This window comes from Panthera leo, chromosome A3, assembly GCF_018350215.1.
Source record: "Panthera leo isolate Ple1 chromosome A3, P.leo_Ple1_pat1.1, whole genome shotgun sequence".
Lineage (NCBI taxonomy): Eukaryota > Metazoa > Chordata > Mammalia > Carnivora > Felidae > Panthera > Panthera leo.
The window spans coordinates 16,692,476-16,978,666 of NC_056681.1; the positions used below are offsets into that span (position 1 = coordinate 16,692,476).

The window sequence follows — 286,191 nt, forward strand, 5'->3', positions numbered from 1 at the left end:
CTGCCGGGCTTCCGAGAGGGCGCTCGCTGTTGGTGCACCCCACAGCCCCTGACGTCTGGTGCCCAGCTCTGCCCGGGGACACAGCACCTGCCTCTGGTCCCTGACTCTTCAAAGACTTCTCCGGGGCTTTTTTCTCTTCATAAATGAAGCACAGTGTTTTCCAAACTTCAGGTTTTTTGGGTAACACCTTCAGCATTTTGCCCATCTCATATGCTACCTGAATTACTTTTACTTAATTTTTTCTTTAAAAGTATGTATGTGAAATAACTCATTTAAAAAGAGAACTCCGGGGGCGCCTGGGTGGCTCAGTCGGTTAAGTGGCCGACTTCAGCTCAGGTCATGATCTCAAGGTCCATGAGTTTGAGCCCTGCATCGGGCTCTGTGCTGACAGCTCAGAGTCTGAAGCCTGCTTCAGATTCTGTGTCTCCCCCTCTCTCTGTCCCTCCCCATTCACACTCTGTCTCTCAAAACTGAATAAACATTTTAAAAATCAAATAGATAGATAGATAGACGGATAGATAGATAAATAAAGGAGCAAGTCCACAATAGATAGAAAAAAAATAGTTCCACTTATAATAAATAGGGGCTGGGGAGAGGGTGGGGAAGATGTGAAAGAGTGAAAAAAAAAGCCAAGAATTACCAAATGTTTTCAAATAAAAATATTAGCATTTTATAACCAAAAATAAATGGCTTGCCCAGGTGGTAAAACCATAAAGAACAGCACACAAATTATCATAAAAGCCAGGATAGGGGTTATTTCCGGGTGAAGGGGGAAGGCTGTAATGGTGGGGGGGGGGGGGGGGGAAGTTTCTGGGAAACCCAATTTTCCTTAATCTGGGAAGTAGTTATAATCATATGTTAACCTGTACATATGGGCTGTTATGTTTTTTCTGTATTATTTATTTATTTAGAGAGAGAGCACATGCATGTGAGCAGGGGAGAGGGACAGAGGGAGGGAGGGAAGGAGAGAGAAAGACAGAGACAGAAAGAATCTTAAGCAGGTTCCACACACAGCATGGAGCCCAACACAGGGCTCAATCCCATAACCCTGGGATCACGACCTGAGCTGAAATCAAAAGTCAGTCACTCAATCGACTAAGCCACACAGGCGGCCTTGTTTTTTTCTGTATTTTTATCCCACAATAAAAAGTACTATAGAAATAAAAAACAAGCAGTGAAATACAAGCAATTTACAAATGCGCAGGTGAAAATAAGGGAGGTGAAGCTGAGTTCTGGGATGTTAGCAGTGGCCCTGGGCCTGGAAGAGACAGCAGGGCAGGGCCAGGAGCCCCATAAACCGGCTGATCAATGAGAGGCCTCCCCGTGGTCCAGCTCCAGGCAGCAGCCCCTCCACCACACCCTGAAACCTCCTACCAACCGAAGCCCACTCCCAGTCTTATTAAATGTGTGTGTCCATGCATCGCTAAGCAATTTGGAAGGATATGCGCTACATGCTATTTTCTTCTTCATATACTTTTGCATTTTCTGATTTGTTTTTATAATAAGGTTTGAAAATGAGAAAATACAGTCATGTGTCAAGGAAGTAAAGCAGTACAGTTTTTTGTGTTTTGTTTTGTTTTTAAATTTTTTTATGCTTTTTTATTTGTTTTTGAGAGAAAGAGAGAGACAGAGCGTGAGCAGGGGAGGGGCAAAGAGACACACAGAATCTGCAGCAGGCTCCAGGCTCTGAGCTGTCAGCACAGAGCCTGACACGGGGCTTGAACTTGCGTCCTGAGCCAAAGTCGGCCACCTAACCAACTGAGCCATCCAGGTGCCCGAAAGCAGTATAGTTTTGAGATCAAATATGGGAATGAAGAGGTCTGGGGGTAAAGCCCTCATTTTGTCCTTCAATTGCTAAGAGACTTTCGGCAAGTCCTTCCCCTGTCTAGGCCTCCATCTCCTCATCTGTTCAGTTAGAAGGGTGTGCCAGCTCTTCATCCCCAGTCTCTACCCACCCATTTTCCTACCCTGCTCTGTGTCCTGAAGGTTGGCTCTGTGGACACTCTTGTTGGCTGGCTTCTGGTAGTGGAGGCTGGAAGGCAAGAGAGAAGTAGGGGTGTTTCCTCCCTGCCACCTTCTTTCTTTGGGTCTCATTTTGAGCAGTAGTCAATTATTATGAATAACCATGATCATAGTCATGCGGTTCTTTATCCCAAATTGTTTCAAAGACATGAGATATGTGAGAGGCAGGAAAAGCATATGATGGGCAATCCAAGATTTTTGTAACCTTGGGTACAATTAATACAAGAGGCAGGACTTCTAACCCACAAATAAAACTGACTCAAGAAAACATGGCTCATTAAAAACAACAGCACTAACAAAATGACAGAAGTAAGACCGAACATAATAGGTGCCACAATAAATGTGCACAGATTAAATTCAAGACTCAGGATGGACCCAAAACCAAAATCCAAATTTTTAACCAAAAAGTGAGATTTTCCCGGTGTTCCACGGTAGCGTGCTAGAGGACCCAGGAACACTAAATCCCACCCTGCCATCCACTCTTCCTTACAAAGTGCCCAAGGCACAGACTCTCCAGAAACAAAGGAAAATGGTAAACAAGTTTCCACATTATTATGATTGGGCGTGAGCCCTAACCACAGGTTCCATGAAAACCCAAATCCAAATCTGACAGCCAGCTATTCTAGTGGTCCCCTAGAACAAAGTCACCAGTACCTAGATTGCCACATATAGCAAGTAAAAATACTGGATTCCCATTTAAATGCAAATTTCAGACACACACCAAGTAATTTCTTAGCATAAACATATCCCATGCAATATTTAGAACATACTTGCACTAAAAAAGTGTCACTGTTTATCGGGAATTCAAGTTTAACTGGGTGTTCTGTATTGTATATAGCTACCCAGCACACCATAGCAGGTGAATCAGAAAATGAGAGCCGAGGAAGGGGAAGCTGGCACACAACCCCCACCCTGCCACACGGCAGGGGGGATGCGGAAGATGAGGAAGAGTGGATTTATCAATCTGCAATCTGGCCAGCGCGGTCAGCAGCTCCTCCCGGGGAGATGTCAGAGCAAGCAAAGGGCAGTGGCTTCCCCTCCCCGTACTCACATAAGTGCTGTTTACGAAAAGCCCACATGCAGTGAAATGCCACGGAAAGGTTAAAAGTGAAAGGATTTCCAGATGACTGACAGTGGTGTACTCTTAACTGCTTTTTGCCAGATGCCTGCCGAAATGGTCAAAGGAAAAACACAGAAAAATCTGTATTAGTATATAAACGAGGGAGGAGCCCAGACCACATGCTAGAATCCTTCAAGTGAGACATAATGCTAGGAAAGCCCACCCAGTGAAGCGCTGGCTAGTCGTGTGCTGGGAAAGCTGGATCTTGCCAGCTCCTTGTGAAACCACTGGTAGCTACAGTGGGAGAGTTCACACCATGGAAATCAGCAGATGCGATAGGTTGGGGACTTTTTTTTTTTTTTAAGAACTGGTCATTAAACATTTGTTGGACTGGCTGTGCCGTAAATCACCAAATAAGAAGAAATAGATGTGTGAGTAAGCTGAAAGGACCCTGGAGCAGAGGCAGTCAGTGCCCCTCCCATATGCATGGTCCCATGCATGGGTTCCCCTCCCATATGGAAGATCCGGTATGTTCTGCCTAACCTCCAGTCTCCACATCTATTTGTAGTACCAAGACTGCCCATGCTTGGAAGGTCAGAAGGGCCAAGGAACTTATAAACCCCCTGACATAGCTGTCAACAGATGAGTCTTGTGGAAGTCGGGGTATACGTGTTCCAGCTCCCTGACCCCTTGGGTGGGGCAATTCCAGAATGTGTAGGCATTCCCCATTATTTCCCCAAAGGCCTTCAGATGCCCACCGAGGTAGCTGGATTAACCACTCACACTTTAATCTTTGCCAGCCTTTGCTAGTTTCCATATATATTTTTCTGAATACAATTTTTGCTTGGTTTTCTTATTATGGAAAAATATGTGCATTGAAAGCTTTAGAAAGTACAGAAGACATACCATGACAGTGTTTGTCTCATTCTTTTAAAATATTTATATACGTATACAGATATATCTCACTTCCCCGCTCTCTAGAGACTTACCTGAAGACACTACTTGAGTCTGAATCCTTATCTCAGGCTCTGCTTCTGGGGAAACCCAAGTGAAAACAGAGCTACATCTCCAGCAGGACTCCATGCAATGGACAAGCTCAAAGCAATAAGGAGTAGGAAAGCTAATGCTTCAGAGCAGCTGTAGGGGACCAACGCTTGGTGTTGATGTTAACCCTTGGCTGGGTGCTTCAGACAATTCAGCCTCCAAGGTAACAAAACAAAAGGACAGCAAATCCTATCTGCGCTGAGACTGGTACAGCTTCCTACAGAGATACACAGACATCCCCCACTGCAGTGCCCCCTTCTCTAAAATGAACAGAGAAGCAACAGGAACTCAAGAATGGGCTCAGAGGTTCAAAGGGAGGGGCCTGAGTACTAGGACCTTTCATAAATAGTTGTCCCTCAAGGAATAAGAGTAGACCTTAAGACAAAATTCTCTGAAATACTTTCCATGGAAAACTGGCTGTTCAAGACACTATGAGGCGTTAAGAGAAACTGAGGCTCAGAAACACTGAGCTAAATGAAGGTACACAGTCTGTTTTACCTAGAACTTCCTGGATCATGTGGACAGACATGGCGATTCCCCAGGAAAGGGATATAATATTCCAGCTCCCTGTAGAACTCATGTTCCAGCTTCACATAATAAATACATACAAACAGAAAAGACATTTAATTCAAACATCTGTAAGGAAATGACTACAACTGATGACATTCAAGGCCACAAGGAAACCTCAGAGATACTAATGAGCAATCCTCTTTGGTCACATTATCTGACCACAATGCAATAAAAACAGAGATTAAAAACCAAAGGATAAATGAAAAAAATTAAATCACTTGGAAATTTAATCCTAAATAACTCAAGTCAAGGAAGGGAACAAAACTGCAATTATAGGCCATTCAGAACATAATGACAATTGGATCTCTGCATAGCAAAACTCATGGAATGTAACTAAACACTGCCTGTAGCTCTAAATGTTTTTGTTATAAAATAAGGAAGACTGAAAGTAAATGAAGCATCCAACTCAAGAAGCTGGAAAATAAGCAACAAGATAAACTCAGGGAAAGAATTAAAAGTTAAGGTAAAAGTTAATGAACTAGAAAACATAAAAATCAGAACTGGTAAATCAAAGACTCTGCTCCTTGTAAAGAGCTGTAAGATACCTAGACTTGTAAAATCCCAATAAAGAGAGAGGGCAGGGAGCATGAAAGAGAGAGAGTACAAAAAAATAAATAAAAATTAGAAAAGTAAAGGAAATTTAACCAAAGATGCGGAGAAGAGTTTTCAAATTATAAGAGATAAACAATACACACAGTATCCTAGTTTATCTAGAATGTTCAGTGGGGAATGCCTGTATATCAGTCTGCTCAGGCTGCATAACAAAATACCACTGATTGGGTAGCTTAAACTACAAAAGTTCATTTTCTCACAATTCTGGAGGCTGGAAGTTCAAGATCACAGTGCTGGCAGGGTTGGTGTCTGGTGGGATCTCTCTTCCCGGCTTGCAGATGGCCACCTCACCATGTCCTCATATGGCCTCTCCTCCGTGCTCCTGTGGAGAGATATCTCTGCAGTCTCATTCTTTTCTTATAAGGACACCAGCTCTACTGGATGAGGGCCCCACCCTTATATCTCATTTAACTTGAATTACTTCCCTAAAGGCCCCTACAAATACCATCGCATTGAAGATAGGGCCTCCACACATGAATTGGGGGGGCAGGGGGACACAATTCAGTCCCTAACAGCATATTTTTCTAGAAAAGTGAGAATTGCCAAGAGAAGCAGAAAACCATGGAACCAAGGTGAACATGGACATAGAACTATTTCCCAAAAGTGTTAGGAGTCAGAGTGTTTAGTAGACAAGTTCTTTAAAACTTTCCAACAATGTTCCTAGGCTGTTTAACTACCCAGAAAGCAGAAAAAGATAAAATGTGCTCCAACTCATCTACAAATCTAGCACAGCCATGATACATAAACCTGACAGAGATAACCAAAAACTTCACCCAGCCTGGCATCTTAACAAGATCCCAGGCGATTCGTATGCATGTTACAGTTTGAGCAGCACTGTACCGCGCAACAGGGAGGGTTTTCAAAATAAAGTCCTCAAGTCAAAGGGGCTAGCAGGAGCCCAGTGGGCTGAGACCAGGGCAGCCTTGAGCAAAGAGCAGCCGGCAGAAGACAGCATAGAGGAAATCCCGGGCCAGAATTCGAGTTCTCAGGGGGGCTATCTAGGCTGTCCACACCTGTCTGCTGGACATGCAGGGAGACACTGGGAGCCAGAAATGGAGTGGACAACACACCCCAGCACCACATACACATGACATGAGTTTGGTATGTTTGGGATATCCTTACATACTGAAGGATGTTCCCAGAGCAGAGGGCACAGAGTTCACACTGACATGCTAAGGGGTATGAGGAGGCTGCTTGGCTCAGCTCAGTGTAAGAAACCCACAGCAAAATTCTCTAGGGAGTAGGGAGCTCCCTGTCACCATATGACCATCCTCCAGGGATGTTCCAGAAGGAATGCCAGCCCTGGGAGAGAAGCCAGTCTTGATGTAATATGTCCTCCCAAGCTTGTGACTCTAATCCTCTAATGGCTCCATCCCACCCCATAATGACAAGTGATGACTTGGCTGGCCAAGACACACAACTGTGCATTTTCAGAAAACATTATTCCTGCATGCTCCATGACCTTCTCTCTCCACGCCTGCATTACCATCTGTCGGTAGCACCTCTCAAGAGGGTAAGTGCGGGAGGGTAATGAGCAGAATCTGACCTCACTTGCATTATTGGTCATGTAGGTGCAGACAGGCCCAGAAAGTGCTGCTTAGATAGGTGTGTCTGCAGCCCTCGCTCCCTTCAAGTTTCCATGGTGAGCAACCTGTCAGGTCCCAGGCTCAGAACAGATGCTGGGAGAAGGCTGCAGGCTTGCAGACCATTCAAGATGTCCATTAGAAGCATTATCAAGTCCAGTCTTCCCTCTCTCCATAATGGACTAAATGCTGGCCTGCCACACTAATGGGTACTTGGCCACAAAGAAGCCTGCAATAGCTAATGCCCCATTCCTTATTATGTGGATTTCAATGACGGGTGAAGTGCTTTCATTATCATCTCCATTTGCAGACTTACACATGCCTGAATTACTCAGTGTCTGGGTCAGCCCTGGTCATAAGCATGAAAAAGGCTACGGGACTAGGAACTGAAAAAGCATTGTAAGCATCGCCCACAAACTGTGCCAGGCTTTGGGGGAATGGAAGAGCAGATACCAAACCACATGTTAACTCCCAGCAGGGCCAGTGTCATACCTCCTCCAATACTGGGTTGCAGGCTTACAGAAAATGGGCACTCTATCCCATAAATGGAATGGAAGTTACAATTTACCAAGGACACCTTCTCAACAAAGTATACCAGGAGCTATCCCTAGGGGGGTGGGGAGTAAAGGGGGTACAGTGAGCACGACTCCGTGAGCCCTTCATTCCTCACAGCAACAGGTTGGTTGGAAGCACTAGAATGCCCAGCATTCTAGAGTAAGTTCCTGCCAGAACGCAAGCAGCCCCCAGTGAGCACTGACCAAGGTGTTTATCCCCCACTCTAAGTTAGGACTTTGGGTTTTCTCCCTTGGAGATGGAGGGAGTATGTTATGTGTGTGTGGAGAAAAGGGAAACAAATATTGGTGACAAGGAGACACAGGACGTTCTTAGGACTTTTTTTTAAAAGATTTTATTTTTAAGTAATCTCTACACCCAACATGGGGCTCGAGCCCACAACCCTGAGATCAAGAGTCACACACTCCACAGACTGAGCAGCCCGGTACCTTTTAGGACTCTTGACAAGGTTCCTATTCTCCTCCTTCTGGGTACACAATAGGACTGTCCCTCTTTGACCAAGAGTGTAGTGTGGCCAGAAGGCTCACTCAGGACAATGAAATGTCGGCGGAAGTGACATGTATCACTTCAGTGGAAGTACGAGAATAAGGTAGAAGCAATATTTGAAGAGACAATGGCTGAACATTTCCCAAAACTAATGAAAGACACTAATCCACAGATTCCAGAGGTCTAAAAGTAAAAACAAAGAATAAATAAAAAAGAGACCCACATGTCAACATGATAGTGAAACTACAGAAAAACTAAAGAGAAAGAAAAGTTCTTTAAAAGAGACATGAAAAGAAACAGATTACCTTCACAAGAAGTTAGGTAGTGGTGGAATTCTGAATTCTCAACCCTAGTGGAAGCTGGAAGAAACTGAACTCCGCTTCAGTGAAGAAAGGAAAATAGCACAACTATACTCCACAAAGTTATTCTTCAAGAAGGAGGATAAGATAAAGATGATTTCAGACAAACAAAACCAAAAGAGTTCATCAGGAGAACACTCTAAAAGGTAAACCTCTAACGGAAACCAAGTGATCCCACGTGGCAGGTCTGAAATACAAGCAGCAGAGAGAAGTCAACATGAGGACAAGTGGCAACAAACCTGGACCGTGTGGAATGACAGTAGCAATGCTGTCTGGGCAACTTTTTAAAATTAGGCTTAAAATAATAACACAATAAGTCAAGAGGAAAGTGTATGTAGAGAAAGTCCTGTACTACTTGGAAAGAGGATGAGACTTTTATGAACTTTAAACCTTGGTAAGTTATTTACGAATGTTTCAATCTGTAAAGTAACTACTAATGATTAGAGAATGTGTAACTTACAAAACCGTGGGGGAAATGGAAAGAAGTTTTTTAAACTGTCTATCTAAAATTAGCGAGGAAGAGAGAAAAAAATCAACCAAAGAATAGGTCAGGAAGCACAATATAATAGATTTAAACTCAAATATATCAGGAATTACATTAAACATATAAGTTTAGAAACAGTTAAATGACAAAAGACACGTCACCAGCAATTTTGAATGGCAGCTTTCCCCAAAGCTACCCCACCTCTTGAAAGCGATGGACAAGTGGCCTTTCACTGATGACTCCAGCTGCCCATTGTGACCATTCACGACTGCTCTCTGACATCACACAGCGTACCTCTAGGAATCAAGCGGAGCTGGCATGTACCCCCTTCACCTTCCTGTGGGGCTGCTGTGGTGTTCTGGCTCTCGCATGTGCTTTATACGGTTCTTCTGTGTAACGCTGCTCTCTGTGCAGCTGCCCCCGACAGTTCCTTGTCCCTTTCCTAACCCACCACTTGTGGTTGCAGAGCACCGGAAACATGAGTTGTTAAGACCTTGGCCAACAGAGTTCTAAGGGCCAACTCTGGGCAGAGGACAGCTCCATCCTCCTTACCAAGGGCTCTTCCAACAGGGGCGTTTCATTTTGAATCTGGGAAGTGAGCTACTCTGCCTCAAGAACAATTTCTCATGGAGCCAGAAGCCTTAGAAATTTGCCCTTACAACCCGCACCACCAAGTCCCACTCAGCAGATTTCAGTACCACCTGGCATCCTGCAGGAGAAAGAACCCCAAGAAAGCCAAAAAGATGGCCAGCTGCAAATACAACGCCTGCCACGTGGTCCCCATCAAAAAGCTGGAGGAGCACGAGGCTGCCTGTGTCAGCAGAAGCACAATGGAGGAAGAGGACAGCCTGTGCCCCCTGAAAGTTAGCCTTCCAAGTTCAGAGCAGAGTGGAAATATCCTCCAGAGCACCCCTGGCTCCCCAGTTCTGACGTCTGGAATGTCGACAGCACTAACTGCCATCCCACATTTGTCCTTAAAACTTTTGTTCCCCAAAAGCTTGTTTGCGAAAGTGACATAAGAGAGCCAGAGAGAGAGAGGCCCATTCCCCAAGACTGACCACCCCCCAGAAGACTCTCAGACCAGGAGGATAAACCACCAGCGGCAGAAAGCAGCGCTTGCCTCTTAAATGCCGGAAAGGAGATGCAACTCCCCAGAATAAAAGTGCGAAGTGAGCCACCTGGGACACCTCGTTTTTCATGAAGCAGTTGGTAAAGATCTAAAGGCTGGCAGGACATTCTGCTGGCAAAGATGGGGCAAACAGGCACTTTCGTAACATTGGTGAGAAGGTAAGCTGATAAATCTCTGTGGAGGGCAATTTGACAGAAGCTGTCAAAATGACCAGTGTGCTCTGCTTCGATGGCGCGATTCTACTTCTAGGAATGCATTCTGTAAATATATTCACACTTGCAGAAGAAGAAGTGAGTGCAAGGTTACCCACTGCCATGTTATTTGTAGCAGTAAAGGTCAGTCAGAAATGATCCAAATACGTCTTGCGAGAGGGTTTGATTAAATGAATTACGGTGCAGCCATATACAGAAATAGTATGCTGCCATGAGAAAGGGTGAGGCAGCGCTTTCAATACTGGCTTAGAAAGGCTAAAACATAGTGTTTAACTCAGACACCAGCAAGCATTTTCTCTAAAAGGCCAAAGAGCAAACAAAAAAGGCCAGAGGCTTTATAAACCACATGTTCTCTGTCACAGCTATTCAGCTCTGCCTTAGTGGCATGGAAGCAGCCACAAACAATATGTAAACAAATAAATATAGGTTCCAATAAAGCTATTTATAGAAACTCGTAACAGGCTAGATTTGGCCTGTGGGACATAGTTTGCCAACTCCTGGTTTAACTGATAAAAGCCAAGTCCAGAACATTCTGTATATTATGCTACCATTTTTGCCCAGTTGTGGGAAAGAACATATGCATGTATGGGCTTATATTTGCATAACATTTCTCTCAAGGATACACTAGGACAGCAGTCCACCTACAAAGCATACAATGTCTAACTGATCCCTCACAGAAAAAGCTTGTTAGTCTCTTCCCTAGAAACTTACCAGCTCTCGGGGCAGCTGGGGGCTCATTTGGTTAAGTGTCTGACTCCTGATCTCTGCTCAGGTCATGATCTCACTGTCTGTGAGATCAAGCCCCATGCGAGGCCCTGTGCTCATAGCACAGAGCCTGCTTGGTGTTCTCTTTCTCCTCTCTCCTCCCTGACTCGCACTCTCTGTCTCTCAAAATAAATAAATACACTTAAAAAAATCTTTAAAAAAAAAGAAAGAAAATGATCAGCTCTCTCCAGGGAAGGCAACTAGGTGACGGAAAGTCAGGGGAGAGAGACTTTAGTCTACAGACACTTTAGTACCTTTTATTTTTTTTTCTACATAGAAAAAAGAAGGAAGTAAAAGTTTAATTCTGTGGTTTACATTACACCTCATTGTGTCTCATGAACATTTAAAACCCTGTCCCCTTTTGCTTTGGAACCCTCCCCTCAGAAAACCATACACTAACCCAATGCTACCTCCAATTCTAAGAGGATTCACAGATCAAATTCATCTACTGTTATTTCATATGTAAGAAATTCATGCTAAGAATGGAATGTCCCAGGGGCGCCTGGGTGGCCTGGTTGAAGTGTCAGACTTCAGCTCAGGTCATCATCTCATAGTTCATGAGCTCAAGCCCTACATCAGGCTCTCTACTGTCAGCACAGAGCCTGCTTAGGATCCTCTGTCCCTCTGTACTCACCCCCTCTGCCCCTGCCCCACTTGCACTCTCTGTCTCTCTCAAAATAAATAAGTAACTTAAAAAAAAAAAAAGGAATGTCCCCAAACAGTAGAGGTATTAACTGTTAGGGAAGATTGAAATGAAGTGGGATGCCTCAGAAGACCATGTAGTTTGTGAAGGTGGGTACTCCCGACCCTCTTTTTCCTCCCTCATGAGTCTGTACAAGGGCATATCTCAAGTGCACTTTAGCGACAGCTGCAACACTGTTTAAGTATATGCAACAGCTGATCTCATGGGGAGAAAACACCTGAATAGGTTAAACCTTCTTGCTATAGCAAGTTCATGTTGTGTTAGACAATTTCAATCATCTGCCATGGAGCACTGCCTGCAACCAACCCTTCAGTACCTTTTACATGTGAATACATGTGAATATACTATCTGGTAAAAATTAAAATACACATTTTTAAAACAGTGAAAGACTTAAGTCTTTTGAAAGTTTTTCAGTGGCACAAAAACAGACACATAGACCAATGGAATAGAATAGAAACCCCAGAACTAGACCCACAAACGTATGGCCAACTCATCTTTGACAAAGCAGGAAAGAACATCCAATGGAAAAAAGACAGTCTCTTTAACAAATGGTGCTGGGAGAACTGGACAGCAACATGCAGAAGGTTGAAACTAGACCACTTTCTCACACCATTCACAAAAATAAACTCAAAATGGATAAAGGACCTGAATGTGAGACAGGAAACCATCAAAACCTTAGAGGCGAAAGCAGGAAAAGACCTCTCTGACCTCAACCGTAGCAATCTCTTACTCGACACATCCCCAAAGGCAAGGGAATTAAAAGCAAAAGTGAATTACTGGGACCTTATGAAGATAAAAAGCTTCTGCACAGCAAAGGAAACATCCAACAAAACTAAACAGCAACCAACGGAATGGGAAAAGATATTTGCAAATGACATATCGGACAAAGGGCTAGTATCCAAAATCTATAAAGAGCTCACCAAACTCCACACCCGAAAAACAAATAACCCAGTGAAGAAATGGGCAGAAAACATGAATAGACACTTCTCTAAAGAAGACATCCAGATGGCCAACAGGCACTTGAAAAGATGCTCAACATCGCTCCTCATCAGGGAAATACAAATCAAAACCACACTCAGATATCACCTCACGCCAGTCAGAGTGGCCAAAATGAACAAATCAGGAGACTATAGATGCTGGAGAGGATGTGGAGAAACGGGAACCCTCTTGCACTGTTGGTGGGAATGCAAACTGGTGCAGCCGCTCTGGAAAGCAGTGTGGAGGTTCCTCAGAAAATTAAAAATAGACCTACCCTATGACCCAGCAATAGCACTGCTAGGAATTTACCCAAGGGATACAGGAGTACTGATGCATAGGGGCACTTGTACCCCAATGTTTATAGCAGCACTCTCAACAATAGCCAAATTGTGGAAAGAGCCTAAATGTCCATCAACTGATGAATGGATAAAGAAATTGTGGTTTAGGGGCGCCTGGGTGGCGCAGTCGGTTAAGCGTCCGACTTCAGCCAGGTCACAATCTCGCGGTCCGTGAGTTCGAGCCCCGCGTCAGGCTCTGGGCTGATGGCTCAGAGCCTGGAGCCTGTTTCCGATTCTGTGTCTCCCTCTCTCTCTGCCCCTCCCCCGTTCATGCTCTGTCTGTCTCTGTCCCAAAAATAAATAAAAAACGTTGAAAAAAAAAATTAAAAAAAAAAAAAAAAAGGCAAGTGGCACCTGGGTGGTTCAGTCAGTTGAATGGCAGCTCTTCATTTCAGCAGAGGTTGAGGTCATGCCCCACATCGAGCTCCATGCTGAGATTGGAGCCTGCTTTAGATTCTCTCTCTCCCTCTGTCCCTCTCCCCCGCTCATACCTCTCTCTCTCAAATAAAAAATAATAATAATAATAAAAGTAAAGTAAAAATAAAAGCTTCAAGAGACAAAACAGGGTCAACTGGCTGGCTCAGTCTGTACAGCATTTGACTCTTGATCTTGGGGTTGTACGTTTGAGCCCCATATTGGGAGTAGAGATTACTTAAAAATAAAATATTTAAAAATAAATAAATAAAAATAAAATATTAAAAAGGCAAAACAGAGAGCACTTAGCTGGCTCAGCAGGTTAAGCACCCAACTTCAGCTCAGGTCATGATCTCACCATCTGTGAGTTTGAGCCCCGCCCCGTGTCAGGCTCTGTGCCAACAGTTCAGAGCCTGAAGCCTGCTTCACATTCTGTGTCTCCCCCTCTCTCTGCCCCTTCCCCACTCACACTCCGTCTCTCTCGCTCAAAAATAAAAACAGGGGCATCTGGGTGGCTCGGTCAGTTAAGCGTCTGACTTCGGCTCAGGTCATGATCTCACGGTTTGTGAGTTCGAGCCCCATGTCGGGCTCTGTGCTGACAGCTCAGAGCCTGGAGCCTGCTTCAGATTCTGTGTCTCCCCGTCTCTCAGCCCCTCCCCTGCTCATGCTCTGTCTCCCTCTGTCTCTCAATAATAAATAAGTGTTAAAAAATAAAATAAAATAAAATAAAATAAAATAAAATAAAATAAAATAAAATAAAATAAAAACATTAAAAAAATTTTTAAGGCAAAACAAGGGCACCTGGCTGGCTCAGTCAGTTTAGCAGTCCATTAGCACAGAGCTGATTTCGGATCCTCTGTCCCCCTCTCTCTGTGCTTCTCCCCCACTCAGGCACACTTGCTCTCTCAAAAATATAAAAATAAAACATTTTTTAAAAAGGCAAAATAATCTATGGTGCTTAAGGTCAGGGTGATGGTTACCCTTGGCAGGATGGAAAGGGGAGTTTCTGGGGTGCTGGTCATGTTCTCTCTCTCGATGTGGGTGCTGGTTACATGACTGTGTTTACTTTGTGAAGATTCATCCAGCTGTAGACTTGGGATTTGTGTAGTTGTCTGTCTGTTGAACTTTTATGGAAAGTCTTTAAAAACTGAACCCATACCTAATGCTCTCCTGCACCACACTGCTTCTCTGGCTGATAACTATGAAGCAAGTGATGACACAGAACAGGGCACACTTAAGTGCGAGCCTGCAAGTGAAGAGTGGCTCAAGTCATGCCCCAGGCCCTAGCTGGTAACTTCCCCTTGGAGCACTCCACTGAAGCATGGATACGAACTCCTCCTCTGCACGGTTTCTTAAGCTTGAGAAAGGAATGAGAAAGCATTTTGTAGTAGCATCGCTAAGAGCCCATATTTTCTAAGCCCCAGATGTGTGCCAGTGTTCTCTCCAGCCCCTTCAACAATGTGAAAGGTTAAGGATTCTCCCCATTTTATCACGAGGATGCCAAGGCTCAGAGCAGGAAAGAAACATAACAGCCAGGCTGGGATTCACATCTAGGTCTGTCTGATCCAAAGTCAGAAGAGCCCTGGAAAGCTTGCCCCATGTCCTAGGGAATAATCAAGACATAGGCACAGTCACATGGCTCTGGCTTCTAGAACCCTTCATCCCACTCATTTCCAGTCCAGTTCTGGGAACTCCAGGTCTCCTAAGTTCCTCCTCCACCCAGCTGCGCCCCGGGTGCACTATTTTCTAGGGCTTTCTAGTGAACACAAGTCTACCTTGTGTATCAGCTAGTTGTCATATAATGATTCTGAGTAACAAACCACCCCAACATTCAGCTGCTTGAAACAACATTCTTACCATGCATCATTTGGAGGTTGACTAATCTAGGTTTACAAAAAGCAGACAAAAAACCAGGATATTGGACATGTAAACAATAGGATTAGCATGTGTCAAAAATGGGACACTGCCCTCAATGCCTGAAGACTATACATTCTTTTCAGACTCATGAGGAACACTTACAAAATTGACTGTATGCTTGATCATAAAGTAAGTTTCAACAAATTTCAAAGACTTGAAACCACAGAGACTATGTTCTCTGACCACAGGACAATTAAGATAGAAATCAACACTAAAAAAATGACAAAGCTTCCCCTATCCCTCTGGTCCCAGCTTCCCAAGGCCTTTCTCACTGCCACATCACTTCATGGCAGAATGAGACATTTACTGAGCACCTACTGGATACCAGGCCAGGCTGCTCACTGGGCAGGGGGCAGGGACTCTTTCCCAGAGAGGGGACAAACATATGCTCAATTGTGCCTTTCTGAAGATGCACTTGCAACTCAGGCTTTACACCAGTCCTTGTCAGACTGTTCCATTTGGTGCATACTTTAACCTAGATACCTATAGGGCAGCCTTAATTAACATACACGTAAAACACCTTCATCCTGACCAGCTGAGACCACTGGTCTACATCAGTGAAAAGTTTCATTCTTAGCTCAGACTGAAACTCAGCTTTAATTACTTTATTAGCTTATTATTAAGTAGGCTCCACACCCAGCATGGAGCCCATTGCAAGGCTTGAACTCACAACCATGAAATGAAGATCTGAGCTGGGATGAAGAGTCAGATGCTTAACCATCTAAGCCACCCAGGTGCCCCAATCAGCTTTAATCATTTTAAAACACATATGGCCTAAGGTGGAAACATAAACTCCATCTTTAGGGGAGGCTGAATCACTGTCATTTCTAAATCAGAGACTTGGTGACCTATGGAAACAGGACAGATTGATTCATGCTAGGGTCTGCTGAGAAAATGGCTAATTCTGGCAGTCAGGCTCTCAAGCTCATCCTGGCCTATCAAATACCTTTCCTGGGTCTCCAATTTCCCCACAAACCAGCTCCCAATGCACCTTAGTTATTCCTATTTGATATTACTAAGGGGGAGGATTTTTTCTCTAAAGAATCCTTTTCTTCACAATTGGTGTCCAACAATGGAGCTGGCTGATAAGTAATAAAGCCACCTCTCCCAATCAGTGGAGGTGTTCAAGCAAAGGTCAGACAACTGCTTGATGAGGATGCTGGAGAGAAGGCCTGAAAAACAGAAAAATGCTTCAAGGACTTTTCCAAGACCTAAAAAAACTTCTTTGGCCCACTTTACCTGCTGCTGCAAAAACACTAATGGCCACCAGGTGGTGACAGAGTCACACCATCATTGCAAAAGCTCTAAGAGCCCAGCACACAGCTTTTCCTGGAAGTACCAAAAACCTAAGTGAAACAAAATATAAACAACTAAAATTAAAAATAGGATTACCAAGGCACCTGGGCAGCTCAGTTGATTAAGCGTCCAACTTCGGCTCAGGTCATGATCTCATGCTTAGCAAGTTCAAGCCCCACAACAGGCTCTGTGCTGACAGTTCAGAGCCTAGAGCCTGCTTCAGATTCTGTCTCCCTCTGTCTGCCTCTCCCCTGCTTGCACTTTGTCTCTCAAAAATAAATAAACATTAAAAAAAAAATTAGGGGAGACTGGGTGGCTCAGTCAGTTAAGTGTCCAACTTCAGCTCAGGTCATGATCTTGCGGTTCATGAGTTTGAACACCACATCGGGTTCTGTGCTCACAACTCAGAGCCTGGAGCCTGTTTTGGATCCTGTGTCTCCCTCTCTCTCTGCCCCTCCCCTGCTCGTGCTCCCTCTCTCTCTCTCTCTCTCTCTCTCTCAAAAATAAATAAACACTAAAAAATTTGTAATTAAAAAAAAAAGAATTACCATATGATCCATCAATCCCACTTCTGGGTATACAGCCAAAAGGACTGAAAACAGGATCTCGAGATATCTGCACACCCATATTGACAGCCTTATTCACAACTGACAAGAGGTGGAAGCAACCTTGTGTCCATTCACAGAAAGATGAATGGGTAAGTAAAATGTGGTCTATACATGCAGTAGAATATTATTCAGCCTTAAAAAGGAAAATTCTGGGGTGCCTGTGTGGCTCAGTTGGCTAGGCATCCAACTTCGGCTCAGGTCATGATTTTGAGTCCGGTTCGTGAGTCCAAGCACTGGTGGTGCAGAGCCTGCCTAGGATTCTCTCTCTCCTTCTCTCTCCCTGCCCCTTCCCCAAGTGTGCTCTCTCTCTCAAAAAAATAATAAACTTAAAAAGAATTTTTTAAAAAGGAAGGAAATTCTGATACAAACTACAACAGGGATGAACCTTGATATTATGTGAAGTTAAATCAGCTATCACAAAACAATATGATTCTACTTTATACAAGATACTTAAGAGTAGTCAAATTCATAGAATTGGAAGGTAGAATGGTGGTTTCCAGAGACTGGGGGAGGGGGAAATGAGGAGTTAATGGGTCCAGTTTCAATTTCAGAAGCTGAAAAAATTCTAGCTATCTGTTGCATGACAATGTGCATATAGTTAACATGGTTGAACTGTATACTTAGGAAAGGTTAAGATGGTAAACTTTGCTATGTTTTAAACCACAATAAAAAGGGAACAAAACTGAGTCTGGCACGTAGAAGGGATCTGTGATTATCAGTCATGAGCAGAGACTGTGTATCAGGCCTTCAGAGTCAGTTTAATCTCTGGGCACTGCAGCACAGGTGACGATGGAGGACATGGTCCAGCCTGGGACAGGGAAGCCTGCATCTGGGAAAAGGTGGGGTATGACTCTGGGAAGGACCTCTGGTGGCTGGAATGGAAGAAGTGGGGGACTCTCAAGATACACATACAACTCTCAGACACAGACACTTTTTGGTCAGGCCCTATGGTCACATAGCAGAAAGTCAGATCTTTCGTTGGTCTTGGCAAGAGGACAACCCCACCTCAAGTAGTCCAACATGAGATCCTTAGCTCATGAATGCCCAACAATGGCCACAGCATCACTGATCCCTCCTGGTTTTCATATTCATTCAACAAATATTTGTTGAGCACCTACTATGTGCCAGTCACTAATCAGTGCTGGGGATAAAGCCGTGAACATGGCTGGTATCATCCCTGCTCCCTTGGATATTACATGCAAACGGGAGAGTCAATAATATACAATAAGCCAGTACAACACAGGTGTAACTGCAACTAGACAGGCCCTTCCCAAGAGGATGTCCCACTGCCTGAGAATCAGGGGCAGGTGGAAGGGGTCCAGGGAGCTATCACCCTGGAAACCACATGGCCAGGGCTGGCCTGAATCTGCCCAGACTGAGTTCTTAGAGTGAGTGAAACTCTAGGAGATGTTGTAGAGACCCAGAAGAAGACAAGATAGCAATGGCCCCAGATATCTCACTGATTTTGATCAACTGAATGATTAGTACCATTAATCCCTACTACCCAAAGTGCAGTCCCCAACTCAGCATCACCTGGAAACTCATTAGAAACCCAAGCCCCAGGGGCGCCTGGGTGGCGCAGTCGGTTAAGAGTCCGACTTCAGCCAGGTCACGATCTCGCGGTCCGTGAGTTCGAGCCCCGCGTCAGGCTCTGGGCTGATGGCTCGGAGCCTGGAGCCTGTTTCCGATTCTGTGTCTCCCTCTCTCTCTGCCCCTCCCCCGTTCATGCTCTGTCTCTCTCTGTCCCAAAAATAAAATAAAAAAAAAAAAAAAAAAACGTTGAAAAAAAAAAAAAGAAACCCAAGCCCTGCCTGAAAAGCCTCCTGGACCAAAGTCTGCCTTTTAACAGGATCCTACTGTGATTCAGGTGCATGGCAGAATCTGGGAAGCATTTCATTATACCGTTAGTGGTGGTCACCTCTGAGGAAAATGAGGGTGTATCGATGAGAGGGAACTTCTGCATTCTAGTTTATACACTTCTATGTCACTTGAATTTCATGTGAGGCTTTTAAAAATAAAAAATAGGCAAAAATGTATTAAAACATCTTAGAAGACAATTCCCTTTATTAAAGGGGAGATATAAAATGCAAATAAATGTTGCACGACATATCTCAAACATCATACAGACGCCCTGTAGCTAAACGTAAGTCCCCAACGCGTCGCGCAATGTCCACCTGCCCCGCTCCTCCCAGGGGGCGCCTAGCCTGCTCCCGAACCCCAGCAGCAACCTCGAGCTGAGAACACCATTTTCGCATTCGGAGTTCTTCGTGACTGCCATACGGGCTGCTCACTGCCACGCCTTGCTCTTCCACCCTGGTGCTGGTCCAGCCCGGGCTTTAACTCTCGGCTGTGGCCTCCCGCTCCGTGAGGGCCAGGACACCTGACCAACGTCGGCTGACTGTGCAACAGCGCCCGTATCAACAAACCACCCCCAAATTTAGTGGCACTTAAAACAATACCGATTTCCTATTTCTCAAGAGTCCGTGGTCGGCCGAGCAGTTCCGGACTGGGCCAGATCAGGTGAGGCTGGATGGCTTAGGATGTGCTCGCTCACGCGCCTGGAGTCACCTGGTCATTCCCGCCTCTCTCAGCAGGCTTTCCCACAATCCCTCACGCGGCAATCAGGGGCTTCCCATTGGGCTTCGTAAGTCACGTGACCCGTGCAGGGGCGTGGCCGCCAGGAGCAGTAATTTTTAGAGGGCAGTTGCCAGAATCCGATCCCACAGCCTCTGTTCCTGACCCCGTCTCCTTCACCTTCAGGCCATGTGAGCCAGCAGATACTGAGCCACCATCTGGATCTTGTCAGGACACTCAGCCTCTGCCATCCTAATTGAATCCCGCCTTTCCCTCCCACCTGTCTTCTGCCCTACTCCCTCCCTGAAGTCAGGTACCCGGCACCTCAGCACCTCATTATCACTCCCTCTTGCTTGTCGCACTGGCCTAGGAAACACTGGGCCCCGGATCAACCCGGTTGACCAAGTTCCCCAGGCCAGCCAGGGGCTGCAGACCCCACTGGAGCAATGTGTGCTCCCACACTTCCAATCAAACCGCAAGGCGCCCTCAGCACCGACCCTGGTAAACAAGTCCCCGCGGCCCACATGGTGACCCCACGGTGGCCAGGGGCTGCATCTGGCCTCCTCACCCAAGCCTCCCTTTCCTCCTAGCAGGCAGCCTGGCCCCCATGCCATTCACGTTTCCCCTGCTTTCTTTCTTCAAAGCCCCTCTGGCTTGTGTACAGATGTTGGCTTATGCCCTCTCTAGAATCTAAGCCCTGTGAGAATAAGGTTGTTTGGAAGCGTCTTGGCGTTTATTCTTGTATCCTCAGCACCAGGCACACGGGGGACCCTCGATGCCTGTTCACTTACTGCATGAAGCAGAGAACAGCTCCAGTGCAGAGTTCGCCAGAGGTGGCAAGTTAACATGTTTGCAATTAGCAGGGAGCCTCAGGACAGGCCCTGGGCATAGGTGGACAAGGCAGCCGGGAGCAGGCACTGTCAGAAAGCCCCTGGTGGGTTGTAGGCCAGCTCACTGAGGTGCAGCCACTGACCACCTGCCTAACAACAGCTCTCTGGGAGCCTATCATAAATCTAGGGTGGGAGGACTGGAGGGCAGGTGGTCTCAGAGGCGTGTTGCATCCGATTTTGATGTAGGTGTCCTACCGAGTCACAGTGAACCCTAGGTATGAAGGTCCCTTAGTCCCTCACTGGGGTCACCTGTCAATGCTGATAGCCCCGTGGGGACCATTCAGTGATGAAGCCTAGGATCTACAGGTCCCTGGGGGAAGGAGTTGGTGGGGGCGGGGGAAGGGGTCCAGGCCAGGAAATCAACAAAGGCACAGGGGCATGTGGCAGATGTGGCCCTGCCATAGAACTGGCTGCAGCATCTGGCTTGGCCACAGGAGGTGCAGGAAGGACTTAGCCAGGCTCAAACCGGGGGTCACCTGAGGAGGGCTCTGCCATGCTGAGCGACAAGACCCCATGTACAAATTCAACAGGACAGGGGTGTGTCAGAGTCAGACTAACTCCCAGTCCTCCTCTTTACAGGACAGGGCCCCAGGCAAGAGGATTGGTCTTCAAGTCTCCCTTGGGAACCAGAGGCACTGAAGCAGAGCGTAGAGATGGGTCTGTCCCAGGCAGATGCCCGTCCTGTGGTGAACTGAGACCTCAGCCCCCAAGGATGGCCACATGCCAAATCCCATGAACCCTACTGCTGAATAATACCTCACTCCCCAGTCTAGACCTTCTCAGACCTGGCACCCACCCCTCTTCAATCCCCAGATTCCAGCCAAGTGCCAGTCATCCCACTGCACCATGATCAGGGTGGACCACAGCCCAAGCTCCAACTGCTGCCATGGCCTTGCCAAGTTAAGACTACTGTGCCAGAAGGTTCTGTCCACCTGCCATACACTTCTTTACTGGTCTCACCTGGGGGCAGGGCTCATGGCAGGCCAGGTCAGCCGACCATGCCAAAGGCCAAGCAGGATGCTAATGCACCCTCCCCTCCCCACCAACAGCCAAGAATCCTCAGAGCTTTGAGACGCCCACAGATGAAACTGCCCCCAAGACACTGGGCCCCTCGGGGGAAGAATGTCCAGATGTGCAGACAAGGCAATGCTCTGAGGATGAGGACCTTGGTCTCCACATCCCTCAAGACCCCAACAACAGTCACCAGGGAACCACAGTGACTGGGAAAGCACAAGCAGCGTCCAGGAGGAAGACGGAGTAGACAACAGCACAAAGAAAAAGGCAATTTTATTCTTTCAAGAAAATGTACTAACAGGTTGAGGGAATGAGCATGCTGGCCACGTCCCCCGTCCTAATCAGGGGTCTGAGATGAGGCCAGGCCTGACGAGGGCTTGGGAGAAGCTAAAGGGACTCCCTGTGACACTGGGGAGAGGACCAGGCAGGCCCAGGGGTGGGACTTTGTTCTGTTAGCACCAGGAACCGCCCACAGCCACAGCTGGACTTGGAGACAGGACAGTGGTGGCCCTGCTCTGCCTCCACCTGAGCAGTCTGGAGAGGGGCTGGCGGCAGAAGGCTCCCTGCAGGCGGTCATCTGAGTGTGATTCTCAAATTCACAGACCAACCTTGGTCCCCCCAACCCCCTGTAAACATAAGAATGAGCACCAAGCCCCTCAGGACAAGATGAGGGTCCGAGACGTGTGGCTGGGCTTCAAGCGGCCCAGGAGCTGCCGGGCTTTTTCTTGCATGAAGAGCTGGTCCCTGGTCCCCCCGCAGGCCACCGTCTTCCAGGCGCTGGTCATCTGGGAGGAGGCAAGTGAGTTACCATCCAGGGACAGCACGCTCTCAGTGAATGCTGTGAGCCTGTCCAGAGGGGTGGGGGACATTTCTATGACCCTCCTCCCTTTTGAAGCCACAAGTATTCTCGTGTTCCCTCCACCTTCCTGGTGGCCCTGGAGAAGTCGGTCCTGTCTCTGGGCTTCCTCAGATGTAAAGCAAGGAGGCTGCACCAGGCAACATGGCTGTGCCCCTGGCTGTGGGCACCAGCCTCCTCACGAGGCAAAGCTACAGCCAAGCAGGTTGGTGGGAAGGAACAGCAAGAGATTCATACATACAGACACTGAGGTGCGAGCAGCCATGGCAGACATCAAGATAGACATCTGCCTTTGAGGACAGACATGTGCTAAGCAACTAAATACAGAGACGATGACCTAGTTACGAGACCACACCATAAAAGGGCTGGGGGGGCAGGGAGGGGGTGCAGGTCTCCAGCACATGGGCTCCCTGAGGGTGTGATGTCCAGACTGAGATCTGAAGTGTAAGTTAATCAAGCAAACAGAGCCTCAGAAGGGCATTCAGGCAGAGGCAACAGTCTATGCAAAATCCCCAAGGGGAATACCACATTCGTGGCCAGCACTCACAGGGGCAGGTGTTGGAAAGTGGCTTCGGGACTTCTGCACCGCCATGGGCTTCTCGGGCTTAGCCTGCAGGAAGCCCTCATTAAGTAGGCTGTTGTCCTCTTTGATGCCTGGCACAGAGAGGCTGGAGGAGCTTGATAGGACATTTGTCGGCTGAAATCAAAACCAAGCCAAAGACTCACCCTTCTGCCACAAGCATGGTGGGAAGGAAGAAAACTAGTCATATCCCAGCAGCACTACCTCTGGGCTGTTGGATCTTGGGCAGGACATTAACTTCTCTAAGCCTCAGTATCCTCTTCCAGATGGGGACTTCTCTGTAAAGTGCCTGTTTCAGAGCCTTCACCTAATAAATGCCCAACAGTGCTGGTCCCTTTTACATGGAGCTGGTTCCTCCCCCACAGCCTCAGGCAGGGGCGGGGGGCGGGGGGTACGCTCTAGTTTCTCCTGGGATCAGAAACATCCACAGGCGGGCAGTCAGAGATGGCAGCATCAACCAGCACATACACACAGCTGCACAAAACACCTCCAGGCCCTCCAGTCTCCCAGCTCTTCTCCTTTACCCTCCTAACAGTCTGCTGGGCTAGGTACTCTTATGACAGGCAAGAGTCAGGCTCGGGGAACCTAAGAGATCCCAGAGAGCAAGAGCCAGTGTCACAGTGCCAGGACTCCATCAGATCCACCCCACCCCAAATCCCATGCTCTTAGCTACTTGCTATACTTCGTTACCGTTTGAGAATTATTTTACATGCCCACGGTGATGCCTGTTATAGGTCTGGATGCACGGCACTAAGTCCCCAGCCTGGTGGGGCTCCCCACCCAGTGATGCTTCTCCACAAGGGCTATGGCTACAGCAGTCCTAAGTCCCCATATCTGCAGGATCTGCTCAGGCAATCCTTTGTCTCATGACTCCTGCCACACTTCTCACTGCCTCACACTGGGAAACTCATCCCACTGTCAGCTGACAGGGATCAACAGTGTGGCAAGCTTTCTGGGGGCAGGCTCTGCATAGGCAACAGCCCCATTCCTGAGCTCAGCAATGGGACCTGAAGAGCACCCATCCCAGGGCCGATGTGCCCCAACCACCTGGCTGTGCCTTAAGCCTACCATTGACCCTCTGCACATCACCACCATGAGTAGAATATAACGGAAGGTGCTAAGGACCCAGATCCATGGTTTTCAAACATGTTCTAGCAATGTAACTCTTGCCAAATAAACCTTTCTGTGAAAGACACATGCAGAGCTATCTTGACTGAAGCTGGGGGTGGGTGCCCAGCCCCACCTTCTCCATCAGCCCCTCACTGCAGAGCCTGATATCCAGAAGCCTGGTCTGAGAACCACTGGGCCACTTTACTGCCAGGGTTCCCCCACAGCCAAAGGGTTCCAAAGGCAGAGGGTCTCCAGTGAGACTCCATCCTCCGTGGGACAGAGGAGCCCTCTATAGTTCTGGGCAGGGGAGCAGGTGAGGCAGCCGGGGGCGGGGGTGGGGGGGCGTTTTTCTCTCAGACCCCTTACCAAGGACAGCACCTTGGGCAGTGTGGACATCACCAGCTTCACATCCTCATCCACAATGTCAAGAGCCAGGGACTTGCGGACCTTCTTGATGGGGCTCCGCCGCAGCTGGGGGTGGGGAGGAGGGAGACAATTAGGGCAGACATTTGGGATTCCTCCTGAGTCACCACCAGAACCTTGGGTACGCCTGCCCCATCTGCCCTGATCACAGACTCCCGCCCTGATGCAGTGGGGCCTTCAAGCCAGGCCCCTGGTTGGCAAGAATGGGGCAGGGTGTGGGGTGTGCAGGTGGATTGGGAGACCCTGGCCCCAACAGATTCAGCACCTAGAGCAGACCATCCTGCCAGATGCAACCACAGGAAGCAAGGACACAAATGCCTCCATCCAGACACCTGCTCCTCATCCCTCGATGGACCACGCATAGCTCCCAAGCCTCTACCACACTAAACACACCCCTAAACAGGCCTGGGAGAGAATCATCCAAATTACACCTCAAATACTCACCTGCAAACAAGGAATACAAACACGTAAAACCCGAGGGACACAGGCTTGTTACAGGAATGCCCCAGCCCCATGCCTGCACCTCCAATAAGCTGGTCAAAGGTCAGCTCCAATATCAGGGAGGAGCTCTGGGAATGACTCACCCCCTAACCCAGCAGTGTACCCTAAACAGGTGCCGGCATGTCTCAGAACCACCATCTGACATAGAGAGGTCAAGTTCTCTGAACCTAGGGGCCCCCACCCAGTGGGCCACTCCCAGACTGACTATCCACCTTCCCTACACACCTCTCTGGCACATTCCCATCTTCCCCCCTCTCCCAGAAGAAAGCATCTACAAAAAGGGGGAACACCGAATCCATCTGCTTTCAGGAAACCCACACACATGGTGCAGCAGAGGTGTGGCTTCTGGGCTGGCCCAGGGCAGCCCCTGCCCTGTACTCTGTACCCAGGTGTCCTTGCCAGCTCTCCACCTCACCCGAACCAACTGTCTCCCACCTGGCTCCCACGGCCCAGATGCGTGGCTGACTCCATCTGAGGAATCCTTGGAATCCCTTGGAATCCTTTTTGTGTCCCTTTCTACTCCCTTAATACCATGTATTGAGATGGTCGTGATGCGTTTGTCTAGTGTCTGCCTCCGCCCCCTGAGCTCTAGGAGGAAGTGACCACATCTGGGTCTACATCACCATTCTAATCTACTGCTCCGAGCCCAGAGCCCACCTTAGAAGGGTCCGAACACAATGCTACGTGAGTAAGGGGCTAGTTCAGTGGGGAAAAGGCAAGGGTCCTGAGCACTAGAGCCTCACCTTGGTCAGTTTCATTGATAACCACTCTGGGGAACAAAGGGCATGGGGCTGCAGCTCTACCTTCCCCAGTACCCTCCTTTTACCAGCTGTCCCCAGACTCCCCACCACCACCCCCACCACCCCACTCTCTCCCCTCACCTCCCCATGGCTTCCTTGGCCCGAGCTGCCCAGGCAGGCAGTAAGGGCATTTCCCACCCCACAGGCCACTCACCCCAGTCTTCCTCTTCTGCTTCTCAGGCCTCACTTCATCCTCAATGATGAGCTCGATGCCGGCCTCAGAGCGCAGCACCTCCTTCAAGTCCTCCTCCAGGTGCGGGGTTTGGGGCTGGGGGCGGGACAGGGCAGCCCATGTGAGGTTCCACACCCAGGCTCTAGGATACAGCACCCAGACGCGCCTTGGCTATCCTAGGCAATGCAAGGAGGCCTGAGGCCAGGATGCTGGCCTCACACTCATTTGTGACCATTAACTGTCCTGCCTTGGACAAGTAGACATTAACCTCAACTCACCGAGGACCGTCATGAGCCAGAAGTGCACCTACACATCACCAATGTGACCCTCACAAAACTCAGTGCAACAGCTGTCATCTTCCACAAGGTAGAAATGGGAGGTTCAGAGATCAAGTGCCTGGCCCAAGATCACATAGCTATGAAGTTAGAACCTGGACATGCTCGAGCCCAAACTCCTTTACCCCTTTGTTCCACACTAACGGGGATTCTTGGTTCCATTTCCCTTTCTTGGGCCTATGGGGTTCCAGACGACCACTCTGGCCTTAGGCGAAAGCGAACAGAAAAAGAGAGCAGCAAGTGTAGGGGATGGCAACCCTGAGAAGTCATTCTAAAAGCCCCTACGTGCTTTAATTTTGGTTGCCAAGGTCAGATGTGCTTTATCAAGCCTGTCTAGAGAGCAGGCCGATGTCTCAGGGTCTGGAAACTGTATCCCCACCTGAACTAGAGAGGGCAGTGCTAACTAGTGCTTCACTGGGCCCATTAACTTCATCAACTCCATCCCAGAGCCGAAGAGATCACAGCACGAGAATCCCACACAATGGGGGTCGGGGGCACACCACAGACCCTGTTCACAGGCCAAATGCTTTTCTACAACCTTTCTCTCACCTTCAATTCATTTCTAGAACACCTGCCTCTGTTTCAGAAAGCCCACAGTGCCAGTTTCCTGTTTTCACCAGGGAAAGCATGAGCATCCCACTGGGAGGAGTGGGTAGAAGGGCAGTTTGTCCACGGCCAGGAAGGTGCCTCACCGGCCCCTTGTGCCTGCCCACAAGTGGCTTGCACATGTTTTATAAAGAACCGGCAGTTAGTCAAAGGCTTCAGTGTGAGGAGCAATTAGCCCCAGCACTCAAGCCCGTCCTCCATTCCAGCCCCTGCCCATCTTCTCCCCAGCACCAATAATGCACTGGGAGTACTGAGTTATTCGTCAGTGTGTTTGATGTTGCCCCCACCCCCGATACCGAGATTTACCAGGGTGCGACTGCGTCTCCAGCACCAGCCAGTGCCCACTCAGCACACTGCAGGTGCTTGGATAATATCTGATGAATTGGTAAGTAGCTCAGCCTCAGATCCCCCATTTAATAACATCAGGGTATTTGCAACCTCTGAGAGGTTGGCAGAGTCTAATGAGATCTCAGAGGGGAAGAGCTCTGTGAGCCGTACATGGCTGCATGGACCCAAGCAACCCCACCGTGCATACCCGCCTGGCTGCACCACATACCAGGGGCTTTAGTGGTCCATACTTCTCCAGGGCATTCTTGAATGGGGTCGGCGTGTGAGGAGTGTTGTCCATGGAGTACTTCTGATCTGGGGTTACAAACCTGCCAGGGCCAGAGAAGGAGGCTTAGCGACCGGGTGGGGTACAGACACCAGCCACACCGCCACAGGCTGCCCATGACAACCACCATCCCTCCACCTGACCTTTGGCCTTGGCAGCAGGGAGCAAGCCCCCAGGCACATGGTCTCTTCCCATGGCACCTTTCCACCACCCACCAACTTTCCACCCAAGGGTCTTCATCAGGCGCTTAGAGGAAGCGCCAGCCTCAGAAACAGGAAAGAACAGGACATAGTCTAAGAGGGCCCTGGAGCCCCAGCCAGGCAGAAGAATGGTTGAGACTGTTGCTCCAACATTAGCCGATAAATGAGGACTTTTTTTTTTTTTAATTTTTTTAATGTTTGTTTATTTTTGAGACAGAGACAGAGCATGAATGAGGGAGGGTCAGAGAGAGAGGGAGACACACAATCCAAAGCACGCTCCAGGCTCTGAGCTGTCAGCACAGAGCCCGACGCGGGGCTTGAACTCACGGACCGTGAGATCATGACCTGAGCTGAAGTTGGACACTTAACCTACTGAGCCACCCAGGCGCCACCCCCCCCTTTTTTTTTTTTAATTTTTTTAATGTTTGTTTATTTTTGAGAGAGAGAGAGAGACAGAGCATGAATGAGGGAGGGTCAGAGAGAGAGGGAGTGAGGACCTTTCATAAACAAGGCAAGCCTGTAGCCACACTGCATGCAGGCCCAGTGAGAGAAGGTCAGGGGAGCGAGGCAATAATCCAGGAAGACCAAGTCCCTTCCCCAAGCCCTCTCCAGAGAGTGTGTGCCCCATGGAGAGCATGTGGCAGCAGCATTATTAAAGGAAGACATGTGATGCGAGATGGTGAAGCCAACGCACATGCTTAGCGTACCCTCTTCCCAAGTCCCCTCAAAATGATCACAGTGGGGACACAAATGGGGAGGGAAAGTTTTAGCAGACAGAAACCTGGGAAGGGTCTGGTCCACAAGCAGAGATACTAAAAAACTTCTATCAGCCCTGGCAGCATGCAATATCTGCCAATGAAGGAGAAGCCTACTGGGGAGGGCCCAGAAGAGATCCCTCACAGGCCCACACCAAGCTGCAGGCACGGGCCCACCAGCTGGCAAACTTTAGCTCTCCACCTGCATGAGGCTGTGTGACCCCAGTCAGCTAGAGGTACCGCCACAGTGGACTCCCAGGCCTTACTGGGGCCGTCAGAGGATGGGAGAAATATCAAGGTAGTCAGGAACTCAGGAGCAGAGGCCAACATGGACACCATTACTGGGGCTGCTGCTCTGGCCACCTCCCCCAGCCTGCCAGCCATTCCACAGGGAGATAAAAGGCTGGAACAAGGGTAAACCAATCTTTACTTCCTGCCTCAGGGTGGGGGTTAGATAGGGATCCACTCAATCTCTTCCCAAGTCCTTGTTATCTCCCACACAGGACACACAGACACCCTGCCCGCCCCGTAAAGATGAGGAAAGACAGTAAGTGACAGTCAAATGTAAACACCTCACAGTTCAAACTGCAGTTCAAAGGGATGACTCCAAGTCTCTGTGGGACATGGAGCTTTTGCCCATGAGAGGTCAGGGGACCAAGGCAATAATCCAGGAAGACCAAGTCCCTTCCCCAAGCCCTCTCCAGAGAGTGCGCCCTCCATGTTGCATATTTTTGCAACAAATATGAGAAAACTCTAGAACCTCTCCAATTCACAGTATCAGCAAGTAGTAATACATGCATGTTAGAACACCAAGGAAGACTGACTTGAAAAGGAAAGACAGAGGATTACTTGAGATGAAAATAATTCCACTCTGTGAGCCAGAGGCCTCAGCAGGTGGGAGACTGCAGGAGCAAACTGGTGAATCAGAAGACAGTCCCACCATGCTCCCTCGAAATTCTGGATGGCTTAGGACAGTGAACAGGAACGTGAGGGTAGACAGAGACACGGCAAACAACCAAAAAGACTGTGTAGGAAGGAGGCCCTGAAGTGGAAGGAAAGGGGCAGACCACCAGAGAAACAATTAAAAAAGAAAAGAAAAAAAAAAAAAAAAAAGCACATTTTCTTAGCTCAAAGTTTGAGTCCTGAGTTTGAAAATCAGGGTGGGGGGAAGAGGGGGCGATTTATAAAGAGACAGCACACCTACACGCCTGGCACATTTCAGGAATAAACTACACACACACACACACACACACACACACACACACACACACACACCCCACACACACACAAAACTAAAAGCAAACCAAAGCCCTACAAGGATCCAGGGAGAAAGAAAAGATTTGCTACAAAGGAATAACAGCAGGTTGGGTGTCAGATTTCTCCGCAACATAAAAACAAAGCAGAGCCTGCGGTTTGGGGTCACAGCTCTTCTCCCTCAAGACTTCTAGATCCAGCTCCTGTGGTGGAAAAACAGTACACAGACAGCCCAGACATCAGATGGCACAGACCTCATACCCTCCCTGCTCACAGCCTCCTCTCTGGGAAGAACTCAAAAAAAGCACTAACCCAGAAAATAACCAAATTTTAAGAGTGGGGAAGGTTTGTGCTTTATGAACCAGTAAGATCTGCTCAACACAGCCCAGCCCCACTAACACACAGACCTGGTGAACCCCGACTTCTCACCTATCATTCTCTACACCAGATTCGCTCCAAACCTACTGGCCTCATTTTTGTTCTTTAAAACACAAAAAGCCTGTTTCTGTCTGGGAGCCTTTGCATTTGCAGTTCAACCTGCCTGGAATTCCTCTCTCAAAATTCTGCATGGCTCCCCCTCCCTACAGGGCCATCCCTGATGTCCTCCTAAGTTAGAAACCCCTCTCCGTTACTCTGTGCTCCCCAGGCCTGTATAACCCCCCTTACGGTTTCTATCACCATTGGAAATACCATATACTGAGCATGTTTTATTTATTTGTTAAAGAGCTGTCCTTTCATAACTTCTATGGGGGGAAAAATGGGAAAGGTGGGATATAAAAATCAGTGGGCAGGGAAACTAGTCAAATTTGGAATGAAGTCCAAACAACCATTGCCTATTATACCACCTTGCAGATGTCAAAAATAACTTCTGAAAGAGACAAGAGGAAAACCAAAACAGTCTTTTCTGATAAGAATCTGGATTTAAAGATGAAGTAGCAGGTCTCCACTTGTGGCCCAAATAGGACATTGGGGCCAGATTTACTCTCCTGCCTGAAACAACAGAGCAACAACACACTGTGGATGACACAATAGGCTTCAAGACCCCAGGCACCAGATGACCGAGGACAGGGACACGAGAGACGGGAGACAGATGAGGACAGCTCCTGGGCAAAGCTCAGGGAGGGGAGCACAGGGGAACCCGGCAGGACCCTGAGTCGAAGAGATGTGCACAACACAGTATCACTGGAGAGGAGAGGGCTGCACGGACATCTGCAGATGGGCCTCCCTGAATATTCCTCAGGGCACTAATTAGTGTATACATCTGAGGAGACCACCTGAGAGCAGGCAGAATGATGCAAAAATATCAGAGGGAGGGGCGCCTGGGTGGTTCAGTTGGTTAAGTGTCCGACTCTTGATTTTGGCTCAAGTCATGTTCCCAGGGTTGTGGGATTGAGCCCCACGTTGGGCTCAGCACTGGGCATGGAGCCTGCTTGTGATTTCTCTCTGCCCTTCTCCAGCTCACACTCTTGCAAGCTCTCTCAAAAACACAAACAAACAAACAAACAAACAAACAAACAAACAAAACAGTACAGGCCAGATGACAGGAGAACATCTTTAAAACTCAAAGGAAACAATAATAAATAAAAATAAAACTCACAAGAAAAACCTGTCAGCCTAGGGTTCTGTACCCAGCAAAACTACCTTTCAAACATTAAGGCAACTTTTCAGACACACGAACTTTGCAGATTCACCAAACCGCAACATTAAGAGATGACTTTCAGAGAGAAGAACATTATTCCCAGATGGAAATACGGATTTATAGAGGAATGAATAGTAGTGGAAATGCTTCTTCATGTGGAGGAAAACAGAAAAGCGAGAGCAGCAGCAGCAGACTAGGAACCAGATGAAAAGAAAAAGGAGAAAGAGAATTATCAGTGCCTTTTGTGGCACCAGCATATCCGCTTAAAGGCTTAGATTTTTAAAATTTTGGCTTGAACAGAGAAGCACTCTGCATCCAACATGTCAGTTAAACTCGGTCAACTGCTAAGACCAATTTCTGACCAGGGGATTCATAAATCTTTCCTGACATTGTGTATCATTACAAGGGCTAAAATTTCTGAGCTGATTCCTGAATTATACAGCTTCCTAAGGAGATAATTAGGCAATGCTTCTCTTGCAGCAAAGGTAATAAGCAGAAGCACATAGCAACTGTCTCTACCTGGAATTCAGAGTCAGGATGACACAGGAAGTACACTTATATGAAAACACTTCCATAAAAGCACATGGTTAAGCAACCTGTATAGGTGAAACACTGAGCTTTCTAGGCTCACAGCCTGACCTCCTCCTGACTGGGCACCATGGAGAGATGGAGAACCGGGCACTTCTGTCCTTCACATAAGGCTACTCAAGCACAGTGGATTTGCAAGGAAAAGTCACACTAGATTAGAAGACTTTTTTCATGGCTATCTGGACGCTAGTCTGGAGATTAGAAAACCATCAAATTAAAAAACAAAAATGAGGAAGAACAAAGATGAAGCACCAGGCTATCCTGACAAAAACGAAGAGGCATGGTAGCCAGAAGGAGGCTGCCTTCTTGAAACAGTCTCAGGAGTTTCTCTAAAGGTGGTCCTGATCCTGGCTTGGGAGGGAGGGGCCAGCAGGAGTGGGCAGGTACAGCACTCACGCAGCGTGCTTCTGGTGCAGGGGCGTCTTATCCCGGTGCAGGGGAGTGGTGACCACCACCTTCTGGCTGCACACCGGGGTGGACGTCAGCGAGGGGCTCTCCAGCTCCAGTGTGTCCTGTTTGTTCCAGAAGTTCAGAAACTGCCAGGGAAGAGGATGGAAACAAGACAAAGTGACAACCTGCAGGGAGGGAGTGAGACCCTGACCCCCACCCCCTGTTCTCTGACGGAGTGTTCCTCCTGACCTGGGAGCACTCCCCCATCAGGCAACAGAGAATAAACACCAAGATAGCTCGACAGGACCCACCAGCTAGGATTGCACAGACCCCTGGGATTGTCACTGCCCCCAGCCTTTGCTTTTGTGATGCTAGGGGAGGTCCCTCCCCATGCCTGTGCTCACAGCACTGATGACCGTGCAGTCAGGACCAAGAAAGCTGACAGAGCAGCTCCTTTTCAGAAGTAAGACTAGCTCTTACACGACCTGTGGACAGGGGATGGTGACAATGGTTGTGGTGATGGGAGCACCTCCTCACACCAGGGCTAAGCATTCATACCAAGAATTTCTTATAGTCTTAGCCATCTTCTGTGACATAGGTGATATCATGACACCCCATTTTACAAATAAGAAGGCTGAGCCTTACAGAGATAAAGGTTCTTGCAAGGAGTGCTAGAGACAGGACTCAAACCAGATCTGAGCCAAGTCTGCGGCACTATCCTCCCCCCCTCTGCCCTGAAGGTGCCCCTGGAAACCCAAGGCCATGTGCAGGGTCCCCATCACCCTGGGCTGTTTGTTGGGCAGCTCAGGGCTCACCGTCTTCCTTCTCTCATCAGCTGCCCTTACTTGAGGCCTGCTATGGGCTGAACAGTGTATTGTTGCCCCAAATTCCTATGTTGAAGCTCTGACACAGGACCTCAGAATGTGACTACATGTGGAGACAGAGCATTCAAAGACATGATTAAGGGAAAACAAGGTCATAGGGAAGGCCCATATGTCATCCAACATAACTGGTGTCCTTGTAAGATTCTATGAGAAGGAGGTAAGAGACTATAAGAGAAAACAGATCAGGACACAGACACAGACACAAAGGGAGACCATGTGAAGACACAGGGAAGAGACAGCCATCTACACCCAGAAAGGCCTCCAAAAAAACTGAAATGGCCCACACTTAATCTCGGCCTCCAGAACTACAAGAAGATGAATTTCTGTTGTTTAAGCCCCCTGATCTGTGGTACTTTGTTAGGAAACCCATAGTGATGAACACAGGGCCTCTTGCAGAAAGATACCACTACTCACCCCCAACACTGGCCTGGCCTCGAGCCTTGAACAAATGATTAAGTAGCCTCCTAAAATGTGCCACATCTAGGCCTAGCTCTCTCCCATGTCCTCAGGGACCAGATACAGTGAGATCCAAAGCCTCCACCCACCCTCTTCCAGTCTAGAGACATGGGACCTGCACAGTCTACCTCTTGCCAGCTCTTCCAGTCCACCCTCCCAGATCCCCACCACCCTCTCAGCCCCCAGGACAGTGCATCCCCCTCATTGACACCTAAGGCTCTCCAAAGCCCCCATCCATCCCCCAGCCTCCCCATCCCTCCTAGCTCTGGACTTCACACCACAGACTCTGCTCCCTCATCTCCATGTCTTTGTTCAAGCTGATAAAACCCTGCCCCAACATCTCTCTCAGAAGCTCTAAATGCCTTCCAGACCTATAGGGGAGACAGGATCCCTCCTCAGCTCTCCCCAATAGTACTTTCATTACTGAGTCCTGGGAAGCAGCACCCAGGACACAATAAGCTCTCAATGACCACAGCACTTCCGACACCCCATTCTATTCAAGTAATTACAAAGCTGCTCTCAATATTCACCATCCTCGTCAAGGGCAGGGCTATGCCACACTCACATTTGCACCCCAGGGCTGGCAAATCTGCTATGAGCAAGTACACAATAAAGAGATTCTTTGAGCAAATACTGAGTCCATTCCCTTCTTTGCTCAGTTACCACCTGCTGGCCAAGCAATCCCTCCTCCTCATAGCAAACCCTCCAGGATGACCCCTTCCCCCCAGACTAAATGCCCTCACAAACCTATAAGCCTTCTCCTTCACACCAAATGTCACATTTATTTGCATCTTTCCTGCTAAATGGTCTTCCCACCAGAGCACAAGCTTCATGAGGGCAGAGCCAGGCCTGTTTTTGCTCACTCTACACCCCCAGCACCTAGCACAGGACCTTGCACACAGCAGGTGCTCAGTGAAGACATGCTGAATGACGTCTGCCTGCGTGCCAGGCCCTGTACTGGAACCGGGAGTCTGCACACCGAACCCAGTGAGCAGTCAGGGTGGGGGCCCACACACCTGGGAGGGCGAGAAGGGCAGGGTCTTGACGGGTGTGCTCTTGGGGGTGAGGCTGTTACAGGAGTCCATGAAGGACAGGCTGGCGCTGTTCTCCGTGACAGGGGACAGGGCGACGCGCCGCTTCTTCTGCCGCTTGAGCACCGAAGGCGGCGTGCCGATGCCCAAGCCCCCCACTTCAGTGCTGGGGGAAATGGGGATCAGCTCGCCCCGGCTGCTCCGGCTCAGGTCTGAGATGGTGTGGCCGTCCAGACGATATTCGGTCACACTGGGCACCGGGACGGCCGGCTGGCGGGGCGGCAGTGCCTGTTGCTGCTGATGCTGCGTTGGCTGTGGCTGCACTGGACTGTTGCTGATGCTGCCCTCTGCAGACGGCTCCTCCGGCAGGTCAAATTTACTCAGGTCACACCAAGCATCAGGGTCCTGCCCAGAGAGGGGGGTTAGGAATAACTGCAATACTCTGCTTTCCCAATGGATTCCTCTACATCTGTATATCTCTATTTGCAAACATACCTGAAGTCATATTGTGCACATGGCTGCTTGCTGTTATTTTTTTTTCTTTCTTCTTCTTTTTTTTTTAACGTTATTTATTTTTGAGAGAGAGTCAGAGCACAAGCACAGCAAAGAAAGACATAAAGTGAAGACATAAACACATAAAGTGAAGCAGGTTCCAGGCTCTGAGCTGTCAGCAGAGCCTGATGTGGGGTTCAAACCCACGAACCATGAGATCATGACCTGAGCCGAAATCGGATGCTTAACTGACTGAGCCACCCAGGCGCCCCTGTTATTTTTAAAAAGCAATGCACGGGCACCTCGGTTGCTCAGTTGGTTAAGCTCTTGATTTCAGCTCGGGTTATGATCTCACAGTTCATGAGATCAAGCCCCACTCACAGGCTCTGCACTGACAGCGCAGATCCTGCTTGGGATTCTCTCTCTCCCTCTCCCTGCCCTTGCCCTGCTCACACACTCTCTCTCCCTCAAAATAAACATTTAAAAAAAAATGCTTAATAAAATATGCCTAGTAAAAGAACCAAAGTTTAAAAAAAATGAACAATTTAAAAAAATCAATACATAAGGTATACAAAAAGCACAAAAAAAGAAAACTCAGATACCCATCAAGAAGTCTAGGAAATAAAACCAAATCACTGAAGCCCCAGGCCCACCTCCCTTGTTCACATCCTCTGCCTGAACTATTTACCATCCTCACGCATTTCTTTATCATTTCACCACTTACACAGCTCCCTAAATGACAGCTAGGTTTCTGCATATTTTTAGCCTTAGAATAAATCACTTCTATATCCTGCATTTTTTCCATTTAAAATTACAGCAATAATAATACTTAACTCTATTATACGAGTTAGATGTTTACTATTAATAAATATCAGTTATGTAAAATATTTTCAACTTTTACAAGTTTTTATGACTGTAAAATATTCCATCATATGAATATATCAGTTACTTAATTCCCCCCTCTTCTGTTGGACATTTTCCCCCTATTTTTTTTTTTAAATGTCTACTTATTTTGAGAGAAAGATAGAGAGCAAGTGGGGGAGAGGTAGAGAGACAGAGGGAGACAGAGAATCCCAAGCAGGTTCCGCATTGTCAGTCTGGAGCCCGATGCAGGGCTTGAACTCACGAAGTGTGAGATCATGACCTGAGCCAAAACCAAAAGTCAGACGCTTAACTGACTGAGCCACCCAGGTGCCCCAATTTTTTAAAAATTAAAACTAACACCTTCAGGAACATCTTGGATACAGATCTTCTCCTGCATTTTTGGTGACTTCCTTGATAGAGACTCCTACAAGTGAAGTCTTGGTCCCGAGGCTGTGTGACTGGGTTTAAGGGTCTTGACCTGCACAGCTACATTCCTGGAGAATGTGCTCCACTGTGCTCCATGCACCTGTCCATCACGGCTGCCTCCTTGGCCACTTCACCTAAATTGTCTCTAATCCCACAACAATCTTGCCAGGCAAGCATTACCTTCCTCCCTTCCAGGCCAGAGAGTTGTGCAACCTGCTGAAGTCACTAAGTTTCTGGAAGCATTCTGAGTCATACCCAGGTCTTTCTTCCTTTGCCCAGTAAAGTACAACCCAGCCACAGGGCTGTTGGGAGACCGAAGCTTCCACTTTGGTCCCTGGAGGTCTGGCCCTGAGTAGACCCAGGCCTCTGTGGTGACTGCTGGTCCTTGGGACTCTCAGGACCCTGGGCAGTTATTCCTAAGGGTGGAAGCCAGCTCAGGGCCAACAGTGACTTCAGGCCCACACTCCCAGCAGCAAACCCCAACCTTGAGAAGGCCCCAGACTGATGGTGTCTAATGGACCAGAAGCATATTCCACAAGGACTGCCTGCAGGAACAGTCAGTAAGCAGTGTTTCCACAAATGCTATAACAGAGCATGTATGTTAGGTAGCAAGTAACGAGCCTGGCACTTAGCGGACACTCAAATGTTAGCTACCAGTTACTAATGAAGCATTTGGCCTGGCATACTGTGGGTGCTCAGTAAAACTGAGCTCCCCTCTCAAGTGGAAGAGGATGCAGAACAGTCTGAGGATGAAGGCAGGTAACACTGTGAAATGCCAACAATGCCAGGCATGGAGTGGGTCCAACTCTCATCTTCTAATTCTCCCCTTAGGGCCTGAATCAGGGACTACATATGGCAGCCTCAGAGCTATTTATTGAACATATTGATGAACACATCAGACCTGCTTCTCATACCACTCTGAAATTTCTTGGAGTAGAGGGGACACCACAGCTGGACCCTGCAGCTAGGTCCAGTCCCAGCCACTGGAGACAAGAGGTGGTCAAGACAGTTAAGACCACCATGCTTACTCGCTGTGTGACTGTACAGATACTACTTGACCTCTCTGAGCCTCAGCCTCATCTACAAAACACAGAGAAAGGACATACCTTACAGGATGCTGTGTGGATTATACATTAAAGTCAGAGCCTGGCATTTAGTACATATTCCATAAAGAGCATCATTATTCTTAGCAAGGATGGGAAAGCCCAAGTGGGAAGCTGAATGTGGGGTGCCTCGCACTGAACGCTGCTCCTGGTTGCCAGGCCTCTCACCCATCACCTCCTGAAACCTGCTCTACACAGCAGGCCTGGCTGACACAGCTAGGAGCTAGGATGTCACATTAAGAGGTTCAACCCCCACCGAGGAACTCCCTCCCAAGAGGTACGATCTAAAGCCAGTGTGGCCTGAGTTACCAGAAACCCCTTGGCACTCCAGCCCCAGCCCCATACATGGTGCCTCAAGCACTGTGCTCTCCTGTGCTGGGTTACGGACCTCAAACGCCCACCCCTTTTCACCCTGGAGGTCTCAGTGCAGTGCCACCTCCACCGGGGAGCCCTCCCACCCCACCTGCACCATATAGCATGAGTCAGGAGCTCCCTGAAGGCAGGGACTGCACAGCAACTATCTGTGTCCCCAAGCTCTGGCTCCCAGCCGGGCACTCAGCATCAACTCAGGAAATGTTGGCAGGACGATGGAGTGAACAGAAAGAAGGATGCCTGCCCACGAGAGAAGCACTCCCAGCTGGCGGGTGCTCTAGGCCCACTGTGAAGTGCTGTGACCAACATTACCGACTCGATCAAGTCCAGGGCTTCCGAGAAGCTGGACCCCACGGCAGGGATGAGGAGGTTTGCAGCCTCCACCACCCACTTGTAGGGCAGGCTGGTTTCTGGCAAGGAGCCCTCCTGGTCTTCACGCTTGGGGAAGTCCTCCAAGGGCTCTGGTGTTCGCACTCCATCCAGGTCCGCAGGCACAGCTCCCTGCTCCTTAGAAGTGGTGGCTGCCGTGGCTTCCTCCTCACTGCTTTCCTCTTCCTTCATGGCAGGAAGCGCTGGGGGCCAGTTGGTCACAAGACTTCCCTGTTGGACACAAGGACACACTGTTCGTGGACTTCTGGTTATAAGATATACACCATGTAGCATTCCACCTAAAATCGCACAACTCGGGGCACCTGGCTGGCTCAGTCGGTAGAGTGTGGGACTCTTGATCTTGGGGTCGAGTTTGAGCCCCTCATTGGGTGTAGAGGTTACTTATGAAAAAAAAGTTTTTAACAACATTTTTAAAAAAACATACAATCTGAATCTAACAAGCAAACTCAGAGGAATCTAAATTGAGACATAGCCTACAAAATAACATCATACACTTCAAAGGTATCAACATCACGAAAGGTTAAGAAAGGCTGATGAACTATTCCAGATAAAAGTAGACAAAACAGGGGCGCCTGGGTGGCTCAGTCGGTTAAGTGTCCGACTTCAGCTCAGGTCACGATCTCGCAGTCCGTGAGTTCGAGCCCCGCGTCAGGCTCTGGGCTGATGGCTCAGAGCCTGGAGCCTGCTTCTGATTCTGTGTCTCCCTCTCTCTCTGCCCCTCCCCCGTTCATGCTCTGTCTCTCTCTGTCTCAAAAATAAATAAATGTTAAAAAAAAAAATTAAAAAAAAAAAAAAAGTAGACAAAACATTTACGACAACTAATTAAAGTCTCATCTTGGACTGGATTATGGACAGGAAAATAGAATATAGACTGTAGATCAGTTAATATCCTGACTCAGTGTTAAAATCCCCCAACTAAATAGAAGCCTACTGTGAGTATGTAAGCAAATGCCCTTATTCTAAGATTCAGTATATTAAGGGATAAAGGGGCAAATGCATGTAAGATTCAGTATATTAGGGGATAGAGAGGCAAATGCATGTAATGGATTCTCAAATGGCTCAGATAACAAAGCAGTATGTGTATACAGAAAGATAAAGCAAATCTGGCAAATGCTAAAAACTAATTGAATCTAGGGGCGCCTGGCTGGATCAATCAGTGGAGCATGTGACTCTTGACCTCGCAGTTGTTAAGTTTGAGCCCCACGTTGGGTCTAGAGATTACTTTAAAAAAAAAAATTCTTAAAAAAATAAAACTACAACTAATGAATCTAGTAAAGAGTATTATGGGAGTTCTTTGTACTATTCTTGTAACTTTTCTGTATGCTTAATATTACTTTGAAATAAATGTTTGGAAAATGGGTGTATACTAATTTTGTGACCAAAAAAAGAAAAGAAATAGAGGAAAATCATTTGTGGCAATAGCTTTCCTGGAAGAACCCTGAAACTAAAGCTGACACGTTAACCTAACAGATCACAGTGTAGCCTTGAAAACAGCACATGTGATTAACAAGGCCGCCTAGAGGGCAAGGAGTGGGATCCTGTGTCAATGGGAGGGGCACAATGGCGTCAGGGAGAGGACATGGGCTCTGGATTCAACCAGAGCTTGGACATTTTTGCTAGCTGACCGTGGGCAAGCTGTGTGACCTGTCTGCGATTCAGTTTTCTTGCCTGTAAAATGAAGACACTGAGGTTTACCATGCAGGGATATTACAAAGATCGGCAATGATGTGAAAAGCACCCAACCTAAACAGTGGCTATTATCACTATTGGTGTCAAGTGAACAGGATGGAAATGGTTTGGGATACAAGCAAAGGAAGAAAAGGAGATAATTTGATTGGGGCGCCTGGGTGGCTCAGTTGGTTAAGCATCTGACTCTTGATTCTGCTCAGGTCATGATCTCACATTTTGGAACATTGAGCCCCACGTTGGGCTCCACGCTGACAGCACAGAACCTGCTTGAAATTCTCTCCCCCTCCTTCTCTGCCCCTCCGCACTCACAAGCGCGGTGTGCTCTTTCTCAAAATAAACAACAACAAAAAAAAGCAGATTTGATTAAAAACTTATACCTGCTACAATTGGAGAAAGAGGAGGAAGGCCATAAACACCATTTAAAGGTTCGAATGTGGGCATCCCACTTCAGAAAATAGCCACATTGAAAATGGCTTGGCAATTACACATAGAATTCAGAAAACACTTAACATATGACCCAGCAATCCCAATCCTAGATATTTACCCAAGAGAAATAAAAATTTATGTTCACACAAAATCCTGTATACAGATGTTTATAACAGCTTTATTTATAAACACTAGCCAGAAACAATGTCCCTCAGCTGGTAAATAAAGAGTAGATGGTACCTGCATATAACAGATTATCACTCAGCAATAAAAAGGAACAAATCACTGACAAATGCAGTCACAGAAGAGCACAGACTGTACGATTCCATTTATATGACATCCTTACTAAGATAAAACTACATCGAGACAGAAAACAGGTAAGTAGTTGCCAAGGGCTGGGGACTTGGGAATTTTAGGGGGTGATGAAATGCCCTCCACCTTCACTGTAGTGTTGGTTACATTTGTCAAAACTCACAGAACTGTCACTAAAAGGGTGAATTTTACTGTCTATAAACTACCCTTTTATAAAGTGAAGGGATGAGGAAGCTCCAAGTTTCCCAAACCGGAACAACGGAGCTACTACATGATGAAAGGGTAATATTCTTTTTTTTTTTTTTTTAACGTTTATTTATTATTGAGAGACAGAGAAAGACAGAGCATGAGCATGAGAGGGGCAGAGAGAGGGGGAGACACAGAACCCGAAGCAGGCTCCAGGCTCTGAGCTGTAAGCCCCCCCGATGCGGGGCTCGAACACACAAACTATGAGATTATGACCTGAGCCAAAGTCGGATGCTTAACCGACTGAGCCACCCATGTGCCCCATAATATTCTTGATATAGAAATAAAAGTTTGTGAATGATTAAAAAGACAAAAAAAGAAGGGAAAAGCAAATCATTAAAGAAAAACGGTCAACTTCACCAGTAGTAAAATCAAAACCAAATACTCCACTGTTGCTCACAAAACTGGCAAAGATAGTCTTATAGAATCACAGCCAGTGGTGACACAGTGTGGGAAAACAGGCAATGCCATGTGCTGCCGACAGGAAAAATGGTGCCGCCACTTGAATGGCAATTTGGTGATGCCTATGAAAATCTCCAATGTCCGTACCACTTGACCCAGTCATGCCACATCTGTAAAATTAACCCATATAAATAGGTAAATGTACAAAGAACTTGAACAGTGATGTTCGTTGCAGCATATTAACAAATGGTGACACATGTTCATCAATAGGTTATAAGAGGTGACAGAGTCAAGAATGGTATAGAGACCTGTATATACACAATGATGTGGAAAGATTGAAGAAGAAACCTGTAAGGCAGTAAGATAGAACATAATCTCATTGTAACCTTATTGCCCTTAGTAAAAAATGTTGGCAAACACATTAAACAATATATTGGTTCCTTGTAGCAGCTGAGATTAGCAGGCTCACCTTCCATAATACTGAATTCTATAAAGTTTGTAACTCTTTACAATGATCATGCATTGCTTTCAAAGGACAAGAACGAGAATTATAACTGCAAGCACTGACTAGTGAGTGGGGAGAACAGGACATAGTCCCATACACACATTAATAGGCAAACCTTTTCTGGCAGATAATCTAGCAAAATATATTAGAAGTTTTTCAAGAATGTGTCTCAACCCATCTCTAGGAATTTCTAAAATAATTGAGCACATGAGCAGTGACTTTAGCTACAAGGATGGTCATTAAAGTTTTGTTTCTAATTTTAAAAATTAGATATAACCATAATTAAATAAATAGCACAACAGAACCATGAAAATGATGGAGATGACCTCCGGTACTCAGGGTCATGATCTGGGCTCATTCTGGCCCAGCATGACCAGTGCTCCAGACACAAGACACAAAGTGCCAGGAGCAAAAACCTAGCCAATAATCAGACTTTCAACCAAGTAGGATTTTCAGAGACTGAGGAAGGTCTGTCCACTTCCCCTACCCTGAAAAGTGGCCAGTGTGTGCTGAGGCCTGTCTTCTCTTTGTGGGAACATATGCCTCTCCAATAAGAAGTAAAAGGCTTGAAAACATATTACTTAGTTTGTGAATATTACTTAGATACACCAGAAAGTGTGAGTAACCTCCTCCGGTTAGGGGTGTGTGAGGAGTCGAGACTGGAAGAAGTTGATTTACTTTTCATTCTGTATCTTTCCCTACTGTTACTCCATATGAGCATTTGTACCAGGAAATTAAGCGATATTCTCTCTCTCAAGTTGAAAAATCAAGAGACAGAAGCAAAAACATTATGTAATGCTCCAGTAGGGCATTGTAGAACTGGAGCGGTACACAGTTCTACCTAACGGGAAGGAAAAGGGAAGGGGGAGAGGTTAAAACAAAAAAAAAAGAAAGAAAGAAAGAAAGAAAGATTATTCACGGGGCACCTGGGTGGCTCAGTGGGTTAAGTGTACGACTCTTGATTTTGATTCAGGTCACGATCTCACAGTTGTGAGATCAAGCCCATGTTAGGACCTGAGTCAGGCCTTACACCGAGCATGGCACCTGCTTAAAATTCTCTCTCCCTCTCCCTCTGGCCCTCCACCACTCATGCTCTCCTCTCTAAAAAAAAGGATTATTCACTCGTTCACCATCATAGAAGAAACTAGAACAGAGTACAGAGCGTTACCTACCACGTACTCAGCATTGTCGAATCTCCATTCTTTGACACATTTGTTTCAAAATTTTTTAAGTTTATTTTTTTTGTATATATAATCTCTCAATGTGTATAATCTCTATATACAACGTGGGGCTTGAACTCACAGCCTTGAGATCAAGAGTCACATGCTCTTCAGACTGAGTCAGTCAGGTGCCCCAAATCTTTATTTTTCAAGAATAAATCATTAGAGGGGCACTTGGGTAGCTCAGCTGGTTAACTGTCCAACTTCGGCTCAGGTTATGATCTCATGGTTTTTGAGTTCAAGCCCCGCCATCAGGCTCTGTGCTGACAGCTCAGAGCCTGGAGCCTGCTTCAGATTTTTTGTCTCCCTCCTTCTCTGACCCTCCCCCAACCTCACGGACACGCACTTTCTCTCTCAAAAATATAAACACTTTTTAAAAATAATAAAATAAATAAATCATTAGAGGGACACCTGGGTGGCTCAGTCAGTTAAGCATCTGACTCTTGATTTTGGTTCAGGTCATGATCTCATGGTTTGTGAGTTCGAGCCCCAAATGGGGCTCTGCATGGACAGTGCAGGGCCTGCTTGGGATTCTCTGTCTCTCTCTCTCAAAAATAAATAAATACACATTTTTAAAAGGGGAGAAAACAAATAAATAAAAGGGAAAAAAAAAAATAAATCATTAGAGACATAGCTTAAAAACATCAATAAAGTTTGCTCCAGAATGCAGTTTAGGATGTAAACATCTGCACACTGGTTACATTTCTACAATTGCATATGTAATATATTTGTGCACTGACAGCATAGAGCCTGCTTGGGATTTTTTGTCTCCCTTGCTCTCTGTCCCTCCTCCAATCACTCTCCCTCAAAAATAAATAAATAAACTTTAAAAAATTAGGAAAGATGGGAATGTAAGCTGGTGCAGCCACTCTGGAAAACAGTATGGAGGTTCCTCAAAAAACTAAAAATAGAACTACCTTACGACCCAGCAATTGCACTAGTAGGCATTTATCCACAGGATACAGGTGTGCTGTTTCGAAGGGACACATGCACCCCCATGTTTATAGCAGCACTATCAACAATAGCCAAAGTATGGAAAGAGTCCAAATGTCCATCGATGGATGAGTGGATAAAGAAGATGTAGTGTGTATATATATACACACACACACACACACACATAAATATATATACACACACACACACAATGGAGTACTACTTGGCAATCAAAATGAATGAAATATTGCCATTTCCAACTACGTGGATAGAACTGGAGGGTATTATGCTAAGTGAAATTAGTCAGAGAAAGACATAAATCATATGACTTCACTCATATGAGGACTTTAAGAGACAAAACAGAGGAACATAAGGGAAGGGAAACAAAAACAATATAAAAACAGGGAGGGGGACAAAACAGAAGAGACTCATAAATATGGAAAACAAACTGAGGGTTGCTGGAGGGGTTGTGGCGGGGGGTGGGGGCTAAATGGGTCAGGGGCACTAAGGAATCTACTCCTGAAATCATTGTTGCACTATATGGTAACTCATTTGGATGTAAATTTTAAAAAATAAAAAAGAAAATTAAAAAAAAAAAGAAAAAAATATTAGGAAAGAGAAAGTAAAACTTAAAAAAAAGAACTGCACAGGGTTGCCTGGTTGGCTCAGTCGGTTAAGCGTCTGACTTGGGCTCAAGTCATGATCTCATGGTTTGTGGGTTCGAGCCCCACATCAGTCTCCACACGGGTGGTGTGAGGTCTGCTTGGGAGTCTCTCTCTCTGCTCCTTCCTCACTTTCATGCTCTAATAAATAAATAAACTTAAAAATAAAAAATAAAATAAAAAAAGAACTGTACACTAAACACAGATTTTACTGTATGTGAATTATACCTCAACAAATCTGATTTTTAAATTGCAAACATGCTTTTAGTATGAAAAATCTGGAAAAGGCACAGGTAGGAAGGAAGCTGCTGGGGAGGACAGAAGGAGGTTTAGGATCTCTTCAACCCAATCCTCCATTTCATATGTCAGCTTGTTCTGTCGTAATTCACCTGCGTACAAATAGGTGTCAAGTATGCACAGAATTATGGGACAAGGGAAGGCCTTGATGAGAGGCGTAGCCCACATGAGATCCCGTGGTAGGAGCTAATGGACAGCTGTGGCTAAGTAAGATGGAAAGGAAAGAAGAGGCGTTAAATGAGATGGTCTTGGAGGAATATGCCACCTGACAAACCCAGAGCCAAGCCCTGCGGCCGAGTGGCCTCAGGCCGCTGTCTCACCTGGTCTTCCACGGGGCGGGCACTCTGGCAGCCGTCCTTGTCCTCAAGCTCCAGCAGCAAGTACACAGGGGGCTTGCAGTCTTTGGACTCACTCAGGAAGCCACCCGTGTCCACCTTCCTTTTGATGGTGGAGTTCCAGTGATTCTTCACAGCATTGTCTGTCCTGCAGGGGCCAACAGGGGGCCTTTGAACTCTGCAGGCCATGTGCCACCAGGCATGTCACTAACCTGAGTTCCCACTTCGGTAAACAAGCGTTCAGCCTGATGACTCTGAGGTCTCTTAGCTCTAAGATAAAATTACACGTGTTTCTAGCCCTCAACAATTTACAGATTTCCACTAACCTCAACAAAATAAGCAAAGGTTTTATTGGGCCTATGGGAAAATCACACCACTGAAATGTTTCTGAAGCTCTCATTCCCTTCTCTGTGCACCTTGCACCTGTAGAAACTAGAAACAAACCCCTGGTTGCTGACCTCCGCTTTGAGGCTCACAGTGACCTTGAATACAAGCCCTGGTTCACCTCCCAGACTACAAAATGGCCACAGAGGGCAGAGCTAAAATGACACAGAGGGTCTCACGCGGGTCATCTGAATTTCAGCTACTTTCTCTGGAGAATCAGGAGACTACTTCACACTCCACCACTTACTGAAGACTACACGAGGACGCACATACATAATAGTAGAAAGCACAGAGCAGCACAATGCTACAGAAGCACAGAGTAATACAGGAGTATACGGAGCCACCCAGGTGGCTCAGTCGGTTAAGTGTCCAACTTTGGCTCAGGTCATGATCTCACAGTTTGTAGGTTCTAGCCCTACATCGGGCTCTGTGCTGACAGCTCAGAGCCTAGAGCCTACTTCAGAGTCTGTGTCTCCCTCTCTCTCTGCCCCTCCCTCACTCACACTCTGTCCCTCTCTCAGAAATATACAAACATGAAAAAAAAAAAGGGCAGTATGGAAGTAAGGGAATTACAGTGACAAAAGGGCAGATTGGTATAGAAAGAATAGCAGAGCAGTAGAAAAGTGCATGTGGCACGGAAATCTAGAACAGTACAGCAGACAAAGTGTAATAAAGCACGCAGTAGTTTAGAAGTATGGAGTAGCACAGGACTATGGTAGCATCCAGCAGAAAAGCAGGAAGCAGCACATGGCAGGAGAGTAGTAGAGCACAGGGCAGTACAGCAGTAGATAAGTCTAAAATAGTATCGCAGGAGAGAAGCCCACAGCAGTACAGCTGCAGCAGTGCATGGCAGTAGATCAGTACAGAAGCACAGAATACAACAGCACTACAGAAGCGCACACGGCGGTGGCGCCGTGCAGAGGTACTGGGTGATACAGCACCACGGAAGCCCCCCGCAGTGTAGCCGCAGTACAGAAGCACGGACTAGAGCAGCACCACGGAAGCCCCCAGCAGTGCATTGCTAAGCAGCACGAGGCAGCTCGGCACATCATAACCAGAATTACAGAAATGCAGGCACATAGTAGGCACTTCCTTCCTCAGAGGTCCAAGCAGAGTGCTCTTCTAACTGTGAACAGTTAGCTCTTCCCCTGAATTGTGCACAGACACGAACAGCCGGACTGAACAACCAGTCAAAGGTGGGGCCTGGGGGTGCCTGGGTGGCTCAGTCAGTTGAGCGTCCGACTTTGGCTCAGGTCATGATCTCACGGTCCATGAGTTCGAGCCCCGCGTTGGACTCTGTGCTGACATCTCGGAGCCTGGAACCTGCTTCAGATTCCGTGTCTCCCTCTTTCTCTGCCCCTCCCACACTCATGTTCTGTCTCTCTCTGTCAAAAATAAATAAACATCAAAAAAACCAACACTTTTTTTTAAAAAAAAAAGAGGAGGGTCTGTATCTCCAAACACTCCCACTGAGGCTGTCAGGACAGAGCACTGACCACACGGGTGTGGGCGCTAAGGGGAGGTCGCTGGGGAAACGAACACAGTCTGGAAAGAGAGAAACGTTCTCTGAGAAAATAACATCCCCCACCAGGGACTGAAGGAGAAGACTGTGTTGGCTATACAAGGGGCACACGCTGAGTGTGTTCCAGGACGACACAGGACCACAAGGAGCTCCCCAGAAGGAGCTTGCCATGGCTGCAGGGCTGAGAGGAGGGCAGAGCGGCTACAGCCCAACAGGTAAGGCAGGGTGATAGTGCATCAAGGCCAGGCTGGTGGCATGAGCCAGGACAAGCAGGCCACACTGGGAAAGAGACCGGGTCTTCAACCCAAGTGTTAGAAGCATCAGAAGAGTAACAAACTGGGTTTGAATTTTGAAACTAGACCATTCCAGACTTCAGGGGAAATACACCATCTGGCATTTTATCTTCTCTCCTTCCCAGGACCACAATGCCATAACAGACAAAGGATTAAGAACTGAATATGGGGGAAATGCACAAGGACACAGAGACCAGGATAGAACACAGCTGCAAGTAAGAGATTTTTCTGTTTCCAGAAGATGGAAAGCAGTTAGGGGATCAATAAGCAACTTAGGAGACTGGGAGTTGACCCTGGAGGAAGATTCTGGCAAGAATGGAGCCAAGTCTTCCCAATGCTTCCCCAGAAACCCAAGAGCCTCTTGAAGGGATCAGGTCCAGCGAGGAATAGAAAACTGAGCAGTGATTCTGATGTCTAGGTCCTGGTCCTGACCACACAGGCAGGAAGAGAGAGGTTTATTCTCTAGAAAAAAGACCTCAAAACCCTGCCAGAGGGCAGGGATGGTGCACAGAGCTCCAACAGGGACCAAATGAGAAATGTGTACACAGAATGGGAGGTCCCCAGGCTCCTTCTCCCTGCCCTATTCCAGAACTGTCTACAGCCAGGCCCGGGCACCCCCCGGCAAGAATCTGAAGAATTCATTCATTTCTGGGAAAAGTGAACAACCACAGAGTAATCAGACTGGCTCTTGGTACATCCCCCCCAAAAGGCCAGAGGACACCTTCCCTTCCCGGGAACATCTCTGCCTGCTCTGGCCCCCGGCCCCCAGCGGCTCACCTCCCCGGCAGCATCTTAGCGATCTCAGCCCAGCGGTTGCCCAGCACCTTGTGGGCCTCACAGATGATGCGGTCCTCCTCCTCAGTCCAGCAGGACTTCTTCACCTCAGGGTTGAGGTGGTTGTGCCAGCGCTCACGGCACTGCTTCCCCAGCCGGCCCTTTAGGTGCTTGGCGATCAGCGTCCACTGCTTTGTGCCATACTTCTTGACCAGCTCGATGACCTTGGAAAAGTCCCCTGTGAAGTCAGGGAGACATGGCCCTCCCTCACGCCCACCACAGCACCTTCCCTCCATGTGAGCCTCACCTTACCACGGCCCTGAGAGGGGCCAGTCAGACACCCCAGCCGACCCCCAGAACAGACTCATCATCCCTTGATCCTCTGGTGAAGGCCCACTGTGTGCAAGGCACTGTCCCGATAGTTACCTTTTGGTCCTCCTCTTTGGTCCATGGCCCCTTGACCAGGTCTGGATTCAAGACCCTCAGCCACCGGTACTGGCATTGCTGGTCAGTGCGGTTCTGGGAAGAGAACAGGAACCTGTGAGGGTTCCTAGGACAGCAGCCTTGGACCCTGGCTGAGCACTGGGTTTAAGGGGCCATGCCTACCTCAGACAAGTTCTGTCTTGTTCCCTTCACCCACCATTCACTGCACTCCCCCATGCCACACACAGGGTTTCCCTGTACAAAGTTACCTCCCATCCCCCAACACAAGGAGGCTGCCATCATGAGCCATAAATTCCTATAGAAGCTGGTGGTATATGCCAGGGGTTTTGCTTCTGAGAAAGCATTAGTCCCCTAAAGGTTTTAGACCTCATGGAAGCAGGGAAGGCGAGGACTGGGGTAGAAAGGGTCTGCTGACTTAGTCCGTGAGCTGCCAAGTAACTCAGGAAATAAGCCACACAGTAGCTCCTGCCACATCCCCTGCCTATGACACCTACAGTCTTAGGGGTGGGGATATGGGGGACCCGCATCCCCAGGAGGTTCTAGCTGTTTGGCGGGGGGAGATGCTCGCCAGGAAGCCTGACGAAAGTATCACTTCCCTTTAGTTTCAGTCTCACTGTTGAGACTTTGCACTTCTTGCATGAAGAAATGCAAATGTGCCAATGGTCACATACTGCAGACCACAGAGAGCCTAAAGACCACCAGGCCTGCAAAGGCTGCTGTGTGGAGATGCTTATGACAGGGGCTCTCAAATTCTGGCTTGGGAAGAAAGGGTCTAGAAAGCTTGTTTTATTTTGTAGGGGGAGCAGGGGTAGCTTGGTAAGAAATACCCTCTTCTCCTTGACAGAAAGTCTGTCCCAGGCACACTGTCTGGTCACCCAGAACCCTTATCTCTGACGGAGGGGGCCACCGAGGGGCTGCACTCACAGGAAAGTGGCTGGCCAGGAACTTCCAGTCTTGTTGTCCGAACTGCCTTACCAGGGTCCTCAGCTGCTCATCCTGCCAACGCCAGAAAGAGAAGGCTCAGCTTGTACACGTGCAGAAAGCAGCCGTTCAGGATGGAGGCAGCCCAAAGGCCAGTCACGTAGGGAGTGCCAACGCTGTGCCAGGTATACAGACACAGCAACAGGCAGCAACAGAGCTGCCTGACCTTGTGGGAATTATAGTCCAGAGGGAGCTAATCAAAGGCTCTCACAAACAAAAGTAAAGCCACCCTGTGGCTGGCTCGGGGCCAATGGACAGGTACGGGGTGACTGCCTTTTGAGGGAGACCAAGGGACAGGCTCAAAGGAAGTCTAATGCAGATAGGATGCAGGAAGCAAGTGAGAGGGGCATGCAAATGATTCTGGGGGGGCACAACAGGGGCCGGACCCACACGAGATCAATTTGAGCCTCTGCGTCACACAAAGCCACTGATGTATTTGAGCAGTCTGATGTGCTTATTATGAAGTTTACCTCGGCAGCTTCAGGGAAAGGGGTTGTAAGAGGGCAGAATGGAGGAAGGGAGACCATTAGAGGCCCCCAGGCCAGAGATGACAGCAATGCAGCACTAGAGATGGGGAATCTTGGGCAGAACCACAGGTAGTTAGAAGGCAGACAGTAGATGTTAAAATAGTCTCCTGAAAATACACTACTGACTCTCCCAACAACATGAAATCTCAGGATCATGATGATGCATGAGAAAAGCCAGATATAAGAGAGTACACACCGCATGATTCTATGCATATGACATTTTGGAAAATGTCAACTAATCTAAAGGTAGTCAGTGGTTGTCTGAGATCAGAGGGGAGCAAGGAATGTTTAGAAGTTAATGGAAATGTCCTATAACGTGATGGTGCAGGCAGTTTCACAGTAATACATCTGTTGAAATTCACTGAATTGTACCTTAAATGGTTGCAGTTCAGTATGGAAAGTATTCCTCAAATTATTTTTTGTATTTTATACACATATGTATAAAGAAAATATGGTGTAGGGGTGCCTGGATGGCTCAGTCGGCTGAGTGTACAACTTCAGCTCAGGTCATGATCTCACAGTCCGTGAGTTCGAGCCCTGTGTCCAGCCCTGTGCTGACGCTCAGAGCCTGGAGCCTGCTTTGGATTCTATGTCTCCCTCTCTCTCTGCCCCTCCCCCACTCATGCTCTGTCTCTCTCATTCTCAAAAATGAATGTTAAAAAAAAAATTTAAAACAAAAAAAGGAAAACATGGTGTATATCCATACAGTGGAATGTTATTCAACCTTAAAACATAAGGAAATTCTGTTAGAAGCTACAACAGAGATGAACGAGGAGGACACAGGTGAAAGAAGCCAGTCAGAAAAGGACAAATACTATATGATTCCACTCATGTGAAGTATCTAAAGTAATCAATTCTTGGGGCACCTGGGTGGCTCAGTCGCTTAAGCGTCCAACTTCGGCTCAGGGAAAGATCTCACAGCTTGCAGGTTTGAGCCCCGTGTCAGGCTCTGTGCTGACAGCTCAGAGCCTGAAGCCTGCTTCAGATTCAGTGTCTCCCTCTCTCTCTCCCTCTCTCTCTCTGCCCCTCCCCTGATCCTTCCCCCCCCCCCTCAAAAATAAATAAACACTAAAAATATATATATTTAAAGTAATCAAAATTGGGGTGCCTAGCTGGATCAGTTGGAGGACCATGCAATTCTTGATATCAGGGTCATAAGTTCAAGCCCCACACTGGGTATAGAGATCACTTAAATAAATAAATATTTAAGTAAATAAAATAAGTCAAAATCATAGAAACAAAAAGTAGAAAAATGGTTGTCAAGAGTTGGGGAAAGGGTGAAAGGAATTTGTGTTCAGTGGGTATAGAAATTCAATTTTGCGGGGCGCCTGGGTGGCTCAGTCGGTTGAGCGTCTGGCTTTGGCTCAGGTCATGATCTCACAGTTTGTGGGTTCGAGCCCCGCATCGGGCTCTGTGCTGACAGCTTAGAGCCTGGAGCCTGCTTCTGATTCTGCGTTTCCCTCTCTCTCTGCTCCTCCCCCACTCATGCTCTCTCTCTCTCCTTCAAAAATAAATAAAAACATTAAAAAAATTTAAAAAAAGAAGAAATTCAATTTTGCAAGATAAAGAAGTTCTAAAGATCTGTTGCACAATGGGAATATATTTAACACTACTGACCTGTATACTTAAAAATGGCTATGATGATAAAGTTAACGTTCCATGTTTAACACACACATACTCCTGGACAGAAAAAAAAAAAGCCACTACAGAAATCCAGACCCTCAAGTGCAATCCAGCACCACCTGGGCAAAGTCCCCAAAAATCCTATAGCTGAGCCAGCCCCAAACACCCTGCCCTCCTCTGCCACCCGGCCTGGTCAGGCCAACACTCCCCTTCTTCCCATGTCCTCATATCCATCTCTAGCACTGCTGTCCCGACAACTGGCAAGGACACTTTGCTGTTTCACCTCCATCTCCTCCCGGATCCAGGGACCTCCTCCCGCTATCACTTCCATCCTACTGTCCCAGTGTCTCCACAGCTGGGCACCAGTCTCCAGGCCCAGATTGCCCCCCAAATCTCTTATCCATCCTACACACAGATTAGTTCCCCTTAAGCCCAGCTACGTTCAGGTCACTCCTCTGCTTTAAAAACCTTCAATGGCTCCACCCTGCTAGCTCAACAATCCTACACACTGAGCCTGACATTCAAGGCCTTTCAGGATTTGGCCTCAGTCAATCTTTTCGTCCTTATCTTTCATCCATTCAATCCATTCCATTCAAGGACTCTTCCCTTTAGCCAAACCAGGGCCCCTCTTCTTGCCTTTCTCCACCTATAGCCCATTTCCTATTCTTACATACCCATCGCTTTGTACTCTTCCCTGACTTGATTTCCAAATCCTTATCCATGAAACTTTCCCTGAGCTCTTCGGGCAACATTAACCTCTCCTAAAGGTATTTCAACAATTACCCCTCCTACGTGCTAGGAGCCTTAGCACGGGAAGGAGAGATACAGCGGTGAGCACACACTGATCCTGCCAGCACCAGGGATCACCAAAGCACATCCACAGGCCCATGCAGTCTTCTCTCTCCACCTCAAGCAGAGAGCGGTTCTGGGCTGGGGGCCCCAATTTATTTGTTCTTCTAGGCCTACAAGAGCTGAATATAGCTCCTGACCCACAGTGGGATGAACAGAAAAGGCTGGCTTAGCGCTCCTCTGAAGAAACATGATTTTAAATGGTTTTACAACTTATACACAAAGCTGGGGGGGAGTGGGGAGCCCTAAATTAAACATACCTAGGAAAAAGGAGGCAGAATAAAAAGATAAGGCCAACAGGAGTCTAGGATGGAACAGGAGACTAGACCTTAGAAAAGGTCTGGCAGTTTCTATGAAACTAAACCTGTATCTACCCCAGGACCATACTTAAGTTATCTCCCCTAAAGAAATGAAAATACAATCCTCAAAAAAGATTTAGGCAAGAATCCTCCCAGGAGCTCTATCCACAATAGCCAAAAACTGGAACCAGCCCAAATGCCCATCAACAAGTGAAACATATTGTGGTAGACCCATACAGTGGAATGCTATTCAGTAACAAAAACGAAAAAATTGCTGAATCAAGCAACTATTTTGTTAAGCAAAAGAAACCAGATAGAAAAGAATACAGCTTTATGATTTCACTTATAGGACATTCAAGAACAGGCAAAACAACTCAAACTAAGAGACATCACATTAGCCATTGCCTGGAGCCAGGGAAGATGGACCTCAAAGGGGACTTTCTGGGATAATGGAGGTGGTGCTTACTTATGTAAGTAAGTACTTACTTACTTACTTATACATACTTGTCAGAACTGCTGAACTATTCACCATTAAAAGGTGCATTCGATTATATATAAATTATACTTCTGGGAAGCTGATTAACTAAAAAGAGAATCACTTCAGAGCTGGATGTCTGAAGACAATTTTCAAAAATAATAAAGAGGAGGTTGCAGATTTAGCAGTTAAAGGACAAGAAGCACCATTAACGCCCACGATGCAGAACAGGCCAGCTTCCAAGAGAAAGAACAGCAACTGCTGGCCCTGAGGTCTGAGACACATTCTCCCGAGAGTCCTCCATGTGGAGTGCTGAGAAGAGGCATTGTGGAGAACCAGAGGACCCCTCCACCTCTTCCGCCGGCTCTTCATCATACCCAACGGGGCATCAGGCAGACATACCCCAGGCTCAGTTCTCTGACCAGCCCCTCAGCTGCCATCAGCCTCCCTCCCTAAAATGTCCCTCAGTGTCACTCACCTCCTCGTGGGTCCATTTGACCTTGCACTTGCTGTCCCTCTGCTCTGGCACGTCTGAATCTGTATCCTGGTAGTGCAGCTCATCCAGCTCCTCGCTGCAGGGAGAGCAAGCTAAAGGTCAAGACCATGTGTCACACTGCTGTGTGATGGATGGACAGTGATCTCTAGGTAAAGGCTTGGGGGAGGCAGCCTTTTAGGCTCTACTTTTAATATGTCCGCCTCCTCTTTTTTTAACTCTTTAATGAATTAGGGTTATGGGCAATTTTTATTTTCTTCTTTATTTTTCTATTTTCACAAACACCCTAATGATTTAAAAAGCTTCAAGAAAAAAAGATTTCACCAAGAATATTATAATATTTGAAACCAGACACCCATTTAATATTTTCTTTTGCACAGGGGCACCTGGGTGGCTCAGTCGGTTAAGTGTCCGACTTCAGCTCAAGTCATGATCTCACAGTTTGTGAGTTCGAGCCCCACGTAGGGCGCTGTGCTTACAGCTCAGAGCCTGGAACCTGCTTCGGATTCTGTGTCTCCCTCTCTCTCTGTCCCTCCCCTGCTCACACTCCGTGTCTCCCTCTCTCAAAAATAAACATTTGGGGTGCCTGGGTGGCTCAGTCGGTTGAGTGTCCGGCTTTGGCTTGGGTCATGATCTCATGGTTCGTGAGTTCGAGCCCCGCATGGGGCTCTGTGCTGATAGCTCAGAGCCTGGAGCCTGCTTCGGATTCTGTGCCTCCCTCTCTCTCTGCCCCTCCCCCACTCATGCTCTGTCTCCTCTCTCTCAAAACTAAATAAACATTCAAAAAAATTGTAAACATTAAAAAAAATTTTTTTTAATATTTTCTTTTGGACAGAACTTTTTAAAATTTTATGGATTATTTTAAGGATTAAATCTGATGATATATGCAATCACCAAGTACCAGGATTTCAAGAAATATTGGTTATCTGAGAATAACATTTTTTTTTCAACGTTTTTTATTTATTTTTGGGACAGAGAGAGACAGAGCATGAACGGGAGAGGGGCAGAGAGAGAGGGAGACACAGAATCGGAAACAGGCTCCAGGCTCCGAGCCATCAGCCCAGAGCCTGATGCGGGGCTCGAACTCACGGACCGCGAGATCGTGACCTGGCTGAAGTCGGACGCTTAACCGACTGCGCCACCCAGGAGCCCCATGAATAACATTTTAAATACATATCCTCAGTGACTATGTCCATTTTCCAATCCTTGCCTACACACAGGCATGGTTTATGGAAAAGAAAATCAAAGTACAAGCAACCCGGACTTCTGGATGTTCTTATGTTCTAAGAGGCAGTTTTTCAAGTTCCTCCAAAGTCTTCATATTTATCTGGTTTAATGATTACAAAAGTGGAAATCACACTATCCACCTCCAGGAATGTTGGTGCTGGGGGTGAAGGCAGGGTAAGGTTAGTAAGCTCCCAACTCCGGTCAGTGGGACTGCCTCAGGTCATCTGTTAGACACATTCCTAAGTCAGGTGTCTGTAGGTGGGAAAAGCCATTTCCAAACAAGCAAGACAGCACAAGCCTTGTTCCAAAAGGACAAGGACTTCCTTGCATGTCCATCTTCCTTCCCCTTCTAGGAAGAGCTCAGCATCTTCCTAGAGTCACTCTTGTGCTCCCACACCCTGGAAATCCTCCTGTCTCAGAATGAGACTCCCTTTGGGGGTTGCCACCAAAGACCTTAAGAAATGTTTGCTAAGGGAATGACCAGGTCCTCGAATTAATAACTAAACATGAAGTCTACTCGTTGACAAGAAATGTTAAAGTAAATCTTTTCAAAGTAGAAAAAGAAGGAATGGACAATGTCTAAACCCAGGAATACATCGGTCACAGAAGGAGCTAGAATTGAGCCTTGTCCGGTCTTCCCTGACCCCATTTATGGTGTCTTCCTCCAACACAAAGTAGGAGGCAAAAACTCCACAAGATACTAACAGAATAAAGCTGCCTTTAAAATCAATTGCATCCAGACTTCTAACAGAAACCATCTTTGGTTCTCCAGCACCCAGCTTCTAATAGCAGCTCAGTAAATGTTCCCTCAAGGATGAAACGTGTGGACGCTCCCCGGTGCTCCAATACTTTAATGGGGACAAGCAACTCAGCTGGGGGAATTCTGTGAGATAGTATATAAAATTTGCTTCTATCATCAACATGAAGCTAACCGACTACTTCACTAGCATTCCCAGTATCTCCATTTAACAGATGTGGAAATCAAGGCTGATAGGGATTATGCCACTTGCCAAGTCCACGGAGCCAGACTGCAGACCTGCATCTTCAAGCCCTCACCCTGCAATGCCAGCTGAAAAAGCAGACACCAAGCCGGTGGTGGCAACCACCTGTAGGTCCAACACACCCTTTCTATGCCCTTCGATGTTCTGGGCTCTGCTCCAGGCCAGGTGAGTCAGAAGCTGAGCATGAAGTGGGGGCACTGGTGGCAGAGGAGAGTTACATCAATCGGCCAAGAATCGAGCTGAGGGGCTGTGGGGTGCCAGGACGCAGAAATCACCCCTCACATGGGACAGGAGTCCTCCACTGAGCCCTAAGGGAGCAGTGGCAGAGGACCTGGGGGTTTTCTGGGGCTTCGGTCATTCCCTGGAGTAACATTTCCAGCACCACCTATCAGGACAGGGTCCCACAGGTGCCTGACCAGAAAACTCCTGGGAACTGGAGCTGCCCTGGGAAATGGTGGTCTGAGGGAGACAGAACCCGTGCCGGCACCCTCACCACGGCCCAGGGATCAGAGGCTTCCTCGCTGAGAGGAACTCTGGGGAAGGCCAGCAGTGAGTGTTTCTCAAGTCTACACCCTCCTCGGGAGGGAGCAAACACCATGGGAAGAGGGGGTTAAGGTCAAGGGGGCTGCGCCATTCCAGGGAGGGAACAGGGCAGGCAGGCCCCCTTTGTCCTCGGACTTCCCAGACTGATGAAAAGCCCAGAAGTCAGGCCCCAGGCACACAGGTGTAGACAGAGACCTGGAACCCACACACGAGGTTCCAGGCCCCACGCTGCCACTTATTCTCTGGGGGAATAAGTAAAATGGAGACCGCAGTTCCTGCTTGGCCCCAGAGCGGTCTTGATACGCATCGGTCTCTCTTCCCCTCACCTTCTACCCCAGCTGCTCCAAACTCCTCATGTGGAAAAGGAACACAGATCTCTGAAACTAAACCGAGCTCCAGCTCGACACCCAGGTTGGGACGGGCGGGAGTGGGGGACACACAAGAGTCCCCTCCCCCCGGCCCCCTTCTCAGGCCGGAGAGAGTTGGGGGTGCTCTGTACTTCCCCTAATGTTAAGAAACGCCCTCCGCCAGAAACGAATCCAAACAGGCTTGAACCAAAAGTCCTCCAGGCTTGGGCTTCCCCCTCGCTGCGACTTGGAGGGAGAAACACATTCCCACCCCAGGGGTCGCCACCCTCCCCGATAAAGGCCCTAGCAGCTGACACCGCCGTCCCACCCCCACCCCGCAATTAGGCGGGAGACAAAATGACATCATGCAGGGCTTGGCCCGGGTCCCAGGAGCCCCGCCCGCCCCGGCTCCGAGGCCCAGCACGCCCGGGGAGCAGAGCGAGGGGCCCCCAAGAGCCCCCCGGCTTCCCGCGGGCCCCCCTGCCTCGGGCTACCCGGTACGCGGCAATTCCCGGGGAAGCCCCGCCCCGCCCGGAGGGGCCACGGCGAGGGTGGGGGGTGGGGGCAAGAGTCGGGGTGGAAGGGAAGGTGGGGGGAGCCCTCTGCCGCCCGGCTCCACTCACCCGCGCGTCCGCCGAGACATCCCCCCGGCCCGGGCCGCGCCGCGCTCGCCCGCCCGCCGGCTGAGCCCGGAGCGGGAGCCGGGCCGGGGTCAGGCGCGGCTGTTCGGGCCGCTCCGGGCCCCCGGGCCGTGCTGGGAGCCGTCAGCCTGTACGCAGATCCCGCCGCCGCTCGCAGGCACTTCGGCCGCCGCCGGCGCGCACAGAAGCACTTTTCTATCTCCCGCCAAGCGCGTCGGCGCCGCCCGGGCCTGGCGCGCGGGCGGGCGGCGTGCGCGGGGCGGAGTCTGAGGGCTGCGCGGGGGTGGAACCGGAGGGGCGGGCACAGGGGCGGGGCCTGCGGACAGGGGAGCGCCCCACCCTCCCAGAGCTCTGAAGCCCCAAGGCCCCGAGCGCGGGTCGGGGAGTGTCCCGCGAGCGTCGGGGTGGGGCCGGGAAGGCCGGGTTTGAGTGCCGCGGGTGTTGGGATTTGCGGTCCTGAGCCGGCCGCCATTTGACTGAGGCCGGACCCAGGCCAAATGTGGTGGGTCCCGGGCGGCCCAGGAGTTGCCCATCCAGGAGACTGAGGAAAGGTAGTGAGGCATAAGGATGGGAGAGTCAGGCCAGGGAAACAGCCTGTGCAAAACCCTAAGCGCTACTCCCAAGGCTCTCCTCCGTCCCCTCACCCCTACCTAGGCAGGGTCTGTGCCTTCGAACTGTCTCCCTGCTTCCTCTCCAGCCTCGAATTCGATGGCTCTCGCTCGGTCCAACTCCCGGCAGTCTGAGTGAGCTTCCTAAAATGCAAAATCGATCTTTCCTCTCCGGAACAGAAAACCTCTCTCCCCTCCCTCAGGGTAAAATATTCCCTAATCAGGTTTATAGGATTCTGCCAAATCACCACCCTGCCCCTAGCCAAAGGAAACTAGCTAGCCTCCTGGCCTTTTGCCTTTGCGTGGGGCCATTATCTGGCCGGGAACACTTCCCGCGGCTCGCACCGAATTCCAATCTATGCTTTGGGTTCCCTGCCCACCATCTGCTCGTCGACTAGTGCATTTTTCCCTCCGAACTATGGGCACGCTGAGGTCCAAGCGGCCTCTCACTTCACCGCAGTATCCCCAGGGCCCAGAATTGTTCAAGTGCTTAAACTACTAGAGGCTTAGCAAGGATTTTCCATTTTAAGTTGCCATTTATGCCAAGTACCTCCCAAGAGGCACGTCACACCGGGCTCCCTGGGAGGAATGCTGAGAGCAAGGTAAATGAACTATGCGACGGGAGACTGGGGAAATCTGGCTGAACCCCAGCTCTTAGCTCCTGCTATGTCTCAGATTCCTCTTCCTGAAATCTGAGGAAAAGGCCACCTTACTGGGCACCTGAGGCCAAACTAGCCAGCTGCTGCAAACTTCATTTACCACAGCAGAAGGAACACTGACATCTTAAGTACCAGAAGCTTCCACATCAATTAATTCAGGTCTTCCCCCACCCACTTCCTTCATAAAGTAATTCATGCGGACATCCCCTCTTCATTGCTAGCGAATGATATTTAAAAGTGCAGGCTCTGAAGCCAGACTTCCTGGGGTTTGATTCCCAGCCCCATCATTTACTAGTTGTGTGATCTTAGGCAAATTACTTAACTCCTTTATGCCTGTTTTCTCATATGTAATAATTAGATTTATCAAAAACTTAGCTTTTACAATGTGCCAGCCACTGTTCTGTATGCTTTATAAATTTTAATTCATTTAATCCTCATAACAATTCTATGAGATAGTATTAGAATGATCCTCTTTTGGCAGATGTGGAAACTGAAACACGGCTGTCCCCCTCACCCCCATACTATTGGTAAATGGCAAAGCAGGGATTCAAACTTGGGTTATCTAGTCTAGAGTCTATGCTCTTTTTTTTTTTCAATGTCTATTTATTTTGAGAGAGAGAGAGAGAGAGAGCAGGAGAGGGGGAGAGAGAGAGGGAGACAGAGAATCCCAAGCAGATGCCTCACTGCCAGTGCAGAGCCCAACCCGGAGCTCAGTCCCACAGAATTGCAAGATTGTGACCTGAGCCAAAACAAAGAGTCAAACACTTAACCCACTGAGCCACCCAGGCGTCCCTAGAGTCTATGCTTTTAATCACCACACTGGTACCTACTTTGTAGGAAGGTTGTAGGACTAAACAAATTAATATGTATAAACCACTGAGAATAATCCTTGGCCCTTAGTAAATATTACTTTACTTTCAGTTTTTGTTATTGTTATTGTGATGGTAATGATGATGATGGTGATGATGATGATGACTCTTCAGCTGCCCTCATGCTTGTTCTTTGAAGTCCAGGAAGCTGCTTTTCACACGTTCCCACACGGATTACTAGTTGTATTTCAGGAGAAAGACAGAACCTGGCAGCTCAGGCAAGGTATTTGTCCAAGGCAAGAGACAGGGAGCAGCTGGAGAGCCCACGCGGAACCTGGAACTGGGGCTGACCTGACCAATACACTAGAGCCTAAGAAGCCTAGGGTCAGTGCAGTGAGTCAGGGAGCAGGGAGATCACCCTGGTGCGGGATGGAATCTGGTAATCTCCATGACTGTGTTTTCTCCAGTTACCGTCATATCAACAGATACCCTCTGGAGACAGGACTCCAAGTATACTGAGTACAGCCACACCTGGGAGTGGTCCCTGGGGCCAGGATTGATTACACACTGCTGTCTGGGAAAACTTTCCTGGACATGCCCATCTTGGACAGGGAAGCTGCAGTCATTTGGTTATTCCACAATATTCCCCACCCCAGGCTCCAAACTCAGGGCCTGCCTCGGTCTTGGGAACACAGAATGAAATCTACTTATTAAATGCTTGGGGCCCAGCACCAGGCTGGACACAAAACAAACAGATTGAAGACAGGTAAATGATAAGTAGGATCACGTGGCCCTTCTGCCTGGCTTCCTCTCCACCTACAGAACACCTTCCTTAACATCATTCTCCCATCATACTTCCTGCGCCCACAATTTCATTGTTCTCTCAAGAGCCTGGACAGTTCCACATTCACATTTTTAGCTTCAGATCTCTACCATAATGTTTGGCTCCTAGTAGGTACTCACAGAAGGGATTTTACACTTTTTTTAATTGAATGAATGAAATAGAACACTAATATTTGGGCTAGAGGGTTAGTAAGGCATAGACCAAAACTGAGAGGATGTGCCACGCTAGAGTCTGAATTGTATTTAGTAAGATATGGGACATCAAGAGATTTTGAAACAAAGGCAAGTTTTTCAGATACTTTTGCCCCACGCTCAAGGGTCTCAGTGTAGAGGACAGTCATGGTAGCAGGTAAGTGGTGAAGGGTGAAGACAGACCTGAGAGGCCAGCACCAGGACTGGAAATGGCACAGTTACTACAACAGGGTGGATTCCCCAATGCAGGGAAAGCAATTCAATTACCTGCTGCAAGGAATCTGACCTCTACAGAAAAATTTTCCCACTCACTTCTCAAAAGATTGAGACTTTATGAGTAACTATTTGTAAAGCACCTATCTGTGAGTTACAGGAAAAAAAAAAAGGCAAAATATCCAAGTTAGAAAAGTTGCCATAATCATACTGCTAGAGGGCTCGTAGCTTGACATAAAGCACCCATAATTTGAAATGTAAATATAATGGATACTGTTTGTGAAAATACACTGAAATGATTGAGACTGGGCTGCAGGCAGGGGCTAGTCATTGTGAGGTCATCTAACCATCCATACTCTCCAGAAACTCATCAGCTAATAGGATAGACAATGAGCAAACAGAAAAGTAGAACTGTAAGGGTGAAGATAAACTTCAGGGGCTGTGGGTGCCACCCAAAAGGGTCACCGAAGGCTCTTCAGACCTTGGTGGTTTAGGAATTTGCAAGGTAGCTAATGTGGGGAATAGCACTTCAGGCAGAGGGAGCAGCCAGTGCATGCCAGGGAGAAGAAATATTAAAAAGTACTCAGGGATTGGCCAGAGTTGAAGTCATTTTTGACTCTTCTCTCACATTACTTATCTGATTCATTTGCAAATCCTATTGGCTCTACCCTCAAACTCTACCTTCAAAATATATGGGAAATGCGAATTAAAACCACCCAGCCACAGGGAGACAAGAAAAATGAGTGCGTATGTCCACACAGAGATTTTTACATAGCTTTGTCTGCAACAGCCCCAAACTGGAAACAACCCAAATGTCCATCAACAGATGACTGGGTAAACAAATAATAGATATAAAATAAATATATACAGGGGTGCCTGGGTGGCTCAGTCGGGTAAGTGTCTGTCCAACTTCAGCTCAGGTCATGATCTCATGGTTCGTGGGTTCGAGCCCCGCATCAGGCTCTGTGCTGACAGCTCAGAGCCTGGAGCCTGCTTCGGATTCTGTGTCTCCCTCTCTCTCTGCCCTGACCCCACTTATGTTCTATCAAAAAAAATAAATAAACGTTAAAATAAATATATCCATACAGTAAAGTGCTATCCAATAATAAAAAGGAATTACTGATACAATATGAATCTCAAAAATAATTATGCTGAAAAAGCCAGAAAGTGGATATTGTATATCATTTACATACAACTGTAGAAATTGCATAACAGAACCAATCAAAGTGACCATGGTTGCAGAGAAGAGATTACAAAGGGACAGAAGGAATTTGGGGCAGTGACTGATATGTTCCATTTGCATAACTCTAGGGGTGCCTATTCAATCACTGGGAGAAGTGTGGGGTCACTGACCACAGAACAAGGGAAACAACTCTGCTGGGTTTGTCCAGATCATGCCGGCCCCTGCTGTGTCCTCATTTTCACAACTGCACAGAATGAGAATTTGGTCTTTTAGAAACCATTTAACCCAAACTTCTGGCGTTCTTGTAAGGAAGAGGAGACTCAGATACAGCTGCCAGGGCCCTGGGCTGCTTTATACACAATGTTCAGCCTACAGCCCCGACCTCTACCCTGGGCTTTCTGGGCATCAGCTTTCACAAACTGAGTTCTTTCTTTTGCAATGTGTCCACTTGTCCAGCAACCAAGCAGGGAAGGATTCACAGGTTAGGGAGTTCCGGCACAAAGTCAGGGATGGAACCGTCGAGGGACACCAAAGCCTCCTCTGGCGGCGGTGGAAACCACTTCCACAGCCTGACCATGCCCCGCGGCCACCCATGGCCCAGGGCCGCGTCATCACCCACACCTGGGAAGATGAAAGGAAAATCGCGTTTTGAAGTCCACGTGGCAGTCTGTCGCCGCCCGCTGTGCTCCGGAGCGAGTGACGTGACCTGTTTTGAATCGCCCCTCTGGTAAACGGGGCCACACGAAGGCCCGAGCGGTCGGACTGCCGGGCGCGCGTTCTGTGTCAGGCGCGGCGCGAAGCATCGCGGGAGTCGCGCCTCCTGACGTCACAAGGGGGCGCCTGCGCTCGGGGTCCCCTGGGAGCCAGGCTGCGAGGTGTGGAGCCCTGACAGCTTTGCCTCTTCCAGCTGCTGCCTGGCGCGTGATCCCTCGAAGCTGTAGTAGCTGGGAGGCTTCTCCCGACGCCTGCCATTTCGGGTCGTGCGGAGGACGGGTGAAAAAAAGGACCAGGGGTTATGGAAGTGGTCGGCTCCGACCTCGTGGCGGTCACGGGAATTGGCGTCCAGTGGTCGCTCGGGCCCAGAGCCCTGTTGACCGCTCTGCCTCCACCCGGCCCTGACTCCCCGTGTATTTCAGCAGCCCGGCACAGGCTCCTGACACTGCAGTTTCCTTCATGCTACCATTGCGCGTAACCATTTGCGACTCTACGAAGTTAATTTCTCTCCCCAGTTAGATTGTGAGCTGCAGAAGCAGAACGCTAGTGTAAACGGTGGTAGGCTTCATGGTAAAATTTGGTATACGCAAGATTTCTTATTCTTTTTAAAGTAAATATTTCTTGGGGCACCTGGGTGGCTCAGTCGGTTGAGTGTCAGACTTTAGCACAGGTCATGGTCTCGCACTTCGTGAGTTCAAGCCCCATATCGGGCTCTGTGCTAATGAATAGCTCAGAGCCTGGAGACTGGTTCAGATTCTGTGCCTCCCCCTCTCCCCCCCTCCCCTCCCCTGCTCATGCTCTGTCTCTTTTTGTCTCTCAAAAATAAATAAATGTTAAAAAAAAATTTTTTTAAATAAATATTTCTGTTTCTTGAAGGCAGGGGAAGAAATTGATGACATTAGTTGCAGAATAGGGAACTGAATGGCTGAGGAGGTTGAAATTCTTTCTCTTCAAAATCCTCCAGTTCCATGCATAGGTATTACCTAATCTTTTAAATTAAGTTTCATTAGGGCACACGTAACACTCTAGAACCTTTTAGGGAACAGTTTGAATAAAACCTCTCATATTTGGTTTAATAAATAAATAAGTTAGCAAAAGCCAGACTGTAGGTAGATCTGTGAATAAGATACTCCAAATTTTCCTTCCTGCTCTTGGGGAGAGGAGAGACCTTTGTCCCCAACATGTTATCTCCCCTTTCTCATTATATCTCCTCTTCTTTTGACACTCAAGTTTCTCTGAGCAGAGATGTATTTGAGTTCAACAAATAAGATCTCCAACAGTTATTTTTATGCTGTTACCCACTAAGACTGATACTATCACTTTTTGTTGTTTTTGTGTTTGTATTTTTTTAAGGAGTTTTTAAACGTTTATTTTTGTGCATGCATGAGAGAGAGAGAAAGAGAGGGAGGGAGACGGACAGAGGATCTGAAGCAGGCTCTCTGTCAGCACAGACATGGGGCTCAAACTGACAAACCTCGAGATCATGACCTGAGCAAATGAGCCACCCAAGTGCCCCAGTTTGCGGGTATGTTTTAAGAGTGAAGTTGAAATACTTGTTCAGTTCCATTAACTTTTTCATTTCGAGAGGCTTGCATACCAGAAGTTCGAGAATATAGGTGAACAGCAACTGGGATAAAAGCATTCTTGTAGCTCATGTTTGAATTTAAAAGCACCCCTGCTCACTACCTTAACCAGTGGATTGAATTTAATTTCTCTAATAGAGGACTGTGATATACACAGCATCAGCTATGAGCTATTCTTGCCAAAAATGTTTAATTCAAAGATAGTCAAGCCTTTAAACTTAACTTCCACTTTGCAGTAAAGGAGATAAGGGGACAATAGACACCATCAGAAAAATCCAGAATGTGGGACATATAATTTAGTCTCCTCAAAAAAATCAATGTCATTAAAAAAAAAAGAAAGAAGAAGGAGGAGGAGGAGGGGGTGAGGGGGGGAGGAGGAGGAGGAGGAGGAGGGGGTGGGGGGAGGAGGAGGAGGAGGAAGGGAAGGAGGAGGAGGGAAAGAAACACAGGGAACTGTGTTTTGGACTTAAAACAGATCAGAGACAATCAAATCCAATGTGTGAAACTTGACTGGATTCTGGCTTGAAAAAACATCTATAAAACATTTTGGGGACAACTGGGGAACATCTGACTAAGCATGAAATATCAGAAATGATAATGGTATACTGTATATAATGAAGTATATAATGTCTGAAGTTTAATATTAAGCATTCAGAAAAATATACACACATATATAAAGTATACATGGTAATATGTTAATTTTTAAAAGGTGGTAGGTATTGGTGTTTATTATACTATTTCCACTTTTCTAGATGTTTCAAATTTTTCAAAAAGTTGGGAAAAAACATACATCCTTGCCACAAGGGAAAAAGCCACATGACCCATGACAGGACAGGCCTTGCCCCCTCCAAGGCACCTTTTCAAGTCCATGTAATGGGAACAGCTCTAGGTTAGTAGGCAGGCTGTCAATGCTGCTCTGCCCCTAGGTCTCTCTAGGCCTCTGTGTCCCTTTTGGGAAGTAAAGTTGGATTAAATTCAGATAGATCCAAAAAGTTCTTGCTAAAATCGTAGGTATATGTTCTAATCATCTATTTCTACATAACAAACTATTCAAAATAAGTAGCTTAAACTGTGATTTTATAATGTTTGTGGATTCTGTGGATCAGGAATTGAGAAAGGTACAGGGACAGCTTGTCTGCTCCATGATGTCTGCCGCCTCAGCTCAGACAACTCAAAGGCTAGGGATGACTTGATGCTGGAGACAGGAATCAGTTTGGAGGCATCTTCACTCACATGTTTAGCAGGTGATACTGGTATAGGTTGGGACCTCTAGCTGTTGGCCAGGACACCTATATGTGGCCCATCCACATAGTCTATCCAAGTGGCCTCAGACTTCTTCCATTGTTGGCTTGTAGCTCTAAAGGTGAGTGTCCCAAGAGAACTAGGCAGAAGCTGTATAGCCTTTTATGACCTAGCTTCACAAGTCAGTGTCACTTCCACTATAGTGCCTAATTCAGAGGGAGGGAACATGGACCTCATCTCTCAATTGCAGGAGCATTAAACCCACAGTGTAAGAGAAGAGGATATGGGCTGGGAGACAATAGTTGAGTACATTTATGAAATGTATTCCAAATACATTGCCACAACACTCCAGTTGTTCTATGGCTAGTTTTCTCTCAGCTGGCCTCCAGATTCTACCCTCTGAGCAAAGTGGTCTCCTCCTTCCCCAAGACTCTGCTCTGACTTGGCTACTCTGAATAAGCCCCGCACTAGGGCTCCAGTGTGTGAGACAATGGAAGCCTGTGAACAGAGCTTTAACATGAATAAATAGTTTGAAATTCAGGATGTGAGCCTTTATTTCCAAGGCTCTGAATTTCTAAAAATGTTAATTCCTTGGTAGACTGTTCTCATGACTTCAATTATCAACTCCATATGAACAATAGCGATATCTTTTCTAAACCTCGGATTTCTAGCTATTTACTGGTTATTTCCACTGCTATGAATTGCCATCATCTCAACTGGATTCATATGCTCCAAAGCAGCTCACTTCTCAGAATCTCCATCTTCCAATAGCTCCACCACTTCCCAGGATATCAGGCTCAAAATCTTGCCAATCTGACCTTCCAACCATCAGACCAAATCTATTTCAAAATGCCACCTTTCTTACAACAGCACTTGAGTTCATCCTCATTACTTCCTCTTGGGGTTATATCACATTCTCCATAAATGGCCTTCCTTCCACAGTTCCCATCTTTATAGAACCCACCAGCTAAACTGTTCCCATTGCAACACATTCCTTACACACTGGTAGTGGCTCTGCAATCTTCTATCTGGCTTTGAGGGTCCACCAATGCAGGTCCCCAGTGTATCCAGTACCCAGCTGTCCCATTCAAGCACGTACAGTCTTTCCCATTGTCCTCGGGACAGATGATCACATCATCGTAACCGAAAATGACAATTCAGTGCTTCAGGAGCTCAGAGGAGGGTGGTCAAGTGTGAATGGAGACAACAGCCTCCAAATGGTTGTGTCCTGGGGGTAGCTGAGAAAGGAAGGGGTGAGTGATCTATGTAAGGAAGGTATCTATCTACTATTTCATCTTTTTCATTAAGCACATTTGGCGAACAGGTCATGTGGGTTAAGTTTGCTTTATATCCTTGAGGTAGTCCAAAAGCTGAATAATATTCATAATATTGACATTTATGCCTTTGATAAAGGAGACTCAAATTCAGAACTACAGTTGGAAGAAAAGACTTCAATGAAAGACTTTCATAAATTATAAAAGTACAGATTCAGTAGGTTTAATCTTAAAAATGGAATGTATCTTACATAAGGATCTTGTTAGAAACGCTATACCTATCTGGGCACTACAGAAGACGCACAGACCTTCCACAACTCATGGAAGAAAGAGTGTATAGACAATGTTGATAAGGAATTGAGAAACAATTCAAAAATAGTTTACAAAGGAATCAGGAGGCAGAAGATGCTTCAAGAGGCATGGTCCTCAGAAATTGTTCTGGAAGGCTGGTTCACTTGTATCAATGTCGTGTTCCTGAATGAAGAAATAAGACACAGAATTTTAGTATTTCAGTACAAAGCATGAAATGGGAAGTCTGGTGTTTTATACTTTGATTAAGATTCTGAACCATCATTAATTGGGACATATAGTAATCCCTGGCTTTAAGGCTGAATCCAGCTGGAGGATCAAGTTTTCACTCTCAGGACAGGGCTTTTGACTACTGCCCGCCACCCACCGCAATGAGCGGGGAGCAAATACAGTTGAAGGCACCAAGGCAAATACCACACCAGACTTCTTATCTTGGCCTTAGTGGCCTGTCTCTGCCTTGTCAGCAGGGTGAGTACTGCTGAGAACCTACCTGAGCAAAATTCCACATTTCAGTGCTCCGCAGTTATATCAACTCACTTCTGTGCTCCTCACGGCATTATATCAGAGCGCTGTTAATTGCCCCTATATATTCCAGTCTCCCCCACTGCATGTGGCTCAGGAAGAGATAGCAAAGGCCACTTTCATCTTGTTTACTACCACAGCCCCAACACCTAGCATCATGAGTACCCAGCAGAGTCAGTCCCTGCCAGTAGATTCCAACCATTCCACTCAGCACATACAATCCTAAGTATGTATATATTTATAGCCCTTCCCCCCAACCCCATTTACCATATCCTGAATGTCTTCCCAAGTCCTTAAACATTCTTCTAAACATTTTTAATCTTAGGGATGCGCCCTTGGTACTTAACTAGCTCCATACTGATGAAGATTTTTCTTCTGTTAAAACAGTGCTACACGGAGCATCCTGGTTGGCAAATCTACACACATTCAGGATTATATTACTAAGACAAATTCTGAGGATTAGAATTGCTGTGTCAAAGGTACATACATTTTGAGGACTTTTAAGCAATATAAAAAAGCTCTCCAGAAAAGTGGGACAAATTTATTCTCCCATTGGTAGAATAGGTAGTATATAAATGCCCATTTCCAACAGTGGTTGAACATTTAATTTTAGAAATCTCATCAAGGGATAGACAAAATGAAGGCCAGGCATAATTTTAAAGCCCTTGATCCTCAGTCCAGAGAAAGATGATTTCCGTCATGAGGTGCTGACCTCATGGCCTGCTTCTGTATCCTGTGCTCAGGTCTCTCTAGCAACATTGACATCACTGCTATGCCTCAAAAAAGCCAGGCCAAGCCCAGCCTTCAGGACTTTGTACAGGTCTCCCTCTGCCAGGGACACTCATCTCCCAGCTATCTGCATGGCAAAATCCTCAACACTTTCAGGCCTTTGCTCCAATATCACCTTTGTAGTGAGACCTACCCTAACCACCCTATTTAATACTGCCACATTCAGCACGCTTGATCCCTGCTCTACTTTTTCTATGCCATCACCTTCTAGCATACCATGTGATTGACTTATCTATTATGTTTATTGTCTTCTGTCAAGCTTCAGCTAGAACATAAGTGCAGGGATCATGGTCTGTTTTGTTTACCTAGTAGATACTTAATAAATACTTGCAGAATGAATGAATGGCATAAAATACGAGAAGTCCAGTTTATGGAAGATACCACCACTCAAAGAGCTTCCACTTCAGTGGGCTTTCTAGGCTCTACCTGATTCAACTTCTTGAACTCCACTACTTGGAAGAAGATGTGCTCAAGGATATGTTTGGCATCTTGTTGGTCCTTTGGTAGTTTACTGGTTACTCCAAGAATATCACCACACTTCCTGATGTAGAATTCCAGGTCTTCTTCAGTACCTAAGCACAGTTGGAGCAGTCAGATTAACCCTTATTTCCTGTCCTTTCCAAAGTACAGACTTACTGTGGTATAGGTGTCCCCTTGTCAGGTTCCTATACCTCTCAAGATCACTCACTTTTCCTAGGGTAATGTGACCACAGGACCTACACAGTAACAAACTAAAGAGATCTCTGATGTGCTGCTTTTATAAATCAGGACAAAAGTGTGACACTCCTAATTAGAATAAAGCTGGGGGCGCCTGGGTGGCTCAGTCAGTTAAGCGTCATCCGACTCTTGATTTCAGCTCAGGTCATGGTCTTGCAGTTAGTGAGTTCGAGCATCGGGCTCCCTGCTGACAATGTGGAGCCTGCTTGGTAGTCTCTCTCCCTCTCCCTCTCTCTTTCTCTCAAAATTAAATAAATTACACTTTAGAATAAAGCTGGAATGGCTCTGGCTCTCCTATTCCCAGATCCAGCATTCCTACATTACAAAGAATAGGAGGAACTAGAAGGAAATCAAATTACCATTCTCTGAATGTAGCAAGGAAAATTATGAGAAGGGCATATGGGTATTTTAAATAGCATTTATTATAGCAATATTATAGAAAAGGAAATGAAAGAAGAAAAAAAAATCACTCATAATTCCACCAATAACATATCTCTGTGCAGCCATCCCCAGCAGCCCTATGTCAAGGATGGACAGCCATTACAGCCCTTCTTACACTATACTGTAATTCCTTTCTGTTTTCCCCTTCTGATGTGCATTTTTTAAAGCTATGATAGAAATGTAAGTTTTTTATTAAAATATTCAAACCATAGGGGCACCTCGGTGGCTCAGTTAAGCATCTGACTCTTGATTTCAGCCCAGGTCATGATCTCATGGTCAGTCATGAGATCAAGCCCCACGTCAGGCTCCACACTGGGCATGGAGTCTGCTTGAGATTCTCTCTCTCCCTTTCCCTCTGCCCCTCCCCTACTCGTGCATGCACACACACTCTCTCTCTCTCAAAAAAAAAAAAAAAAAAAAAAAAAAAAAAAAAAAAATCAAACCATACAGCTGCAAAAATCTCTTGCCCCAACTCTATCTCCACTGATACCACCTAAGGTAATTATTGCCATGTATGCCTACATATTTACATATGTGTAAAAAATAGGATCAAACTATAATAGTTCTGTAAGTTGCTTTCATTATTTAACGATGTCTCATGGACATCTTATGTCAAAGCTTATGCTCTGTATCTTTCCTTTAACAGATGTATAATATTTCGTTATTTTTTAAACCGAACCCTCTACTGATGGGCCATTAGACTGTTGTCAATTTTTTAATGCTACAATTAATATCTCTATAGCTATAATTTTTTGTTTCACATTTCTACAAGGATTTCTTTGGATAAACTGGATAAATTAGAAACAGAAATGCTGGGTCAAACCATCTGACACTTCACAGGTGTGTTATTCCTACTGCACCAATCACTACGTCTTGCTAATTTTTGCTGTTCAGCACTTACCACAAGGCTTGACAAAGAAGAGAGATGCAGTTAAGGTGTTCTACACTGAACTGTTTTTATTTTTGCAGTCTCCTTCCTGGTCCTTGGGTACATATAGATGTTGTTCATAGTTAGGATCCTAGTGAACATGGAATTTTATATCCTGCCCTTCCTCATTTAGGATTCTCACTTAAGTTCTATCAGTGTCACTCCCTGGCCCCTGGAAACCTCTTTTATAATGACATGTCATCCCATCAAATAAATGTGACACAATTTACTACCATTCCCCTGCTAGTGTACCCTAAGCCTATTCCCAATGGGTAAATAATTTTTATTCCTAATTTAAAAAATAAATAACATAGTAATCATCTATATGCCTTCACATATCTCCTTAGATTAGATTCTCAGGAGTGGGGTCACTGCCTCAAAATGGATGGTTAATTTTATGCCTCTGAGCACCTGTGTGCAGGCCCATTTGCTATGCATGTCAGGGGAGCACTGGGCCAAGAGTCAGGAGAACCACTCACCTCGTAGGCATGAGGCTTGGGGCCTCACCTCCTCATCCACATGTCAAGGTGGGTACACATAACTCTCCCAGGATCCCTTCCGATCTGAAGTCTCTATAATTCTTCTGGCCTTGACTGAATTTTCTTATTTAACGGCTCGTATGACCAATGACCTAGACTTGCTAAGTGGCAGCCAGGGTCAGAATGCATCCTATGGTTACTCAATAAGTCAGAACTAAAGACCTATAAGGGTTAAAGCTGAGACCTTGGCTTCTGCTTTGCATCATGTTCTAACTCACTGAGCAAACTGGCCTGAGAGAAACAACCAATATCATTTACATGAAATAAACAGAAACTCTCATTTTACACTGCCATTCATATTTTGTTCTCCCTGAACAAACTCCAGCTTTCTCTCATGGCAAATCTCAGAAGTTCACAACTACATAAAACTTACAAAAGAAAACAAAAAAAAAAACCTGGCCAAACTTACACTTATTGGTAATCTGAGCGAGGCGGGCCTTCTCCGAAGAGAATGTCTCATCCAAGTCAAACAGCTCCAGTGGGGGAGGTGGTAACTCCCTGAAGCTGGGAGGGAAAACCTGAAAGGAAATCAGGTCTTTCATGAAAGAAGGCATGCAAAGCCACAACTGACAGTGATAAGATGGAAGGAAATGAGAAGCCAATTCAGCCCTTCCCTGGGATGAACCACCCAAATGCCTGTCACCTCCTCCTGCCCTAACCCGTTAGACCATATCAAGCAAGAGGACTAGTGCACTGTAAGCAATCAAACAGAATCAGCTCTAAAACAGCACTAAACTGATCAAACTGACACACCAGTGCCCACTAACTTGTGCAAGGACAAAAGCTTGGGGATAATTATGCTTATTTGTGTTGAACATCTGATTGGACAACTTGTTTCTCATTTAACTATGAGTTCATTAGGGGCAGAAATTGGGGAAGCAGATGTAGATCCATGTAGAAAGTGTATTCCAGAATGTGGTGGGATAAGAGAGTTTTGAAGGTAAGTTGACTTAATGCTGGACTGGAATGTTGAAAGTGACCTGTGCACACGTGACTACCCCCTGGGCTACAGACTGTGCTATGAATCTGAGGGCCTGTTGCCTAGAAAGCTGCAGTACAAAGCATTTCCTCCTTTCCACCCAGGATTTCTCCTATATACCCTCCAAGTACACCAGATGGGAAATGCTTAACGACCAGAAAAGTCCACGCCCTTGATTTCTCAGTTGGGAGCTACACCCAGTGGAAGTCCCTAAGGAGTACTAATAGGTTTGGTCTCTGCATGTTTAGAGCCAGAGAAACACAACTTCCTGAGAAGTACCACATGCATTGGGTGTACAACTACACATGGTTGGGAGAAGGACCATGTGATGGCCCCGCTGGAAAGTAAGGACAAACAGTGGGGTTCTGTAGCAGGATCCCCCATGCACACCTACTCACCGCTGGCTGAAGGGCTGGCAGTGGGGTCTCAAACTGAGGTTGGATGAGCTGGAGAGGTTCATGTTTCACATTTAGCTGTTCATGGGCCCTGTGTTAGCAAGAAGACAAAAAAAGCAGGAATCAGGACGAGACACCGTGGCAAAGCACATCTAACTGACCACACTGCGCTGTTCTCCATCAAATCACGTGGTTCAACACTTTCACAGAAAAGCACACAAAATGTGTTGGTGTATGTAATGTAACGATCCTTTCACGAATATTCCCTACTGTGTCACATGGCACAACTATACTGTGAACTGAAGGGGAAAGTTTTTTCAAGTTTCATATCAGGCTTCTCCTAGACAGGCTTTTTCTTTTTACCCAGTGGACACTATAAATGTGGTAACTCACTCTGTTTCCTTATTTTTTTTCACCACCAAGAGACAGGAGTCAAATCTGAAGTCTGCTTCTTGCAACTGAACAGATCTATACAATATATACTTCTGTGTGCTCACTCAGCAAGTATTTACTGAATATGTACTGTGCACCAGGCGGTTTTATACACCAGGAGAACAGCAACGGTGAAAACAAGAGACCAAGGCAGCCCTCGTAAACTTACATTCTACTAGAGGAGAGACACGCAATAAACAAGACCCTAGATGACAGGTGTCAATACGTAGTAAGAAGAAAAGCAAACCAGGACAGAGGGATAAAGACAGGGAAGAGGCAGGGGGTACAGCCCTGAGTGAAGAAGTGAGAGAAGTGAGAGAAGCCCTGAGTGAAGTGAGGGAGGAAGTCATGCACTTACTTTCAAAAGTATCCCAGGCAGAGGCAAGAGCAAGGAGAACAGGAATAAGGGTGCTAGATATTTTCACAGAACCTCAGGGCAGCCAGAGTGGCTACAGCAGAGGGAGAACGCCAGTGATGAGTTTACAGAGTCAAGTGCTGACCTTACCCCTGTGTTTCTTTTTGATTATGGCTTCCCCTCTGCCTCCATTCTCTCAAACATTCCTTTTATCCTTTTGCACCGTAATAATTTTGTAAGCTGGCTGAACTCCTCTGGAAATGAGGCAAATTAAAATATACTCACCTAATTTAAACTATGAACACATTTGTGACCTTTTAAAATTAAGCTAAACAAGCAAATGTCAATGGGTGTGAACAAAGTTCATGCCTGCTTCTATGGACAAGTGATTGTAGAAAGGAAAGAGGTCTGTGACTTCAGAAAGGCACTTAGCTGAGCTGACTGCTATCACTGCCTCCACTATTCCTAGGTGCCTGGGGCAAAGAAGCTTTCCTGGCAATGCAGAAGATCCCTAGGGAGGGAACAGGAATAACTTTCACTGAGTACCGACTGCAAAACAACCCTGGTCAGTGGGTATAATCTCTTATAGAAAAAAAAAAGCAGAAGTATAGAGATAAAGAAGCTTCCCAAGGTCACATGGGTAAGAAGTGACAAAGGCAAGATTAGAACTCAGAGCTGGCCAATCCCTGCCAACCCAAAGCCCCATGACTCAGTCTATACTGAAGGCAGAATGTCATTAGGGGCAATGTTTAAGCTAAAGGTCCCACCACTGGCACACGAAGAACCCTGCTGCCATGATTTTCTGGCCTTGGCCATCCCAGCCATGATTTTTTGCTTTCTGTCTGCAGATGGAGCTGGCTACACTGAAGCCCTGTGTGAATAAGAAAACAAACGCCAGTGCATCTTCTCTTTCTTGCTCAGCTCGCAACTCGCCCAAATCTTCCTCCACCTACGAGTCACCGTGCACTTGATGGGAGTGGGGGATGCGTGGAGAAACTAATCTTAAAACCAAGAAAACCTAATTCAGAAAGCTGACTGCGCGGTGGGGGTGCTGGGCGGGGGGGGGGGGGATAAGGGGAGGAACAAATGCCAATGCTAAATAGAAACCTATGAAATGGGGCTGAGTTATCTATTTCCAGAACACCCTGGCCTGACCTCTGGCACTGTGTTTTCACCACTCTATGTCTCAGTCCCCAACCCATCAGTCCATGAACTCAGAAGGCAGGGACTCCACGCTCTTTGTCTCTACCTCACCCCCACAGGCATCAGTAAATACCAGATGGACAAATGAAGTTACTTCAGAGCAACATCATTCAGATGTTTAAATATTTAAAGGCTAATCGAATTTTTACTTAGAAAAGAGGAATTGTATTCAAAAGATGTTACTACCAAATATAAATTCCTAAGAGCACCATATAGAAACTGGCCCATAACTACTGTCCTTTGCTTTGGTATAAAAGACAAATTCAATTAAAAGAGCTATCTAAGCTCCAAAATATCTACTACTTGACTCTGATGGCACTAAAATAATGGTTCCAATCAATCCCACATTCAGCACAGTCACAACACCCTGATGTAAACCACATCAGAAGATGACAGAAAGCAAAGGCAGAAACTGGGTGGACTGTAACTCACAAGTGGGGCAGCCTGCTGTGCCTTTTGTTATTCTGAGAAAAGTTCCAACCACAGAGGAGGAGGAGCCCCGGGCCCATCTCCAGGCCATCTGGTTTCCCAGTTTCCCAGTTCTTTCCTACTCCCTGCCCCACACCCTTCCAGGGATTCTCCTGCTGCCCGCACTCCCCTGCCCCTCCAGCTCCTTCTCCCCAGCTTGCCAAAGGCCCTCCTCTTCTCCTCCTCAAAAGCAAGGGTAGCTGTGAGGCCCTGTCTCCAGCCCAATTCCCACTCCAGTGCTGTCCTTGAGAGTACCTAGCCCTTCCCCCACTTTTCTAATCACCTTCTCTAGGCCTCTTCAACATCTACACTGGTGGTTCCACCTGCATTCTTCACAGGGCAACCTCTCAGCCACATCAGATGGAGGCGCCTGGAGCAGAACTCCTCTCTCTCTCCTCTCCCCGCATCCTGAGAGCCAGTCCACAGCACTGCCAGGTGCCCAGATCCCTGAGGGAGAAACCACTATCTCTGACCTTGCCATCACAGCCTTCCATGGCCTGTGGCTTAGGATTCTTTCTTCCCAAACATCTCTTGAAACCACAGCTACTGCTCCCACCAGTGTCGCCCCTCAACCCTCCAATCTACTGTCAACAGTCGCCTAGCTGGTTTCTTCTACTCCCCCCCCCCCCCATCAATTGTATAAACTGCCGCAAGGCATTGTTTTATCTGGTTTTAGAAAACAGATTCAATCCTGTCCCTCCTCTAGAGGTCTTTACTAGCATCCCATTCACAAATTAGGCCCTTGCCCTGAGCCTCAGGCTGTCTGCCTTGGCTTCTTATTTCTGTGATGCTCAGGCAGGTCTCCTCAAGTGCCCGTGCTGGAGAACACAGAACAGATTGTTGCAGGGCACTTCAGAGGACCAAGCTTTCAACTATTACTAAGTTGGCCTCATTTGAAGTCAAGGCTAAATGCAGTTCAAAGAGCAGTTAGAAATAAACTTCCTTGCCTGGACACACCTACACATGTGAACATGTGGGCTTTGCACAGAAGCTACATCATCGCCCACCTCTCTCTCTGAACATCCCTGTCATCTCCTGAAGCCTCTTCACCCCTTATGGGGGAGCACCCAGTACAGTGCCAAGCAGACACAAGGCCCCCTAAACTGTTTGTTGAAAGAATCAATGCCTGGCTAAGAGGGCCCCTCTTTCATAAAGGCTTCCCTGCTCACCCCCTTAAGAGTCAAATTCTCACTCTTCATTACGCCCATGTTTAGCATTAATACAATGACCTTGCACCACAGCCTGTGTCTGTCTCCTGCATTAAACCATGAACTGTGGACACAGTGCCTGGCACAGGAGGTGGTCAGTAAGTATCTGGGGAACCTGAACATAAATACAGCAGTAGGAAGTTAGACACTCATCAGTAGTTTACACCCTCAGCCTTTGGTTTATCCAGATGTAAACCCCATGCCTGGCCAAAGAGGCTGAGAAATGTTGCCCTCAGTCCCTGTCCCTGTCATTAGGAATGGACAATAACAACAAGCAGGCAACAGAGCAGGCAATGAAACAAGAGAAAGCCCCAGTCTGAAAGCCATTCAGGCTCCCACCTTGGGAGAAGACCTTACCCTCCCTAAACCTGTTTCCTCAGCTGGAAATGCAGCAGGTAATTCAGAGGCAATTCAAAGTATGAAGTGAAGTAATAACATGCAGTGCCTGCAGGGCACCTTGCCTAACCAGCTCACTTTACTCGGAGCTCCTGGGGGCATGAGACCCTCTTTGCGGAAACCAGGTAAGTCCCAAGCAAACCAGGACAAGCTGGTTGCCCCAAATGCCTGATACAGAGCCTGGGACACAACAGGAGACTAATAACTGCAACCCCCACCCCAATTTTCTCAGCTATCTTTGTCGATCTCATCAGAGATCTGAGAACATGTTTTGCATACCACATATGCCATGACCCTATCTCCCGTCCCCAGGCTCATGTTTTCAAACCAAACACTCAAGAATGAAGTGCAGTGCAGCTGAGAGCTACAGGTACTGACTTGATGACCTTGGGGAGGGAGGTGGTATCCAGCTGGTAAATGGACAGATCGAAGAGGGTGGTAAAGTCTCTTGGGTTCTCATCGCCCTCCTGGAGACACACGCGAAGCCGCTCTGACAGGGTGGCTGTGTCGGGCAGCATCATGTAGTCGGAAATCTGAAAGCCACAAGAGGGTTCATCACACAGCACAGCAGGAGTAAGAATTTCATCTGTCTAACTCTGCAATAGTTCTGCTCTTGCCAAGAGATTTCACTGTCTCTGGTCACTAACAACTAAACCTTAAATAAGCCATTTCATGTGGAAAGAGGAATAAAAGTCACTTGGCTAAACCCCAACGCTGGTTAAATCCAACTTTGTAATTCCTCATGCAGTACTGAACACAGCTGGATAAACAACCATGCCGACTGGCCTCCTTTTGATTTCGTGACCACTGATCTCAAGTGCTCAGCAATCAGCTGTATTTGCCTAGTTCATTCACTTCCCGTTGTCCTAGGCAATACCTTCCTTTTGTCACTTCATCCATCTCAAACAATTTTACCTTTCTTAATTTTAGCTGAAGACCTTATTTTCTATTTCAGTTGAGAAAACAGAAGCAATCACAAAAGACAGTCCACAAGCTCCCACTACAGCTATCCACCCACCAGCATCTAGGCCTTATTCTCGGCTTCCTCTGCTGTTATATGTATGAACCGCCTGTGACCCCGGCACAGATGACCCTCCCACTTGGACACTAGATCCCAGCCCTTCTCACCTAACCAAGGACATGCCTCCAGCACTGCTGAGAGCCCTAAATGATGACACATGCTGTGTGCTGGTAACTGTAAAAGACCAGGAAAACCTAAATGTCCATCAATAGGAGACTGGTTAAACATACTACAGTACAAACATTAGAAAATAGTCTTAAAGAAACAAAATGAACAAAAATAGAAAGAAAGCTCTTTATATGTAAATAAGGAAACATCTCTAAGACATATTGCCAATTTTAAAAACTAAGGTGGTGAATACACACAGTGTATATAGTACCATCTGTGTAAAACAAAAAGGAAGGAGATACACACACATACTTGTTTGCTTATAGATATATAAAGCATCTCTGGAAGAATATACAAGAAATAGTTGAGATTGTTGTCACTGGGGAGGGGGACAAAGTGGTTCAGCAAAAACAGGAGGGAAACTGTTCATTGCGTATGCTTTTGAATTCCCAACTGTGAATGCATTACCTACCTAAAAAGTACATTTAACTTTAAATAAAGGCGTGCTGACAACAAGAAGTTGACTCCTAATTGCCCTCTGAAGTCCCCTGCAACAATGTGTTCCACATTTTCCAGTGCCAGAACTTGAGGAAACACACTTAAGCATTACAGAAATAAGCCTATACAAACAGGCTCGTTTTTCTCTATATCCCAAGAGATGTATGTCCCAAGAGATATGTCTGTGTTAGAGGTTTCAACCCGGTAACAGAATGGGGGTTGAAGGTGAGAGCAATAACAAAGGCCCTGACTGTGTCAGAACACGCACAGCAGGAACATCAGTAAGGGCCAAGCATCCCAAAGGTCCTGAGGATGGTTCGCATCTTTGCACAGAGACTTGCTACCAAATCCTAGTTCAGAAAACCATCAAGACCTTAGATGTCCAGACAGAAACATAAGAGTGTTCCCAAGACCACTGGTTTTCATGACTTCCTAGCAGATTTAGAGATTAAAACTTGTCATGTAAATCCTCTTAGCTCTTTACTCAGCTACCATTTCATTAAGTAACATTTGAAACTGAGCTGTTGTCTGGGTTTGAAACCTATTCCAACATAAGATTTTATCTGAAATCATATGAAGTTTGGATTTTCAGAATTTCTTACTTTGCAGCATTACTGGGCCCAGCATTTTACTTGCCAAAGCCTTACAATGCAAAGGACATTTGCACCAGGTCTCCTATGCAGAACATACAGGAGACTGCATGATTTTAGAGAAAGGCCTCAACGACCCCATCTTCCTCTGGCTCCCTATTGACACTTCCCTTCTGAACCAGTCCAGTGTCGCGTGCGGTAGACAGTCAACAACAGAGCAGCAGAAAAGCACACGCTCCAGAATCAGCCTAACATGCGCATTAGTTATGGCTGGCCAGGTATCAACCTCAGCAGGGACCTTGAAGAATGTACTTACTTCCATTTCCTCAGCTAGAAAACAGGAATGGCAGAAACTTAGTAAGAGCAGGTGGCCACAAAGACCAGGAGCAGACACAGCATCTCGTAGTGCTGCTTCCCTCGGCCCCCAACGCCCTAACTAGGACTGGCAGCTGCCAAAGATGCTATCCGCTCAAGAGTTGGGTCCTGTGAGATCTGAAAAGTGAATTCCTGACTGTACCCCAATTGTTTTATTTGGGAGGCTTATATCACTTTTCGGGAGGAATTTAAGCAAAACATCCATATACTTCATGTTTCCGTATGAGGGAATGTTTTAGACACGGGGCTCTTCTGTTTCCTAACCCAAGTCCGTTTTGGGGAGGCCACACCCTCAGCTGAGGGAGGAAGCAGGCAGCAGTCCACCATTTCTGACCATATTCTTACCCACTCCCTGCTATCCGCAGCCAGGAAATCACTTTCCTGACACTTCAGAGTTTAAGAAACAGAGACACAATTGTAGAGCAAGTAGACTTTGGGTTTTTGTTTTTTGTTTTAATTTTTTTATTTTTTAAAATAAACATTTTTGGGGTTTTTATTTATTTTGAGAGAGAAAGAAAACACACACTCAAGCACGCGTGGGAGTGAGGGGCAGAGAGAGGGAGAAAGAGAATCCCAAGCAGGCTCCACACTGTCAGCACAGAGCCCAACACAGGGCTCGATCTCACAAACTTATGAGATCATGACCTAAACCAAAATCTAGAGTCGGATGCTTAACTGACTAAGTCATCCAGGCGCTCCAGAACAAGCAGACTTTGAATCGAGACCTGGGTTTCAGTTCTGGCTCTGCAAGTGTTTGCTCTTGGGGCATACTGCAATCTTGCAGAATTTCCATTTCCTCATCTCTAAGATGAGAATAAGACCATCTCCTTCCCAGGGCTGTTGTAAGGATTATATAAGATGACTTATGTGGAAGTATATGATACACAGTGCTTGTATATAATAAATACAAGGGTTTAAGAAAGTCTGACAGCTGTATAGCGCTTCCTACACCTTTTAATTTAATAAGTAAGTATAATTCTATTAATTGAGGTCTCACAATTATCCTGTGAGACAGAGTACAGATATTGGTGTGTCTGTGAGAGATGAGAAAACCAGGACAAGAAAGGGTTAGAAATAGCCTGCTTAATGGGGCGCCTGGGTGGCTCAGTCAGTTGAGCGTCCAACTTCGGCTCAGGTCATGGTCTCGCAGTTTGTGAGTTTGAGCCCTGCGTCGGGCTCTGTGCTGACAGCTTGGAGCCTGGAGCCTGGAGCCTGGAGCCTGCTTCGGATTCTGTGTCTCTCCATCTCTCAGCCCCTCCCCTGCTCATGCTCTGTGTCTGTCTCTTAATAATAAATAAATGTTAAAAAAATAAATAAAATAAATAAAAAAAGAAAGAAATAGCCTGCTTAAGGTCTGATGGCCAGAATGGAGCAGGACAGAAAAGCAGGTTTCTGGCCCCTATTTCCACGCTGGTCTCACTCTCCATCATCTGATAAATAGTATCCTAAAGGATTTAGGACTGTTGTTCCTAAAGGCACCAAAATTATAGTTTAAAATTTAAATTCAGATGATGTTTATTCAAAAAAAGTTATTTCTATATCCTTCGTATTTCTGAAAGAAGTATTTCTCTACAAATAATGATCTTGAAAGCTTGGCATATACATATAAAGAGGTTCCCATCTCAATTAATTCTATAATTCACTGATCATTTTTTTATAATGTGGTTTTCATCACCCCAGAAAGCATCACTTCTTTCCATCTGTCTTACAGATAAAGTAAGAGATACATAATCCTTTGGAGCTGGTGCTGGCAGGCTGGACCCATTTGTTCACTTAGAAGGGTTTTTTGTTTGTTTGTTTGTTTTTTAAGTAAGTTCCACGCCAAATGTGAGGCTCGGACTCATGACCTGGAGATCAATAGTCGGATGCTCTTCTGACCGAGCCAGCCAGGTGCCACTCACTTTGAAGTTTTTTAATGATTCACAGACCCCTACCTCTGGGTCCTCAGCATCAATCTGGTTTAAGTGGATGTCTCCTGTCGTGAGCCACTGGAAAACAACATCCTGGATTTAAAAAACAAACACAGGGTTACACTTGGTTATTTGAGAAAACCAAAGCGGGACTACATAACTACATCAATTAAGAAAAAATGATAAAGGGAAAAAGACTATACAGCAGTGATTCAAAAAAAAAGAGTAACCACCATTCCCTTGGTGAAATCATACGAATTCAAAGTTTTCTTCAGCCTAATGTCACTTTTACTACTGGAAAGTTATTATTTGTCTTAGGGCACTTTCACCTCTAACCACAGGCCAAAATTTATTAAAACTTGCTCATGATCAATCCCAAAACAACTCCTGTTTAAATGTGCCCATGACAGGGGTACCTGGCCGGCTCAGTCAGAAGAGCATGCAACTCTAGATCTTGGGGTCATGAGTTCGAGTCCCACGTTGGGTATAAAGATTACTTAAAAAAATAAATTAAAAAACTGGGATGCCTCGGTGGCCCAATCAATTGAGCATCCAACTTCAGCTCAGGTCATGATCTCACAGTTGGTGGGTTCGAGCCCCATGTTGGGCTCTCTGCTATCAGTGCAGAACCTGTTTTGGATCCTCTGTTCCTCTCTCTCTCTGCCCTTCCCACAATCATACACTCTCTCTCAAAAATAAATAAACATTTTAAAACAAATAAATAAGGGGCACCTGGGTGGTTCAGTCGGTTGAGCGTCTGACTTTGGCTCAGGTCATGATCTCACGGTTTGTGAGTTTGAGCCCCGTATCGGGCTCACTGCTATCAGCCTGTGAGCACAGAGCCCTCTTTGGATCCTCTGTCCCCTTCTCTCTGCCCCTCCCCCGCTTGTGCTCTCCCCCCAACCAAATTATTTAAATAAATAAATAAATCACTTTAGAAAATAATTTTAAAATTATTTCAAAAAAAAATGTGCTATAAAGTAGACTGTATCGGGGCGCCTGGGTGGCTCAGTGCGCTGGGCATCTGACTCTTGATTTCAGCTCGAGTCATGGTCTCACAGGGGATCTCATGGGGTCTCAGCTGGGATTGAGCTCCACGTTGGGCTCCATGCTGATGGTGCAGAGCCTGCTTGGCATTCTCTCTCTCTGCCCCTTTCCCACTCATTTTCTCTCTCTCTCACTCTCTCAAAATAAACAAACTTAAAAAAAAAAGAAAGTGGACTATATCTAGATACCCCTGAAATGTGTCTAGAGACACTAGAATTTCATGTAGATTCCACAGAAACAAGATCTTAATCAATCTCTCAATTCAGTAACAGTCCTTGAGGCTGAAGGAATTTGTTCCATTAATGAAAAAGTTCAGGGGACCTCCTTCCTCTAGCAAGTGAGTCACCAGAATCACACCAATGTCCAGCTCTGGCACCCACCGTCTGTCATTCTTCACAGGACATGTTTCCACCACACAAAGCTGACAAACAACTGCAATGCCTTTACCTCATTCCCCACATCAACCAGTGACCAGTCCTGTCATAACCCCTCCTGACACCGCTCCTGCCAGCCGGCCCTTCCCCTCATTCTCGCCTTCCCTACCTTCACTCATGTCAGCGTCCTTTGCTGCCTGGCTGACTCTACCAACCTCATAACTGACTCCACCTCCTCTCTCTCACCTGCCACATGCCTGACAGAAGAGTTTTTCTGAAACACAGATCTGACCGTGCTCAAGGCTGCTGGACACTCTACATGGGCTCTCCACAGCTTTCTGCAGAAAGTTCAAGTTCCTGGGCTTTACGTGTGAGGCCCTGGTTGAGCTTACTCCTCACCTCCAGGGTTGGCTCCCACCCCAATTTGGCATGCTTGAAAACATTCACCATATCCTTCCCTTCTCTTCTTTTTCTAAAGAGGGAGACAGAGAACACCTGTGAGGGAGGGAAAAGGGCAAGAGAGAAAGAATCCTAAGCCCCATGCTCAGAGGGGAGCCCAATGTGGGGCTTGATCCCATGACCCTGGGATCATGACCCAAGCCGAAATCACTCAACTGACTGAGCTACCCAGATGCTCTTTACCTCATCCTTCTAAACATATGTCTCTGTCTCTCATGCTCTCTCTCAATGTACTATAAACTTTTTCAAAGCAATGACTATGCCTGACTCAACTTTGTATCCTTAGTGTGAGGAACTGAGCTGAAGAGCTGTTCTCTATTTTGTTACTATCTTTTTTTTTTTTTAAGTTTATTTATTTCTTTTTAGTAATCTCTGCACCCAGTGTGGGGCTCGAACTCACGACCCCAAGATCAGGAGTTCCATGTTCTTCTGACGGAACCAGCCAGGCACCCCTGAAAAGCTGGTTTTAAATGAATAGATGAACTTAGCAGTATTTTTTTTAATGACATGAAAATCATACACATTATACATTAATGTGATGAGAGAGAAGAGCTTACCATGATTTTGCTGTTTTCTTCTTTATCCAAATATTGGTCACTGAACATGTGACAGGAGCCAAGAACTGCCAGCTTCCCCCCCTGGTTCTGTTGATGACAAAGTAGTGTCACATAGATCGTGAAATGCACCCCAAGCATCCTGGTCTCCAACAACTCATCATCAGAATCATGTGAGCAACTGTCTTATATACTAAGTGCCAATTCATATCAGGATTTTAATGGTCTAAAAATATCAACTATGACCACAACTACATTCCCACATGCTTCTCATTTTAGACACTTCCATATCCTTCTATTTGACTTTAACAAAAAAGCAATGTGAACTGGTTCTACAGTATTTTCCCAGTTAACTTGTAAACGAAGATTAGAATTTTAAAGGAAAAAAATATCCAAAAGCAACCTGTAAAGATCTAAAGATATTTTAGAGTACCAAAAGACAGTGTTTAAGATCCAAACGGAACACTAATCCACGAGCAAGAAATATTCATAAAAGAAAGAATCGGTTAATAAGAAAACACTTTAATTAGTGACTTAAAAAAAATCAAAACACAATATTTTTGCTGATCAGATTAATAAATATGAAAAAGATGGCTATCAACAGCGTTGGTCAAGTCTCAGTGAAATAAGTTCTTTCACACATTACTGCTGAAACTGTCAACATATGCAACACAGCAGGTAAGACTCTCCGGACAATTTTACAGTCATAATCACAAAAAGTGAGAAATCCAAATGTTCACCACAGAAGAAGTGGTTAAGAATAACAGAACTCCTCCAGTGGTGAAGTTATAGTGACACAGGGTTTTCAGTGACATGGAAGAATGCTTTTGTCATAACATTAGGTTAAAAAAAAAACAGTATACCAGACGCTGTACAGTCACCCTAGCGTAAAGCCCATGAAGCAAACCAGCAAACATAAGCCAAAGCAAAATGATCAAGACATCAGTTTTGTAGTGAGAGGCATTTCTTTTTTTTTCTATCATGACTGTATTTTCAATTTGTCTACAATGAGCATAAATTACTTTTGTAATGGGAAAAACAGCGCAATGTTCAAACTGCAAAACAAATGCGGTTTTTCTAGCAGCATCAGGGAATTGGCACAGCTGTAAGGTACTATGAAAGAAGGACTCTCAAGAGATACAAATAGACAAATTCTATAAATAAAACAAAATTTGCAAAACGAACTGTGACTTGTACCACATTAAAAGCAAGTGTCTCATAGGAAAAATAACACTATTGCTATAACACAACCATTGAAAACACATCAGTTACTGAGAACAGGAAGTGAATCTGGTGGAAACGCACAGAAAGAATGGGGGAGCGCCGAGTGAACTCTGCTGCGATTTGAACTGACATATGTAACTAAATACAGGAAGAGGAAAGGACTTTCCTTCTTACTACTACCCACAGTTAGGCCTAGAATTTTTCTTTAATATTATTTTTTTTCCCTACCTCCTTTATTTCAAATAGATTACAGATCTTCCTTTAATCCTTTTATTCTGTCCGATTGAGATCCTATGGAGATCCTACCGTTGTCTTCAGCTTCCTTTTCCAGCTTTTGTCTATAATTTGTTCCAATTAAATAAGAGTATATCTACTCAAGGACTGATTTGCTCTTTCGATATTATTGAGTCTATCCTAGTAAAACACCTAGAAAAGATCATGACAAGCTCAAGAAGGCAATGGCCCTGGGCAAGGAGACAGCACTGCTCCCCCACTTCCACTGGTTTATCTCACAAACTTAAAAGTGACAGGCAACATCCTCTCTGAAAGATTGTATTTATAAGGTAGGACTAAACACCTGTTAGGAAAACAGGCTTTAAATAGTTAGGCAATGGGCAGATGATAATCTCATGAGTTCAAGAAGAATCACCACAGTTAGCATAGAACTCTGTATCTAATAGAGGCTTCATAAAAATCCACTAATTAAGCCAGGTAGAATCTCTGTGTTAAAAAATAAAAAAATAATTATAGTTCTGGTATTACACTACCAGAGGCCCCTTAAGACAGTGTCTCATTACTTTTGTGCCTACTAAGTGACAGTTTATGTAGACCAATTATTTCCACATCTTAAATCATTTAATACTTTAATTTTAAAGAAATATTTCCAGTTTTTTGGGAGAGAATAACAACCATAATAACTATTTTGAATTTTGTCTAAATATCACTTTCAAACACAGCATAGATATTTATTTACTTTCTAATAAAATGAGGTCAGAGCTTTTAAATATGGAAGGGAAAAATACCTAAATCCCACAAAGAAAAATAGGATATGAGGAACTAAAGAAAAACTGGGAGGTCAGCTGGTGATTGGTAGACAAATAAAAGTGATTTCAGCAAAACACGAATTAAAAGGCAGTGGTGGGGCACCTGGGTGGCTCGGTTGAATGTCTGATTTCGGCTCAGGTCATGATCTCATGGCTTGTGGGTTCAAGCCCCCCATCGGGCTCTGTGCTGACAGCTCGGAGCCTGGAGCCTGCTTCAGATTCTGTGTCTCCGTCTCTCTCTGCCCCTCCCCCACTCATGTTCTGTCTCTCTGTTTCTCAAAAATAAATATTAAAAAAAATTTTTTTTAAGGCAGTGGATAAGTGGGGTCGCAATGAGAGGGGCTATGTCCTCTGGGACTACATGCTCCCACATTTTGTGGGGTCTCCAGGATGACAACTAGTCTTCTGACATGTTGCTCTGGGACAAACTAAAATAAAGGCAGCACAATTCTGTGTGTTTTGGTATAGTTTGTTAACTCAACCTTTCCCTGAATGGGTCCTCTTACACTCAGAATGACAGCCTGTAGTTACAGACGGTTATAATATAGACAGCCTCATGCTACAGTAGAATAGCTGTGGATTTAGAATGATAAGAGCTGGGTTTAAGCCTTGACTCCATCGATTATTGGACGATCTGCTATTTCCCCATAAGTAAAGTATAGTTAATTGAAGTACTACCTCACAGGGCTGTTGTAAAGACCAATGAGAAAATACATGAAACCCCTCTGGAAATAGTAGTTTTTATTATTTCAATAATAAAAATAACATATCCACCCATATCTAAGAAAGGCTGTACCTTCGAGTGATAGAAAGCCAGAATGGGTCTGTTCAGCGGGAAACAGACAGAGCCTGTGGACAGAACAGCCACTGCTGGTTTCATGACACTCAACGTGGCACCAAAAGGATAGACAAAGGTGAGAGCCCTGTAAGAAATGAAAGAAATCATCAAAATTTTTTAAAAAATGAATAAAAATTTTTTGAACATAATCTCAGTGCTTCTTGAACAATTCAAAATCAAACACAAAATTTAAAAAAAAAACACGTAAAAAAAATTTTCTCTAAGCTTTAGTTTGTTAACTCAAAAACTGGTATAACTCTAGCTACTGGTTTAATAAAGCATTTAAAAATATATCAATGTAAATTAACAACTTCTCATTGTATGTGTAAATGACTGTAACTAGAAGAACTAAAGAAATCCCTATGGAGGAGGAGGAGGAGGAGGAAGAGGAGTCTCATCTAAGAGCTGAACTAGAGCTATAAATGAGCTTGCTCTGTGTGACAATGTCTTCCAGATAAACATTTTCCTCTTCCTTAGAGATCTGACTGGTGTTATCTCCAGGAATGAGTGGCTGTCATTAGAAGGCTGTGTTACCAGTGAGTACTTATGTGAATAAAGACCTGCTACACAGACCTGCCTTGGAGTCGTTCCCCTACTGTGTCCTAACAAGACCTAAGAGTATCTAGAGTGAATCAGTCTGACTTGAGGCAATGTACTCCTGGAAAGGGTATAGGATGGTGGAGGAGGGGGGGAGGGGCGGGTAAGGGTGGGATGCAGACCCTGCAGTATGGACAACCCCTGCAGGAGGGGTTAAGGTTTTACTGAAAGTAAGATGGAGCTCCGCAAAGGTAGTTATTTGAAGGAAGTGCTCTCAGAATGGAGAGCAACAGGAATCTTATAACAAAGCATAAAGTTAGAAATCGGCAGGGGGTGGGGGGAAGCACCCATGAAGAGCTCCCTATAAAGATAATGTTAATTTTCCTTTCTCTTAGACCAAGCTAAAAGAATTTTCTTTTTAGCTTAAGTTCACAATGATTTCCTGCTAGTGTTAAGTCTTCCCCTCCCTTCAGTCAAGTCTCACCTATCCCTTTGACTTCTGTGTCATATTGTGGGTGAGAGTGGCACCTGCCCCACATTCTTCATTCTCCCCTTTTCATCCCTACCCAAGCAGTAGCCCAGGGAAGGGGACCATAGGCCATGAATCCTAGGCCAGAAGCAGAAATAAATGAACAGTTGCCGGGGCGCCTGGGTGGCTCAGTCGGTTAAGCGTCCGACTTCAGCTCAGGTCACGATCTCGCGGTCCGTGAGTTCGAGCCCCGCGTCAGGCTCTGGGCTGACGGCTCAGAGCCTGGAGCCTGCTTCCGATTCTGTGTCTCCCTCTCTCTCTGTCCCTCCTCCACTCATGCTCTGTCTCTCTATGTCTCAAAAATAAATAAACGTTAAAAAAAATTAAAAAAAAAAAAAAATGAATAGCTGCCATGCAGGAAGAAAAGGGATGTGGGGAAAATGGTTACATGGATGTCGGTGCATATCCTTGCCCCACACTTTCCCCAAACGCACTCTAAGGAGATGATTCGCAAGGAGGAAGGGAGAACGGACACTTGAGTCATATGATGAAAACTGTCAGCTATTATTTATACTCCTCTATTTCTTTTATTATTACTAAGAAATCAATCAGACTGACATTTTGATAAGACTTTGAACATAAGGCTATACACCCATGCAAAAAACAGAAACAGGACTTTTCCAAACCACACACGAATGAGTAAGATTAGCAGACTGAATAACTGGGAAAGTGTATTTCCAACTTTAAATGTAAGGCCTTAGGGCCTTATATGTAGAGGTCCTAAGGTGGGAATGAACGTAGTGTATTTAAGGAATTGAAACAAAGCCGGTGAGGCTACGGCTGAGAGAAGGGAAAAGGGACATGATAGAATATGGGCAAAATGAGAACCTGAGACTCCAATAGGTCAAGATATCTCCAAACATAAAGCACAACTAGTTCTCCACATTTCAAAGCCTGCCCAGAAAGTGCTGCTTCCAGGATGACCCAGAAAATAACCAACCAGCCCTCTGCCCTTCACAACTGAGGACATAATAATGCAACAGCAGGTAAGATACTATGTCATGTGCCTTACCAAGCACTTCTACAAGTATGGCCTCACTAGATTTTCCCAACAACTTTGTAAGATTCATATTGTCTCCATTACACAGACATGGGAAGAGAAGCTAAGAGTAACTTGCCTGGGTCACCTTGCAAGTAAGACACAACAATAAAAATTTTTACCTCCAAGTCCAAGTGCTTTTACCTACACCAACTGGATAAGCTGACACAAAGCTTAAGAATTAGATTATGATCCGGACACCTGGGTGGCTCAGTCAGTTGAGGATCTGACTTTGGCTTAGGTCGTGATCTCACAGTTTGTGAGTTTGAGCCCCGCATCAGGGCTAGCTGTTGTCAGTCTGTCAATGCAGAGCCCACTTCAGATCTTCTGTCTCCCCCCTCTCTCTGCCCCTCCCCTGCACAGTGAAGGAAACAATCAACAAAACTAAAAGCCAATGGAATGGGAGAAGATATTTGCAAACGACATATCAGATAAAAGGTTACTATCCAAAATCTATAAACTCAACACCCAAAAAACAAATAATCCAGTAGAGAAATGGGCAAAAGACATGAATAGACACTTTTCCAATGAAGACATCCAGATGGCTAACAGACACATGAAAAGATGCTCAACATCACTCATCATCAGGGAAATACAAATCAAAACCACAATGAGAGACCACCTCACACCTGTCAGGATGGCTAACATTAACAAGTCAGGCAACAACAGATGTTGGCGAGGATGTGGAGAAAGAGGATCTCTTTTGCACTGCTGGTGGGAATGCAAACTGGTGCAGCCACTCTGGAAAACAGTATGCAGGTTCCTCAAAAAATTAAAAATAGAACTACCCTACAACCCAGCAATTGCACTACTAGGTATTTATCCAAAGTATACAGGCGTGCTGTTTCGAAGGGACACAGGCACCACAATGTTTATAGTAGCACTACTGACAATAGCCAAAGTACAGAAAGAGCCCAAATGTCTGTTGGCTGATGAATGCATAAAGATATGGTAAGTATATACAATGGAATATTACTCGACAATATAAAAGAATGAGATCTTGCCATTTGCAACAACATGGATGGAACCAGAGTATATTACGCTAAATGAAATTGGTCAGTCAGAGAAAGACAAATATCATATGACTTAACTCGTATGTGGAATTTAAGACACAAAACAGATGAACATAGGGGCGCCTGGGTGGCTCAGTCAGTTAAGTGTCTGACTTCAGCTCAGGTCATGATCTCACGGTTCGTGAGTTTGAGCCCCGTGTTGGGCTCTGTGCTGACAGCTCAGAGCCTGGAGCCTGCTTCAGATTCTGTATCTTCCTCTCTGTCTGCCCCTCTCCCACTCATGCTCTGTCTCTCTCACTCTCAAAAATAAATAAACATTTAAAAAAAATTTAAAAAAAAAAAACAACACATGAGCATAAAGGAAGGGAAGCAAAAATAATATAAAAACAGGGAGGGGGACAAAACATAAGAGACTCTTAAATACAGAGAACAAACTGAGGGTTGCTAGAGGGATTTTGGGTGGGGGGACAGGCTAAATGGGCAAGGGGCATTAAGGAGGATACTTGTTAGGATGAGCACTGGGTGTTATATGTAGGTGATGAATTACTGGATTCTACTCCTGAATTTATTGTACTATATGTTAACTAACTTGGACATAAATTTTAAAAAATTAGATTATGGTTCTTGAATATCAATAATTATAACTCTATGATATATATTGCCATACGTTTTTCCCCTTTACTTTACCTTGGTTTTATCCTAAGAAAGATCTTCCCTACTCTAAGATTATAAAATATTCGCCCATACTTTTTTTGTAGTACTTTTATGGTTTTATATTTTTAACATTTAAACTTTTTTTTTTTTTAATTTTTTTTTTTTCAACGTTTATTTATTTTTGGGACAGAGAGAGACAGAGCATGAACGGGAGAGGGACAGAGAGAGAGGGAGACACAGAATCGGAAACAGGCTCCAGGCTCTGAGCCATCAGCTCAGAGCCTGACGCGGGGCTCGAACTCACGGACCGTGAGATCGTGACCTGGCTGAAGTCGGACGCTTAACCGACTGCGCCACCCAGGCGCCCCAATATTTAAACTTTTAATCCATCTGAAATATATGAGTGTGTTGTGAAAATGGAAATATTTTGTCAAATGGTTACCCACAATTGTGCTATCCATTCTCCAATAGTTTGTAACGTCACTTTTACTATAAACTAATAATTCCCACCTCTCATATATATTGAGTCTGATTCTAATTTATTTATTTTTCACTATTTCTGTGTTAGTACCACATTATTTTAATCACTAGAGTTTTATAATATGCTTTAAGTCCATAAAATGTTCAAGTCCTTTGGGGTGAAATAACTCAAAATAGAAAGGTAAACTGGAAAAAATATCTGCAACACAGGGAAGTCTTATAAATGCATAAGAAAAGACAAACCATCACAATAAAAATGGGCATAAAGTAGTGAAGAGGAAATTCACAGAAGAAATGCAATCAGCCAAAAGATTTTAAAGGTCATCCTACTCAGTAATAATCAAAGAAATGCAAATTAAAAGAAAGAGATATCACCTTCACTAGAATACTGCAAGCTGGCAAGAGAGGAAAAAGGAGTACGTTCATAGGGACAATAAGTGCTATAGACTACCTGGAGGGCAATTTACCGAAGTATCACATTTGGCAATGCATCAACTGGAAAACCCTTGACCCAGAGGTTCTAATGCTATGAATCTAGCCTTACTAAAATATCTGTATAAGTGCACAAAAATTGTACATACAAAGACATTCACCAAGTGCTTCATTTATAGTAACAAATATAAAATTCTGTTTGTAATATCAACATGGAGCAGAAGTTCAGAGTACAGGCCATGGAGCAGAAGTTTAAAACTAAGTTCTGACACTTATTAGTCAAGTGAGCTTGGGCAATTAACCTCTCTGGTATCTCGTCTATAATCTTAGTGTGTTGTTGTGATGATTAGAAAGAGGTAAAAATTCCTGTCACAGAGTAAGTGTTCAATAAACGTTAGGTTTAACTATTAAAACAAAATATCACCAGGGCTCCTGACTGGCTCAGTCAAAAGAGCATGCAACTCTTGATCTTAGGGTCATGAGTTCAAGCCCCACGTTGGGGGTAGAGATTAAGTAAAAACTTTAAAATAAATAAATGAATACATAAATACATAAAGCAAAATGTCATAAATGACCTAAATGTTCAATAGTAGGAGATTGGTTAGATAACTTAGAATAACTCAAATTTAATCTAGTCATTAAAAGGATATGGTACCTATCTGTATTTTTATATATGAAAAAAATCTAGAAATCTAAATACCATAGTATTAAGAATAATTGTCTTGGGGCGCCTGGGTGGCTCAGTCGGTTGAGCGTCCGACTTCAGCTCAGGTCACGATCTCGCAGTTTGTGAGTTCGAGCCCCGCATCGGGCTCTGTGCTGACAGCTCGGAGCCTAGTGCCTGCTTCGGATTCTGTGTCTCCCTCTCTCTCTGCCCCTCCCCCACCCACACTCTGTCTCTCTCTCCTTCAAAAATAAATAAACATTAAAAAAAAAGTAAAAAAAAAAGAATAATTATCTTTGGGGAAAGGAGCATACATTTACAGTGGAGGGCTTCTATTTTCTTCCTTTGAACTATTCACAATGTTTTTTTTGGTAAGAATGACTTTTGTAATCAGAAATGAAAACTCTTCACTTTGAAAAAGAAAACTCTTTAAAATGATAAATACATCCTCTTTAGGTAGCCTCAGAAAACACACTCACTGGGCATTGTTTCCACTGCTCTCCTCATCAATGATTCCAGGCACAGCCTTCCCTGCAGCTCGGCTGATTTCCCTTGAAGAAAAAAAATCTAGTAAACAAAATATTTTTAGAATTTCACACCCCATTCATTAATAATAAGTATGAATGAACTGCAAGCATTTTTCAGACTTGTTCAAAATGTAATTCTTGAAACTTAAATAAAGGTACATCTATACACCTACACCACTTTGTGTAGCTTGCAAAAGTTAACATTAAAATATGAGGATCAGTTCTTTCTTGACTCCTGAGGGAAGGATCAATATACTAGACCACATTCTAGACTAGACCCACATTCTAGTCCTATATTCTAGACTCCATATCATCAGACTCAGCAGAGTGCCTGGCATGTAGCGAATTCAAGCGTGGAATGAAAATTTTTGAATATAGGGAAAAGCTCACAGAGGCCACCTGATGGTGTTCCTCTCATGCATTCATTTCCCACTTCGCCAAAGCCCCTAATTTATCCTCTAAGATCCAGTAAATCAGAAAAAAAATTAACTTCATCCCAGGCTCCAGGGGTAGAGAATATGACCTCGCCATACCATCAGGGTATTCTATGTCTCCTGCCACAGTGACCAGTTCAGGATGGGCATGTGGCCTAGGCCAGCTCCACCAGAGCAAACTGCAGGACTACTCTTGCTGGGAACGCTGTGACCAAGACAGGCTCTCATGATGTGGCGTGCAGATATAAATTTGGGAACTGCTAAAACTATTGAGCCCACACACAAAGGAGAGCAACGCCAAGAGAACTGGAGAGCAATGGAACTGGAGCCCGACAACATCATGAATTTTCAATCCACACCCTAACCCTGCCCTATTTCTGGGCTTTTCAATGACATGAATCAGTAAAGTCTCTTTATTGTTTAATCCCATTTGAATAGGGTTTTCTGTGCTTATAGCTGAGTGCATTAACTGACAAAAAGGTGAATGTGGAATAAGGTTTCAAAAGATGGGAGGAATGTAACTTGAGGAATGAGAAGTAATACAATAAAATAAATTACAATATAGTGAAATAAAACAAAAAGGCAAGAAAGGGCCAGCGAAAAGAATGTGTGAGAAGAGAGGAGAGAAGATAGGAATTATTTGTAAAAACATTTCTGCTTTCAACATGCTTACCTATTCAAGACTCCATTGGAAACCAGAGCTTCTTTAGGATGGAAATACTTATAATATACATTTCTAACCACAGCATCTTTAAAGGGCAAAGAGAGGAAGTTGCACCTTAATTAGAAATAGGTTTGATATCAGATGAATACAAACTTGACCTGTAAGAAACCCTGGAACTCTGTTGCAATTCCTCCCACTTTATAAATGGAAAAAGCCCCAGAAGGCTCAGACCGCCACTGAGATCAGAATGCCGGACCATGCACCCTCAGCCCAGGGCTCTTCCCATTGTACTATTAGGTCCAGAGGACTACAGTATGTATAATAAATAGGAAACGGCTACCTCTACTAAAATGATAATAATTACCATTATTAATCATGATTCCATATTCTTCCAGGAGAAAGTTAATATTGGTGTCGTATCTGGATTCCCCACCCTCTCCTAGCATCACAAGGATATCACCACCACCATCAAGGTATTTCTTCAGGACTTCAAACTACATAAAAGAAAAAAAAAAATCTATGAATATACCCCAAAGACTTCTGTCCAAAGTACTATGAAGAAAAATAAATAAATCTATGAGGCACTTAAATATAAACATCTGTAAGATATATAAAATTTACTCTCTATGTAGGATTTCAAGCTTGTTTTTAAGTACAAAGTTCCAAAATACTCAAACTGAATTGACATTTTCCACACTGACTATCTGGAAAGCAAACTCAAAGTGGAAAGTATTAGCTAAAAGAAGCTCACAGGTCATTGAGCAGCATCCCCGGTCTCAATCTACCAGATGCCAATTGCACCTACCCTCTCCTGCCAACAACCAACGAGGTCTTCAGACATGGCCAAATGTCCCCTGGGGCCAGGGGAGAGTGTGTAGAAAAAAATCACCCATGGTTGAACACTATCGCTCCAGACCATACCTTGCCCTGCCAGCCACGGACTCAGGATGAGAGTATTGTACACCACCCCCAGGGAGCAATTCTGGTCAAGTCACTGACTGATCAAGCCCTAGTGAGAAATGCATGGCATCTGCTTATCTTCTAGGAAGCTCTCTCTTGTTTTCACAAAGCTAGAGAAGGGAGAAAAATCTAGGGCTGACCTTGCTGACCCAGCCTGAGAAAACCTGGGGTGAGTGGTCTAGACCAATAGTCCCTCAACTTTCCTCAAGCACCCCAACAGCAAATAATGTGAAAAGTAAAGTATGTATATTTATATAATTATAGAACATCCTCCCAAAAAGGAAAAATGTGAAGGATAATAAAGATATGACAAATATCATTTCCCCCTGGCACCTCAGTGATTGATCACACACATCCCACTTTGGAAACCACTGGCCCAGCCCAGCTTTGCTACAGACAAACCTTTGTGCTCTTGCACACTCCCTGGATTTCCTTCTCTCTCCCAGCCCCCCAAATATAGAAGACATAGTGTAACAGTTAACATCACCAAGGGGGCTTGCTCCCAAATGAGACATAATTTCACAGATCCTGAACTCTGCACAAGACTGTGCCCTTCATGGGGATCCTACATACCTATTTAGCCTTTGTTTCAAAATGTGGAATATCAAGAGGTGCTCTAATGTATGTATGCTCAAGCAGTAACAAACTGATATTCTTCTAGTGTTTATACACCAAAACATTGACAATTTGAAGTACACATGTTCTTTTAGAACTCATTTTTTTTAACTACATTCAGTTGAGACACTTTTTTCAATGGTGGTGGGTTATATTACCTGGGCTTTTCAATTCAGAATAATAAAGGTGTATGTAAGTGATGAATCACTGAATTCTACTCCTGAAACCAATGTTGCACTGCATGTTAACTAAAATTTAAATTAAAAATAAAATAAAATAAAAAAGTTAAAAGTGCTTCTGCCTTTCCTTCCTACCTCGTTCCACCTCTAAAGTGAAGGCAAGGTGCCAGGAACTGGTCTGGTGTGAGAACATTTTATTAGGCTAAATATGCCTCTCAAGGGATTCTATCATTTGGAAGACACTGCCTTCCATCTCTAAGAGCTCGAAGTAAGGTTTGACCTAGTGCCTGTTCCCTCTTGGGGAAAGGACCAGGCACCTATCTCTGACCCTCTTTCCAGATGCCCTGGCTTTCCTGACACTGCCTGCTCCTCAGCAAAACCTCCTCACGTCTCTTTGTCTTCACTAGTTGGAGAAGGGAAGTTGGGGGGGGGGGGGAGGGGAGTGGGGGAGGAGGAGAAGGGAGGTAGCGTGTAGCGTGAGGCCACTCCAAATCAACGGGGAATATGGAATATAGTATTCCTTTGCAGGCCACTGCACACTGTGTGTACATTTCCCTCAGGCTCTCACTGGGTGGGGGCAGCTGGCCACCTCCATGTTCCTAATAGGAATTCCTGTTCCTTCTCTCAATGAACCTGATCAGTTATGTCTCTTCTCAGGTGACAAGGTGGCCTTGCAGTTGGGTCAACAAACAAAAGAACAGAAATGCTTCCCTGTGGACCTCCTCCCTATGTCCCCATCCAAAGTCAGAGCAGAAGACTGGACCACACCGGTGTCACCCTGCCACCACCTCCCTACTCCCCACAACCCTCCCTGAGCACCAAAGCACTTTCACATCTCTGTGAGAAAGGCTCTTGCTGTGTTCTGGGGTTTCTGTTTAGTTGTGGTAAAATACACATAACATAAAATTTACCATCTTAACTATTAAGTAGTGTTAAGTAGTGTTAAGCACATTCACATTATTTGCAACCATCACCACAATCCATCCCTAAAACTCTTTTCATCTTGCAAAACCGAAGCTCAAGACCCATTAAACAACTCCCCATTTCCCCCTCCTCGAACACTGGCTACCTCGATTTTTTTTTCTTTTAGTTTATTTATTTAAATTCAAGTTAGTTAACATACACTGTAGTACTGGTTTCAGAAGTAGAACCCAGTGATTCATCATTTACATATAACACCCAGTGCTCATCCCAGCAAGTGGCCTCCTTAAAGCCCATCACCCATTTAGCTCATCTCCCCACCCACCTCCCTCCAACAACTCTCACAGTTTGTTCTCTATCCTTAAGAGTCTCTTATGGTTTGTTTCTGTTTTTATCTTATTATTCCTTCCCTTCCCCTATGTTCATCTGTTTTGTTTCTTAAATTCCACATATGAATGAAATCGTAGGATATTTGTCTTTCTCTGACTTATTTCCCTTAGCACAATACACTCTAGTTCTATAGAGACTGAAGATGACAGAAAGAAATGGAAAAAACATTCCATGTACATGGATTGGAAGAACAAAGACTGTTAAGATGTCTATACTACCCAAAGCAATGTACACATTCAATGCAATCTCTATCAAAATACCACGATTCTAACTTTATATGAATTTGACTACTCTAGGTATGTCGTATAGATGGCATCATACAGTACTGGTCTTTTTGTAACTGGCTTATTTCATTTAGCCTAACATCCTCAATATTCACCCATGGTGTAGCATGTATCAGAATTGCCTCTCTTTTTAAGGCTGAATAGTAATTTATCACATGTATGCCACATTTTGTTTATCCATTCATCTGTTGGTAGACTTAGGTTGCTTCTGCCTGTTGGCTATTGTGAACAATGCTGCTTTAGACATGAATGTACAAATAGCTCTTTGAGATTCTGCTTTCAATTTTTTTGGATATATATCTAGAAGTAGGATTGCTGGATCATATGATAATTCTATTTTTAATTGTTGAGGCACTGCCATGCTGTTTTCCATAATGGCTGTGCCATTTTACCTTTTCATCAACAGTGCACATGGGTTCCAATTTCTCTACATTTTTACCAATACTTGTGTTCTGGGTTTTACGTTTATCTTTGTCTACTCTATGAAATAGAATTAAAAACAGCTTAAATTTAAAAGGAATTTTCCTATTTTCAAATGTGGCAAACAAGTATGGCTAGTATTTAATTAGCCTCAACTATGCGTCTGGCACTTTATATGCATTATCTCAGTTAATGATCACAACAACTCCACGATGAAAAAAGAGATGAAAGTGATTACCTTAAGGTGATACAGTGTATGGTGAAGTGGGATTCATATCCGGAATTTCAGAGCTCATCTGCCAACCATCTCATTGTATTTCTTCTTTTTGGATATTACTTACCTCAGCTGCAGTAAATTTCTCCCTTGGCCCAGCTGTAATCCACAGTTTCACCCCAATTAGCTTCTCAGATGTGATTTCATCTTTTAAACTAGAAATAGGATTTTTAAAGTGTTAGATCCATAATTTAAAGCAATTTATGAACTACTCTAGCCTCTAGACTGTATGGAACCAGAGGCCACAGAGGCCCAGAGATGAAGGGATTTAGAGGTATCAGGTACAGCCTCTCTCCCAAAGTGAGAATCCCCTCTACAGGCTTGTCTGAGATCAGCCTCTGCTCAAATACTTCCCCTAGGCCAAGATGCCCAAATTAAACATACAAGAGTATAAAGAGTCCTCCAACTACTAATTCAATCAACTCTACATTAGTTTGTATAATTACATAGCCTTACCCATTAAGAAAAACCATTTACACACACAACAAAGGCAGAGAGGAATTCTCATCTTTCCTTTCCCTAAACTGAAGTATTGCCCGAAGTTAAAATATGGAGAAAGCCTCTAACCTCTTAAAAAGTTGTGTATGTATAATTAGAATAATTATTTGATTTGTGATTTGGGGGACAACTTAATATACTAATTGCCAACTTTAAAAAAATACGTTTTTATAATAATTTATTTACTTTTTTTTTTTTTTGAGAGGCAGCGAGCAAGCAGAGGAGAGGGGCAGAGGGAGAGAGAGAACCTCAAGTAGATTCCACGCTCAGTGAGGGGCCCAACGTAGGGCTCAATCCCATGACCCTGGGGTCATGACTGGAGTCGAAATCAGGAGTCGGATGCTCAACCAACTGAGCCACCCAGGCGCCTCTATAATCAATTTATTTACTTCTGAATGTTCTTCATATTGAATTTCTCCTGCCTAAACAACCTCTTACATAAGAAAGTAAAGACTTTCCAATATTACCAGCAGGCTATTGTCATCACTTAGAAAGGAAAACAATATATATGGTCACCTCTGAATCTTCCAATTACTCCGAAGTCTTTTCTGCATGGATTTATAGCCATTGTTGGTGGTAAATACTTCTTTTTTGTACGCATTGAAAAGAATGGTGCTCCGAAGCTCTTTCTCCATGGTTACCTTATGGAAAAAACAAGAGATCAGAAAAAATGAAACAATAAACAATATTCCAAAAGACCATAAATGGAAAAAATAGTCTTCTTCTAATTTATCAAGAGAGGAAATACAGCTGCAACCTAGTTACCAAATCCCTACAATTCTCAAAGATTGAGAGTGAAATGCATACTCACAGCCGCAGAAACCTGAGGCTATCTCTGGCTTTTGCTTCCTGTCTCTGGCCCTGGCCTTCCCACCAGCCTATTCTCAGGACCCTGCCCTGCCATCACCCTACCTTTATGCCCTGAGACAATGATGCCCACCTGATTTCTGACTGCTAACTACTGTTAAGTGTGGGGTATAGCCCTTCAGATTCTTTATTTTTTAATGTTTATTTATTTATTTTGAGAGAAAAAGAGAGCATGAGGGAGGGAGGGGCAGAGAGAAAGGGAGAGAGAATCCCAAACAGGCTCCAAACTGCAGGGCCCCATGTGGGGCTTGAATTCACTAACCATGAGATCATGATCTGTGCCGAAATCAAGAGCTGGACGCTTAACTGACTGAGCCACCCACGCGCCCCTGGTTTAATATTTTTCTAACTGACATTAATTACTTTCATAGATTTAACTGTCTTTAGACTTAGCTTCTAGTAGCTTTTTTGGTTTGGCTTGGTGGAATTTTGGAAGCCAAACAGAGGTTTTAAATTTTTTAGAGTCAATAGTATGTATCTTTTCCTTTCTTGCTTTTGGATTACATGACATATTTAGAAATTTTTTTTTTTGCTGTGCTAACTTTACAAATACAATGCTTTCTTCCAGTACTTTGTTATGTGGTTAAGTTAAATTTGGTCTGTTTGGAATTTATTTGGGTGATCAAAATAAGCTTCATTACTGTTTTTTTTTTTTAAATTACAATAAAGCTGCCTGACATCAAACCATCTTCTTAATGCTGATTTGAAATACCCCTTGACTACATAATAAATCTCTAGAAGTATTTGTATTTGGATCTATTCTGAATTCCATTATTTTCTATCTGCATGTAAGTTCCTGCTCATTTCTATACTATTTTAATTATTATAACTTTATAATATGTTATAATATCTGGTGGTGCTGGAGAACTAATCCTCACTAACTTTTTAGAATTTTCCTGGCTAGTCTCATATTTTTTCTTCCAACTGAACTTTAAAATCATTTTGTAAGCTCAACAAAAACAAACCTCATGATTACAGCACCACTATCTTTTCATGTTCCAACCATCCTTGTACACTATTGTTTTCCCAATGTGTACATACAATACCCTATCCAGCCTTTCTCAGTTAACTAAAAGAAAAGTCTCCATGGTTAGGATAGTGGCTGCATGATCTAGTGCATGATTATGCCCTAATGAACTCCACCACTGCTTTCATGAACATCTTTTCAATTATTTCGCCTTCACAAACCCTATTGGAATTTATACATGTCTGTCTTTGCCGTTATTTCTGCTGTAGGACAAATTCCCAACAATTTCCTAGGATTCCTAGGAAAACGGGATGAGACAATGCTCTCTGATACTCAGCAAGAGAACTAAACAGCCCAGCCACAGGCAACGGAGATTCGAATGCAGTCCGAAGTTCGGGATCCGGGCCTGTATCTGTGGCCTCAGTTTACTTTATCTCATAAGACCTCGATTTTCCACAAGACTGGTCCAGAGGCCCCAGGAACAGGCCGGCGAGGCCCCCGCCAGCTCCCAGGACACTACAACGGCCATGCCGGCCCATCACAGTCGGAGCCCTTCTTACCTGAGGCCCAGTGACCACCATCTTCACCTGACACCGCCCAGCATCCTACGGCCAGGTATCCAAGGCCGCTTAGCAACGGCGTAGGCGAGGCAGCGCGCTGGGGAGGCGTGCACTGCGGCGTGGACCTACCTCCGAACCAACGTGATGACGACAGAACGGAAGACGCCATTTCGCCTTGAGCGTCACGGGGCTGGAGGTCAGGGGGCGGAGCTAATGTGTGACTGTACCATTACATTGGTTGAGGGGTAAACCCAAACAGAACGTGAATTAACTTTAGGCCAAAAATAAACCCATCTCGTTTCGTACTTTAATATCAAGTATTATTGGAGACTGATACAAGTAGTAGGACCCTGGGGCCCAAACTTCGCTCCACCCTGAGGGAGGAAAGTGAAGGCTTCCGGCGGTGGCGGGTGGGAAATGCCCCATCCTCAACTCCCAAGAGCGCAGGCGCACAGCTCCGGGGCGAATCCGGGCGGAGAGTGGAGGACGGAGTCTAGCTGTCGGAAACGCCAGATGAGAGGTTCTTATACGTGCTGTGGAAGGGTTTCGGCCACTTGGCACCTCGGGAAGCCTTCCCCGCGAAAGATGGACACGTTTAGTGGTGCGAATGGTCACTCGAGATAGTTCTTCCTCTTTAGTTAGCCCCGCATCTCTGAGCGCCGACGTGCTAGGCCCAGGATATGACGGTGAACTCGCCCTCTAGGCCTTCCCAGACGGGGAGTTGGACCTTGGCCAGATCCTACCAAACAGTGAAAATATAAACTGCACTAAGGGAGCTGTGAGGGACCAGAGCTAATCTGAAAGGCGCTCCGGATGAGCGGAGTAATATTGATAAGGCATGGGCTGGAGAAGGAACTGCTACACCAAAGAGCCATCGCCATCAAAATGAAAAACCAGGCTCTAGTAACCACCAACAGGCCACAGTTTGTTCCAGGGGAGCCTTTGCCTGCCCTGAGAGTGTGTGGACTGTGTGCAGTGCCGCCGCCTCACCGGCGCAAACGAGCAGAGACACACCACGGTTTTGGTTCACATTTACGTTTGTTACAATCTTCAGTTAAGTACAGAGCAGTAGGAGTCTTAGGAGCTTGAAACACACAACTCTTGTTGCCTTTACACAACTACTGCCACTGCAAAGTTAAAAAGTGAAGAGGATGGTTGAGAATTCTCTTCGTGGAGATGCTGTATTTTGGTGCGAAATTAATACAAATGGAAGTGAGGGGAGCCTGGGTGGCTCAGTTGGTTAAGCATCTGACTCTTGATTTTGGCTCAGATCATTATCTCCTGCATGGTTCCTAAGTTCAAGCCCCACGTGGAGCTCTGTGCTGGCAGCCTGGAGCCTGCTTGGGATTCTCTCTCGCCCTGTCTCTCTGCCCCTCCCCTGCTTGTGCGTGCATGCTCTCTCTCAAATAAGTACACATTAAAAAAAAAGAAGAAGAAGTGATACATTCTACTAGAAAGGGTACATAGGGCGTGCCACTCGACAGTTTGGACAGGTCTGGAGTTCTCTGCCTGATGTGCAGTCAGTGTTTCCTATAAAACTAAAGGAGTACCTGCTCAGAGCATTTCTCCCACTGATGGAGGCTGTAGAAGAGCATGGGTTTTAAAAGCAGCAGCCACCAAGTTCAGTTCCTGGCTGTGCCTTGTACCAGCTGGGTGACCTTGGGCAAGTTGCTTAATCTCTCAGTGAATATTTATCTGAAAAGTGAGGTTAATAATTTCTAAATGCTGGTTTCTTGTGAGGATTGTAGATAATGCATGTAAAGATAAGAATGTGCTCAAAAAACATAGGAAAAGCATGATCAATATCATAGTTTTTCTACATTTTTATTTTCTGTCTTGGTGAAAATTTTGTGATTTTACAGTCTTAGAACACATGGAACCATTATGTGTTTCACAACCCATAGTGGGTTGTATACTTGTGACAGTACTATCATGTTTCCAACAATTACACTTTGTTGCTTTTTGCTTTGGGAAGTTGGGGAAATTTTGGCCACTCCCACATCTTGTTCCACACACTTGTCAAATAACAGATACTGCTATGATGGAAATCAAATCAGAGTGTTTCAGAGTTCTCAGCACATGCCAAAGGGCAATGGTAACTCTTCCTGACCCAGCTTAGATCTCCAGTAGGTCTGTGTTAGTGTCGTAGGTGTGTTTTCAATGATCTTCCAGCTTCATCCCCCATTATTCCTGGGGCAGGGAGCTGGACAAACACAAATGGAAGAGCAAGAGTGAGATTAACAGGAAAAGACAATAAAACTGCCAGCACACACTGATGTTAAAGTTGTCTCCTTGTCCATAAGCCAAAAACCTACCCTGAAACAGCCGATGAAACACAGGTTTGGGAGCGGGGGCAGGGAAGACTACTTTGCCACTGAAATAAGGCAGCATGATCCATCCTACTCAGTTTTGTGAGTACTGTTGCCGTAGCTACCACATAAAAGCTTCTAGTCCCTCCCTTGAGTCAAACTCTGGCACAGGTGCATCCCTGGGCCACATGCCTGGCCCCAGCAGCAGAGGAGGCTGGGACAGTCAGTATCTAGCATTTTCAGCTACTGTAAGTAGAGGTAATTATTGCCCCCTCATAAAGGCTTATTAGCTAGGACATTCCCTGAATATAGGAAAGGGTTCAGATGCCAGGCAGACAAACCTAATAATGTCCAATACCATCCACAACAAAGAAAGATACCATCAAAAGAGAAAAATAAGAGCATGTTGGGTGATCGCCTATAGGCTTATTACATTTCTGTCATTTTACACGTTGAGTTAAAGATCCAAACACCAAGAGGTCCTTTGGTAGAGAGATCCTGGTTGCCTACTGAACATTTCTCCCTTCTCCCTTAGTATCAGAGCCCTATGTTTTTAGGGGTAGTAATGTACCCAGCTAATAAACCACATATCCCAGCCTCCATTACAAGTAGGAGTGGGTGGCTAATGAGCTAAAGCCATTGGTTGGGGCTTCTGGGGAAGCTCCCTAAAGGTGCTGTTTTGCTCTTCTCTCCTTGCCTCCTTTTTCCCTGCCCAGGACACAGAAGCAGTGGCTAGAGCTCCAGTAACCACTTTGTATCAATGCAGCAATCCTGATACCGGGAAGCCAATTGCCAAGGATGGCAGAGAAGAGATACAGAAAGCCTCTTAGTATCTGATGACCTGTCGAACCAGCAGCCTTGGACTACCTAACAACATTCCTCATTCATATGCTGGAAACATATATGTAACCTTATTTAAGCCATTGTTACTTTGAGTCTCTGTTACTAGCAGCTGAAGGTAAGGAAGGCAAGTCCTTAGGGATACCAGCTGTCTTCAGTGGTTACACGAGTGCTTCTCTTCTAGTAGTCCAAGATGGCATCATCCTCTGGTGCATAGGAAAATCCCAGGAATGCACTTGAGGCCCCAGAGCTGCTGGCCACAGTGTCGGGAGTGCAGTCAATGGACTTTGACACAACTTCCTGGGTGAACTCTGGGTCAAAGTGTTTCAAGTCAGCAGGTCCTGCCTGTGAATATAAACCAATGGTGAGATGGGAACACTAGGGTCAGAGCGGCCAAAGGAACCCACGAGCCCTGAGAGCGATGTTAGGCCTCCCCTCCGAATGCCTTGTGGACACCCATCTTTAGCTATCACTTACCCATGTGTTTACATTAATCATTTTATTCCACATGGTCCACTAACCACATATCAATTCCTCTAACCTCCTGGCACCCTGCCTGCTTCACATCAACGCTCAGACAAGTCTAGTCAACATACACTTACTGACTGTCTATCAGCCACTATTCATGGCACTGGGGACACAGAGGAACAAAATAGAGTGGGCCCCGACTCTCATGGAGCCTATATTATGCAGAGGGTAGGAGGATTGATAATAAGCATGTACACAAATAGACAAATAGACAATCTGGGTTGTTGACAGGCCTTATGAAGAAGATAGAATAGGGTAATATGGTAGAGAGTGACTGGCTGCTTTCACCGTTTTGGAGGAAGACCTGTGTATGAGATTGTAGAAATGGTCACAAATCCTGCATTTGCCATCCAGAGGTAGAGTCCATCTCTCCATACTTATAATATGGGTTAGCCATGTGACTTGTTTGGGGCAATCTGTTACCAGATGTGGTTCAAGCAATGGTTTGAAAGATGCACATTGGGAGTTGTTCTCTCTTGCAGCACTTGGAACCCCGGGCCACCTCCTGAACAAACCCAGGCCAGGCTGCTGGACTACGAGAGGCCTTAGAAGGAGAACCCAGTCTCCCCAGCTTCTGGCCAACTCCCAGGCATTTGAGTGAGGCACCTCTAAACCACTGACATGAGAGAGAGCAGCAGAGACTAGCTGGCCTGGCCCAGGCCAAAAAAACTCACCCAACCAACCCAGAGAATTGGGGCAAAATACAAAATTGTTGTTTTAAGTCACGTAGTTTGGGGGTGACTTGTTATGCAGCATGAGCTAACCAAATTAGTCTCTTTGTGAAGAAGGCACAGTCTGTGGAGAATGCTAGGCCACCTGGGTTTTCCGAAGTAAGCAGGTGAACAGGTGGAAGGGTGTACGTATGTGCTTGAGTGTGCAAGCCTTAGGTTGCAGAACCAAATAGACCATGATTTCCAGCTTCTTTAAAAGGCGACCAGGCACAGCGGTCTCAGTTCAGGGCTGAGAGTTCCAAGACCAGAGTGTAGATCCTGGCCCTGGCTCTTGTTAGCTGTGTGGTCCTAGACAAGACAGACATTATCTGTTTTCTACAAATGATATCGATGCTAAAGATACTTATCCAAGTCCTCACAGAGGTGGGTAGGTGGCAGAACCAGGAATCCACACCCAGCGTGTCTTACTTTAAAGTCTATTCACTGCATTCTGTTGCCTCCCTGTCTAGTATTTTTTATATTGGTCTCTCTCCAGGGTGTATGTTCAATATTATCCTCTGGGTCTTTTTTACATTCCCAGATAAAGAAATTTTTCAGGTACCTGGACTGAGCGTAACCTATCTGACAACCACTGTCAAGAATCTGGAGCTCAAAGATACGTTTGTGAGCGGGTAATTGACGAAAGGCCAGGTGTAAATAGCGAGTTCACACTGCAGTGTTGACATATGCAAACTACATGGATGGAAAGGGCTTGACCCTATTGGACACCGCAGGTGACTGAGAGACCCTCCAATGTCCGCTTCGAATGAGGCTCCTTTCATGCATACTACCACTGCTAATTAACATTCAAACACTAACTGCATTCACTATAAATCAAAGAAATATAAGTTAAAACAATATGAGATACCATTTTTTACTTAACAAATTTGCGAAGTTAAAAACAATGAACTGCACATGTTGCAGAGACAGACAAGAATTCTCCAGCAGATGCTGCTGGCAGGAAGCTGATTCTCCTCCCCACCACACAGTTAAAGCAGTAGGAATCAAGAGCCTAAACAGTTATGAATCAAGAACCAAAGGGCTCCTGGCTGGCTCAGTCTGTGGAGTGTTGACTCTTGATCTTGGGGTTGTAAGTTCAAGCCCCATGTTGGGTGTAGAGATTACTTTAAAAAAAAAAAAAAAAAAGCCTAAAAGTGTTCACATACTTTGACCCGGCAATTCCCCATCTGAAATCCATCTTAAGGGAATAATCAGCACTCTGAGCAAAGATACATGCTTAAAGAGGCACCTGCATGGCTCAGTGAGTTAAGCATCTGACTTCGGCTCAGGTCATGATCTCATGGTTCGTGGGTTTGAGCCCTGCATTGGGCTCTGTGCTGACAGCTCAGAGCCTGGAGCCTGTTTTGGATTCTGCCCCAATGCAATGTTTTGGATTCTCCCTCTCTCTCTGCCCCTCCCCCACTCATGCGCGCGCGCGCGCGCTCTCTCTCTCTCTCTCAAAAATAAATATTAAAAAAATTTTTTTAAAGATACACACTTAAAGGTGTTCATCAGTACATTATGATAAAGAAAGAATGGTAGTAACATAAAGCTCACCGTTAGGAGCATGGTTGAATAGATTATGTTACTTACCAACATAGGGTTTAAATATTATGTAGCCATTTAAAATGATACTTATAAAAGTTTTACATGATTTGGGGAAATAATGACATAGTTTTTAGCAGAAAAGAAAAAGGAAGGGGAGAAGATACCTCTATGTATAAAGTATGACCTGTGTAAGAAACACAGAAAAAGACCGTAGGGAACACGTCAGCAGCAGTTTCTCTCGGGCAGTGAGATAATAAGCTTTTCCTCCCTGTTGCCTTAAACTCTGTTTTATATATTTGCTACAATAAATACATGTCATTTTTATTATCAGGAGAAAAAAGGTTAAAGACAGAAAAAGACATTTTTATAGGGCTTGGTTCTGTCTGGGTGTGCTATGTGACAGACCACTTTCTTTCTTTCTTTCTTTTTGAGGTTTAAAAAATGTTTTATTGGGGCGCCTGGGTGGCTCAGTTGGTTAAGTGGCTGACTTCCGCCCGGGTCATGATCTCGCGGTTTGTGGGTTCGAGCCCCGCATCGGGCTCTGTGCTGACGGCTCAGAGCCTGGAGCCTGCTTCCGATTCTGTGTCTCCTTCTCTCTCTGCCCCTCGCCCACTTGTGCTCTGTCTCTATCAAAAATAAATAAAATGTAAAAAAATAAAAGGTGATCACCAAGCCCAAGGTCATCTAGATTTAAAAAAAAAAAAAAAAGTTTTATTTATTTATTTTCAGAGTGGGGGAGGGGCGGGGGGGGAGGGAGAAATCCAAGCAGGCTCCACGCTGTCAGCGCGGAGCCCAACACAGGGCTCAATCTCACGACGGTGAGATCATGACCTGAGCTATCAAGAGTCAGATGCTTAATGGACTGAGCCACCCAGGCACCCTGAGATTTTATTTTTAAGTAATCTCTACACCCAGCATGGGGCTTGAACCTACAACCCTGAGATCAAGAGTCACACTCTCTTCTACTGAGCCAGTCAGGTGCCCCCAGAGAGTGCTTTAAACAGCAATGAGGGTTATTGGTGTTGAAAATGAAGGAAGGCTGTGTGGCTCATCACACAGAGCTGGGCTGGAAGTCGGGACTTCTGAGTTTTGGAACCAGTTCTGCCTCTAATTCACCATGTGGTCTCAGACATATCATTGAGCCTCTTGGGCCCTTGGTTTTACCACCTGTAGAAAGAGGGTTGGTCCAGATACCCTCCAAGCTCCCATTAGCCCTGGGAATCCAGAATCTGGGACATGGTGACCTCTTACCACATTTGGGTTGAAGGGTGGAGTCAGCCTCTTGTGGTACAGGTCATCCCAGTTTATGGGGCTGAAGAATACATGGTTCTTTATCTCAAGCTGCAGGAAGAAGGTGCTGATCAGAGTTCCCCATAGCACCCCACCCCTCTCCACCACCCACCCCCATGTCCCAGATCTCCAACTCTACTGGCAGCTGGCTGTCAAGCCATAAAACCTTTACTGGGAAAGTAACCTACACTTCCAGCTGGTTTCCTGGGACAAAGGGGTGTTTTGTAGCCAGGCCTCTTCTCTCATCTAGAACCCAAACCCTTCTCCCCCAGAGCATTTGTTTATTCACAATTATTTACTGAGCACCTACTCTGTGCCAGCACCATGGTATGCTTTGGAGGTATGTCCATGAATAAGATAGCAGGACCTGCCCTTGGGGTTCCCAGGGGCTCTCGCAACCCCACCCACCTGCCTCAGTGCATCTTGATTCTTCTAGAATACAAACCAAAGGAAAAGATTACATCAAGTCAGTAAGGAAGGTTAAGGAAGTAAAGCCCCAAGAAAAGCTACAGTTTCCCGGAGACCCAGAATTTAAGACTCAGCCTTGGGCATGAATCACTACTTCTTTCCTAATCTAAGCCAATGTCAGCATCAAGTGCCTCCTATCCCAGCAGGACCCTCTCTGGATCTGTGTTTTGCAAGGAATGATTCTCCAGCTCCCTACATCACACCCTCCCCACCCTGTGGACTTGTTAAAAAGCCAGATCCATGATATACTGAGTACCCAAGAAACAGATAACACTGGTTGCCTTTAAACTAAGGAACTGAGTCACTAGAGGAACTTTTTCTGAATATCCTTTGAATTATGATCTATGTGAATATACACCTTATTTGAAAAATCATACATATTTTTTAAGATGCAAATTTCCACCTGGAAGAAGGGGAACAGTGTTCATGAAAGTCTCCCTCTTTAAGCTGGCTAGGGATGGGTAGACAAATGCCCTAAAAATTGTTACGCTTCACAGCATCTGGCATGTGGGGGTACAAATGCTTAAAAAGCACTATGTGCCAGGCACTGGCCTAAGTGCTTTGTATATATTAATTCATGTAATCTTTGTAGCAGGTATGAGCTAGGTGCCATTATTGCCAGTGGGGAAACTGAGGCTTAAAAAGAGAAGTTTGCCCAAGGCTCTACAACCAGTAAGGACTAGTAAGGTGGAGGAGGGATCTGAACCCAGGTAGTCTGTTTCATAGTCTCTGCATCGCAACCACTCTGCCAGAAAGAGAAAGCAAACTTCCAGGGAGAAATGCACTGTGGTCTTCCTCTTATAAATTCAAACGGTCTTTGGTTGACTTGAGAATGTAAGATTATTTTTTAAGTGCTACTTTAATGAAAAAAAATCATGAACTCATTGCAGGAATGGACAAATTATTCATCTCTATATCCTGAGTGCCCAGCCTGGCACTGGCACAAAACAAGTCCAGTCCTCTCTCTGCACAGAAGCCAGAGGAATTTCTTAAAACTGAAATTGGGTCTTACCACACCCCTATTCAAAATCCCCTAAAGTGTACTATGCTTCTTGTTTCTGCCACAGGACCTTTGCACATGCTGTGCCCTGTGTCTGGGATGCCTCCTCTCAGCTCTCTGCATGAGTGGTTTCTCTCATCCTTCAAGTCTCAACTTAATTGTTACCTCCTCAGAGTGGACCTCCCTCACCATGCCAGTGTGAATTCACTCCCTCTCATTATCGTCTATCTTGCTTCATTTACTTCCTGGTACTTGTCACACTCCACAATAATTATACACCATGATGTTTGTTGTCTGCCCCCCCCCCCACCCCAACTTAATAAAGCCAAGGACCCAGCCCATTGAATCCCTAGCACCTAGCTTGATGTCTGGTGCATAGTAGGTGCTCAGTAAACATTGGCTGAATAAAAGAACCAAACTAAAGGAAGTAATTAAGCAGCAGCAGCTGTGAATTTCCAGAGGAAGCAGTTAGCAGTGCCTGGTTTTAGAGGGCAGCTGGATGCACATCACTGTGCTTCTCAGCTGCTTCTGCAGGATGCTGAGTGCCCTGTCAGGGGCCAGTGGTCCACTGGCAGTTCACCTACAAAGTCTGATTTGGAGCCCAGCCGCTGCCTCTGGTCCTTGTGGAGAAGGCCTTGCAGGAGGTCGCAGGCAGCCACCGTCTGGCCCCCCGGGATCTGTAGCGGCTGGTACAGAATATTCTCATACATCTGGGATACGTCTTGGCTGTAGAAGGGTGGCTGGTGAGAGAGAGAGAGAAGCTGGAGGCTCATCCATGCCAAAGCGGGGGGAGGTCTCAGGGAGAGTTGGAGCAAAGCCAGATAATGGAAAGATTTAGCCAGACCGCGTGTTGCGCAATGGCTCACATGGCAGATCGGAGAGAGACAGAGACCTCTGGGCTTCTGGCTGCTGGGAAGGCTGAGAAGGGACCTCCCAAGAGCCTGCCCCATCCCACCTCTCTTACCCCCTCTTGTGCACCAACTCTGCACTTTGCAAAGTTAACACTTCCCCCCTTGTCATTCCGGCCCACCCCTCACAGCCATCTCTGAAGGCAAGCAGCAATTTGTTGATGAGAACACAAGGCTCAGAGAGATCAAGCCACATGGCCAGGAAAAGAGCCAGCCCCAAAATGTGCCCAGAGCCCACTCTTTCCTGGTGCTCTCCACCCCCACCTCCTCCACTGGCCCTTCTTTGTCCTGACGCCACAGAGCCTGCTCTTTCACATCCCCCGTGCTCTGTTGACAAAGCCGCCCGAGCAATGCCTGCGCTGGGGTGAGTCTACCCAAGCCTCCAACTAAGCAGGCAGCTTAGGATGGGGCCCAGGGCTGGCTCCACAAACTACCATCCTTGGGATCTTTCTGGGCCTGTTTCCCTCTCTGTACATAAGAACAGCTCCATTTCCTATAGTGGCAGCCTCCAAAGGCTGTTTCAAGGTGCCAAAGAGTGTGTGTTGTCAAGCGCTGAACTAACATTACTGAAAAATATACATAATCCTCACATCATCTTTTTTAGCTTGGAGTAGAGAGCGAGCGCTCTTTCGGTTCCTTGAGGAGCCTGAATGGCTACACAAGGCAGAGATCCACCCCCAAGGGACCGAGCCACAGGTCCCTTGCAGATGTTTACACCCTACTCACCAGGCCTTGCAGCATCTCGTAGAGAACTGCCCCCAAGCACCACCAGTCCACCGCCCGGTCATAAGGCTCTTTACGGAGCACTTCTGGAGCCAAGTACTATTGAGAAGAAACATACGTTATCTAAAGACACTCGGCCTCAGTCTCCCCATTTGTTTTATTTTTATTTAAAAAAAATATTTTTTATATGTTTATTTCTTTTTGAGAGAGAGAGAGAGAGAGAGAGAGAGAGAGAGAGAGAGAGAGAAATGCAGCACAAGCAGGGGAAGGGCAGAGAGAGGGGGAGACAGAATCCAAAGCAGGCTCCAGGCTCTCAGTGGTCAGCACAGAGCCTGATGTGGGCCTCGAACTCACGAGCCATGAGATCACTACCTGAGCTGAAGTAGGATGCTTAACCCACTGAGCCACTCAGGGGCCCCTCAGACTCCCCATTTGTAAACAAGGCACTGGGAAGAAAAGATCACCAAGGGTTGCTCCTGCTGTGATATTCACCTGGTTGTGTGCATATGTTCATTCAGCATCCATTTATCAAAGGCTTACTCTGTGTATGACCCTTTGCCAACGTGCTGGGGACATAGGGAAGATCAGGCAGGACTGCATTGTACAGTTGTATATGTTGTGCAACATACAAAAGTACTAGCCAAAAGGAGACAGGGGGATGCAAGCCTGGCTGTGATCAACTCACCAAGCCATAACCCTAGTATAGGGCTATATCTGGCAACTTTATTAATATTTAATGGGGTAACTTTTTCTAGTGAATCTGCCCAAGGGGGTGCCTTTATCTAATTTGTGCAGAGCATCCAATCGGTGTCCTGGGAATAGGAAAGCCCTGTGAGTACTCACAGTGCATTGTGGAGACTAATGGTAAAGCGTTAGTAAACATGGCATGTGCTTGTACTGGAAACCGTAGTAACAGAGAGATGGACAGGAATCGGGAAAGAAAAGGTGACACTTGAGTTCATATTGACAGACGAATGTATGTCACAGAGCTGTGCCTTCCAACAAGAAGAGGACCTGAGGCATGACAGTGTTTTCTGCCAAACCCAAGGGCTTGGCGACCTCTTAGCCTGACGTCTCTGCCATGAGGAAGGGACAGCAACAGACAAAGCCATTTTGAGAGACTGTGTGGGTCTGGGAAGGGCAGGAAGTTACACAGACCTGAGCCCTATATAGGGCTCATTTAATCTACTAGAACCTTGATTTCCTCCTCCATAAAATGGGGTTCCAGGATCTCTCTTTTAAGGTTATGTGCTAATCTGTGTGGAATATGGTACACGTGTAGGCCTTAAACAGTGGTCGCAACTATCGTTACTCTTGTCTATGCTTTCTGGCATCACAGCAGGGGCTGAGTTATGGAAGAGATGACATGTTGGGGCCACATGTCTCCTGCACAAGCCAGGGTGTCATATGCCCTGCTCCTTGCCGCTGACAATGTCCAAGGAAGGGATGGCTGGGCTGTCAGGCTTTGGGACACCAGCTCTGTCCAGAAGACATCCTACCATATACAAACACAGACAATGGCTCCTGCTCGGAGTAGTCACCTGTCCATCAGCTGTCCCAAAACCAAATGGAGGAAGCCCAGCTGACATCTGAGATCCAGATGTTCAAGCATATGGAGAACAATAGAGCCGCTAAAGTCTTGTCCCATGTCCCATCAGGAGGAGCTTCTGCCCTGTGGCCTCTGCCTTCTAGCCCCCACCCAGATATCTGTCAGCTGGGAAGTCCTCTGCATCCCAGGTCCAAGGGTGGGAGTTCAAGGAAAGATTTTAACCCCAAGGCTACAGGGAGGCCTTGGCAGGACAGATACACATGTAGGAGCTACTGCTGAGACCCACAAATCTGAGCCCTCCAGGTTCTTGGTGGCTGGCAGAGGGAGACAGACCAGTGTCTTACACTCCCAAGTCCTGATCTTAACTGTCAGGCCGAGCCCTCCTGCTCCACACGGCCCTCACCCTGTGGGGCAGTGCTGTCCCATACGGCAGCCACTTATTACATGTGGCTCCCGAACACTTGAAATGAGGCTGATTTTAGCTGAGGTGGACTGAAAGTGTAAAATACGCTCTGGATTTCAAAGACTTAGTTAGAAAAAAGGAATAAATGATCTCAACAATTTTATATTGATTGTATGTTAAAATGACAATATTTTGTATATATTGGGTTAATGAAAACGTACTACTAAAATGCATTCCATCTGTTTCGTTTTACTTTTTATTTTTTTTAAATGTTTATTTTTTTTTAGAGAGAGAGAGAGGGTGTGAGAGCACACGCAAGTGGGGAAGGGGCAAAGAGAGAGGGAGGGAGAGAATCCCAAGTAGGCTCCATGCTGTCAGCACAGAGCCCGATGCGGAGCTCAATACCATGAACTGTGAGATCATGACCTGAGCCGCGATCAAGAGTTGGACACTTAACCGACTGAGCCACCCAGGTGCCCTTCTTTTTACTTTTTTAATGTGGCTACTGGAAAACTTTACATTGACTATATGGTTTGCATGGCTATTTCTATTTCTATAGGTCTGCATTGCTACAGAGCTTCACCACCTGCTGGCCGGGGCCCAGCAGGCCCCTGAGCTGGTGCTGCCGTTACACAGATGAGGAAACCAAGGCAGAGTGCACAGCCAGATCAGGGCAAGGGCTTGGGTGAAAGGCGTGAGCATTCTTCCGCCCCTGCCCAGTGTAACCTGTTGGTTCTAAGCAGGAGTTGAGGCTCAACCACTTATGACTTGACCTCTGACCTCCCCTACAAGGTTTGGCTTACCTCGGGGGTGCCACAGAACGTGGATGTGGTCTCCTCAGGCTCTACACCCTCCTTGCAGAGGCCAAAATCCGTCAGTACCACATGTCCCTGCAGGGGAGGGGGGGCAGGGGCAGGAGAGTGGTCTAAGCTCAAGGTATGGTCAGGCCTAACCCCAAAGCCCAGGTAGTATACCCCAGGCCAGCAGCTACGGAGACTTATGCCTCTGGCACTGGCTATATGTTCCACTGGATGCCAGGAGCAATACAAGGGGCAAGGTGGGGAGATAGCATTCCACTGTCTGCTCCCAGTTTATCACAGACTCAGCCGTGCTCTACAACAATGGCAGCCCCATGAATGTCCTTGCTGGAGGGGTCTGGTGGTGGCAGCTGCCCTGACAGAGGGCTGGAGACTCAGAAAGTAACTGGGCAGCTGGGCAGAAGAGTGGCTAGCGGAGGGTATGGAGACAGTGGGTAGCATGGGACTCTGCTCAGATCCCGTCTTTAGGGACTGTCATGCCCATCCCCTCCCCCCGTCCCCGACTGGTGGGACACTGCCTTCTCTCAAAGTTATGCCCCTCCCAAGGGGCAATCCACACCCAATGACAGGTCAATGCAGGGACACAAAAGCCCAGCCTCCTCGCCTTAATTTGGAACAGTTCCAAAGAGTTGTCCCAGCTGGGGCCCTCGCCACCCCTGTAAGATCACCTGAGGCCTCCTCATCTGCAACCACAATGCAGGTGGGCTTCCACCTCTATCCAATCTTGCCTCCTCACCCCCTTAAAACCGAATCTCTTAGAGCATTCCCCAGTAACCATCTGCATTCAACACTCCATCTGTTTCCAGGGAACCCAGTCTAGGACATGGAGAGACTACAAAATCCAAGAGCCTCCACTTGGCTCCACCCTTGCTCATACAGACCTCATATACACACACATGCACATGCGCATGCGATGTGCACTTACATGCGTGTGCACGCACATGGGTACACATGCACACATACTTGAATGCATCCCTACCCATATGCACACACGTACAATGCATGCATGCACACTTGTAAGCACATAGCACACATGTGCACCTATGCACACACACATACACCAACCTGGCAGTCCAAGAGAATGTTCTCTGGTTTCAGGTCCCTACAGAAAACAAGAGGAAAGAGCACTGTAATGTCTCAACCACTTAGTGAGGAGAGTTGGGCCTCTAGAGTCCTGGTGGGAGGACTATTCACGGAGGCTCTCAAACATGTAGAGGGGGAGAACAAGGAGAATGGGCACTTGATCCTAGAAAGGAGGATCCCTACTCCCACTGCTGAACCATCCTCCTTAGACAGAGGACCAAGTTCACTGGCGTTTAATCGGGACCTAGGGGTCCACACAACCCCTGGCATTTGCATCAGACAGCCCAGGCCTGGCTCTGAGCCACAGGCAGGCCTCACCTGTAAATGATGTTGAGGGAGTGCAGGTAGCCAATGGCGCTGGCCACTTCGGCGGCGTAGAACCGGGCCCGGGGCTCCAGGAACCGGCGCTCCCGCTGCAGGTGGAAGAAGAGCTGGAGGGGGAGGAGGTGCATGAGAAGGTCTCTAGGTGGGGGGCTCCAGCTCCTAGAGTGCAGGGTGGGGGGCAGCTGGCCAAGTCACCCCCTCTGTGAGCTGCAATGTACTCAGATGAAAAAGAGCATGCTGGCCCCCACCCCATACCGTAGTTGTGTGTGTCCAAAGGGTCAGCAGGAGAGACTAATTCACATGGATTGACAGGTACTAGGTTCCAGGCTCCAAGCCAGACCCCTTCACAACTCTTATCTCATTTAATCCTCATGACTACCTTCCAGGTATCAAATATGATGCCAGTTTCACCAAAGAGGAAAGTGGGAGGGGCCAGGTGACTTGTCCAAGGTCATGTAGCTCATAACTGACAGAGCTGCCATTTGAACCTGGGTCATTCAAAGATGTGTTTTTCCTCCCACCTGGGCAGTAAGATTATTATAGCTGTCAAACTGAGCCCAGCCTACATCTGTCCATGGGCCAATTGCTTTGGTCTGTTTTGCTGGCCTAGAAAGGCCTTAGCTGCACCAGGGGACTCAGGGATGCAAAGCAAAAACTCTCCTCTTTGGTATCAGGCCAAAAGTCATGAGGTCACACAGACAACATCTGGGGTCACTTGCTCAGAGAGACAGAGTGAAGTCCAGGATGGAGCCCAGTTTATCCCAGCTGTGCTTCCGGGTCACCAGGTGACCTCAGGTCTCAATTTACCACAGGGACCACCCCCACCCAGTGGCCTGTGGTATAAAATGGGGACACTGGAAATCTTGACCACAGAGTTCCACTAACACTGACTTTGCCCAGGTGCCCTGAAGAGTGTCTAGGCAGCTTTGCGTGGGGCAGTCAAGAAATGCTCATGGCTGGGAGCCAGACAGACTTGCATTCAAATCCTGGCTCTGCTAGGTACAGCAGGCTGGGTGGCCTTGAGCAAGTGAGTTACCTCCCAAGCCTCGGTTTCTTCAGCTACAAAATGGGTCTGTTGTAAGGATGAGGTGAGATAATTCCAGAACCTGATACACAATGGGCATGTCAGACCCAGCCCAGGGGAGGCTCCCTGTGGGCCCACCCACCTCTCCCCCGTTGACATAGTCGAGCACAAAGTAGAGCTTCTCGGGCGTCTGGAAGGAGTAGCGTAGGCCCACAAGGAAGGGGTGCTGCACGCTCTTCAGAAGCACACTGCGCTCCGCCATGATGTGGTTCTGCTGTGGGGTCATAGACAGGGGCCCATGTCACAACCCAGCACAACCCCTTCTACCCTGGCACTGCCCACACGGCCTCACTGGTGGGGGTTGCCGGGCCCAGGGCCTTCTCATGCCCCTACTCAAATAACGGCTGTGGTTCCTTATTCCCCTCAGAGCCAGGCTCCTTGCCTACTAGCCAGGATTCTAAACGGATCAGCCTCATTCCCAGCCACAGCACATAGGTACAGCTCCAGCCCCAGGGGTCAGAAACCCCTGCTGCCCTCCTCTGGGTGATAAGGAAAGTGTATGTGATTACTACGTTCATGCTTTTGTTCATGCTGTTTTCCCTGCCTGGACGTCCTCTTTTCAGACCATCAGAATCCTACGTTCAAGGCCAGCTGCCAGGCCACCTCCTTCGCAAAGACTTCCCCCATCTGCCCTCTTGATGTCCTTGTTATCATTAATTTCCTTGCCCAAGTCCTCTGATTGATATTCAAGCCTCTCTCAGGGCCTGTTCTATCCCCCTCATGGGGTTGGCATTAAAGAGACTCAAGTCAGCTGAAGCATCTAGAACTCCAGGATGGCTGTGGCTTTGAGGGGCCTTTGGAGGGTATCAAGTGTGCCCCCAACACTGCACAGATAGGGAGACTGGCAACTAGACAGGGCGGAGGACTGCCACGGAGCCCCGAATTCCCCAGGCAAAGGCAGAGGGCTGGGACCTTCCTTCTGAAGGTCCTATGGGTGAGTCGATTGGCTTGCCCTCCTTGAGAAAGGTCAGTGCCCTCAGCACCACCTGGCTGCCCCCTGCGATGACCACCGCTGCACCCAGCTCCATGGGTCCTTCAGAGTTGGCACCCAAGAGCTTGGGAAACCACCTTAGCCTAGGAACAAGAAGCAGGAGGGGAAATGCCCGTGTGCAAGCTTGGATACCTCTTTCTTCTGTAAGATGGACTTTTTCTGCAGCACCTTCACTGCGTAGAACATCCCGTCAGACTTGCGCTTGGCCAGTAGCACCTGAGCAGAAGCACAAATGCAAGGCCCCACAGGGGACCTACTCCTCTGAACTTCTTATTTCTCAGGAGCCCCCAGTTCTGGCCCCACGTCCATGATTCTGCAGGCTGTGAGCTCCCTCTTTGCACATGCAAGTGACAGGCAGAGGGTGGAGGAGGTCAGGGAAGGGAAGACCCAGGCCTCCCAGCCTCACTGTGTCACTCACCTTGCCATAGCTCCCTTTGCCAATGACTTTCAGGAAGTCAAAGTCGGTGGGCCGGGCACTGGGGGAGGGGAAAAGAACACGGGTCAGTGTTTGTGAATTTGGGAAACCTGGCTCCTGAGATCATATCCAGGCTTCTTTTTAACTTTGAAGCTGGGGAACAGAGGGCGCTTTCCAAGAGACAAGCCTCCTCACCACTGAAGCATGCCATGATCTCCCAGCCAAGAGGACTTCGAGGACAGGCCCCTGCCCCTGGGGATCCAGTCAAGCAACCAACAGGCGAGTTGGGGAGAAAACCAGACACAACTGTATAGAAGACAAGGGATCTGGCCTCCAAAGCCCGAGAAGGGCCTGAAGGGTGGGGAGCTGCTAACAATGCAGACTTTGGGGTGCATTTCAGGCACAGGGCTCATCATGGGCAAAGGCTTGGGAAGTAGTGGGAGATAAAGCAGGGGGACAGTCCTGGGTCCCAGATGGCAGAGGGTCTTGGCAATAGACCAGAGAACATGGATTTTATTCTCAAGGAGAAGGGAGCCGGGTACGAGGAGAGCCAAGGAGGAAGAAAGTTGCTTGAGAGACCAGAACTTACTTTGGGTTGGCTGAAGGCCCCAGGTTGACGTTCCCATTGGCCCTTGAGGGCTAAAGATATTTACAGAAAAGTTATTAAGATCATCAGGGACTGTGTTAGGATCCTCTGCACCTCCCGTTCCTCTGGCCTAGGCCCTGCTCCCTTCTCTACAGGCCTGCTTCCTTCCTTCTTTCCACTCGTCTACCAATCTATCCCCCATCTCACCTGCTCCTCCTAACAGCCTTGGGAGGCTGCTGACTATTGTGCCAATTATGAGGGTGAGGAAACTGAGACCCTGAGAAAAGCCATCCAAGGACTTACAGGCAGCTCCACTGGCATTAGAATCCAGGGGTCTTCAGGGCCAATTGTGTATCCCATCTTCTTCTTGAATCTCTTGCCCAACTCTACGCCCTACTTGCCCTGCAAATTAGCCCATTTGCATGAGCTCACAGTGACCCCTGTCGGCCCCCCAGTCCTGCTCTGTGTTGGCCCACCAGGCTAGCCTGTGCGTCCTCAGGCTTCCTCCAGTGTGGGAAGAAGTGAGCCCCCTGGTGGTGGGTGGGGGAACCAAGACTCACTCACCTGAGGACTGGGGCTGCCCGCCGGGCTAGAGTCCATTCTGTAACCGTGATCAGGTGGGTTCTGGGGGCACAAGGGGGACCAGGAATGAGAGAGCTGTTGTTGGGGAAGGAGCATGACCTGTCTAGAGTTTCAGGCACCGCTGCACTGTCCACCCCTCCCTGGCCCTGTGCACCTGCCATAGTCTGAGCATCTCCTACCGGAGGCCAGTGCCCCCTGCATGGGAAAAGAACTGAGGTGCCCTGGACCCAGCATCTCTAATCAAACATCTCAAGAGAGAGCCAGGGAGAATGGCCCAGGGTATCCCTCCCAAGCTGAATCTTTTCAAGGGCTGGGGACAGCCAGGACAGTAAGATCCCTGTGAGCCAGGGCAGATCCAGAAATCTAGGATGGCCAGGGCTGGAAGGACCCTTGCAGAGCATAAAGTCCCAACCCTTGCCCCCCTTTCACAGGTGGGGAACCTGAGGTCTAGAAAGGGGTTCGCCTGGGGCTACACAGTTTGTGAGGGGCAGGCTGGGCTCCCCAGGCTCCCAGACAGGCATGTTGTGACCCCAAATTCCTGTGGACACCCTGATCTGGGATCTGTGTCATATTGACTATTATCTCCCTGCCACAAGGACTTCTACCTAATGCCCCTGGAATGCCAGCTGCCCTGGGAGCTTTGGGCCCGAGCTATGAAGAGACCCAAGCCTGGCTAGTGTCTGTTTGAAATCAAATAGTGAAGAGTGTGACCACCTGGTCTAGGCAGCTAGGAGCACAGTGTTTTCCTGCCCCCTGGCCTGCAGGGTGAAGGAGGCTGGTGTGCCCAGGCCCTGGCTCAGGATGCCCAGCGCCCCACAGACTCACCCCTGTTTGGAAGGCCAAGGCCAAGAACCTAGAGGCTCATGGAAGCTGCCCGGTACTGTATATCCCAAGACCCCAGCCTTGACCCACTGTGGGGCCTGGGCTGCAGCTTAGCCTCTCTGGGTAGAAACCACCCATCTTTACAAGGCAGGATCCTACAGCAATCACCCCATGGCCTTCTTGGGAGCTGATGAAGTGACAACAGGGGAAAGGAGGGAATCGCCCACCCCAGGCTGCTCCAAGAGGCCCAACCTTGTGGAGCCCTGAGAGAACAAGCCGGAGAACTGCCTGAGAAACGTAGCCTGGCTTCAGCCAGTGCCCCAGGGTTCGGGCTCCCCCAGGGGGCCCACCACACCGCCACACCCTGTCCTGGGCTGACCCTTGTAGGCCCCTTTGCCAGGCCCTGGCCTCTCCAGCCCCACGTACCTGCACAGCCTGAGGAGAGGCCCCGGAGGGAACCAGCAGTTGGAGCCGGAGGACAGGCAGTGGACAAGAGAGCCTCTCTCTGTTCTCCCAACAAGGGCCGAAGTGTCTGTGCCTGGCGCCGGCCCTGCCCCAGCGCCCAGCTCAGAACTCCCAGCAGCAGCAGAGGGCTGTTGATGTCACATGGGATCCAGCAGTGCTTAAGATGAGACCAGAGACCTCTGTTCCCTCAGGGACATCGCCTCCCCCTGGAGGGTGGGTGGAAGGGGGTGGGCAACAGCTGTAGGAATGCCCTGCTGACGCTTGGGGCTTTTTAGAATGCGTTTGTGTGGGGGTCAGGCTGTGTGTGTGGTGTGTGTGAGTGTGTGTACAGGTGTTTCGTGCATCGATGTGCTTCAGTGTGTCTGGTGTGTCTGCGTGTCCCTGCACGTGAAGGCTTTTGTGTTAGTGTGTCTGAGTCTATGTGTAGACTACTGCATGTGTTCTGCTTATTAGTGTGCATCAATGTGACCGTGTATTTAATCTTGTCAGTGTGTCTGTGCATCTGTAACTGTGTTCTCTGTGTGTGTATCGATGGGCTTCTGTGTAGTGAGTCAACATGTCGGTGTCAGTGTGTATCTTTATATATGTTGATGTGTTGTATGTATGTGTGTGAGTGTGAGTCTGTGTGTGTGTCTGCAGATGAGTATAGGTGTCAATGCATGTGTATGACTGCATGTGTAACCACATGTGTATTTATAGGTTATTGTGTGTCTGTTCGTATTGGTTTATATTAGTGAGTGAGTGTGTGTGTGTGTGTGTGTGTGTGTGTGTGTGTTTATGTAGGGGACTTGTCTGTAAGAAGACATGCTCCCTGGGGCCTACCCAGGCCTGGTGTAGACAGGCCATCATAAGGTTCCAGAGACCTCAGTCATGGCAACTGAGAGCTCTTTGCCTCCTGAGAATCTACAGATATTTCAGAGCATAGGTATCTAGCTCAGTGCAGCTGGCCTTGGTCTTTGCCGAACACTTGGCCATTTGGGCCCTTCCTTGCTGGCTGCTCCAGGACTCTGGCCTACTGTCTCCAGGGCAGGTCAGGTCAGCCCAGAGCTCTCCAGCTTTGTGAGCGATAGGAAGCAGGGTCCCAGTCAGCACCCTGGCTCGTGAAGGCCCGGCTGCATGGTGCAGTCATTAGGTACTCGTGGGGTCCCTTCCTCTCCCCAGGAGATCCTGAGGGTTGTTCTGAGGAATGAAAGAGTTGACAGGGCCTGACCCAGACCCTGCCTTTCTGGAACTTTCTGTGTGACAACCATATGCTACACTTAAGCCTCTGCGATTCACCACAGTGGAGGGATCCATAGGCTGGGGCTAAGAAGGTTGGACAGAAAGGGACCTGAGCCCAATGGCCTCGGCGGTTCTCTCTGGGCTCCGAAGAGCAGGGGACCTGAGGGTGGCAGCAAAGAAAGCCAGAGTGAACAATATCAGAGTCTTCCATCTTTCAACCACACAGAAATGTTGAACCAATACACAGATGGGTAGGATGTCATGTTGACAAAACACATAACCAGAACAAGGACACTTCTTCTCAGTAACAAGACACTGATGAGGCCTTTATTCAGCAGCACTGTTTTAGAACAGGAGACGAATAGTGACCATAATCATAACTGAAATGCCCGGCTCAGAGCACGTCAGAAGACCCGCTGGCTGTAAAACTCCCTCTCTTGACCTTACGTCCCTCTCCAGACACAGTTCTGCTTCTCTGTTCTCCTTTCCAGTTAAATTCCTCGAAAGAGCTGTCTGGACTCAGTTTACACTCCTTCTTTTCTCTCTTGAACCCATTCCAAAGAGGCTTTTTTTTTTTTTTTAATTTTTTTTTTAACATTTATTTATTTTTGAGACAGAGAGAGACAGAGCATGAATGGGGGAGGGGCAGAGAGAGAGACACAGAATAGGAAGCAGGCTCCAGGCTCTGAGCCATCAGCCCAGAGCCCGACGCGGGGCTCGAACTCACGGACCGCGAGATCGTGACCTGAGCTGAAGTCGGATGCTCAACCGACTGAGCCACCCAGGCGCCCCCCAAAGAGGCTTTAATCCCAGCACTCCACCAAAGCAGCGGGCCCGTGACCCCCGCATTCCAGAGCCAGTGGTGGCACACCAGTCTTCCCACTTGGCTTTGGGATCACCTGGTTTTCCTTCCACCTCACCTCTTTCTCCATCTCTTCTGCTGGATTTGTCTCCTCTTTTGCCACTGGCCTATCCCCATAGTCCCCAGATCTCTATCTATACTTGTTTCTGAGTCAATCACAACCAGTTTCATGGCTTTAAGTACCAGCTATACACTCGACAATTCCCAAACTTGTCTCCCTAGTTCCGACTCTCTCCTGCACTAAATCTGGGTTTATATCTCTAACTGCTCCCTCAGCAGCTCACTAGTTGGTTCCCTGGAGGCACCTCACTCGGAACACATCCAAAACAAGAGTCCTGGCTCACATCCCTTCCACTCGGCCCCACCCTGATCCTCTGTCAGTCTTCCATCTACCACCTGCTCAAAAGTTCAAGCTGGCAACTTGGAGTTCAATTTAGAAATATGGCACCCTCACCCACTTCCAGTCCACCATGAATCCCCATGAGACTCTACCTTCAAATTAAATCCAGAAGGCACTGCTACTCGCCAGTTCTGCTGCAACCTCCCTGTCTGAGCCACGGTCACCACTTGGCGTGGACTATTGCAATAGCTTCCTACTGTCTCCTGACGTTTATCTTTACCCTCTACAATCTTTCTCCACCCAACTCCAGAGAGCCACTTAAAAAAAAAAAATCTAAGTGGATCACATGAGCTGGCTGCTCAAAAACTCTGGTTGCTTCCGGTCACACCTAGGATTAAAATCCAAAGTCTACCATGGTCTGCAAGATTCCATGAGACCTAGCTCCTATCACCCTCTCCACCTTGGTTCCCATGCTCTCCCTGTCACTACACTCCAGCCTCTCTGGCTTTCTTGCTGTCACTCAAACACACAGAGTGCCCTCTGGCCTCCTGCCCCTGGCATTTACTTTCCACTCTGTCTAGAATGCTTTTCCCCCAGACTTCTGCATGGCTAGGCTTCCACTAATATCCCAGAGGCCTCTGCTCAAATGTCACCTCTCAGGCCTTTTCTGAGATTATGAGTGACTGAATACCCTGGTTTGTCTGGGACTAAGGGTTTCCTGGGATATGAGACTCTCAATGCTAAAGTTAGTACAGCTCTGGGGCAAACCAGGATGGCTGGTCACTGTACAACCCTACTCCCACCCACTCTTGATCCACTTTTTCTGCTTTGTGTTTTATTTTATAACACGTACCACACTGACACCTTATCATCAACTCTTTGTTTTCCGTCTTAAACTAGAACATTGGCTCTGTGAGGGCAAAGACCTTTCTTGTTCACTGTTGAATCCACAGCACCTAGATAAGGACCAGCAATATGATCGGAGCTCAGTACGTATTTGACTAATGAATCAGGAACGAGCTGATAAGATCGATTATAGTACATACATAAGGTGGAAAAGTACCCAATTGAAAAATAATAGCTAAGGCTTTGTAAATCAAAACGGGAATATGTGTGTCATACAATGTCAAGCAAAAAAGGACTTTTCAAAATGATAGGTATATCAGGGATACTAGCTATATAAGAATGTGGGGCACCTGGGTGGCTCAGCGGGTTGAGCGTCTATTTTGGCTCAGGTCATGATCTTGTGGTTCATGGGTTTGAGCCTCGTGTTGGGCTCTGTGCTGACAGCTCAGAGCCTGGAGCCTACTTTGGATTCTGTGTCTCCCTCTCTCTCTTTCCCTCCCCTGCTTGTGTTCTGTCTGTCTGTCTGTCTCTCTCTCAAGAATAAATGAACATTAAAAAAATTAAAAAAAAAAAGAAAAGAAAGACATGTATGCGCAGATACATTTGTGCGTAGCCACCAAAAAAGGCTAGAGGGTTGTGACCCAAGGGGACAGTGGGTTAGGCTAATTTTTGTATTTGTACCTTTGTGTAAAATGTCTTAAGGTGTTGCTGTTCACTTAATATTGCGGCACTAAGGCCTGGGGAGAACTCTGACATGTGCACTTCCCACCACACTCCCATTGCCTTGACTGGTACTCACACCTGTGCAGCTCTCAGCCTATGGCTGCTTTCACTCCTGCAGCATAGTCTTCTGATTGTCTGGCCAGAGGCTGGGCATCAATATCTTCTCCTGACTATTCAGACCTATAGAGACCCCTGGGAACTCCCAGCGTGTGGCCCAAGTCCCTCCCTGAGCCCCACAAGCCCGCCCCTTCCTTCTAAGTGCCCCAGCCTAGACTTGCATGCCTCTGTCCCACCAGCTCATGGACCTGCTCACTCGTCCTTGGGCCTGCTGGACACAGTGAGGGTGGGGGTCACACAGTTCCCTGTCCTTGGTGCACTACTTTGACCGTTCTGGTCTTCTCGGCTAGCCCTTTGCATTCAGCCTCATATGCTTTCCCCAAAAGTCTTGCCAGATCATCCGCTGGCCCCGATCCCATAAACTCTTGTCCCCTTCTTTGGGCCCACTGCTGTTATTACACTTGTCTTCATTCTGCTGGAATTTATTCATTTACATGCCCGTCTGCCCAGTGCATACCAATGACATACCAATAACAGTGCAACCAAGTGCCAGCTTGGTCTTATTTTGTTCCCACAGCACCAGGGATTAGAAACCATCATTATCCCTGTTTTGAGGAGGAGGAAACTGAGGCATGGAGAGGTGAAGTGGCTTGATCAAGACCCCTAGCTAGTAAAGGATCTAACTGGAATTTGAGCCTAAGTAGTCTGACTCCAAAGCCTGTGTCCTGGAATTTCAGGAAGAAGTTAGGAATTTAGAAGAGGAAGGCATGGAGTTAGAGGGAAGGAAGTGAGGGTATAAGGGATTAGTTAGGAAGAAAGGAAATCGGGTGGCCCAGGAGGCAGAGAGGTAGTTGAGAGGGAAGGAAGGAAAGGAGAGAGGGGAGAAGAAGCTAGGAAGGAAGGAAATTAGGAGAGAAGAGAGGAAGGCAGGGACAGTTAGGAAAGAAAAAGGAAGGAAGGGAATTAGGAAAGACGGTGTTAGGAAGGAAAGGGAGGAAACTGGTAGCCAGAAAGGAAAGGAGCCAGGTACCTCGTGTGTCAGCTTGGCAGCCCAGCAGGCTGGCAGGCAGGGGTCCTGCTCATGCCTGAGCCTCTCACCTGAAAACTCTGGGTCCAAGCTCAGGTCCTGGGGAGCAGTCCTGGGCACAGCTCTGTCCTCCTGTCTCTCGGCATGGTCCCTCTGACCTGAAACCCAGTCCTGACTTGCCGGACAACCTTCCCAGCCGGGAGCGACCTGTCACCCACTCGCTTGGCTCCCAAACCAGCGGGGAGCTGGCTGCAGGGCCTTTCAGTTACTAATTAACTCTGGACCTGAATCAAGATGCCCAGCTGTACCCACTGGTTTCTAGACAGGCCCTGCCCCAGGGACCCTCTGAACTTTTAAGAGCTACTGCACAATTCAAGTTGTGTGACCTTGGGCGAGTGACCAGCTCCCTGAGCCTCATGTGGATTGATGAGGATCCTGCGTGTCCTGCCTCACAGGGAGGGTCTCTGAGGTCCCTTGCCACATGGTCACATTTGCGTTCTCTGAAATGGCCCCCAGGTTCAGCCCAAATGCTAGTCTCCCACATAACCTTCCCTGACTCCACCAGCTAAATCACATCCCCTTTCCCTTAGTGCCTGGAGGACTGGCCATTGAAAGGGCTTGTCTCACACAACTGTCCTCTCCACCCCTTCCTGGAAGGGGACCACCAGCCTCTGCAGTTAGCCCGTCCCCAGACACCTCTGGGGATGGACGGCTCATTCCGTCCTGAGCCAGCCTCATTGCCTGAAGACTCTGGCACACCCTCATGCTGAGCCAAAGTCTGCTGCCCAGAGCTCACCTGCTCTGGCACCGCTCGGGGAACCGTCCTGGGAAGAGAACTGCAGCCGAGCTGAGCCCCATGCTCCACTCTGCCCTTTGGAGACCCGAGGCTCAGGAACCAGGGCTCAGCCCTCCCCAGCTTGCATGGAAGGAAGGCTTTGTCCTGGTTCATCTGCAGCTGCCCAGACTGAGGGTTCTAACTCAGAGCAGGGGCAGGGCCTGGCCTGCTGCACAGGTGAGAAAAGTTCTGCCCGGTGAGCCCTCCTCAGTTGGCAACTCAGGGTCTGTCACGCAGCTTCCTCCATTGCCTTTTCATTAGCATGTCAGCAACTTCTAACTCACTCTAGCGCCTGAAGGCCCGGCTGCTCTGATGTGCCCTGGGGTGGCCCTGCGTGCCCTCGTCCCCACCGTCAGCAGCACACACAGCACCAAGCGTCCAGGCTCCGCCCAAACAGGGGCCGTGGCTTGCCCACGTGCCAGGAGCAAATCAGGGCCGAGCCCTGGGTCCTGCCCCCTTCCTCAGCGGCCCTGCTTCAGCTCCACCAGGCTCCTCCTCCCCCTGCATTCCCAAAGCTGGTTTTTAACAACCCCACACGATGGTTCTGCATAAACCGTTTTGAAAAATTCCAGCATATAGAACATGGAATAAAGTGAAATCTTCTCCTCTAACCCATCTTTAATCTCATTTCCAAAGTAACTGCTGTAAACTAAATGGTGACCATCCTTTTGGACCTTTGTCTACAACCTATATATCTTATACTAGTTTTCCCAGAAAAACAGGTCATACTATACATATGCATAGCAACTCACTTTTTCTCACACACATCTTTCCATGTCAACACATAAGAGATTTGGGGCACCTGGGTGGCTCAATCGGTTGAGTGTCTGACTTCGGCCCAGGTCATGATCTCACAGTCTGTGGGTTCGAGCCCTGCGTCGGGCTCTGTGCTGACAGCTCAGAGCCTGGAGCCTGCTTCCGATTCTGTGTCTCCCTCTCTCTCTGCCTCTCCCCCGCTCATGCTCTGTCTCTCTCTCTCTCTCTCTGTCAAAAATAAACATTAAAAAAATTAAAAAAAAAAGAGATTCAGTTGTTTTTTTAAAAAAAAAACCATCTGCCTCACATTGTATAATGTGGGATTAATTTCTGTATCCCTGTTCCCTATTTACCGTTTCTTTGCTGTTGGACATTTAAGCTGCTACCAATTTCACAATAATTCTAATAAGGCCGTGGAGAACACGGATGTGTTAATGTCCTGTGGCCTTGCACTCCTGTTTCTGTCTGATAAACTCCTGCCCGGGGGGAGGGCTGGGTTCATTTTGACCTATCTACCAAATTCGTGTAAAAAGCTGGGCCAACTGACATGGCTATCAGCAGTGCTTCCACTTGCCTTTCCCTCCCCGATGCTGCAGAAAATAGCCAGGCCACTCCTGCAGCAAGGCCACCGCAGGGGTGCATCTCTTCTCTGTCCTCCTCCTCCTCCTTCCCCTGCCACCCTCCCTGTCCCCTCCTCTCCCTCTGGCTGGCCGGACTCTGTCGTTTGGGTATGAAGGCCAAAGACATGTTTTCAGGAATGAGAAGGGGAGCCAGACACTGAACCAATGGGAACCCACGTCCATGGATATTCCTTCCACGTTGACGTTCCTCAGCCCACTTTTCTGTGCTTCCTCGGCCCCCACCCACACTCCTACCACTTCCTCCACCTGTACACACCCTTTCTCTCACCTGCAGGTTCATCCACAGGCAGAGGGGATAAGGGCCACGGGATTCGTAGGGAAAAATCTGTCACTCACATGAGCTGGGCACAGGACCTTTGGGCCAGTGTTCACACATAGTCCAGAGAGGGGCCCCAGGTTTCCTTCTGAAAAAAAGATTTTTAGAAATGGATGAATGTACAAAAGTTTAAAAAAATCAAATAGGACAGGCGCTTGGGTGGCACAGTCATTAAACATCTGACTTTGGCTCAGGTCATGATCTCACGGTTCTTGAGTTCAAGTCCCCCATCAGGTGAGCTCAAGTCCCACATCAGGTGAGCACAAGCCCCGCTTCAGGTGAGCCCCACTTCTCTCTCTCTCTCTCTCTCTCTCTCTCTCTCTCTCTCTCTCACTCGCTTTGTCTCTGCCCCTCGCTCTCTTGCACCCTCCCTTCTCCCCCATTCCCCCCAAATCAAATAGGACTATGAGGTGGATAATGAAAAAGATCAGGTCCTTTCCCACTCCTCAACTTTTTAAAAAGCTGCTTCCTTGGGAATTGATCTCCATGTGTCTAAATAGCATGATTATCCTGATATTCCTCCTCCTTATGATTTTAAAAAATTATCAAGTGGACTCCTTTCTACTACGGAACGAGAACCTTTAGATCTCACCCATCCAAACTCACGCTTCTGCTTTTCCTAAAGTTAATTAATACTACCTCCTTTGATGGTTTGAAGTATCAAATACACACCAAACACACACACACACACACACACACACACACACACACACACACACACACACACTTCTCTCTTAAACTCTGTCTGATAGAGCTGAAAATATCCTCTTAATACAATAATACAGCAGTTTTGATTCATTTGTTTTGTTTTCATCCTTTCTGAACATTTTCATTCTTCTCTTCTCACCTGGACACTTGTTCAGTTGTCAACCTGGCCCTTCCTTCCCATCACTCTGGACATTCCCTTCATCTCTCTCCTTGTTGGATGTCCTACTTCGTGTTTTCTGTCTTCCTTCCTTCCTTCCTACTTTCCTTCCTTCCTTCCTTCCTTCCTTCCTTCCTTCCTTCCTTCTTCTTTCTGTTTTCTTTCTTTCCTAATTTTGAAATTGTGGGTAAATCTATACAACAAAACTTGCTACCTCAACCATCTTTAAGTGGACAGCTCAGTGACATTAGGTACATTCACACTGTTGTACAACCATCATCGTTATCTATTTACAAGACTTTTCCATCACCTCAGAGAGAAACTCTATGGCCAGTAAGCAATAACTGTCCATCCCCCTTTGCCCCAGTCCCTGGTAACCTCCAGTCTACTTTCTGTCTCCATGAATGTGCCTATGCTAGATATTTCTTGTTAAGTGGAATTCATGCAGTATTTATCCTTTTGTGCCTGGCTTATTCCACTTAGCATCATGTTTTCAAGGTCCATCCATGTTGTTAAATCCTTTTTAAAAAATGTTTATTTATTTATTTGAGAAGTGGGGGAGGGCAGAGAGGATGGGAGAGAGAGTCCCAAGCATGCTGCCAGCACGAAGCCCAATATGGGGCTTGATCTCATGAACCATGAGATCATGACCTGAGCCAAGATAAAGAGTCAAGATGCTTAACCGACTGAGCCACCCAGGTGCCCCTGGGTTTAATCCTTCTTTATGGTTGAGTAATACTCTGTAGTATGGATAGACCACATTTTGTCTACCCATCAATCTACCGGTGGACACTTGGGTCCTTTCCACCTCTTGGCTATTGTGAATAATGCTGCAGTGAACAGTGGCACACAAGTTCTCTTTTCAGATCTTTCAGGTGCATACCTGGAATTTCTGAGTAATGTGGTAATTCTATGTCTGGCTTTTTGAGGAACCAAACTCCTCCTCAAGCAGCCAACCTGTTTCCCACAGTGGCTGCACCATTTTACATTCCAGCCAGCAGCTTCTCCACCCTTGCCAACAATGATTCTTTTCCATTTTTATGCTGACAGCCATCCTGGTAGGTGTGAAGTGGCAGCTTGTGTGGCTTTGATTGGCATTTCTCTAATGACAAATGATGTGGAGCGTCTTATCATGTGTTTATTGGCCATTATGGTAGTCTTTGGAGAGATGTCTAGGCAAGCCCTCTGCCCATTTTTTATTTGGGTTATTTGTCGTTTTGTTGTTTGGTTTTAGGAGTTCTCTGTACGTTCTGGATATTGAACTCTTGTCAGATAGACAATTTACAAGTATTTCCTGCCATTCTATAGGTTGTCTTTTCACTTTCTTGATGAAGTCCTTTGATGCACCAAAGTCTTTCATTTTGATGAACTTCAACTTGTCTGTTTTCTCTTTTGTTGCTTGTGCATTTGGTGTCCCATCTAGAATTCACCTTCAGTTCCAAAGTCATAAAGATTTGCCTCCATGTTTTATTTTACCTCTACAGTTTTAGCTCTTATATTTAGGTCATTGACCCATTTGAGGTTCATTTTTTATGTGGTATAAGGTAGGCGTCTAACTGCATTTTTTCACAAGTGGAGATCCAGTTGTCTCAGTACCAGTTGATGAAGAGACTGTTCTTCCCCCACTGAATGGAATTCTAATAAAAAAAATCAACTAGCCATAGATGTATGGGTTAGTTTTTGAACTTTCAACTCTATTCAATTGGTCTTTACGTCTATCCTTGTGCCAATATCACAGTTTTAATTATATTGGCAGCAAGTTTTGAATCAGAAGATCTGTGTCCTCCAACTTTGTCCGTTTTCAAGATTGTTTTGGCTTTTGAGATCCTCTTGCTATTCCATATGGATGTGAAGATCAGCTTTTCTATTCCTGAAAAAAGGCCATTGGCATTTCAATAGGTTTTGAGTCTATAGGTTACTTTGGGTAGTGTTGACATGTTAGCAGTATTAAGTCTTCCTACCCATGAACACAGATGTCTTTCCATGAATGTAGGTCTTTTTAAATTTCTTTCAGCAATGGTTTTGTAGCTTTTAGTATATAAGCCTTTCACCTCCTTCTTTAAATTTGTTCCTAGGTATTTCATTTTTTTAGATGCTGTTGTAAGTAGAGTTTCTTTCCTGTTTTCCTTTTTGTATTGTTTGTTGCAGGGGTATAGAAACACAAGCGATTTTTGCATGTGTTAATCTTATACCCTGTGATTTTGCTTAAATTAGCAGCTATGGCAGATCTCTTGTGGATTTTTTTTATATAAGATCATGTCATCCATGAATAGTTTTACTTATTCCATCCCAATTTGGGTGCCTTTTATTTATTTCTCTTATCTAATTGCTCTGTCTAGAACTTCCAGTATGAAAAGCAGTGGTGAAAAGTGGGCTTCCATGTCTGGTTCCAATCTTAGGGAGAAAGTCTCTTACCATTGAGGATGATATTAGCTGTGGGGCTTTTTGTAGATGTCTTTTATCATGTTGAGAAACTTCCCCCTCTATTCCTAGCTTTCTGTTTTTCTTGTGAAACAGTGTTGGATTTTGGCAAATACCTTTTCTGCATCAATGGAGATGATTGTGTTTCCTCCCCACTTCACTCTAGTAATGTGGTGTATACATAGACTGACTTTATTTTGAACTATCCTTGCATTTAAAAAAAATGTTTATTTGAAAGAGAAAGAGAGAGAGAGAGAGAGAGAGAGCGAGCACACGAGTGGGGGAGGGGCAGACAGAAAGGGAGAGAGAATCCCAAGCAGGCTCCACGCTGTCAACTCAGAGCCTGACTCAGGGCTTGATCTCACAAAGCGTGAGCTGAAATCAGGAGTCGGACGCCTAACGGACAGGGCTACCCAGATGCCCTGAAATGCCTTTGCATTTTGGGGATCTTCCTCTTTTTTGATTTACTCTCTCATTTTAATGGAGCACATCCTCCAGTGGCTTTCTGAGGAAAGGTTCACAGGAGATAAAAGTTTGAAACATATGTTTGAAAATGCTCTTTCTGCCTTCACATTTGATTGACAGCTCAGGTGGGTACAGAATTCTAGGGTGGAAGTAACTTTCCGTTGGAATTGTGAAAACATTGCTACACTCTCTTGCTTCCAGCATTGCTGTTGAGAGGTTCAATGCTATTGATTCATGTTCCTTTGGATGAGACCTGTTTTATTCCCTCTGGAAGCTTTTAAATCCTTTGTTGTCATTATTCTGATATTTCACAGTAATGTAGCTTAGTGTCATTCCTTTCCACCCACTGTTTCAGGCATTCAGTATAACCTTTCAACTTGGTGACTATAGTCTTGCAACTCTGTGAAATTTCCTTTTAGTAAAAGTTTTTTTTTTAATATAATTTCTTTGTTCTCTTGTATTGGCATTCCTATAAGTTGTATATTGGACCTCCAGCTAGTCCTTTAATATTATTTCCCGTTTTTCATTTCATTGTCTTTTTATTCCACTTCCTGGGCAACATCAACTTTATCTTTCAACCCATGTGTCGAATAATCTCTGCAACCAATTTTAAATTTCCAAAAGTCCTTTCTTGTCTCTTAATGTTTCTTTTCCTTTTACAGCAGCCACGGCTGGTAGAGGACTAGCTTCTACAAGTGGAAGGATCAACTCTTCTACTATAATAGGAAAGAAAGAAGTAAGAATGGAAATGGATGGGAGGAGATTGGCAGATGAAATGGCAGGAGGGTGGAGGTATTCCTCCTGATGACTTTCATTTTCTCTGTGATATAGATGATGAACACATGTATTGAGACAACAGGGAAGGTAATGGGGCAAGATGTTTGAAGAGTATGAAAAGGGAAATCAAAGATAACCCCCACAAAAAACCAACTGTTTCCTGGGCAGCCTTGAGGGTCCACACAGAAGCCAGAGACCATCAGTCAACCATGGCACCAATCCCCTTAGTCAGATAAGCTCTTGGGAAAGGTGTGGAGAAGATGGGCTTTGGACAGTTCCACAGTTGGTACTCTAGCTAAGTAGTCCAGAAGAGCAGCAGGGCAAAGAAATTAAGGATAGTGACAAGAAAGGGGTTGATGTGATCGAACAGGGCATTTCTGCCACTTGCCTACCTGCTCAATCTCTGGGAAACTTAAGAGTCTAACCATTCAGCTTGACATTTCCCCACCTGAAAGTATGATGTTATTTTAAAAACGGGAGGCTTCATTGAATTTTCTGCCCTTGACCATTTTTAAACTGTCAAGGATCAGGCCCTTTCCACACTATTCTTTGGGGGTTCCCATTGTTTACATTTCTCAGTGTAGACAAGTATATCCATTTATCTTTATCCTTTGTTTCCTATCTTTAAAATAGAATAAGGACTCCTAACAACAAAAAGAATACTTTATTCTCTTCAGTGATGGCACTATTGATATACATTTCATGTTTTCTGGATGTTTTACCATGAAAATACAAACAGACTCTGACTATATATCATCCAGATGTTCCAAGTTTATTTATGTTGTTTCAATACACTGACAAAACACCACAGTTTTAACTTCTTCTCTCTCAAGAGTCAAGACTCATTTTATCTTAAACCAGAGGATTCTCTTAAAGAACACACATGCACACACACGCACACGCACACGCACACACACACACAGTAAGTACAAAAACAATTCCACCAAAGTGCATGTGAATGAAAGTGCAAACAGGCTTCATTTTCAAACTCTGGGATCATTCTCTCTGCTTCAGAAATTAAACAGAAAGGTCCTCAGCACCCTAAGCCAGGGCTGGGCAAGGGCTGGTTGTGGCTGCCGGGGCCAAAGTGTAAGCGGTATCTGCTGCTGGAGAGCAGGGCAGAGGCACATAGCATGGGCACTGGCACCAACCCTCTCCCTTCACTGGGCACCCAGGTCAAGGTGCGACGATCTTGTCTGGGGACAGGACGGGGGTGAAGGGGCAGTAGGGCAGATTTCTTTCCTTCTTTTTATGTGTTTTTTTTTTTTTTTTTTTCCCCAAAGAGTCTGACGTTGGTGCAGAAAGTGCCGAGGTCTCAAAGTTCAGAGCCTGGGGGTCCTTTTCTCAAGGCCCTAAGTCCACCTTGCCCTTCCCGTGGGCAAGCACTGGAAGTGTGGTTGGTGGATCCACATGGCAAAGCTGTCCCAGCCCTACTCACTAGGACAGGTGAGGTCCCGCAGCACAGCTGTGAGCACCTGCTGCCTCCTCTTCACACCACAAAGCCAGTGAGCATCTCTCCTCAGTTTCAAAGAGGAGCAAAGCCAAGGAGCTGGTGAGTTTTGCCACCACCCAAGCAACCAAGTCAGAGAGGCTCAGACTCGCTCCTCCTTACTCTTGGCCAAGGGGGCAATGCAACCTCTGTAAACCCGAGTGTCAGCCAGAGGCAGAGACTGCCCACTTTCCTCTCGGGAAGCCTGTGCTCAGAGCTGCCTCTCGGGGCCGAAGGGAAGGAACGTCTGAAGCCAGGTGGGAGTTCAGCTGGGTGGCTGAATGGCTGTGCTGGCAAAGCTGTGTGACCCCACGAAAGAGAGGGTCTCCTACTGGACTGTGGCAGGAAATCAACAGAGCTTTGAGTGTCCCACTTCTGTGGGGAAGATAAAGCTTCATATTTTAACAATAATAGCCCTTGACATTTTCCCAGCATCGAGCCTCATAGCTGCACCTGTCAAACACTCCCAAGGGTGCCCTAGGTGCACACACACCATGTGACTGAGGGAAGCGGCCTGGCTCTGCACCCCACGGGCCCATCTCAGCACCTGGGGCCACAGAAGTGTGGTGGTTGCTCCTCACCTCTGTGTAGGGCCAGCTCCCGCCGGGCTCTCTGCCTCTGCCCCACCCCGGCTGGTCTGGCAGTGGCTCGGTGGAGGCTAGGCCCCCACTTGGACATAAAGGTCTAAGTCCCAGAGCCCCAGCAGGCACCTGGCTGGCAGTGCAGGACAGACGGAGGGTGGTACGAAAGGTAGGGGCCACAGAGAATTCAAAGCTAGAGGAATTCGCCTTCTCAAGGTGCAAGTGGGCTTTGTAAGACTCCGCAAAAGCAAGACATTTAAGGGACAGGTCGAATGTGATGTCATGAGGTATGTGTGCTAGACATAGTGGCATATTCCCACAGCCGGAGGCCTGGCAGGTGTGGGGCCCTCACCCCACGGGCAATGTCTTGGCTGAGATGCATGGCTGCAGGGAAGGACGCTATGCCCAGCTTTGGGGACCATCATGCCTGCTGGAGCTTTCCCTCTGACCAAAGACCCGAGATTGTCTGACATACCCTTGAGCTGCCTCTTCCCCACACCTGATAGAGGAAGGGTATATGGGGAACATCCGTGGAGCCTTGACCTTTTCTGCAGACGTAAAACAGGCTCTAATCACCTATTCTGCTAGAAACAGGACTTGGCGTGGGCCACTAAAATGCTAGCCGATCCAGAACTGGGCATGCTTACAAAGGCATCTTGGCTTGGAATCCCCCACTTGTGGGTAAAAGGGAGAAAGGCAGCCAGAAACTCCCAGTGGGCCTATGAAAACATGCTTATGAGGCTCACCCATCCAAGAAGGAAGAGCCAGTGGTCTGAGTGGGTGATGGCATGGGCCCTGCCCCGGAAAACCAGACAGCAGAGTGAGTAAAGATGTGTGTGGCAGGGTCACTTCTGGGTAGAAGCCAAGGAAAGAAAAGCATGGAGAGATGCCAAAGAGAAATGAGCCTCTGATGGGAAGCCTCCCATTCTACCAGATTGTCCTTAACGGCTAAGAAAAAGACCCTTTGGTGATAAAACAAGTCAGCTGGAGGTGTGGGGCTGCCATAGGCAGGGCACCTCCAATTTGTTCCATTGGTAATGCTCCTCCAGCCCGGTCACACTTTCACTGGTGTGCCTGGTGGCAGATGAGCCCCAGGACGCGGGAGCCAGGACTCCAAATTCCCCAGGGCTCCTCTGCTCCCACGTACCTTGTAGGAAGCAGCCCCAGAGAGAAGGAGGACCCCTGGTAAGATGTAGAGGGTGTTGGGAGTGGGGGGTGGGGGTGGATATGAGGAACTCAAGTCAGGAAGGAAGCATCAGCTGCAGAGGGAGGCCCAGCTCAGGCTGGAGGAGAGCCCAGCCCTGAGCCACTCACTTTAAGGTGTCATCGGCGTTTTTGAACATGAGAATGGCGTTATAGATCTTCAAGGCTGGGCCCAGCTTGACGCTCATGATCTTCACAATGTCCGCCTGTGTCAGCAAAAGGAAGGCCTCGCCGTCAATCATCTGAGGGGTTGGGGGAGGGAGGTGGAAGGAAAGTGGGGAGAAGGTGGAGAGGGCCGCGGGGAAGGCAAGGCGTGAAGGACAGGTGGGGTATCCATGGGGAGTGGGGAAGGGAGAAAGAGAATAGGGAGTAAAGGATATATGGGAGGAGGGACGGAGGACAGAGACGGGAAGAGGAAGGAAAAGGAGAAAGGAGAAGGGAAGGAGAAAGGAAAAAAGGAAGACAGCAATGGGGACAGAGAAGGAAAGAGAGATATCCACTGGTTTCCCCATGTTCACACACATACACTTTCTCTTTCTTTCTGTTGACTGGTCTGATTTCAATGTGTGTTTGCATAATATCTTCTCAGTCGTCACCGACAGTGGCCTCAAAACACTGGCTGCTGCAGTCCCCCCATAAACCCACTGGTGAGTGTTAGTGCTGCTGACAGTAAACAGGCAGGCACTGTGAGCGTGTCTGGGTGATGCAGTTATGAGGTACACAGTATTACCTATGAGCTATTATTCTTAAGAGGGGGGTTAGGAAGGCAGAGAGGAAGGGAGCTGATTTAATCTGAATCTGGGCAGACTTTCCTTAGGGCCATCAGTGCCAACTGCCAGACTGGACAGGCTGACTACCCATAAGACCATCTGTCTGCTTTGCTCTCTAACTTCTCAATCATGAAATATCCCTCTCATGACCGGTCTGTGTCCCGGCTGGAGAGATTCTTGACCCGTGTGTCTGAATGCATCAGTCCAGCCAGACAAAGGCCACTCCCTAGAGCATGCGCCTCCTTGGGGAAGTTGATGCCGTGGACTAGGTCCTGGAAAAGATCATCCTCAGCCCTCACAAAGGTCCTGCTCCCCACTGAGACTCCATTTGTTGCTGGCAGTCCACCCTTTGCCCCCTTTGGCCATTGCTTTTGTATCACAGACCATGCTGAACTGAGAGATGAGGTAGATGCCCTGGGGAGAGAGACGAGGACCAAATTCTTGCGTGGTTCTGCGGCTGGCTGAACACATGCACTCAGAGACCACTTAAGACTCTTGTCACCAAAGGAAGACCTCTGCAGGGTACCACATGGTTCTATTTCATTAAACACGTGTGGTGAAGGTGTGACTTAAAACACAGAAGGTTTAGTTATCAAACGACAAGTTGTATGAGACTGGAAAGGCTCATTAATATCAGAGATGACAGAATCAAGATTTAAAACAATGAGACTATGAAACCAACAAAATAACATTTAATAGGGATAAATGTAAAGTTTTACATTAGGTTAATTAAAAAAAAAAACCTAGTGGTACAAGTAACAAAGTGGAAGATGTGGTTAGACTACAATGGATAATTGATATAAAAGGCACTTGGGGACTTTCATGACCTCCAAACTGGTCTGATATGGCTGCAATAAAGCTCATGCAAACTTAAATGTTACTAATACATATATATACACATACATATATATATATATATATATATATACATATACATATATATATATGTATATGTATATATATATATATACATATACACATACATATATATATATATGTATATGTGTATATATATATATATATAGTTCATATCTAGGGGAAAAGAAAACCACCCAAATATCCATTAACAGGAGAACTGTGGGCTACTCATAAAATGGAGCACTACTCAGCAATAAAAATGAACAAACTACCAGTATACACAATAACACGGATGGACCTCGAAAACATTACACTGAGTGAAAAGAGACAGACACCAAAGAATAGAAGCTGGACCCATTTATAAGAAGTTCAAGAACAGGTAACACTAACCTATGGTGCTAAAGATTACAACAGTGGTTGCCCATGAGGGCGGAGACTGACAAAGGGGCCATGAAAGAACGTTCTGGTGTGATGGAAATGTTTTATATCTTGACTGAAGTACTGGGTTCCAGGTGTACACATTTCACAACACTTGTGGAATTGTACTTTTAAGATGCGTGCATTTTCGTTCCATGTACATTTTTATCTCCATGAAAAAACAATCTAAGTATCAGTTTGTTATAACAAGTGCACCACTCTGAGTGGAGGTGATAACTGGGGAGGCTGTGCACATGTCAGGGATGGGGGTATATGGAAAATCTCTGTACGTTTCTCTCAATTTTGCTGTGAACCTAAAAGTGCTCTATTAAATCCTTTTAAATATAAAACCAAAAAACATCTAGGAGGGGGCAGAACACAGCCAGTGTGTTCTGTGCTGGTCACAAGGCATCTGAAACCAGGGTACAGCTGTGGATACATATGTGACAGTAAGATCACCAGCCCACGAGGCCACACCCCACATGGGGAGGAGTCTGGGGGCTCTACCACACAAGGACACTATGAAGAAACGGCTGACTGTGTTGGGTCTGGATAAAGAGAAGCTTCTAGGGGAAGAGGAGCAGACTTCTTTCTTCTGGGCACCTGACCTGGAGGGGCTGAGACTACATGCTGCTGGGTGAAGGGGGATACATGTATTCTTTGGAAAGAAGATCTGAACAAACTCCAAAGTCCCTTCTAGTTTCAAATTGTGTAAACTAGGAGAGTCACAGTAAAGTTCTTTACTTAAGGACAACTATTAAAAGTCAGAACCACCATTGAGCCCCCACTGTATCAGGCACTCTTGTATAGTGATAGGATTTATATACTATTCTACAGCATGGTGGTGATATAGTTATACTAGACAGTCTGGTACAACGATCCGTTCACCATTTCCAATGCTCACAATGGCCCTGCAAGGTTGTCGTTATACCCGCTCTATTTCCATCTTATAGATAAGAAGATGCAGACTCAGAGACAATAAAGAGCTCAAACCAGCAAAACTGGGATTCACATCTACACTGTCTGCAAAGCTAGGGTTCTTTTATGTACAACTCATGGCTTCTTATCCTTGGTAAGCTTTTGGGTCTCGGTTTTAAGTATGTGTTAGGATCCTTGAAGTAAAAGGCAATACCTGTGCCATTCAAGACACACTTTAACTTACTGTCCCTGGTGAAGCCTAGGTTTGGAAAACAAGCTGGGCGGAGAGCAGAGAGGAGTGAATGGAGCCCTGTCTCCAGGAGGCATTTTCCTTCCTGAGGACGCTCTGAACACAGCGGGTTCACAAGCTGGGCCACGGCCTATACCCGATTTTTTCCAGAGGCATGGGCCACTGTGACCAGTCTCCCACAGGCCGGACAACAGAGGGCCCTCCCTAGCAGAGGGGGCAGCGCTGATGAGGCCACCTGCTCCCTGCCGTCTCACTGAGTGACCCTTCTGTCCCCGCTCTGCACTTGTACCTCACCTCACCTCATCTTTGAAGAGTCGTGCCTGGTCCTCACAGCCAGTCAGGGTCTGAACGAAGCTGAAGACCTTGGAAACCAAAGAAGACGTGTTGCCAAGGGGTTGGGGGGAAAGGGGAGGGGAGAGGTGGGCCCAGGTGGACTTGGTGCTCTCTGGGCTTCGACAGTGTTGCTTTTTCTTGTCAGCCCAAGAGGATCCTTGTGTCTCTGGTGCCGGGTGAGCAAGGAGAGGCCCAGGGGAAGCCTGTCTCTCCTGCTGGACTCCACGTGAACCAGCAGCACGTCCCTCTCCCCACCCACCGGGGTAGGCCTGCTGGCCCACGTCTCGGCCCCTGCCGGGCACCAGGAGGGGCTGTGGACGGGAGGGATGAGCGGGAGGTAGTGTCAGGTGCAGTGCCTGCTCTGCCTGACAAGGGCCTTTCCTGAACCCTCCTTCCAGGGTGTGGTGCGGTGACAGCACCAAGTGCGGAAGAGGAGTGGGGAGGGGTCCTCGCTCTCACCTCGTCAATGGTCCACTTGGCAACTGCTGAGGCCGAGATGCCTGCCACTCCCGGCAGGAGCTTGCAGTGCTGCTCCCAGCACACCGACAGCGAGCGGTCAGGGCGGGCCGACAGGGCTGACGTGAAGAGGGACTGGTGCATGGCGTCGGGAGCCAGTGCTGAAGGCAGAGGCAGAGGCTGGCAGGCTGGCGCTGAGGACTAAGCTGGTCCCTGAGGCCCACTCCTACCCATGCCCCTAGGGAGGACCAGGGCCTCCTGAGAGACTTGCACAGCCAACAGGGAGATCTGACTCCTCAGCCACTGCCCACTCCTCCTGGTGAAGCGAGCGCCTCGCGTTACAGACTCTCAGGAGTCGGCTGTTAGGACCCGCCCAGCCCTCTCTCTGAGGCTGCATCACCCGGGGCCCCGGCAAGGGGGTGCTGTAGCACCCCTGACTGTTCTCTAGATACCTTGTAGCAGGATGGCTTCCAACATCTGAGAAGCTCAGCCCTGACAGCAGAAGCCTGTTCTGTTTGCCCTCTTTTCCTGCCTGACTCTGGAGGAGTCAGGGTGCTTCTGTGTGAGAACCCACCCCGCAAGCGTCTGCCACTGCCTCCAGCTCCATTCTTCCCCCCACCCACTCCCCAGCCTGTTCCGGACCTAGAAGGTGATCCCTGACCCGCTCGCCAACTCCACCCTGCCTGTCACCCTGCTTTCTGACCTGCTCCTGTAGTCCTGGCTCTTGGCCTCCAGCCTCAGCTGCTGTATGATCTCATGACTGACGCTGTTTGGCCTCCTCCTTGACCAGGTCTGGAGCTCACCTGCCTGGACTTCATCTACTCTTGCAGGCTCAGACACACCTGGCCCCCGCCTACCTTACCAGCCTCGACTGGCTTTGGGCCATGTGGCCACTGTCCCATGGGGCTTGCCCTGCCTCTCTCTGCCCACAGACCAAGAGAGCTGCCTCCCTCCTGTTCACTGAGCTTTTAGTTCTAGACACACAGCTGCAGCTTGCCATTGCCGCCTCCCCAGGGGCCCTCCCCCAGCTCATCACAGACCGGCTTTCCCCGCCCCTTTGGCCTTTAGCTTCAGCCTTTCACCCTGACTCCTCTGCACTTCCAGTCACTCTCGGAGCCTCTGGGATCCTGTCACCAGCCCCACGGGCTGCTCTCTGTAGCTCGGCCTGCCGCCTGCCGCCATGTCTGCTTATCAGACCCAAGCTCTGGGCCACACTCCACAAACAGCCCAGCCTTCCGCACCGTGAAGGACCTGCTGCTCCCCCGGCTCCACCTGCTCTCAGCACTTGCCTGCAGCACAGCCGGGATCTCTCCTGACAGTTACCACCACAAGCACTTCATCTGCCCGGCCACAGCCTTGGCCTCCTGTTTCAAGTCCTCTTTCTGGTTCTCCAGGAACCAGGTGAGGGACAAGGCTGAGAGGCTGTAGGGAGCTTTGCTCCTAATCCTTCTTCCCCGGAGCCCAGGATGGGAACTTTCACAGGCAGTCAGGGTGTCTTATCTAACTGCAAGCCTTCTAGGGGCAGGTTCTTCTGCTTTTTTGGCTTATAAACAGCAGAAATTTACTCCTCACAGTTCTGGAGGCTGGTTAGTCCAAGATCAAGGCACCAGCAGATACACTATATGGTGAAGGCCCACTCCCTGGTTAACAGATGGCCGACTTCTCACTGTGTTGCCATATGGTGGAAGGAACAAGGGAAGGCTCTGGAGTCTCTTTTATAAGGGCACTAACCGCATTTCTGAGGGCTCCACCCTCTTGACCTGATCATTTCCTAAAGGCCCCACCTCCAAATATCATCACATTGGGGATTAGGTTTCAACATATGACTTTGTTGGGGGGACACAAACATTCATTCTATAGCATGATGATGATGATGATGATGATGATGATGATGATGATGATTAGGTAAGCCCTTCCTTGCCCTCTCTGGGCCACAGCCTCAGTCTCTGGAAAGATTTAGCTTCCCAAGTTCTCCGGATACTTTTGGAATGAATGTACAGGCACACGCCCTCTGGTGGCCAGAGCCAGACCCTGGAGTGGAAGCTGGCCAGATGTCCCCTGGGTGGGTAGAAGAGGTGCCCACTGCAGTCCCATCCTCAGAAGTCCTAACTCCGAGGGCCTGAAGGCTGGCCAAGCACCTTCTCACTCAAGCCTGAAGCTGCAGGAAGTGCCGTCTGTTTCCACCAGGAGGAGACAGCATGGAATGGCAGCAAGAAGAGGTGAGCCAATAGACAAGGCTAATAATACCAGTACATAATTGTGCTAAGCCCTTTACCTGACCTTCTCTAAATGAGAAGCCTCCTACCAGTTTTTGAGGTGGGCATATTTTCAGCATTGCACAGATAAGCAAGCTGAGGCTCAGACAGGGGGTCCCTCCCCGAGGTCTCACAGCCCATAAATGGCTGCCCAAGTCCAGGGCTGTGCTCTTAACCACCATGCTACAGATCATCTGGGTTGCAGAGACTGTTCCTGAAGAACCGGAACACCTTAAGTCCTGCCCAGAAACTGCAATGAGCCAGGCTATCTCTCATGGTCTCTTCTAGCCTTAACACGGTATGCATTCAACTCAAATAAGGCATGATCCCTAGAGCTCCTGCCGTGTATCAGGCTCTGTGCTGAATTAAAACAAAAGAAGTTTTTTAATGTTTGTTTATTTTTGAGAGACAGAGTGTGAGCAGGGGAGGGGCAGAGAGAGAGGGAGACACAGAATCTGAAGCAGGCTCCAGGCTGTCAGCACAGAGCCTGACATGGGGCTTGAACCCACGAACTGCAAGATCATGACCTGAGTCGAAGTTGGACGCTTAAGTGACTGAACCACCAGGCACCCCAGGCCCTGTCCTCAAGATGTAAGATGAATTTGTCACCCAATGGAAGGCTCAGTCACCTTGTCCCTCCCTTTGGAGCATGTTATGGGCTTAACCGTATTCCCCCAAATGCATATGTTGAAGCCCAACCCCCAGTACCTCTGAATGGGGCTGTGCAGTTAACCCTGAATAATGTGGGGGTTAGGGGCACCAACACCGCACGCAGTCAAAAATCCATGTGCAACTTTGACTCCCCCAAAACTTTACTACTAATAGCCTACAGCTGACTAGAAGCCTTACCAATGACATAAATGGTCAATTAACATATATTTTGTATGTCATATGTATTATATACAATATTCTTACAACAAAGGTAGCTAGAGAAAAGAAAACATTATTCAGAAAATCATGAAAAACTACTTTTACAGGACTGTGTGCAGTTCAAGTGGCTGTTGTTCAAGGGCCAACTGTATTTGGAGATGGGTCTTTAAACAGGTGATTAAGTTAAAACAAGGCTGTTAGGGTGGGCTCTTCTCCAATCGGGGGTCCTTGAACACATGTAGAGAGACACTGGGAGGACACACGCATACAAGGCAGACCACGCGAGGACACACTCAGCAAGAGAGCGGCCACCTGCAAGCCAAGGAGCGAGGTCTCAGGAGAAACTAGCAGATATCTGATCTTGGACCTTTAGCCTCTGTAAGTGTGAGAAAATACATTTCTGTTGTGTAAGCTACTGAGTCTGTGACACTTGGTTGTGGCGTCCAAGCTAAGGCAAAGGAGACCGAGGGGTGGACGGACATCTGGGTTAGGTGCTTCTGGCCTGTTACGCCAGCAGCACAGACCAGGAGTCAGCTCTGAGTTTGAATGCCAGCTCTGCCCCTTATGAGCCGAATGACCTTGGGCAAGTGGCTTCAGCCTCTGAGCCTCCTCCTGTTCCTCTTCTCTCAGAAGAAGAGAATGCCATCCACATTACAGGATGCCTGAGAGGGTCAGCGACAGTATACGTATGGCACCTGCAACAGTGCGTGGCCCGTAGTAGGTGCTCAGTAAACAGTACTGGTAACTACTATTATTTCAGGTACTTGACACTTGAAAGTATTACTCATGTCTTCAAATGAGACTGAGACTCAGAGATATGAAGCGATTTGCTTAAGGTCACACAGCTAGAAAGTGAAAGCCATGGCCTCCCTCCCAGGAGGCCTAGAATCAAGGGGAATGGGGTTGGGGGGCATCCTCCTGCTGCACAGTGGAGAACCAGAGGCCCAAAGAGGCTCAGAGTCCCTTCTGCAGACCCACAGCAAGGCCACGGGAGAAGCGGGACTGGAACCCATGGTCACCCCTGTGTTCTTGCCGCTGCTCTATGCTCTGCAAGTGCCCGAGAGGAAGAGGAGGCCTCCCTTCCAGTTGCCCCCTCTAGGTCCCCCTAGTGACTCATCCCACCAATTACTAAGCACTCACTGTGAACACCTTGTGGAGGGCATGGGAGTAGATGACCCAGGACTTACTTGGGAAATCTTCTTGCGGGATCTTCCGATACTTTGGAGGGCGTCCAATCCTGGAGAGAGAGGGACCGGGTCCGTGGCAGGGAATCAGTGCCTGGCCTGGCCCAAGAGGACACGAGGCCCTGCACCCTTGCCCTCCGCACCGGCCATGATGGCGAGGCTTCTTCCTTAGGGAGAAGCCTGAGAGGTTCCTCTTACGGGCCGAGGCCTCTGTGTCGGACAGCTCCGCCTTCAGCCGATTCTGGTTCCTCTCAGCCAGTGGGCAGCCTGAGAGGCAATGGTGAGCTGTGAACTTGCCTGTGACGTGACCAGAACCATCACAACCAGGAGTGGGGCACTTCCTGGGGAAGCGAAGAAGAAGGTGGCATAAGCTGGGTTGAATATGCTTGTTCCCACTGAGCCCTTCCCAACTCTGGTCCCATTGGGAGAGTGTCCTGGTGAACCCCGATTGGCTGCACACAGCAGGTTAAAAAAGCCCCTCTCTGAACAAGGCCTGGGGGTCTCAGCAGGGGCCCTTCACTCACCGGTGGTGAAAGTTGTACTTGGAGGTCCTGGTGTGTGGCAGGCTCCGATAGCTGAGAGGGGGACAGCCCCCAGGGGAGGCAGAGCTGGGCTCTCTGGGTCCTGGGGCACCAGGAAGAAAAGAGTCAGCACAACGTCCTTGGCGGGGGTGGTGGTGTGAGATGAGGGGATGGAGGGCAGGGAAGGAACAGTTTCTAGGGGGAAGGTTAGAACTAGGAGCGAGTTCCTCAGCTACAGGGGCCCTAACCTAGACTGTGACATCATTTCCTGCTACTGGGTATCTGCCCCTCTTTGGAGAATGAGGGCTTGGCTCTCATATACTCTGTTCAAACCTCAGGCCATGATCTCTGCCCCTGAGAGAAGGAAAACCCTCTGGGAGAAGATCAACTCAGAGCTGGTGTAGGCACAGCTGTACCTGAGAAGCTGCATCAGATAGGTTCATGTTATTCTGTTTCCCTGTTTCATTCTCAAGGTGTTAGTAACTTTCTTTAGGCCCTACTCAGATTTGGAGAATAACTGAGAAGGATCAATACCCGACGTGACTTGGAACTGAGTGGTGCAGTGACCTGACCTCCAACCCTACCTGCAGAGACCAGGATTTTATTTAAAGAAACCTGCTTTCCTCAGCAAACATAACGTCTGCTCTGTGTGGCTCTGGTGGATGCTGAGAGAACTCCCTGGGTGCATAACTCCCTCCTAGGTACATGCTCCCAAGCGAGCTCGCCCTGCACATCTCAGTACCCTAAACCCAACAACGGCTCAGTGTGGCAGAGACCGCTGAGGCAGGGGAAATGCGGGATTCCAGAGCTCACTGTAGGCACTAGGGTTCACGTGTGCACAGTCAGAATCCCCTGGGCAAGCTGCAGGAAGGGGACTGTCAGAGCTTGTGGGGTTGAGGTGGACATCAGTAGGAGAAGGGTCAGAAGGTCCAAAAGGTACACACGGAGAGGAGGCTGCAGAGGATGCCCTGTCTTGGAGCACCAGCCTGCAGGGTGGATGTCGGGATGGTCAGCGTCAATCCAGAAGTCATAGGCGTGACTCCAGCCATCAAAGTGGAGCTGCGGAGGGAAGGCCCTTGGAGGTCAGGTATTCCTCATGGAGCCCAGCTCAGCCAGGAGGACCTCCAGGCTCCAGTGAGGCTCTCCACGTCCTTGGGGCCTGTCAGAAGCAAGATCCTGGATTGGAAGAACCAAGGCACCAACCTCACCAGAATCCACCTCCACCACCACTTTTTCCAAGGGCTTCACTCATTAAGTTACTGGCATCTCCCATCAATCCACACACAGGAAAAGGATCATTAGGCCCACTTTATAGGCTCAGAGAGGGGAAATGACTTGCCCAAGCTCACTCTGGATGAGGCTAAAGTTTGACCCCAGATCTTCGCCCTCAAATGTAGAGCTCCCTTCCCACAACCTGTGGCCTCCCTTACGTCTGACTCGTGCCACGCCCTTGACCTCTAACCAGTCCACAGAATTCCTGCCCAAACAGCCTGTTCACTCCCCTGGCCTGAGGGGCCCGGAGCCACCTTTATCCGATGGTCCTCCACATCCTCCACGCTGGCCACACGAATCAGGGCTGGGTTCCTGCGGTCCACGGCCTCCAGCTTCATGTTGACCAGGAAGCTGTGTGGGGGTCGCTGCAGGGGGACAGCAGCCTTCAGGCCAAGGCCTAGCTCAGTAGAGCTGAGGTCCCAAGAAAGGAGCCCAACTGCTGTGACTTGGAAATTGTGGCCTGCCAAAGGGGGAGCACTCCACTTGGCCTCCATTCCATGTGGCTGGCCAAGTGCTCCATGCCTTCCCAGAGGTCAGCTCTGGGGGCAGAGAAAGCTGACTCACCACCTTGAAGGCCCAGGTAGGCACAGCAGAGGCCCCGGTTTCTTCCAGATATTTCTCCCAACAGAAGCTGTCAGGGTCTGGGTAGTCTGGAGGAGAGGATGAGAGCAATGTCTAGGCACTGTGGCACACTAGGGGAAGTTCTCTCTCCCCAAACAGGACCCGGAGAACAGACGGGGTACAATCCCCCCAACACCACCAGAGCCAGCTGCTGGCAGGGGCTCCTGAGGCAGAAGGGTGCTAGCCGGAACCAAGCATATCACCAAGCAGTTCACAGGGCTGTCTGGGAACGCTGGCCCCCCTTCCCCCTTCTTGGTCCTGCTGCTCCAGCTCAAGCCCAGCCCCGTCTGAACCTCTCCTGTGTGTGGATCAGAGTAATACTCTGAAAGAAAGGACACACTTTCTCTGCTCTGCATTCCTGCTCCCTTGCTGAGGGGGGTCGTCTAACTTTCTTCCTTTAAACCTCAACAGAGTCAGGGGTTGACAGGTCTCTCCTTAAATCAAAGGTTTCTCAACTCCCAGGCAAAGACGATGAGGCTCCAGGATACATCTGTCCCCTCACCCAGACCCTAAAGACCCAGCTACTGAGGTAAAGGATCAGGAGGAGGGCTGTGGGGCCAGGCCTGGAAAGGGGCATTTGCTCAAGCTGCAGGGTCACCTTGTGGAGGGGTGAGGGGCTTTCCTTGCTTCTGGCACCAGCCCACCGGGTGGATGTAGGGGCTGCTGGGATCACACCTGAAACCAAGAATACTTCACTGTCCCAAGTGACACTTTGAGGCCTATGACAGCACAGCTCCAGTGCCCACCCTCATTCTACTGCTTAGTGAGAGCTACACAGACGGCTGATGAAGTCAGAAAACTGTAGCATTAACTACAAACTCTAAGACTACCATAACGTATAAGGGAAAATCATGAATCACAGGTTTGCTCATCCTAACCTTGGTATTTTTAGGATGAAACATTTAATTTTGCATTGTATTTCTTATGATATAGATCAAAGCCACAGGACAGTCCGTGATGCCCCGGAGCAAATATCAATGTCAGGACCAGGTTGGGGTTACATGGTGCCTGAGGTCTGAAAGTATTGCCTCCTGCCTCCACCATCCCCTCACCACCACCGCCCCGCCCCCCCTCCACCGACCCCGGCCAAGTCTGGGCCCTCCCACTACCAGTAGTCATAAGTATCATCCCAGTTGTCAAAGTGCACCAGGAAGCGGCTGTCCACCACGTCGGTCACACTGGCCACACAGACAAGGGACGGGTTCATGCGGTCAACAGCTTCCAGCTTCATGCCCACCTGGAAGCCCAGGGGTGGGGGACTCTGTGGGCAAGAAGAGAGGCTGCCATAACAGGCTGGCTAGCACTAACCCAGAACCCACTGGCAAAGGAAGGAGTAGGTTCTCCAGGAGTTATGCCTGGGGTGGGGTAGGGTAGGGGGCACGGGAGAAACAGGCTGAGAAAGAGGGTCCTTCCAGGGCAGAATCATAACCCCAACCCTGAGCCACTTGGGAACTTGTGGCCTCCAAGGAAGGAAGCCTCACTGTGGTGGAAGATGAGAGACAGGCAGAAAGCCACGCATTCACCCAGAGAGTCTGTCTGGTTGAGTCTAAGCCTCTCCTACACAGACCAGCCTGGCCTAGCTTGCATTGAGGTGGCTGGGTCACTAATGGGTGCTGGGAGGGAGAAGCTGTCGTGAGGCAGGGAGAGGGGAGGAAGAACATCCATTGGGCGTAAGCTTCAAAAGCCATCACCTCCCTTGACCTTTGCAACAACCCTGTGGAGGTAAGTATGATCATCTCCATTTTATAGATTACATAATTTGCGCAGGACCACAGTGCTAGTCAATGGTGGGACCGGGATTTAAACAGTTTGACTTAAAAGTCTGCATTCCCTTTCATAATAGCAGGCAGAACCCCACCAGTCACTGGGAACCTGTAGGTATGGTCTGTGGGGCCAGACCCGGGCGGGAGAGTAACTGCCTGAATGGCATGGTGGACGCCCTGACCCCTGGGGACCCTGCACTCTTGACCTGGTAACAATTTTAATGGGGGTTCCCTAAATCTTGCGGACTTCTAGCTGGAGATTAGGAGCTACTTTGACTGCTGGATACAGTTGCCAGCTGCCTTGAACAGAGAAAAAGACAAGGAGTGAACGTTGGGACTAAATGGGAGAGTCGCGGTGTTGGTCAAAAGGAAGGAAAAAGCAAGCTCCCAGAACAGAGGTTTGGACCTTACCCCCAGGTCTGCAGAGCAAACCGATGCAAGAAATAAGGACAGTGGCATCCCAGTGCCCAGGCTGAGATGGTGGGTGCCCGGAGGACAGGGTTTCTGCGGTAGGGAGGAGGGGAACCTGGGCAGACCCCATAACCAGGTCTCCCTCTGGCCCTCGGCCTGCCCAGAGCGCCCCTCCCATTTGGTGTGAGCTGAGAGCACTGGTAGATGAGCTCTCTTCTGCTGGGATTCTGTCCCAGAGGGTGGGAATACGCTCTCACTTGCTCGGGGCCACTCACGTGGCTCTGGTTCACAAACAGGTGCTTGGGGGCGGCCTGAGCTCTTGTGCTGCGCAGGTACTGGCTCCAGCTGAACTCCTCCTCCTTGTAACCTAGGCCCCTCAGGCGGGGAAGAACAGAGCGCCGTGAAGACAGAGGCTGGGCCATCACGAGGACACCCCGCGCTGAAGCAGCAGAATCAGGAAAGCCCAAGGACCTCCCAACCCTCAAGAACCTGCCCAGGGAGACCCTGCTGAGGTGGGACATGACCCGGGTTGTCATTCCAAGGGCAAGGGCAAAGCAGAAGCCCTGGGGCCTAGTCACAGCAGGATGAGATTAAAAGAGGCTAGTGGTGGAACGGGGAACAGGGGAGAAGGTCCCACAGGGAAGAACCAATGGGTCTGAGGGCTCACTGCCTCACTGTGACCAACCTGGCTAGGCCTTACCTTTGGGGGGCTGCAGTTTGTGCCCAGTCTTCTCAAACCAGCCAGCGGGATGAATGTCAGGGGAGTTGGCATTGATCCAGAAGTCATGGCACTCGGAATACCCATCGAAGTGTAGACGTAGGCGGTAGCCACACACCTAGCCCCATCAGGGGGAATCACAGGGACTCTGATGCCAGCAGACTCCCACTCCCTCTCCCTCACCTCTCCTGGCCCAGCCTGGTGGTCTCAAGGGTCTCGAACGCTATCAAGTTCCCCAGCCCACCACTCTTCCCCCCATCCTGAACCTTGCCCCACACTCTCCCATCCTGCATTGAGGACAGATCATGTACTCATGAGCCGAGTCTGCATGTGAGACAGGCAGAGTCTAGGACATCCTCCTGCCCTTTTAAGCCCTGGACAGAACCACAAGGGCACCTACCGAGGCTCAGGCCTGTTCAGAGGGCCCCTGATGACCCTTCGTTCTGCTACCATCTCTCACTGCTCCCCCCTCACACTGCTGTGACCTCACTGAGCTGATGGCAGCTCCTTGAACTTGGCTCCCTGTTCTATGCCCATGACTTTTGCTTCTTCTGCCTGGAACACCTACTCACTCACAATTTATCCCTCAACGCTTGGCTGGAGGCCTTTCCTCTATGAAGCTCCTCTTGCCCCCTTGGGGCTGCCCTGCTCACATCTGCTGCCCCGTGTGGTAAGCTGCTGATGTGTTTATCTGGCTGATTCCCACACAAGTGTGAGCTCCCAGAGGACGAGATCATGGTTGGACTCATGCCAACACCTCTGCCCTCGGGATCCCTCCTCCTCAGGCTCCCCCAGCACTGCAGGATGCACCATTCAGTAACGTCTCCACGCCCAATATTTAGGTTTTGTTCCTATTTTAGCTTTCGGTGGGTTCCACCATAACCCCCTAAAGACTGGGTGCTTTCTGAGGGCAGGGCAGTGTCTCCGTCATCTGAGTCAGGACCTCCATGTCCCTAGCAGTCCCCATCAGGCTACCCAGAGAGACATCACCAGAATACGGGAGCAAGTCTCAGCTCACCTCAGCCACTGTGAGGATGAAGTACATGGACGGGTGTTGAGGGTCGATGCCTTCCAACTTCATGCCCAGTCTGAAGCCATTCTTATTATGAGTGACCGCCTGGTACTGTCAACGCACAGATTGGAGAGGACCCAGCCTCCATCCAGCCTTAGCCTTGCCTAGTGGGCTTGGGGTGAAGGAGCTGCCTTTAGACCCCACCCGCCTGGTATTACCAAAGTGGTAGCTTATGTGGGAATCTTTAGTGCAGGGATCCACAGCAGGACACACTAGCTCCCAGGTCCTCTGAAAAATGTGGGCTAAGTCAGGGCTGGATTTAAGGGCTTGCTCTTACCCAAGTCATAGAGAGATCCGCATACAAGAACTGAGCAGAAGGTACCAGGATTCAAAAGTCCACAGGTCCAGTGATGGGTGAGCCAGGGTCCCACCTCTCTACTTCCTCCTATCCTGGGCGCCTCTCAAGAGTGAGCCCTTCTCTACTCTGGGACCCTAACCAGCCTCTCCCCCTTCCATTCTACCAGTCTTTTGAGGGATATCAGACACACAGAACACCAGAAGGTCTGAGGTTGGTGGTGAGTTCCTGGACTGGGTATGCAAGCTCTTCCTAGGTAGAAATTGCCTGACTCACGTCCTGGAAGAGGCTGACAGGGGCGGTGACAGCCTTCTGCTCCTCCAGGTAGGGCTCCCACGACCAGCCTTCCTTCTTCTCCCCTGATGCTGTGGACAGGAGACAGACAGACTAACCTCTGGACTGCTCCCGATAGATTCTTCTCCTGAGTTTCCCCTGACTCAACTCTACCTTACCTCCAAAACAAACCTTTGTCTATGATCACATGCTGCCCTCTGGGCCCTCCCAGCCATGCCAACACCGGACAGCAGGGGTTCAGACTTCAGGGGAGACTCAGTCTCAGGCGGGGCTGCACCCAATTCTGTCTGCCCCACCCTCATCCCCAGACCACTGTCAGCAAAAGTACTTTGGATTATTTAGCAATTAAATTGAGGTCCCACAGAGGGACTCAGTTTTCTGACAAAGCCCAGTGACAAGTCCTGAGCCAGAGGAATTCATCACAGTGCCACCTAAGCTCACAGGGATAGAAGAGGAAAAAGAGAAATGAGACAGAAACCATGGAAGGAGGAAGAAACGGAGGAGCAAGGTCACACAGAAATGAGAAACTCTCTTTTTTCGAATCTTCTTCCTCTAAACACACACAGGTACACACAGATACACAAGTATGTTATATGTGTGCTTAGTATGCCCACAGAGTACAGACTGATTCCATGGTCCTCCTTGACATACACATGCCATGTGTGCATGCACCTGTGTGCGCACGTGCGCGCGCGCGCACACACACACACACACACACACACACACACACACGCACTGTGGTTAGGAATCTCCAGAGGAGATCCCTCCTGGGGAGAGGGAGAGAAATTTCCCTACGGGACCTTCAGGTTAGTGTAAGATGGAGACCAGGCCTCCAGAACAGAGAGAAACATCCTTTAAAGACTAGAATAGGTGGCGATGTGTAAGGTAGGCTCACAAGGTCAGCCTGAGCTGCCTTTAGCTGAAGGCTACAGATAATGAAAGAGGCAAAAACCTGCAAAAATCAATTCATATCCCTTGGGTAAATAGCTCCAGCTTCTTCTAGAAACTTCACTGACTCAATTTTGTCATCTAAGATATGCAGACAACTTCATCTACCACAGGGAGTCATTTGCAGAAGGAAATGAAATGCTGTGAGTAAAAGATCTTCTTGAAATGCAAAGTGCTGGTCTTGTGTTACTGGTCTTCCTAGGGTTCCATGAAGTCTGTCTGATCTGGATTCTAGCTCTGCCATGCTCTGGCTCTCTTGGCTACTGCCCTGGATCATTCAGATGTGGAGTGATTTGTTACTCAGGAAGAAGCTTTTCTTCTTTAGCTGGAACCGCAGTGGCTAGAAGCATCTCCCTAGGAGCTGCCTAAGTTCCCTGGCCACTGTACTGAGCCTTGAGATCCCCACCATCTGACCCAGCTGGGCCAAAGCAAGTCTTTTCTTCATCAACTGATCAACCAAGCCATCAGACTGTCTCAGAGATCTACACCTACACACCAACCCAGAGTACATCTCTTCCCACTACCCTCTGTCCTGAGTGAAACCTGGATTGTCCCTTGAACACATCACTTGTGTTCCCTCAAGAAATCCTCAGTTCTCCCACTTGGCCTTTATCCAGACTTACAGAGCATGCCAAGGGAGGAGAGAGTAGGCTTTGGGACGCCAGGCCTGGCATCGTCTCCCCGCGTCTTGCCACTGCCGTTCTACGTTATCCTGCATAATACCTCTTCACTTTTTCCAAATCACCACTATTATCACCAGCCCTTCACAACCCCTGAGCCTTTCTCCCCAGACGTTCTCACTTCTCACTCTTCCTAAACCGTACATGAGCCACTTGTTGGACTTCTCACCTCAGGAAGCTCTGCCCCTCCTGGGCTCCTAACTCTAAGTTCTTCTCCCCTCAGCCACACTCCAATGTGGCCAAGCTCTAAGACACCCCCCCTCTGCTGCCCAGGCCACAGTAGAGACCTCTGGCCTCCCCATCTTCTGTGTCTTACCCTTCCAACCCCCAACCATGACACTTGCCTCCCTAACCCTTTATTATCTGCATTCTCTCACTAGTCACAATGCATAACAGGTATATCGACTTTACAGTTTACCATCACCACCATTTCCATTTCCCTTAACCATTCCTTCACCACTGAGTGAAGGCTTCACCACTGAGTGGGGCTTCCTGTGTGCCAAGGCTGGTGCCAGAAACTGGGGGTACAGGGATGCCTCAGAGACCTCACATATGTGGTCCCCTTTAATCTTCACACAATGTCTCAAGGAGATAGGTAGGACTCATGGTAATCCTTTTCACAGATGAGAAAAGAGATGAGAAATGGAATCCAGTGGAGAGAGGTCCGACTACTAAACCCTTCAGTAATGACTCGACGTCTCCTCCCTGACCAAGCCCCAGCCTCCTCTGGTTTCCTGCATCCTTTTCCCATGGTGAACAACAGGCTGAGCTGTTAGCTACATCCTCAAGACCAGATGAGTCCCAACGCTTCTGCGTACAGTTGTACAGTATGCACACTGTACACAGGTGCCCAGCCAAGAGGGTGAATGGGCTGAAATCCAGCCTAGGCTCCTTGCCGAGCCATGTGGCTAAGTCTACTGTGAAAAAAGGTTGCCTTTTTCTAATTGGGTCTGCTCAGAAAGGGCACCTGTTTACAATGTGTGTCAAGGTACCGCACAGGCCAGCTGTGGTACTCATCCTCTTTTGACTTCCAGAAATGCTCCTTTGCTTATTCCTGCTTCCTTAGACTAGATGCTCTTGACTAGCAGTTTCTTCAGCTAGCTCAAGCTGTCCAAAACCAAATTCATAACTTCTCTGCCAAAGCTGTGGTCTTCTCAGTCTAGTCCATCCTGGTCGATGGCACGAGTATCCATTCAGTCACATAAGCCAGGAACATGAGAGGGATCCTTTATGTCTCTTTTTTCATGCCCAGCCTCCTTCAGTCCCTGAGTTCTGCTGACTCCAACTTCTACCTGTCTCTCGAACCTATCCCCATCTCTCTCTATGCTCACTGTTGGTCTCACTTTGAGCCTGGTTCAAGAGTCCCTGGACTGATCTCTCTGCCTCAGATTCAGTCTATTGCCAGAATAGCTCTAAAATAAAAATCATTTCTTTCTTTGCTTTATGTCCACATTGGCTTCTGATTTACAACCAAAAGTCCAAACACCTTTCTGCAGCACACAAAGCTGTCAGTGACTAGCTTACCATGCATTTCCACGTCCCTGTGTGCTTCTGTGCCTTTGCACATCCTCATCCCTCTGCCTCATAGATGCTGTCCCCACTGTGTCCCATCCTCTTATCTTCTTCTCACCCACAGCTCCGGCACTAGCACAGGGTTTTCACAGAAAGATAATCACCAATTGTTTGTTAAGTGAATGACTAGGAGGATGTATGTGTGCATGCACGGATATGTGGACGACTGGACGTATGGATGCAGGGATGTATGGATGTATAGACGCACAGAGGGAAGTAACATCATCCCACCTATCCTGTGCAGCCTTCCTTGGCTCTATGAGGCAGCACTTGTTCCGTGACAGTCCTTTGTACCTACATACCTCAACCACAACAGTTATTATACTATTCCATAACTACCTGTTTAAAAAATTTTTTTTCATTCATTATTTTTGATAGAGACAGAGACACAGAGAGCAGGGGAGGAGCAGAAAGAGAGGGGGACAGAGGCTCCGAAGAGGGCTCTGTGCTGACAGCAGAGAGCCTGATGTGGGACTTGAACTCACAAACTGTGAGATCATGACCTGAGCCAAAGTCAAACGCTTAACTGACTGAATCACCCAGGTGCCTTCTCTCTCTCTTTAAAGTTTATTTACGTATTTTTGAGAGAGAGAGAGAGGCAGAGAGAGAGGAAGGGAGAGAATCCTAAGCAGGCTCTGCACTGTCAGCACAGAGCCCAACACAGGGCTCGAACTCATGAACCATCAGATCATGATCTGAGGCTTAACCAACTGAGCCATGCAGGCACCCCTCATTCCTCAAATGTCTTGATGTCCCTGTGCTACCAAGCCCCCTTCCATCTGAGCACTGCCTTCTTGCTGCACTCTCTTAGCTGTATCTTCTTCCTCTTCTCTTGCCATCGGTGGTTCTTTCTCCCACCCCAACCCTGCTCCTCAATGGTGGGAACCCTAGAAGTACACCAATTGCTTCTCATTTCCTCTCTTTGTGCTGACTCTCTTGGGAAGCTTCTTGAGCGCTGCTTCAGTAGTTTAGGTGGAGATAATTCGCAGATTAATGGTTCTAGCCAGACTTTCCACTCTAAGGTCTACAGGAGAGAAGGAAAACCTAAAGAACAGAATGCTATGGCTCAAGAACAACCAATCACAAGCAGTCACCAGGGTGCCAACCATGTGCTGGATCTTTTTGTTTTAAATTTGCCACAGAAACATGTATTTGCCTATCTCTTCTGCGGTATGGTTAGCCAGTATTTGCCTATCTCTTCTGCAGCATGGTTAGCCAGTTCAGAATCCGTTCATTTCAAGACAGAAAACTTAATCAAGAGCCTGCCACTTGAGGTCAACATGTACCCGGTAAGGATCTATGCCTGGGAACACCAAACCAAAGAGGCTGGGCTCCATAATGCTATGGTCTATTCTTCACTTGGCCTTCAGTTTCTAGTAAGTACAAATGGACCTTTCTGAAAATCTCATGAAAGTCATGGACCATCTACCCAGAAAAATAAGCAATTCACAGAATTTTGCACGTAAATTTAGATTAGGGACCTCAGTTATGAAGGCACTGTTGTAAGAGTCCTACTGATAAATGACTTGTACCAAAGCACACACTTGTATTCTCAACTTGCTCCCCAACTCTACGGCACACTCTTTGTATTTCAATATAAAATGTGTTCCCTATACCAAATTAAAAAATGGCATGGATCTGAATAAATATTTATCTAAAGAAAATATATAAATGTCCAATAAGCACATGAAAAGATGCTCAACATCATTAGCCATCAGTGAAATGCAAATCAAAACCACAATGAGATATTACTTCACACCCACGAGGATGGCTATAATAAAAAAGAGACAATAACAAGCATTGATAAGGGTGTGAATAAACTGGAACTCTCAAACTGGTGGGAATGTAAAATGGCACAGCCACTTAGGAAAACAGTCTAGCAGTTCCTTAAAAGGCTAAACACAGAGTTACCGTATAACTCAGCAATTCACTCCTGGGTACACAATCAAGAAGAATGAAAACATATCCACACAAAAACTTATACATGGATATTCATATCAGCATTACTCATAATAGCCCCAAAGTGGAAGCACCCCATATCCATCAATCAATAAATAAACAAAGTGTGATATAACCACACAATGGAATATTACTCAGCAATAAAAAGGAATGGGGGTACTAATGGCCGCTACCCCATGGATAAACCTTTAAAACACTGTGCTAAGTGAAAGAAGCCAGTCACAAAGAGCCACCATATTATGTGATCCCATGTATGTGAAATGTCCAGACTAGGCAAATCCACATCCACAGAAAATAAACCTGGGGTTGCCTAGGACTACAGGAGTATTGGTGATTTGGGGGGAATGATAGCTAAGGGACCCAGGGTTTCTTTCTGGAGTGATGAAAAAAATGTTTTGAAATTGATTGCGGTGGTGGTTACAGAACTCTGTGAGTACACGAAAACCCACTGAATTGTACAATTCAAATGGATGGACTGCATGGTTTATGAATTCCATCTCAATAAAACCGCTAAAAAAACCTGTACCTTGTAAAAATACATATGAAGCACTAACTGCGAAAACTGGATAGAGTGGACACCAATCAGAATGAAAACATTCTGCTCCTCAGAAAACATCATTTAGAAAGGAAAAAGCAAGCCAAAGACTGGGAGAAAATATTTTTTTTAGCATATATGTTTGATAAAGGACTTATACCCAGACTATATAAAGAATCAATAATAAGAAGATAAACAACTTGATTGAGAATGGGCAAAAATGTATGTCTCAGGCAACTATAAGGAAACAGAAGATGCTTGCAGGACTGCTCTGAATGTGAAAAGGCTGTAACAAGTTGACCCCAAAGAATCCCACCTGATCTGGATGTGGGCAGAACGAGAGGGGACACGAGAATATCAGAATAACTGTTAATGACTAAATATACTGTAGAGACTTTTACCATGATGTGTTAGAAAATGATTCTTCAAACAAAGTGGCTGTTGCAACGATAAAGCAGATATATGCGAGAGAGAGAGAGAGAGAGAGAGAGAGAGCGCGAGAGCGCGCCTGAGTACACATATGAGTTACACGGTTCTAAACCGTAAACTATTGGAACATCCTGTGAGGACTAGATAACGTCAGTCTTGTACAACATGAGCCCAGCAGCTGGCCATCTAACCGCCAAACAGTGTAAACAGAACACAGATTCTCCAAAACACACACAGGACACTCAAGCAAACCTGCCACCCCCACCCTGAGCCCTAGATTCTTCTGCCAAAAGACCCCAAAAATGAGTGGGAAAAAATTTAGCCATAAATGCAAACTTCTGTTGACTAACAGAGTATCTTTCCTTGAAAAAAGGAAAAAAAGACAGAAAATGGAAAATATCCAGAAGATGGTGAGAAGTATGGTGAGAAGTATGAATCAAAAGATAACTCTGTACTGGACAAGAGGACCCAGCTAAAAGAATGCTGATTCATGAATCTAGCTCCCTAAGTAAGACAGAGCAGTTGAACCACTGTCTTGAGGAGTCAGACACTGTCTCCTTCCTCTGAATAAGACTTAAGAGGCCATAAACCAATGAGAGCTACGCTTTTGGCTTCTGAAGTGAGAGCCTTGGGTGAGAGACAGCAGTGAAAATTTGGTTTGGATGTGATGGGCAAAATTTCCAATAGGCACTACAGAGTTCGGAACCCTGGGCACAGCCTGGGTTCCTCTGGCTGGCACTGATCTGTCAAGGCAGAATGTCTTAAGAACTCACCTCAGACTCTGGCTCTCTCTGGGACAGGAAAGACAGTAAATCATGCAACTGAACCATGGTCCAAGTGGAACCACCAACATACGACTCATCCATGCATGCACTGAATAAACATTTATTGAGAGTCTACTCAACACCAGTCGCTAAGCTAAGTACCGAGGATACAATGATTAATACAGCTTTGAGGGAGGAAGGTAGACATTAAACAAGAAGTGTGATAAATGTTACTTAGCTTAGCAGACTGTTGTCACATGGGAATGGAGAAGGGCTGAGGGCCAGAGGTGACTATGAATGACTTTTGTTCCACTTTTCTTGGAACCAAAGGGCCAGAATGGAGGCCCAAATAGCAAGGTCAGAGGAATGACTGGTATGAACTTGCTCACACCACCAAAGGGAAGCAATGCCATGTGGTGCCATTAAAAGCTGTTTAAGTCTTTGGATACTGAGCCTGGCAGTGAGGCCTATTCACAACTAGATAATGGAGAATACACAACTACATGATACAGTTCTCCCCGATATACGCATACCAGCGCATAAATCAGAATCATTGTCTCTCTCGCTCGTTTTTTCTCCCTCTGTCTCACATACACCAGTTCATACTCATCTATATATATACCACCCACCATCACATTCCTAACCCATACTCCCAGCCTCACACCTCCAAAAGCATATACACACGTCACACCAATATATATACACACACAGGCCACCATACCAGGCTGGCTGCTGTTCCACTCCTCACTTTCCGGGGTGCTAGCAGCAGGCTGTCCCTCTGGATCCTTTCCTTCCTCTTGCTTCTCCTGTGGAAGGCAAGCCTTATTCCTGTCCTCAAGGGTTGAAGTCCCAGACTCTATTCCCCTGCCTGGCTCCCTGGCCACACGGTGTTCAGTCACAAACAAGTGGAATTTCTGCTAGGCTACCAGCTGGAACACAGCTCCAGCGGACAACCCCTTATGAGGTTGAGGTGCACTCACAGGACCATACAGCCCCTAGCGACGCAGTCTGATGACAATCTTCCTCATTCCCCTCAGAACTGCTCTGTGTGGATTTTACCTGCCCACTGGAACTTTCATGCTCTGTCTCTTCCAGCTTCTCTGCAACTAGAGCCCTGTGCTCCCAGGCCTCTGGCCTTGTGACTGGGCTCCGGTGATGGAGCTTTCCATCTGCCTACACACCTACTTGGGTGCTGCTTTATGTGAATGCGACTTAGCCCTGACACGAGACTGAGATGGGAGCTGCAGAAAGCAGGAGGGTGATTTAATCATTTTCCTCTAACCAAGTACAGGACCTGAATCAAAATGGGACCCCAAAAATATGATGAGTGAGCCATCATGTGTCTTCTCTGGCCCAGCCCCACAGCCTGGATTAACAGAGAGGGTCGTGAACTGAGGCAGTCTCTAGCCTCCGCTCTCCCTCCCCACTGCCCTCTTCCTACCAAGGCCTCTGGCTCCGACTCCTCCTCTGATGGGCTGTGGTATTCCCTGCGCTTCCTCTTCTTCATGGGTTTGAGGAGTTCAGAAGCGCTGGTGCTGGAGCTCTGGCCGGAGTTCTCCACTATGACTGACCTGAGGGAGGAAGGCCTGAGAGAAGGAAGCACCCACCCTTCACCACCCAGTCCCTCTCTTAAGCCCTGAACAGGAAGAGGGCTTGCCTCCCCCTTCCCCCACCCCCCGCAACCCCCCCCCCCCATTGCCCCACAGCCAGAGCAAGTAGGGTTGCAATCCCCTCCCCCTTACCGCTCTTGGAACAGCGGTGGGCAGTCATCATTGGAAGAACCAGGATCCGGACCTGCGCTTTGCTGAGGTCCACACTCCTGGCACTGACAATTCCCATCATCTTCTGGGGGGTCCTGCGGGGGATCTTCTGGAGGGTCCTGGGGGAGGTCCGCTGCGGGGGGGCCAAAGGGGCCTCAGGCCTCCCACCCACCACAGCCGCACCTGTCAGGCCCCGCCCACCTCAGAGCCCACGCCCCCTCAGGACCAATCCCTGGGTGCACTCACAGAACCAGGGCACCCTCACCCCAACCCCTAACCATGGAAACTCCTTGGGGAGCTCGGGCCTCGCCCCACCCGTGCAAGGCCCCAGTCTGGGGACTTGGTGGGTGGGGGTCCTACCGGGCTGTTGGGTGCCCGCATCGCCACCTCCCGCCGGGGCCTCGCCATCTTCATACTCGGCCACACCTTCTGGCCGCAGCTCTGGGCTCGGGGGCTGCTCTGCTCCTACCATGTTCAGCGGTGCGTACTCGCTTATCCGGAACTGGAGCGCAGGACTGTCTGAGGACAGGACTCCCGTACCCCCTCGACCCGTCCCCCACTCGGCACAGTCCCCTCAAGCCGCCTTACTCCGCAAGGCTCGGCTCCGGGTGCCAGGCTCCAAGCCACGCCCCCAGCAGCCCTCCAGACTCCGAGCGCCTCCACCCCAGCCATGCCCCTAGAGTCCCGCACTCAAAGCCGCACCCTGGAACCCTTCATCGAGGCCCCTTCCCCCTCCTTCGCCTCGAGCCCCGCCCCTGGCCCGCTGGCCCCGCCCCTCAGGTGCGGCTCGCCGGGCCCCGCCAATCCCCACAGACACTGACCCGCAGGCCGCTCCCAGGAGGCGGGGCCGCGGCCTCCGTCCACTCCAGGAGCCGCACTGTGGTGGCGCTGGAGCTGGCCACAGGCCCGGCGCTTAACTGAGGCAGAACGGTGGCCGTGACAGGTACACTGCCCGCCACTCGCTCCGGAGCGCCCACATGGATCGGTTCCCGCGGAAAACAGGACACGTCTAGGGCACTGCTGGGCAGGCCAAGGGTGGCCGAGCTGGCTGTGAACAAATACACGGACTGTCATGACACAGGTAAGCCTGGTGGTCGTGCCCCATGCATGTGTGTGGGCAGGTGAAGGTTTGTCTTTCTCAGGATCCATACCTGCCTAAGCAGGTATGCTCCTTCTCCCCAGACCCCTGGCTTGGCCCACCTGGGATGATGAAGGCAGTAGTGGGCAGGTGAGAGCCAGAACCTGAGCTGTCTCTGGCCACCAGGTGCACGTTGACCTCTCCTGTGGAGGGCCCCTTCAGTGTCCTCAGCATCTCCATTTCGGCATTCCCCTCCATCCTGGTAGGCCTACAAGCTGAAGACAACCCCTAGGGCGATCAGGGCGGGAGGGGGCTTCTTTGAGGAGCAGCTGGTCACCCTCAGGCTGGCAACCTGCAGAGAAAATCCTCAACCCTAGGTAGAGCAGACTGTCTTAGGAGACCAACATAAACTCTGGCTCCTGGCTCCAACCAGGTCACCCAGATGAGGGCTCTGGCCAGGCCCTGCATCTCCCCCAGACTCTGGGAGATGGGCATGCGTGAGGGTGCTCTGTAAACTGTGATGTTCTGAACTGACTCTGGGGAGTAGGTCTTGGGCCAAGGTTCTGTCTGGCCAGCTGTCACGCCATAGCCCAGGCTAAGTCCAAACTCCCCTCTCTCAACCCTGACCTCCGGCCCCACTAGAATCAATCCCTTCTCCCTCTGGAAATTTAGAGCCCTCAAGTACCAGGTTCTCTCTCACTCACAAGGTCCATTTTCCTGGGAGATGATCTTTCCTGATCACAGTCCTTTATAACCCCTGCCCACAATCCTTCAACCCCAAGCACAGAGTGCACACCGTAACATCTGTTGAACAAATGCATGCATGTGAAGAGCACAGAGGTATCTGAGAGCCCAGACAGTGCATGAGTTTGCTATAAATAAAGCAAGGGCAAAAGAGGCATTTAATACAGAGGTGGTTGAACAGGTAAATATATGGGGAAAAAACACCTAATGACATAACAAATATACTTAATATCTATCATTTACTTAACTCTTAAACTATCTTGGCCACTGTTAGTGCCTTACCAGCACTGTCCAGTAGAATCTTCTGTGATGATAGAAATATCTTAGGCCTATATTGTCCAACACAGTAGTCGCTAGCCACATGTGGTTACGGAGCACTCGAAATGTGGCTAGTGTGAACGAAGAACTGAATTTTTTTTATCTTCATTTAAATTGGAATAGCCACAGTGACCACAGTTACTGTATTATACAGCAAAACTGTACACATATTATAATTGGCCTGTCGGCACTACCTACAAAACACATCTCAAAGTCTGACAACTTCTCTCCATTTCCTTGCTGCCACACTAGTGCCAACTGCTATCAGCTCTCCTTGGACTTGAGAAACTGCCTCCTAACTCATTTCCCTCCTTCCTTGCCTGCCCCCTACAGTCTATTCCCAGGCAAGAGAAAGCTTTAAAAATGTAAACCGAATCACATTATTTCCCTATCTAAAATTCTTCTATGGCTCTCCACTGCCCTTAGAACAAAATCCAAGTGCTTTATCCTATAGAATCTGACCCCTGTCTTCCCCTCTGACCTTATCCTCCATCAATCTTCCCCTGTTCTCCACCCTCAACAAACACTGGTTTCCTTCTGTTGATTAACAAACATTCCCACCACAGAGCCATTGATCCTTACTGTTCCCTCTGCTTAGAATGCTCTTCCCCATCCTCTTTGCTTGGCTGCCCCCCTCCCATCCTCCAGGCCTTGGCTCAGTGGCCATCTCCTCAGAAGAGGTCTTTCCTGGCCATTCAATTTAAAGCAGCACACCCCTCACCCATTCCACTACTGCCTATCCCATTACTGTGTTTATTTCCTTCACACCCTTCATTACAATCAATAATGATCTTCATTTACTTATTTGTGTTTGATCAGTCAACCCCACTGAGATAGAAGTTCCATGAAGGCAAAGATTTGTTATCTGTCCTGGCCACTGCTCTATGGCCAGTCCTCAGAATAGTGCCTGCACACAGTAGGTGCTAAAAAAGTGTTGTATTTCAGTAATTTCAACTTGTTAATAAAAAGCTCTGTATATGTGATTGATACTGGGTTGCTTTAAGGTGTTAGCAGTAATTGACAATGGCTTCTGGCATACACGTTAAAGGAAAACATAGCCTAGGCTTAAGACTGACTTAAGACTATGAATCTCAGCTCCACCACTTACACCTGTGCTTCTAAGTAGCTTACCCTCTTTGAGCCTCAGTTTCTTCATGTGTAAAATGTGGCAACGGTATATGCCTCAAATGGCTGTGGTGAAGACTAAACGGACAAAATACGTAAAGTCTTGGTAGCAGCAGAGCAGACCTTCGACAAATCCAACTCCACTCCCTTTTAACAGAAATTCCAGGAAGCTTGGTAGCTTGTTGGCAAAATCAGCTTACAGTGCTCACTGTCTCTCCCAGCCTCCCTCCTGCTATTCTTGTGCATTCATTTATTTTCCAGATTTTCTTCCTTAAAATAGAGTTCATCCTCTGTATTATAGAGTGTGTAATCAGGTAGGCAAAGGCTAGATACATAACCTGATTAATTCAGGCAACGTTCAAACCAAGGTGTGTCCCGTGTTAAAATTATAAAATAGAACTCCCTGAATTTCAATTCTCCTTATTTTGTTTTGCACAGCTGATGTACCATTTTAAGTGCTTTTCAATAGAGTCAATCTTCTTACTCAAAACCTTGGCAGTCATTAAGAGTCAATGTGGTAGGATGCCTGAGTGGTTCAGTCTGTTGAGCGTCAGACTTGGTCATGGTCATGGTCTTGTAGTTTGTGAGTTCGAGCCCCACGTCGGGCTCTGTGCTGACAGCTCAGAGCTTGGAGCCTATTTCAGATTCTGTCTCCCTCTCTCTCTGCCTCTCCTCTGCTCTCACTCTGTCTCTCTCTCTCTCTCTCTCTCTCTCTCTCTCAAAAATAAACAGACATCAAAAAAAATAAAAAAAAAAAAAAAAGAGTCAGTATGGTTACTCCTGGAAGAATTTCATTCTGTTTCCAAACTTATCACATGCTTTAGGTGTATCCAGGAAGGGAGGCTAAGGGGACTGCCCTGCTATTCAGTTTGTTGCCCTCGTTTCAGCAAACACTGGAGGGCCAACTAGGTGTCAGCACCGTTCTGTGCCCTGCGAAGACAGTCTCAAAAAAGAGTGCTCTCATGAAGCATATATTGTAGAAATAAGGGATAGGGTTGGGCTGGAGATATAAATTTGAAAGCCATCATGTATAGCTGGCGTTGAAAACCATAAAGCTGAGTACAAAGAACAAGGTAGGAGCTTTGGAGCTCACCAAGATTTATAGGTTGGGGGAGGAAGAAGATCTAGTAATAGAGCTTCTCATGAGGTCAGGGGGAATCCAGAAGAGTCTGAGCTTCTGGAGGACACATGAGCAAAGTTTTCAGGAAAGGGGGCCGGATCAAGTCAGGTGAGGGAGTGGACCATTGGGGCAATAAGGAGTCATTAGAAACCTTGACAACAGCCACTTCCAAGGAGCTGTGGACATAAAAACCTGGCCGGAGTGGGTTCTAGAGAGAGATCATGGATTAGCTCAATATTTATTGAGCACCTACTATGTACCAGTTCCTGTTCCAGGCAATGCAGATTTATCAATGAACAAAACAGACAACCCCTGTCACAGAATCCACATTCTAGTGGGGGAAACTAACAGTAAGGATTGATCCTCGTGGGAGAATAGGAGAAAAGGAAGTGGAAACAACGGGACTACCAACTCTCTTAAGGAGGTTGTGATGTGAAGGAGAGCATGGAGTTGGGGGATGGTGTTTGGAGAGTGATGTGGTCTCAAGGAAGGGGTGTGGGGTGTTTGTTGGTTTGTTTTTAAATAGGAGATGTCACAGCATGTTTGTACCTGAGGAAAATGAGCCTATGGAGAGGAAAAAACTGACAGGGCAGGGAAGAAAGACTCAGTCTAGAAGACAAATCCTTGAATATGCAGGAGGAAAGGGGACCCAGTGCATCTGTGATGTGGGGACCCAACACACAGTAGCCTTGGGCTCCTGCCAAGAAGCACCTACTGCTTCTGTGTTCTTCCTCCCCAGCTAGACCATGAGTTCTGAGGCCCGAAACTGCTTTCTCTGTGATTTGAATTCGTTCCTCCTCTCCCGCTGCCACCCCTTGTGCTTGCAGCCTATGTGGCATTTTCATAAACACTGTCCCACCTGGTACACACAATAGCACAACCAGTCTGAAATGGCTCCCGGGCCTGAGCCAGGTGCCAGGAACATCCACTCCCACCCCTAGAGCCTGCTTGCAACTTCAGAACCCCACTTCTGTGTCCTGCGCATATATGGTTCCTTCTGCTTGGTACCTTTCCATATCCCATAGGTCTGGAAAAATCCTAATCACCCTCCAAGATCCAGCTTGAGTGACACCTCTTCCTTGAAGTGTTCCCCAAATCCACCCCAAAACAAAGTTAATCATCTCCTTGACTGTGCTCCATTCCACCACAGTCTAATTATGCATTAACTTGTGGGTCTCTGAGATGGCACAAAGCAGCTGATGTGCAAAAAGCCTGACACAGAGGTTGCACTCAACAGTCACTGAATGAATGAATGAGAGAGCTGGGAGTAAAAAGTGGTCAACATATTAGAAACAATGATATTGAAATACATCAATGGTTTAGCCATTCATTCCTTAGGGGCTAGAATACAATTTCCTCCAGCGTTGCTCAGAGGCTAGGGGAGGAGGGGATAAAGAGGCAGTCAGCTACCCTGAAGGCAGCCCTGGGCAGTCAGCTTCTCTGGGAATTGCCCTCAGCCAGGGGAGCTGCCTCGCCCAAGTGCCCTCTCCTGGAAGCAGCCATCCTGTCAGACTAGTTGATAAAGGGTAGAAGGGCCTTGCCCCTTGCCTCAATTTGGGTTATCTCAGCAGGGCCATGTCCCTTCCAGAGCTATCCCTGGGACAGGTTGAGGCCTCTGCAGAGACTACGTTGGCACTTCAACTTCTGCCCACCACTTTGCTGTCTTCACTGTCCTACAGGTGATACTCCCAAGGGCACTCCAGTAAGTCTGCGCTTACATCTCCCTCCCGGAGTCTGGTTTCAGGGAACCCGACCTAAAACAGTCATTGGGTCCCTGGGACAGCGCGGTCTCTGGCACATAGCATATGCTCGGCAAACATTTATTGAATGAGTATGTCCCTGTTTATTTTTCCTTCCTCTCTGCTAAGGTTCTTCCCACTGCTTGCCCTTCAAGGCTTCGTATACAACAGACGCTCAATAAAGGCCCTGGCTCTAGGTGTCGGGAGTGGGATTAGCGCCCCAGACATCCCCACACGCCTCAACACACACACACACTCAGCCCCAGCGAGATCGGGCGCCACAAACTTGGGGCCTGCCCCCGGCAGCTGCGGCTGGGACGCGGGAGGGGCGAAAGAGGCTCCGGGGTCGGGACCGCCGCCCGCCCGCCCTCGGAGGACTGGTACAGACGGCGGCGGGCGGGGCGGCCACCGACCCGTCGGCCACGCGCAACGGTTACTTTTTAAAACGCCAAAATGGCGGAATTCTTTTTATTCTTTCCCTTTATGGCAAAATAATAATCCCATTTCCCGTTATAAAAATCGGAAACCAACGGTAGGAAGAAGAAAGTTTGCCAGATGACCCATTTCCTAAGAAACCCCAAAGCCCGCCCTCTACAGCTTCCGTCGTATTAATGAAAAACTCTTAATTGACTGCATTTCGCTGAAGACGGAGCCGCCGCCTCTCCCACGCGCGGTCGCGGCCCCCAACCCCGCAGCGGCCGGCCCCAGCCCCGGTAGCGCGCCGCCCGGACCCCTTCCGCCCCGCTCCCCCCGCCCTCGTCCCCAGCCCGCGTCCCCCGCCGGAGGCGCTCGCCACGAGCCGCGCGCCCGGACCGCGCGCTGGGCACCTGCGGCAGGGCGGGCGGCACCCCATACCCTGGGCCGAGCCCCCGCCGCGGGGTCCCTTACCTGCGAGGCCCGCCCGTGGCCGCCCGGTGCCGAGCCGCCGTCCGAGCCCCACGCGGCGCGCGCCTGCGCGCAGAAGGGGCGGGCCCGCCTCCCTGCAGGACGCGGGGCGAGCGCCGAGTGGGAGCAGGGGGCGCGGGCCCGGCCGCGTGGGCCTAGTGGCCTCTCCCCACGCCTTCTCGGTGGAGATTCATCCTGCCTCCCCACCCTCCGCATCCCGGCCAACGGTGTGCAGGGGGCGCGGGACCCGCCGAGCCGGAGAGCGACCTGCTGGGCCCTAGCGGAGTGGCCAGTGACAAAAGACGGGGTTGCACTCCCGCACGCATCCCGGCTAGGGCGCTGCGGTGTCCAACGCCCTCCTACCGCACCGCCCCACCCCCCAACCTGGAGAAGGGGAGCCAAGGAGCGTCAGACAACGGCCTCACAATGGGTGAAGGGGCGTGCGACCAGAGGAAGAGGCCTAGGGGGGCGTGGGTTCCAATTCTGACCCTGCCTGGCGTAAAGGGCGGCACTGACCAAACCTGCGTTTGGATGACCCTGTTGCCACGGCTGCTAGTGTGACCTGGAGGACATCATTTAATCCTGGCACTAATTTCTCCATTTGTAAAGACTAACCTACTTCATGGCATATAGTTCCTGTTTTGGTGTTACCTTGAGCAAGTCACTGCTTCCCTGTGCTTCAGTTCCCTTGATCTAACTGGAAAGTGGATGTAATAACATACTGCATGCAGATGAAAACAGGGCAACTCTTGGTCCAGCCTAGAGCCGGGGCTCCTCTCCCATACCAAAGGATTTAACCTAATCCCTCGTTTTACAGAAAAAGGACACTGCTGTCCATTTGGCCTACTAAGATCATGACCACAGTCAGACCTCCAGCCTCCTGACTTGGTCCCAATGAGAAAAAGATTCCTAATTAATTGTAGGCAAATTCCCCAAATTGTGATCATCAGATTTAAACCTGGTTTAAATAAACCAGACTTTATTCTGGTTGCCACGCCAACGCATTACATGTGTTCTTCCTTGCTGCAATGTCAATTTTTAATCACATCTCATATTATTGGGAACAGAACTGCATCAGTTGAGGATGCTGGTTGCCATAACAATGTAAGTCTCTTTATACACACCAATACACACACAACCATCCGCTCTTTTTTTCTCTCATCTCTACCCAGACTGCTTGTTCTAGATTTTCCAAAAGGTTTATTTTAGGTATTCAGATTACAAGAAAGTGGTGGAACTACACAAACACATGGCTTCTCAATTACAAATGCATCTTTCAGACAGTGATTCAGACAGACAAGTGGAATCTGAGCCAGCAGGATGCAGGAACGAACAGGAGTTGCTAAGACATTATTCTGCCCATTACCAGTATTTGGTTGGTCCAGATACTTTTGGTGGTCTTGCTTGCTTGAACACCTTCGGGGATGCAGAGCTCCTCCCAAGTTGATGTGATTTGGGGAAGGTTCTCTCACAGAGCCAGCGTTTGTTGTGCTACGCCAGAATGCCCTCAAAAGCAAGTGAGCTAGTCCAATCTTTCCCTCAAGTGACGCCCCCCTTCTATATGTTAATAGCCCCAAGGTTTTCTCCAAGTTAACCTTCCACCCCAGTGGATCCAAATTTGATTGAAATGTTGATAGTAGAAGCATGGAGAAAACTGTTGCGAGCAGCCAACAACTTTCTGTTCCTACAAAATTTAGTTCCCTCTTGGTGCAGTCACTGTGTTTTAGGAAAATCATCAAAACATGCCCTTTATGTAAGTGTGCAAACATCTCTGGTTCTGACAGAAGATTTTACTAACAGGAAGCCCTTTCTAGCATAAACATGCCAAAATCCTAGGTAAAATATTACAAGAAAAAAAGGAAACCAGCAAAGGAGGAAGAAGAGTGAATTCATGGTTGAATTTGCAATAAGGGGAACCAACAGGAGTCAGAAACAAGAGGGAAACAGAGCAATAAGGAAGGGGTGGCCTGGTGTCCTTCTTGTCCTGGAGGCTGTTATTGGATAGACAGGGACCAGCTGCTAAGGACTGGGGTTTCATCACACACTTCGTGGCAGGAGATGGGATCTTAGGTCCAGGTGATACCGGGAGGAGGTACTGAAAAACGCATGAAAAGACCACATCTCCAGACAATGTAATTGTGGGCTCCATAGTGGGAAAGGCAGGGGAGACACAAGTTTCCAAATATGATTAGCTTCAGGTCCTGCTTCCACCAGAGCATGGGTTTTTATTACCCAAAACTTCAGACGTTGACAAAATTTATATTTGGGTTTGGGAACTGAAGCTTCTATTTGTAACCGCTAGGAAAAAACTTGTTTCAGTGAAGCCCAGAGCTTCAGCTATTTCATTTCCTTTACCCTCACGCTGTAAATATCTGAACCTTGTTCTCAACAATTTGTCTTATGATGACCCTGAGGAACCCAACAAAAAAAGAATCAGCTAACCAAGCCATATTCATTTTCTATCAAGGAACAAACTGGTGGCTTAAAACAACACAAATGATCAAAGCCCAAATTGGGTCTCACTGGGTCTCAAGGGGTTTTATTTCCCAGTACCAAGGATTTTTCTCCCCAAGGAATTTACCTTGTCAAGGGGACAAACACCACTTAGGAAAGGTGGACCAAGAACCGAAGTCTATACATGCCATTATTTTGCTTTACTCTGACTCTATCTGCTCCAGGGCATCTTCTGATGTCATTTATCAGATACCTCCATTTAGGCTATGACAGAACACCACAGACTATACTAGGTGACTTACAAAAAAAGCTTATTTCTCACAGTTCTGGAGGCTAGAAAATCCAAGATCAAGGCACTGGCAGATTTCATGTCTAGTGAAGGCCTGCTTCCTGGCTTCACCAACAGTCATCTCCCTGCTCTGTCCTCACACGGCAGGAGGAGCAAGGGATCTTTTATACGGGTGCTAATTCTAATCATGAGGGCGCCACCTTCATGACCTAATTACCTCCCAGAATCCATACCTCCAAATATCATCACATTGGGGATGTTTCTACATGAATTTGGGAGAGATATAAACATTCAGTCCATAGCACGTCATATCCCACAATCAGCTGTTTGGATGAGGTTGGAACTTACCTTCCAATCTCCCTTCTTCCACTCAAGGAACACATTGGTTTTCTGGTACAAACCAGCTACTTGGACAGTGTTGGCCAGGTATGGGGGTGGCAGAGTAGGTGGGCATCTCCCTTAGAAAAGCTTATCTACTGAGAGGCAAAAATAAAGTTCCTTGGTGTACTTATTAACTCAAGAACCTCTCCCTGGCTTTGGACAGGAAATGAAAAAAGTCAACCTTTCAACTTTGCTTTATTTAGCGACATCATCAAGTTAGTGTAAGGTTTTATACTTTATTGAAATACGAAATATTTGTTATCTGTTAAGAAACATGGCACACACTCCAACTGAGTAAATCTGAAGACAATTTAACAAAGGATCTATTTTTAAAGGGATGGGCAGGTTGTTGGAAAATCACAATTGTTAGAGTAAAACCATTGGGGCTAGGAAAGAAAGGGGAGACTGTGGTTACCAGGACTCAGAACAAGAGGGCCATATGTAGCACACTATGCCCTTCAGATGAGGACTACCACCAGCCTGAACCCTACAGAGAGGAGGCTGTGGAAATAGGTGTTTCAATCTCAATCTTTTCGCTCTCTCTCCTTTCCTACTGCTTTTCCCTAATGGCTGAACCTAATCAGAAATCAGAGGGCAAAAGAGTATGTGGACGGAGCCAATAGAGATTAACTTCCTGGGGCTCAGAACAGAGAATGGAGGCGTGGTGGTGTGGGAGGGCCAAATGGAAAGTGTCTATTTGTTCAGGCAAAATGAAATTACTAACCCCCTAAGTTTTTCTTCTTCGTACACAGGTTGGTGGATTTAGGCTGGGCGGTCTCAAGCTGTAGGCTTGAGGCTAACAGGCACCTTCCCTTACCCCGACACCTGTCTCATATCCTAGGACCAGCAGGCTGACAGAGGGATATTATTCTCATAGTCATGGTAGAGATGCAAAAGACCAAGTCCATTTGTGTAAGCATTTAAGCCTTTAGTCATGTTGTATGTTTCCTGTAGCTACAGTAACTAATTACCATAAATTTGGTGACTTATTAAAACAAAAATTTATTACCTTGCAGTTGTGGAGCTCTGAAGTCCAAAATGGGTTTCATTAGTCCAAATGGATTGAGGGGATGTTTAGCCTGGAGAGGACCTTCACAAGGTTAAGCTGTGGGCAGGGCTGTGCTCCCTCCAGAGGCTTTAGAGAACTGTTTTCTTGTCTTGAGGTTCCTTCTGTTTTCAAAGCAACAGCGTAGCATCTTCTGGTGTCTGATTTTGCTTGTTTTCGCATCAGCTTTTTCTGGTCCTTTTACCTTCCAGCCTATTGTGATTACACTGAGCCCGCTTGGATAATCCAGGATAAGCTTCCCATTTCCAGACCTTAATTTAGTCACACCTACAAAGTTCCTTTTACCATGTTAGGTAACATATTCACAAGTTACAGGGTTAGAAGACAGGCATCTTTGGGGAAGGGGAGGGCAGTATCTAGTCTACTAAACATGTCATGCCTACCAAAATTCCACTGGTCAAAATCAAAGGACAGCAGGTACTCTGCTCATTAAGGGAGGATGGGGATACATACACACACACACACACACACACACACACACACACACACACACACACACCTATAAAAGAATCTGGCAAGGCCTTTAAGAAGTATTTACTGAATGTGAGTTTAGACTATTATGACTCGGGTATCATACTGATCATCTTACTATAATCACAGCCACAGCTATCCAGGCTTGAGTTCCTGCTGGGTCCGCAACGGAATGTCATCTATAGCAAAGGTGGATACAAGCTGTAATTTAAGATCTTATTTGTGCATCCCAATTATAATGCTGCTGTGTATGCTACAATCACACTGAAATTTAGGCTCTGAATTTCCTTCTCCCTCTACTCCTATCACCCAGAACAAGAGGACACATTATTTACTTTAAACCCTTCTCTGAAGGTGAAGAGATTCTGCAGGAATACTAAAGTTTCCTCACTCCTTTGCCAGAACTGGCCCAGAATTCAGCTGAACATCTATTAAGGCAGGGAGTCCACATACTACTTGCTTTGCTCTGAGGAGGTTAAAGCAAACCTAGAGTGCTGTTGCTACTAGTGGGACCCATTCTGTAAGGATACTGACAAACCAAATGCAAAACTGATGAACTGAAAAGGGCTGAGTGGATGTTTAGCCTGCAGAAGACCTTCCCAAGAGCAGACAGTACTATGATCTGTGGGGCCTGAGAAAGATCCAACTAGTAGCAATGAACACCCAAAAGTCCAGACTATACTCACAAAATACCATTTCCAAATAAAGATAACCAGAGCTCACTGGAGAAATGGCTGCCTCCAGATCTGAGATTAGAGAGAGGAGCCTGGAAATCTCATCATATTAGAAAGAAAAGAAACTGATAAAGATTATTAGGGTTGCTTCAAATGAACTCATGAGGCAACCTGAGTTGACTTTCATGAACCAAAGACAGAACAAGGCAACATCAATAAGGAGAACTCCAATGGATTAAAAAAAAAAAAAAAAAAAAAAAAAAAGGCGTGTAAAATCATGGTTTGTGGGTTTAATAATAGATTCGGGAAAAGATCATCAATGGCTGCCAATGACAAAAAGATACCCAAGTAGTTTTGGGAAGGAAAACAAAACAGAATCTGATAAAACCTCTAGAATAATGGGTCTCAAGTTTGAATAAGCACCAGAATCACTTGGAAGGCTTATTGTAACACCTATGGCTGGACTCCACTTAGTTTCTGATTCTAGGGTGGGGCTTGAGAAACTCTGTTTTTAACAAATTCCCATATGATGCTGATGTTACTGGGCCAGGCACACTTTGAGACCCATCATATTGTTCTTAGATCTAGTCTAGAACATGCTAAATATCATTAGCATGCAATCAGCAAAATCAAGACTGAAAAACTACTCAATAGTGGCCTTCAAAAAATATACTGCAAGGGACAAGAGAACAAAGAGACTTAGGTCTTTAGTCGTATATAGTGAACGGTCTTCAGCTGGAGTATCTAGGATTTCCTTCAAAATTATCTGGAGGAAATGGACAGACATACATTGTTAAAGCTGAATTAAGTATTCAGGAGTTGGTTCACCATACTATTCTCTAACTGGTGCTTGCAAGCTCATAAAATCAAAGTAACAGCAATATATTTAAATAGTATACTCAAGGCTGTTCATGAATAGCTAAAGAGTAGCAGTGGTCACTTAATCAGATACTTGGGCACCATAATCAGCAACTGTGCTTTGCCTACCTTTTCCTCAATTGGCTAGGAAAGAAAGTATTAGGGTTTGACTACACAATATTTTAGTCCATGAAGTGACTGTGCCAATGTTTTGATAACAGCATTTACCCCCACAACAATACTAGAGGGCATGGTTTTACACAAGAGAACATAGCTTATTTTCTATGGAATCTATTAATCTCTCCTCTATTTAAAGTAGCCTCCTGCTCCCTTTTTGGCCCTGGGCTAGGAGAACCACACTCCAGCTTTCAGTGGTAATGGTGTACTCTCTGATGCTATCCAAGCTCTCCCCTTCAGCAGCTCTTAAACTTGAATATTAGCTCCTTCTCTCCCTAAAAACAAAAACCCCTTTTCTTAACTTTATTTATAAGACAGTCTATTCACAGGAAGTACTGCCTTACAGGTTATTACAAGATGACTGGACATGATGAGCTGAAGATAATCTCATTCTTGTGATATTCCTGCTAAAAATGCAATGAGGAGACAGCAGACAAACCCAAATTGAGGCCAATTCTACAAATAACTGTCCTCTACTTTTCAAAAATGACAAGGCCAAGAAAAAGGCTGAGGACGTGGTCCAGATTAAAGGAGACTGAAAAGCCATGACAACAAAACGTGGCAAATGATCCTGAACCAATAGAAAAAAAAGACAAAGAATTATTAGTGGTCAACTAATGAGACAGATCTATGGAGCATGGATTAGACAACAGTACTTTATTGATGTTATTTTTGGTACGCACTGTAGTTTAACAGAGAATGTCCCATTCCTAGGAATTAGTTTTTAAGGAAAAAACAGCAAGATGTCTCTAATTTATTTTCATGATTCAGGAAAAAAATTTTTGTAAATGAAACAAAGTATAATTAGTGATGGGAAAAGGGTATACAGTTTTTTGTACAAGATTTTTCTGTTTATCAAAATTACTTAAAAAGTCTATTCATTCTCTACTCTCTGAGCCTTCCTTAATCTGAGCGCTTTTCACTAGGAGGAATTATCTGACATTGTTTTTTGTTTTTCTTTAACGCTTTAGGGCTGTTAAGAACTGAACCAGGATGTAAAGCCTGCCTCTGCTAATAAATCATGTTAATTCCATGATTTCCTCAGAAATGATATTGAAAATGGGTATAAACGAGTGTCAACAGTAAATAAAAACTTAATTACTAAGTTTCCTAGTGTCTGAGCTGTAATACTCAGTACCACCTGCTTTTGCAAAATTCCAATGAGCTCTGATGAGACTACCCGGGAAATACCAGTTCTTTTAGATTTACATCTCCAGAAGGATATACAAGAAACTAGTGTTCCTGGCTTCTTCCATGGGGTCAAAGGTGAAATTTGCCACCTTAACCTTTTTAGATCTCTCAATTTTTGACTCCTTTCTATTCAAGTATAAAAGGCTAATCACTTAAGTACTATACTGAGGGCCCATCTGTAGGGTTGCTGTAACCTAGCCAAGCAAATCTAAACAAGCTATTAAGGACCTAGATCAATTACACAATTGCATCAACTCATCCTTTTGGCAAATGGAAACCTGGTGTTAAACCTACATAGATCCATCTTATTCAAGATGTGGTCATTGCCTCAAAAAGTTCAAAATTTAATGTGTAAATTGGTAATTAGTAGGTACCAAACCATGTAAAAAAAACTTTATCGTTTGATATTGAACATTAAAAATAGTATTTTTCATTCCTGCTACACAAGCCAAGGGATTAAATGGAACAATGAGGATACTGAACAAGTATGCTTACTATATATCCACTCAGGAGTATACTAGTCAGCCATTTAAAATAGCAGATCTTAGTAAAAGCAAACTGCAGAACACCACTCACGGTAAGGACTAACAGCTTATTGGGAAGAATAGGTTTTATGATCAAATAATTCTGGGGAGTGACAGATACTGTTAACGGCAGCTACCTTAGCCAGTGAGCTCTAAAGAAAAGATACCTTATATTCCCAAGTATATATTAATTTTGCAATTAAAATTAAGTCAAAACTTAAGAACAAAACATCCAACAGCCATAGGACTGAAATTGGATAAAGTCAGAAAACTGCCTTCTGAAAACAAGGTAAATAATAAAAATTTGAGGTTTCCTAAATGTAAACTGCCGAAGTTTAGAGTGCTCCAAGTCTAAATTAAGGAAATTAGGTTAAGAACTTTGGAAAAGGTGATTAAAGCTTCCTGGTTTACCTGAAAAATACGTCACAGAAAATGCTCAAACCACTATTAAGGTAACAGGTAAATTTTATGTGAAAACAAAGCAAGACAATACAAAAAAGTTTCATATGGTTAATCCTTCACAACAGCAGATAGTACTTATTATGGCTATTACATGTCATATGACATGTTCCTGATATTAACCTCAATTTTTAAAAAAAGATTTTAAGTAATCTCTACACCCAACATGGGGCTCAAGCCATAAACCCCAAGGTCAAGAGTCTATGCTCCACTGATGGGGCCAGCCAGGTTTCCTGATCATCATCTTTAATCTCCACAACTCATGGCTTGTCCTTGCCAATTTCATGGATGACATTAAAGCACAACGACTCGCCCAAGATAAACCATCCACTATGTCGATCCTAAAACAGGTCTCTGAGGAACTGAAAAGCCCTTTTCCTCATACTCAAGTCAGGAATGGCTTGCCAACTGGCAACTCTAGTTGAAAAATCATTTACCAAATATTTGGTACTAAGTGGGAATACACAATAAATCCAAAACCAGCAACCCTCAGTAAGCATTTTATTGAGGAGATAAAGCATAAAGTAGGTTAACAAAGTGGGGAAAAGAAGATACCAAGATGAAAGGTAGTAACAACACAGGACTGGAACGTAAATCACAGGAACTGGTAGGACTCAAATTGGCCTTAAAGGCACTATGGCGTGTCAGTCAACACTATCAGGTAAAAAGAAAGGGGAATCAAGATGTTGCTCATTTCTATTTTTGCGCTCAGTTTAATACTCTATCTAGCCAAGGATTTACACATGGCATGTTGCAGACTCTCAGATTCTACTGATAAGTTAGCAAGGAACTAATAAACATTTCAGCAGTCAACTCTGTTCTCAAGTGGGCCAGTGTTATAGTGGTTTAGGTATATCCAATGACATTGAGGTCCACAGGGATAGAATAGGACTAGATTCTCAATAAGTTGGTCTTTGCTATTACCAGGAAACTTTTATGGGCGTAGGCACTTACCCATATAATTACCCACTTTGGGGGCAAGCAAGCTAACAACGTAGGTAAACCTGCCCATTACCATGTGAGGTTAGACTAACACAAGAAAGCCCAGTTGAAAGATGTTTTACACTTTTACAAAGTCAAATTTCACACTGCAATATTCCCCCCTCCTTCCTTTTTAAAAGGCTGTGGTTTTAAAAGCTTTTGTTCTTTCCCTGAAAACGAGAAAACTTTGGTCAAAGCCAATTCTTAAACCAACTTGTTCTTTAACCAAATTTCGAAAGGCAGCTGGAGATGTGCCTCTTCGTGAATTGTAACTTCTGTTCTTTCAAGTAGGAAAATAACTACAATCACAGACACTAGTGTCTTCTTTCAAATTCTGAAGTTTATACTGGGAAAAAACCCATTTCTTGTGAATATCTAAACTTTAAAACAGTATGAGAGTAAAGAAAAGAAAATAAGGTCATGGAAGAAGCATCAGCCTTTTGGGGCACTATTTTCCTAAGAGTAGGCTCTAAAATTTTCTAACAGGAAGCTCAGAAATTTCTGAATAACAAATCTTTCTATGCACTAGCAAGTACTCCTCCCAGCTACTCTGGGATTTTTGACACCTAAATCTTTGACTCAATTTTCTCAAGCAGCCTCATCTCAGGTATGCCTTCTGGATTATTGGAACCTACAAACCAACTCTAGATTATCATGCTTTTTAGTCACATCTGTGGCATGATGAGCACTATGCCACTATGCCCCACTATAGTACAATCCAGTCCTTGACACCTTACGCAGTGACAGATCCTAGAAGATAATAAAGCGGAGTGAAACAATCTGTATCTTGGTTTCAAACCAAGATTAATGAGTGCTTTTAAATGGAATTAAAGTATCTGAACATAAAGATAGAGGGTAATTCATTTCTCAAATTGCAACTTCAACTAATTAGGTTTATAGATGCATGGACCCATTGGTTATCCAGTAACTCCTACAAATTTGCAGTATAATTTGGCTTCCACAGCATATATTAAAGTACAGAAAATTTAGAGGTTACCCATGTAAATTCTTTTCAAGCCCACCATATGCTGTAAAGTTACAAGGATGATCTAATCAATTATCACATAACCCCATCAACCATTAACGACTGATGGCTGGGTGGAATTTCACTCTAATCAGCAACCAATTTTACCAAGCAACCTGTTAAGTGCCTGTTAAATATAATAGTCTTCCAGCTGAAAATGCAGTATTTGCTTTTCTACTTTGAACAAGAATATGCTAAATTTCCAATCAAAGAAAGGCTACTTCCATTTTCATACAACAAACACTAAAGACCATGGAACCATATTCTAACAAAACACTAATTACACTGACCATTTCTCCATAAAGTGGGATTACCAGGCTAAACGGGTTCTCAAGTATTAAGAACTACTTCTTCAAGAGTTCAATTAAATTTAAGTTGAAAAGTTTTCATCATTTAAAATCCACTAACTTAGGCAAAATCGTATAATAGACGGACCACGAAATACCTTTTAAACTCAAAGGGGCAGATAGGACTTTGGCAAATTTGATTAACAGCACAAAATGTTATCCAAATCCAATAATTTATTGCTGGTCTGAGGCTTGCCTTCTTTTACACTTTGAATTTACATCGTTTCCACAAAGAGTAGATTACCAATATTTAAAGGAATTTAATAGTGACCTATTCAGTAAGGCAATTATCTTGGTAGCAAATTTTTATTGAAATCTTACATAACTCAAGCTTATAAAAAGCCAACATAATTGAAAATTGGGTTCTCCCTCTAAAGCCTTAGGTATTCAAAGCTTGAAACGGTTAATTTAAAAGTAAGCAAACAAAACAACAAAACCCCTGCAGCAGATCCTGCTGAAATACTTAAAAAAAATCTAAATGAGCTTAATCTTTACAAAAGTTATTTTAGCTCAAAAGCTATAAAATCAAAGTTATCTTAATTCTACAAAGAAGGGAGAGGATCTTTGACTTCATGCCACCATTTCTTTAGAACCTCATCTTTTTCATCAAATTTGGCCACAAATCAAATTTCTGTGTGCCCCTGTTTTCAGGAGATTCCTCTTGCAAAGAGGCCAAGTACAAACATGGAAGAGTAACTGCTTAAGCAAGTAGGAAAGTGTTCCATAATAGTGTGCAAAGAATGTAGAGTTCTAAGTTAATCTCTGGAACTCGATCTGGACCGTGACCTCGACTTTGAACGAGATCTAGAACGGGATCTTGAAGCTCTTTTTGGTGGAGGGGACACAGAACGTGCCTTTGAGGGTGGAGCAGGTAGGGGTGAATTTGAACGAGACTGGCTCCTTGATCTAGATTTTGACTTTATATCACCTTTTCCATTTTCTTTGGGGGAACGAGATCGAGAACGAGACCTGCTTCGAGATTTCTCATACTCCTTAGATCTGCTTCGAGAGCGTGAACGGGAGCCCCGATCAGACTTGGGCTTAGATTTGCTTTTTGATCTGGATTTCCTGCCTTTTGATCGAGAACGTGATCGACCTTTGCTCCGAGACCTGGATCTGGACAAGAAGAGCCAGATTTTTTTCTCAATACCTTGCCAGAACATACAAATAGAGTAACATTCAGAAAAAAAGATCTAACAGCTCATTATTTACCTGGAGCGACTTTTTGAGATACTTCGAGATCTACTGCGGCTGCTCCTGCGACTCCTACTTCGTGACCTTCTTCTAGACCGTGACCTATAACAAAAGATGCAATAAAAAACATTAATCTCATATCTCAACACAAACTTTTGTGTCATTGACAAAAAACAGTAAACAAAATATAATTTCTTACCATAAATTAAGTCCACCTTAAAACATTGAAAAGAACCTCAATGATGCACAACACAAAAGAGACTACATACTGAACTTTCAGTTAAGCATCAATTGAAATACTGCTGCTTGAATTTTTTCTTTGCTCTTAGCAAATATGGTTTCTTTTCCTTTCCCTGTATTTCAACAAATTACCTTGATCTGCTTCCAGAGTAAGACCGCCTGTGGCTCGTTCGTGGTTTATCCTCAATGAGCCTGATATTTCTGCCATTTATTTCTGTACCATCCAGTTTATCCAAAGCACGCTTCATGTCAGAGTAGGAACGAAACTCAATCACGCCTTCGTTTGTGCGTTCTTTGTGAGCATCCGCATAGGTTACTTCACCTGCTTGTCTCATGAAATCCTAAAGAAGCAACAAGATTAAACTCAGAAATGTAATGAAAAAAATCTACGTACTGTACTGGATTCTCAGAAATTTAAGAAAAAAGTGAAGCAAAAGCCTACCTTTTAAACATTAGCCATATCGTTTTTTTTTTTTTAATTTATTTTGAAAGAGAGCACACACACGGGTAGGTGGAGCAGCAGAGAGAGAGCGAGAGAGGATCCCAAGCAGGCGCCGAGCTATCAGCGCGGAGCCCGGATGTGGGGCTCAAACCCACCCAACTGTGAGATCATGACCTGAGCTGAAATCAAGAGTCAGATGTTTAACTGAGCCACCCAGGTGCCCCAGCCGTATCATTTTTATCTCAAATTATAGCACATACCTTTAAATCTTGCCAACTGCAACGACTAGAAAGATTTTCTACAATAAGCCTGAATTCTGTACGAACAGGTGGTCCATATTTGTCTCTGCCAGAGGTTCTCCGACTGCTGTATCCACCTCCACCACCTTTATCACATGAAGAGAATAATTAGATGCTTTGTAATGACAGGGATGCATGTTTTTTGAAAGTTAGTACAAACATATCAACTTTTATTTACTGGAGTAGGACTTTGCTATTATACTGCTAAACCTTCGATACAGTTGTGATTTGCCATAAATTAAATTAAGGGCAAGTCAAATAGACTAAATCCAACTAAACTTCTCCTACAATCTGTTAGAGAGTGACTGCTCCTTTATTCGATTTACCTCGCTAAGTTTTATTTTACAGAACATTGTAAAATATAAAACTTAACTGATTACATGCATTTCTACATTTTACAAAAATGTTTACTAGTTACACTAAGTACTTACATCACAGTGTGAGGTTTTTGGTGGTGGTTTGGCCACAAAACACGCAAGGTAACAGTCACCTAGTTCAGATTAACCAGTTTTGTCTAACCCTTGGAATCCTCACCATCACCCTGCGTCTAATGGCAAAAGGCTGCTGTCGTCATGGCTTCCGGTAAGGTCAGCCAAAGGGTCATAGGGCAAGGGTCACACAATGTATGGAAAAGCCAAGGCCAATCAGGAAAGGCAGTCATCTTAGCCTCAGTGGACACAGCCTCAGCCCCATTGGTCACTTTCAAATTGAAACATCAAGGACTTGTTAAAAAGTTTGAATTCAACATGCAACAATTTCAACATCAAACATTTAACATAACCAAACCCCTCCCACCTCCTCCCAGTAACATGCCCCAAATAATTCAAATGCAGCATAAAGCTTATTTAAATCTGTGTGGTACTATACCACATTAGTTAAAAATAGTATTTTCTTTGGCCCCCGCCAATTTCAATAACTCTAAGACCTAAACTTAAAACTCCTCCCCTTACCCCGTCCCCACCCCACCCCACCTCCACCCCAGCCTGCCCTCAAACTTCTACTCTAAAACATTCACATTTCTAGCTAAAGCACTGTCAGGTAAGCAAGGGGATACAACAAATACTGCCATCCCTCACTTCCTCTGTGGGCAGAGCCCACGACAGTGCTGACAGGGGCCCAAGCCACCCCCCGCCCCCAACTTAGCAAAAAAAAAAAAACAACAACAAAAAAAACCCCCCACAACAACAAAATTAAATATATAAGCCCCAAAACAGCCCAACCCTGGCTAGCCAAACCCACAACCCAATCCCCGCGCTCCGGCGTCCCGTAGCTGTCCCGGGCAGGCGTGAAGGCAGCGGCGCCCGTGGACACTGGAGCCAGTGGACCCCTGCCACCGCGCCTGCCCGGGCTGGGAGGCCCCACCCCGCCCACCCTAAGCCTGCGCCCGCCCCCCAGGATCCCAAGGACGCGGAGCGCGCGGGGGTGGGACTCACTGCGGCTTCCGTAGCTGTAGCCGTCGCGATCGCGGCGCGGGCCCCGGGCGTGCTCCACGATCACGCGCTCGCCGCAGAGCTCTTTGCCGTTCAGTTCGTAAACGGCGTCGTCGGCGTCGCGGGAGTCCTCGAACTCCACGAAGCCGTACCTGGGGGCGGTGCGAGAGCCGGGAACCGGCAGGCGACGTTAGGCCGGGGGCGCGCACGCCCGCGCGCCCACCCTCCGCGCGCGCTCCCGCGACCCCGCGCCGCCGCCATTTTGAAGGCCCTGCCACGCGGCGCCGCGGCCTGGGCCATCTTCTGTCCAGCGGACCCCGCCGCCGCCAGACCCAGAACACTGCGGACGGACGCGGGTTCCCAGGCCGGACTCACCCATTTTTGAGGTCTATTTCGAGGAGACGGCCATAGCCGCTAAAAAAGCGCTGGATGTCCTTTTCCCGGACGTTGTAGCTAAGGCGTCCTATGTAGACGCGCGGCATGTCTGTGGCGGGCGAGGGGCCCGAAGGCTGGCGTCGAACGGTTGACCGCAAAGCAGGAGCCGCGGTGCGGGTGCGGGGACGGCGAGAGCCCGAACACGCGCCTCACACCGCAGCGGCGGCCGAGTCCAGCCACACAATGGTGCGCGCGCGCCAGAGCTGCACTATAAGGGAGGGCGAGCTGGGGGCGGGGCCAGCGCGTGGCGTCAGCGCGCAGCACGTACCCTCCCGCTCTGGAGCCCAGGTCTCGGGGGTGACTTGCAGGTCCACTTCCGCGAGGTTTTGGGGAAGTGCAGTTCTGCTCGCTTACACAATTTTCCCCACCCATCATTGTAAACGTAGTTTCCCGTCGTCGAGCCACAGACTTGTCTTCTAATTTGTACTTTTTAAAAAACCTCCTTGGTGTGATCTCTCCGGGACAGGAGTTTGGGAGGCAGTCCCGGAGGACTCCCGGTTTTCATTGGTTCCTGATGTTGTCGTTAATAGGACTCTGTGGTCTCTGATTGGCTCCTTAAAGCGAGGCTGCGAATTTCCTCCGCTGATCGGCTCACGCTCCGCTCGGCGGGCAACGCGCGCTCCGACTCCTGATTATCCCGTTTCACCTAATCCGAGGTTTACCCTCCGGAGTGGTGGTGACCCGCACGGTTTCGCGTTACGAGCATACAGCCTTGCTGGCCTCTATCCCTGGTGGTCTCACAGCTATCATCGGCCTTGACCCCCTCGCTGCCCGTCCCCCTCCATGGGTCTTTTCTTGAAACACTGGCAAGTCACCTGTAGATTGCTGTGTACGTGGTAATTCCACTCTCGCTGTGGGTGCTCCCAAAGGGAGTACGACCGAGGTCTCTGGCCCAAGAAAGTTAAGACCTGGCAGCCCTCCTACACAGGTGCTCTCTTTTTCTCCTCCTCATGGAGAGTCCCGTGAACCAACAGGTTGGAAGCCCCCGTGTATTCGATAGAAATATACTTTTTTTTTTTTTTTTTTTTTTTTTTTTTTTTTTTAGTATTTCATTGGACATGCCTTTTAAAGCTGGAGAACTACATGAAAACCCCGAAGGAGTAAGTTTAAGTGGAGAGCAGAAAGCCCTAGTGTACTCTGAAATTTGACTACAGGAAAGGAGACTGGGAACGAGGGAGTAGAGAGGTGGGGAAAGACGGGATAGCACGGTGTTACAGAAGCCAAGAGAAGAAACAGTATCGGTGAGATAACACTGGCTGTTCAGGCATTTCCGAATATTCCATTTCTTTTTGAGCGGTTCAACCTTGATATTCTTTAGCTGGTTGAGACAGGGCGATTTGGCCTTCCAGGGAACTTTTAGCAAAGTGTAGAAGCAAACTGATTATTACGACAGGGGGAGAAGTGTTAATGCTGGCATCTAGCGGTAAAGGCTAGATAGTGCTTAAAAGTTAAATACAACACAATAATATAGATCTATAAAAATTCGTGGGATATAGTAATTAGGGAAAAGAAAATTCAACAGTGCGACATTTTTTCACTCCTCAAATTGTCACTATTTTAAAAAATGTTAAAATTCATTATATGGGAAGAGGTGCATCAGGAAATGGCGCTGATACAGTGTCGGTTGGACTGAACATTCTATTTGGGAAGGTAATGGGGTAGTACTTACTAAAAGATGAATATAGGCAATGGGGTGTCACCTTCTGTCTTTGCAGTTAATGTGCCCAAAGAGAAAGATGCAGCTAACATCATCCTTTGCTTCCTCTAACCTCTCCCCAAAGGCCAATGGCTACTTTTGTTTGTTTGTTTTCTTGTTTGTTTGTTTTTTTTGTTTAAGTTATCTCTGTGTCCTATGTGCAGCTGGAACTCACTACTCCCAGATCAAGAGTCACACGCTCCATGGACTGAGCCAGCCAGGCGCCCCCCAGTGGCTACTCTTAACAAAAAACCATTAACCCACCAACTACAGAAGACAGTCTCAAATGATCATCATTGAAGGTACTGTTGGGCCATCAGCATTCTGTAGAGTCTTGTTGATGATCTAACTCACCTCTGTTGATATTTTGGAAGAAAGACTCAAGGGAGAAATGGTGGATGTATAGCACAGGAGGCCACTTCTTTTAGATACCTACAGTTGTGGCAGATAAAGATCACTATTGCTGATTCTAAAATTGTGGAGGTAACTGCAGAAGTCTGTCAGCAAGAGAGAGTGGCCTCAGTCTGATCCAAAAGAGAGTTAATAACTTTGAATCCATCCATAAATACCCAGATTGTAAAGGATAGTTTAGAGCACGCATTGTTGTGGTTTTCAATCCCAAGTACCATGTGATTTGAAGTGGGTATAAACTGAATTGTGATAGGTTTTGCTATATTATGTCTGGAAAACTTAGCATTCCAGAAGCTGTCATCTTGAATGGACTTGGGTTGAACTTGGCAACTCAAGTGTGTTTACATGGAGTGGAGTGAATGTATGCAGGTGTTGCTGTAGAGATGGAATTCAGAAATGGAAATTGTCAGGGACAGAGTTTGAAAGAAATGTGAATCAGATGATTGAAAGAGCTCGGAAGTGATGAGATTAAAGGTACATTTCAATTGCGGTATTGGATTAAATGTTGCCAAGCTAATCCAAACCTTTTTGAAAAACATGTGTACAGGGTTCATCTAGATAGGGTTTTTCAACCTAAGCACTACTGACATTTGGGGCCAGGTAATTTTCTGTTGTGGGGGCTGTCCTGTGCACTGCAGGATGTTTAGCAGTGTTCCTGGCTGGCATCTACCTGTTAGACACCAGTAGCTCTTTCCCTCCCCCCAGCTGTGACAACTAAAAATAGATTGAGTGAAGAGGATTAAGAGGTACAAGCTTTCAGTTATAAGTCGTGGAGATGAAAAGTATAGCACAGGGAATATGGTCAATAGTATTGTAATGATATGGTGTGGTGACAGATGGTGACCACACTTAAGGTGGTGAACATTGAGTGATGTATAGTTTTTGGATCAATCTGTTGCACACCTGAAGCTAATATAACATTGTATGTCGATTATAATTCAATAAAAAAAATTGGGGGGTTAACAAAATGTTTTGAAATGTTGACAAATGTCTGCTAAAGCATAGAATTGACACCTAAGGTGTTGCTTGTGACAGTGAGGGGATGTGTGTCACTGAGAATGGGCTTCCCTTGTGTTCTGAGTATTCAAGGAGTAACCAGAATTTTCAGCAAAAGTGGAAGGATAATGAGGTTTCACCACCCAAGAAGACTGGGGAGGATACCATGGTGGCTCAGTCTGTTGATATTGGACTCTTGATTTTGGCTCAGGTCATGATCTCACAGTTCGTGTGTTTGAGCCCTGTGTTGAGCTCTGGTAGTGTGGGACCTGCTTTGGATTCTCTCTCTCCCTCTCTCTGCCCCTCCTGCTCTCCCTCTCTCTCTCTCTCTCTCTCAAAGTAAATAAATAAACATTAAAAAAAAAAGAAGACTGGGGATATACTGAACTATTTACATATCTGGTGTCATCTGAGCAATATGACAAGAAAATGTAAGGCTCTGAGTATAATTAACTGTGAACATATAATTTTTTTTTTCTTTCTCAATACATGAATTTGAGCCCACAGCATCCAAGCACATGCCTGGTATAATGCTTACATTAAGAACCTACAAATAAATAAACTCTATTAATGTCAAGTGGAAAAAATGCACAGAGGGGACCCAAGATATAAATCTGTGAGTTTGTTACATACTAGATGAAACCCCCCAAAAAAGTAGATGGAGAGCAGAAGAAAATTCAGAACTATGCCCTGGGGGACTGTATTAACTCCTATGTGTAATCTGTATGGCTGCTGTAACAAATTACCATCAACTCAAGGGTTGAAAGCAACACAAATTTATTAGCTTGCAGTTCCAGAGGGCAGGAGTCAAGTGGTTCACTGGGTTAAAATTGGTGTCAGCCCGGCTGCACTCCTTCTGAAGGCTCTAGGGGAGCATCTGTCTCATTGCCTTTTCCAACTTTTAGAGACTGTCTGCATTCTTTGGCTTGTGGTTCCTTCCTCCATCGTTGAAACCATGAATTTTGGTTGAGACCTTCTTGCATCCAGTTACTCTGACCCTGACCTCTGCTTCCATTGTCAGATCTCCTCTGATGCTGAGCTTCTTGCTTTCCTCTTATAAGTCCCTCGCCCCCACCCCCACCCCCACCCCCAGCCGTGATTACATTGGGCCCACTTGGATACTCCAGGATACACTCTCCATCCGAAGATCCTTGACCTAATCACTTCTGCAAAGTTTCTTTTGCCACGTAAGTAAAGTAACATCTTAAATTCTAGGGATTAGGACATGCACATCTTTGGTGGGGACACTATTCTGCCTGCCAGAGGGACTCTGAAACTTAAATACAGGAAAGGAGACTGGGAAGGGAGATAGGGAAAGAAACCAAAGAATACAGTGTCACAGAAGAAGCCAAGAGAGGAAAGGGTCTCAAGGAGATGGTGACCTTCGACAAACAGAAAGTTCACGAGGCTTTGACCCAGCCACCGTACTCCTAGAAATCTTTTTGACAAGAGGATTGATTTGTAAAACCTTAGGCCCTAAGATGATATTCTAGCAGTGGAATACTCTAATCACTAAAAAGAATGTTAGATTTATCGATTTGACAAATACTTATTGTGTGCCCTCTGTGTGCCAGCCACTGCTCTTGGCATTGGGAATACAACAGGGGAGCTATGCATCAGGGTTTGTAAACACACCTTAGGCCAAATCGGGCCTGCCACCTGTTGTGTAAGTAAAGTTCTGGTGGAACACAGCCATTCACTCACGTATACCGTGTCTGCTCTTCAACCACAACAGCAGTATTGAGTAGTTGCAGTAGAGACGGTCTCCCGCAGAGTCTCAAATATTTAATAGCTGGGTCTTCACAGAAAATGTTTGCCTACCCCAACCCCTGATATAGACTTATAGAGATGCTCATGGTATGTTGTTAAGTGAGAAAGGCCAGGGTTAATATATGCATGATTTCATTTTTTTAAACAACAATAACCTTCTCAACCTCCCAAGCCCCAACACGTTATATGAGTATGCATGTGTATGTGCGGTTGGACTTGTGGTTGTCTCTCAGCATCAGTGAGGTTAGGTCCTACATAATCATGTCCCCACTAACTTGCTCTCAGTGTTCCTTACTCCTCCTTCTATCTGCTCCTTACTGTGCCTTGAATATGTCAAGCACACACCCACCACAGGGCCTTTGCATTGAATGCCTCTCTGTGTCTGGAGCTCTCTTTTCCTGTGACTTGTCTCCTCATCTCTGGTTTCTGTTCAAAGTCACCTTCTCACCCCTGTAACTACTTATTTTATTCTTTGATATGTTGTTTTCCCCCCAGCTTTATAGAGATATCGTTGACATACATTTAAGGTGTAATATGTGATGATTCAATACACATGTATGTTGCAAAATGATGATCACAATCAGGTTAATTAACCCCTCCGTCCCCTTACATAATTACCATTTTTATATGTGGGTGATAACATTTACGATCTGCTCTCAGCATTTTTCCAGTTGTTAATACAGTGTTGTCTATTGTGAATTGTAGTCGCCATGCTGTACATTAGATCCCCAGAACTTACTCATCTTATAACTGAGAGTCTGTACCCTTTCACCTACATCTCATTCCCCCTCCACCCCCCCCCCCCCCCCGCCCTGGCCCCTGGCAACTGTTTCTACAAGTTCAGCTTTTTTAGATTCCATATATAAGTGAGAACATGTGGTATTTGTCTTTCTCTGTCTGACTTATTTCACTTAGCACAGTGCCCTCAAGATCCAACCATGTTGTCACAAAAGGCAGGGTTTTCTTTTTTTTAATGCCTGAATAATATTCCATATACATATGCCACATTCTTTATCTGTTCTTCTGTCGATGGCCACCTATGTTATTTCCACATCTTGGCTATTGTGAATAATGCTGAAATGAACATATTCAAAAAGTGGTATCTTTTTGAAATAGTGCTTTCATTTCCTTTGAATATATACCCAGAAGCGAGATTGCTGGATCATATGGTATTTATATTTTTAATTTTTTGAGGCACCCTCCCCGTTGTTTTCCTAGTGGCTGCACCAATTTGCATTCCCGACAACAATGCACAAGCTTCCCTTTTGTCCACATCCTCACCAACACAAAGTAACCCCCATTTTATTTTGTTTTGTTTTGTTTTATTGTATTTTATTTATGTTTTATTTTATTTTTGAGAGTGAGAGCGGGGGAGGGGCAGAGAGTGAGGGGGACAGAGGATCTGAAGCCGGCCAGCTCTGTGCTGACAGCAGCTGATGGGCTTCAAACTCGCAAACTGTGAGATCATGACTTGAGCCAAAGTCGATTGCTTAACCGATTGAGCCACCCAGGAGCCCCAAAAACCCCCATTTTAAACTAGCATCCCTCTCTGAACTCTAGATCTTTTTCTTTTAAATGTTTTATTTGTTTTTGAGAGAGAGAGAGAGTGAGCAGGGGAGGGGTAGAGAGGGAGAGGGAGAGAGAGGATCCTAAGCAGGTTCCAAGCTGATATCAGAGAGCCTGACGCAGGGCCTGGCCCTACCAACCATGAGGTCATGACCTGAGCCAATGCTCAACCGACTGAATCACCCAGGTGCCCCTGCACTCTATATCTTCTTATGCTGTTTTATTTTTCTATATGGAACTCTCATCACTTGACATATTATTTACTGTCTGTGCCCACCCCCGCTAGAACGTGAGCTTCATTAGTGCAGGAACGTTGTCTGTTTTTTCTGTGTGCCGTCTCCAGCCCTGAGAAGTGCCAGGCATGCAGTGAGTGCTCAGTGAGAGTAGCGCCGCTCAGGCAGTTGTTGCGAACTCACGAAGCGAGTATACCATTTAGCAGGTATTATTGCTGCAGGGGTCATCAGGGCCTGCTGATGGGATGGACTCTTCTTCCTTCTGATTCAAGCCCCACTCACTCATGCTGCCCGGCCACTCAGACCCTCTGCAGGGATGCTCGCTCCAGATCCCACATCTCTTCCACGGGAACTTACCTAGACAGGATCCTGGTGTGGCTAGACAGCCACAGGAAGTCTCGTACATGGTCAGTGGGAATGGCAATTGGTGCACTTTGGGAACTGTGTGATAGTGTCGACTAAAGCTGAAAGCTGCTAGCCCACCGCCCACCACTGTGACCTGGCAATTCTGTTAAAGAAACGTGTACATATGCTCTTCAAAAGGAATGTACTAGAAATCCGTAGCGGCTTTATACATGGGAGTCCCCAAACTGGAAACCACTCAGATGCGCATCAAAAAGAGCGTGGTCAAATCATTTGTGGTTTATTCGTACCACACACTGCTACCCAGCAATGAGATTGAACTACAGTACACAGCCCAGTCAGTGGATTTCACGACATAAGCATCTAAGCAAGACACGAAGGAACCCATACCATATGGTTCCATGTATGTAAAGCTGAAGAAGAAGCCAAACCGATCTATGGTATCAGAAGTTACAGTGGGGGTGGGGGTGGTGACCAGGAAGGAGGCTTCTGGACTTCGGGTCCTAGCTTGTATCTTGAGGTGGGTGCTTGTTGCACAGGTGTGCCCTGTTTGAGAGAATTCATTGAGCTGTGCACTTCTGATTTGTGTACCTTGCCGTATGTATGTTGTACTTCGATGGAAGATTTTTTTAAAAAAAGGAATATCTCTGTAAAACAAAAAATTATAATTTACTTGACCTGGAGCACTCTGGGTTGTGCTGGACTAATTAGCTCCTGAGGATTTGATTCATAGTCTTTGCCCATGAATGTCACTTTGTCTGAATCAGTTAACTATTTTGGTTTTGTCCTCCAGTTAGGTTTCTGTAGACCCAGTGCTCCTTGACTGGGAAGGTGGGGGTCTGTTGCCATCTGGTGGCCATTTGTATGATTACAGCGGTAGGTAAATTCCACTGGCTGCCTGGTCCAGGGGTCAATGAAGCTCAGAGAGAGGAGGTCTTTGAAGCTCCCTCAATCTAAATCTTCTGAGTCAACACCTTATTCACTCCCAGGTTTTCTGGCCCTTACTTGAACATCTCCCAAGTTGAGAGTTTACTGCCTAACCAGACAGCTAAGTCCATTTTTGGACATCTCTCATTTTGAGTAAATTCTTTATAAAAGTGAAAAATTGCTTCCTTGACTTATCTAGCCACTGGTCCTGATTGTGTCCCTGAGGCTGTTCAAATAACCACATCTGTTTCCCACACCTAGGTCATCCAGATGTTTGGGGGCAGCCCTCAGACCTTCTGTTCAAGTAAGTCCTCTCTTCTGGCTAGATGTCCACAGTCCCCAAAACATCTCTTCTGGGGCTTGCTTTTCAGATTGTTTGTCACCGTGGCTGCTAAGCAGTCTGTACTCAGACTCACTGGTGACCTTCTTCAGGGTGGCCCTCAGGCTGACCTTGCCCCCCTGGACTTCTCTGCACCTGCCCGTTGCTGCTGCTGTGGCCATATTGTTCTCCAGGCCAGTTATGAGCTGCCTGGTGTCCAATTCCTCACTCAGCCCTACCTCTCTTACAAGGAACCTAATTGGAATTCTGGAATAGCCCAGTTGTGGCAAACAATGTTTGTCTTGAGAATGGGAGCAGGTGAGGCAGCAGAATGGAAATCCAGTGCTTATTGGCAGGTAGGCTCCATCCTGGGGCAGCCGGGAGAAAAAGTGCTGATGAAGAAACTCCTAGTTGGCCTCATGTCCGGTGAAGAGCACGAGGCCATGGGGAAACTCCGAAGACAAATACAAGAACCCATGGTGTACTTCATGGATACTGTGGTCTCCATGCTTGTCAGAGTCCCATGGGAGGCAATGCTGGGCTCTCTTCCCAGGTCTTCCCCTGAGCTGGTGCGTGTAGGTTTCTGTTTTTCTGCCAGACACTAGGCTGTGGCTTGCAGACATCTTACCCATCATTAGTTCTACATGCTGTTATTTGGATACGTTCAGGCTGAAACATATTCCCAAATGTCTTGTGCGTGCCCTTGCTTATCACCACAGCCCTTATTCTGGCAGCAAAAGCTGCATCAAATGGTGGTTTCTAATGTCCTAGAACAGAGGAGTCAAGCGAACTGCACCATGCCAGAGAGCATCCAGGGTGTGTGCCCAGGGTGTAGAACCCAGTTCCTAGCAGAGTGAGGGAAAATAAGTCTTTTTAAAAGGTACCTTGCATGGCCCGGGCACTGTGCTAGGCTCAGGGGGATAACAGGGAACGAGACAGACCCAGTCAGCTCTTCCAAAAATTGTAGGCCCAAAGCAGTGGTCCCCAGATATTGGTGAGCACCATTTAAATATGAAGGTCTACGGGCTCCATCCCTCGTAGGTGGAGTCACTGGGTGCAGGGCAGGGCCTCAGAATATGCATGTTCAGCATCTTCCAGTGTGACTGTGAAGCAGATGGTCAGGCGATCATGCTTTGAGAAATACTGGCCAGGGCTCTTGGGTCTTTGGAGCCCCTGCTCCTGTCAGCATTCCCTGGGAGCTTGTTAGACACGCAGGATCTCAGGTTCCACCCAGACCTACTGGACTAAAACAAGCATTTAAACAAGCTTCCCAGGAGGACTTGTGTTAAAGTTTGAAAAGCATTGCCAGTGCAGTGTGTGAGTATTTTCACCTTACTTCGGTATTGTTTTGATAAGAGAAAGAATGCATTCATGTATTATTTGGCAATTAAAAATCAATTAATGAAAAACTTTGTATAAACCAGCAAGATCTTGTACAGGAATGTTCACAGCAGCTCTATCCATAACAGTCTCAAACTGGAAACAGCCCAAATGTCTATGTCAATAGGTGAATGGATAAACAGAAGGGGGCGTATTTGTAAAATGGAATACTACTCAGAAATACACAGGAACAATCCAACAGTGTGGATGAATCTCAAATGCATTATACCAAGTGGGATGAGCCTGACGCAAAAAACCGCATGATGTTTGAGTCCATTTATATCATGTTCTAGAAAAGGCAGGACTAAAAGAACAGGAAGCCAATTCCTGGTGGCAGGGGCTGGTGTTTGGAGGAGAGAGCTGACTGCAGAGAAGCAGGAAGGAACTTCTTTGAGTGAAGGGAATGACCCATACCATGATTGTGGTGGTATTCACACACAATTATGCATTTACCCAAACTCATTGAACAGGATGCTTTAATTAATTAATTTATTTATTACTGTTTTCATTTATTTTTGGGAGAGAGACAGAGTGTAAGCGGGGGAAGGGCCAAGAAAGAGGGAGACACAGAATTTGTAGCAGGCTCCAGGCTCTGAGCTGTCAGCACAGAACCTGACCTGGGGCTCAAACTCACAAACCGTGAGATAATGACCTGAGCTGAAGTCAGACCCTTAACCCACTGAGCCACCCAGGCACCACTTAACGTATTTTTTTTTAATGTTTTAATTTATTTTTCAGAGACAGAGCATGAGTGGGGGAGGGGCAGAGAGAGAAGGAGACACAGAATGTGAAGCAGGCTTCAGGCTCTGAGCTGTCAGCGCAGAGCCCGATGTGGGGCTTGAACTCACGAACTGTGAGATCATGACCTGAGTGGAAGTCTGATGCTTAACTGATTGAGTCACCCTGGCACCCCAAACTGGATACTTTAAATGGGTGAATTTTACTGTATATAAATTGTACATCAATAAAAATGATAAAAACAAGAAAAGCAAAACCAAGAGCATCAAGTACTTTGGGCCATCTTTGTTGTTCCCAGAGAGCCTCAGTTAAGTCTCCCCTCCTCCATCCCGGTGCCTCCATGCAACCCCCACCTGAGCTTCCTACTCATCTCACCAAAAACTAAAACTGGGCCCTCCTGGCCTTAAAGGGGTGCTGTCTCCTGCAGTGTCTCTGGTGGCTTCGCTTTCTGCTACAGGCACAGCGTGGTGAACACGGTGTTAAATAGATTCAACAGGAGCATGTTAATATTTCGGTGGCCTGTGTAAGTAAACAAAACCCCAGCTCTGTAAATGCATGAAGGTTAAGAAATCGAAGCCCATCATAGTCAACTAGGCTTTTCCAAATCAGGCAAATACTAAGGACAACCAGTCACAAAGAGCCTACCAGTCTTTAAGCTACAGCCCACCGAATAATTTCATTTCCCCGCCTTCTCTTTTTGTCTTTCCTCCTAACCCTGTGGGAGGAGTGGTTCAATGCTGCCAGATTCAAATAGGTTTTTACTCCAATAAACTCTTATAATTTTTAATATGCTTTTGCTCATTTTCTAAATTTAAAGAAAAAAATATAGGTGGCTCATTTTTGAGCATCTGGCTCTTGCTTTCGATTCAGGTCATGATCTCATGGTTTGTGAATTCAAGACCCATGTTGGGTTCTGTGCTGACAGTGAGAAGCCTGCTTGGAATTCTCTCTCTCCCTCTTTCTCTACCCCTCCCATGCTTGTTCTCTCTCTCTCTCCAAATAAATAAATAAACTTAAAAAAAAAGGAAATATAAGTAGCATACAATATTAGTTTCTGTGTTTGTTTATCTTATTAACAAGGATTAAAAGCATATTTCTGGAGCCAAATCACTTCGGTTCTGTTTCCAGCTCTTTCAGTTGCTAGCTGTGTGACCTTGGACACATTTCTTAACCTCTTTGTGCCTCAAAGTAATAGTACCTGTCTCAAAGAGCAAGAATTTTAAAAAGTCAGTTTATTGTAAGGTTTTAGAGTAGTGCCTAGCTCATAGTAGATGTAGAGGTCACTTTTAGGCAACAGGCTTGCGCACTGCAAGGTAGAGCAAGGCAAAAGGGTCCAGAGTGACCAATGAGCTGATGCAAACAGGCCCATCAGGTGACCCACCTCAAAACATCCATAAGCCTTAACTAACCAATGAGCTACTTACAACCAGGCACAGGTACCGAAAAAGGAAAATTCCGTGCATTCTCCTACTTCCTCACCTTCCCCCTTTAAACACACCCCCCTCTCGTTGCCCTGTGGCAGACAGTCTCTGCTTTGCTGTCTGGCCCGTGCATTCAACAAACTTCTATCCTTTATTCTACCTTGCTTGAATTATTTCACTGCCCGTGCCTCTGGCTTCCACCCAATCTAGTTGCCCTACATTTGGGGACCCCCATCCAATTGGGAGAGACACCACAGTAGGCACTAAATAAGTGTTGGCTATTATTGTTGAATAAATGCAAATTTTATCCACACTTCCTTTCCCCCACCCCTGCTTAACATAGCCATGGAGATCATTTTTATGGACTGGTTACAAGCTAAGATCTCTTAGTTCTCTATCTTTTATGATAGGTTGATTTTAGAAGCAACCTCTGATCCAGTTCCATCTATCGTCACTGATGGAGGACTCTGGGGGAATGGCCTTGGGGGAGACATGAGCAGGAACTGGAACAGAACGAGCTCTAAGTTTGGGGCTCAGCCTGGGTGTGGGACAGTTTTGCTCTGTGGTCAAGAAGACAGGCTCAAATATGTCCCCCCAGCCCCCCAGAAACCTTTCTTGAGCCTTTGGTTCTTACTAATCCCTTGGGGTTCTGACTGCCTAAACTCTATGAGTGCCTCAGTCTCCACCTCTGAAAAATGGGGATGATCCCGGCTCCCAGGGCTGAGGTAGAGATCAGATGAGAAGGCGTGGGGCTTGCCTTGGTTTGGGTTCCTCTGGAAGCCGACCCTGAGACAAGATGAAAGGGCAAGTGGTTTATTTGGGAGGTGATGCCAGGAAATGTCACTGGGAGGGGAAGACACGACAGGGAAGGGAAGAAAGCCAGGGAGGGGCTCATTATTGGGCTGATGACAATGGTGGCAAGGGCAGCTTTGTTCCGCTGGGGACTCCAGGAGCCGGTGAACACACCTCAGACCTAGGCGCGAGGAAGCCGCATTACCTGTACATCAGCTGGCCAGCTGTGTTGGTTGCAGGCTGCTTCCAAGAGTGTTCACTCTGGCACTTCCAGCTTGCCTGAGTGGCCAAGAGAGATCAAGCCCTGGGTGGAGAGATGCAGGTGTTCCCAGCAAGGTGTTCAACTTTGGCTTGTGGAGAAGCCTGCCGAGGTAACCGAGCAGCCGGCTCAGCTCTGCTCACCTTCTCTGGCGGTTCTGTTTGTACACCATCTAGCCCTGGTCAGAACTTACTGATGTATGGCTTCTAGTTGGCCCCTTGTGGTTGTCACTCTGTCCTTCCCACAAGGTTCAATAATAAAACCAACAGAAATAATTACCCCGCCTGAGATTGCAGATTAGCACATGAAAGGCCTCTTGTTCCATCTGGAGACAAACCTCCATGGGAGACCAGACTGGCTTCAGCTCTAAGACCAGCGTGGCAGAGTCCAGTGGCCTAGTGGCCCACTCCTGGTGGGGGTTGTAGGCTGTTTCAAGTGTCAATGTCAGTGTTTCAAAACTTTGGCCACCAACATTTTAGATGTGATTTAGAGCAGAGAAGGGGCATCTGGAAGGGGGTGAGGGGGGAGGGCTTTGGGATCATCCAACTTTATACCTTTCCACTTCATATCCTGGAGCCTCATTCCTCATCTGTAAAATGGGTATAATCAATCGAAGGATGAGCCTCCTAGAGTTGACTTGAGGAGTAACTAAGACAGTGTACCTTCAATGCCTGGTGTGGTGTAGACCAGCGGTGACCAACTTTTTCTGTAAAGGGTCAGGCAGTCAGTAGTTTGGCTTTGTGGCTACCTAGTCAAATCTGCCCTAGTAGCTCAAGCCCCTGTGGCTGAAGTACTATAAAAACAGGTGCTGACCCCTGGGGTAGAGAACAGGCAGAATGAGGAAGATTTTATTTCTCCCTCTTAGAGGAAAGAAATATTTCTTATTCATCTTTGTGTCCTCCTCTGGGCTCAGCATAGGGCCTGGCACATAGTAGGTGCTCAGGAAATGTTTACTGAAGGAAGAGAAACAACACATGACATAGGGAAGAGAAAGGCCTTTGGAGTCAAACAGACCTGGATCTAAATCGATGTCTTCTCTATGTGACCTGTTTAAGGAGAAAATTGTTCATGACACTTGTTAAGAACCGGCAAGCAGACTTAATTCAGCAGGTGCCCGGGGATAGGTGTAGGGGTGATTGTAATGGGGTTTGCAGCACGGGAGAGAAATCGAGCTCACCTCCGAACACAAGGACAAGTAATTTATAGCTGAAAAGCAGGGAGTGGTCAGTGGATGGGAAATTACTAAGAGGAAACATAAGGAGTAAGGGAGTTTTTTTTTTAAGTTTATTTATTTATTTTGAGAGAGACAGAGCGCAAGATGGGGGGAGGAGCAGAGAGAGAGGGAGAGAGGGAGGGAGGGAGAGAGAGAGAGAGAGAGAGAGAGAGAGAGAGAATCCCCAGAGGGCTCCACACTGTCAGTGCAGAGCCTGATGTGGGGCTCAAACTCATGAAACTGAGATCATGACCTGAGCTGAAATCAAGGGTCAGACTGAAACACTGAGGCACCCCGGGTGTACGGGGAATTCTACTTAAACTGATCTAACCGGACTCTGACCTAGCCTGTTAAAGGCAGGCCAGGGTGGTTAGATAGACCTGGGGGGTGGTGGGGGACGAGGGACGTGGTTGAACATAGAGGAGGATCAGATATTAAGGCGGGAGGGATTCCAGCTTAACCAACCTAGCATGATTCTTGCTAAAGTTGTGTATAACAGCAGAGGCGAACACAGAATCCCCAAAGTCAGGGCCTCATTGGGAAGAAGGTTCAAAGGAGTCTGATTGCATTTTGGTCAAGGGGAGGCTCTTTGTCACTTAAACTAAGACACTTGCCCTCTTTGAGCCTCTGAGCCTGTAAAGTGGGCACAGAAATAATATTTACTGCACAAGATTGTTGCAAGCGTTATGGTGATTGTGGGAAAACGTGTAGGTGGTGAACAAATATTCTCTAAAAAGAAAGCATGAATGATGTCTCCACACTTCACGATTTTACCCATGGCTTTCAAGCCTGAGTCCTTCTGGATTAAGGGCTAAATCTTGTCTCCTCCAGCCTACACAAACAGCCTTTTCTGGCCATTCTTGGGCCAGGGGGTGGGTGGAGGAAGGAGAAGGAAGGAGAAGAAGGCTGATGGTCTGTAGAGAGGGTGAGGGGAAAGTCATGCTCCTTGTTCTGAATTCAGGGCCAGCCTGGCAGTAACTGCACACAACCAGTTTTTGCCTCAAGGGCTCAGTGTCTGCTGTAAAGAATTAATGGCCAGGAAAGGTGTCTGCCAATTATTTTTCAACTCTAGGTGCAGAGATTACAGAAACACAGCCAGCCCATCTTAGATCCGGGCTTCCCAGCACTGGCTGACAATTACCCCTACCAACTTCCCTGCCAGGAGAGTGCTGGAGTCAGGGGTCTCTCCTTCAAGGGCACGCTCAGACTTCCAAGTTTGTGCAGAACATTCCGTGTTTCCACAGAGAAGAGGGCAAGTGAAGGAAAGACATCCATTTATCTTGGTTGCCCTAGAAGCAGGCCTTGAGAAAAAGATTGGACTACATGAAGTTTACTTGGGAGGTGATCCCAGGAGACATCAGTAGGTGGGTGGGGAGGTGGGGAGGGGACAGAGCTTAGAGGTATGTTATCAAGCCAGTAGCACTGTGGGTGATGGAGCTTAATCTCACCTGGGGACTCTGGAAATGGTGTTACACATATACCTCACAGTGACCCCATCCGAGAGGCCAGGGAGCTGGGATATTTACACACTGGTTCCTGGGGATGGTTGGTTGAAGGCTGCCGCAGGGGTGTTCATTCCCCAGTGCTTCTAACCTATCTCACTTGGTGGCCAGGATAATCCTCAGGAAGGAAATGCAGGTTTTGGTAGCTGGCATGTCCTGAAATGCTAAGGCCTGGAGGATTCAAGCCAGAGGTGCCCACTGAGTCCATTACAGCATGTATTGAAGACCTACTTTGGTCTGGAGACTTAACATCTGCCATCCCGTTTCATTCCGGCATATTTCCAAGACTGTATCTTAGCCTTCTCTTCTCAGACCTACTCAGAGCTGGGACTAGAGTGAGTGAAGCCCTTACTACACCCGGCGCAACACTTAAGAGGGCACTGAAACCCACAACCATCAAATGATATTTTAACGCAATACTTAAAACACAGAAGTGAATGCAAAAAAAAAAAAATATATATATATATATATATCCATGATGAACAAAGTATCAGAATTTTAAATCAAGACAGGATCAGTAATAGTGCCAGGCTGAGCCATATTGAAGCCCAGAGCAAAAGGAAAAATCAGTAATACTGATCGTGTTCATCATGGATTTTTTTGGTATTAATTTTGATTAAAAAAATTGCATTAAATCATTATTTTTCTTGATTACTGAGGTTTTGTGGCACACCCTCGTATTTGGTGCCTAAGGCAGGCACTTCACCCATCTCATTGTGGTCCTGGCCTTTCATGCACCCTCCCCTGTGTTCCCCATCTTGGTAGATTGCACTTAGGCCACTCAGCTGCTCAAACCAGGCATCTGGGGTCCACTGTGGCTCCTCTCCTTCTGGCACCCTCCCCAACTGTACCATTATGATCTTTCTGACCCACCTCCAAGCATCTTTCAAATCTGCTCTCTTTTCTCCATCTCCATTGCCGTGACTCCTCCACAAAGGAGGTCCGCATTCTCCCTTTGCAGACAGGAACAGCTTCTTGGATTTCCCTGCAAGCTCTTATGTGTCCACTCAGGTCAGTGCTCTGGCAGACAAGATGGCGGTTGTTTCTCTGACTAAATCCTGACAAATACCTGAAGCCTACTGATGTTTCTTCACTGTCTTGGCTGCTTCAAGTGGGTGTGGGGGAACCACAGGCACCGTTTCCTCATAGAGCTTCAGTGAAGCAATGCGCCCTCTGATCTTTCCTTTTCCCCCCACTTACTGGAGATGCAGTTTTCTTGCCTTCCCACTTTGGGGCCAAGGCCAAGGGAGGTAGGGGTACTAGTCCCTGAGAGCAGTGACTTTCTCCCATTCACATTCTCTCCGAATCTCTTTTTCCCTGGTTTCACCCCCAGGCCTAGAAGAGACCACCATCTTCTCATGGAATGGGCACTTTCCTGATCTCATTTCCTGAGTCCCATCTCATGACTGCTTTTCATAAACTTCAGGCTCAGACCTCCAAACGTTACCCTTGATTTGTAGAGTAGGTTCTAGAATTAAGAAACTCTCTCTCTCTTTTCTCTGGCCAGGTTTTAAGATTACTGTCTCTGTATAGACTCAAAGCTAAACTATGACCTTATGATTTCTGTGGTATCTACACTCCTTCTAAAGTAATAAATGTCCTTGATCCAACTGGCCGAGGAGTGGTGGGGTGAAGAAGGGACAGAACATCATGATTCGTGAGGATGCAAAATATATGGATGTTTTTGATAGTTTCTCTTTTTTCAAAGTTTTATTTATTTAAGTAATCTCTACACCCCATGTGGGGCTTGAACTCACGACCCCAAGATCAAGAGTCGCATGCTTCTCTGACTGAGCCAGCCAGGTACCCCAATTTGATAGTTTCAAAAACATTATTCCCTTTATGAAGTCAAACAGATCCCCCAGGTCCCAGTAGCTTTGCTCACCTCCTGAGAATTCACTATTTCTGGAGAGTTCTGGCAAGTTCTTCTGTTTTGCATGACCTCCCTATATCAGGGCCATATTTGTCTCAGACTCACAGAACTCCTCTGCTCATTTATTTAAGTTCTGAGTGGATAAAGAAGCTCCTTGAATTACTGGCAGTGAAATCCCAACTTCGGGTGGGAACTTTAGTGAAGAAAAGGGGGCCCTGAGTCTAAAGTCCCTATGTGGAAAATGGGGGAAACAGTACCCCCACAAGGGTTGTTGTGGGGATTCAACAAGATCATAGGTGTGCAGTGAAGCTTTGCAGAGCAGCCGACATAGACTGTGTGCTCACTCTGTGCCCGTTTCCTCTCCTCCTCCACTGCCCTCCCTCCTCAGCCTCCTGCCATCCCCTGTACTCTGAGCTGAGCCTCCCTGTTGCAGAATTCTGGGATTCTGTTTAAAAAGCTTAGTACTGGATTTGTTAACCTACTCAGTAAGGTTCATTCCAACTCTGGAGCGCCAGCCCATCCCTCTGCTGTTGAACAGCTCAGTGATTAGGCATAAGTGGACTGTGGTTACGCATATGACTAATTATCAATGCAACTTTCTCAGCAGAGAGCCAGGCGTGTTGTTTTCTACTGCTGTGATTCACCTTGGAGCTGAAGATTTCCCCAATACTGTTTGACTATTTGGTCATCATCATTATTACACACACACACACACACACACACACACACACACACACACACACTCTGATGTGTTTCGGGTCCTAGCATCTGGGAGTCTTGGGTCAGCAGATGTATTGGGTTAAGAAAGTTGGGTAGGGGGATGGGATGCCCGGGTGGCTCAGTCGGTTATTCGGCTCAGGTCATGATCTCCTGGTTTGTGAGTTTGAGCCCCGCGTTGGGCTCTGTGTTGACAGCTCAGAGCCTGGAGCCTGCTTCATATTCTGTGTTTTCCTTTCTCTCTGCCCCTCTCCCACTCATGCTCTGTCTCTGTCTCTGTCTCTGTCTCTCAAAAATAAACACTTAAAAAAGAAAAGAAAGTTGGGTGGGGGAGTTCTTAGAAGAGGCCAGAACTGGTCTAGGTACCTATAGTTTCCCTACCCACCCCCCCCATCCCCCACTTGCCTAGCTCTCAGAGCCTGGGACTGACTTTGTCACACCTGTTTGGAGTCCTCTGCACACAGGGTGGGTGGACCCTGCTGATCTCTTACTCTTAGGTCCTGAATTTCCCCTGCCCTTGATCCTCTGTGCTCTAGTCATAGTGACCTCCTTTTGATGACTAGAACATGTTAACCTATTTCCCTCCTCACTCCCATTACCTGCTAAATCCCTCTGGATTGTTGCTTCTTCTCTCCTCTCTTCCCATGGCTGGCTTCTCATTCTTCAGGTCTTAGCTCACATGTCACCTCTTCAGAGAAGACTTCCTTGACCACCCTATCTAAAGCAAGTCCATCTAAAATTGTTTATCATAGTACCTTACTTGCTTCCTTCATAGCATCCATCATGAACTGTAATTATTTTAACCCATTTAAAATTTGCTTTTCTGTACCCTCCACCAGATTGTACACTCCATGAGAGCAAGAGCCACTTTTGTCTTGTTCCCTATTCTCAGCACCTAGAATAGTGCTGGCACATAGTAGGTGCTTAATAAATATTTGTGGGAGAGCAATCCTCACCTCCCCTTTCCATTTTATTGTCTTAAAGGACAGCCCAATGGGCCATCTGGTTGACCCACCTTGGGAATCATTTCTGGGGTCAAGTCTCCTTCAAACTTTTTAGAAGCAGCTGGGGTTAGATCCTCCAACATGTAATGCCTGAGCCTCCTTGAGACCCCGGTTGCCAAGACTAACCCCAGCAGGCTGCTTTCTTTCCAGGAAACTCCTCTCTCTACATCTAGTGAGGGAGTCAGGGGTAGGAACTAGTCTCCCCAGAGAACTCATTATATGTTAGCTCTGTGAACTTGGGTACATTAATCTCTGGGCTGCAGTTTTCCCAGCTATAAAATGGGACCAACAGTACTACAGGATTTCTTAACTCTGGCACTATTGACATTTTGAGCTAGATAATTCTTTCTCCAGGGGTGTGTGTGTTCTATACATTAGAGGGTGTTTAGCAGCATCTGCCCACTAGATGCCAGTAGCAAACCCAGTTATGACGATCAAGAATGTCTCCCAATGTTGCCAAATGTCCCCAAGAGGTAAAATCACATCTCCCTGCCTCCAATAAGAACCACTTCAATAATACCTGCCTTAAAGGGTCGTTGGCAGACTAAATGATATTGTTCATGTTAAGTGCATAGAGTAAGGATTTAATATATCTATTTCAAATCTATTATTGTTATTATTAACATCATTTTACTGAAGGCCATAAAGAGTTTCAGGAAAGACAGATGCTGATAGGGAGGGGGGAAAACCCAGGTTAATCCATTCCATCGCCAATGGTGTGCTAAAGCCATCTTGTCCCTGCTTCTAAGCATTGATCGTTAAATCTTCAGGAAATTTGCAAACCAGTTGTTAAACATAGTCATCCTTGAAATTGGCAATGGTAGGAATATTTACACCAAGGGAATTAGCAAATGCTGCACAACAGAGCTTTATTTTCTGGGAACCACCTGTCTACCACAGTGCTTCTCTGTTAACACATTAAATGACAAGATCTTGCAGTGGGTCTAATAACTGCTGACATTTTCAAAGAGTGATAAACATAAATGACATTTTGAGATATCAGCAACATATGAAATATGTGCAAATATCTGTGCCTCACTATTGGTGACAAAATCACAGGTACTGATTTATTGCCCACATTCAGATTTAGAGGAAATGCTGAGTTTCAGTTAGAAATAGGAGGAAATAAAGATGTAACATTTTTTTTTTCATCCATGGAGCCCCTGCATTGTATCCACAGACCTCAGTTAAGAACCTCTGTTCCAGTGGACACATTCAGTGGTGAAATGTAAATGAACTTGGGACTTAGAATCAGACAGGCCTGGGTGTGAATTCCAGGACTGCCAGTTGCTTAGCTGGGGATGGATCCTCAATCTCTAAATGGGAATCTGGACTTCATGGATTGTAGAAATTCAATAGAAATGGCTTTAAGAGGGGCTGGGCACCTGGTAGTGTGTGTGTGTGTGTGTGTGTGTGTGTGTGTGTGCGCGCGCGCGCACTTGGGTGTGTTGGGAGGAAGGGACTTTGTAACCTCTCTTCCACATCCCCAGGGATCAGCAGAGATCTCTGACTTTGAGCAGCAGAGGTAGTGACAGACCTCACCCCAGGTGGCGCTCCCAGTCCATCTTTATTTTCAATTTCTGTCTGGATGAAAAATTTACGATGTGCAGACCGGGCAGAACAAATAGAATTATGACTCACTTTTCACAAACTGTGTTGTGGATTTCACATATTTTCACGCTTGATTTTCTACCGTGTTTCAAACTGATACAAAAATGCTTTTTTTCCTTTTTCTGGGACATTGGGACATATGTCCCAGTGGGGAAAGGGCATCGTGTTCCCCCTTCCTTCACTCCTTGCCTTCCCCACTGCATAGTAAGGGAGGAACCACTGTTTTCCTTCCTTATTCCTCACACAGGACCATTTTTCCAGCTCATTAGAACGTGGAGCTAAGATAAAGGAGGGCAGAGCCATTAGGTAGCAATTTATATGTAAATGTGGAAGTTACCAAAGAAAGAGAATGGCCTAGTGTTCTTTAGGAAGCATTCAAGTTGGGACCCTTCTGGAAAGCTGGCATCACACGTGAGCCATGAACCCTGTAAGTCCCACTGCTCCTTTGCCAGGCTGGGGGGGGGGGGGTGCGGGGTGGAGGGTGGACGGGAGACAGGGATATCTCCTGGTCTTCGCCCAGGAGGAGACTGAGGCCAAGGTCATACAGTGAGTGACGTGCAGGGCCAGTACCTAAAGCCATAGGTGGACCCCAAAGGTAGTGTATGGTCACTTTGTGAGGTACCTCTAAGGAGGTGAGGCCCCTCTGCCCAGCCTCACACTCTCCCTTTTCTTTATTTCATTTTTTGTAGCCTATTCAGGCTCATCTGCTGGCTTGTGAGCTCGGATCTAAGGGGAAATGTGTATTGTACAGTCCATTAATAAGGTTTAGTTAGACGCTTATTGTGCCCAGCGCTGTGAGGTATATGTGCAGAGGACAGTCCTTAGCAAAGGAACGCTTTGGGCTTGGTCGCAAGCTCTGATGTTGAGGTGTCAGGAATTAAAATGGAGGTTGCTAATAAGAAGGCCAGGGACAAACTTCTCCTGAAAGGTAAGGAAAAGCTGGCTTTCCCCCCACTCCAGGCTTTTCTTCACTGTGATCAGTAGAGTAGCCCAATCCCTGCCCATCCCTGCCCTCTTGGGAGTGACAGGTCAGAGGAATGTGTGAGAGAGGGCAGGCTGTCACCCTAGAAGAAGCAGCCTCTGCTCTCTGACTTCCTTAGACACCTCACAAATAGTTTTCTGAGGAGGGAAAGACATTCTCACCTCTGTGAAGTGTTCCAGGTCTTCAACCTGTACCATATACTAGTTTAGTGCCCTAGACCTCGAGCTTGACCCACAGCAATACTCTCTCTCCTTGGTTAAGGGGTGAAGACAGAAGCAAGGGGCTGGAAGTGATGTATGTTGGTGGAGGCTGAACATATCGTTAAGCCAGTATGTCATGACTCAGAGTTTGATCTTGGTCTTGAGAGCAATGGGAAACCCTCAAAATTCGTAAGTGGAAAGTGGGATAGAGGTGATATGATCAGATTTGTGGTTTAGAAAGATCTCTTTGGCTTCTCTGGGGGATGAATGGGAGACAGTGGACAGAAAGATGAGTTAACAGCTGCTTCAGCCATTTAGAAGAGAGATAAAAGGTACCTGGACCAAGTGGAGCGGCAGACAAGAGGATGGATAGAGACCCAAGAGATAGATTTGATAGCACTTGGTAATTGATCTGCTGTGGGGGTGAGAGAGAGAGTGAGTAATACCCAAGCTATGGCTTGAGCAACTGTGCGGGCAGCCATGTCTGCCATTCCCTGACATCTGCCTGCAGGACGAGCAGCAGTAGGTTTTGGGGGAAAGATGATAAGGTTAGTTTTGGCCATGCTGAGTCTGATGGGACATCCAAATAGAGATGTCTGGACAGAGCTCAAGAAGGACGCTTGGGAGACACCATCACATAGGTGGCAAATAAATTGAGGAAAGGAAAAGTTTTTCATGCTGTATTAGTTTTGTCTGTTCTAGAATTTCATGTAGATAAAATCGTATGATTTTAAGCATATCAGTGCTTCTTTTTCTTTTCAGATTTTTATTCCAATTCTAGTTAGTTACCAGATGGTGCAATATTGGTTTCAGGAGTTGAATTTAGTGATTCACCACTTACCTATAACACCCAGTGCTCATCATAACAAGTACCCTCCTTAACACCCATCACTCATCTGGCCCATCCCCCTACCCACCTGCCTCCATCAACCCTCGGTTTGTTTCACACCTTTAAGAGTCTCTTGTGGTTTGTTTCCCTCTCCCTCTTTCCCTCGCCCCTCCCCATATGTTCATCTGTTTTGTTTGTTAAATTCCACATGTGAGTGAAATCATACGATATTTATCTTTCTCTGACTGACTTATTTCACTTAGTATAATGCACTCTAGCTCCATCCACGCTGTTGCAAATGGCAAGATTTCATTCTTTTTATTGGCTGAGTAATATTCCATTAGAAATATACGCACAACATCTTCTTTATCCATTCGTTAGTTGGGCTCTCTTCATAGTTTAGCTATTGTTGATAATGATGCTATAAACATCAAGGTGCATATAACCCTTTGAATTTGTACTTTTGTATCCTTTCAGTAAATATCTAGTAGTGCAATTGCTGGGTTGTAGTAGGGTAGTAGGGTAGTTCTATTTTAACTTTTTGAGGAACCTCCATACTGTTCTTCAGAGTGGCTGCACCACTTTGCATTCCCACCAACAATGCAGGAGGGTTTCTCTTTCTCCACATCCTTGCCAACACTGGTTGTTTCTTGTGTTGTTAATTTTAGCCATTCTGACAGGTGTGGGCTGGTATCTCATTGTGGTTTTGATTTGTATTTTCCTGATGATGTGTGATGTTGAGCATCTTTTTATGTATCTGTTAGCCATCTGGACGTCTTCTTTGGAAAAGTATCTGTTCATGTCTGTCTGTCTTTCTTTCTTTCTTTCTCTTTCTTTCTTTCTTTCTTTCTTTCTTTCTCTCTCTCAGAGTGAGTGCATGAGTGGGAGCAGGGGATAGAGGCAGAGGGAGAGAAAGAGAGAATCTTTTTTTTTTTTTTTAATTTTTTTTTAACGTTTATTTACTTTTGAGACAGAGAGAGACAGAGGATGACCGGGGAGGGTCAGAGAGAGAGGGGGAGAGACAGAATCTGAAACAGGCTCCAGGCTCCGAGCTGTCAGCACAGATCCCGACGCGGGGCTCGAACTCACGAGCCGTGAGATCATGACCTGAGCCGAAGTCGGACGCTTAACCGACTGAGCCACCCAGGCGCCCCAGAAAGAGAGAATCTTAAGCAGGCTCCATGCTCAGCACAGAGCCCAACTCGGGGCTTGATCCCACAACCCTTGGATCATGACCTGAGCCAAAATCAAGAGTCTGACACAATAGCCAACTGAGCCATTCCAGGTGCCCCTTCTGCCCATTTCTTAACTGGATCATTTGTTTTTTGGGTGTTGAGTTTAAGAAGTTCTTTATAGATTTTGGATACTAACCTTTTATCACATAGGTCATTTGCAAGTATCTTCTCCCATTCTGTAGGCTGCTTCTTAGTTTTGTTGATTGTTTCCTTCACTGTGCAGAAGCTTTTTATCTTGATGAAGTCCCAATAGTTTATGCTTGTTTTTGTTTTCCTTGTCTTTGGCGACATGTCTAGTGAAGTTGCACTGGCTGAGGTCAAAGAGGTTGCTGCCTGTGTTCTCTAGGATTTTGATCATTTCTTGTCTCACATTTAGGTCTTATATCCATTTTGAATTTACTTTTATGTATTGTGTAAGAAAGTGGTCCAGTTTCATTCTTCTGCGTGTTGCTGTCCAGTTTTCCCAAAACCATTTGTTGAAAAGACTTTCTTTCCATTGGATATTCTTTGCTGCTCTGATGAAGATCAATTGACCATATAGTTGTGGGTCCATTTCTGGATTTTTTATTCTGTTCCATCGATATGTGTCTGTTTTTGTGTCAATACCATACTGTCTTCATGACTACAGCTTTGTAATACAGCTTTGAAAGCTGGAATCATGATGCCTCCAGTTTTCTTTTTCTTTTTCAGGATTGTTTTGGCTATTCAGGGCCTTTTGTGGTTCCACACAAATTTTAATATTGTTTGTTCTAGCTCTGTGGTATTTGGATGGGAATTATATTAAATGTGTAGATTGCTTTGGGTAGTGTAGACTACCCATTTAATAATGTTTGTTTCTCCAATCCATGAGCATGGAATGCTTTTCCATTTTTTGTGTGTCCTGTTCAATTTCCTTAATAAGTGTTCTATAGTTTTCAGAGTACAGATCATTTACCTCTTTGGTTAGGTTTATTCCTAGATATCCAGTTGTTTTTGGTGCAATTGCAAATGAGATTGATTTGTTGATTCCTTTTTCTGCTGCTTCATTATTGGTGTGTAGAAATGCAACAGATTTCTCTATGTTGGTTTTATATCCTGTGACTGCTGCATTCACGTATTAGTTCCAGCAATTTTTGGGTGGTGTCATTTGGGTTTTCTACATGGAATATCATGTCGTCTGTAAATAGTGAAAGCTTGACTTCTTCCTTGCCGATTTGGATGCTTTTAATTTTGTTTGTTTGTTTGTTTGTTTGATTGCTGAGGCTAAGACTTCCAGTACTGTGTTAAATAGTAATGGGGAGAGTGGTCATCCCTGTCTTGTTTCTGACCATAGGGGAAAGGCTCTCAGTTTTTCCCCATTGAGGATGATATTAGCTGTGGATCTTTCATATATGGCCTTTTGATGTTGAGGTATGTTCCATCTATCTTTATTTTGTTGAGGGGTTTTATCGAGAATGGATGCTGCATTTTGTCAAATGCTTTCCCTGCATTGATTGAGAGGATCGTGTGGTTCTTATCCTTTCTTATATTAATGTGGTGTATCACGTTCATTGATTTGTGAATATTGAACCAGTCCTGCAGCCGAGGAATACATCCCACTTGATCATGGTGAATAATTCTTTTAATGTACTGTTGAATTCGATTTGCTAGTATCTTGTTGAGAATTTTTGCATCCAGGTTCATCAGGGATACTGGCCTGTAATTCTCTTTTTAGTGGGGTCTTTGTCTGGTTTTGGAATCAAGGTAATGCTGGCCTAGTAGAAGGAGTTTGGAAGTTTTCCTTCCATTTCTGTTTTTTGGAACAGTTTGAATAGAATAGGTATTAACTCTTCTTTAAATGTCTGTCTGGGAGAATTCCCCTGGGAAGCCATCTGCCCTGTCTTTGGTTTGTTGGGAGATTTTTGATTACTGATTCAATTTCTTTGCTGCTTATGGGTCTGTTCAAATTTTCTGTTTCTTCCTGTTTCAGTTTTGATAGTTGTATGTTTCTAGGAATTTGTCCATTTCTTCCAGATTGCCCAGTTTGTTAACATATAAGTTTTCATAATATTCTCTTATAATTGTTTGTATTTCTGTGGTGTTGATTGTGATTGCTCCTCTTTCACTCACTGTTTTATTTATTTAGGTCCTTTCTCTTTTCTTTTTGGTAGGACTGGCTAGGGGGTTATCAATTTTATTAACTCTTTTGAAGAATCAGCTCTTGTGGCACCTGGGTGGCTCAGTCGGTTAAGTGGCCGACTTCAGGTCGAGTCATGATCTCACAGTTCATGACTTTGAGCCCCACGTTGGACTCTGTGCTGACAGCCCAGAACCTGGAGCCTGCTTTGGATTCTGTGTCTCCCTTTCTGTCTGCCCCTCCCCTGCTTGTGCTCTGTCTCTCTCTCAAAAATAAATAAACATTAAAAAAATTGGGGCGCCTGGGTGGCTCAGTCGGTTGAGCATCCGACTTCGGCTCAGGTTGTGATCTCACAGTCCCTGAGTTTGAGCCCCGCGTTGGGCTCTGTGCTGACAGCTCGGAGCCTGGAGCCTGCTTCAGATTCTGTGTCTCCCACTCTCTGACCCTCTCACGTTCATGCTCTGACTTTCTTTGTCTCAAAAATAAATAAACATTAAAAAGAATTAAAAAAAAAAGAATCAGCTCTTAGTTTTGTTGATCTGTTCTGTTTGTTTTTTTATTCTATATTATTCATTTCTGCTCTAGTCATTTTTTCCCTTCCTCTGATGGCTTTAGGCTCTATTTGCTGTTCCTTTTCTAGTTCCTTTAGAAGAAAGGTTAGATTGTCTATTTGAGACTTTTTTTTGCTTCTTTAGGTAGGCCTGTATTGCAATATATTTCCCTCTTAGAACTGCCTTTGCTGGGATGCCCAGTGGCTCAGTTGGTTGAACATCTGACTTCAGCTCAGGTCATGATCTCATGATTGGTGAGTTCAAGCCCCACATTGGGCTCTGTGCTGATAGCTCAGAGCCTGGAGCCTGCTTCGGGTTCTGTGTCTCCCTCTCTCTATACCCCTCCCCTGTTCGTGCTCTGTCTCTCTCTTATAAATAAATAAACATTTAAAAAAATTTAAAAAATATAAAGAGGAACTGTCTTTGCTGCATCCCAACAGTTTTAGACTGTTGTGTTTTTATTTTCATTCCATGTACTTTTTTATTTGTCATTTAATTTCCTGGTTAACACATTCATTCTTTAGTAGGATGTTCTTTAACCTCCATGTATTTGTTGGTCTCTCCAAAAATTTCCTATGGTTGACTGCAAGTTTCATAGCATTGTGATCTGAAAATATGCATGGTACGATCTCAATCTTTTTGTACTTGTTGAGGGCTAATTTGTGACCCAGTATATGATTTATTCTGGAGAATGTTCCACATGAACTCCAAAAGAATGTGTATTCTGCTACTTTAGAATGGAAAGTTCTGAATATATTTGTTAAAGTCCATCTGGTCCAGTGTGTCATTCAAAGCCATTGTTTCCTTGTTGATTTTCTGCTTAGATGATCTGCCCATTGCTGTGAGTGGGCTGTTAAAATCCCTATTATTGTATTATTATCAGTGAGTTTCTTCATGTTTGTTATTAATTGACTTATACATTTGGGTGTTTCAAATTGGGGGCATAAGTATTTTCAACTGTTAGATCTTCTTGATGGATAGACCCCTTAAGTATGATATAATGCCCTTCATCTCTTCTTATAGTCTTTGGTTTAAAATCTAGTTTGATATAAGTATGGCTGTTCTGGCTTTGTTTTGGTGTCCATTAACATGATAGATGATTTTCTGTCCCCTCACTTTCTTTCTTTTCTTTCTTTTTTATCTCCTTTCTTTCAATCTATTGATGTTTTTAGGTCTAAAATGAGTCTCCTTTAGGCAGCATATAGATAGGTCTTGTGTTTTTTTTTAATCCATTCTGATACCCTATGTCTTTTGATTAGAATATTAAATCCATTTGCATTCAAGGTAACTATTGAAAGATATGAGTTTAGTGCCATTATGTTACCTTTAAAGTTGGTGTTTCTGCTGATGTTCTCCATTCCTTTCTAGTCTTTGTGGCTTTTGGTCTTTTTATTCCCCACTCAGAGTCCCCCTTAATATTTCTTGCAGGGCCGGTTTAGTGGTCACAAATCCTTTAGTTTTTTTTTTTGTTTTTTTGGTTTTTTTTCGTCTGGGAAACTCTTTGTCTTTCTTTCTATTCTGAATGACAGACTGCTGGATAAATATTCTTCACTGCATATTTTTCCCATTTAGCACACTGACTATATCCTGCCCCTCTTTTCTGGCCTGGCACATTTCTGTGGATAGATCTGCTGTGAATCTGATTGGATCCGTCTTCCCTTGTAGGTCAAGGACTTTTTTTTCCCTTGCTGCTTTCAGGATTCTTTCTTTGTCTGCATATTTTGTGAATTTGACTATGATATGCCTTGGCAATAGCCAGCTTTTATTGAATTTAATGGGAGTTCTCTGTGCTTCTTGGATTTCGATGTCTGTGTCCTTCTTCAGATTAGGGAAATTTTCAGCTGTAATTTGCTCAAATAAACTTGCCCCTTTTTCTCTCTCTTCATCTTCTGGGACTCCTATGATAAGAATATTATTACACTTGAAGAAGTTGCTGAGTTCTCGAAGTCTACCTTTGTGGTCCATTGCCTTTCTTTCCCTCATATTTTCAGCTTTATTATTTTCTATAATTGTATTTTATATTCAGGGAGGAAGGCTGTCATTTCTTCCTGTTCTTTCATTTGATAATAATAATAATGATAAAAGAAAAGAAAAATTTTTTAATTAAAAAATGATAGAGGAAGCTAGATCCTAGGTGTACTTTTGTTTTCTTTTTCTTTTTTTTAGTGTTTGCTTATTTTTAAGAGAGAAAGTGTGAGTGGGGAAGGGGCAGAATGAGAGAGTGAGAGGGGGACAGAGGATGCAAAGTGGGCTCTGTGCTGATAGCAGCAAGCCTGATGTGAGGCTCGAACTCATGAGCTGTGAGATCATGATCTGAGCCAAAGTTGGACGCTCAACCGAGTCACCCAGGTGCCCCAGACTGCTTTTTAAGAGAAGCTTGGTAGAAAAAAGAAAAGGGGGCTGCCTGGGTGGCTTAGTCAGTTAAGTGTCTGACTTCAGCTCAGGTCATGATCTCATGGTTCGTGGGTTTGAGCCCCATGTCAGGCTTGCTGCGGTCAGCACAGAGCCCACTTTGGATCTGTCCTCCCCTCTCCCTGCCCCTCCTCTGCTTCCCTACTCCCACACTCTCTCTCCCTCTCTCAAAAATAAACATTAAAGAAAAGGGAAAAAAAAAAAATTAAAAGTTAAAATAAATTAAAAATGGGCTCTTTCTGAATAAAAGAAAACCAAAACCAAAAAGAGAAAGAAAACAACCAAACAAACAAAATCCAAAGGAAGCTAGATCCTGTTTCACCTAGATCTGAAGCTTTGCAGCACTCTATGATCAGGCTTGGTGCTTGGGAGGAGTTTGTGCTGGCCTTCTGGGGGAGGGGCTTGGTGCTCTGATTCTCAGGCGGGTCGGCCCTAGTGGAGATGCACTTACAAAGCTTAAGGGGTTGGGGCTTGGTATAAGCGCTCCGTTCTCCACTTGATGGCGCTGTTTAGCTCACTGAGGTAGATCAGTGCTGGTCGGCCAATGGTCAAAATGACTTCACCTGGCTCTCTAGTCTGCGGATTTGTAAATTCAAGCCCTCATAGATGCGCAATTAGTCACCCCTCCTGTGTCCCTGGCTTCCACCACCTCCCTACCTTCACCCTGCCTGTGTCAGAGCTGTTCACCCGCCAGGCTGCTCTGCCCTCCTGAGTTTTATATCAGGTGTGGCTGTGTTTCAAAACCCCACGCTTCAGAGACCCTGTGGCTCAACCTGTGCTGATCCTCTGGGGGAGGGTCTTGCCATGCTGTGGCCAGTGCCCGCAGGGGCAGCGGCTCAGAGTTTACGGTAAATGGTAAATCGCAACACACAGCTGCCACCAGGGTTTGCAGAGGCATCTTTGTTCCTGTGCTGTTGAATGAGGCAGCTCTATGGTGCCCACCAGGTCTCTTGCCTGTACAGAGGCTGTAGGACCCCTACCAAATGCACTCCAAGCAGGGGAACGGCTTCTCCTAGACTGGCGGGGGATCCACAGTCTGAACTGCCTTTCCTTGAGCTCTACCCAGCTTCCTCTCCCAAGTGCCACCAGGCACCGGGCTCCAGAACTTCAGATTCTGTGCTCCACTGTTTATAAAAAACTGGCAGTGTTAAAATCCTCTCCTTTTTTCCTGTCAGTGGTTTTGGGGAGCAGTTTTCTTGTGCAGTCCCCTGCGTGGCTTTTCACTCTTTTTATTTTTATTTTTTCCTTCACTCTTGGCTCACCTCTCCTTGATCAGGGATCCCTTCCCACTGCAGTGCCTGCGGTCTCCCACAACTCAACTCTCCGCAGTCCCTACCTTCCACAAGTTGTTTTTTTCTCTTTGTAGATGTGCAGCTTTGTTCTCTAAACTTCCAATCGATTTCTTGGGTGTTCAGAATGATTTGATATTTAGCTGTTGGGGGAGGAGGCAAGCTTAGGGTCACCCTACTCCTCCACGATCTTAACCAATTATCAATGCTGGTTTTTTTTGTTTTTTTGTTTTTAGCGTTTATTTATTTTTGAAAGGCAGAGAGAAACAGCATGAGCAGGGGAGGAGCAGAGAGAGTGGGAGACCAGAATCCCAAGCAGGCTCCAGACTCTGAGCTGTCAGCATAGAGCCCGACACGGGGCTCAAACTCACGGACCATCATGACCGGAGCCGAAGTCAGACACTTAACCAACTGAGCCACCCAGGTGTCCCTATCAATGCTTTTTAATAAGTCTTTCACACCGCATAATATTTTTGAAGTTTATTTATACTACTTTTTCATTGCTCAATATTCTGTTTTATGAATATATCATAGTGGGTTTATCATTCTTCTGAGCTGGTTTCCGCTTTTGATTATCATGAGTAAAGCTGCTGTGAACATTTGTGTGTGAGTGTTTTGGTAGACTGGCTTTCCATTCTCTTGGGTTAATGCTCTGGAGTGGGATGGCTGGTCATAGGGTAGGTGTGTGGTTAGATCTTTTTCCAAAATGTTCTTGCCATCTTATGCTTCCCTCAACAAAGTGTGAATTCTGGTTATGCTACAGTCTTAACGAAAATTGTTGTTGGTTTTTAAATGTTGCCATTTTGGTAAATAGGGGCATCTCGTTATGATTTTAGTTTACTTTCCCCTTATGACTAACGACAAACACTTTTTCATATGTTTTCTTTTGTGAAGTGTTTGTTAAAAGCTGTTAAATGTTTATTTTTGAGAGAGACAGAGCTCAAGCAGGCAAAGGGCAGGGAGAGGGGGACAGAGGGTCCAAAATGGGCTGTGTGCTGACAGCAGAGAGCCTGATGCAGGGCTCGAACTCACGAACCATGAGATCATGACCTGAGCCAAAGTCGGGTGCTTAAACCGACTGAGCCATCCAGGTGCCCCATTACCATTTTTATATAGGCTTTTAAAAAAATATTGAGTGGTAGGAGTTTTTTTTTTTTTTCCTTCTAAATATTCTCTGAATACTGGCTATCTGTTAGGTATCTATTATTCATGCATTTTTTTCCTCAGAGAATTGCATATTCTTTTTCTTTAAAAAATTTTTTTTAAGTGTCTATTTTTGAGACAGAGACAGAGACAGAGAGAGTATGAGCTGGGGAGGAGCAGAGAGAGAGAGAGAGGGAGACATAGAATCTGAAGCAGACTCCAGTCTCTGAGCTGTCAGCACAGAGCCCGATATGGGGCTTGAACTCATGAACCACAATATCATGACCTGAGCTGAAGTTGGATACATAACCGACTGAGCCACCCAGGCACCCTGTATATTTGTTTTCTTACAGAAGTCTTTTGATGAGTAGAAGTTTTAAAATTGTGAGAAGTCTAATTTATAAATTTTTTCTTTTATGATTGTCACTTTTATGATATTTTTAAACAATTTTTTTGGTGCTTACTGCTTTGTAAGTCCTATGTAAGAAGCCTACTCCCTCATTTGAGCAGAAAGTCTTCTACATTTTCTTCTAGAAGTTTTGTGCTTTTCAGCTTTTACATTTATGTGCAAGATCCATCTTGACTTAACTTTGGTACCTGGTGTGAGGTGGTGAGGATTGAGGTTTTTTGTTTTTGTTTTTGTTTTACATTGGATATCCAGTTGTCTCAGAAAAATTTGTTGAAAACATTGCTTTTTGTTTTGGATCACTTTGGCACATTCATCAAAAATCTGATGCCCCCATGGATGAGAATATGTTTCTGGGCTCTCTAGTTTGTTCCACTGATGTATTTGTCTGTTCTTGTTACCAGTGCTGCAATTCCTGGCTTAGTGTGGTATTATAGCACATTGCCTATTTAAGTCAGGCTGCTTAGTCCTTCCAATTTGTCCTTTATCAAGATTGCTTTGGATATTTCTAGATCCTTTACATTTGTACGTAAATTTTAGAATCAGCTTGTCAGATTCTACAAAATGGACTGATCAGATTCTGGTTGAGATTGCACTACATTTATAGATAATGGACAACTTAAAGATGTTGAATATTCCAGTCGGTCAGTTTGGCATACCTCTTCACTCATTTAGGTCTTCTTTGATTTCTCTCAGTAGCGTTTTGTAGTTTTTGATATAGATGTTTTTATCGTAGTTGTTTTTAACATAGAGGTAATGTCTTCTGTTAAATTTATTTCCAGGTATTTTGTGTTATTTGACGATACAGTAAATGAAATTGTTTTTTTAATTTCACTTAACTATTTTCGCTACTAGAATATAAAAGTACAATTGATTTTTGTGTATTGTCCTTGTAACTCCAAGTTTGCTAATTTACTTATTAGCTCTAGTAGATGTTTTGTAGATTCCTTAAGATTTTCTGTGTGAACAATCATGTCATCTGTGAAAAAAGACTTTTACTTCTTCCTTTCCAATGTGTATGTCTTTCACTTCTTTACCTTGCTTTAATTCACTGTCTAGGACCTTTCATACACTGTCGAATAGAAGTAGTGAAAATGGGGGGCGCCTGGGTGGCTCAGTCGGTTAAGCGGCCGACTTCGGCCCAGGTCATGATCTTGCGGTCCGTGAGTTCGAGCCCCGCGTCGGGCTCTGTGCTGACAGCTCAGAGCCTGGAGCCTGTTTCAGATTCTGTGTCTCCCTCTCTCTGACCCTCCCCCATTCATGCTTTGTCTCTCTCTGTCTCAAAAATAAATAAAACGTTAAAAAAATTAAAAAAAAAAGTAGTGAAAATGGATATTTAACCATTAAATATAATGTTAGCTGTATGTTCTTTGAAGATGCCGTTAATTAGATTGAAGTTTCCTTTGAATTCTGAATTGCTAGGTTTTTTTTTAGTGAATGGCTGTTGATTTATTTTTTCAAATGGTTTTCCTGCATCTACTTAAGTGTTTAATTTTTCTTTTGAATCTGTTAATATGGTTAGTTATATTAATTGGCTCTGCATCTAAACCAAATTTAGATTCCCAGAACACACCCAATTTGGTCATGATACATTATACTTTTGATATATGTTGTTGAATTCTATTTGCTAATATATTCTGAAGGATTTTTAACCTATGTTCGTGAATGAGATTGGTCTGGAATTTTTTATTGCTGCTTACTTTTTTTTTTTTTTTTAATGTAGCCTCCATATCCAATGTGGGGCTTTAACTCACAACCCTGAGATCAAGAGTTGCATGCTGTATGGACTGAGCCAGCCAGGAGCCCCTGGAATCTTCTTTTTCTTTCTTTCTTTCTTTCTTTCTTTCTTTCTTTCTTTCTTGGTACTTTCTTTTTCGGATTTGTCACTAAGGTTATGCTGGTCTCATAAAGTGGGTTGGGAAGTGTTCTTTCTTCCATTTTCTGAATTTTTTAAGAGAAGAGTTAATTCCTCCTTAATAAAACTCACTGGTGAAACTACATATAGATTTCTTCATGGGAAGGTTTTAAATTATGGATTCAATTTCTTACTAGATATATGGCAATTTAGATTTTCTGTTTGATTTGTTAATCAGTTTTGGGAAGTTGTTCTTCCAAGGAATTTGTCTATTTTATCTAGATTCTCTAAATAATTTTTAGTATAAACTTATTTATAATTTTCCATTATTATTTTCTTAATATCTGTAGGATTTGTAAGGCTGTCTCCTCCTTCATTTCTGATATTGGTAATTTGGGTTCTTTTTCTTCTTTTCTTCAGTCAAGCTAGGGTTTTTTAATCTTTTCAGAGAAACAGCTTTTGGCTTTGTTAATTTTCCTCTATTGTTAATTTTCTATTTTGATGATTTCTGCTTTTTTAAAAAAAAATCTCTATTTCTACCTACTTTGGCTTTGCTTTTGTTTTCTTTTTCTAGCTTCTTGAGGTGGAAACTTAGGTCATTTATTTTGCATCTATGTTATTTTCTAACATAAATATTTAGATTTTAAAAAGCCCTCTAAGCACTGCTTCAGCTGCACTCCACATATTCTGATATATTGTATTTTTATTACTTATATAAACATGTTTTAAAGTTTCTCTTATGATTTCTTCATTGACCCAATAGTTATGAGTCCATTGCTTAATATCCAAATGTTTGTTTTTTCTAGATTTCTAATTGCTAATGGTTTTATTAATTAATTAAAATTGCTAATGAATTTAAATTTAATTCAGTCATTGTCAGAAAATGTACTCTGTGTTACTTCAATTTAATTTTATTAAGACTTGGCTAATGGCCTAGGGTAAATGTACCATAAGCATTTAAAAAAAATATGTTTTTTGCCATTGTCGGGTACAGTGTTCTATTAATATAAATTAGATTGAGGCGGTTTATGCTATAGATTGCTCAAATCTACATTTTTAATTATTTTAAAAATTTAGTTTTTCTACCAGTCACTGAGAGAGGAGTGTTAGGTTAGATTTTGTTAATTTTTGTTTCATGCATTTTGAAGCTCTATTATTAGGTGTGATTGTAATTTTTATGTCTTACTGATGAAAATGGACCAGGGAAATTTTCTTCTGGTACCAAGTCCATGAAATCCAGTATGTATTTTATACTTACAGCACATCTCAATTTGGACTAGCCACATTTCAAGTGCTCAGTAGCCACATGTAGCTGACGGCTACTGTATTGGACAGCACAGTTCCTGGAAAGTCAGATAGCGAGAGGTGGGGGAAACTGCCTGGTAACACCTCACACTGAAGGAACGCAGTAATTTCTTTGCCCCATTTCCAAGTGTTGGCCAATTTTTTCTTATAACATTATCTTCTGCACATGACAGCTCTGGAACCAACAGTAGAACTTGGTAGGGAAGGAGAGGCTAATAAAGAGGTGATTGAGTGAGAAAGGGCTCTGAAAGAACAGGTGTCTGAAGTTTTGAGCTAAGGAGCCAAGGTTCCCACTTGCCTATGGTATTTTGGTTCACATTTGAAAAATGGGCCACTCTGGGTGGATGAATCAGAAAAGCCATGCATATCCAGACATCTCATGCAAGGGTCTAGGACTTGGAAAAGAAAGGTGGGTTGGATTTTAGTTCCTACTGGCACCTTGGCAAGGTGCTCTTGTGCAGTGCACAACCCACACAACTGTACTATCAGGCCCTACCAGGGTCGAGAAGCAGCCTCAGATTGATAAGTAAGGGGACCTTCTCCACTCTGGCGGGGAGGATGGTGGTGAAGTGAGGGCATGTGGCTGGGAACAGGACAGAGTGAGAGGTATGTAAGGATGTTGAGGGGGTTCTATTTGATGACATTATTTTCATTGTGAAGAAGGAGAAATAGGCTGAGTGAGGGTCATAGGTTTTGTGGGAGAGGCAGGTCTGGAACAATTACTGTGGAAAAGGCAAGAGGACAGACTAGAACATATCAGAGGTTGTCGAGCAATGTCACAGCCTGACAGACTTTTGTATGGAGCGAACGGCAGGAGTGACCAAAAGTTAGAAAGTGAGCAGTGAGCCCCCCCAGGGAAGTAGAGATCATCCTGAGGTGCAAGAGTGCAGAAGGTGCAGGAGGTGCAGGTGTGCAGGAGGTGCAGGTGTGTAGGCGGTGTGGGAGTGCAGGAGGTGCAGGGGTGCAGGAGGTGCAGGGGTGCAGGAGTGCAGGAGGTGCAGGAGTGTAGGAGGTGCAGGGGTGCAGGAGTGCAGGTGTATAGAAGGTGCAGAAGGTGCAGGTGTGCAGAAGGTGCAGGTGTGTAGGAGATGCAGCAGGTGCAGGAGGTGCAGGTGTGCAGGAGTGCAGAAGGTACAAATGTATAGGAGGTGCAGGTGTGCAGGAGGTGCAGGAAATGTAAGAGTGCAGGGGTGCAGGGGTGCAGGAGGTGCAGGAAGGCAGGTGTGCAGAAGGTGCAGGAGTACAGAAGGTGCAGGAGGTGCAGAAGGTGTGGGAGGTGCAGGAGTCTAGAAGGTGCAGGAGGTGCAGAAATGCAGGTGCCCAGAAGGTGCAGGAGGTGCAGAAGGTGCAGGAGGTGCAGAAGGTGAGGGAGGTGCAGGAGTCTAGAAGGTGCAGGAGGTGCAGAAATGCAGGTGCCCAGAAGGTGCAGGAGGTGCAGAAGGTGCAGGAGGTGCAGAAGGTGCGGGAGGTGCAGGTGTGCAGAAGGTGCAGGAGGTGCAGAAGGTGTGGGGGGTGCAAGAGGTGCAGGAGATGTAGGAGATGCAGGACTGCAGAAGGTGCAGGAGGTGCAGGAATGTAGGTGCACAGAAGGTGTAGGAGGTGCAGGAGTGCAGGAGGTGCAGGAGATACAGGAGGTACAGAAGGTGCAGGAGGTGAAGGAGGTACAGGTGTGCAGGAGATGCAGAAGGTGCAGGAGTGCAGGAGGCGCCGGAGGTGCCGGAGGTGCAGAGGTGCAGGAGGTGCAGGTGTGCAGGAGGTGCAGGAGGTGCAGGAGGTGCAGAGGTGCAGGAAGTGCAGGAGGTACAGGTGTGCAGGAGATGCAGGAGGTGCAGAGGTGCAGGAGGTGCAGAGGTGCAGGAAGTGCAGGTGTGCAGGAGATGCAGGAGGTGCAGGAGGTGCAGGAGGTACAGGTGTGCAGGAGATGCAGGAGGTGCAGGAGGTACAGGTGTGCAGGAGGTGCAGGTGTGCAGGAGATGCAGGAGGTACAGGAATGCAGGAGGTGCAGAGATGCAGGAGATGCAGAAGGTGCAGGAGGTGCAGAGGTGCAGGAGGTGCAGGTGTGCAGGAGGTGCAGGAGATGCAGGAGATGCAGGAGGTACAGGTGTGCAGGAGATGCAGGAGGTGCAGGAGGTGCAGAGGTGCAGGAGGCTGTGTGTGTTGGTTAGACACAAGACAAAACGCCAGCAGCTTGCTTTCATCAAATAATGTATTCCAGCGCCTTTTATAAGCATTTTATGAATATTAAGTCACTTGATTCTCAATTGTTACTTCCACTGGGCAGATGAGAAAAGCAAAGCACAGAAAGGGTAAGTGACTTGCTCAGAGTCACACAGCTAGTAAGTGGCAGAGCAACGTTTGAACCCTGGGCGGTCTGGCTCTAGCAGCCTGTGGGAAGGATGATTTTGGTCCTGATTCCATCCCTCTCTAACGTGGGATGCCTTCCCTTCTACCAGAGGTATGCATGAGGTCATGGGGTGAGTCTCAAGGATGGGGTAAGGTAATTTTTTAAAAGCCAAAATGGTAATCATTCGTTTTGTTCAGTCTGAGCATTCTTAGGTCATGATATCTAAATGCCTTGTGCCCATAGGGAGGATCTGGGAACCATGGGTAGGTCTACATTCTGTTCCAGGCTCAGAGACAGACCTGGGTGGCCTGGGGGAACCCTGGGGGTGAGGTCAGGAAGTGACACCCATCTTCTTCATTAGCGGGGGGGGGGGGGGGGGGGGGGGGGGGGTAGGGCAGGTAGGGGGAGTTTTGATCTCTAAGTCCTATCTCTACATGTAGAGCCCTCATCTGAGAGAAACCATTTTTCCATTTTCATTTTTTTTTAATTTAGGAAAACATGCCCAAATCAGCTTTATAACAATCTCAGTGCTGGTTTTATGAAACGCAACATTTCCATTGAAGCCACCAGCAGAATCACTTCTGTCAGCCACCAGCCTTGTAAAAGGAATGAATGCATTTTCTGTGCCCATAATCATTCCTCTATGGGAATGAGGTCGATTTCAATGACTATCTAATAAAGGAATAACTTAACATTTGAAAAAAAAATCAGAATCCTGAGGAACCCTAGAGGCAAAAGGCAAAGGGAATTTGATCTGATGGAAACTGAGATCTTTTTTAAAGGAAAGCTTTATTTATTTATTTTCAAAGACAAAACTACCTTTTAAAAACAGTAGGTTGCTTAATCAATAAATCTCTATTTAAAGGAATTGAATACGGAACTGATTATACAGCTGGCAAAACCTCACTATTCCTACACATTCGGAGATGGTCTAATTTAGTGAAAGGTCTGAATCAGTTTGAAGCATGTGGTTTTGTAGCTCTGACGGGCTTAATTACCTTCAACTCAGACTAAGCTGGGAAACTCATTCTTTCAGGTTGTGGCCTCCAGAGCCTGGGGGAACTTGTGGCAACAGGTAATAAGAATGGTTTGTAATTAGCATGTCAATTGAGCACTATTAATCACCCACTTCCTGATATTTGCACTGTTTATTGTATAGGGGATAGATTCCGTCTGTGGTCTGGTTCCTGTGGGTGTTTGCACCCTCCAAGAAAGAGTCTTAACTCTCTCTCCTTGGACTCTGTGCATCACCACTGCACCGGTGACATACACACGAAGAAACTGAGGCTTAGGGAGAAGGGGTGCTTTCCTTGAGGTTTCAAAGCTGAGCTGCTCGTGGAACACGCCTCCTTCCGACTCCCAGTCCAGTGCTCTCTGTGACTTGTGTCAAAGCACTTAGAATATGGTTATTAATAAAAGAGGAGAATGTTTAAAAAAACAAAAGAAGAGAATGTTAGAAAATGGATCTTTGCTGCATTTTAGACATTTCCCTATAATCTTGCCAACTAACTCATGTGGCCTTTCTGTGTAGTAATAATGTGTATACAACAGTTGTTACGTACCAGGTCCTATCCTAAATACTGCATATATTCTCAGTCCTGTCAGCAACCTTATGATATGTTATTATCATCCCCAACTTATACTTAGGGAAACTGAGGACCAGAGAAGTGAAGTAAAATGCTGAAAACAGAGATTCCCACAGTTTCTCTGTTCCCAGTACCCACAGTATTTCAGTAAGTTTTCCAAGTGCCCAGAGGCCAAAAGAAATACCTATTGGTCTTTTTTTCTTTTAATTTTGTTAATGATTATTTTTGAGAGAGAGAGAGAGAGACAGAGCATGAGCAGGGGAGGGGCAGATAGAAGGAGACACAGAATCAGAAGCAGGGTCCAGGCTCCCAGCAGTCAGCACAGAGCCCAATGCAGGGCTTGGACTCAGGAGCCATGAGATCATGACCTGAGCTGAAGCCAGATGCTTAACTGACTGAGCCACACCTCCCTAGTAGTCTTATTTATTGAGTAGTTAGGTACAAACAAGTTAAAGATAGTTATTTCATCACAGCCTAGTAGCCATTTGAAAAAATAACTCACATAAACTGAAAGAAAAAAATTTTATTCCGTCTGATATAACACCATCACGTAGCAACGGGATGTATGTGCCCATTGGGTACTGCACAACTTTTTAAAACTTAGAATCAGATGGGACATTGCTGTCCTCATTTCTTGTTCTACACTGATTTTCACATGGTGTTTGTTTTTTATCTCTGTAACCACTGAAAACCCAGATTTGAAAAGATATGATGTCGTCAGAGGGAACGTGGCACAGATTAATGTTCACAGGGTGGCCGCTGTGTACTTAGGTCATGATAGGTTTGCGGTTGTGTGACACACACCGGTGTTTCTAACACTTAAAATAACCCATGTTACCCCTGTGTGTTTGCTGCAGTGCACAGGCGTTTCTTGGCACACGCTTTGGGAACTGTGGGCCTGAGGGGGGAGGGCCAGCAGACTTGAGCTGAAGCAGTCTAGCTCCTGAGCCCACATGCTTGGTACTGGGCTCTTTGGCCCAGTGCAATCCATCCAGTAGTGCAACCCATCCCGTAGCCCTTACTCTGTAGGGAATGGGCTCATTCATTCAGCGGATGTTTGGTGAGCTGCTACTCTACTGCAGACCTTGTGCTGTGGCTGGGGTTGGCCAGGGACAAAGACAGATTTCCTCCAGGGCCTGTTTTTTAATCATCTTGTCATGTAGGCAAAGAATTGCAATTCAACTGTAAGAGAAGGATGTATAAAACACCACCTCATCCCGGGAGGGGAGCCTGGAGGTGATGTGGGGTGGGGCCGATGTAAGTGCCAGGAGAGCTTATGTGGGCTACGGTGATAGCAATGTGGTTTGGGGAATGAGATCATGCTGTCCCTTCCCATTCTGTGCAAGTCAGATCACTCCAGAATTGTGTACTGGCTGGAGAAGAGACAAAGAGGGGTTTCGGTGGGCATCTTGCCACCTCTGAGGGCTAGTGTGGGCAGAAGCAGGAGGTATGAACCAATCATAAGCCTGTGATAAAGAACTTTGGGCAAATATAGTGCTGAGCACCCTGTCACTGAAGGTATGTAAGAAAGGGTATGTGATAGGGACCCACTTCAGAGGGGGCTGGGCCAGCTGGCCCTTGAGATCCCACCCAACTCCAAAAGGGGATGATTTGGGGAAGCTGTCCTCTCACTGTCCACAGCTGTCTCCCCCTTCTCACTGGCTCTGAGATTCCAGCATGCCTGTCACTGGCCTTGAGACAGCACTGCTCTTGTCTCACCCGTGGAGACTGGTTTCTGGAAACTGATTTCTCTTGGTTCATTTAAAACGCATTTGTCTTGGGACTTCAGCGGCAGCTCCTGTGTGAGGTCAGGGGTGAGGGCGGGAGGGAGGAAGGGCTGTTGCCCCACACCCTGCAGAGGCTGGAGGGGCCCGCCCATTGCTGGAGGTGGAGGCTGGGCATCTGATCACCCTCACTGCTGCCAAAGTGACGTTTGCACAGTGCACCTTGCCTTAGCCCTCCCTTGCTCAGGATTCCTCCTGCGCCTTCCCACTGTTTTCTGGATAAAGTCCAAACTGCCGCGCTTGGCACTGGCCCCATCTGTCCCAGAGGCCCTGCAATCAGTTATCTTGGGTGACTCCTTTCTCTGAAAACAGAGTCCTCCAAGCCCACATGGCTTTGCTTGTGCTGTTCCCTCTGCCTGGTTTACTTTTCCTTATTTGTCCACCTGATAAATCCCCCTCATCCTCCTCAGCTCTCTCCTTTGCTGTGGAGGGTTGAAAACAACCACCATCCATTGAACTCACGGTCTGTAGTTTGGCAATTTGGGCAGAGCTCAGCCGGGTGGTTCTTGCGGGCTAGGCTGGGCTCGCTCGTGGTCTGCAGCGTGGGGGCACCAGGGCTGGCTGGCTTATGGTGGCCTCCTCTGGGTCGTCTGAGATGGTGGGCAGGGCTCTCTCTGCGTACGGCTCCGGAGGTCTCTCATTCTGCTGCGTGTTAGCCCAGCTTTTTTCACACGGTGGCTTCCGAGAGCTGCCAGAGAGGACAAGCCCCAGGCCCAAGAGTGTTTCAAACCTCTGCCCGCATCATGTTTGCTGACATCCTCTTGGCCCACACGAGTCACCTGATTGAGCCCAGAGGATGGACTGGGAGGGCATTCGAAATAACATAGCAGGAAGTGCAGATATGAGATGCGAGGGGGATTTGGTGCCATCTTTCACAGCCGGACAGCCTTCATGCCAAAGAGGGTCTGAGCTCAGTAGGCTGGAAGCTCCCGGAGGCCTTGGTTTGAAGTGCATTTCCTCAGAACCTGGCACAGAGCAGATGCTCGCTAATGACTGACTTCTGCTTCAGTACCTGTGAGGCCACCTTGAGGTTTTGGCTTAGGGAACCCAGGGAGCCCCAGGGGAAGCCAGTACAGGCTGGGGGAAGGAGAGACAGACAGTACTTCACAAACTTGTGCTCAGGGCTCAAGGGTCCAATTTGTCCCAGAGAGCGATCAGATCTGATTCAGCCACAGTCTGGTCTCCACCTTTAAATGTTGGGAACTGCATAAATCAGCACATTTCCCCCCAAGCGGAGTCTATATACAGCACTACCAGGCTGCTCGCCATAATTAGGCCTCCAGCAATGATTGTTTTTGCTCCCTGTGTTTTATCACCAGCCTTGCAGGGGAAGGGGAGGGGTAAGATCAGGGTTATGATGTTTGTGTGCGAGCCCAGTATTTGAGAGGTCTGGGGGCCAAGTGCAAATGGAGGCTCCGGTCTGGAGCCTCCTCTTTTCTATCACACGCTTTTGTCTTGCACTGTGAGGGGTTTCCCTCCGTGCAGGCGATCATGTCTGAGTCCTCCCCACCTCCTCATCCCCCTGCAAATAACCTCCTTTTGGCCCTTTGGGACTAGGGGTGCACACACTGGGGTCAGTGCACCCATGGGGAGAAGGACCCAGGGAAGGATTGAAGAAGGTCCTGGAGGCAGGCATTTAGGCAGGGAATTCGGGGTCCTGGGAAACTGCGACATGACCTAGGAGGGAGTGGCGGCTTACAGGAGGCACATTCTCTTGATCGTTCGGATTTGTTGCCCTCTGAGGGGACATTGGCCATTGGAAGGCCAGAGAATGTCCCTCTAAAGTAGGAGTACAAGGCAAGGAGGCCCTGGTTGCTAGACTCTAAGGCTGATTCTCTTTGTGTGTGTGTGCAAAGCTAGAGAGGCATGGAGGTCCTGAACTCTGACCCTGTCACACTGCCGGCAGGACAGGGCCTCCCCCACGTTCTAGGAGTCGCCTGCGTAAAGCCAGGCCTGTTCACTGTTCTGGAAGCAGCAACCATCACCCCCCAAATTTACAAAGGCCTCTACTGATATGAAAGTCTCTCATGTCTGTTTCTATTTGGCTGTCACCGTAGACTTATGACCTCACTAAGAAAGGATGAGGCTCTCACTGAATGGATGAGGAAGCTGAGCCTCAGACGAGTGACGTGACTTGCCACACGCCACACGCCTATCAGCGGTGGAGGAAGGCTTGAGCCCTCCCGGTGGACGCCATGGGCAATGCTCCTGTTGCTGACTGTAAAGTAGATCTTACTCTAAATATCACAGAATTTAGAGTAGATCTTAAATGTATCAGTCTATCACTCACACCTGTAGTTGTTTGAACATTCCCTCAATGGTAGCAATTTGGGTTGCATCCAGTTTTTTGCTGTTGTAAACAACGTGGCAACGAGCCTCCTTGTACTGGCAACGCAGTGTCAAGGTCTGGAGTAGAATCTGACCACCGTTGGGAGCAGTTACTGAAGCTTGCTCAATCTCCATGTCCCCTTCCATGTAACAACGGTACTAATACCGTCTTCGTGAGATACTGAATAAATGAATGGATGGATGATAGTGGTGATGGGGATGATGGTGATGATGGTGGTGGTGATGACGTCTGGTCTGCCTGACAATTATGTTCCTTGTTGGGTATTCTGGTTTACATGCTAGGCTCTGGTGACCTTTGCTGGTCTGAGGCAGCATTTCTGCCTATCCTATCCTGGGATATCCTGGGCCTAGCATATCCTGGGACCCCCACCTCACCTAGGTCCTATGCTTTTCTCTACTTACGCTTGCTCTCTGACTGTGGCTTTAAATATCACCTAAATGCTGATGGTTCCAGGTCTTCCTGTCTAGTTATGACTATCCCACTGAGTTCCACATTCATACATGCATCTTCTTTGCTGAGTCTTTGAAAGTATCCCAGCTCTTCCTCCGCCTCTGCTACTATAGTCCAAGCTTTCATCACCTCTCTTGCTCTTTTCCAATTTCCTTACTGAACATTTAGATTGTTTGCATTAAAGCTTTCTGGTTTTATGATAAATTCTTTTTTTTTCTTCTTTAAGTTTTTATTTAAATATTCTAGTTAGTTAACGTACAGTGTTATTAGTTTCAGGTGTACAATTTAGTGATTGAACACTTCCATACATCACCCAGTGCTCATCATGATGAGCGCACTCCTTAATGCCCATCACCTAGTTCACCCAGCTCGCCACAGACCACTCCCTGGTAACCATCAGTTTCTTCCCTATAGTTAAGAGTCTGTTTCTTGGTCTGCCTCTCTCTTTTTTTTCCCCCATGTTGATTTGTTTTGTTTCTGATATTTTTCAACTTAGGCATTTTGCTCTAGGCATTGCTTTAGTCTATTCTCCCAAATTTTGACATGTAGTACTTAGTTTTATAATTCTATAAATTCTTATAATTCTACAAATAGTTATTAATCCATAAGTTATGTAGTATGTTAATTTCCAGATATAAGAGAATTTGTCAGTTATCTTTGCTGATTTTATTGCATATGGTCAGCAAAAGAGTCTAATTGATCTTTTGATCTTTTGAAATTTATTTTGGTTTGTTTTAACAGTCAGTTTTTATAAATGTCCTGTGTGTGCTTGACAAGAATGTTGGCCGATTCTAAGGTTAAGCATTCTGTATACATGGATCAGCTTGCTGATTGAAACATTCGTTTGTCTGCCTGATTCATTTCCAGCAGAGATTAAAGAAAAAAAATAAATAATTTTTGTCTCTAATTCTATAAGTTGGCATTTTACGTATTTTGAAGCTACATTTTTTAATGGAAATATATGCTCGTGGGTGGTTATTTGAAAATCTGTTATTCTTTCTTATGATATTATGGTTTGCATTGGATTCTGTTTGTCACATCTTAGGACTGCTACTATGAAGGTGACTGTAGCTTTCTTTTGGCTCATATTTGCCCGATATATAATTTTTAATTCTTTTCTCTTTAATCTCCATATCCTTTTGTTTTAAGCATTTGCTTGTAAACAGCACATCTTGGATCTTGTTTTGCTTATTCAATCTTAGATTCTCTCTCTTTTTTTTTAATGTTTGTTTTTGAGAGAGAGAGAGAGAGAGAGAGTGTGAGTGGGGAGGGGCAGAGGGAGAGGGGGACAGAGGATCTGAAGTGGTCTCTGTGCTACCAGCAGAGAGCCTGATGTGGGACTCAAACCCACAAACCTGTGGGATCATGACCTGAGCTCAAGTCAGATCTCAACCAACTGAGCCATCTGGTGCCCCAGATTCTCTATCTTTTGGTTGATGACTTCAACCCATTTATCTTTATTATAAACACTGTTATATTAGGCCTCACTTTTTGCTGTTTTATTTCATATTTCCCATTTAATTATGCTTTCTTTTTGTTTTCTTTTTTTCTCCTTTATTACCTTTTAGTTTTCTTTTGTCCATCAGCTGGTGAAGAAACTGTGTCACATCCATACAGTGGAATACTACTCAACAATAAAAAAGGAACAAACTACTGATAAATGCAATAACTAGGCAACTTTTAAAAGCCTTGTATTAAGTGAAAGAAGCCAGACTAACATGTTTCCATTTACATGGCATTCTGGAAAAGACAAAACTATAGGGACAGAAAACAGATAAGTAGTTGTTAAGAGCTGGAGGGTAGAGGAGAGGTTAACTCGAAAGTGGCAAGAGGATTGTTTTTGGATGATGGAAATATTCTATATCTTGATTTTGGTCATGGTTTCATGATTCCATGTATTTGTCAAAATTCACTGAAATGTGTACTTCAAAAAAGTGAATTTTACCATGTGTAAATTGTATCTCATCTTAAAAAAAGGAAAGATAGGGGGCACCTGGGTGGTTCATTCAGTTGGGTGTCTGACTCTTGGTTTTGGCTCAGGTCGTGGTCTTGTGGTTCATGGGTTGGAGCCCTGCATTGGGCTCTGTGCTGGCAGCGTGGAGCCTGCTTGGGATTCTCTCCTTCTCTCTCTCTGCCCCTCCCCTGCTCACTCTCTCTCTTAAAATAAATCAACTTTAAAAAATAAAAAAAAAAAGGAAGATAAAGCTCTACCAAAGTTCTCACATTGGTTTTGTGCAATCTGTCATCTCACCCCAAGGTCTGTCTGGACTTCTTCACCCACATGTGCACAGAAGTCACTCTTTGCCTCTTTCAAAAGTTTCCTGATCAAAGGTCTCCTTATCCAAGGGCTCCTCCTTAACCTCTCCCTGTCCCCAACCCTTTTTCACCACCAGTGTACTTGAGATTTGCTAATTGTATGTCTTTTCTGGAATCCAAGCCCCATGAGAGCAGGGGCTTTGTCTGTTTTGTTCGCTACTGCATTTTCTGAACAGTGCCTGACACACAGGAAGAGCTCAAGGAAGAGTTAACAAATTCACTGAGACAACTAGATCCTAGACCAGTGCTGTCAACAGAAATAGAATGTGAGCCATAAATGTGAGCTGCATATACAATTTAAAATTTTCTAGTTGCCTCATTGAAAAAGTAAAAGGGAACAGGTAAAATTGAGTTTTTAATAATGTGTTTCATTCTACTCAATTGATTCAAAATATTATTTCAACATGCAAATCATATAAAAATTATGAATGAGATATTTAAGATTAGTTTTTCATACCAAGTCTTTGAAACTTGAAATATATTCTACACATATGGCACATCTCAAATTTGGCTCATTCACCTTTCAATGTCCAGTAGCCACATGTGGGTAGTGGCTGCCTCATTGGACAGCACAGTTCTAGAAAAGGGCAAAGACTTGTCCCAGGGTCCAGAAGTAGATTTTCTCTCAAGGGGCCTGTTCTGTTGTGGGAAGTAATTCTGAATCAATAATGACTTTTGGATTTAAAAGTAGACAGTGAGGGGGCGCCTGGGTGGCTCAGTCGGTTAAGTGTCTGACTTCGGCCTAGGTCATGATCTCACCGTTCCTGAGTTCCAGCCCCACTTCGGGCTTTGTGCTGACAGCTCAAGAGCCTGGAGCCTGTTTCAGATTCTGTGTCTCCCTCTCTCTCTCTGCCTCTCCCCCACTCACTCTCTGCCTCTCTCTCTCAAAAATAGATACACATTAAACAAAATAATAAAAGTAAACAGTGAATGATGGAATTAGAATATCAGAGTTCTGCAGTACCCAAGGAAATAACGGATCTAGGTAATGACCATGGGTGGTTGCTGACATCAGTAGAGAGGTCAGTTGGCACCACCTGCCTCCTGATAGCAGACATAACAAGAGATGAAGACAGAATCTGAATAAACCTTTGGATTCAACTCCCACTGACAGAATGTACAACTTAGAAGTCTGAGGAACATGTTAAATGTTACCATAGGGGTGAAACCAACAAAATCCCAAGTGTGGGAAATGTGACCAGGTTCTTTCAACAAATGAATTTCAAGTGAAACAAACCAAAACCATCCCCCCCACAACCATTCCTCCCCCCAAACACACACAAAAAAACCCAAATGGAGGAGAAACCTATAGATTAAAAAAAACCTCCCACTCTTTTCGCTGCTGAAGAGAGAAGCCATATGGAGAGGCCCAAAGAAAGAGAACCCAGGCACCTCAGCTGAATGCAGGGAGGTGTTGGAACCACCACCATGTGGGGCAGAAGAACCGCCCAGTCAAAACCCAAAGATTGGTAAGCAAAAATAAATAATAAATTGCTATTGTTTGAAAAAAAAAAAAAAGACTCAAAAGACATTGCAACATGTAGTTGCAACATGTAGACTTTATTAGGATTCTGGTGAATAAACTGTAGAAAAGCATTTATGAATTCATGAGACACTTACCCAGTTGTCAAGATATTGTTTGGATATTTGAGGATATCAAGGACTTATATGATTTTTTTGGTGAGACAGTGGTATTGTGGTTACCTTGTAAAAGTACTTATTTTAGAGAGACATAAGAACACATTTAGGGGTGAAATTATATGTTGCCTGGAATTTGCTGGGAAATAATTTGGAAGGGGTAAGCAGGAGGGAAGGGTAAAGAGGAAGCCAGATCAGCCATGCACTAACTGGCGAAGCAGAGTGATGGGTATCTGGGAGTTTGTGACTACAGTTCTCGCTACTTTTGGGTATGTTTAAAGTTTTCCATGATAACATGTAGAAAAAGGAACAATAAACGGCTGATCTGCTCTTCTGGGCACGGCATCTCCTCACCCCTGCAACTCCTATTGCGGAGGGGGGGGGGGGCGGGGGGCCTGAGGCTGGCTGGGCGTGAACTGCACTCCCCGAAGGCTCCAGGAGGTGGCGCCGCCGGTTCTCTGCTCCTTGGCTGTTGCTAGAGGGCTTCAGAGCTACTGGGACCCCCTGCCCCTGCCACCTCCCCAGACTCCCAGAGGCTGCTGGAGTTTCTGCTCTTTCCTACATGGCAGGGTTTGGGGAGGGTGGAACCTGGGTCCAGCGGGGACTTTCCCTTTCCACTGCGTGTTCCAGGCTGCCCCTGACCTCTATCCTTCAGAGCTGTGGCCACCCCTGATCTGCCAGCCTAGGCTGGGGGAGGGACCTTGTCTTGGTGTTGGGTCACCCCACCTGGTCTAGGCTCCTGAGCTCCACCTTGATCCGGGGTCCCTATCCCATCCCCTCTGGCCTCCCACACCTGGAGGTTGAATTCCTGCACCCACTGTGGGTCAAGTGTATCAGCCCTGCTGCCCTGCACCTCCACTGCTGCCTGTCCCCCATGCCTTCATTCCAGACCCCTCTCTCAGGGATGGGGAGATGTCCCTTGTGTCTGGGCCTCCAGGTGCAAGACCCCCATTTGGAAGCAGACCCATGTCTGTGGGTGGACTTGGCTGTGGTATTGAGCTGAGTGAGCACTGGACCAGGAGTCAGTAAATTTAGGTCCCAGACCAGCCTCCCTGGGGAATAAGTCATGTCCCTTCTAAAAAATGCAGCAGCTGGAACTGTAGAATAATGGTTTTCTGACTTAAAAAAAAAAAAGTTTATTTATTTTTGAGACAGAGAAAGACAGAGCATGAACAGGGGAGGGTCAGAGAGAGGGAGACACAGAATCTGAAGCAGCCTCCAGGCTCTGAGCTGTCAGCACAGAGCCTGACACGGGGCTCGAACTCACAGACCACGAGATCATGACCCGAGCCGAAGTCAGATGCCCAAGCGACTGAGCCACCCAGGCACCGCAATGGTTTTCTGACTTTTTAGAGAAGTGAAACTCTATTTCCAGAACCCCAATATGTGAAATCAACAGGAGTGGAGCATCCTGGTTCCATATGGGAGAAGTTTAGTCCTCTGGCCCCTCTTACCCATCCCTCCCCTCAGAGTGGAAAACACTGGGCTTCCTGATCTCTGGGTTCCTTATATTTCTCACTGGCTGTCAGCCCAAGAGTTCAGTTCCTACAAGTTGGTCTCAAGCTCTAATAAGTCCTGGCATCCATCCATCCATTTAACATTTACCAAACTTGTACTCCCTGCTGAACCCCCCAGTGAAACTAGTTGACCAGTATGGGGACTCTGTCCTCTATGGGTCCACAGCCTGCTGAGCAGACAGCACCATCTGAGGCATGCCACACAAGCAAGTGGTCCCAAATTCAGGGAACACAGAGGTCTGGATGCCTGCCAGCTTGAGGAAGCCAGGGAAGCCTTCTTGGAGGAGGTGACACTTGAGTGATCTTGAGGAAATGCATGTAGAGAATGAATTGGAAGGGAAGAGGAGGGTCTGGAAGACAATGGGAAACTTTCTTTCTTGATGCAGTCATTTAGAAGGGACTCCCAAAAAGCACAGGGCAGAGCAGTTACTCCAGACTATGGTTTGGGTGGAGACCAAGTGCTTCACCGTAGATACCCTGCATGACACTTTGGATGAGCATTTATCTAACGGGCCACCCACACAGATGAAGCAGTGAGAAACACCACTACAGCATGTCTGGGAGGAAATTCACTTCCTTCACACAGTGCAATTGCCAATAATTGGTGTTGCTGAGAACATGAATAGCTTCATGGGCCCCAAATGAAAGACTAAATCCCAAGTGTTCATTCCAAGTGCTGGGGGTGCATCAGTAAGAAGATGCCAAGATTTTAAAGCCCCCCCTTCTTGGGCAGAATGCCTCTCCATCCACAAATAGAAACTTGCTGAGATTTTAATTAAGAACAGTGTACATAAAACTCACTGTTCCCAAGTAAACAAATATTAAGCAAGATACTTTGCTTTCGTGTTATGGGCTCTTAAGAGATGGGAAAAGTAGGGACAGGAGGGGTGGGTGGAAGATATTGAGGGGGAAGAGGAAGAAAGACTCAGACTAAGAAGAAAATAGATTCCAGGTTGGAGAGGGAGAGCAGACGAAAGGCAGACATATATGCTCCAAAGAAAAGAGAGGAGGAGAGGAGGCAGATGGAAGGTTCTAGCTTCTTCTCTTCCCACAGCTTTCTTTTGTCTCAGGGCCCCACTTTCTGGCTTAGTTTACATCAGGTTCTGATAGCTACTAGTTTGTTAGTTGGAGACCAATGCTGTTGTTACAGTCAGTTCTTCCCTTGGGCTTTGTAGCAGACACTGGTGATGACTCATACCCTTATTTGGCCCTCAGCATTCCCAAATATGCTGAGGGTATCCTACTTGAGGCACTGGCCACTCTCTGCTCAAGGACATCCCTTAGCCCTGGTGCGTGGGCAGGCTGCAATTACTGGAGAGTTAATGCCCCTGGAATTGGAGAATAACTACCCAGATCCCTTTGTCCTTCAGTGGGTCAATTCATAGGTGAGTCAGTACTGTCTCCCAGAGTCCCTGTAGGATCAAGTTGTAGTCACCCACGGTGGTAACTGGGTGGATAACATGCTATTAGTTCCATCCCTTCTCTGTCTTTCCTCCCCTCTCCCCTGCTGGTGCCTCCTGGGGTCATCTCCCAAATAAAACACTTGCACCCGAACCCTTGTCTCAGGGTCCCCTTCTGGGGGAACTCAACTCTAAAAAGACTTCATAGAGCACGATTTTATTTTGAGGATTTCATTAGCCCTCCAGAATTAGGCCAAGCCTGTTTGCAATGTGGAGTGACTGATATCCTTCTATTGTCAAGGTTTTGAATTGAGGCTTATTATTGCGTTTTGAAGGTCTCTTGTCTCAGAAGGATGGTTTAGGGTTTAAAAAGTTACTCTGAGACTGTTCAGTCAATGTGGGCTGCTATAATGAAGTACCATAGGCTGAGTGGCTCATAAACAACAGACATTGATTTCTCACAGTTCTGGAGGCTGAGAAGACGGGGCTCAGGATGCCGGCAGGGCTAGGCTCTGGCGAGGGCCTCTTCTGCGTTGCAGACTGCTGACTGTTCTTTGTGCCCCTGTGTGGTGGAGGAAGAGCCAGCTAGCAATCTGCCCTCTTCTTATAAGGACACTCATTCCATTTATGGAAGCTCCACTCTCATGAGCAAGCCACCTCCCAAAGGCCCCAGCTCCAAATGCCATCACATTGGAATTAGAATTTCAACATAGGAATTTAGGGGTGGGGGGGTACAGACATTCAGCCTGTAATAGGGACCTTAGAGTTAATGGTCAGTTTACTAAAAAGTACCTGAATGTTTCCATTTGTTTTTTTAATTGTTTAAAAAGCTTAGAGAGAGAGAGAGAGAGAGAGCGCACACAGAGGAGGGACAGAGAGAGAGGGAGACACAGAATCCAAAGCAGGCTCCAGGCTCTGAGCTGTCAGCACAGAGCCCGATGCGGGGGTTGAACTCACAAAGCACAAGATCATGACTTGAGCCGAGGTGGGACACTTGACTGACCGAGCCACCCAGGAGCCCCCTGATGTTTCTTTTTCTAAGTCCTGTGATATATCTGGATGCCTGGGAAGACATTCACTAGAAGTGTGTAAATGCTCAGCTGTGCTCATCGTTCAATCATTCATTCTCTTTCACCATGAAGTAAGTTTTTATGAGCAAACACATGCGTGTGCCAGGCATCCCTGCCCTGTGAACTTGTTCTCCTGAGTAGCTTGAAATTGGGTTTCTGATGAGCTTTTGGTCCATTTGTTTCTTCATTCAATATTTACTGAGAGCTTCCATGTGCCTAGTGCTGAGCTAGGCCCTGGGCAAACAGAGATGGCTAAGGCAAGGACTGCATTTCCCAGAAGCCTAGAAGCCAGAAGGCTGAGATGGACATTTTCCACATATGGTGGAAATGTTTCTTGTGACAGATATACCTGCAGAGTCACCGGGGGAATGAAGGAGAGATGGGCTCATTTTACCTTGGTGGCTCGGAAGGGTTAGAAAGTCTTCATGGAGGAGGAGACCCATGAGTGGAGCCTGGAGCATTGAGGGGAGGCAAAACGGTGTGAGCAGAGGTATGGCAGGACCAGGAGCTGCAAAGGCTGTAGTGAGGCTGCAGCCAGAGAGTCTTTGGTGCTAAGATCTGGGAAGCAGTGCTTCCCAGTGGTTAGGACACAGGCTCTGCCTATGGACCAAAATTCTCATCTCAGGCCTGCCACTGGCTCATGATATAGCCTGGACAGGTTAGCAGCCTCTCTAAGCCTCAGTTTACCCCTCAGGCTAATACTGGGGAAGGACTACCTCCTGCATAGTCACTATCCTGGCACAGCACCTAGGAGATAGTGACTGGTGATAAAAGGAAATTATTTGTTAATGATATGCATCAAGATGCCCTGGCTGGGTTTACAAGAGAATGTAGAATTGAGAGCACTTCACCAGTTTACGTTTGTGTCAGCCGATTACTTAGGGACTGAGGAACCTCTTTGTAAAAGAGACTTGACAGTGCCCCGGGCGGTAAGAAGCAGGAAGTGCACTGAATCGGGACAAAGGGGTGCTACCCCAGAGGCTGTAGAATTGTACCATTTCCATCACCACCAGTGTTCCAATGCTTCCAGGAATGTATCCATCGACACCTGGGCAAGCACAGGGTGCCCTCATCTCCTGGAAGGACCCAGAACCCCCATGGGGAGTTATCAGTGCTTTGCATTCAGGGGATGGATGGTGCCTGTCTGGGGAGCGTGGGGACAGGCAGGACCGAGTGGCAGCACTCCAGACTTCTCACTTATCGCAAGGCCCACGTCTCACCCTTTTCAGAAGCATCTGTAGAGATGTTCTCAGAGAAGTTGGAGACCTCCCAACTGCCCACCCATCCCGGTGTCGCTCTGTAAACAGGACTGGCAGATGGGCAGTGAGACCTGCTTTGCAGAGGGCCTGGAACATGGCTCTGCTTTAACGGTTTGGGGACACCACAATCTCATGAAGATTCCTTGGATCTGGGAGATAGAAGGGACCAGAGAGAGGGAGAGCTAGGACAGCCCTACATTTGTGTACACAGAGAAATGAGGCTTGGTGAGGTGTAGGGAGTGGCTCAGAGTCACATGGCAGGTCAGGGAGCCTTTGTCTCCCTGGTCAGTATTCTGTCTATACCATTCATAGCTACGTGTTCCATTCAACCTAGGAGATCTACCAGCCTACTGGCCTCACCTCAGCTGGGTGTTCCTCATTCTGCCTCTAGAGTTCTACCATGCTCTCATTCAGCATTTGTCTGTCCGTCCGTCCATCCATCCATCCATCCATCCCTCCATCATCCATTCAGCATCCCTCATTCCTCCACCATCTATCATCCCTCCCTTCATCCCCCCATCTAGCCCAAAGCATTGATGCCATGTCTTTGCCACAGATAGGTTTTGCCATTGGTATACAAAGATGCATATTGGGTGTGTGTGTGGGGGGGGGGGGTAGTGAATTTGGGCTCCTCATTGAAACTGGTAGGTCTGGATTCATAGCTATTCCAGTAAATATTTTGCCTCTGATTTCCCCATCACTCCTGCATCTACTCATCTATTGAACCAGCCTCCATCCATTTGTAACTTGTAGTCCCTTTGACTCATATTTTCCTTTCCTCCTTCCCATGTGGAAGTTTGCTCTCAGTCTGAGCTATCATTGCTGGGCATGATGGGGAGATCCAAGGATGACTTTCAGGGCCAAGGGGTCTGGCATGGCTCTGGTTTTTCAGGGAAGATTGGAACCATCTTCAGAGGCCACCGGACATGAAGAAGATGGGAGAGAACTTTCCAGAAAAAACCTTGAGTCACAGGTAAGGGCTACAGTAGTACATTTCCCCCTTGTCTCCTGAATGTCATGAAAAATATTACCCTCTCCTTGGGTTAGTCATGAAAGGGACTTACTCTTTTGTATTTAAGTCTTGCTTATTTGAGTCAGGTCTCTTTGGTTGTAAGTGAAAGACACTCATGTGCTGGTAATAGTTGTAGTAGTAGAACAACATGGAGCCTGAGAGCTCACAGTTTCAACCACCAGGGAGGGATAAGTTCAATTCTGTTAGTTCCAAGTCCAAAATCCCAGGGAAGGGTTCACCTTAGGTCAAGAACCCAGCTGTGGCCAGGGGAGTGAGGTCATAGTATATGAAATGTCTGCTTTTGTAGTAGCCATGGGAGTGGTGGCAAAGGCTCCCACCAAAGACAGTTGGTGAGCTGGGTTGGTGAAATATTTTTTTGATAAAGGTTTGTTCAGAATGCTCATGTGGGAGAGGGTCTGGAGATACCAGTGCCTTTGCTCCAAAGGTGCTCAGTTTGACCTCAGTATATTTAGTTTATCATCAGGTTTAATAAGCTCCTCCAGGCACTGATGCTTGTCTTCATTACCTCAGACTCCAAAGGCCACAGCGACTACAAAGGGTCCTGGGGCTGGTGGCCTGGCCTTTGTGGTATTCGTGGTCTGAAAGAGACATGACCGTGCCCCAAGCCAGCCTTCCCTCATCCCCTGCTGCCTGTCTTCAAGGAGATGTGTTAGAACAGAAACAGCAGTCCCTGGTATCATACTGAGTGAAGTTCATCCTGTTACTAAGTCAGGACTAAATCAGAACTTGGGGAAGGCATGAGGACTCTTCAGCCTCAGTTTCCTTGTCTATGAAATAGGGACAAAACTTTCACTTTATGTAGGTAAGATATAACTGACACCGCTATGTCAAACTTGAAGGAGCATCAGATCCACCTGGAGGCCTTATTCCTGGGACCCACTCCCAGAGTTTCTGATTCAATGGGTCTAGAGTGGGGCCTTCCAACATTTGAATTTTTAACAAGCTTCCAGTGATGCTGCTGCTGCTGCACGTTAGGGATCACATTTTGAGAACCATGGGTCCACATTTACAGTGGTCCTCAACTGAGGGCAACTCTGCTCCCCTTCTGCCTCTACCCTCACCCCAACCAGGGGACATTGGGCAATGTCTGGAGATAATCTTGTTGTTGTGATTGGGTGAAGGGCTGCTATTGACATCTAGTGGGTGAGGGCAAGGATGCAACAACCCCCCCCCCCAAAAGAATTATCCAACCCAAAATGTCAGCAGTGCTGAGGTCGACAACCCCTTTTGTAGAATAAGGCCCTGGTCCTAGTTCTACTTCATAGCTGTGCTACCCTGGCAAAATCACTTAATTTTTCTGAGCCTCACAATCATGGAGAATTAGTTCTAGAAACTTTGTATCTCTAATGTTCAACAACTTTAGTTAACAAACATTTATGGTGTGCCCACTGCATGCAAAACATGGTAGCATCTCCAGGTAAGGGATTTCTCCTATAGGAGATCGCATAGTTGGCAAACACTTTGAAAATGTGGTTTGTGATTCATGTCACTATATGTAAAGACTGCTTTTACAATCGTGCATAAATAGTACTATGTTTCCCTCCCTGTCCTTGGTGGAATTTAGAAAAAAACGATGCCACAGCACCATAGCTGTTTATTTTTGTTAATATGTCATCATTGCATGCACTAATGAGTCCTTTTGGGGCATCAGCATGCTAATTGGTGATGGTGACTATGGGCATATGTGCAAATCACCGTAATCAACTTTTTCACACTTGGTTAATTGAAGGCAACCTTTTGTTTGAAAATTAATAAAATATTGATTGCAATTAGTTCTGGTCTACAATATATTGTTAATTAACAGTAGCTTTCAGTGACTAGCTAATTGAGGTAGAAAGTACAGAGAAACTGCAGGAATGGAACAGGCAAGAGCCTTCCTCAGGCAAATGTTTGGCTGTTGTCTTTGGATTCTAAGTAGCTGTTGTGGAAAAAATGGCAGCTCAGCTGGGGTGACCAATGCATCCCAGTTTGCGTGGGATCATCCTGGGTTTTCTTTTTTTATGTTTAGTTTTGAGAGAGAGAGAGAGACAGAGTGCAAGTAGGGGAGGGGCAGAGAGAGAAGGAGACACAGAATCTGAAGCAGGCTCCAGGCTCCCAAGCTGTCAGCACAGAGCCTGATGCAGGGCTCGAACTCGTGAATGGTGAGATCATGACCTGAGCCGAAGTCAGACACTCAACTGACTGAGCCACCCAGGCACCCCAGGGTCATCCTGGTTTTAACACTGAAAGTTTTGTGTCTCAGGGAACCCCTCATGCCTGGGCAAACCTGGATGGTTGGTCACCCATGGCAAACAGAAGAATTAACAAGAATGATGATGATGATGATGATGATGATGATGATGATGATGATGATGGAGAGGACACATAATGAGAGGGATAACTTGTGCAAAGGACACAAGGAAGGTTAAAAATATTCATGGTAGCCGTGTAATGCTTCTGGTGATGGCTGGCAATCCTTGGTATTTCTTGGCTTGAAGCTGAAATCTGCCTCTGCCTTCACATGACTTTCTCCACTTGTGTGTCTGTGTTTTTGTGTCCCTTCTCTTCTTATAAGGACACCAGTCCTATTGGATTAAGAACCCACCCTACTCCAGTATGACCTCATCTAACTAATCACATCTACAATGACCTTATTTCTAAATAAGATCACGTTATGAGGTACTGGGGATTAAGACTTCAATATATCTTTTGGGGAGACACATTTCAATTCCTAACAATTGTCTAGAGACATAAGTTCCTTGCCATGTGGACCCATTTGTAGGGTATCCTTCAACATGGCAATTGTCTTTTCTTAGAGACAGCAAGGGAGAAAATCAGAGAGGAAGCCAGCAAGTTAGAGGTCTCAGTCTTTTTGTAACTTAATCTCAGAAATGATATCCCATCACTTTTACTGTATTGGAATCAGGTCACTAGGTCTAGCCCACCTTTAAAGGGTGGAGATCTCACAAGGGCCTGAATATTAAGTGGTGGTGTAATTGGGGACCATCTTGGAGGCTGCCTATCATACCCCCCAAGAGGCAAGTTTGCTGGTTTATCCACCAGATCCTACTTTTACTGGTTGAAAGCTGCTCCCAGGGAGTTTTCCTGGGTTTATTCCTGAAAGTTCTGTTCCTGGGAAACTCCTCAGTCCCAAGCAAACCAGGACAGTTGGTCACTGCAACATGAACAAAGTCTGCTATCTGGGCAAAATTGAATCAAGAAACAATGACATACTAAAATCTCATGAGATGTTATGAGATTATATACCTGGATCCAAAATACCAACAGCTGAAATGCATGGAGAGGATGTGGCTTAGAATTACTCATGGAAAATAAATCAGGGGCTTTTCTTTATTATGAGTTCAGTTAGTGTCAAGCATTTGATGTAGCCCTCCAAAATCCAAATGTGACAGAGGCATTGCTGAAAGCATTGCTAAAGGAACAAAATTCACAACAGTAGGCAAAAGCTAGGACCATCAGCTGATCTGTTGTCAAAATCTGGGAGGACTCTGCACTGGTTTGAGAGGACAAAGTGGGATTAGACAAAAATAAGTTCTCAGCGTGCCAAAGGAAAAGGCAAAGAGCTGGGACTAGTTGTCACAGACAGGCAAAGCGACAAAGGGCACAGGAGTTTGATTTTATGTACAAATTCTTCTAAGAAAAGATGTTCTTGTGGTGAATGTCTGAGACCCACCAGGAGCATCCATGTTGCTATGGTGATGTACTTGGTCTACCAGAAGGAGGGTAGGCTACTGTCTGTAGTTGTCTACTGAAGGGGTTCCTGGGGCAGAGGAGGACACAGGCCTTTTAGCATTTTGTTTTTTTCTGGTGTGACTTTTCCAGATATCACAGCTATGGAAAATGGTTCTCAAATTTGAGTATGATAATCATCTAGAAGATTTGTTAAAACACAGATGGCCGGACCCTACCACCAGAGTTTCTGACTCAGTAGGTCTGGGGTGGGGCCCAAGAATTGTCATTTCAGGCAAGATAGCAGGTAATGCTAATGATGCTTTGCTAGGAACTACTGACCTAGGGTAATGTGGCCCAAAGCAAATACGCAATTATATTAAAGGAGGTTAAAACTTACCTTTTAATCCTACATTCATAATTTTCTCCTAATGCTGTCCTCTCCACCATGTGTGTGTGTGTGTGTGTGTGTGTGTGTGAGAGAGAGAGAGAGAGAGAGAGAGAGAGAGAGAGAGAGAGAGGGGCGGGGGAAGAGAGAGAGTTTATCCCCATTTCCAACATCTCATGGTGAAGAGGCTCCCTATTAAATCATCTAATTGTTAGACTTCTCCCACCAACCTAGCATTCTTGAAGCTGACATGATGTTAGACATTTTTGCCTCTTTATGATGTCTTATCCAGACATCAAAACTGGGGAAAGAAACATTATGGGTCTTTCCTCTACCTAAACCCTGACTGCACATTAGAATTTCCTGGGATTTAAAAATTCCAAATGTGGAACTCAACTCAAATGAATTAAATCAGGACCTCTGGGGGAAAGTGGGACATCACCAGTTTCAAAAAGTTTCCCCACGTGATTACAATGATGTCATAAAACCAGGGCTGTGAACACTAATCTTATTGTCTGACAATAATCCTTATTGTCAGAGGTGGTAACAGGTCCTATGCACAGATAATTCTAGGTCAGTGGTCCTCAACTTTGGCTACACATTAGAATCACCTGGGGAGCTTTTAAAACTCAATTCTTGGCAGTACCCCAGACCAGTTAACTCAGAATTTCAATGCATAGGATCTATGCATCAGTGTTTTTAATATTTCTCAAGTGATTTCAGTGTGCAGCCAAAGTTGGGAACCATGACCCAGAAGTATCTCTGCATAGGACCTGTCATGGTTCCAGATCTTGGCAGGGGGATGTTAAATGCTTGGCTTAGAGCATAGGAAATATAAGGTCTGGTTCCAGCCTCAAGCGGTCCCTTGAGATACCAGCACGGCCTAGCAGTGCCGGCTCCTCAGAGGTCTGATTTTCAGGTCTGTAGAGACATTCCTCCAACCTTCTAAGTATTTTTAAAAAAATTTTAACGTTGGGGCGCCTGGGTGGCGCAGTCGGTTAAGCGTCCGACTTCAGCCAGGTCACGATCTCGCGGTCTGTGAGTTCGAGCCCCGCGTCAGGCTCTGGGCTGATGGCTCGGAGCCTGGAGCCTGTTTCCGATTCTGTGTCTCCCTCTCTCTCTGCCCCTCCCCCGTTCATGCTCTGTCTCTCTCTGTCCCAAAAATAAATAAAAAATGTTGGAAAAAAAAAAATTAAAAAAAAAAATTTTTTAATGTTTATTTTTGAGAGAGAGACAGAGAGAGAGACAGACAGACAGACAGACCGCCAGTGGGGGAGGGGCAGAGAGTGAGGGAGACACAGAATCCAAAGCAGGCTCCAGACTCCAAGCTGTCAGCACAGAGGCGGACATGGGGCTTGAACCCACAAACCATGAGATCATGACCTGAGCTGAAGTCAGATGCTTAATTGACTGAGTCACTCAGGCACCCCCCCAAATTTAAATATTTATATATTGTATATTAATTATTATTATATGATTATTAGTTATTATATATATTATATATAATGCTTTTATTTTTTGGATCTAGCTTCTTTTTTTTTTTTTTTAATTTTTTTTCAACGTTTTTTATTTATTTTTGGACAGAGAGAGACAGAGCATGAACGGGGGAGGGGCAGAGAGAGAGGGAGACACAGAATTGGAAACAGGCTCCAGGCTCCGAGCCATCAGCCCAGAGCCTGACGCGGGGCTCGAACTCACGGACCGCGAGATCGTGACCTGGCTGAAGTCGGACGCTTAACCGACTGCGCCACCCAGGCGCCCCAGGATCTAGCTTCTTTTAACAAGCAGACCAAAAAATACCTAGGATCTAGCTTTTTTTTTTTTTTTTTAACCTGGACAAAAGGACAAGACAGAGGAATTCATCCCAAAAGAAAGAACAGGAAGTAGGAGTAATGGCCAGGGATTTAATCAATACAGCTATAAGTAAGATGACTGAACTACAATTTAAAACAACAATTATAAGGATTCTACCTGGTCTTGACAAAAAATCATAGAAGACACTGGAGAATCCCTTTCTGCAGAGATAAAAGAGCTAAAATCTAGTCAGGCCAAAATTAAAAATGCTATAGCAGAGATGCAAACCTGAATGAATGCCATAACAATGAGGATGAGCAAAGCAGAGGAATGATTGGTGATATAGAAGATAAAATTATGGAAAATAATGAAACTGAGAAGAAGAGGAAAAGAAACATAATGGGTCATGAAGTTAGGCTTAGGGAACTCAGTGATTCTTAAAATGTAATAACATTCGTATCATAGGTATCCCAGAAGATGAAGAAAGACAAAAAGGAGCAGAAGGTTTATTTGGGCAAATTATAGCTAAAAACTTCCCTGATCTGGGGAAGGACACAGATGTAAAAATCCAAGAAGCATAGAGAGCTCCCATTAAATTCAACAAACCTGGCCATCATCTAGATATATCGAAGTCAAATTCACAAAATACAAAGACATGGCAAGAATCCTGAAAGTAGCAAGAGAAAAAAAAAAGTGCTTAACCTACAAGAGAAGACAGATCAAGTTCACAGCAGATCTGTCCACAGAAACATGGCAGGCCAGAAGGGAATGGCAGGATATATTCAACCTGCTGAATGGGAAAAATATGCATCCAAAAATACTTTGTCTAGCAAGACTGTCATTCAGAATGGAAGGAGAGATAGAGTTTCCCAGACAAGCAGAAACTAAAGGAGATTGTGCCCACTAAACCAGGCCTGCAAGAAATATTAAAAGGGACTGTTTGAGTAGGAAATAAAAGGCCCCAAACCACAAAGACTAGAAAGGAACAGAGAATATCACTGGAAATAGCAACTCTACAGGTAACACAATGGTACTAAATTTGTATCTTCAGTAATCACTCTGAATGTAAATGGACTAAATGCCCCAATCAAAAGACATAGGGTATCAAATTGGATAAAAAAACAAACAAACAAACTTAAAAACAAGATCCATCTATATGCTGCCTACAAGAGACTAATTTTAGACCTAAAGTCACCTCCAGATTGAAAGTGAGGGGATGAAGAACCATCTATCATGCTAATGGATATCAAAAGAAAGCTGGAGTGGCCATACTTATTTAATACAAACTAGAGTTTAAGACAAAGATTGACTGTAACAAGAAATGAAGAAGGGCATTATATCATAATTAAGGAGTCAGTCCATCAAGGAGATCTAACAATTGTAGGGGCAGCTGGGTGGCTTAGTTGGTTAAACATCTGATTCTTGGTTTTGGCTCAGGTCATGTTCTCATGGTTTGTCAGATAGAGCCTTGTGTCTGGCTCTGTGCTGACAGCATGGAGTATGCTTGTGATTCTCTCTCTCCCTCTCTCTCTGCCCCTCCCCTGCTTGCTGTCTCCCTCTGTCTTAAAATAAGTAAATGAGCTTAAAAAAAGAAGAACTAACAATTGTAAATATTTATGCCCCCAACTTGGAACATCCAAATATATAAATAAATTAATAAAAAATATAAAGAAACTCATTGATAATAATACAATAACAGGGGACTTTAACAGCTCACTTACAACAATGGGCAGATCATCTAACCAGAAAAACCAATAAGGAAACAACGGCTTTGAATGACACACTGGACAGATGAACTTAACAGATAATATATTCAGAACATTTCATCCTAAAGCAGCAGAATGCACATTCGTTTTGAGGGCACATGGAACATTCTCCAGAATAGATCACATATTGGGTCACAAATTAGCCCACAACAAATACAAAAAGATCAAGATCATTCCATGCATATTTTCAGACCACAATGCTATGAAACTTGAAGTCAACCACAAGAAAAAATTTGGAAAGACCACAAATAACATGAGGGTTAAAGAATATCTTACTAAAGAATGAATGGGTTAACTAGGAAATTAGAGAAGTAAAAAAGTACATGGAAACAAATGAAAATGAAAACACGATAGTCCAAAACCTTTGGGATGCAGCAAAGGCAGTTTTAAGAGGGAAGTATATTGCAATACAGGTCTGCCTCAAGAAGCAAGAAAAGTCTCAAATATGCAACCTAACCTTACACCTAAAGGAGTTAAAAAAGGAACAGCAAATAAAGGGAAGGGAAATAATAAAGACTAGAGCAGAAATAAATTATATAGAAACAAAACAAACAAACAAACCCAGTAGAACAGATCAACGAAACTAAGAGCTGCTTTTTTAAAAGAATTAATAAAATTGATAAACCCCTAGCCAGACTTACCAGAAAGAAAAGAGAAAGGACCCAAGTAAATAAAACCATGAATGAAAGAGGAGAGATCACAACCAACACCACAGAAATACAAATAATCATAAAAGAATATTATGAAAAACTATATGTTAACAAACTGGGCAATCTGGAAGAAATGGACAAATTCCTGGAAACATACAAACTACCAAAACTGAAACAGGAAGAAATAGAAAATTTGAACAGAGCCATAAACAGCAAAGAAATAGAATCAGCAATCAAAAATCTCCCAACAAACTAAAGACAGGGCCAGATGGCTTCCCAGGGGAATTCTACCAGACAGACATTTAAAGAAGAGTTAATACCTATTCTTTTCAAACTGTTCCAAAAAATAGAAATGGAAGGAAAACTTCCAAACTCCTTCTACTAGGCCAGCATTACCTGGATTCCAAAACCAGACAAAGACCCCACTAAAAAGGAGAATTACAGGCCAATATCCCTGATGAACCTGGATGCAAAAATTCTCAAGATACTAGCAAATCAAATCCAACAGTACATTAAAAGAATTATTCACCATGATCAAGTGGGATGTATTCCTCAGCTGCAGGGCTGGTTCAATATTTGCAAATCAATGAATGTGATACAACACATTAATAAAAGAAAGGATAAGAACCATATGATCCTTTCAATAGATGCAGAGAAAGCATTTGACAAAATACAGCATCCATTCTTGATAAAAACCTTCAACAAAGTAGGGATAGATGGAACATATCTCAACAAAGGCCATATATGGAAAACCCATGACTAATATCATCCTCAATGGGGAAAAACTGAGAGCTTTTCCTCTGCCATCAAGAGCAAGACAGGGATGTCCACTCTTACTATTTAACATAGTACCGGAAGTCTTAGCCTCAGCAATCAGAAAACAAAAACAAATAAAAGGCATCCAAATCAGAAAGGGAGAAGTCAAATTTTCACTATTTGCAGATGACATGCTACTCTATGTAGAAAACCTGAAAGACTCCACCCCCAAATTGCTAGAACTAATACATGAATCAGCAAAGTCACAGGATATAAAACCAACATACAGAAATCTGTTGCATTTCTATACACCAATAATGGAGCAGCAGAAAAAGAAATCAAGAAATTGATACCATTTGCAATTTCACCAAAAACCATAAGCACCTAGGGATAAATCAAACCAATGAGGTGAAAGATCTGTACTCTGAAAACTATAGAAAACTTATGAAGGAAATTGAAGAGGACACAAAGAAATGGAAAAATATTCAATGCTGATGGATTGGAAGAACAAACATTGTGAAGATGTCTATACTACCCAAAGCAATCTACACATTTAATGCAATCCCCATCCAAATACCACTAGCATTTTTCACAGAGCTAGAACAAACAATCCTAAAATTTCTGTGGAATCACAAAAGACCCTGAATAGCCAAAGCAATCCTGAAAAAGAAGAGCAAACCTGAAGGCATCACAATTCCAGACTTTAAGCTATATTATAAAGCTGTAGTTATGAAGACAGTATGGTACTGGCACAAAAGCAGACACATATCAACGGAACAGAACAGAAAACCCAGAAATGGACCCACAACTATATGGTCAACTAATCTTTGACAAAGCAGGAAAAAATATCCAATGGAAAAAAGTCTCTTCAACAAATGGTTTGGGGAAAACCAGACAGCAATATGCAGAAGAATGAAACTGGACCACTTTCATACACTGTACACAAAAATAAATTCAAAATGGATGAAAGACCAAAATGTGAGTTAGGAAATGATCAAAATCCTAGAGGAGAACACAGCAACCTCTTTGATTGCAGCCAAAGCAACTTCTTACTAGCCATGTCTCCAGAGGCAAGGGAAGCAAAAGCAAACATGAGCTATTGGGACTTCATCAAGATAAAGAACTTCTGCACAGCAAAGGAAACAATCAACAAAACTGAAAGGCAGCCTATAGAATGGAAGAAGATATTTGCAAATGACATATCTGATAAGAGATTAGTATCCAAAATCTGTAAGAACTTCTCAAACTCAACACTCAAAAAACAAATAATCCAGTTACGAAATGGGCAGAAGACATGAATAGACATTTTTCCAAAGAAGACAACCAGATGGCCAGCAGACATATTAGATGCTCAATATCTCTCGTCATCAGGGAAATAGAAAACAAAGCCACGATGAGATGTCACCTCGTACCTGTCAGAATGGCTAAAATTAACAACACAAGAAGCCACACATGTTGGCAAGGATGCAGAGAAAGGGGAGCACTCTTGCACTGATGGTGGGAATGCAAACTGGTGCAGCCACTCTGGAAAACAGTATGGAGATTCCTTAAAAAGTTAAAAGTAGAAGTACCCTGCGATCCAGCAATTGCACTACTAGGTATTTACCCAAAGGATAAAAAAATACAGATTTGTGGGGGTTCATGCACCTTGATGTTTATAGCAGCGTTATCAACTATAGCCTAACTATGGGAAGAGCCCAAATGACTGATGAGCATATATATGTAAGCGTCTGACTGACATAATCAGGAGCCTGATTAGGATTCTCTTTTTCTCTCTCCCTCTTAACCCCTCCCCCGCTTGCGCTCTCTGTCTCTATCTCTCTCTGTCTCTCAAAATAAATAAATAAACTTTAAAAAAATAAAATAAAAAATAAATATAACAAAATAACCCTACAATTATACTAGAAAAGATCAAGACAAAAACTCTCAGATCATACCACTAAAAACCAGAAGAGGGGGTGAAAAGAGAGTGAGGATGCATGAAGGAAGGTATTTTCTTATCTTTCATAAAGGGAGTCAACTGCTATTTTTTTTAGTTTCTGAAATTAGTATCTTCAGAGATGGATGCAAAGTATGTTATTTAAAGATATAAAAATAATCAACAGTAGAACTAAAAACATTCTGTTTACCAAATTAGCAGAAGGTAGGAAAAATGAGAAAAAGAGAAGCATATAAAACATAAAACAAAAAATGGAATTAAGGCCAAAGATATCTGTTATGAATTGACAAAAAAATTCTATCCATTAAAAGAAAATGACTCTCATGTTGGGTAAATTCAACCCAGATCCAGCCAGATGCCACTTCAAGGCACATCCCTGAAATTAAATAATTAAGGCACAATAATCACAAATACATTGGACAAATGAAAATGAAAAGAAGGCAGTGGTCACAACACTATTATCAGAGGAAGGGGAATTCAAGGTAGACATTACTCAATGAGACTAAGAAGGTCACTTGACAAACTGATAGGGGTTTCATCCACAACCAAGATATAACAACCTTGAGTGCAATATAGCTTATAAAAATATACAGAAATGAAGTTGGACATGCCAATCAGAAATTGATAGAAAAGCAATTAGTGAGAGACTTGAAAGTATTCTTTTAATTCTTGACAGATCGTATTGATGAAAATCTAAATTAGATTATTGAGAGTATTTAAATAACAGAATCACTTGAACGCTGTGCATGAAGACTAAAGCCCTGTCTCCCTTTGGTTCTGGAAGAGTGGTCAAGAGTCCCCAAATGTCTTTTGTAAAGTGGGTCTTGGGGTGAAAAAGGGAGGAAATCTGCAGATGATGGGAAAGGCGGGGTTTGGAATCCCTCAAGCCTGGATTTCTGACTCAGCCCTATGACTAACTGCTGTGCAACCTTGGGCAAGACACTTCACTTCTCTGAGCCTCAGTCTCTCCTGCTATAGAATCTGTAAATGCTTCTTACAGAGTTCTGGTAAAAATGGAATGAGGCCCCCTCTAGGGAATGGGCAGGACTTGATCACAGAGCTACATATCCATATCTGTATAGTAGGATTTCTCTGCCTCAGTGCTACTGACATTTGAGCTGGATAATTCTTTGCGTGGGGTGGGTGGGGGGGCTGTCCTGTGCATTGTAGGATGTTTAGCAGTATCTCTGGCCTCTACCCACTAAATGCCAGGAACACTCCCTCCCAGTTGTGACAACCAAATATGTCTCCAGACATTGCCAAATGTCCCCTGGTGACAAAACTTCCCCAACTGAGGACTGCTGGAATAGAGAGAGATGTGGAAGAATGCTCTCCAAAAGTGGATGATTTTTGTCTCTGGGTGGTGAGATTTGGGGGACCATTTTTGTTGTTCATTATAGCCTGTTCTGCATCTTTGAATGCAAAATCTACAAAAGTCCATACGTTAAGGTGGTGAGTAAGACACAAATGTGCAGTGTTTTATTTCATTATTATTTATTTTGTGAAACCATAGGCTAAGCAGCACTCTCTCTGTTCTCTACTCTGGCTCCTATGAGGAGATACTTGTTCAAACCTCTTTTGTGTGTGACTAGTTGTCTCATGGGAAGAACACCATCAATGTGGGCTTTCTTTCCCTCCTTCAGCTCTTTACTGCAGGAGAACATGGGAGTGATTAGTACAAAGTCTTCCTCTACAGGGCAAGCAGAATGGAGCAGTCTTTGTGCAAAGACGTTACAACTTCATGATTTTATTTCAAACGAGTAGACGTGCAATTTGTTAACAAAAATCGACCAAAGAAGCATGCATTAGGCAGTAATCCACCTGAGCTCCTAGGCTTGTGGCAAAAATCTCAAAGACCCCAAAAGCGTAGCATCATCATGTTTACATCACAGCTCTGAAACGAACATGAAATGTGCCATTGAGACTGATTTCTCCATTATCCCCTTGCGTTCTGATTTTTAAAAGATATCAAAATTCCATTTTTCCCAAAGAAAGGGAGCGCAGATTCACAGATTTCATTACCAACTTAAAACAAATTGAGCGAAAAATTAGGGAGAATGTTTTTTCATACGCAGCAAAGGCCTCTTTTTAAAATGAGCAAACATCTGTGCACTTAAGTACCTTCTGTTAAGGTCTAAGGAAGTCAGTTTCTGGAATATGTGTGAGTTCATTGACTCTGCCTCACTTTCAACTACTGAATAAGAAATGAAGAAGTCATCCTTCAGTTTTTTTAAAAAGTGTAAAAAAATGATACATCTGCCAAGAAAGTTTGGATGGGGCATTTAGATCTTATAATAAACAGATGCAGAATGCAGCATTGGGCTGGAATCGGGCCAGACGCTGGGGCAGCATTTGGATTTTCTGTTCTGAATTTTTATTTATTAACTTAGAAATGTCATCTAGTGCTCTTTTTCTAAGTATTAAAAGATATTTGTTCACATTAAAGCTCTGCTACTGTATTCAGTAGCCAGTAGGCACGTGAGGTTATGGAAACGGTAATTGCAATTAATAAAATCATATAAAAAATTCAGGCCCTCAGTCATATCTTGCATGACATATTTCAAGTGCTAATAACTACTTCCTACCATATTGGACAGCACTGCTCTACAGGGTTTGGAAAATAAAGACGTACATAAAGGAGAAATGATAAAGGGATCGTATACCTGTGGCCTGCATCTCAGAACCACTGTTGTTGGAATGTGATGGATTACCTCCTGACATTTTTTTTTTATTTCTTTCCATATAAAAATTAAAAAGCTGTTTTAATTGGGGTATATATTATGTATAGTAAATATTTTCTTTGGGTATCTCACTTTCCATCTAAACTTATTTCATTTTTTTATTTTAGAGAGAAAGAGAGTGAGCATGAGCAAGGGAGAGGAGCAGAGGGAGAGAACAGAGAATCTCAAGGAGGTGCCACACAGAGCCCAAAGCAGGGCTCAATCCTAGGACCCCGGGAGCCAAAATCAAGAGTCAGATGCTCAACCGACTGAGCCACCCAGGTGCCCCTCTGTCCAAACTTCTCACATGAGATTTTCCCCATCTTAAAATACATTCTTTGAAAACACATGATTTATAAAATTTTCTGCTGCGGAGGGTAATTCTTATTGTAGGAAATTGAAGTAAAGGGAAAGCAAAACTCCCCCTAAATCTTACCACTCAGAGATCAATATCTTCAGCCTTTTGGTGAGCATTCTTTCAGATAGTTCTTTGGACATAAATACACAGATGGGCATATAAATAGCCAGCTTTATTAGGGATGTTTCCATGTCAGTAAATCTAGAGATGCATTATCCCTTTTATTAGCTACAGATTGTTTCAAGACACAGATGTCACATTTGACTCTTGTTGCTACATCTATCAATACCTCCTTGCCTTCTGCAGTGCTGTCCTCTTCGGGATTTTATTCCCCCTTCCTTTCTTTCTCCCTTTCCTCCTTCTCACTTCTCCCGCCTTCCATAAATGTTTTCTGTGCCTGGCACTCTGCTGGTGTCAGGGATAGAACAGTAAAGAGAATAGTTAAGTTCTTGCTTTTAAGGACTTTGTATCCCAGTGGAGGAGGCAGAAAGGAGAATGGGCAAAGGGAAGAAATACTAACAAAGAACAGTTCATTACAGGTTGGGGGAAATGCTAGGAAGCAGGCAGCCTGGCGGGAGTGGGTGTGGATGGATTCAGTCCTCAGGCTTTGCCTTGCTTGCTGGCTGGTTCTGGGCAGTGGAGCAGGCAGGTGGCTGCCCCAGGAAAGGGACAGATAGATGGAAGTGGTGTCACTGGGTCTGGAGTGGTCAAAGGCACGGGACCTGGAGTCCAGATGCTGATGTTGCTCTAGACCGGTGGTTCTCTTCCCCTGGAAGACATTGGACAATGTCTGGGGACATTTTTGGTTGTCATAACTGGGGGGACAGGCTACTGGCATCTAGTGGGTAGAGGCCAGGGATGCTGTTCAGCCTCCTACTGTGTACTGACAGTCCCCACAATAAAGAGTTATCTGGCTCAAAATGTCCATGGGACTGAGGTTGAGAAACCCTGCTCTGGAAGGCGCCAGGACATAGGGTGGAGAGGGAGACTGAGTCTGGAGGTGGGTGGGGAGTCTTCAGGAGGAGGGACGGTGATGAGAAGGGGACAAGAGAGCTTGAAGAAACAGCTCTACCTGGCCCGGGGAAGCCTGGCCCTGGCGTGGCCGCTAGCAGCTGTGAGGGTGCTTACTGAGGGTGCTTACCCTGGATTCAGATTCGGGCCCTAAGGTGTGTGTGCATGGGGGAGGGGAGAGGGCCCCAGGGCAAGTGGGGGTCTGGGGGACAGAGAAGTCAGGCAAGACAAAAGGCTTGGTTGCTGAGCTTTTGGTGAAATGGGGTTGGGTTTGTTTACATCAAAAAGGGGCTCCTGAGGGCGCAAGAGAGGTCTGGGAGGGAGCAGTGTGACGAAAGTGGGTCAGGCTGGAGGAAGCCTGGAGCCGTGTGGTGGTGGCCCCTGGGGCAGTGACAGGTGTGGTCAATTAAGTTCCTCTGAGTCAGGAGGTCCTGGGTACAAATCCTGCCTCTGTCACAAACCAGCCGGGTAAGTTTGGGCAGTTGATTTGACCTTTTTGAGCATTAGTTTCCTTCTTGGCAGGGTTGCCGGGAGGATGAAATACGATGGGGCATGGGGCGGTGCTCTGTAAACTATCAAGTGACGTCCCCGAGGGAAGTAGAGTGAGAAACAGCCCTTGAAAAAAGAGACAAGAGTTTTTGAGCAATGGACGCTGACCAGATGCAGCCTGTGAGGGGACGCGAAAGATACTTTGGATTTGAAATGTCACCAGAACAGGCTCTGCCTGTGGTATTTCCATGCTCACTGCCCGAGGCTGAGTCAGGAGAACAGCTGATAGGACTTGAGACCTTCACACCCCTCCTGGAAGCAGAAGGGCAGTGAAAGCATGGTGAAGGAAGCTGGAGGAAGAGCCGGCTGAACAAGTGTCCTCTCTCACGCATGGCCCCTCTGTGCTACCGGACCCCGGGTGATGGAGGGCTTGGGAGACAGCGACCATGGACTGCCCACCTGGGAGCTAGGCTCTTTCCTCATGTCATCTCACTTAATCTGTACCACAGTCTTGGGGGGGGCACTTTTTAGCCCCATTTCACAGATGAGGAAGCTAACCCCCAACGGATGAATTTGCCGGCCCCGCGTCACATGGCTCACAGATGGCACTGCCAGAATTTAAACTCAGGCTGGTCTTTCCTATTTGAGGAAAGATTCTCTTCCGCTCATGTCTCCCCAGCTTCCTTCATGAAGTTGATGCTGTAGAAGATGTTAGTTTTGTTTTGTTTTGTTTTGTTTTTCAGATAGGAATAACATAAGAGCTGTTTGGGACCCAGGCTCAAAGGGCCAATGATTGTGGCCCAGTGGCCAGGGGTGACCTGAGTAGAGTCAGGTTGTAGCCAGATGGTAGCTGAGCCAGAGGCTCAATGCCTCCATCCCCTCCCCATCCCAGAGGGAACCACTTTCTCATTTCTATAACCGTGAATTCGTATTCCAAGTGGGGTTTTGTAAAGGTGACCAACATGTTCTGGTTTGCCTGAGATTTTTCTGGTTTTAGCACTGAAAATCCTGGCAAACTAGAGCAGTTGGTCACCCCAGTCAAGCCTCATGCTCCAAACAGGTCCCTTCCTCTGCTTCACAGAACCCATGGCCTCTAACAAGGGGAGATTTGGTCCCCAGTAGCCATCTCCCTTGGTACTGAAGGCAGGAGTTAGGTGTTTCTGGTTCTCCTGACCCTCAGTACCATCAGACACCATCAACACTCAAGGTTTTATTTATAAGTAGGACGATGAAGAGAAGGAGCAGGGGTAGTTGACAGTGGGTGGTGTGGAGACTCATTACTCCAAGTGGGGTCCGTGGACCAGGCACACCCATAGCACTGGGATCTTGATAGAAATGCAACATGCCCAGCACTGCCTCCTGTCCCTGCCTTCCCTCCTTCCAGACCTACTGACTCAAGATCTACATTTAACAGGCTCCCCATGTGATCTGTGTGCCCACTGGGGTTTTACTTCTCCCATCAATGATGATCATGCTCCCTCTTTCCATCCTCAAGCTGAGACCCTCCCCTCAGACCAACCAGAGAGTGGTCTCAGAGAGCTATTGCTAGACTCACAGCCCTTGCCTATGGAAGGTTCTTCATTTCATCATGCTTAGGTTCTGATAAATTATTGAACCAGGTGAAAGTTTCCTTCCATCTCCCTGAAGTAGATCGGGAGAAGCATCCAGTACATTAAACCCTCTCCCATTTCACTCAAACCCAAGGTCATCTCTCGTCTGGATGGAGGGAGGGTGATTTTAGCCTGTATTGAATGCGTTCCTCCATTCTCCCTTAAGGATGGAGCTCTGCACTCACACCCAGCTTCAGGCCATGAATTATTGAAATCTGAGAAACTTGTATTTGGTCAGTCACGTAGGCTTGGGGTGTGGGGAGAGAGCAGGGCCTCAGAATAGTGCTTTATTATTTGAGAAGTTAAAACAAAATAAAAATACAAAAGTAGTAAATTGGCACGCTTGCTGCTGGGATAATAACTGTGAACATCTTGTTATATTTACCTCAAGTATGTTTTTAATAAAAGATAAAACATTACAAAGTTGAAGCGCCCTTTGATTGACATCCTCAAATTTTATCCTTTACCCCTTTCCCAGAATCAATCGCTATCATGGCTTTCATGAATAGCTGTGTTTCCTTCTGGGCAAGCCTTTTAAAAGAAATTGTTTTGAAACCTTTGTGTTTTTATATACATATGTATTATATTATAAATAATAGATACATGGGGTTGTTTTGTGGAAATGCATTTCAATATGTACATAAATTTGCTCTGGGTCTCTTTACACCTGGCTTTTTCACATAAGGCCACTTTTGACCTCTATTCTTGTTGATAAATTTATCTCTAATCCATTTGTTCGAACTGCTGCAAGGTATTCTGTCATGTGGATAGGCCATGTTTTGTTTCTCATTTTCGCCTTGTTGCATATTTAGATTGTTTCCAATTTTTCACCATAACAAACAGTGCTGCAATAAGCATCCGTGCCCTGGATCTCGTCCGGCACACGTGGTGGTGTTTCTCTGGGGCATGTCACAAGCCATGGAATCATTATGTTGTACAGTTCGTGCACTTTCAATTCTACGAGGTATTGCCAATTGCTCTCCAAAGTCGCTCTAACGATTTACATTCCCAACAGCAGTCTAGGGGAGTCCAATTTTCTCCACATCCTCTCCAATGCTTGATATTGTCAGAATTTTTTACTGTTGCTAGCTCCGTGGGAGAAAAATGGTATACCTCTGCGGTTTTAACTTGTCAATAGTTTCCTTTTGGTTGGAGGGAGCCCTGGCAGGGTAAGATGAGGGCTGAGCTGAGATCAGTAGGCTTAGATTCTTATCTAGCTCTGCTGTTAACTTGAATTTGAGCTTGGGTGAGTCCCTTTCTTTTTCTGGTCGTCTATGAGGTGGTTGGGCTGGATGGTGTGTAAGAAGGATGTCACAAAGTGGGCAGGACCCTTCTGATCCATGGTATATGAAGTTTTGAGATGACAAGACTTGCACAGGAAGGTTCCACTTGGCACCTGTACTGGATCCTGGGGTTACGTCACAGTAAATGATTCTTGAATTACTGACAAGGCTGCAACATGGAATCAGAAGAAGCAAGTTTCCATCAGGGCTCTAACGTTAATCTACAGCGTAGTTGTGGATGGATGACAGCTATTGGCAGTCTGCTAGGTCTCTGGAATGGAGGTCTAGCTGCTTCAAAGGCAAGGAGACCCACTGCTGGGAGCCCAAGTGGAAGGTCATGTTTCGGACAGCAACCCAGCCCTGGGCCAGCTGTAAGACCTGGGCTCCAAGAGCAGCTCTGGCCAAGTGAATTTCCTGAGGCTGACTCTGTTTGCTCTTGGCTTTGGCTTAAATGGTTTTTGAGAAGCAGAGGAAGTGACTTCACCTGAGATTGAGCTCATCTGGCTGCTTCGGGATTGGCATGCATTTGGTTTAGGCACCTGGAGAGCTGATGGGTAGGACTATAAGGTTGCCAGATTTAGCAAATAAAAATCATTCTATTTGTATGGGACACAACTGCTAAAAAGTTACCCATTGTTTATTAGAAATTCAAATATAAACTGTATCCTATGTTTTATCCGACAGCCCTAGGTAGGAGATGACAAGTCCCTCAATATGAGAAATAACTGAAGATAAGATAGTCTAATTTCACAAGTAGTGAGCATCTTGCTGCTGGAGATATATAAACACAGCTCAGGTAAATCATGAGTGGAAATGCTGTGTGTGTGTGTGTGTGTGTGATATAGTCTTGTGGCCGCTGCTTACATGCCTCCAAGGTGTTCAGTGCTGCCTGAAACAGCTGTGGACATCTTGGAGGGTAAGAAAAGGAGAATATTGCCCGAGCCTCCATGTGTCTTTCAAGGACTGTCCTCAGTGAAGCACTGTGCCACCATGGTTCTCAGAGTGAGATCCCTGGACCGGCAGCATGAGCACCATCTGAGTTTAGAAGTGCAAACTTTCGAGTCCTACCCCGGACCCACTGAATTGGAAACTCTGAGGGTGGGCTCCAGCAATCTGTGACTTGAGCCCCCCCGGAGGGTTCTGATGTATGGTCAAGTTTGAGAATCAGGGGGCAGATCATTGGATTAGAAAGCTGACTTGAGATCCCAAAACCATTGCTTTGAGCTCCCCTTCTCTGGCGGGGAGGGAAACTGGAAATTGAATTGGGATGAGAGTGTGGGAAGGAAGAGGTGACTCTTGCCCTGTGGGGGTGTGTCCAGCAAAGAAGTGAGGGCCCTCCTTCCAGTTTCCTCACGTGGCCGAGAGAGAGAGAGAGAATACACGCAAGTGAGCCAAGGAAACTTGGTGATTGTTGTTAAAGAATTGCATTTTTTAATGAAAGGCTTTTTAAGCATCTATTTGGAATCAAGGAGAAAGACTCAGTTTATGGCTTCAAGGACCTCACAGTCAAATGGAGGAGGCAGATAGCTATAAAACAGGTGGAAACACAGACAGATAGCTGTGTGTGCTGAGAACAAGGGTGGATAACGTGGAAGAGGAAGGATTCATTTTGACTGGGCAGGAGGTTGTGGGGGGTGGCATGGTGCTTCAGAGAGGACAGCTTAGAAAGACCTTCTCAGCCACAGGTATAGATTGCATGTCGAGACAGGGAGCAGCTGGGGTGCTCGGGCAATAGTCTGCCTCTTCTCACCATCTGAGATGTCCACAGGCTGTCTTGAGCAGCAGTGAGCGCCCTGTCCTTGGAAGCATGCAAGCAGAGGTTCATGACCACACTAGCGCTGGATGGAAGGGTGGTCTGTGTGACCTTCTGGGATGAGTCCCTCTTAGGATTGTTTAGTTTCTCCTGGGGTCAGCTGTGGGTAGCCTGGGACCTCTAGTGCTGGTCCTCTCCCTGCACCCCAGTCCTGCTAAAGACCTGTCTTCTACACAGTACTCACTACTGAGCAGAAAAGAGTGGCTTTAGGGGCCAGGTATTAAACAAATGAAAGACAACAAGGGGCAAGGTGGAAATATCCAGGCTGCACCCTATGTGTTCATGAAATGTGCTTTTGTAAAAAACAGCTTTATTCTACTTATCTGCCTCTATTGAAGGGTTCATGGATTTTCCAGATCACCTTGTACTTAGCCCATGGGCTGTGTTTGGCATCTCTGTGAAAAGCTTTGTGGGAGCTTGCTGCTCACAGTTCTGTCCTCTGGCTAGGCTACAGAGCCAACCATCCCTGTGAAACTTTCTCTGGGGTGGGGGCTGGGGGCTGCTGGGTTTCCGGGGGCCTGGTGAACACTGAGGCCATTTCTATGTAACTTTTCAATTGCCCTAATTGTGAGCTGAATTGCTTCTCTGGAAGCTGACTGCTCGGCGTCGGGAAACATGGTCACACCGTTTGCTGTCTTCACAGTCTCCATTTTGGTAACAGAATGTTGGCGCTATTGAATTTGGCTGCATAATTTTGTCCAGGTTGTTAACAGCCTCATAAACATCTACCTTGCTTTTTCTCCCTGATATTTCCAGTCCATTGTCACGACCAAATGCATGAAATCTTCACTATTATGACTGCCAACCCTAGGAATATTTGTACTACCCTCATGGAAAGTACAAAATACTTCCGCATACAATACCTAAGCTTCTGAGTGCATCGATGTTTTTATCTGTAAAATGGGAGTAATGACAGTTTCTAGTTAGTGAGTTAATACATGTCAAGCTCTTAGAACAATGGCAGACACTCAATAAGTGTGAACTATTTTCACTTAAAAATTTTTTTTAATGTTTATTTTTGAGAGAGAGAGAGAGAGAGAGAGACAGAGCATGAGCGTGGGAGGGGCAGAGAGAGAGACACACACAGAATCCAAAGCAGGCTCCAGGCTCTGAGCTGTCAGAGGGCCCGAACTCACAGACCGTGAGATCATGACCCGAGCCGAAGTCAGGCGCTTAACAGACTGAGCCACCCAGGCGCCCCCTGTTTTCACTTTTTGAAGTAGGAAATCCCCCAAAGAAGGGAAAGGGCTCCAGTCAGAGCATATGGGGAAGGGCGCTGCCCTGGGCACAGGCAGTAACGGGGAGCATTATCTGTAGTGAATATAAAAACTATAATGGTGGAGTGCCTGGGTGGCTCAGTCAGTTAAGTGACCAACTCTTGATCTCAGCTCAGGTCTTGATCTCAGGGTCGTGAGTTCAAGCCCTGTGATGGGTCCCGTGCTGGGCCCCATGCTGGGCATGAAGCCTACTTAAAAAACAAACAAAAACTGTAGTGGATTCTATGCCATATCATTGGTGAAACACTCTTTTACCCTGAGATATTCGGTTGATCAGTTATCTCATTGGCTGTGGTCACTGCTGAGTTCTCATAATAAGTTTCAAATTAGCATATTTCAGTCATTTACACTTTCACAAACATTGTGTTTTTCATGGAAGCTAATTCAAACAAGTCCATGTCAGGCCTCTACATACATGGGCTCAGCTACATGTGTCCATCTTGAAGGTAAGTTCCTTAAAGATCCAGAATCATCCAAGTTTGCTTTGGGCCCAGTTCGGGTCTTTGATGCCTGCAGTATGCATATTTCTGTATTTCCACAGCCAATTCAATATCAGCAGTGATAGCCCAGTAACTAAATGATGAAGGAGCTCTTGAACAACTTTGATCCCATCATTCTGCACGACCACTGGGAGCTTTTATTTGTGTTTAAGATTTAGAATGGTGAAATAGGGCGTGGGAAAGATTTTGCTTGGCAAGTAAAAATTTTAATTCCTACAGTAAGTATTTTATTGACTCTGAATAACATATGTAAGATAAAAAATTTCCTTTATATATAAGTTGATAATTATTAGTCATTTTAAAACTAAGGGCCAGGGGAATCTGGGTGGCTCAGTCGGTTATGCGTCCAACTCTTGGTTTCAGCTCAGGTCATGATCTCATGGTTCTTGAGTTTGAGCCCTGCATCGGGCTCTGCACTGGCAGAGCCTGATTGGGATTCTCTTTCTCCCTCTCTCTGCCCCTCCCCTGCTTGTGCTGTCTCTATCTCTCTCAAAATAAATAAAACATTAAAAAAAAAACTAAGGGATGAATCAGGAAAGTAAAGATTATTAGTAGTTATTACCAGAAATGATTTTGCTGTAGAGTAGAGAGGGTGGGTTAAAAAATGATCTCTCCTACGTGGTTCTGTTGACTGTATAGTAGGCTCTGGTGGGTCCCTTGTGCACAATACCTCATTTAATACATAGGTTGTCCCCGGAGAGGGAGGGCTTATTATTCCTGGTTTGTGTTTTGAGTTGATCCAATTCTGCTAATGATAGAAAACTCTAAAACATTGCTTATTCTTACATTGAAATTCACTCTCATTTTGTTTCTTCCCCATAAAATGCTTTATTACAAATGTAACTCGAAAGCCTCTCTCTAGTGCTGTGAAATGAGATCGCCCCTCCTGCAGAAAATTAAATCGTTCTGGCGTCAGCCCCTTTTGGGCCTCTTGCTGGTAATAAAGCCCCTCGAAAGTGTCCCCTCAGTTATTTCAGAAGGCTACTCTTCTGCTGCCATCTTGCATGTGTGGGGAGGGGTATGGCAGGCTCCCCTGTCACTGTGGCCACGCTGCTCCCAGGGACCCCATGAGAAACCTGCTCTGGGGGCATGGATGTCTTTGTGGCTGATGTCTGCTAATCCCCCTTCTTCCCTCCTGGGCCCCCCTCCCCCTCCCCACTTTGGCTGAGGACATGGGGCTGAGGTTACCATGAGAAGCAGGTGCTCCTGCAGCCCACAGACCCAAGTGGCACCTTAGAGATAGCGAAGAGTTTCTGGCTGGCCCCCCGCAGGGCAGGGTCAGCTCAGCCCCAGCAGCTGGCACTTCTAGGTGTCCATATGGCTTGGAATGCCAGCCAGATTTCCTCCTTGGCCTTAGCAGGCGAGGGCTGTCTTTGGTGGTCCAGTTCAAGACCCCCTCATTTCTTGCCCTGGGATCATGCTAGAGACACCTCTGCCCTTCAGGGAACCACCCCCCATGCCCCTCCCAACGCACAGGGGTTTGCTCTGGCCCCCAGCTCTGATGACAATCACAACAGCATTTAGTATGTTGCTTAAAGTCTGCCCTGTTCTGTCTTAAATACCACATCATACACAGGGGCGTCCAGCCCTCTAGCCTCCTGATACCCCCTGCCTGGTCTTATCCCCAGTCCTCCTTTCCTGGGCTCCTGCTGCCTCCCTGGGGTGCAGGACCCTTTTCCTGCTGGATCTGTCCAGTCCTCCCCCTCTTAGTCCCAGGGGAAGTTATCTTCATGGCTGGTGGGGAGGAGAAGGACATTTGGGCCAGGCTCCTCTCAAACATTTTGTTTCAGTCCCCAAGGGCCAGACTTGTGGAGCCCCAAACCAGGCAGGGGTCTTGTTTCTGCTCACCGGAAGGATGTTCTGCGTCCTCCAGGCAGTGAGCTCAGGTGGGTGGCTTGTTTCAGGGCTGGGGAAGGAAGTGGAGAAAGCAAGAGAGTAAACCACGAGGAGCAGCAGTTTTGTTTCACTCAATTGAAAACCTATCGATTGACCAAACATTTAACTGTTTGACAAGTATTTTTAAACAACTACTTTGTGTGAAACACTCTTAGGTGTGATGAAGTGTGCAAAGAAATGTAATATAATTCCATCAAATGAGGCAAAGGAGACAAATTCCCGCCACGCGCCAAGGGTCCTGCTAGGCTCTGAGACACAGCGGTGAGCAACATCTCAGAAACGGCATCCTGCAGAGTCCAGGGGAGCCTCTGATAATAGCTGCATCCCGTTCCTCACAGCCTGTAGGCTCATCTCAAGGTTTCTTTAAGTCTATAAAGTGTATTCGTGTCCTACGCTGTGCAAATTACCATAAACTCAGTGGCTTAAAGCAATGTAATGCATCATCTTGGGGTTCTGGAGGCCAGAAGTCTGAAATGGGTCTCACTGGCCTAAAACCAAGGTGTCAGGAGGTTGTAGGGGAGATCTTTTCCTCTGGCCTTTTCCAACTGCTAGAGGCTCCTTGGCTCTAGCCCCTTCCTCTACCTTCAAAGCCACCAGGATAGCATCTTTGTCTTTCTGATTCTGACCCCTGATCCACCTGCCTCCCTCTTTCACTTGTAAGAACTCTTGTAAGAACACCGGGCCCATCTGGACAATCCAGGACAGTCTTCCATCTCATGACCCTCAACTTAGTCACATCTGCAAAGTCCCTCTTGCCATGTAAGGTCACATATTCACGGGGATTCTGGGGATTAGGACCAGACAGCTTTGGGCGCCATTATTCTGCCCTCTGTATGTCACAAGGGCATTGGAAGGATGTGTGTGAGGGGACGTGTGTGTGGGCACACATCTGACACATCCTATTGTGAGTTTCTCTTCCCACCTGAGGGTCTAATCCTAAGGAGGAGCATGTTTCCTGGTGGGGGTCCCCTTGGAGAACATAGTTAGGTGGGCCAGAAGGTGGCCCTGATCCAAATCCAGCCACCCTGTACAGGGGCTGCCGGTGCCCTCCCTCTCCCCCTGACCCCACTGTGCCCCAGAAGTCACCTGCCATTTCAGTGGGAGATTTCTGCATACAGGATGGCTTCCTACTGCAAATACCAGTGTCTCTCTGCCCGAGGTCTTTCTCTGGCTGCAGAAGGGCACTCAGCTTCTGGTAGTACAGGCTGGAAATGCTGGGGAGTTGACCCCAAGAGTAACCCATAACCAAGAAGGGATGGGAGTTGGTGGATATATCAGTGTCCTGGTAGCTGTAACAAATTATCACTAATTGGGTGCCTTAAAACATAGAAATTTCTTCCCTCACAGTTCTGGAGGCCAGAAGTCTGAAATCAAGGTATCACAGGGCCCTGCTCCCTCTGAAGGCTCTGGGGGGAATCCTTCCTTAACTCTTCCAGCTTCTGGTGGCTCTTAGTGTTCCTTGGCTCATGGCTGCATCCTTTCAACCTCTGCCTCTGACATCACATCATCTTTTCTTTTCTTCCCTGTGCATCTCTTATAAGGACACTTGTCTTTCGATTTAGGCGCCCCGTGGGTAATCCAGGATGATCTCATCTCAAGATGTTTAATTATATTGACAAAGACCCTTTTTCCAGTTAAGTTCACACTAACAGATTGCAGGGGTTACAACATGGACATATCTTTTTGAGGGTCACCATTCAGTCACTTCAGTGAATGAACATCTGGCTTTCTCACCCCTTGGGGACACTTCTAGGGTGTGCTCTACATGGTCTCCTAAAGAGTTCCAAGTGGCATTAAACCCGGCCTGTCCAGTGACCAACCCACTCAGGAATGCAGACTTTATTGGCTGTCTTCGCTCCCCTGTCTCACTCCCCGACTCTTCCACTTTACTTCCTCAGATCACTTCCCAAACTGCCTGCCTGCACATAAATCCTTGTCTCCGGGTCTGCTCTGGGGAAACCCAAATTAAGACAAAGCCCCTTGTTTCTAAGGCCCTTGCACGCAGCTGGAAGTCACGTCTCAGTTGGCTCCCAGGTGTGGTTTGCCTTGTGCTGCACACTCCTGGTGGATCTTCATCTTAGGTGCTCCCTGGTCAGTCCTCCCCCTCCCTGGTCTGTCCCCTCCCCCATCACTTTGCCCTTGTGATTGCACAGCCTCATCTCTATCTCTCAGAGACTCCCGGTTGGTGGCTGGCATGCAGCCTCAGCAGAGGGGAAGTAATTGCAAAGGTACCTGCTGCCTTAGATAGTGGAGAAAGTATCACAGTCAGCATGTGGCTTAATTGGATTAAAGAAAAAAGCCCTGCTCCTATCTCCACAGTAACTCATCGCCCTTGATGGGATGCAGATAGAGCTCATCACAGTAGCAAGAGTCTCTGCCAAGATACTTGCTGGCCTGGCTTTAGGAAGCTTCTGGACAGGGAAGGAGCTGAGTTCTTGGGCCTTTGCCCAGAGCTCAGAGACATAAGCAGGCACAAGGCCTAGACGTGAAGAAAAGAAGCTGTTTGGGGGAATGGAGAGACAAAACCCAGGTTTTGCCCTGGGTTGGAGAGCACGACCCAGGAAGAAGGTCTGACTGAGACAGTCCTGTGCTCAGGGCCAGGAGGATGGGAGAGTTGGAAAAGAAGGATCAGAGGTGATGGAGATGGGCTCTCGCTGCCCCTAGGGAGGAGGAGTTGACCATCTGATAGTTGTCAGTCTGTGAAGTGATCAGATCATGCACCTGTGCAGGAGATCACATGGGTTGTATACATAAGTCACTCCTTCCTTCCTGAGGGGGTGCTCCCAGGCCAGCGTGTCCTCTTAGCCAGCCCACTGCTCCTGGAACTCCAGCAGTCATGAGCCTGAACTCTGGGCTCCAGCCTTGGGTCCTTGGAGTTCTGTGCTGTGTGGATGGGGCATGGGGCCTAGCTCCCCGCAGCAGAATGTAGTGTGTCCTGTTTGGTGACTCTTCTCTGGCGACGTCTCCCTGAGGAATCCTGTGGAGAGGCACAAGTCAGGAAATCGTGGGTGTCCAAATGTAGTAGTGTAATCAAGACCCTAGTTCTCTCCCACTGTAAAGGTAACCTTGATGCTCCTTCTGCATCTACGAGTTGGGGGTCAGTAGGGGGCTGTAGGGCTAGTGAAGCCCCAGGGCACAGCCATGCGCCAGGCACATCTTTTGCTTCAGAAATACATTCAGCAGTGACTGATCTTGCATTTCCTAGTTGCTTAAGGCCCTGCGTCACAGAATAAGGCAGAATAACTCTATTTTCAGTCCACTAGTAAAGAATTTTCAGTCCTATTAGTACTTGAGCTGTATGAATTGACCTTCAGTCATGTCACTGCTGTGCATTCCTACTTCCTGGTTTGTCTTGGGACTGCCTGCACAGGAAGCTCCCTCCTCTGTCACACCCCAGAAGCTTATGTTTCTCGGAGACACTTTCTCTCCATGTGGTTGGAGGGGTAAAAGGAGCCAGATTGAATATAGTCTTGACCTAAGGCAGGGGAAGTTAAGAGCAATAGACTTCCTCAGGGGGGTGCCGGAGATTCATGGACGGCTGCTGAGCTGGGGGAGCACCCTGTCAGAGCCATGCGTTGGAACGTGAAAGAAGAGACACATGTGCAAATACAACAGGACTTGATGGGGACAGGAACTCAATATATCTGAAGCTGAATGTTTAATCTGAAGGTCTTCTGTGTACTGGTCCCTCTGCCTAGACCATGTGTCCCTTCTGAGATATCACTTCTCAGAGAGTTCTTCCTTGATTCCCCTTCATATCTATGTTTGTTTCCCATGTTACACCCTCTCATGGCTTCCTCTGTTTTTTTTTTTTTCTCCATAGATTTTACTACAATTTTGAAAGCTTTAACTTGTCTTCCTAATCAGACTTTAAATTCTTTGGGGGGTCAGGATCCATGTTTTACTCATTTCTGTGTGATGCCAAAGAAACATTGCACTGGATGGAGTTAAACAGGTGAGGGAGACTTTATGTAAGACTACTGCAGTAGGGGAGAGAGACTGACCTCTCAAGTCTACTGAAACAAAAGGCAAGAGGGTTTTCAAGCTAATGGAAAAGTAACGGAGGGCACTGGTTTATTTGTATTGGCTCATTGGTATTTGTTAAAGTTAGGCTCCTACTGTCCCAGAGACTGGGAGAGATGGTATTATCTTTCTTAATGATCACATTTCTCAAGGATGGCACCCAGGTCCTTGAATAAGACATATCAGGGTTGTAAAAATGGCAAGAGGCTGGGAGAAGATTTATATCTCAAAGGGGCAGAGAAAGAACTTACAATTGCAAGATTTTTAAAGTAAACACTCTAAGAAAAGAGAAGTCAGGGGCCTATGGTCAGGAAGGGACTATCTAGGGTATAGTCAAGCTTAGGGGAACATTGAGGTATCTTGGTCAATGACCTCCCACCCATGCTACCTTCTTCCTCTACAGGGCCTGGCACAGAACCCAGCAGATAATAGATGCGTTCATTTTAAATTTAACTTGAACATTTGTCCATTTGGTTAATCTCCATTTTCTTCTCTAGACTGTGAGCTCCATGAAGGGAAGGGCCATGCCTGTCTTGTTCATTAGTATAAATCCAGCACTAATAGGCTCCACCTATTACAAGCAATAGGTGCTTGTGGAAAGAGTGAATGATGGATGGGTGGGTGAAGCGAGACAAGCAGCAAGGCTGACTTCCAGGTTTTTGGAATGCCTGGCGTGTAGACGTCATAATGATGGGCTGAGGGCAGAGCAGCTGTTTGATCAGGACCCTCCTGCTGACTTCCCAGGGAGGAGAAGCCTCATGGTGTTCCGTGTCTGAGTTGGAGGTGATGGAGGGTGCACGGCTAGAGCTTGGGGAGATGGTTGGACATGTTCCTTACCCCTTGTTTGATTTCTAACAACTGACAATGATCCTGGGGAAGTGACAGTGTGTGATCTTTTGAGTTTATTTAGAAGACAGAGCTGCGTGGAGGTGAGGACCCCCTTCCAGGCCACCCCACCAGCAGATGGATGTTGGTGTACGTAATTACTTTCGGGGTCAAAGCAGCGCAATCAGCTCCTTCAGCAGCAGTGAGCACTGAATAGTTGTATTGAGTGCCTGAGGGTGATTTGTTCCATGGGAGTCATTTTCCAGTCAACTGCAGGTCCTGGGGGTGGTGGTTTGAAGGAGCATTCCACACATTTGTGATGAAGACTGGAGGGCTTTGTTAATTAACTCAACAAACATTCATTGAGCACCTACTGTGTGTTGGGTTGTGCACCAGGCCATCAGGAGGTGCGGGGGAGAACCTATGGAGGGGTGCCTGTGTGGCTTACTTGGTTGAGCATCCGACTCTTGATTTTGGCTCAGGTCGTGGTCCTGTGGTGGTGGGATCGAGTCCTGTGTTGGGCTTGTGCTAAGCGTGGAGCCTGCTTGGGATTCTCTCTCCCTCTCTCCCAAATGAAAACAAAACAAAACAAAACAGAACAAAACAAAACATGGATTGTTAAAAGGGATAAACAGAACTGCCCTTAGTCTCATACTCATCACTGCAGGTGCTCTAGTGAGGGGCCTGATGAAGAAGGCTTTAAACTAGGGCCTGGGAAGATGATGGGTGGGAGTTGGGGTGTGTGTGGACAGTTGGAATGGGGATGGGGAGTTGGCACAGATGGACATTCAGTGTCACTGACAAAGATTCTCTCTTTGACCAAGCTCCAGCCAACCTCTTCTGAATCTTCTTCTTGACTAAGCTTCAACGTTGGCCTGTAAAGATTTGAACAAACATTAACATAATTTCTAATGGCTGAAGGCAACATCCCTAGGATGACCCCAGACCTGTTAAAGTCCCTGCCTGAGAAAAATCAAGGCTGCCAAATGAATTTGCTGTTTGTTCCAGCCAACACCTGGAACAAGATAGGGATCCTGACTCCCAGCCTGTGCGGGAGGGTAGGGGCCTGACTTTGGTAGGCACCAGTTAGCAAATCCATGTGGGTTTCATGTGGACCAACATCCCCTTCCCACTTTTTGTAATTTTTCATGAGTATTCCCTCTCCCTCTTTCCCCATTCTCCCTTTAGGATGCCCAATCACCTCTGCACAATCAGAATCAAGCTCAGCACTTCCCCTACAGTCAGTGGGTACTGAATGAAATCTGTTTTCACTGCTATAATGAATTGCTGGCTGTGTTTATCTTTACCAGTTCTCCATGGAAAAATAAAAGCAGAAAGGTGATCTCCAAAATTGTTCAAAAATTACTGGTCAGGAAGAGACCTTCTGGGATTTGATCCATCAGGGGAAATAATGAGAGGAGCAGTAGAAAAGAGGGAGAGCCGGGACATATAGGGCCTTGAAGGGTTCAAGCAAGGAGTTGGGGGCTTTATTCTAAGTCCCATGGGAAGTACAAGCTTTTAGGCTGAAGAGTCATAGATTAGAACAATACCTTGCACAATGTAAGCATTCACTATTAATTGTTAGAATTATTATTTACAGTTCGAAAGAGCAATTCCTCCAGTTGTGGTATGGAGAGAGGAAGTGTGGGGAGCCAAGGTGAGTATGGGACAACAGGTGGGAGTCTACTGCAATATTCCGGGCCAGAGATGGTGGTTATCTTGCTTGGCTCAGTGGTTATGGGGATGGAGAGAAGCGATTGAGTCCAGGGGAGATTTAGGAGGTCACATTGGCAGGACTTGGTGAATGGCTGGAAGTGGTGGGGGCAGGGGAGGGAAAGAGGAAAAGCAAGGATAATGTCTATGTTTCTAGCTTGGGAGGATAAGTGGATGATGGGGCTGTTTCCAAATTCAGGAGCAAGTTTGTGTGTGGGTGGGGGGGCAGACGGGGAGGTCACTTTTTCAGATTAAAAAAATTTTTTTTAATGTTTATTTTTATTTTTGAGACAGAGAGAGACAGAGCACGAGCAGGGGAGGGGCAGAGAGAGAGGGAGACCCAGAATCCCAAGCAGGCTCCAGGCTCTGAGCTGTCAGGACAGAGCCCAATGTGGGGCTAGAACTCATGAACTGTGAGATCATGACCTGAGCCTAAATCAAATGCTTAACTGACTGAGCCACCAGGGCACCCCTAAATATGTAGATTCTTATTCCAAGCTATCTAGAAACTGGTCCTCTGCTTAGTTTTATATCGTATTGGTGGAGTTAACTGCAATCTTCCAATAGTTGTGATCGCTGCAATTATGTTTGCAGCATGGGGGGTGGGATACAACTGTAAACAACTTGTGAGCTACCAGTTCCACATGTCACCCACTTGGGGCTTATTAGTTTGTTAGAAATGGACAATTATTGAACATCAGCTATGTGCCAGGCCTCATGCAGGGTACTTGATGCATGTAATCTCATTTAATCTTTATGATAAAAAACCCTATGAGATAGGGCTGGTTAGACCCATTTCATAGATGAAGAGGTACTTGGTGATTTGCTTTGGTTGAAATAGCTTGCAATTAGCAGAGCCAAGCTGTAACCCATTTTCTTCCCTCAACCTTAGCTGGTGCCTAGTAGGTAGAAATCACAAGAACAACTTTAGTGCAAGCATTTGGTTCACATTTGCATTCAATATTTATTGAAGTTCCTAGGCCCATCCAGTACTTACTGTCGGGGCTTAATAAGTTCTAAACAATAATGATTTTTCCCTGGATGAGTATAGATGCTTCTGTCAGCTGAGGCTGATTTCCACCTAATTTGCAGGGAATTTGTGCGGCACAATGATGAGCTAAATATTTATGCAGAAAGGATGTATGTACAAATCACATTTCCATAAGAAACACAAGGCAAATGAGAGTTTCCCACAAAAAAGTTTATTGATGGGAAAAGACGCTTTAGAGAATCAAACATTAGCCAGGATTAACCAGCATTATCCAAGAGTTAGCCATATTTAGGCAATTTTAGCATTTATGCCAGAGAAGTGTTTTTATTAAGTGTTGCCAAGGATTACTGGAGGAGAAATTATTTTTGCTCCTCATAGTTGAGGGAAAAAACTTGGGAATATCTCTTAATGACCAAGCCATTTTAGTGGGTGACCATGGGCAAGCTGTCACCTCTCAGTTTCTTCCTTCCTTCCCTCCTTCCTCCCCTCCCTCACTCCCTTCCTCCTTCCTTCCTTCCTTAGTTCCTTCCTTCCTTCCTTCCTTCCTTCCTTCCTTCCTTCCTTCCTTCCTTCCTTTCTTCCTTCCTTCAATGTTTATTTACTTATTTTGAGAGAGAGAGAGAGAGGGAAGACACAGGGCTTGAACCCACTAACAAGGAGATCATGACCTGAGGAGAAACCAAGGGTCAGATGTTTAACCAAATGAGCCACCCAGGCACCCCTGAGTCTGTTTCTTTTCTTTTAAAAAAATTTATTTTTAATGTTTATTTATTTTTGAGACAGAGAGAGACAGAGCATGAGCAGAGGAGGGGAGGGGGAGAGAGAGAGAGAGAGAGAGAGAGAGAGAGAGAGAGAGAGAGAGAGAGAATCTGAAGAAGGTTCCAGGCTCTGAGCTGTCAGCACAGAGCCTGACACAGGGCTCGAACTCATGAGCTGTGAGACCATGACCTGAGCTGAAGTTGGACACCCAACTGACTGAGCCACCCCGGTGCCCCTTTTTTATTTATTTAATTTATTTTTTTTAACCTGAGTCTCAGTTTCTTAAGCCGCCATCTACTGGATAGGATTGGATGTTCCCCAAGGCCTAGCCCACCTGTTTTGTAATTTCTGTGTGCTACAACTGTGCCTCTCTGTCTTTTTATTTATACTGAGGGGCGGGCTGTTGACCTCAGACCACCAACCTTCCTGCTGAGGAAAAAGAGTCAGCATTTAGGCTATCTACTATGTGCCAAGCACCTGCTAGGTGCTTTATGTCAGTCAGCTCATCACCCCTCATAGCATAGGTTTTATTTCATTTTATAGCTAAGAACAAATAATTTGCAAATTGAGAAGCAGCTGCTACTTTTGGGGCCATTCTCCAGTCCTTTCACCCCTATCTAAGTTCAACAGAATTTTTTAAGTGGTTTCCCAAATAGGTACCAAGGGGCAAAGAGCATAGGGCTTGGAGTCATATAGGCCTGCGTTTGAATTCTGCCTCCCCAAGGTACTAACTGCATGCTGGGGTGAGTCCTGTCATTCCTCATGTGCACACACTTACCTTATGATCTCCACAGAACAGGGCTATTGTGTGCCTTCTCTGGGAAGCTGTCTGGCTTTGTGGTCCCAGTCTGGATGGTTGGTCATTCTAGGCTTCCCTCCAGTGGTCATCTCAGATGGCCATGCTCACGGCCTCTCTGGTGGAGGAAGCAGCTTTGGATGTGGCCCTAACTTTTTCCCCATCCTTGTTTCCTTGAATTCCTTAGCCTGATCCCACCCAAGCCCTGGCCCTGCCTGACTTCTGCCTGTGTATATGGTGTATGGCTGGAGATGTGGGTTTAAGCCCCAGGATTGCCAGTTTCTAGTTGAGTGACCTGGAGTCACTCATTTGATTTCCCTAAGACTCAATTTCTCTTCTTTGAAGTGGGGATGATTTTATAGACTTTAAGACTTTTATAGTTGGTTAAACATCATGATGTTGAAATTGCATGCTGAACTGTATTGTGCCCTCACCCCAGGGAATGACCTCGGTCTTTCTGAATGAATTCTTCTGTGACCTTAAGACTTCCTGGGTTAAAGAGTCCCTCTGGCTTTATTACAGAGGGACATCTGAGTCAGCCGGTCCCTTGTCAAGATTCAGATGCCTTGAATGAGCAAATGGGTGAACAACCTTTGTCCCACAAATGTTGCTTTAAGAAGACTCATTTCTGCCTGGCTGAGACTATTTCACCTAGATGTAGCTCATTTAATGTTTTTAAAACTCTGTGTCCGGGCACCACCTGCTGAGGTCACAGAAGCAGCAGGTGACTGCCCAGGATGCAGAGCCAGACCCCCTTGTGTTCTTTCTGCTGTGCCCGCTGGTGCTCACGGGTCCAGCCTCTGCTTGGAATTTAGCTTTGGCAACATCAAGACTCACGGTCAGACTTTTCATTTCGTTTTCTTCTGAGATTGTGACATGGCTTTGAAAAGATGTTTCAGGAAAATGAGAAAGTTGTAGAAAAAAATTAGACGTATAGTTCCACAGGGGATCTCAGAAATACACACTCTTCCATCTTAAATAAATAACCACTTTATTAATTATAATTCACATAAAATAAAAATTTGCCTTGTAAAAGAATGTAAGTCAGTGGGGTTTTTTTTTTTTTTTAGCATTTTCACAGAATTGTTGTGCAACCATCATCACTGTCTAATTTTAGAACATTTTTATCACCTCCCAAAGAAACCCCACACCTGTTAGCAGTCACTTTTCGTACATCCTTGGTAACCACTCATTTACTTTCTGTCTCTGTGAGTCTGCCTATTCTGGACATTTCATATAAATGGAATCATCTGATATGTGGCCTTTTGTGATTGGCTGCTTTCACATAGCATCATGTTTTCCAGGTTCATCCATGGTGTAGTGGGTTTTAATATTTCATTCCTTTTTGGCTGAATGACATTCAATTGATGGCACATCACATGCTGTTGATTCATCACCAGAGCTAATGGATGTTTGGGTTGTTTATACTTTTTTTTTTTTAGAATTTAACTTTATTTTTTATTTTTTAAAATTTACATCAAAATTAGTATATAGTGAAGCAATGATTTCAGGAGTAGATTCCTTAATGCCCCTTACCCATGTAGCCCATCCTCCCTCCCACACCCCCTCCAGTAACCCTCTGTTTGTTTTCCATATTTATGAGTCTTTTTTGTTTTGTCCCCCTCCCTGTTTTTATATTATTTTTGTTTCCCTTCCCTTATGTTCATCTGTTTTGTCTCTTAAAGTCCTCATATGAGTGAAGTCATATGATTTTTGTCTTTCTCTGACTAATTTCACTTAGCATAATACCCTCCAGTTCCATCCACATAGTTGCAAATGGCAAGATTTCATTCTTTTTGATTGCTGTATATATATATATATATATATATATATATATATATATATATATATATATACACATACACACACACACACACACACACCACATTTTCTTTATCCATTCATCCATCGATGGACATTTGGGCTCTGTCCATACTTTGGCTATTGTTGATAGTGCTGCTATAAACACGAGGGTGCATATGTCCCTTTGAAACAGCACACCTGTATCCCTTGGATAAATGCCTAGTAGTGCAATTGCTGGGTCTTAGGGTAGTTCTATTTTTAGTTTTTTGAGAAACCTCCATACTGTTTTCCAGAGTAGCTGCACCAGCTTGCATTCCCACCAACAATTCAAAAGAAATCCTCTTTCTCCGTATCCTTGCCATATGTTGTTGTCTGAGTTGTTAATGTTAGCCATTCTGACAGTGTGAGGTGGTATCTCATTGTGGTTTTGATTTGTATTTCCCTGATGATGAGTGATGTTGAGCATTTTTTCATGTGTCGGTGGGCCATCTGGATGTCTTCTTTGGAGAAGTGTCTATTCATGTCTTTTGCCCATTTCTTCACTGGATTATTTGTTTTTTGGGTGTTGAGTTTGATAAGTTCTTTGTAGATTTTGGATACTCTTTATCTGATATGTCATTTGCAAATATCTTCTCCCATTCTGTCAGTTGCCTTTTAGTTTTGCTGATTGTTTCCTTCACTGTGCAGAAGAAGCTTTTTATTTTGATGAGGTCCCAGTAGTTCATTTTTTAAAAAAAAGATTTAAAGTTTATTTCTTTATTCTGAAAGAGAGAGAGAGAGAGAGAGAGAGAGAGAGAGAGAGAGAGATAAAGAGGAAGGAGCAGAAAGAGAAAGAGAATCTTAAGCAGGCTGTGTACTCCCAGCATGGAGCCCAGCATGGAGCCTGACACAGGGCTTGAACCTGTGAATCCTGAGATTATGACCCCCATGAACTATGAGACCATGACCTGAGCTGAAATTAAGAGTGGGACAGATGAATAGATGCTTAACCAACTGAGCCACGCAGGTGATCCTGGGTTGTTTCTACACTCTGGCTATTATGAATATCGCTGCGATGACGGTTCCTATACAAGTTTTATAAGGACACATATTTTCAGTTCTCTTGAGTATAGACCTGGGGATGGAAGTACTGGATCAGCTGATAACTTTGTTTAACATTTGGGGCAACTGCTAGACCACTTTCCAAAGTGGGTGCACCACTTTACAACCCCATCTCCAGAAGCTCTATTTTGGCCTTTTGGTTGAAATGCAGATGCTGACAATTTATTGAGCTTCAAGCCCGATTTGGTCCCAAGTCTCAGAGGAACATTCAGATAGAATTACAGGATTGAATTTAGCATGGCCAGGAAAGACCTGCTGTGATCTATGATGTTGCACCTTAAATGTCCTGTAATCAAATTTAAAATACTGTACAGTCTGGGATTTGAGTTCTTGAGGAGGAGCTGTCATCTAGCACAGGAAGAACAGTTTAGGACAGTGCCTATCTTGCTTTGAGTTCCTTTTGGCTGAGACAAAGATTTGAGTACAAGTCATTTCCTTGGGAGGTGACCCCAGGAAGCATCTGGTAAAGCATGAAGAAAGTGAGACAGGGAGGGGCAGGAAGTCAGTAAGGGGTGTATCATGGAGCAGGTTGCCACTGTGAGCAACCAGACCTCATTTCAGCCAGGGACCTCTGGGATCCAGTGTAGAACATGGCGTTGAGTTCTCTACGTGGAGAAACAGAAAAGCTGGAGCATTTATCCACCAATCCTTGGTCTGCCAGTTGGCTGAGGGCTACTTCCAGGGACGTGAACTCCTTAGGACTCTGGTTTGTCTTGCCTGTACCCACAGCCACGGGAAGTGAGTTGCAGGGCTGGCCCTAAGCAGACCATGGTGTGTGGAGGTCCACGGGCAGGGAACTGCCAGCATCAGCCATGGGGCCAATCCAAACTGTCAGCTGAGTAACTCTCCAGTGGCCATCTCTAACTAACCACATTTAAAAGGTTCGATCAATGTTGTGTAAGGGTATCTCTGTTGACTTAAAGGAATCAAAAGTAGGAGAAATAAAATCTTTTCTTAAACCCTCCCCCGAGGTAGAAAGCACAAAGCTTCTAGAATGTGGGAAATGGCTGATATATATTTTTAAAAAAATTGAAGTTAGAGGCTGTTCTTTAAGAAAGAAAAGAATGGGGCAATTGAAAAGCATTTGCTGAAGTAATCAGAGCTGAGAGGCAGGAATAGAAATGGAAATCAGAATCTGTCTTGAGACAATTTAGTGGGATAATCAAGGGCTAGGAATTGTGCCAGTTCCCCACAGATCAAAACCACTGGGTTCCACAGAGCCCTGAGTACATGTTTATGTTCAGGCCCAGTGGAAGAAAGGGCCTGTGTGCCAGCAGCTTCCAAATCCACTGGAGACCTGAGTCACCTGGGGCATGTAAGAAAATTACACGTCTGGGGTCTTTCCAAAGCAGGGCCCAGGAATCTGTATTTTAACAAGCTCCCTGGGTGACTGTGGTTCAGATTGGGGGACCTCTGACAGGAGACAGTCTTACTGTAGATAAAGTTCCAGACATTTTTGGGAACTGACTGGAAAATGGACAGTCTACTGTGCTTCCTTCTCAGCCTTCCCCAACGCCCTGCTTACGTTTCACTGGCTCATGCTTTGTAGCTAGCCCAACCTGTCAGCAGAAAGAGTTAGGGGTCCCAGGAAAAATAAAAGACAAAGCTTTCAAGACATAGAAAAAGTCGTTTTAGGTCTCTGCCCATCTTGTGATCCATGCCCAAAGCACATTTCTTACAGAAATTCCTGGGATATGTTGAAATTGCATAAAAATAGACCCCAGTAGATAATGATTTTAGGGGAACAAAAGAATATAAGAGCCACTATCAGGCCAGGAGAGAGCCTAATCATATCAGGGGCAATGAATCAGAGGTAAAGCTTCTAGTGCTGGTTCAGAAGTAAAGACTGACCTGAAGCATGTTCTGTCTTTGCAGGATCTAAGCCCCTTTGAGTATTCAGACACCGACCAACTAAAGCCAGAGAATTGACAATATTGACTGTTGCTGGCCTTCATGACTTTGACCTGAACTCTGTCCCCTTAAAATGACTTTTGCCCCAATTCCATGCTGGATTCCCCATTGGGCAAGCTGATTCATGAACAGGTATGCCTCCTTACCTTAAAACTTCCCCAGTTTTGTTGCTCAAGGAGACACTGCTTTGGGAGATATCTCTGGTGTTCTCCTTTACCTGTTGCTAGTAAAACCCTTGCCTTTCCTATTCTGTGGCTTGGTTGTTTTCTTTTGGCTTGACACCCACTAAAAGGCAAACTTAGTTTTGGGTAACAAACCTTTAGTTCCATCCTTGGCTGAAGTGTCCGGCAGGAATGTCTGTGGGGTAGGATTTTCACCCCTGGGAACTAGGAATCTCAGACGGCGTGGTCCTCTCTGTAAAGCATGGCCCCAGATGAACAAACAATCAGACCGTCAAGTTAGTTAAAAAGGGTACATAGGGGTTTTCTTGACCAAGTCTCTCTAAAAATATGAAAGGCTGTGAAAACTTCTCACTCCCCACCAAACTTTTCTTAGTCAGTGTTATGGGTTGAATCATTCCCAAAATTCATGTTGAAGTCCTGTCCCCCAGTACCTCAGAATGTGACCTTATTTGGGGTAGGGTCTTGAGAGAAGTAATTTGGTTGTCGAAAGCAGAAAAACAAGCCCCAAATGGAGTCATTTGCCACCCCACCTCATGACGGCAAACTGAGACTTAAATATTAGCGAGTCAACAGATCCTAGGAATGTGATCTTTTAGGGGTCAATCTGAAACTTCCTGATCAACACCAGTAAGGTCATCTGCAAAACAATAACCCTGGGTCCCTTTTGTGAGAATAGATGGAGTCCTGGTCTGATTCTTTCTTTTATTTTGCTAGTAACCTCCTTGCCCCACCCTCCTTCCCTTGAAAACCTTCCATTTTGTACAACCCAGACCTTCTCTCTGCTTGCTAGGCGGGATGCTGCCTGCCTCATGAACTGCTTAATAAAGCCAATTAGATCTTCAAAGGGACTTGTTTGAATTAAAAAACATTTTTTTATTATTTATTTTTTAAAGTTTATTTATCTTGAGAGAGAGGGAGAGAGAGAGAGAGGCAGAATGAGAGGGAGACAGAGAATCCGGAGCAGGTTCTGCACTGTCAGCACAGAAACCGACTTAGGACTAGAACTCACGAACTGTGAGATCATGACCTGAGCCGAAATCAAGAGTCAGACACTTAACTGACTGAGCCACCCAGGCACCCCTGAATTTTGTTTTTTAACCCAGTGAAAATGAAGTCTTTAGGGTGGGTCCTAATCCAGTATGTCCCATGTCCTTATGGAGACAGGTCGTGTGAATTTAGGGCGGCCATGCACAGACCAAGGAGAGAGGTCTGGAACAGATCTCTTCTTCACAGCCTCAGGAGACCCCAAGCCTGCCACTACCTTATTTCAGGTTCCACCCTCACCCTTCCAGCTGATTCCCCTTCTTCCTTGAAGCCTTTGTTAATGTGGTTCCTAAGGGGTCACCAGGTTAGATTTTTGGCTATATGCTTTCTTCATGTCCTGAGCTCTGCCCCTGTAGCAGCTACACATTTGTAATTAATAATTTGTGTAATGATTTATGGAGTGTCTTATCTAGAATGTAAACTCCATGGGGGAAGGGATTTTTGTTCTGTTTGTTCACTTCTGTTTCCCCAGCACCTGGAACTGTGTCCAGTACATAGTGGTGGGTTTTCTATCGGTATTTGTTGGCTGAACAAATGAATAGCTTGGAATCGCCAGAAGGGGATGGACCAGGTCTGTCTTGTTCACTCCTGTTTCTCCAGCACCCAGAGTAGGTCCTGGCCTAGAATAAACCCTGTGACTGTCAGGGGAAGGTGAAGAAGGTGACGGGGAGGGAGGACATCAGGCACAGCTTGCCTGGGTTGGGAGTCTAGAGAGCTCTTGGCTCCATGGGGACACCCTCCTGCTAACAGGCCAGTGTGATGTAAGGGTGATGGGTCCACCCAGGGGGCTGCTCGAGTCCAAGAAAGGAGGATGCCTGGTGGGATGTAAGAGAGGGTGTGGTTGAAATGGATGGTGGGGAGAGCTTAGGAGTCAGTGTTAGAGCTGGAGAAAAGGCCGCTGAAGAGGCATTTTTTTCCAGGTTCCCCAGGTCCTGCTGCCTTGAGGGCCACGTGAGGAATGCCCTCCAAAGCTCACCCCCAGCATGTGAGCTCAGGAATAGCAGAGCCTTTGGCTTGTTGGGCTGCATTGTTCTCCATGGCCTGAATTGTGTTGGGGTTCCCCTGGCGTCCCCAGACTGGGTTTTTCTCGTGGGCCGAAAGATCATGTGTGGATGAGGCTTCCACTTGGGAAAACAAGTTCCTGCTCTTCTAGTTTCCGGAAAGCTAGGATTTATTCCGGAGGTTGTCCAGCAGGCAGACCCTGTTATTTAGAGAGCCCCCCACTGGGCTGGCCCTACTAAAGGAACTGTTCCTCTGACTGTGTTCCATGGGTATCTCTGTGCATTTCAGGGTACTTTGACACCTTGTCAGACTGTTTGCATTTGGAATACAAAACAGTCAGGTATGTTTCCAAGGAAGAGGGTGGGGGACACATCCACAGGCATGGCTGGGTCCCCAGATTGGAGCTGGAGCAGAGAAGGGGCCTGGATGACATGCCTGCGAGAGACCACCTGTCTCAGGGCCCCTGGATGTGGTTCCTCAAGCAAAGATTCCTTGGGCGTCATGGACCATCTGCCTCCTCCTATGGATGTCTTCAGCATGATCTCTCTCCCTCTCCCGCAGCAAGAGGGCTTGATCAAGGTTTCTTTGATTGAATTAGTAGCTCCTGAAGCACAGTGTAAGATAAAATTGGGGGCACAGTGTAAATGAGAACACGAAAAGATTTACTATATTAGATGTTCATTGTGGTAACGTGGAAATGTGACGGGATAACTTATGGGGATTGCTCTGGGCTTTGTTGATGCTGCTATAGTGGGGTCAGAAAGTGCAATCTGCTTTGGTTTTCAGTGTTTTCTTCCTGTCCACCCCCCTTTCCAGGTGGGTGTCTTCTTGCCTCCCTTGGAGTGAACTGGAGCCTCTCAGGTGAGCCTGCAAGGAAGGCACAAATGCTTCCCTCCCCTTTGCTCTCACGCTCCATCGCTCCATCAGCCCTTTAGGGCAGGCTCACAGTGATCCCAACCTCTCTGTGCATCAGTTTCTTCATCTATAAAATGGGGACAATTTTACAGATTGTAAAATTGTGAGAAAATGAATTAACATTTGATCCTTCTCTTCAGTTATATATTTATATACATACATTTATTTCCAGGAATTGGCTCAGGTGATTGCAGAGGCTGGCACATCTGACATTTGGGGGGCAGGGGATCAGGCTGGGGACTCAGGCAGGAGCCCATGCCACAGTCTTGAGGCAGAATGTCTTCATCCCAGAGAAACCTCAGTTTTGCTCTGAAGGCCTTTCAATTGATTAGATGAAGCGGGCCCACTCACATCATGGAGGATGATCTCCTTTACTTAAAGTAAAGGATTCTGCCTGAGTGTAGATGTTAATCACATCTGTGAAACACCTCCACAGCAACATCTAGATTAGTGGTTGATTAAATAAACTGGGTGTTGTAGCCAAGCCAAGCTGACATATAAAGCTGACAGATAAACGCTGTCCCTCCAATTTTATTAGGGCATGACATCCCTAACCCAGCTAACTGGCCCCTTGCATGCAGGCCACAGTGACCAGCTAGGTCTGACCTCTGGGGAAGCTTCCTGCTCACACCCTCTGCCTCTCCCTCCATTCCTGACCCCCTGCATGGCTCTTGTTTTTCTTATTCCACCCCCTCCCCACCATGGGTAGCGGAATTTGGGGGTGTCTTTTGGGTTCTTGAGGTGGCAGAGGGGAGAAGATGAAAGAAAGAGTCTGGTTGCATAAAGGCAGCTTGCTTCTCCTTCCTTCCTGTTGACCCTGGTTATTAAAGAGAAAAAAAAGCCAGCATCACCCACTGCCAGGGTGCGTCTTATGCCAGTACTCATATGGCTTTCCAAACTCATTAAGCTGAAAGTGTGTCTGTCTCTTTTGCAGTCTTGAATTATATTAACCAGCCCCCTTTTGTTGCCCCTAGCTCTAATTTATTTTCCTTGATCATGATAGATGGGGGAGGGAGAGGCTGCCCTATCCTGATGGCTGGTGACTGTCACCCAGCCTGGAGTTTGGTTGGAAAATCAGGTAGTGACATGCGTTTCTCAATCAGTTAGAAAGTCTGTGTCCTATCTCCCTCCCCACGGGCTTCTGACTCTTTAGCAGAAATCTCCTTATTATATGCAGCTTGTCACAGTCTCCCCAGTTGTAAAAGTTTATTTTAAAACTGCGTATGCCACGTAATATTTACAGATGAAATTATATACTGTTGGGGATTCGCTTCAAAATAATGCAGGAGGGGGAGGTGGGTGGGATACAGTTGAAACCAGATCAGCCATAAATCAATAATTGTTCAAGCTGGGTGGTGGGTATATGGGGGCTCATTATATTTTCTGTATACTGCTGAACATGTTTACAATTTTCCATAGCGAAAAAATTAAAGAGGAAAAGATTTTTCTAAAAAAACCCCACATTACTAAACAAAATCCTTAAGTATGTTTTCAAATAGTGTTCCTCAAGAATATACTCAAGGTTCCACAGATGTTTGATTAAAATTTCATTTTTAAATATATTCTTAACTCTTTAATGCTTGAATAACAGGATGTGGAAATACAGAGCTGGGGTTGACAAACGCTGTGAAGTGCCACATAGTAAACGTTTTTGGCTTTAAGGGCTACATAGGCTGCTGTTGGAGTGCAAAAGCAGCCACAGGCACTATGCAAATGAATGTGCACAGATGTGTTCCAATAAAACTTTATTTGTGAACATCAGAATTTGAATTTTCTGTAATTTTCACATTTCACTAGTCTTCTTTGGACTAAAAGAAAAAATCATTAAAAAATAAAAAAACATTCTAAGCTGGTGGGACTTACAAAAACAAATGGCAGGCTGGATTTGGCTTATATCACATAGTTTGCAGACCATGCTATAGATGATAGTTTAACACACTGGAGATGACCAATAGGTAATTTGGCCTTCCAGGATCAGTTTGTTTCCTTGAACAACCCGGGGAATAAAACTTTGGTCATCTGTGGGCGCATTAAAAAACAAAACAAAACAAATCAAAACAAAACAAAACAACACCCAAGCCAAGTACTACATATGTTGATTGAAACAGAACCAAATAATTACCATGTGACAAAAGAATAGGAATAAAAGTCCCTTTCTTTATTGTTCAACTCTGGTGTACTACCCACAGGTAACAGCTGGGGTCCCTGTCCTCTATGATCTGAAGACACACCAGCCCATCCTTCTTCCTCCCCAGAAGGCTGGACTACATCTGCTTTGAGGATCAAGCAGGAGACAGAGATAAGCTGCCACTTCCCCAAATACAGAGTTGTACACTTTACGTCTTGAGAATCAGACCTCCCACTGGCGGGAGCGCTTGCCCTTAACTGATACATCAAGTAAGAAGGGAATGGTTGTATGTCTGAGCTGAACTGACAGGTGTCAATGTTTCATGATACCTCTGAGTAGGATACCATGAGGGAACCGTGGGCAAACCTTTCTTCCTGCCTCAACTTCCCCAGTCCCTCTGGCCCCATTTGGGTCCCCAGCTGCTGGGGGGTAAGTTATCTGGTCAATCTATAGGTTTGATGTCTCCTATGCTTTGTTTTGTTTTCTCTCTACTTTTCCTTTTGATTTTCTGAGAGTGGACACTAATTTAACTCTCAGCTTCCTCTTTTTTCCTTAGGGAATCAAACCAGGTTATTTTTGTTCATGAGATGGTGAAATACACTGAAAGTAGTGAGGGGGAGAAAGGCGTGAGAGAGAAAACGCCCGCTGCTTCCACTGGGATCCTTGCTGGCTGTTCCTGAGTTTTCCATGGAAAGCACTTAGATACTCAGAACAAAGGGTAAGCTGCATTATTCTTTTAGAACCAAGAGGGAGGAACCTTGGGGATTAGCTGGTCCAAACCTATCCATTTACAGATAGGGAAGCCAAGGCTCCCAGGGGTGGAAGGCAGGAAATAGGGAGTGGGGCATGAATGGGGGAGAGATACGGTTTGGGAAGGATGAGCAGGCAAGGGGCCTGAGGAGGGTGGGAGGTGCTGCAGGGTACTTGCCACATGAGAGATGAGGGGGAGGAGCCATGCCAAGATGGTCCTAGAATGCCCAGCTTGAGATGTGGCCTCCTCTTGGGGATTAAAGGCTGCTGGAAGGTTTAGGTGGAGGGTGTTGGGTTGTGTTATGCTTCAGAAAGGTCTCTGTGTGGAGGAGGGATGCACTCCAGAAGCTGGAGGCTGGAGGTCCTGGAGGAGGATAAGAATAAGGAGGATAAGAAGGCATCCAGATGTGGATGGCGGGTTGCGGGGGGTGGGGGGAGGAGAAGACATGGCAGCTTGGGGAAAGGTGGAGCCAGGGCAGGGGGCTCCTGTCTGGATGGGGAGATAAGCCCATCTGAAGGGTGGCACGAAGGAATCTGGAGGGGGAGAGACAGGAGAGAGCTGCCCTGGTGGAGTGAGACCTTGGAGGTGGTGACCCAGGGCCTGGTGAGGAGCAGGGGAACGCCGAGGTGGCAGGTGTCGGCTTTGACAACTGGGAGCCCAGTCTACAGAGGCTGACCTGTGACACCCCTGTTCACGGTTGAGGTTCTGATGTCACACACTCCTGACCATAGAGGCATCAGCCACTGAGAGGACAAGCCAGATGGGTGATCTCTGGACCCACGGCTTCTGGCTCACTCTCCTGGCTCTTGGAAGGAGGTAGAATCAAGCTGGTGCCGGTTACTGTTCTGTGTTGGTTGATGTGAGAAAGTGGAGAACCTAATGACCAAAATGAAACAAAAAAACTGCTCCGTGGGTGTCTGGAAGCATGCTCTCAACATCCCTGCGTTTAATCTGACGTCTTTGGCCGGGTTCCCTATGTGACATGAAGTGCCGTATTTATTTCAGACCCTTTCCAATTTCTGACAATTAGTTTCTTGGCCATTAAGCTGGGCTGGAGCAGGAATACTTTAATGTGCTTATTTATATCTCATTGGTTACATAAGTCCCCTCGTAAGTAAGCGCCATGATCCCCAAAAGTGTCAGCGTGAAAGCTTAAATGGACTCATCAATCTCTCAGCCTGTCTTCCTGGAAGGTCAGCCTTGAGGCAAATTGCAGCTTTGTCACCCCTGATCTGACGGCCCATCCACCACTTTTGCCTGATTTTTGAGCACTAGGACCTTAGAACCAATTTGAGGGGGGAGGTGGGGGCAGGAGGGACACGTGGAGAGTCACCAGAGCCTGGTCCTTCAGAGAGCTGGGGCCCACAGCCGTGGGGCTGAGACACAGGCTGGGGGCAGATGAGTGGCAGTTGTGGGAAGATCTTACACAGGGAGGGACATGGTCAGGCTTCCCCGAGGAAGACCATTTCGGCTGTATGGCGCAAGGTGCATGGAAGGGAGGGCAGGCGGCAGTCCTGCTGAGTGTGACTGGCTCCAAACCCCCATGAGAGCCAGCTGAGACCAGCTTCATAATTTCTGAGCCCACTTCAAAGTGAAAAAGAGAAGCATCTTATTCAAAGTTTGAGGACAATGGAATATCATTCAGCCATATAAAGGAATGAAATACCGATGCGTGCCACCACATGGATGGACCTCAAAAGCGTTACACTAAGTAAAAAAAAGCTAGACACAAAGGGTCAGACATTGTATGATTTCATTCATATGAAATATCCAGAAGAGGTAAATCCATAGAGACAGAAAGTAGGTCAGTGGTTGCCTGGGGCTGGGGGCTGTGAGATGTGAGGGGTGACTTAATGGGAAGGGGGTTTGCAATTGGGCTGATGGAACCGTTTTGGAGCTGGAGAGAGGTAGTGGGGACGCACTAAATGCTACTGAATGGTACACTTTAAAATAGTTAATTTTATGTTCTGTGAATTTTACCTCAATAAAAAAATTTATTCACTGGGATTGGGATGTAGACATAATTTGGGGGACTTCTAGAGTGATATTGTGTTTTTTTTCTTAGCATTTTTTTTTAGAGAGAGAGAGAGAACAAGCAGGGGAGGGGGAGAGAGAGAGAGAGAGAGAGAGAGAGAGACCCTCAAGTAGACTTCACGCTGAACGTGACTCAACCTCACGACCCTGAGATCATGAATTGAGCCAAAATCAAGAGTCAGACGTTTAACTGACTGAGTCACCCAGGCGCCCCAAGTGATGTTGTACTTCTGACCCAATAGACACACAGCCAAATTCTTCCAAAAGACTTAATTTCTTGATAGGGTCCAGAAGTTCTTTTACACTTTTTAGGTAAACTGTCTTGCTGTTGTGTGTGTGTGTGTGTGTGTGTGTGTGTGTGTGTGTGAAGATCTGTTGATTTACAGTAGTAGCTACTATGAATATATAGTAAGTAGCTTGGACATTTTGGATGGATGTCATGAATTCCGTGCCAGAATTATGTGTCATTAGCTACTCTAAATTCATCCAGTGTGGAAAGAGAGAGGGGCTGGTGTTATAGCAGCCTGAAGGACCACAAGGGCAGTCTGTGAGCTAAATTATGTAGTCTCAGCCTCTTATCTGATACATCACAGGGATTCAGGAGTTACAGGAAAACTTCCCTAAGTGCCCTGATGATCTTCCAGCCCGAATGAAATACTTGGAGTGAAGGGAGGTCGCTACTGGTGGCAGCAGATTACTCCAAGGCTGAACATTTCAATGCCTAGAATGTTTTTATTTTCCTGTACCTGAAAGATACCTCTCTTTGGTTTATACCCACGGGTCCAATATTTTCTCTGGGGCACACTGGTTACCCTTCTGCTGGGAGGTGACGATAGGAATCCCGTCCCCTTCTTCTGAAAGCTAAATATCCCTTGTTATGTTGCAAGCTTCTTCATGGGCCGGTCATCCTTCCTGGACACACACTGCCAGGGAAATGTGCTCACATCAATGCTCTGACCTTGTGACCTAATCTCTTGCCCCCATCCAAATGCCCTCATCTTCCCCTCTACTCAGTCTCCTTCTCGGGGTGCTGCCCCCTCTTCTTTAGGCCATTTTACACAGAGGCCCTTCTTCTGATTCTTTACTCCATGGTGGGGCTTGTTGGTCTCCTAGGAAAATAAAACCCTGCCCTGTACGAGGCATCCTGACCTTGCTGACTCTGAAAGAGGAAGGGTCAGGGATGGGCTGAATTGTGCCCCCTGCCCCCAATTTATATGTTGAAGTTATAACCCCCAGGACCTCAGAATGTGACTGTATTTGGAGATGGGACCTTTAAAGTGGTAATTAAGGTAAAATGAGGTCATATGGGTGGGCCTTAATCCCCTAGGACTGGTCCTTAAAGGATTAAGACATAGCAGGGGCGCCTGGGTGGCTCAGTGGGTTAAGTGTCCGACTTCAGCTCAGGTTATGATCTCATGGTTCATGGGTTCCAGCCCCGCATTGGGCTCTGTGTTGACAGCTCAGAGCTTGGAGCCTGCTTTGGACTCTGTGTCTCCCTCTTGCTCTGCCCCTTCCCTGCTCACGCTCTGTCTCTCTCTCTTTCTCTCAAAAATAAATAAACATTAAAAAAGAAGAGATTAGGACATAGATATGCACACACATGGAGGAAAGACCATGTGAAGACACAGGGAGAAGGAGGCCATCCGCAAGCCAAGGAGAGAGGCCTCAGCAGAAATCAACTTTGCTGACACCTCGATCTTGGACTCCTAGTCTCCAAACCGGGAGGAATTCACTTTCTGCTGTTTGGGCCATCCTGTCTGTGCCAGGCCCAGCAAACTAGTTATCAGAACCTCCCAAACTGGCCTCTTCTCCTTCTCAGAGGGGTCACTCTCTGCACGAGCCCCACCCCCCACCTTCCCAGGAAAGAGAAGGTGATTTCTTCTTTTTTCTTTAATGTTTATTTCTTTTTGAGAGAGAGAGAGACACACACACAGAGTGCAAGCAGGGGAGGGGCAGAGAAAGAGGAATCTGAAACAGGCTGCAGGCTCTCAGCTGTCAGCGCAGTGCCCGACATCGGGGCTTGAACCCACAAGCCATGAGATCATTACCTGAGCCGAGGTTGGACTCTTAACTGGCTGAGCCACCCAGGTGCCCCAAGAGAAGGTGACTTCTGACTGAAGCAGAGAAAACCCTGATCCCAGAAACAGAAGCATAGTCTAAGTTCCTAGCAGGCTGCCCACTGGATAAGTCACGGCAAAGCTTTGGCAGTGCTGTTTGCTTCTCCAGGAATCTGAAGCCTAATTTTAGTGCCTTGTTTATAGAGTCTCTCAACCCCTCTTTGGACTGTGGGGTTATGGTCCCCGGGTGCCCAGAGTGGCAGGTCTGACCTAACTGCTAGATTGTGATGGAAATTGGATTTAATAAGGCTACCAGCCGGGGCATTCTGGTAAACAACACAGATTTGGCCAGACTCTAGGAATGCTTCCAGATGCTTGGGGCCCAAGTTGGTTCCCAGACATCACTCCCCATCAGCACTGGACGGTGGGTCTGCGTGGGACCTGACCTCCAGAATGCAGCTGGAAGGAGGTACCTGGGGTGGGTTTCAAGCACTGGTAGCTTGGAGTTCCCACCCAAGCAGAGTAGTAGCCACATAGGGTCTCGCATATGCCCTCAGGGGGTCATCTCTCTGAGGTGCAGTGTTCTGAAGCTCTTATTAGCTGGATGCCTGGGCTACATTAAGAGCAGAACAAAGTGCATCTCTCTGTGGCTTCAGTCTAGATGGTGTCTCAAGCCAGGCATTGATTATAGAAGTTGAGAAAGGCCAGTGCAGAAAGCAAACCCAGCCCTCTGATTGGCTGTGCTAAGTCACCGGGAGCAGAAAAGATGGAAGGATGGGAGGTGGGGTCTAGAAGCCAGGGTCCCAGGTTGGACCCTTATTACTGACAGCCAGCTTCCTTCCATGTTCAGTGCTGTAGGGCAAAACTAAATGTCTGGGTTATGGGGCCTGTTTTCTTAAAGGAGCAAAGGGCAGATGTATTAATGTCTGTTTGTGCCAAATGCAAGAGGTAGGAAAGAAAGCGAGGGATTCAAATAGCCGGGGGTGGGGATGTTTGACCTAGCTGGGGCTGGGAGATTTAGGAGGAGACAGGAGGGTCAGCAATGTTGCCCATAACGGAGCGTCTCCATCACTCGCCCCTCAGGCTGAAGCACAGCACTGAGCCCACTTTGGGCAGCACTGAGTATTAATGAATGGGGGGGTCTGACATTCTGTGCACGTGGAGGCTACCTGAGCTGACACCACTAACCCAGATGAGTTTTGTGGCTGCTGCTGTTGTCATCCCTGGGGAGCACTAATTAAAATTAAGGCACAGTGTGGTGTGCTGTGTTTACATCTGGTGAAACTGGGAGGCTTTGCCTGGCCTGACTGCAAGTTCCCCTTTCCACTCTGCTTCCACAGTTAAGGTACCCTTGCTGAGCAACCCTCCTTCTCAAGGGGACCGGGTGCAGTTCCCTCTTATCCCTGAATAGCAGGTTTCAATTCCTGCCAGATCATGGGGTTATTCAAGGAAGCCAATCACATCTTCTCGTGGGAACCAAGGGTCACCTCACTCTCTTGATAATACAGGCCTGCCACCCACAGCCCTTGGTGGCGCACTTTGTCCTGGCATACGATGCCCATGTGGCCTTGTGTGACATGCAGTGTCCTCCTCACCTGGGCCGTATGTGTGATCAACACATTGCCGTCAAGCGTATCTGTCCAGTGTCGAGTGTGGTAGATTAGCCGTCCATCCCCATGACCTTAGGGCAGGAATATCTCCCCCACCAACGGAGTGGTTGAGGCATACTGTCTCCCCAGCCATGCCTAACAGCTGTCATGTTAGGCTCTCTGGAGAATGGAACTTGTCTTGGTTTAATTCAATTAAACCTTAGAGCTGCTCAGACCAAGTTCCCCTTGGGCTGGGCCAGAGGGCACCACTTAGGGTCAAGCCTTCATGCTTTCACCTCTGAGGTTAGTCCCTGCTCCTTCCCTTGATCCAGGGCCCAACGCCAAGCACCCCCCGAGCTCTGCTAACAGTGCATGAGCCGTCCTCCTTTTCTTTTCTCCTCCGAGGCACTGATAAAATAAGACTGCTGGTGGCTGTCTTGGTGTGCCAGCATTCCCATAGTACAGATGCTTTTTGTCTAGATGCGTGAATGACTGAATGAGCAAGAAGGAGTAATAATGGTGTAATAGGGAATTTGGCTTACCGCTTCCTGGGGGTGTGTATTAGTTGTGATGAAAGGCACAGCACAGCAGGTGCTACTGGTACTCCGCCCACATCCCCTACACTCGCATGCTGGTGGCTTCCTATGGCAAGATCCTGCAACTCCGCCTGAGGGTTTTCTCCGGTTGCAGATACTTGCTGGTGCGTGGGGCATGTTGAAATGCCGGGGAAATTAACCCCTGGGAGCAGCACTCAACCGATGATGCATAGAAACTGGCGGGTAGAAGTTCAGCTCTCTCACCCCTTGGGAGGAGTAACTCTAAGGTATGTTCTATGTCTGCATCGAACAATAGAAATATAACGTGAGCCATAATTGTGAGCCACCTATGTTCTTTTAAGGCAAAAAGAAATTATCACGTAAGATCAATTTTAATACTATATTTTAACCCAATATATTCAAAATGTTGTCCCCTGAATACATAAATGATACAAAAATCATCAATGAGATATTTTACTTTTTTTAAATACTAGGTCTTCAAAATCTGGTGTGTCTTTTATAGTTACTCTATATCTCGATTTGAACTAGCCACACTTCAAGTCCTCAATAGCTCCACGTGGCTCGTGGCTCCCATCTTGGCCAGCATGGTTCCCTATCATCTTCTTTAAGCAAAAATCTTTAAGCCAAAATTCCCCACAG

General features: G+C 46.2%; 6 protein-coding genes, 2 long non-coding RNA genes and 1 other non-coding gene across 40 annotated transcripts; 2 read left to right on the top strand and 7 right to left on the bottom strand.

The window, feature by feature from the left end:
• Positions 1-1,774: 1,774 nt before the first annotated feature.
• Positions 1,775-20,050, bottom strand: LOC122215519. Its single transcript, XR_006200407.1, has 4 exons — positions 19,613-20,050; positions 5,509-5,630; positions 3,074-3,188; positions 1,775-2,032 (listed from the first exon to the last, which is right to left on the bottom strand). It is a non-coding gene; the product is annotated as an uncharacterized LOC122215519 (long non-coding RNA).
• GTSF1L (gametocyte specific factor 1 like) lies at positions 9,112-9,974 on the top strand. The gene is given in 3 exon segments (XM_042930919.1): positions 9,112-9,687; positions 9,690-9,816; positions 9,818-9,974. Coding segments are annotated over 3 exon segments (498 nt in total). The 5' UTR covers positions 9,112-9,419; the 3' UTR covers positions 9,921-9,974.
• On the bottom strand, positions 11,775-11,899 carry LOC122216748. Its single transcript, XR_006201090.1, has one exon. It is a non-coding gene; the product is annotated as a small nucleolar RNA SNORA28 (small nucleolar RNA).
• A 1,837-nt stretch (positions 20,051-21,887) lies between the features above and the next one.
• Positions 21,888-63,366, bottom strand: MYBL2 (MYB proto-oncogene like 2). 5 transcript variants are annotated; one of them, XM_042930910.1, is made up of 15 exons: positions 63,050-63,366; positions 58,572-58,673; positions 54,148-54,241; positions 49,840-49,911; positions 48,898-48,990; positions 48,475-48,695; positions 45,484-45,646; positions 38,394-38,681; positions 34,810-35,229; positions 32,460-32,599; positions 27,571-27,670; positions 26,056-26,169; positions 24,556-24,648; positions 23,035-23,184; positions 21,888-22,416 (listed from the first exon to the last, which is right to left on the bottom strand). In XM_042930910.1, exons 1-15 carry the CDS (start codon positions 63,229-63,231, stop codon positions 22,288-22,290), a joined length of 2,361 nt encoding a protein of 786 aa, XP_042786844.1. In that variant the 5' UTR covers positions 63,232-63,366; the 3' UTR covers positions 21,888-22,287. The 5 variants fall into 5 exon arrangements, with proteins under 5 accessions (XP_042786844.1, XP_042786843.1, XP_042786845.1 ...); XM_042930909.1 differs by having other exon boundaries at positions 24,544-24,648; positions 63,050-63,364; XM_042930911.1 differs by lacking the exon at positions 58,572-58,673 and having other exon boundaries at positions 24,544-24,648; positions 63,050-63,362.
• Positions 63,367-67,435: 4,069 nt separating this feature from the next.
• On the bottom strand, positions 67,436-101,014 carry IFT52 (intraflagellar transport 52). The gene is made up of 14 exons (XM_042930920.1): positions 100,872-101,014; positions 98,994-99,118; positions 98,047-98,134; positions 94,301-94,430; positions 93,946-94,021; positions 92,791-92,862; positions 86,922-87,048; positions 83,862-83,948; positions 81,449-81,517; positions 77,301-77,455; positions 72,864-72,951; positions 71,896-72,004; positions 69,288-69,433; positions 67,436-67,715 (listed from the first exon to the last, which is right to left on the bottom strand). The coding sequence occupies exons 1-14, from the start codon at positions 100,890-100,892 to the stop codon at positions 67,668-67,670; spliced, it is 1,341 nt and encodes a 446-aa protein (XP_042786854.1). The 5' UTR covers positions 100,893-101,014; the 3' UTR covers positions 67,436-67,667.
• A 1,665-nt stretch (positions 101,015-102,679) lies between these two features.
• Positions 102,680-127,076, bottom strand: SGK2 (serum/glucocorticoid regulated kinase 2). Of its 6 annotated transcripts, none has more exons than XM_042930938.1 (16): positions 126,981-127,076; positions 123,594-123,696; positions 120,279-120,523; positions 119,013-119,072; positions 118,452-118,501; positions 117,866-117,923; positions 117,580-117,663; positions 116,539-116,670; positions 115,367-115,479; positions 115,031-115,067; positions 113,951-114,037; positions 111,199-111,294; positions 110,149-110,304; positions 108,058-108,147; positions 104,166-104,365; positions 102,680-103,074 (listed from the first exon to the last, which is right to left on the bottom strand). In XM_042930938.1, the coding sequence occupies exons 4-15, from the start codon at positions 119,046-119,048 to the stop codon at positions 104,201-104,203; spliced, it is 1,104 nt and encodes a 367-aa protein (XP_042786872.1). In that variant the 5' UTR covers positions 119,049-119,072; positions 120,279-120,523; positions 123,594-123,696; positions 126,981-127,076; the 3' UTR covers positions 102,680-103,074; positions 104,166-104,200. The 6 variants fall into 6 exon arrangements, 4 of the variants coding, with proteins under 4 accessions (XP_042786872.1, XP_042786873.1, XP_042786874.1 ...); XM_042930939.1 differs by having other exon boundaries at positions 127,031-127,071; XM_042930940.1 differs by lacking the exon at positions 126,981-127,076 and adding an exon at positions 124,386-125,210.
• L3MBTL1 (L3MBTL histone methyl-lysine binding protein 1) lies at positions 125,345-167,043 on the bottom strand. Of its 16 annotated transcripts, XR_006200408.1 has the most exons (24): positions 166,680-167,043; positions 160,868-161,033; positions 160,489-160,715; positions 160,028-160,169; positions 159,650-159,800; positions 159,349-159,478; positions 158,629-158,713; positions 151,003-151,091; positions 150,378-150,482; positions 149,342-149,477; positions 148,899-149,008; positions 147,577-147,728; positions 147,066-147,142; positions 146,411-146,496; positions 146,101-146,211; positions 145,519-145,633; positions 144,578-144,677; positions 144,197-144,394; positions 144,057-144,106; positions 139,748-139,905; positions 139,255-139,317; positions 135,854-135,948; positions 127,894-128,029; positions 125,345-125,551 (listed from the first exon to the last, which is right to left on the bottom strand). XR_006200408.1 is itself a non-coding variant. In XM_042930927.1 (23 exons), the coding sequence occupies exons 1-23, from the start codon at positions 166,890-166,892 to the stop codon at positions 127,954-127,956; spliced, it is 2,835 nt and encodes a 944-aa protein (XP_042786861.1). In that variant the 5' UTR covers positions 166,893-167,043; the 3' UTR covers positions 127,220-127,953. The 16 variants fall into 16 exon arrangements, 15 of the variants coding, with proteins under 15 accessions (XP_042786861.1, XP_042786859.1, XP_042786857.1 ...); XM_042930927.1 differs by lacking the exon at positions 125,345-125,551 and having other exon boundaries at positions 127,220-128,029; XM_042930925.1 differs by lacking the exons at positions 125,345-125,551; positions 127,894-128,029 and adding an exon at positions 133,746-134,333 and having other exon boundaries at positions 160,910-161,033.
• Positions 167,044-177,726: 10,683 nt separating this feature from the next.
• On the bottom strand, positions 177,727-181,797 carry SRSF6 (serine and arginine rich splicing factor 6). Its single transcript, XM_042930942.1, has 6 exons — positions 181,553-181,797; positions 181,181-181,329; positions 179,709-179,833; positions 179,139-179,347; positions 178,785-178,868; positions 177,727-178,688 (listed from the first exon to the last, which is right to left on the bottom strand). The coding sequence occupies exons 1-6, from the start codon at positions 181,657-181,659 to the stop codon at positions 178,328-178,330; spliced, it is 1,035 nt and encodes a 344-aa protein (XP_042786876.1). The 5' UTR covers positions 181,660-181,797; the 3' UTR covers positions 177,727-178,327.
• An 86-nt stretch (positions 181,798-181,883) lies between these two features.
• LOC122215525 lies at positions 181,884-285,812 on the top strand. Of its 8 annotated transcripts, none has more exons than XR_006200411.1 (10): positions 181,884-182,540; positions 182,658-182,712; positions 183,473-183,610; positions 265,820-265,876; positions 273,258-273,425; positions 274,992-275,090; positions 275,810-276,100; positions 278,692-278,833; positions 279,121-279,282; positions 285,686-285,812. It is a non-coding gene; the product is annotated as an uncharacterized LOC122215525 (long non-coding RNA). The 8 variants fall into 8 exon arrangements; XR_006200413.1 differs by having other exon boundaries at positions 275,810-275,861; XR_006200417.1 differs by lacking the exon at positions 274,992-275,090.
• Positions 285,813-286,191: the final 379 nt, after the last annotated feature.

Excerpts from the sequence above, each read along its gene's own strand:
- SRSF6 (XM_042930942.1), bottom strand. The coding sequence starts at position 181,659 with ATGCCGCGCGTCTACATAGGACGCCTTAGCTACAACGTCCGGGAAAAG. Across the intron at positions 178,869-179,138 it reads TACTCTGGAAGCAGATCAAG|GTCACGGTCTAGAAGAAGGT; the intron begins GTAATTTGTTGA and ends CTTTTGTTATAG. Across the intron at positions 178,689-178,784 it reads ATCTCAAAAAGTCGCTCCAG|ATCCAGGTCTCGGAGCAAAG; the intron begins GTAAATAATGAG and ends CTTCTTGTCCAG.
- SGK2 (XM_042930938.1), bottom strand. The coding sequence starts at position 119,048 with ATGGACTCTAGCCCGGCGGGCAGCCCCAGTCCTCAG. Across the intron at positions 110,305-111,198 it reads ACGAGATGCTGCAAGGCCTG|CCACCCTTCTACAGCCAAGA; the intron begins GTGAGTAGGGTG and ends CTCTCTCACCAG. Across the intron at positions 104,366-108,057 it reads CACCCTTCAACCCAAATGTG|GCAGGACCTGCTGACTTGAA; the intron begins GTAAGAGGTCAC and ends TTATATTCACAG.
- MYBL2 (XM_042930909.1), bottom strand. The coding sequence starts at position 63,231 with ATGCTTCGCGCCGCGCCTGACACAGAACGCGCGCCCGGCAGTCCGACC. Across the intron at positions 54,242-58,571 it reads AAGGCACAGACCCTGCCTAG|CGAGGAGCTGGATGAGCTGC; the intron begins GTAGGGGTGAGG and ends CTCTCCCTGCAG. Across the intron at positions 48,991-49,839 it reads TCCTGGCCAGCCACTTTCCT|AACCGCACTGACCAGCAATG; the intron begins GTGAGTGCAGCC and ends TTCTCTTCCCAG.
- L3MBTL1 (XM_042930921.1), bottom strand. The coding sequence starts at position 166,892 with ATGCGGAGGGTGGGGAGGCAGGATGAATCTCCACCGAGAAGGCGTGGG. Across the intron at positions 161,034-166,679 it reads GCCACGGGCGGGCCTCGCAG|GGGTTGTCTTCAGCTTGTAG; the intron begins GTAAGGGACCCC and ends TGATCGCCCTAG. Across the intron at positions 144,678-145,518 it reads TCCTCTGCAGCCTCCTCTCC|GACCCAGAGAGCCCAGCTCT; the intron begins GTGTGTACCTTT and ends CTGGTGCCCCAG.
- IFT52 (XM_042930920.1), bottom strand. The coding sequence starts at position 100,892 with ATGGTGGTCACTGGGCCTCAG. Across the intron at positions 77,456-81,448 it reads TTGATGCTGAGGACCCAGAG|ATTTCCGACTACATGATGCT; the intron begins GTAGGGGTCTGT and ends TGTGGCTTTCAG. Across the intron at positions 72,952-77,300 it reads TCCCTCCCCAAGGTCATCAA|GGCCCATGAACAGCTAAATG; the intron begins GTCAGTACCTGT and ends TTGCTAACACAG.